General features: G+C 36.5%; 21 protein-coding genes, 4 long non-coding RNA genes and 2 other non-coding genes across 35 annotated transcripts; 12 read left to right on the top strand and 15 right to left on the bottom strand.

The window, feature by feature from the left end:
• Window positions 1-1,928: 1,928 nt before the first annotated feature.
• On the bottom strand, window positions 1,929-3,595 carry LOC125215248 (3-ketoacyl-CoA synthase 6-like). The gene has a single exon (XM_048116610.2). The coding sequence runs from the start codon at window positions 3,496-3,498 to the stop codon at window positions 2,044-2,046; it is 1,455 nt and encodes a 484-aa protein (XP_047972567.1). The 5' UTR covers window positions 3,499-3,595; the 3' UTR covers window positions 1,929-2,043.
• Window positions 3,596-15,657: 12,062 nt separating this feature from the next.
• LOC125208969 (uncharacterized) lies at window positions 15,658-16,941 on the top strand. Of its 2 annotated transcripts, none has more exons than XR_016136396.1 (4): window positions 15,658-15,730; window positions 15,826-15,928; window positions 16,036-16,092; window positions 16,211-16,941. It is a non-coding gene; the product is annotated as an uncharacterized LOC125208969 (long non-coding RNA). The 2 variants fall into 2 exon arrangements; XR_016136395.1 differs by having other exon boundaries at window positions 16,202-16,941.
• A 1,344-nt stretch (window positions 16,942-18,285) lies between these two features.
• LOC125214276 (ubiquitin receptor RAD23d-like) lies at window positions 18,286-22,875 on the bottom strand. The gene is made up of 12 exons (XM_048115219.2): window positions 22,696-22,875; window positions 21,542-21,703; window positions 21,347-21,397; window positions 21,097-21,173; window positions 20,931-20,987; window positions 20,656-20,830; window positions 20,329-20,469; window positions 20,159-20,227; window positions 19,987-20,034; window positions 19,793-19,899; window positions 19,566-19,644; window positions 18,286-18,669 (listed from the first exon to the last, which is right to left on the bottom strand). The coding sequence occupies exons 2-12, from the start codon at window positions 21,635-21,637 to the stop codon at window positions 18,556-18,558; spliced, it is 1,014 nt and encodes a 337-aa protein (XP_047971176.1). The 5' UTR covers window positions 21,638-21,703; window positions 22,696-22,875; the 3' UTR covers window positions 18,286-18,555.
• Window positions 22,876-30,120: 7,245 nt separating this feature from the next.
• On the top strand, window positions 30,121-31,488 carry LOC125211060 (uncharacterized). The gene is made up of 4 exons (XM_048110740.2): window positions 30,121-30,324; window positions 30,397-30,500; window positions 30,581-30,752; window positions 30,837-31,488. The coding sequence occupies exons 1-4, from the start codon at window positions 30,133-30,135 to the stop codon at window positions 31,344-31,346; spliced, it is 978 nt and encodes a 325-aa protein (XP_047966697.2). The 5' UTR covers window positions 30,121-30,132; the 3' UTR covers window positions 31,347-31,488.
• A 1,637-nt stretch (window positions 31,489-33,125) lies between these two features.
• LOC125213369 (uncharacterized) lies at window positions 33,126-34,337 on the top strand. The gene is made up of 4 exons (XM_048113880.2): window positions 33,126-33,385; window positions 33,474-33,577; window positions 33,670-33,841; window positions 33,913-34,337. Exons 1-4 carry the CDS (start codon window positions 33,194-33,196, stop codon window positions 34,303-34,305), a joined length of 861 nt encoding a protein of 286 aa, XP_047969837.1. The 5' UTR covers window positions 33,126-33,193; the 3' UTR covers window positions 34,306-34,337.
• A 146-nt stretch (window positions 34,338-34,483) lies between these two features.
• Window positions 34,484-41,159, bottom strand: LOC125213366 (Flavodoxin family protein). Of its 3 annotated transcripts, XM_048113870.2 has the most exons (14): window positions 41,055-41,159; window positions 40,873-40,950; window positions 40,569-40,756; window positions 40,383-40,460; window positions 40,199-40,303; window positions 39,978-40,069; window positions 38,908-39,083; window positions 38,168-38,262; window positions 37,555-37,629; window positions 37,328-37,438; window positions 36,903-37,025; window positions 35,938-36,057; window positions 35,286-35,502; window positions 34,484-35,205 (listed from the first exon to the last, which is right to left on the bottom strand). In XM_048113870.2, the coding sequence occupies exons 3-14, from the start codon at window positions 40,722-40,724 to the stop codon at window positions 34,676-34,678; spliced, it is 1,878 nt and encodes a 625-aa protein (XP_047969827.1). In that variant the 5' UTR covers window positions 40,725-40,756; window positions 40,873-40,950; window positions 41,055-41,159; the 3' UTR covers window positions 34,484-34,675. The 3 variants fall into 3 exon arrangements, with proteins under 3 accessions (XP_047969827.1, XP_047969833.1, XP_047969834.1); XM_048113876.2 differs by lacking the exons at window positions 37,555-37,629; window positions 38,168-38,262; window positions 38,908-39,083; ... (4 more) ...; window positions 40,873-40,950; window positions 41,055-41,159 and having other exon boundaries at window positions 37,324-37,438; XM_048113877.2 differs by lacking the exons at window positions 36,903-37,025; window positions 37,328-37,438; window positions 37,555-37,629; ... (6 more) ...; window positions 40,873-40,950; window positions 41,055-41,159 and having other exon boundaries at window positions 35,286-35,385; window positions 35,462-35,502; window positions 35,938-36,029.
• A 114-nt stretch (window positions 41,160-41,273) lies between these two features.
• LOC125213368 (T-complex protein 1 subunit zeta 1-like) lies at window positions 41,274-47,409 on the top strand. Its single transcript, XM_048113879.2, has 15 exons — window positions 41,274-41,550; window positions 41,647-41,710; window positions 42,638-42,773; window positions 43,483-43,634; window positions 43,723-43,770; window positions 43,920-44,012; window positions 44,349-44,455; window positions 44,527-44,641; window positions 44,739-44,825; window positions 45,809-46,013; window positions 46,205-46,299; window positions 46,540-46,608; window positions 46,698-46,805; window positions 46,894-47,012; window positions 47,115-47,409. Exons 1-15 carry the CDS (start codon window positions 41,417-41,419, stop codon window positions 47,188-47,190), a joined length of 1,608 nt encoding a protein of 535 aa, XP_047969836.1. The 5' UTR covers window positions 41,274-41,416; the 3' UTR covers window positions 47,191-47,409.
• A 1,753-nt stretch (window positions 47,410-49,162) lies between these two features.
• LOC125213370 (14-3-3-like protein A) lies at window positions 49,163-51,664 on the top strand. Its single transcript, XM_048113882.2, has 5 exons — window positions 49,163-49,318; window positions 50,200-50,711; window positions 50,813-50,935; window positions 51,237-51,353; window positions 51,463-51,664. The coding sequence occupies exons 2-5, from the start codon at window positions 50,226-50,228 to the stop codon at window positions 51,526-51,528; spliced, it is 792 nt and encodes a 263-aa protein (XP_047969839.1). The 5' UTR covers window positions 49,163-49,318; window positions 50,200-50,225; the 3' UTR covers window positions 51,529-51,664.
• A 1,203-nt stretch (window positions 51,665-52,867) lies between these two features.
• LOC125209648 (uncharacterized) lies at window positions 52,868-53,227 on the bottom strand. Its single transcript, XM_048109235.2, has one exon. The coding sequence runs from the start codon at window positions 53,225-53,227 to the stop codon at window positions 52,868-52,870; it is 360 nt and encodes a 119-aa protein (XP_047965192.2).
• Window positions 53,228-54,843: 1,616 nt separating this feature from the next.
• On the top strand, window positions 54,844-57,232 carry LOC125213371 (uncharacterized). Of its 2 annotated transcripts, XR_007174934.2 has the most exons (5): window positions 54,844-54,957; window positions 55,044-55,138; window positions 56,271-56,434; window positions 56,519-56,645; window positions 56,718-57,232. It is a non-coding gene; the product is annotated as an uncharacterized LOC125213371 (long non-coding RNA). The 2 variants fall into 2 exon arrangements; XR_007174933.2 differs by lacking the exon at window positions 54,844-54,957 and having other exon boundaries at window positions 54,974-55,138.
• A 3,744-nt stretch (window positions 57,233-60,976) lies between these two features.
• Window positions 60,977-62,578, bottom strand: LOC148930467 (uncharacterized). The gene is made up of 2 exons (XM_089067861.1): window positions 61,835-62,578; window positions 60,977-61,277 (listed from the first exon to the last, which is right to left on the bottom strand). Exons 1-2 carry the CDS (start codon window positions 62,325-62,327, stop codon window positions 61,240-61,242), a joined length of 531 nt encoding a protein of 176 aa, XP_088923987.1. The 5' UTR covers window positions 62,328-62,578; the 3' UTR covers window positions 60,977-61,239.
• Window positions 62,579-75,350: 12,772 nt separating this feature from the next.
• LOC125215568 (uncharacterized) lies at window positions 75,351-77,161 on the bottom strand. Its single transcript, XR_007175288.2, has 3 exons — window positions 76,760-77,161; window positions 75,731-76,664; window positions 75,351-75,632 (listed from the first exon to the last, which is right to left on the bottom strand). It is a non-coding gene; the product is annotated as an uncharacterized LOC125215568 (long non-coding RNA).
• A 338-nt stretch (window positions 77,162-77,499) lies between these two features.
• Window positions 77,500-78,474, top strand: LOC125211165 (uncharacterized). The gene is made up of 2 exons (XR_007174468.2): window positions 77,500-77,770; window positions 78,236-78,474. It is a non-coding gene; the product is annotated as an uncharacterized LOC125211165 (long non-coding RNA).
• Window positions 78,475-82,864: 4,390 nt separating this feature from the next.
• On the bottom strand, window positions 82,865-87,496 carry LOC125212392 (uncharacterized). Its single transcript, XM_048112551.2, has 12 exons — window positions 87,200-87,496; window positions 86,658-86,755; window positions 86,480-86,566; window positions 86,263-86,413; window positions 85,470-86,150; window positions 84,866-85,008; window positions 84,585-84,779; window positions 84,423-84,513; window positions 84,167-84,335; window positions 83,646-83,747; window positions 83,476-83,572; window positions 82,865-83,224 (listed from the first exon to the last, which is right to left on the bottom strand). Exons 1-12 carry the CDS (start codon window positions 87,371-87,373, stop codon window positions 83,188-83,190), a joined length of 2,025 nt encoding a protein of 674 aa, XP_047968508.1. The 5' UTR covers window positions 87,374-87,496; the 3' UTR covers window positions 82,865-83,187.
• A 15,922-nt stretch (window positions 87,497-103,418) lies between these two features.
• LOC125209649 (putative F-box/LRR-repeat protein 9) lies at window positions 103,419-106,524 on the top strand. Of its 2 annotated transcripts, XM_089069426.1 has the most exons (3): window positions 103,419-104,069; window positions 104,952-105,579; window positions 105,927-106,524. In XM_089069426.1, exons 1-2 carry the CDS (start codon window positions 103,453-103,455, stop codon window positions 105,574-105,576), a joined length of 1,242 nt encoding a protein of 413 aa, XP_088925552.1. In that variant the 5' UTR covers window positions 103,419-103,452; the 3' UTR covers window positions 105,577-105,579; window positions 105,927-106,524. The 2 variants fall into 2 exon arrangements, with proteins under 2 accessions (XP_088925552.1, XP_047965193.1); XM_048109236.2 differs by having other exon boundaries at window positions 104,952-106,524.
• A 7,438-nt stretch (window positions 106,525-113,962) lies between these two features.
• On the bottom strand, window positions 113,963-115,403 carry LOC125209651 (uncharacterized). Its single transcript, XM_048109238.2, has 2 exons — window positions 114,585-115,403; window positions 113,963-114,502 (listed from the first exon to the last, which is right to left on the bottom strand). Exons 1-2 carry the CDS (start codon window positions 115,401-115,403, stop codon window positions 113,963-113,965), a joined length of 1,359 nt encoding a protein of 452 aa, XP_047965195.2.
• Window positions 115,404-121,505: 6,102 nt separating this feature from the next.
• Window positions 121,506-123,982, bottom strand: LOC125210903 (uncharacterized). The gene is made up of 5 exons (XM_048110533.2): window positions 123,754-123,982; window positions 123,625-123,669; window positions 123,304-123,540; window positions 123,033-123,214; window positions 121,506-121,885 (listed from the first exon to the last, which is right to left on the bottom strand). The coding sequence occupies exons 1-5, from the start codon at window positions 123,947-123,949 to the stop codon at window positions 121,706-121,708; spliced, it is 840 nt and encodes a 279-aa protein (XP_047966490.1). The 5' UTR covers window positions 123,950-123,982; the 3' UTR covers window positions 121,506-121,705.
• Window positions 123,983-129,611: 5,629 nt separating this feature from the next.
• On the bottom strand, window positions 129,612-131,300 carry LOC148930466 (uncharacterized). The gene is made up of 3 exons (XM_089066485.1): window positions 131,159-131,300; window positions 130,250-130,845; window positions 129,612-130,172 (listed from the first exon to the last, which is right to left on the bottom strand). The coding sequence occupies exons 1-3, from the start codon at window positions 131,298-131,300 to the stop codon at window positions 129,612-129,614; spliced, it is 1,299 nt and encodes a 432-aa protein (XP_088922611.1).
• Window positions 131,301-134,006: 2,706 nt separating this feature from the next.
• Window positions 134,007-135,281, bottom strand: LOC125216762 (allene oxide cyclase, chloroplastic-like). Its single transcript, XM_048118527.2, has 3 exons — window positions 134,888-135,281; window positions 134,688-134,809; window positions 134,007-134,609 (listed from the first exon to the last, which is right to left on the bottom strand). Exons 1-3 carry the CDS (start codon window positions 135,081-135,083, stop codon window positions 134,208-134,210), a joined length of 720 nt encoding a protein of 239 aa, XP_047974484.1. The 5' UTR covers window positions 135,084-135,281; the 3' UTR covers window positions 134,007-134,207.
• Window positions 135,282-141,354: 6,073 nt separating this feature from the next.
• On the bottom strand, window positions 141,355-142,793 carry LOC125209652 (uncharacterized). Its single transcript, XM_089066484.1, has 7 exons — window positions 142,691-142,793; window positions 142,533-142,581; window positions 142,296-142,420; window positions 142,141-142,205; window positions 141,884-142,090; window positions 141,625-141,785; window positions 141,355-141,537 (listed from the first exon to the last, which is right to left on the bottom strand). The coding sequence occupies exons 1-7, from the start codon at window positions 142,791-142,793 to the stop codon at window positions 141,396-141,398; spliced, it is 852 nt and encodes a 283-aa protein (XP_088922610.1). The 3' UTR covers window positions 141,355-141,395.
• Window positions 142,794-157,721: 14,928 nt separating this feature from the next.
• Window positions 157,722-159,700, top strand: LOC125214999 (protein rough sheath 2-like). 4 transcript variants are annotated; one of them, XM_089066343.1, is made up of 2 exons: window positions 157,722-158,754; window positions 159,528-159,700. In XM_089066343.1, the coding sequence occupies exons 1-2, from the start codon at window positions 157,980-157,982 to the stop codon at window positions 159,572-159,574; spliced, it is 822 nt and encodes a 273-aa protein (XP_088922469.1). In that variant the 5' UTR covers window positions 157,722-157,979; the 3' UTR covers window positions 159,575-159,700. The 4 variants fall into 4 exon arrangements, with proteins under 4 accessions (XP_088922469.1, XP_088922472.1, XP_047972223.1 ...); XM_089066346.1 differs by having other exon boundaries at window positions 157,723-158,754; window positions 159,482-159,700; XM_048116266.2 differs by having other exon boundaries at window positions 157,724-158,778.
• Window positions 159,263-159,334, top strand: TRNAD-GUC (transfer RNA aspartic acid (anticodon GUC)). Its single transcript has one exon. It is a non-coding gene; the product is annotated as a tRNA-Asp (tRNA).
• A 1,567-nt stretch (window positions 159,701-161,267) lies between the features above and the next one.
• On the bottom strand, window positions 161,268-162,525 carry LOC125213124 (geranylgeranyl pyrophosphate synthase, chloroplastic-like). The gene has a single exon (XM_048113491.2). The coding sequence runs from the start codon at window positions 162,418-162,420 to the stop codon at window positions 161,371-161,373; it is 1,050 nt and encodes a 349-aa protein (XP_047969448.1). The 5' UTR covers window positions 162,421-162,525; the 3' UTR covers window positions 161,268-161,370.
• A 2,934-nt stretch (window positions 162,526-165,459) lies between these two features.
• LOC125213123 (dolichyl-diphosphooligosaccharide--protein glycosyltransferase 48 kDa subunit-like) lies at window positions 165,460-171,412 on the bottom strand. Its single transcript, XM_048113490.2, has 13 exons — window positions 171,036-171,412; window positions 170,823-170,959; window positions 169,848-169,973; window positions 169,528-169,581; window positions 169,279-169,395; window positions 168,420-168,475; window positions 168,292-168,333; window positions 167,355-167,430; window positions 167,180-167,251; window positions 166,968-167,093; window positions 166,792-166,896; window positions 165,845-165,928; window positions 165,460-165,735 (listed from the first exon to the last, which is right to left on the bottom strand). The coding sequence occupies exons 1-13, from the start codon at window positions 171,310-171,312 to the stop codon at window positions 165,688-165,690; spliced, it is 1,320 nt and encodes a 439-aa protein (XP_047969447.1). The 5' UTR covers window positions 171,313-171,412; the 3' UTR covers window positions 165,460-165,687.
• Window positions 171,413-176,830: 5,418 nt separating this feature from the next.
• LOC125216817 (protein BZR1 homolog 1-like) lies at window positions 176,831-179,191 on the top strand. The gene is made up of 2 exons (XM_048118590.2): window positions 176,831-177,168; window positions 177,820-179,191. Exons 1-2 carry the CDS (start codon window positions 176,941-176,943, stop codon window positions 178,522-178,524), a joined length of 933 nt encoding a protein of 310 aa, XP_047974547.2. The 5' UTR covers window positions 176,831-176,940; the 3' UTR covers window positions 178,525-179,191.
• A 6,938-nt stretch (window positions 179,192-186,129) lies between these two features.
• UGT72E1 (UDP-glucosyl transferase 72E1) lies at window positions 186,130-187,774 on the top strand. Its single transcript, XM_048111809.2, has one exon. It carries the CDS (start codon window positions 186,184-186,186, stop codon window positions 187,612-187,614), a length of 1,431 nt encoding a protein of 476 aa, XP_047967766.1. The 5' UTR covers window positions 186,130-186,183; the 3' UTR covers window positions 187,615-187,774.
• A 22,542-nt stretch (window positions 187,775-210,316) lies between these two features.
• Window positions 210,317-210,423, bottom strand: LOC148930465 (small nucleolar RNA R71). Its single transcript, XR_016137460.1, has one exon. It is a non-coding gene; the product is annotated as a small nucleolar RNA R71 (small nucleolar RNA).
• Window positions 210,424-230,475: the final 20,052 nt, after the last annotated feature.

The raw sequence follows: 230,475 nt of genomic DNA, 5'->3' as shown, positions 1-230,475 counted from the left end.
GTCATCTTCAGAGCTAGAGGCCAGTTCCTTTTTTTTTTTTTTCAAATATCAAAATCAGTTCTATTAATTTTAGGGCCTTTGTTGCTCTTCCATTTTCAGGTCTCATTATTGATCCTTTAGTAGAATAGCGATAACTAGCATAGTATTTTTTTATGAAGCCATCAGATGCTATTTACATAATTCTTTTCCAGTCTTCAGTTTGGTAGTGTGATTGGAAAGGTGGTAGCATAGTGTCCTATGCTAGTCAAGAATTTACCCAAAAGGATGCAACGTATGCCTTTCAAGGGAGGATATGGACATCTACTCATCTACGTGAAGACCTTGATGGTGTTTCTCCACTTGACCCTGAAGCTCCATGCGAGTTCACTATCAAGAATTCTTTGCTCTCGTCAAAGGATCGGTAGTGTGATTGGCACGAATGTCACTGTTTCCCAAGAGATCTTTATTTGCAGCAACTAGTTTTTTACAAACATGTTAATTTTATATTTGCTACATTTTTATCATGTACTTGTGGACGAAATATTAACTATAGACGGATAAAGAATAAATGTGGATGGAATAACACTCTAAGGTGGTGTTCGGTTCCTAGATAAAATAATACCAAGATACAATCTAGGATTAAGTTGTGAGATTATTTTAGTCATAGAGGGTTAGCTATGGCTAATTATCCTATGATTATCTATCTAGGATTGAATTGTGAAATTGAATCTCATGAACTAAACACACTACAAATTTAATCCGGGATACAATCTTGCAAACCAAACACTCTCTATTGATTTTGACCATAGACTGATAAAATGTTTGTGTTATGTTTTTGAGTTACTTTGATTAGAATGAGGCTATGATTGGTCGAAGATATGGACTACGAAGAGCTCCAGCAGCAGATCCCCCATTTATCTAATGATTTTGACGATTCATCGAAGAATTGGGCCCCAACCCCTCTATCGCAGTCCAAATCAAAGAAGACCAAGAAAAAGAATGGTGTAGCCCAAAATTATCCTAATAGTACTTATCATTTACTGGAAAATGCCCAAACTAAGCTTTCTCTTTCCACGCTTCACATATTTGGCAACAAAAAATTAAATAGCGCGACAAAGTCATTTTACATGATAATAATAATAATAATCCCCCACTTCACATTCTTGAAATTACACATAAGTATGTATCAACAAATGTGCCCTACTAAAATAAAGGATTTCAACTAGTATTCAACACACAAAAATGAACTGAGGGATGCGTTGTTACTAACATCAGCTCCAAATTTCTTCTTCATATCGTGTTCTTCCACAAAAAGAGCAGGTAATATAAAAAAATCCAATAGTGTACCAACTACGTGCAATTGTCTTCTCCTTGAATGCTACACTTATGTAGTTATGTGCATCTTAAAAAATGTGAGGTGGAATTTATTACTACAAGTATTATTTACCAAACAACACAAAACGACACCGTTCAGAGATAATTGCATTTGTGTAGGCACAGCACAGGCACAGCATCCCACATCATAGATCTATGTGAGTAGCCAGAACCAAACATCCGTTATGATTTGCCTCAAAACATTAAATATCCACGATTATTTGAATAATATAGACTATAGTTAGTGTGCCGGCGGCGGTAGCCGCCTTTGTCCTACAGCTACACGGTGGTCCTAGCTTTAAGATCCTCTAACCAATATGGTTTAATTTAGTGGCAACAAAGTAGTTGATAGCATTTACTTCCCCCACTCTTGATTGGTCAATGTGCCTTTCTTCACACCAATTTTACATGTGTGCCTGTTGGAGTTGGTTGCTCCAATAGATTTCACGTGCAGGACAACATATTCATTAAACAACTCAGGAAATGATTTTTATTAGATTCTACAGCTGGGGTGCGACGACAGATTGCAAGAGCCATAAATTGCGCAGCAGTAAAATTTTGAAGAGTTGCCTAAATTGATACAACATGATTAAATTTAATTAACATTAACAATTGATCGACCACGCGTGTTGGATTTATGGATTACAAACATATTTATGTAGTAGTAATTAAATAGTATATGATAATAAATTAAATCTTGACTATTTCCGGGATGTGCACCGGGTACCTATTGATGCAGTCCTGCCACGGCCCATCCGACGTCGTTTTGATCGTCCTGTTGCATTTCCAAACAGCGCTGTTGCACTTGAACCCGCTCCCGAACGCGATCTGCCACACCCTGTCTCCCTTCTTCATCCTCCCTTTCGCTTCAATATACCCCAATTCATACCACAGCGAAGACGACGACGTATTGCCGAAGCGGTGCAGCGTCATCCTCGACGCCTCCACGTGCTCCGCCGACAGCTGCAGATTCTTCTGCAGCTCGTCGATCACGGCGCGCCCGCCCGCGTGGATGCAGAAATGCTCGAACGCCTGCTTGAAATCGGGGATGTAAGGCTTCCACTTCGGATTGAAGATTTTCCGGCCGATCAGCGTGAAGAGGAAGAGGAGCTGCTCGGATGCCGGGAGGACTAACGGCCCGATCGTGGTGATGTTCGATTTAAGTGCTTCACCGGCAATAACCATTAGGTCTTTCGATAGATTTATCCCGACTTTCCCTTGCGGATCCTCCTGCTCGTACACGCACTTGTACGCCTTGTCGTCCGCGCCTTTATGAGTGCGGACGACGTGGACGAGCTTGTACTTGGCGCGGCTGCGGTCGCGCCTCTTGTTGGACAAGAGGATGGCCGCGCCGCCCATTCGGAAGAGGCAGTTGGGGAGGAGCATGGCCCGCTCGGAGCCTTTGTAGTAGTTTGGAGTGATGATTTCCGTGGAGATAACTAGCGCGTTTGAGTTCGGGTGGATTTGGAGGAGGTCGCGGGCGAGGTCGATTGAGATCAAGCCGGCGCTGCAGCCCATGCCGGAGAGGTTGTAGCTCTTGATGTTGCTGCGGAGTTTGTACTTGTTGACGATCATGGCGGAGAGGGAAGGGGTGGGGGAGAAGAGGCTGCAGTTGACGATCAAAATGTCGATTTGTTTGGGTTTGAGGCCGGTGGATTTCATGAGGGAGTCGATGGAGGAGAAGATGACCGTCTCGGCCTCGCCGCGGGCGGCGTCCATGGTCGGGGTGGGGGGGATGTAGTGGATGGCGGGGGGGAGGCAGGTCTCCTCGCCGAGGCCGGACCGCTCGAGGATGCGCATTTGGAAGTCCACGGATTTGGGGTTGTCTTTGAGGATGAGGCGGGAGTGCTCCATGAAGGTGGAGAAGGGCACGCGGCAGGTCACCGGGGGCTTGTAGCACGCGTAGTCAACGAGGTAGATCGAGCGGGGTTTGGACATGAAGTAGACGGTGGCGATGAAGACGGCGAGGAACGAGCAGAAGATGAGGTGGATGGGGTCTATAGCGAAGGAATTCCACCTCGCCGGAGATGAGCGGAGGATCTCTACTGCCACCGCCATGGCGGTAGGGATCAGGAGGAAAGCCAAGACATGGTTGACTAGGTATTGGTACCCTAGCTTCATGTACTTGAGCAATATGTCTGGCATGGTGATTTAATTTGTTGGTATGTTTCAGATAAAAAAAAAGAATAAAGTAAGAGAGAAGAGATCGCGAGAAAAAAGGAGGTGGTGGTGTGAGGGAGGGAGGCGGGGGGATTTAAAAGGTGGAAATATGGAGGGAGTGAGCAATGAATGAAGGCAGGTAGGGGGATTTAATGAAGCACAACGCTCTCTTAGCTGGACTTCTATGTTGCTTTGCTTATACTACTATTTACTTACTCATTTTTCTTATTTAATTTTGGGTTGTTCGACCCTGTTAATATGTAATACCAACCTGTAAACTTAATTTACATTTAAATATATGTATCTAATATTAGAATTTTGATATCATGCTAATCTATGCATGTCAATTAGGTATTCAAATTTTGCTTGCTATCTTTATCAAGGATTGATGAGGTCATTTTCAAACTAACAGATTACTGCTCATGTTTTAGCATTTGGTGATGGATTTGAGGTTAAAAGTTGCAATTACGCAAGACAACTTTTTAGCAGTGATGCTTCCATGATTTCGTTACAAATAGAATGGAATGATAGGGTTTAATGATACAGTATGTAATTGTTTCTTAGAAGATTTAATTTTTGTCCTAAAATTCGGTATCCTTCTTGAATTAGTGAGTTAATGGTTTGATATTCTCACAATTTGATTAACCGATTTGCGTTTAATTTGTTTGTACTTCCGCCCACGTCAGTTTGTGCTATAAGTTACGTTTGTCTGTCGTTTTTCTTTAATTTTTGAATATATTAGGATAACCTAAAAAGTACTTTCTAGGATGTTTATCGTTAATTTATAATTTAACCCATCCCACTAATTCAAATGCGAAAATGTCACAGTTTTGTTTCATTCCATAGTTCTATTTGCACAAGGAATAATGAAATAAATTTGATCCAAAAGCTCAACACAAACACTTGCGTCACCTCGCCTCGGACCCAACCCGAGCCTAGCTTAAAACTCGACTCCGGCATTTATCTGACCTGATCCTGACTTGACTCTAGCACAAGTCTGATCTGAATGCATTCCATGATGTAAACTTATAGCTCATTCGGTAACATTGTTACATATAAATAAATAATCCCTCTGACCATCGACCATAGAAATAAGCTAATTGAGGATTTTAATGAGTAATAGATAAAATAATAGAGTAGAAGAAAAAAATAGTTGAAATAATGTGGTGGAAGATGGGACATATAAATGATAACGTAAAAGAAAATGAGATAGTATTTTTATTTAATAAGAACTATTTCTATAGAATGGATGAAGTAATATTTGTAATGAATAAACTTATTGTTATTTGAATAGATTTGATCATAATAAGTCATAAAAATTTGTTAATAATTTAACATTAATATTTCAGATAAAAATGAGTAAATTCCACTATAACAAACTAAACTTATAAGTACAAACAATTACACTATAACAAAAAATTTAAAGACACAAAAAGAAGATTTAAAAAATATGCCTTAATTTAGGACACAGGAAATTGCTCTTAAATTGAGGACACATTTTTCAATCACGTCTTAATATTTTACTTTGATGGAATATTTTCATTTGCGTCATTATATTTTTTAAGGCGTTAATAATGTTTTTAAAACATAAATTAATACCTTAAATTAAATAAAAAATATCCTTAATCATTATTTTTTGTACCGGAACCAAAAAATCCGGCTCAACAATTAGATATGTGCATTCAGTGATAATTAGTTGAAAACTGTGTTATATTTTAGCCAAATTGAAGAGGGTGTTATTTTGGAACACGTTTTGATTGGTGAAGGAGTTATTTCATATGAATATAATATCGGCGAACACGTTTTGGATTGGTGAAGTAATTATTTCCATAGGAATATAATGTCCGCGTAGTTCTCTTATTTATTATTAAAAGTCATTTTTTAGATAGATACGTGTTTTAATATAAATAATAAAATAAAAAATAAAAAAAGTAATTAAATTATTTTTAAAAATAGAAATATATTTTTTTCTAAATAAATATGGACTAATTTTGATAGTCACTCTGTCCAACTAATATGAAAACGTAATATTATTTTTATATGAAAGGAGTAGGGGTATTATTTTTGCCCTTGGTCTATTTAATTTGAGTCATAGTATTATATTGTAGAGATTCAACTTTTCAGAAATATGAATAACATTCGAATGAAATATCAAGAGGCAATTTAAAAGATGTAATGAAATCACATGAGTTAAATGAAAGATACTGTGACATCACTTGAGTTAATTCTTGACAGATTTAACCGAATTCATGCAACATGCTCGAATGTGGACAGCCGATAACACAGGAATTTTATGCTTGCTATCCTCAAAATTTACACGTTGATAATTATATTAGTAAATTATTACTCTATTTCACTTATATATTAATTCAAAAGTCATTTACTCTATAAAGACACGTGGCAAGTAGGATACAAGACGTATGTCTAAAATACTTATATTGACACTTGGCAAGAAAATAAAATAAAGAGTAGTACTAGCAAATTCTAATCATGATTCATGCTTGTACCATTAAATTCTAATTAAAACTCTAACCCATCCGGCCACCCCAATTAAAGTTCTAATTAGTCCAATTAATTTTCTAATTATTACTCCTAGAAAGGGCAGCAGATCGTTAACACCCAATTTTTGTCTAAAGGAATATATGAGTGCGACCATATACTACTATGGTTTAAAATACTAATAAATAATCAGAACATGGTTATTTAAATGATCTCCATATAGCCTATTTTTTCACCTTTTTAGTGAATAACGATAGTGAAGTTATTTTAGCACATGATATCATTCATATAGTTCATTCCTTATTCTTTGCATGTGATCACACAATCATTACAATAAAAATTTGGACAATCATTATAAAGATTGATATTTGTTGAGAGTGCAATATTATTGTAAATGTGATTATCCCGAATGGCAGAGCTGAGACAGTGTGTTTGGTTGGGGGGGGGGGGGGGGAATACAAACTGTATGTAGTGGCGACTACTGAAGCAATTACCAAAATGGTGTAAATAATTTCTTTTGAAACATACTGAAATAACAAATTGAAAATAAAATGAATACTTTCTTTCGAAACATGCTAAAATAGGCAACCGGAAAAGGGAAAGGACGGATAAAGAAATACTCCGTTCGTATGAATTTTTGAGTAGACGTAAATTTTTAATATATAATTGGTAAAGTAGTAAGATGGAAAGAAAAAAATACTGCAAATACTGTTGGTGGAACCTGTATCATTAGAAAGAAAAAAGTTTCATAAGTTAATGTTTAATACCCCTGTCCTCCAAATTTTGATACAATTTACCATTTCGATCTGTCCTTGAAAATTTGACACACTTCACTTTTACCATTTTTGGTAGTGGACCCTATATTCCACTAACTTATTCTTACTCACATTTTAATAAAACTAATACTCCCTCCGTCCCTGATTAAGAGTTACACTTTTCCATTTCGGTCCATCCTCAATTAAGAGTCACACTTCATTTTTACCATAAATAGTAAGTAGGTCACACATTCCACTAACTCAATTCACTCACATTTTATTATAAAACCAATATAAAAAAATGGGTTTCACATCCCACTAACTTTTTCAACCAACTTTTCTTTACATTTCTTAAAACTCGTGCCCGGTCAAAATGTGACTCTTAATCGGGGACGGAGGTAGTACTTTAAAAGTAGGACTCACATCCACCAATTTATTCAACTCACTTTCTATTACATTTCTTAAAACCCATGACGGGTCAAAGTGTGTCAAAATTTGGGGGATGGAGGTCGTATAATTTTAAGGAACAAAGTAACAAAAAGAAGAAAAGTTCATAATTTTAAAAGATTGGGAAGTAGTATATAAATACCTTATCTACTATAAAAAATTGTCTAATATAAACATAAGAAATGTCTAATATTGTTTATTTTTGTGCTATGCCAAATAGGAATTTGAGTAATATCTAATTGGAGTATTATCTATTTGTGCTGTATCAAATTAAATATGAAGCTGAAGTTAATTTTGAAGTCCAAGATGCATTATGTTAACAAATTTCTTAACATATATGTTACTATGGAGAATATATAAACAACACTTCTGAATGGACAAGTCAATGATATAATTAACTCGAGGATTACCTTTAATTAATTAATCGTGAAATTGCACCGCCACTATACATTTTTAGGATAAGAGACACTATTTTAAAATAGTAAGTACAGAGCCCTCTTGAGTTTCCAATGTACATTTTCTCGAAAGTTCTTAATCAACGATATGACTATAGACACTTTAGCAATGGATATTTTAGCAGCAAAAATTAAATTATTTGGCCGCTCCTAATCCTATATACAAAAAATTAAATGAGGATAAAAGAATTTCGAAGAGTTGCCACAGTTTTCTTCTTGTGAAATTACCATATCAGTAAAATTAAATGCAACCATTGCCATAACTCATAACCACCAATGTTTAAGTTGCATAATAAATTGACAGCGAAAGGCTCATATTACACGTACTCGTTTTTCCGAAACATGATAAATGTTACCTTTATGATTGTGCATTTTTAACAATTTATGTAATATCAATAATTTTCATTTTTAGTCAAATCCATCAACACATGTGAATGCTCATAATTCTTGGAAGGCGAAATTTTGTTAGATGCTACTAGAATTAATTTTTATGTGAATCGATATAGTTTAGAAAATAATATTGATGCTTACAAAATCAACATTGAAGTGATTTAATAATACACACAGCAAGTGTTCTTAGGTCAAGTGGCTGGGAGACCAACATTTATCTCTCTCAACAAGAAACCGTATTTTTGTTTTTTATTATTAATATTCTTTAAATCCACAACCCAATTGCACATTTGTCCATAGTTGGAGCCTGGAGGCTCAAAACTATTTACCCATAAATGAATTAAATTACCAATACCATTTCTGTCCCTTTTTCCTTCGTTTAGTACAATTATTTTTCCATCTTTTTTTCTTTATTGTTCAAATTGATTCTGCTTAATTTCTAGCATATCATTACATATACTTTTGAGTACTTCATATATGTGTGCCAGCATTTATTGGCAACATTTATAGTTTACACATTATAATGTGGAGAGATATATACTAACATGCTAATGTAAATGAATGACATGTAACAACGAGGTTTTTTAGATCTAGTATAATGCAAAATTTAATGTTCGTCGTTCTATCTTTACAACCAATAATAATTGCAAACTTAACTATTAAATTGACATATATCCGTCGGACTAATTAGTTGATGTAAATAGGCTCAAAATCATACTATTTGGATGCCTTAGGTAATTGGCAGTTCAGTTAAGCTGTGGAATCATAGTTCAATTTGTTTTATCATTACCTAATTTCCTTCATAATTTTTGACGTGCAGATAACCAAACCCTGTTAATCATACGCAACATCTATATAAATTGTAAATTTTCATTTATTTCCCAAACATCTCATAATTATCAAAATCGAAACCAATATAACAAAATCAAGTCAGTACTATATGATATTGATAACAAAACGAAATATTGTTATGAATAAAATAATGTTATTGTATTGTAAATATTAATTAAACAACATTTATTTATCCGAAATAATGTGATTTTATTATCACATCATGTATATTTTTATTTTTCATTTTTCACTTTGCACGAAAATTGCAAACTATTTTGATAAAAAAAGGTTTAATTTGTTGTAGTATGAGTTGGCTTAACTGTGCGGTTGCGTAGTTAATGACATGGGCTGTCCATACAATAAGTAATCTCCATGTGTCCGTATAGTGATAATTAATTCCCATTAATACCTTAAATAAACTCATTTGCAATTAATGGTCACATTTTCTAAGTCAAGAATTATTGGTAGAGACTTTCATCACATTTACTTTCCAAGTAAATGGTAATGCCACCCTACGAGTAGCCCTAATTGAGTGAAATTGTTTTTATTTTATAGTAGTAGTAATATTTTTAGGGCAACACATGATTGCATTAATCAAAATTCACAATGTATAGTATTTGTTACATGTAACATAACCCTAATTTAAAATAATGTGTCCCTTTCGGACTCTCGATTTATAAAATCTTTTCATATAGTAGAAAAGAGACGATACTTTATTACTATTACTTTATGAATTGAAGTAAAGGTGTGTAAAGCTTGAAGTAAAGTCAGAGTAGCTTTTTTTATGTACACTGCCGCCTAATTAATTCGGATATCGACATCGTAACACAGCCTCCCTCTAACATATTTTATTCTTCAACTTATTCATGTATAAACACACCAAAGCCTACTTATAGATTAATAGTCTTTTCTATAGGTGAACTACACATATGAAAATGCATGTTTGCAGTCATACAGATTTAAGTAAAAAAATCATGTGAAGCCTTTGGGCTTTGATGTATTTACATTTGAGATAGTTTTGTACACTTATTTGGTTGGACTAATTAAAATGCATCTCAACCTATGATATGAACATTTTCATACATATCCACATTTTAAATTAATCAAATACTATCAAGTATCCAAAGTTATAGTGTACATTTTTTTGTGTATATATGCATGCATTTTTTATTGTTTATATTAGTTTTATGAGTATATATTGCTGTTTAATATTTACTATTTTATCTTATTTCTACTACGCTTCATAATTTTTTAATAATAACAAAAATTATAAATACTTAAATGTTAGATTTGGACATTTGGTAGGGGGTATGTTTTAATTTAACTAATTATGCGTATAGCCCTCTTAAAATTTTGCTTTGCCAACGAACACAATATCCCCTTAGGGTAATTATTCAAATCATTTTAACCATTAATAATTTAATAAAGATTCTAAAGGGTAACAAGTTTAAATTTTACTATTATAGGATAATTGAAAAAAATAAAAAGATGGTTTTATATGTGACTTGAAAAGTTTTGAGATTGACCAAAAGTTAAATAAATTATAATTGTTCCTATTTTTTAATAGATTACAAAACAATTTGGTAATTGAATTTTATAGTGCCCAAATTAATTCTAGCTAGTCCATTAAAATATTATGGAAAATATTGCAATAACGTACATAGAGTTAACAGTTGGAAGTAGTTTTCTTGGGGATTCAAATTGGCTATATGTAGTCTCAATAAATGGTGAATATATTAATTGAATAAGGTTGTGACCACATAAACAGGTGTAGTGTAGAAAGAATGGCAGCCAGTTATTTTGATAAATTGGGTATAGACTTCTGCTTTCTTCACCAATTAATGAAATGTTAAATGCTCTGCTGCTCCTTATCTGGCCTTTTGCTTATCTCTTACCCCAATTATCAAATTCACACTTTGCATCTTTTCATTAATCTTAAATACGAACAACCACTAGTATTTAGTGCAAAGTGAAATGTAGTTTATTACCAAAAATTTATATTCAAATTTTTAATACATTATGAAACTGGTGACAAAATACAGATCATTTTCAAAATTTAATTCAAATTAAGATTCTGTCAAAATCGAAATTGACATGGCAGCGGAACTTGACACTGTATGGTATGAACCTAAAATAATTGGATGCTAATGTGGAATTATATTGCAAGATTGGTGAATTAGAAGACTGGTGATGTTCAAAAGTCATGAAAATACACACTATTCAAATATGAAATGAATCCTCAAAACTGGGGCTTGGGCATAGCTTATAAACCTGAATTTTCATTCACTTTTTAAAGACTTGAATTTAGTAGAAAATGGGCCAACTTCGATTCGTGATTATAAATGTAGTGATGTAAAGCTGAATTAGGTGTGGTACTGGTATGTGTAGGAAATTAATAATTCCACCTTATTTCGGTGTGAGGAGGTAACAAACTGGAAATTATTAATTGTGGGCCAAAATGAAAATTTATTGGATTTTTTTTTCTTATAAATAGGGAAATGACGGGATTTGAACGCTAGCTAGCGCATTCTTAAGCGTGCGTGTGCATTTCCAAAATCGTTGAACACACCGTTGCAAAAGAAGAGCATCGGGTTCTCGCATCCTGCATGAGCATGCAGACACAATCAACAAAAGCACGAGAATAGTGTATTGTTCAAGCAGCTAGTGATCAAGGGTAAAATATACTCCTAGTGTTGAAGCAACTAGTGATTCAAGAGTTATGAATAGCTAATTATTGACAAGATATAATAATTATTTGGTAGTTTATCTTATCTTATTTTTTTGAGTTCAGGAGCACAATTTTGCAAATTGGAAAATATACAAAAATTCATATCTTATCTCTTGAGTTCGCATGCATAATTTTGCAAATGTAAAGTAATATTTCACTCATCCATAAAAAATAGTTTCGTTTTATTAATTTTTGTCCGTCCATCAAAATTAGTCTCATATTACTAAAAATGGAAAGTTACTAGCTCCCAATGTATTACTTGTATTCACTTTTTATCTTCTTCTCTCATAGTTTATCCACATTTTTTTCTCTCTCTCTTACTTATCCACTTTATCTATTTCTCTTTCATATTTTACCAACTTCGCATTAACCTTCGTCCATCAAAAAGACTATTTTTTGTGGACAAAAGGAGTATCTAAAATTGAGTCATAGTATAATTTTACCTATGTATATATATCCTAGAGGTGGCAACAAGGCGAGGGCCTGATTAGGGTTCGGTAAATTCTAATTTTATGTCTAATTTCAATCGGTCTATCTTATTTGGACGTTTCGCTTCATTTCTTCAAACTTAAATAAAAAAATATAAATCAAGTCGTACCCGATAATTTGCTCCCGACCTAGCTAGGGGCGATACCCGCGGGTACCCGACCTGTTGCAGCAATTCTCCACCTATAGTTATGCATTAATATATATGGATGTTGGTTACACCAATGAGATGAGATCATCAGTGTGTTGTTCCATCAAAAAACAGACATAGACATACACATTCACGGTCTCAACTCTCAACTTACTTACCTCAAAGATAACCGTTTCTCACCACATTTATTGCCACCTCATATGTGGATGGCTCACAAATTTATGCAATAAAATAGTAGAAAAATCAATGCACATTACATTATCTTGGTTAAATTAATTGAGTTGTTGCATGCAATGTTTTTTCATCTGCGGGTGCATAACAATCAGAAATTAAAATAATACTTCTAATCATACTCTATGTATTTCATATATATATAAATGAAAAGTCTTTGATTACTTAATTTGATTTCATCCATATCCATGTTAACCTAAAAAACCCATTATTTTTAAAAATAAAATAAAAAGTGAGGGACATTCGAAAAAAAAAAGATTGTGTGCTAAAATAACAAAGTCTAATATTTTGAGCTCACTAAAAATAATGTTGATCATTTAATGAATGCGTCATTTATTGTTGGTGGTAGTACTCTGGTTAGACGATGTAGCGAAAAAAGTTGAGAGTTGAATATATATCGAAATGTGCAATATATCTTTAAGTGTAACCACTTAATTAAGGGTCAAGAATCGAAGAGGTCAAGTGTGGCGATTATATTTATTAATTGATAGGTTTGTCAACTATCAACTTCCAACCACTTATAACGTGATTTAATATAGTGATGATATTATTTGTCCTACATTGACAATTTATATGATGAAGATTAAATTATTTTCCTAAAAAACTTAAGTACTAATTACGTTCCATTAATATAATTATCTATTAAGTACTATTGTTGTAGTCTTGTAGAAGCCTTCATTATAAAATTGTTATTTTAATTACTTTTGTTTGTCAAGGGTTTCAAAAAAAAAAGGTTTTCTTGTGTGGTGTTGATAACTTAATATCATTATTAACATTACACATTAATATATTTTAGATCATCATTCTAAAGAATTATCGGCAGACTTTGTTTTCTTCTTGCTCCTCATCTTTCTTTCCTACTATAGGTATATTAAATTAATAAACTTCGCAACATTTCTTAGATGTTTTCTAGGCTTCAATCTTATTGGTGATACTTATTATTTTTATTTATTTATTTTTATCGTGTCACTTTATTTAATCTTAGCTGCATGCCTATTGAATACATGTACGGTTAATTGATTATACGTACCGCGGTCGTGAATGTCTTATTGTTTTACTTAAATATATTAATTGCATGCGTTAAATAAGTTAAATTGTTTTTGAATTATTAAAATTTTGCACACCTGTTTCCCGGCTTAGGTCCTGTCCTATTCTCATAAAAGTATGTCTTTCTCACGTGTCCCATTTTTCACTGTTTCAAAATTATTTTTTTCTGAATAAAATGTTATCGAGAAGAAAACATAATAATAAAATAATTCTATCCACACCATTAATCATGTATTCAGAGTATTGACTATTATTAGTATATAAAGGTCATAAGGTGGTACTGAGTTCAATAAATCAAATAGTAATAAGTTACTACGATATAGGATCAAGTAAGATGGACATTATCTAGGACTCATTAATACTGGATTATATATTATTGTTTGGTTGACAGGTTTTATCCAAAAGAATTTTAGTAAAATGTTAGGTTGATAAGTTTAATAAAAGATAAACATTAATTTAAGTTTATTTATTATACAAATTATGAAACAAATTAACTCAATTCAGTATCTAATAAATAAATTAAAGTAATTATTGATCTAAACAAATACGCAGTCCGTTCCATATTACATGCATTTCATTTTGTGCACTCATTTTGAAAAAAATAATTATAAATAGTTAAAGTGGAGATAAAGTAAAGTAAGAGAAATGATATTGTAGATAAGACTCTTTTTTACATTATTCTCTCTTACTTTACTCTCACTGCAATAAATTCAATCAATAAGGACGCAGATTTTAGGACGCAATTCCTTGCGTTTTAATTTTTCCAAGAATTGCTAAAATTTGAGACGCAGATAAAAGCGTCCTTAACTCAAGAAAGCATTGAAGACACATTATAGAAGTGTCCTTAATTAGATTGATTAGAGGCACATTAAAGTTCTCCCACTCCCTCTACGATCTAATTAACCCTCTCTAATTAACCATCACTTCTCTCCCTTCCTCCACACAACCTCAATGTCGCAGCCCTAGCTTTGCCGTCGCATTTCAGCCGCATGTCGCCGCCGTTCCGCCGCTGCCGTTAACGATCGCTCAAGCTGAGCGTAAATCTGATGATGATCGCCGGAGAAGCTCTGGAATCAAACATCACGGTGATCGGACCGCTCGTTCTCCAAGCAATTGCTCATTGCACATCCCCTAATCAAATCGAAGACGTACATCCGCGATTTCACATCATCGCTTCACTACGTATGCACTTCCAACTTCTCTATTTCATCCCGTCCATATTCTTCAGGTAAATTTTGATTGCTAAATTGTTGTTGTTGATTGCAATGTTAACACTTTTCATTTTAAAATTGTATATTTTGAATTTATTGCATTCTGCATTTTGAAATTATTCTTTTGTGGAGTAGTTAAATTGATTGCACATCAATTGTTTGTGTAAATGACTGACCTAAAATGCTTATGTTGTATAGTAGATCGTTATGTTCCTTTCATGAAATGCAAAATAAAATTAGCATGTATGTATCAAATCCTCATCTTCCTTTGTCTTTTCTATACTATTCTCTATTGAAATGGTAACAGTTCATGTCATAGTTGATGAAGTTCATACACAGTCTATCCTAGTTAGTTAAATATATTTTGTAATTATTGGCTATCATGGTTAGCTGAATTATAAATAGATGGACTATATTGTTATGGATTAGCATTTACAGATAGTACTTTACATATTTTGATTGATATTCAAATGATGCAGGATCAAAAAGTAAGAATTTTTTATGTGTTGTTGCTATTATTTTGATCATGTGTGAGATTGTACTTTGACTAGGTATCCATCTCATCAAGCGAAGAAAGGTTATCTGATAATGACATACTGGATTCCGGATGGACCTTTCTTGCTTTCTTCTAATGCTAGTCATTATGTTGAAGTTGGCTCCTTTGTAATCAATCATAAAGATGAGGTAAATATATATTTGCTACAATCATCTTATATTTGAACTAAATAGGTCACAATTCTTACATTAGTTCTCTACTATGTGCACATGCCTCAGTTCTGCAAAAAAATATTTCAGTTGCACCATCTTTTTCCCATGGGAAACTTGATCTATTCCTTATCACTTTCATATGCAATTTTTATTTTCCTGTTATGAGTTTCCCCTGCTATTCTCTTGATGCAAAATTTACTGCCTCAGTGGTACAAGAAAAACATACTACTCCAGATCTTCTTCATCTTTGGAAAATACCCACTGGTTTAATTCTTGAGGTACATTTTTAGTGCTCTTGATTATACATGTTTGAATATGTCTACTAGTATCTGTGTGTTAAGTACTTCATACTAATCCTTTGATCAATGTGAAGAAATTTACTGTCTCGTTCCATACAAGTGCTAGTGGTACAAGAAAAACATACTACTTCAGATCTTCTTCATTTCTGGAAAATACCCAATGGTTTCATTCTTGAGGTACATTTTAGATCATGATTATACATGTTTGGATATTTATTTAGGCTAAAACCTGCATTTTATAGGTTGATTATTTAGTAATTGGGATCACATCTTCGCACGTGCAGATGATGTGCTAGCTCACAACACAATATGGCAATGATGGTGATGGAGATCGTTGAGAGGTATGAATTATTTGACATTACATTGATTTTTCATGAACTGTTAATTTTTTTTTTTGCATATATATGAGTAGTTATTATTAAAAATTGAATATGGGAGCTTTGTGGGAAGTGGGAACAGATATATTTTTGTTGAGGAAACTCCATCACAATATGGTGGACTAAGCAAAGGAGACTTTGAAGCAGCTGATAGTGTGAATGAGATTATTGTGAAACCTTCAGCTCAACACATTGTTGAATTTTCTACCAATCAGGTGAGCATTTTTTTTTTCAGTTTAAATAGTTTATTGAAATAAAAGTTCCTGATATAGTACTACTATATGTTTTATCTGAAATTGCCTTGTGATTTGAAAAATTATATGTTGGCTGAGTTTTTGGAAGCACGGAAGAAAAGTCAGTTGTTGGATGGATGCTTTGCATTGGCAAAAGTATTGGAGTGTTGTTTTTTTTTTCAGCTATACTTGGTATGCTTCTATTTGCTGCATGGCGATCTTGTGACCTCTGGATTTCATGTAATTTCCAGTGGCTTCTATTTTTCTTCAAAAACTATAGGATCAATTATAGTCATTCATTTAGCCATGTTAAGGATTTAACATAGATCAGAAGCACCTTTACACTTTAAACCCTTTGCTTTTCTATATTGTGCTAATTGATCATCCTCTGTTTTTGTTTTGCAGTGCAGTTGCTGGTTATATTGAATCAGAAGACAAATAGATTGTTGTAATCTTATTTGAACTGCTACGACTAAGTACATGACATTGATTACATATTTACACGTAAGAAATTGTAATTCATTATTTTAGCTTTCACTACCAACTAGAACAAAAATGTGACTGAGATAATCTGTTCAATATTTTTTCCCAACTGTTTTTCTCCCTCGTGTTAGCAAAAACCTATACATTTGTCGACAACTAGGGTCGCGTTAGGGAGTACTAATTTAGGGATATCACCTTAGATTGGAATATCATCTTAGAGTAGTGTTAAAATTAGAATTTAGGGACGCTTTTCTTAAAAGTTTCTCTAATTTGTATTTAGGGATACTTTTTAATAGTGTCTCTAAGTTGATTTTTTAAGGACGCTTTTTAAAAAGCGTCTCAAAATTATTTCACCGACGCTTACATTTTGCGTCCTTATCTTGTTTTGGCACACCACCACTAAGGACGCTTTTTAAAGCGTCGGTAATATATTTAACAACATAAATTAGCGTCCCTAACTTAATAAAAAACTGTCTTTAGATGTTTTTTTTGTTGTAGTGTCTCTCCATTTTAATTATTTAATATCATTTTTTTTAAAATGAGTGTAGAAAATGAAATGCTTCTATTATTGTGGAACGACGGGAGTAAGTATTAATAAAAACTTACTGAGGTATAATAAAGTAAATAAATAATCGGACAGTATAACCCACTTAGCAAGAAACAATTGTGAAAATAACAAAACAACCCTTTACTTTCATAAAAAACAATTTGCCAAAAAAAGTAAGAACATCATTACATCACACACCATCACTAATAACCCAAAATCAAGAACATCCCAGCAAACTCAGCAATGATGAAGAAAGTGACGCAGCGGTGGGGTGAGGCCAAGGGCAAAGGTGTCCCAGATCTAGGGAGGAAGGGGGACAAGAGGAAGAATCAGTTTCAGAAATGGCAGCGGTGCACGAGGGAGAGAAGAGCAATGGGACAAATTTAATCGCAGGGGTAGAGCCAAGATGAAATGTTGCGAGATTTGGGTGAAAGTAACACTGTCAAGACAGGCCATGACTAATGAGACGCAGGCCTAGCGACAGAACTATCCTACCAACCAAACGTCTGACTATTCGGCACGAGAGATCAAGTTGGGATGTAGAAGGGGCCAGTTGGACTATTCGCCAAGAGAGTTTAAGTTGGGGTGTAGGAAGGGGCATCTGAACACCCCTGAATTATATCTCAAAACAAAGTGGACCTTTTATTACAAGACTCCAAACCTTTGAATTGTCCACAAAACTCTGCTTTTCATCTTATTATACCAAACGTAATGATATATTCATCTAATCAACCAAGAACAGAGACTAATACGATCAAAGACATCTTCAGCTTGAACACAATTGAAATGAAGGAATCACTCAGATTCCTATATAATTCAATGATGGTAATGGTATCAAACTGTATATAAAAACTATTTCAGTCTGACAAAAGCTGGAAAAGATTAAAGAGAATATGAAAAAAATAAATGAAGCATTCATAGAGAGGCACCAATGCCAGAAACGGTGAAAACCAAGTCGAAGCCCAGTACCAAACGCCTAAACAGAAACTAACAGCAGTTCAAGAAAATACCACAACTTTAAGAATGTATCTACCTTGTGTATCCAAAAGTTACTGTCTAGGGTACTAGCCACTTTGATCGATATATAAAAGTTAATCCACGCGGCAATGACAACTTTGTTTAAACAAGGTAAACCCATGAGATCTTCAATTGTAATGGTCTTCATCATTCAAATTCGTGCATATGATCCAGCAGGTAGTTTGCTGCCAGCTCTTCATTCTTGTTGCATGCAAAGAAGACTTCCAGTACCAAAGCTCGATCAAAACCCATTGATTCAAGCTGCACATCAAGACACAGAAACAAAAACTTTAACATCTTATATAAGACCAATAAATGTCCATTACTGAGGAGATAAATCGAGAACCCTTAGGGTACCGAATTTAAAATCTAAAGCAAATGTCGTTCATCATCAAAACTAAGCCCCTTCTTGAAAAGATTAACAGGAGAACATGATACAAACTAAAATTGTTTCAAGACTAAAACACGGAGCAGAAATCCCCAAACAAAAATGGTGCTTGCAAAAACAAGGCATGTTCCAGCATAAAAAGATTCCAATTATATAGGTTCTACAATTCTCGGAGATTAGGAGTACTCTTACATGCATGCCATAGATGTACAATGTCTTTCTTACAACTTGTATGCTGGTTACTTTTGTAGTCTTACAAGTGTACATCTACTTGGACTTTACCCACAGAAAAGTCTGGTATACCCACTATAAACAGAAAAGCAAGAATAGCATATCCAACATTATGATTATTTACCAACAAAATTTCACCAACATTTCTATTCTCATAGCATTCTCTAATCCCAAGTCACAAAATGGGGATTTGCTGCTCCACGTACAAAATCCAGCTCAATAATGTTTCCGTTGCCTCTATCTATATGACCACTCACTCTTTGTCAGATGCCATTACAACTGCATAGATATTCTGCATTTTACTGCTTAAGCTATAAACTAAATGTCAGAGTTCTGGCTTTTCTACTCCTACTAGCAGGAGAAGATTCTAGGTGGTGCATATTTGTCTGATTATTCACAATCTACATGATGGTTTCTCAAGTCTAATTGAATTTATAACATGTAAGTACAGACGAACCAATGGGCAGGATACTCAACAGACTAATGAGGTCCAACAATCATTACGAGATTGATTACACTGGAAAGAAAGAAATCTTACACGTTCAATTGCTTCCCGCTCTTCACGAGTAACAGTCACAGCCTGTGGCGCTGCTTCAGCGAGTTGCCCAAGTATATTTCTGAAAACATGTTGGCAATGCTTGAGAACTAAGGACTTCATACCATAAAATCCATGTTTCAAATGCTTCCGCAAATGCATCCACAAAACTAGATATTACATTCAAAAACAACATTAGACCAATAAAGTAACAAAGAGCAATTTCTTACCCCTCGCCTTCAACAGGTTCATTTATCAGGCGTAGGAAGTCAGCCTGGTGTTCTTGGATCAATCTTACAAGCTGTGGATTCTGCTTTCCAAGTTCTTGGAGCATAGGCTGCAAATAGGAACATGACACTAAATCAGGATATGTAATTAGCAACTAATGCCTACATGAGAAGCCTAAACTGACAACTACAAGTACCTGCAAAATTTGAGGATTTGCTTGCACCATGGCTCGTAGGGCTTGAAACTGAAGAAGTTAATAAAGGAATACTATTAGATAACAAAAAAAAGAAGATACAAGAGGGATGGAACACAAATAAATATCTAAAGATCTGACTTCGAACCAGTAAAAACCATGTTCAGAAATGGACCTGCTGACTATTACGAAGAAAATCTAATGTGCCAGCACCTGCTGCATTAGAACCCATATTTGGAAGACCCTGAATCATGGAAAAACAAACAATCAACATCTTTTTTTGTTTTCTTCCAATTAATACTAATTCTTTTGCAGAATTAGATGGTTTCTCAGAAGAAATCTTACCTGAGGAAAAAGATCCAACGGATTAGCATTGGGGCCACTGGGAGGTACAGCTGGTTGCGTAGCCTGGGATGAAGGGTTTACAGGCTGCACACCTGCAGGAGGTTGAGCCACGGGAGGAATTTCCGCTTGCTCTGGAATACCCTGAGATGAAGTTCTTCTCCAAGGTTATAAGAAGACATAATATAGAGTATAAAAAATCATACAGCAAAATATACTTCCAAGTCTTGCAGACAGGTCATACTGACATAATGACATTAGATGAACTGGAAGCACAAATATGAACGTTTAAATCACTAGCAATACTCATGATTCTCAAAGAAGACTCACAGAATAGAGGTATTCAACAGCTCTTTCAGGATTATTATATGCAGCCCTTAGGGCACGAACAATTGTATCTCTATCCCAGCTTCCTCCACCCATGTCAAAAATTTCTTGAACAGTGGACTCCAGATTAGTTCCAGCAACAAGATTTGATGCTGCTAGACCATACACATCTGTTGAGCTGTTTGAGCGAAACCAAAGATATTGATTAAAAATCATGCTATGAAGAACAGCAGTTGAAAATAATAACTAGATTGATGAAGAGAACGTATAAAACTAACGGAGCAGGGGCAGGAGAAGGAACTGGAACAGGAGAAGATTCAGGAGCTGATTGCACGCTGCAATTTAAAGCAAAAATGAAATAATTTTAAGTCCCGGCATTAAGACAATCAAGGAAGAAGACTTATATCCGAACAGTTTGAAACTAGAGCAGTAAGATGAACTCACGGGGCAACAATTGGTGCAGGAGAAGGAGCTGCTGTTACAGGTAATGTTGGCTGAGATGTATTACTCGCAGGTTGTGGCTAAGAGGCAATCATGTAAACCAGCCAATAATTAGAAATGACATTATAGGTGGTATGAGTTTTTATAAATTTATATATGTATGTATGCATATCCTAGTACAATGATATTGTATCGACACAATAACCACTATATATGCTTTTCGCTAATTGAAAATGTTAGTAAGCTGGATTACATTGTTTGATGGTGGAGCAGATGACGTTCCTCCAGTTGATGAAGCCTTGGTCTACAAAAATGCAAGATACAGATGCAATCAAGTGTCATGCATATAATTGTGTATTTGCATATGAGCCCCCATAGAACATGACAAACCAAAAGTAGTAAAATGGACTGCAGAAGTAGCTAAAACTATACATCAAGCAACAATTACCTTGGACAACATAATCACAACAAAACTATTTTCTGCAACTTTGTTCTCCTCTAGAGTTGTCTCGTCCTTGAGCACTTTCCCTTGATGAATAAGCATCTGTTGGGCAGCAGGATAGACGCCAGACCCCTGGACTTCTTCAATATTCTTTTTCACATCTGCCACCTAATAACCAATTCAAAAGGAGATTAAACAAAACCACTATCAAAAATTAGAAAAGAAACATGGACACTTCCTAATATTAAAGTATAGTAGTTCCTCAGATAACGCATGAAGAAGCAAAAATTATCATGTCCACTGCATGCATGTATACAATGCAGTAAATAACGAGAAACCACAGTCGACTCTAAAGTGAAACAACAATTTTAAAAAAAGGTATTAAGTACAAAAAGACATCTTTACTGGGGTGAAGGAGATGGATTACATGCCAGAATGCTTATTGTATTCACAGCCATTTGTGCTATCAATACCATTACTTAAAGGAAGCATTAATGCCACACACTCATTGAAAGCATATCATCAGAAGCAACACTGTAGCAATCTTTAAAAGTTCCTAAAAAAAGTATCCATTGTTTAGTTGAGCAAAGTGTGAGAACTATTTACAATGATCACAACTGCATGACAATCAGACGCTAGACAACTGAGTTTCTTCCAAAAGGACTAACAGAAAAACATAAGTGCTACAGAGAAAAAAAGCAACAATAGTCGGTTTCCTATGAATCATGACTTCAAGTGTACTAATTAGTTATAAGATACTTACATTCGAAAGGCACAAGAATTGCTTCTCTGGAAATAGCCATAGTTCTACTGACATTACTAATTACTAGTACTAAAAACATGTGTGGATGCTGAAATTCAACATTATTGCTACCAACAACTAAATACTAACCAGGCCAATTCTAGTGAACAGGGACAAGAACTCAATTTTAACTACGCACGGCATCATAACAAATTGAAGCACGTATAAAAATATGAGGAACATATATCCCAAACAAAGGCAAGACCAGCAAACAAGATCTAATAAAATTCGAAAACCCTAATTACAGTCCAATCCACTGCAGCAGAGAGCAATTCACATAATAAACAGGCAAACAAAAACTTATAATCATAAATTCGCGTATATTCATAAGAGAATTTAACGGCGACGGAGCTCATACAGTGTCCTCGGGTTTCACTTCGACGGGGAAGTGCGAGCCTTTGAGAGTCTACACGAAAATCTTCATCTCGGATACTGTTAGTCGTCGGCGTCTCCGATCTCCGGTGGCCCCCGAAGAGGTGCGTGCGGATGATTGCAGAGAGAGAAGAGAGGGGAGACACAAATCGGAGTAGAAACGGCAGCTTTAAAGTCAGTCGAAGTTTTATATAGGTGGTGGGTGGCAATGATTTAGTGACAGCGGGGTCACTGACCATCTGGTGACAGCCAATCAGAGACGAACACGTGTTGATGACGCGGTGCGGTGCTTATGTTGGGATAAAATTAGAAATGGCAAAGTGCATCCGAAGTTTGGAGGGTTCTAGATTTGGGTGATTTTTTAGTGTGGTGCATAAAATATGTTTATTATATTTGTGATTATAAAATAAAATAAAGCATTACTCCTTGTTTATTACGTACCATATGCGTATACAAATAAAAAGTATATCTAAATAAGGGAAATTGGTCTTTAAAACCATGAACTTTGCCCAAAATTTGGTATTTCCCATGAACTTTGAAATTGGTATATAATGTCACGAACTTTGCATTTTGTTTGGTATTTCCCACGGCATGTTTATTACTATATTTGACTAACTTATGAGGCTTTTATCATACTTGACACAATTAAATCAACGTAGTTTTCAACGTGACTTTTTATGCTACATGCTATGAACTTAAAAAGTGGTTTCAAATATTATAAAACATATCACGATAGTCTATGTTAAATAAGATTTTGATAAAAATATCTTATTTGAGTGAGTTTGGGAAATACCAAACAAAATGCAAAGTTCGTGATATTATATACCAATTTCAAAGTTCATGGGAAATACAAAATTTTAGGCAAAGTTCATGGTTTTAGAGACCAATTTCCCTCTAAAGAATTATATGTACAAATAATCTGTGATTATCGAATAAGATATTGTTTGTTACGCATATCATATCTTAATGTAGGAGTACATAAAAGTAAAAAAATATTTAAAGAAATCTATTATATTGAAATCTCTTAGAGCATCTCTGGTAACGCCCTTCCCACTAGGACTTCTACTAAAACTTTCCACAAAAACTTCCTATCACGTCATCACTAGGACTTCCCATCCCACTGCCACATCACTAGGTCTTCTCCTGCACTAGGACTTCCCACTAGGACTTTCCGCAATAAAATTAAATTCACAAATACGAACGGGGAAATGCGAATATTTCATTAAAAAAAACATACATTATTCGAAAAAAGAAAAATTACATAGTAGATAATAAAAAATGAACCATATCAACGTCGATCCCTCCGCGTCCAAACCTCTTCGATAATATCCTCCTGAAGTCGAATATGGGCATCTCTTTGCCGCATGTCGGCAAATGCGCGCAACCGCTCAACCTCTCCATGAGGTACCCCATGTTCACATTCGCGGTGGCCACGCCGTGGCTTGGACCGACACCCGTATCATCTTCGTTGGTTCACTGAGTTAGTTCGCCACCTTCACTTTCGACAATCATGTTGTGCAAAATGATACATGCGTACATGATGTCGCCGATGTTGGGAATATACCACATCCGTGAAGGACCCTTCACCATCGCCCATCGACTCTGGAGCACACCAAATGCCCGCTTAACATCCTTGCGCGCTGCCTCCTGATGGCTAGCAAAGTAGGACTTCTTTGGTCCGATCGCATGCTTGATCGTCTTCACAAAGACGGGCCAGTTTGGGTATATCCCATCCGCCAAATAGTATCCCATATTGTGCTGGTTGCCGTTGGCGATGAAACTGATGGCGGGACCAACGCCATTGCACTGATCGTTGAATAGGGGCGACGACTGGAGGACGTTGAGGTCGTTGTTCGACCCGGCGACTCCAAAATAAGCATGTCATATCCACAGCCGGTAGTCAGCTACAGCTTCAAGGATCATCGTGGGATGCTTGGCTTTGAAGCCGGAAGTGTGTATCCTCTTCCAGGCGGCGGAGCAGTTCTTCCACTCCTAATGCATACAATCTATGCTGCCCAACATCCCAGGGAACCCGTGCACCGACCCGTGCATATTTATCAGCTGCTGGCAGTCTTCGGGGCTCAGACTCTGAAGATAGCGATCCCCGAATATCTCTCTAAAGCCTGCGCAAAAATTCTGCAGACACTCGACGGCTGACGACTCGTCAGTGTGGAGGTACTCGTCGAACATGTCGGCCGGGCCTCCGTACGCCAGTTGCCTGATTGCGGCAGTGCACTTCTGTAAGGGCGTGTGTCCGGGTTTGCCAGCCGCATCCTCCCTGATCCTGAAATACTCGTATCTTCTCTCTAAATCACCCACGATATGCATAAACAGCGGACGATGCATCCTAAAACGTCGCCGGAATAAGGCATCCCCAAAATGCGGCTGCGGAGCGAAGTAGTCCTGATACAACCGAATATGTGCAGCAATGTGGTCCCGGGGTACATGACGTCGCCAATGGATCGGCCGAGGTACCGCCGCCTGCTGCTGCCTCTGCCGTAGCAATCGATCAATCGCCCTTTCCATAGCGACATCCAATTTATTCTCACTATCACTATCACTATCACTATCACTAGCGCCCCCGCCACTCCCACCCGCACGACTACTAGTCATTCTAGATATACTTGAAAATAGAGTTTAGAAAGAGAAACTTGTCAACACAAGTGGTGTGAATGAAATGAAGTTCAACGAGCCATATTTATAGAGTTTTAAAAAAATAATAATAATTTTTAGTCGGACGTCCGACCTCGACGTCCGACCCACGCCACAGTGGCGGACGTCCGCCCGCCCGTCGGTCTGATATCCGAGCCCATCCCACGGGCGCACGGGACGTCCGTGTCCGAGTGTTTGCTTCACTACGGCGGACGTCCAATCGGACTTCCGCGACGTCCACCGTTGGAGATGCTCTTAGTACTTTTTTTTTTCAGGTCCGAAAAATTCTAATTTATGATCAAAGACTTGTGTTAGATAATTATGGTGCTATTAACATTTTCGCGAAATGTGTGTGGCCCGATGAGGCCCAAGGTTCTATTATTGCATGTATATATTATCGACGATATATGGACGACACTTTTCAATTAATATTTGTATAGATTTAATAGCCTTGTTTTTTAATCTTTAATAGTAGTAGTATATAGTTTTGGTAAGAAGATTGTCAATGTGGCTGGTTGTATTATGAATGATTGTGGACAGTGGCGTTGTGTAAAAATAAGTTGACTAGTGCATATTCTTATTTGGTGAGCAATAATTCAATCAATTATCAATAAGATAGTCCTGTCTACATAGATTTTGTTGCAAAATAAGATAGAAATAGGGATAAAATATGATTGAAATATTGTTAATTAAAAATGAAAGTCATCTTATTAGAGATAAAAATTTACCACGAAATCACTATAACTGATTTAGATATACTACAAATTAAATGAAAAAAAACTTTGTTTTTCATAGAAACAATTTTTGCCAAAGTTATTTTTAATAATGATTTTGTTAGACAAATTAAAATGAAAAAAAGCTTGATCTTTTCATAAAAATAAATTTTTGCAAAAGTTATTTTTAATAATGCGAAGTGTCATTTACTAGAGCAAGCGATAACTTTTACTATCTGTAAAAAAGTATAATCACTTTCTCATATGGAACAACTATTTTCATTTATAACAACAATTTATTTTGACTATAAGAGCATTCGCAGCGGCATGTTCGTCCGTCCGTGCCACTGGCAAGGACATCATCGTCCGCCGCTGCAGCTCATCCGATTGTGCCAGCGGCACGGCGCTGCTCTTAAATAAGAGCACGTCCGTGCTGCTGACCAGCCTTACGTGGCTGATAAGGCTAATTTCATGCATCGGTTATAAGGATAAATTCTGTGATTTCCTGGTCTAACAAACTTTTTGAGCCAGGTGTGTAGAGAAAATGCCAGCCCCAGGAAGAAGATAGAGATCACCTGGTGAAGGAAAATGACAAGGAAAATTAAGCAGAAGGATGAAAAGCAACTAGATTGAAGAGCATCGTTTGAAGGGCAAAATAGGAATCACAAAGAACAGTCTAGAAGCTTTATCCACTATAAAAAGGAGCACGCAAACAACATGCGAGAGACGATCGTCACCTTTTCCAGCTCCTAGCTTAGTTTTCTATTTTTTCTACACACTCATTTGGTGAAATTTTCTGGGGGGTTCTCGTTTCGTAGGAAGTGTGGGTGCAACACCGTCTCTACGGAGGCGAAGAAACAATTATCCTTTATTTCTGTCTACTTTGGTACTCGCCGAGTCCTCGCTGTTCGAGGCTCGGCTTTTGTGTTGTTTCTATCGTTGGATATTTCGTATTTTGCAATGGATATTTCTGTTTATGTTTCGTTTATCTTGTTGTGTTGTTTTGGGATCGATTTGCTGATCTTTGTTGGTTGATCTGAGTTTGAAGCTGGTTTGTGAGAAATCTGTTGTTGATCGGAGAAATCTACGTAGATCAATGAGAATCCGAGGTGGAAATGATGTTTGGTGGTTGTGGATGGTTTGGATCCGGAGTGGATTAAGCGTCCCGTGACTGGATCTGTTTGTTTGAAGTTTCATTTAGTTGTTTAAATTCTGCATTCTCGTTTTACCTCATCTAGTAGCCGTAGATCTGCCTTAGTTTTAACTGTTCTTCGTTTTTACTGCTTTTAATTCCGTCTGCTTCGTGTCGATTTATGTTTTTGCTCTGTTTCTTAACTGGTTATTTCCTGGTAAATGTTGAAGAAGATGATGTCGCTGTTAGTTGGTCCTTTAGTTAGTTATTTTGCAGCTTTTCAATCGTACTCTACCTTTTCAGAAAATGGTCCCCACATTCAGTTGTTTTCTTAGGTCTGGGTAATTTAGGGAATAGTTTTCTTAGATCTAGTAATTGTCTCGCTTGTTCAGGTTTATATGCACGTTTTCTGTTTCTGCCTAGATCTAGCTGTTAGGGTAACATATTTCTATTACCAAGTCTAGGAAGTAAAGCTCAACCCTAAAAATGCGTGGCAGCAGCCAACAAAAATAGTTCCCGAGTCTTTGAACATGTTTATTTGCGCATTCATCTCTGTGGGATCGATCCCTACTTCCCTGTGCTAATTTTAGTATACGTGGTTGAGGGTTTTGAAGAGGTGTGTCCGACGACCGAGATCTTCCATCGATCCGTGAGTTCCTAGACCCTGTGATCTAGTGGATTCGCTGGACTCAGGAAGCTTGATATTCCTTACTGTGCACACAGTCTAGCTGCAGCTACTTCAGTGGCGCAATGCGATTGGCCAACTGTATCTCCGTTGGCAAATTTGATTTTTTCTTTTCTTTTTTAAAAAAATTCGAAATTAATATTAAAAACAAAAAAAAATATTTTTGGATTCCAAAAAAAAAAGAGCCGTTTATGGATGTTTTTTTGGAATTTTTTGAATTTTTTTTTAATCCCAAAATCATCTATAAATACACACATTCATCATCCACTTTTCACATCAAATTATCTTTCATTCATATTTTTTCATACTAATCATCTACATCTTCCTATCTCACTCAAACCCTCTCTAAAAATATTTCAAAAATGGATTTCACCGATCTCATTGCGGAAGCAGGGCGCGAAGAACAAGAATACCAGGAACAATATCGTGCCACCTATGAAGCCTATGTCACCGCCAATACCCCCGCCCCTCCTCCTCGACCAACTAGATCAACTCGTCGTCGCTACATCCATCGTGACCGAGAGGGAGCCCACGAAAGGCTCATTGCCGACTATTTTTTCGACTAGCCGCGGTATCCAGGAGATTACTTTCGGCGCCGTTTTTGCATGTCAAAAAGGTTGTTTATGCGTATTGTCAACACATTGTCCGCTCGTGTCGAATACTTTCAACACGGTGTAGACGCAATCGGTCAGCAAAGTCTCTCGGCGTTGCAAAAGTGTACTTGTGTCATCCGACAATTTGCTACCGAGCAAATGGCTGACCTCTTCGACGAGTATTTGCATGTGGGTGAGTCAACTGGAATCCTATGCCTCAAAAAGTTTTGCTACAACGTTCGTTCTGCTTTCGGCGAGGAATTCCTTCGGGCACCCACCATTGAAGATTGTCAACGGTTGCTTCATCTTCACGAAACAGTCCACGGTTTTCCCGGTATGCTAGGCAGCATTGATTTCATGCATTGGAAGTGGAAGAATTGACCGATTGCATGGAGGGGGCAATACTTAAGCGGCCACAGAGGCGGCGGCCCAACGCTTATCCTTGAAGTGGTCGCCGACTACCGCCTATGGATTTGGCATGTATATTTCGGTGTTGCCGGATCCAACAACGACTTGAACGTGCACTATTCTTCACCACTCTCTGATGATGTTTTGAATGGTGTAGCACCGGCGATCGACTTCACCGTCAACGGAAATGCATACCACATGGGTTACTATCTCGCCGATGGTATCTACCCAAGGTGGTCGACTTTCGTGAAGACGTTCAGCAATCCGCAAGAGCCGAGATGGATTCTTCTTGCGCAGTGTCAAGAGTCTGCTCGGAAAGACGTCGAAAGAGATTTTGGGGTCCTTCAAGGCCAATTCAACATTGTGAAGGCCCCGACTCGGCTATGGTACGTTAAGAATATCGCCGACACCATGTACACGTGTATTATCTTGCACAACATGATTATAGCTGACGAAGGACCGATGGCGGCTAACTTTTACGACGAGGATGAAGCCGGAAGCTCAACCGCGAGGTCTCCCCATACGACGGTGAACGAGAGGATCGAAACAAGACACACAATGCGCGATACAAGAGCCCACATTGAGCTACAAAAAGACCTAATCAATCACATTTGAGCGAAATTTGGCAACAAGTAGTGGGTCTTTTTAATTTTATGAATTTAATTATGTATTTTTTAATTTTTAGGATTTTAATTATGTAATTTTTATTTTTTAATGTATTTTTATATTGTAGAAATGTTTTTAGTAATTGAAGTATTTAAATTGAATAATAGAATGATGAAACCCTTGAGCTTGTCCTTGCAGAAGAGCACAGATGTGGGTGTTGTGCTCTAAGCTAAGGACAAAGAGTAAAAGTGGGTTCGGGCCCACCTCTATGCTCTTAAATAAGAGCACGGATGAGGATGCTCTAAAAGCACTCATTCCTAAATAATAATTATTTCATAACTAACTTTTAATTGGAGGTCATGGCTAAAAAAACTTATTAAGTTGCCTTTTTTCTTAGTGTAGGCCCAATAATAAGAATAGTCTCGGAAATCATCTCATGTCACAATTGCCATTAAATTCACAACGTAAACGAAAGAAGTTGAAGATGGACTAATTCATACGAGAATCAATGTTTAGGAAAATCTAAACTTTGAATGTGGACCATTCAAATCCACAACGATTCTACAAACTATATATAACTACTAAACATATTAAATTATTTTAAAGGCTACATCACATCCAGAAATTGAGCAGAATGGGGAAGAGGTTGAATGCTGTGCTGAGAAGAAGCTCCAACGACTCGAAGAAGTTAAGGATGGTGGCGAATCTCGCAGTCTCTAGAATCGCCATTCTCAGAAACCTTCACGGCGTCAGATACAGCCAAGCAAGATCCGATGTGGTTCAGTTGCTGCACCAACAACCTCATCAACGCCACGCTCTTTTTCGAGTAATTTGATCTCACATGCTCAAGATTTTATCGAGTTGAGTATGTGTGAGTTTTTTAAATTTCTATTTATAGGTTGAGCAAGTGATCAAAGGGCAACAGTCATTGGATGCACTGGCAATGATAGAGATGTGCTGCCATATACTACAAGAGAGCACTGAGATCATCACAAACAGCAGGTACAAAAATAGTGTTATCACAGCTTCTTCTTTTTTTAATTTTTCTAAATATTAATAGAAACTATGACTGTGTGATGCAGGGAGTGTCCGGGTGAGGTGAAGGAGGCGGTGTCGAGCTTGATCTTTGCTGCTTCGAGAACTGGAAAGTTCCCAGAGTTGCAAGAGATTCGACGCATCTTCACATCCAAATATGGCAAAGACTTTGCATACAGTGCTGTGGAATTAAGAAATGGCTGCGGAGTTTATCCTAAGGTAAGTTAGTTAGCCTACGAGTTAAGTCCATTTTTTTTCTTGTCATGAAATGTACATGATTTTAAGATGATGGTTTTGTTTCAGTTGGTAGAGGGATTTTCGACAGAGAGAGCGAGCATGGAGACCAGACGAAATCTGCTCAAGCAAATCGCGAAAGATAATGGGATCACTCTAGATAAGGCAGAACTGAGCAGGAACATTGATCTGCAAGAAAAGAATGAAGAATTAAAAGATAGAGATGGCGCGGCTGCAGTTGGAGATGCGTTCGACTCAGACAATGATGGCTCGAGTGCAATGTGCAGATCAGAGGATGAAGAAATAATAGAGAATCCAAGTGAATATACTGAGCAAAAGAAAGGGAGAGAACCTCTGCTGTGGGAGAAATTACGACAACGTTTTGCTAAAATAAAGCAACCATTTTTCGTTCTTTCAGCTTTTGCTTTTATGTTTATCATGATTTCAGTATTTATCTCATGCATAGTGTCTAATTTTTTGTTCATTCAAGTTTCAACAGCTTTTGTTTTTATTTTTCTTTTGCTTAAAATTTTCATTCAAGTGGTAGAGATATTTTGCATACTAGCTAGTTGTAATTGATGAAGGTGATCATGTAAACAAAGAAATGACATATGTAGTTTGCTGGTGGAGCAGATGACATTCCTCCGCTTGATGAAACCTTGGTCTACAAAATGGATACAGATGCAACCAAGTGTCATGCATACCATTTTCTAATATTACATATTTTAGGAAAATCTATATTTGGTTTTTAAAATACTTTGAAATATTATAATTCTTGTAGTAGTAATATTTTAAAATTTCACTTATTTTTCATGGAAAATCTGAATATTTAATTGACAGTATATATTGAATTAATAACTGTTTTATTTGTCAAAGATCAATTGAATAATTAAATTGTACTAACAAAAAAGTAATTTTAAACAAGATTATGTGGGTAAAAAGAGCTATGTAACTTATGTGAAAAAGAATAAATTTGAGATCCATTTACAATATTATAGTGTGGTGACCATTCATGAAAATAACTCCATAAAAATAAGTTGGCTTGTGCATATTATTATTCGGTGAGCTAGAAAATCAATTATCAATAAGATAATCTTGTCAGCGTATGAGTTCTTGCAAAATTATCTAAATAGTAAAAATAGAGAGAAAAGATGGTTGCAATATTGTTAAAGAAAATGAAAGTCGGATGAGGATCTTCTGCTATGCAAGTTTGCACAGCAGCTCCTGCAGTTACACACATCTGAATAAAATACATTAAATATATTAGATAAATATATATTATTATATTGTTATGTGAGCAACAAGGGTTGTTGTGCAAACTTGCACAGCAGAGGATCCCCCTGATGAAAGTCACCTTGATACAGAGAAAGAAACTTGCTCCGTTTGTCTTTAAACGTCACAATTTGACTTGACACATCACACTTATCACCTCAAGCCCATGAAGGGCATTTCAGAGATCTTAGAAGGCCGTTTTACATAAATCACACATCCATTAATTTCTATTTATATCGTTAGTTGTTACTTTAGATGAAGTGAGAAGAAGAGGGAATGAAAATTGGGAAAGAAGAGAGAAAAAAGGAAGAAATGAGAAAAAAGAATTAGAGATATAAATCAAATATTTTAATGAAGAATATAGAATAAATATACAGAAATGCCATTCCATGGGTTTGAGGGTATTTTTGTCCAATTTTTTTTAAAACTGTGAAAAAGTAACTTAAACGATATTACTTCTAAGTTAATGGACATCAGAAGATATTTTCAAATGTTACAGACCAAAGTTTATATCTTGGCGAAGTTTGCGGACAAAAAAATTTCCCTCTATATTTTAATTGGGCAAAAGAAGCCACTCGTAGACGAGGCGAGTGGGCTTCACTGCCCAATAAGAATGCGCCATGTGGGGGAGGCACGTCGCTCGATAACTAAAACACTTCCTCTCCACCAAGTGATGCTCGGCGCAACAAGACTCCTGCAACGATGTCTCACCACCATCTCGTCTCAGCGAGATGGGACCGAGCTGGTGGCAGAGCTGTGGATGCTCTTACAAAACCAACTCGTTGAGGGGCTCAAATGACGTTAATGTTGGCAAAGCTTACTATTGAGAGGCCTTTAAAACTAATTAATTTTTGTGTAGGACCAGTAATAAGACTAGTCAATAAATTTCCAATTCATTGACTGAGCCATAAAAATCACAAATAGTAAAAGGTAGAAGGAAAAGTTACAAGTTGAAAATGGACTCATTCATACCGGAGTCAAAGTTTATGAAAATCTAAAATAAAAGTGGAGAAATCTTCAGCGCACATACGTATTTGCGCACATGCAGTTTGAATCTTTCGTTCAACTCCTCAAACTATATATAACTGCCAAACATATCAAATCAAACCACCAAACTATATTAAAGGTTGTAAGAGATCAACAAGTTGAGCAGAATGGGAAAGCGGTTGAATGCTCTGCTGGGAAGAAGCTCCAGCGCCTCGAAGAAGCTAAGGACAGTGGCAAATCTCGCAGTCTCTAGAATCGCAATTCTCAGAAACCTTCATGGCGTGAGATGCAGCCAAGCAAGATCCGATGTGATTCAGCTGCTGCACCAACAACCTCATCAACACCATGCTCTCGTTCGAGTAAGTTGGTCTCACATGCTGAATATTTTATCATCCCACAATCGAGTTGAGTGTGTGTAGTTGATGTGAGTTTAATTTCTGTTAATAGGTTGAGCAAGTGATCAAGGAGCAAAATTCACTGGATGCACTGGTTATGATAGAGATGTGCTGCCATATATTGAAGGAGAGCACTGAGATTATCACAAACAGCAGGTGTAAAAATAGTGCGATCATAGTTTTTTTTTTTTTTTCTCCTTTGTTAAACCAGAGGAAGTGTTAACAGGAGGTCTGACTGTGTGATGTAGGGAGTGTCCTGATGAGGTGAAGGAGGCGGTATCGAGCTTGATCTTTGCTGCTTCGAGAACTGGAGAGTTCCCAGAGCTGCAAGAGATTCGCCGCATCTTCACTTCCAAATATGGCAAAGACTTTGCATACAGTGCTGTGGAATTAAGAAATGGCTGCAGAGTTTATCCTAAGGTAAGTTAGTCTGAGAGTTTGAGATGATAATTAAGCAAGTGCATGGTTTTAAGAGGATAATTTCATTGCAGTTGGTAGAGGGATTATCGACAGAGAGAGCGAGCATGGAGACCAGACAAAATCTGCTTAAGCAAATTGCGAAAGAAAATGGGATCACTCTAGAATTGAGCAGAAACATTGATCTGCAAGAAGAGAGTGAAGATTTAAAAGATATTCCCATGAAAGATGATTACCATGAGGTAGCACCAGCAGCTGGAGATGCAATCGACTCAGATGGCGCTGTTGCAGCTGGAGATGCATTCGACTCAGATGATGATGGCTTCAATGCAATGTGCGGATCAGATGATGAAGAAATAATAGAAAATCTAAATGTATATAATGTGCAAACCAATGCCGAAATGTCAGAGGACAAAGTTTTTGATGCACAAGTGAATGGAAAAACAATACATGATGATACACCTTAATTATGTCAGAAAATTTTAGTTTGCTAGTTCAAGGCAACACTTGCAGATTGCTATGAGTAAATAGAGCATTAACACAATTTCATCTCCTATTAGCCTATCAGGTGAATTAGTCTTTTACACCCTTCATAATCCAAAAGAACAACGTATATATCTACGAAGATTAATAACATCAACAATATCGAACAAAAACACAGATTATAATAAATTAATAAAAAACAAGGAAATTCTAGCAGTTCAGAAAAATGTATTCTTCTTTCAGTAGATGCATTTAACAAAGTATGTTGAACAACAAATTTTTACCCATAAATATTGCGAAAAGGCGTGCACCTTCATGCTTGTAAACATTGCAATGGAAGTTTTAATAAGAAGGTCAAGACCAAGCCTCGACGTGATACTTGCCAGCCCTTTCCAGTGTCCTAATCCATGTCGATGCAGCTTCTCTTGGAACCCCGGTTTCATTCGAAACAATTTCCTCCAATGCTGACATTACATCAGCAGGCATTTTATTTGCAGATCCAGCAACATAAACAGCAGCGCCCTGACTTAGCAAACTCCATATTTTACTCCTTTGCTCCCTCATTTTGTGTTGTACATACACTTTATGCGGCTGTTCCCTCGAAAAGGCAACATAGAATCCTCCACCTTTCTCTTCAGAAAGCACTCCATTCTTCTGCAAATGTGACAGCCAAAAATCCCTGTACAGGAAATCATCCTTCTCGTTTCTACACCCAAAGAAGAAGACAACAGGAGCAGTTGTAACAGTTTTACTCTGAATTGCACGTTCCTCCACAAACCCATGGAAAGGTGCGCATCCAGTTCCAGGTCCAACAAGAATCAGAGGAAGTGATGGTGGTGGCGGAGGAAGACAGCCTTTGCTAATCCATGCTGGTATAAGGACTCCTGTTAACAGGAAACTGTAAATACATTTTGCTGGACAAGAGGTCCTGGGAGGGGAGGGGTTGCCGTAAAACTAATCTTACTCTGATTGGGATCAAGACCCGCAAGCCATGATGAGCAAAGACCCGTGCGTTTCCTCTTGTAAGGTGTTGTCCATGACACTACGCTTATAGTTAAATGGACCTGATTTGGATGGGCTGAATTAGATGAAGAGATGGAAAAGGCCCTTGTTTTTAGTGGAGGAACCAGCTGTACCAACCATTCAAAGGGCATCTGCACAGAAGGAAAATCCTCCAGCACCTACATCACGGAAACAAAAATTAAATTTCATTTATGATTGCACAATCAGAGACAGTAAGAGAATTTAATTCCTATACTAGGTGCAGCGAATCAACAGCAACTGAGGTATCTAGTAGTACGATAAATCTATAGTCCATACAGAGCAGGACCCTAAAGAAAATGAAGTGTCTATTACACAGATCTCGTGGTATTTTTACATGGAGCATCCTACACCAAAGCAAACTGTTTGCTATAAGATTATGAAAAATCACACACTTTACTTGAAGATCAAACTGTATAGGCCCACATCATTACCAACTTCAATTGATGAGAAGGCCTTTCCCAGTTATATTGCAGTACTCTTGTAAATTTTTTATAATAAGAAAAATGTGAAGTAAATATTAATGTCCTGTTTGTGAAATACTAAGTAATCAAAGCAAAAAACCATATCATCACCTCAAGGACAGTTCTCCGTTCCTTCTGATTGTACTGGTATAAATCATCTCTTCCTTCAGGTGAGGCGAAATATTGAAGCCTTTCCTTTTCATGCTCAGCAGTGGCAAAGAAACTCATGACCTGGAGTAGCTCGCGATTTAGAAGTGCTAAGCTAAATTAGACATATAATGCTTCAATCTCAATGTAGTAATTTTAATTGGACCCTTCAAAAATTCTCAAATAGTTAGCTGAGACATCTTCCGAGTAGATGTCCTTATTGACAATGGATGTTTATCGTTATTACATATATTGTTACAATACCTAGTAGAATAGGGTAAACCATGAGTTCACAGCATCTAGGATTGTAAGGTCTTGTTTGGTATGCAGCATGGCATAATATGTGATATACTGATATGTTTGACTGGGATGTCTAGTATCATGTAATGTATCAATATTATGTTTGGTTACATAAACTATAGTATCTACTACAAAAGTAAATTATGGTAGGAAAATAAAATTCTAATAATTTCATCAACTAATTTATGATGGTCGAGTGAAAGTATTGTAGTTTAATCAATTAATAATTGATAAATTAATGATTTGTAAAATAAAGATTTGTATTACTTATCCTACCTGGGAGGTGTTTTACAATATCCGAAAGATCTGCATAATATATCACGAGCAATTGGTTTACAAAGGGTCTTCGTTTTTACGCAAACAAGATATATGCATGTGATGGGTATCTATGAAACCCATGTCATGAGTAGCAAAGGAAACTTTAAGTGCACTATTATTGAGCTACTAGTATGCCTGTGAGCTAGCTAAAAAATGTGTTAACTATATATGCTAGTAACTTCTGTTTTTAACTTTAAAAGTGATAAGTAGTTAACCAAATTTATTTTAAGAAAATAACAAACTTTAGATATAAATTATATTCTTAGAATGAAAGACAATAAACAAGGAACTAAACCAGGCCCCGATAGTACCTCAAAAAAATATCGCCTAGGGGAAGCTGATGCAACATCCATTGCCAACTCAATGAAGGATTTCACCTTCACAGGGGTAGAAGGTTTCTGAAAACCACGGTTCTCATTATCTCTAGCTTGAACCTGAAAGCAAGCAATGAAACAGTTGGGGGATAAATATGTAGGCAAAACAGAAGCATAAGCTGTTTGAATCATATGGGGAAAACTGGGATTAGATATCAAGCAAAACCATAATTCTCACTATCTCTAACCTGAACCTGAAAGCAAGTAAGCACTGAAACAGTTGGGAGGACAAAATAACTAAGCAAAACAGAAACAAAAGCTGTTACAGGATTATATGGAGAGTTGGAGACAAATTGGGGATTTGATATTGAGCAGAAGAACTGGAATGCTAAAAATAAAAAGTGAAGTAGAGAACTACCTACAGTTATGTATGATTCAGGGTTCAAATTACACCGTTGCATAAAGGCATCGAGTGCTTCAGGACTTTGACCTGGAAGAACCTCAAGAATGTCGCCTACATCGTAATTGATAGGCTGCAAAGGAATAAACTATCAGTTAAGTGTTTAGACAGCTAAATAAAGAGGTTCACATCAATTGAGAGCCACTTGATGTATATTAATTTAATCTTAAAAATATATGCCTCACTTACACATGAAACAGCTTCAAACTCAAAGTGACGTACATCCTTCCCGCTTTCCACCCGACTTAATTGATAATTCTTGGTCTACATTAACAAAAATAATTGTTATTGTTATGAAATATTTGCAAGCAATAAGCACTTCATACACAGTCAAGTATGATCGAATTGATGTATGGCTGTGAAAACTTTAGGCACTCTATTAAATAATTCATTCTTTCAACTTGGTTATGACTATTATTTGGAGCATATTATGAGTATAAGGAAGACAACATTTAAATCTACTAAATATTTTTTTTTCCATTTTGTTTCCTCACAGGACACTCTGTGCAATTTAAAGACTAAAGAGACAGCCCTCATCACTAGGGTGGAGATATAGGGTCAAGAAGACAAAAAGGTAAAGATCAACACTAAATATGAAATAAAAATGCGCAATGAAGTGGTTCTGTCTGTCGCTTTCTCCATGCTGCTTGGTGAGGCAAAAAAACATAGGTAACTTTTTCTTTTTTAGGGTCAACATGTGATTCACCAATACCCATATTCATAGCCTAGCACCAACCAAAGAAGCTCCAACTATTGGACACCTCATTAAATCAATATTAGAGATGCATAAAACACTGCCTACCAGTTTGAGGAAGCAATCAGGCCTGCTTTTTCCAGAATATTTCGCAGGATTCATTGAGTGGGCTTTCTCAAGTTGCATCTCCAGATAGTTAAAATCTGTAACATAAATTCTTTTATGTTAAAAAGCATCTGAATCCAATGGTTAAAGCTGAAACGCAAATATCCAAGGATATAGAGAAAGCTACATCCAAAAATTTCGGTCAGTCGAGTCTATCTGCTGCATCTTTTAGATACTATAAATACTGTCGAGCTATAGAGAACGAATCGATGTAAATAGCAGTAGATAAGCATATAAGAATTAATGATTGTGTTTAATCAGAAGAGGTCTGAATTCAAGCCAATAGAAGAAACAAATAGTACACTCTGACTCTCCTAGACAACACAAACAACCAATCTGGGGGTGCTTATGCTAGTTGGAGCAGAGTAATATGTATTTTCTGTAATAAATATCATCTCGAAGCATATGGCAAGGCAACAATGTCAGAGAACAACAAACAGAATTGCTTGTCATACAAGGATTACTGCAATCAAAAGTTTAATAAAGTTATTACTAACCATAAATTACAAACAATTTTTTTCAATCTTACAGTTTACATTACCTCACATAAATCAAGTGCATGTTTTTATCAACGTATTTTAACAGTTTAACAGTAATATCATAAGCAAACGCCATAACATTAAATAATAAAAAAATGTCCAACACTAAAACATTATTTTCAAAATAGCAAAAGGTTTAACAACCTGCATTGGTTGTCATAGGTGATAGCCCTTCTTCAGTGTCATGATATATAACTTGCACTTTAGGTTGATCCATCAAAGTATCGTCAGGATTTATAGCATTTGGAAGCAACCTAGGATTTCTTTGATACAATATACTCCACAAGGAGGACATCCATGGATCTAGAGCCCCTTCATACCTAACAATGATTTTATAAATTCCCAATTAGCCTTCCTTGTGGTAATTCATTCTATAGATACGGCAAAATATTGAGAAGGTGAAAACAATCAAACATATAATCTTCAAAAAGGTACACATCAAAAGGACGGGATGAAGAGTATAAGAATCTATGGTACTTGAGCATGTAAGCGTTATGCTCTCTATTTCTAAAACAACTTCCCAATTTTTCACCATATTCACATCATATATGGTTGACCATTCCACATACTATTCCTGACCATCCACCATCCATCTCATTGTAACCAGCTAAGACTGATATCAAGTGCTTGTTAGTTACACCATTGCACAGATGAATCTCTATCTCTTCTCATGGTAAGTTTTTACCTTCTAGCTTTCAGATTAGAGAAAAAAAATCAAACATCACTCTTTTAAAATAGTGCAACTGACATGCAGACTGATAGGCAATTAGGCATACTTAATATGGGTACAAATATTGGTGGTCGACTTCATTGAAGAACTAATTTATCACATTTCCCTCGCCCCGTTTTCAAGGCCAATCACACGGGTGACGGGGCTATGAACTTGTAAAATTTAGGAAATCAAGTGCAAACTGATCTGGAGCCCCCAAAAGAGGAGATATAGACAAACTTCCATGCTAAAGCTCTAGATTTTCTGCCATAGAATAATTTGCCCCACGGCCATTTTCTGATTTCCACATTTCCTTTTAGTATTACTCCTAATATATTTGGCAGCACATATAACAAACTATATCATGATACATAACTCCTCACTTTAGATGATATGCACAATGGTGATAAAGAATAACCATGACCCTATGTCAACCGACCTATGTCTACCAATTAGTACTCTAAAGTGAGAAATGTGCATAGAGGACCAGAAGTGAAGATGGTACCCTGAAGGATGCTGATCATCTCCCAGGCCTCTTTCAATAATCGGTGATGCACCAAGACTTGAAAGCCGTTTGTCCAGTTTCTTTGCTACAAACTGTAACCAGAAGAGTCATGTTGTTAGATGATTTAATATTATTTAGCATGTGATATATGCTTAATGAGATTTTAATCAACCAAAACTTGATTAGTAAGATAAATTATCAATCAATCTTATAATAATTACATTATACTTTTGGTAGCTTGAATCGCCCAGTCCAAACACAGCATAATTAACCCCTTTAAGCCAATCTTCTGTCAAATTCTTTTGCAATAAGAATCTCCAAAACCCCTGCAGTTCAGCCAATATATTAGTGTACAATTCGATTGACACCAGAAACATTAGATAACAATGCTTCAATTTAAGCAACCTTCATCGAATCTGGATTTTCCCCCTGACCTGCGGTCGACACCACCAAAATGACGGCTTCCTTGTTCGGCAATTCGCTCTGAATCAAGCAAAAACAACTATCATTATCATACTCAAGTGCATGAGAAAATAAGTCTGCAAATCGTATCAAACTTAATTTCTTTTTCATTTGAAATTTCTAAGTTACGGGATGAAACTCGTCCATGGAGAGGACAGAGATGGAAGGGCAACCACGACGCTCAGCTTCGCGGCCAAACCGCTCAGCAGCATCCATTGCATTTCCTGTCTGTGAAGCATACAATATCAGCAGCTGATTTTCACGCTTCATCTCCGTCAAGCACATCGAGTTTTGGCTGTAATTTCTACCGATAGTCGCTGATCAAAAGGAAAATACATTTTAGTCTAAGAGTTCAGTCTGATACTTCTGTTTCAAATTATCGGGATTGAAATCAGGAAATTATTAAAAACTCAAAAGCAAAACTAGTTCATACCTAAAATATGATCTTGCTGCCTTAGTGAATCACACAACCGATTATGAATGTGCTTTTCTAATTTCACTTGGATTTTAACTGTCAAGTATATCAAATAGGGCCAGAACAGACATTAAATCATTTATCCCGCCCCCTCCAATCTTGTAGAAGGAAAATAAGATAAATTGATGAGAGAAAACTACCGTGTTCGGTGTAAACGACGGCGATGGGCTGGTGGTGGCAGTCGAGGGAGATAGGTGAGGGGGGGAGTAGTTTGAGGAGTAAGGACAATGAATTGGGAGAGTGAAGGAAAAGCGGAAAATATTAAAGAACAAATTTATACTATGCGAATATACTAAAGCGACGTCGTATCAAGAGCCCCGCCACAGTGCTCTGCTTCTCTTTTTCCATAAAGCCCTAGAGAAAAACCCTCTTCCCCACTCCACTCTCTCTCTACGTGCTATTTTGAAACTTGGATCTAACTTCCATTACAATTGTTCATTCGGCTAGTCTCTAGCTTCCATTAGTGTTATCGGTTTTACATTCGAGGAGTAGAGTGTTAACCATGTCGCTGAAGGTGCTGAATCCTAACGCTGAGGTGCTGAACAAGTCTCATGCGCTGCATATGAACATCAATGCCGCAAAGGGCCTCCAGGATGTGCTCAAATCTAACCTCGGCCCAAAGGGAACTATTAAAATGTAATTAAATGTTTTGTTTTGCGCGCTTGTTTGAGTGTTTTATAGTACTTCCCTTGTGGGAGTTTGCTGTTGGTAACTAGCGTTTGATATTTGCAGGCTTGTTGGTGGCGCTGGCGATATCAAGCTCACTAAGGATGGAAACACTCTGTTGAAGGAAATGGTCAGCTTTGTACCCCTGTTTTTGTGTTTGTTTTTATAGTATTCACTTTTTTCACTTAACTAGCTAACATACGAGAATGCACATTTCTAGTATTTGTTCTGGCTGGTTATTGATATTCTGTGCGAATCTGCCTTTCTGTGTCATGAATTCGGTGTTGGAAGTGTAGACAATCTGTCTCCCTGGATATTTCTTGGTAGGAAAAATAAAATCTTGTTGAGATTCTAAGGTATCTAACGTTTGCAGTGGTGTGTAATCTGTATTTTACGGACATCGTGTTTAAGAGCACGTTTTCTCAGCATTGTTGTGTTTTATTCACTCCGTCAACCAGTTTAAATTTGTCTTCAGCTGGAAGTTTTCCGCGCATTAGAAATAGGAGAGAACCTGATGTTATCTATTTATTGGGCAGAGTTTGCAGAATAGACTAGGGTTGCTCCAACAGTCACACAAAAATGATACGAAGTTAAAGAAAAGATCATTATCGCTCATTTTATTGAATTTCAAATAGAAAAAATGGCCCGGCTAGGAAACACGTAGGGACCAGATCAAATGCTAGCTGTTTAATTTTTTGCATTAGGTCTACTTGATTTATTTGCATCTTGTGTTTATATTATTTAGATAGGTTCTGAGATTTACTACATGTTCTCGAGCTGGAATTTTTAGCTGCGAGCAGGACTAAAATATATTCCCTCCGTCCATAAAAAATAGTCCCATTTGTGGACGGCACGGGTTTTCATAAGAAATGGTAAAGTAAGAAAGGAAAGGAGAAAAAGTAGGTAAAGTATGAGACAGAAACTTCCCATTTTCAGAAATGGGACTATTTTTTGTGGACATCCCAAAATGGCAAAATGAGACTATTTTTCGCGGACGGGGGGAGGAGTATATATATAGCTTTATTCGTAAGATTACATAATTTTATTTTTATGACAGCAAATACAAAGCCCTACAGCCATTATGATTGCTCGGACTGCTGTTGCTCAAGATGAAACCAGTGGAGATGGTACCACTTCTACTGTCATCTTTATTGGTGAGCTCATGAAGCAATCAGAGCGGTACATAGACGAAGGTTAGTCAGAATTACATTTTTTAAAATTATCACTGGTAAGGTATCAAAAGTGTATTATCACTGTCACGGTGGTTTATATATAAGTATATTAAGTACCTCTTTTTAAATTACTCAAGCATGGATTTCAGGCAAATTTCTGTGTGTGTTTACAAGTAGTTTTTATTTAAGATAATATTGGGTGTCACACACTTACACTTATATAGCCGTAAGAAAAAATTGCCTTCTTATGGAAAATGAATTTAATAGTACTCCCTCCATCCCCAAAAAATAGCCCCTTGGTCCCTTTTCACTGCAATTATACTACAATGATGCCCCACTCCCATTATCCACTAACACTACTTCGACTAACTTTTCTTTTTCTCTCTCATACTTTACCAATTTTGCATTGAAACATGTGTTGTCCCCCTAAGTATATATTTTTAGGGGACGGACGGAGTATTGAAAAAGAGTAATAGCGAATAGGAAGCCTTTGATGGTGGCCGTGGATGCCTTCTGTGACCTGTGCAGTAGATGAAAATATTAATACTTTTAGTGGTGAAGTTTTTAATATAGGAATATTCTGGCTCTCAGTATATTCCAGGATCTTTTTTGATCATCTGATTCTGATTTGGCTGGTAGAAAAAATTCCGCAAATCGTATATGTAAAAACTAGTTACAATTTTCATGTTGTGATAATGGCTGCAAATGCTGTAACTTAATATTATTTCAGGAATGCATCCACGTGTTCTGGTTGATGGATTTGAAATAGCTAAAAGAGCAACACTCCAGTTTCTCGAAAAGTTTAAGACTCCTGTAGTGATGGGTGCTGAACCTGATAAAGAGATACTGAAGATGGTGGCAAGAACAACACTAAGGACTAAGGTTTTTTCTCAGCCACTCTATTTGTGTGTTATGTACATAACTCGTAAATATTGCACTTAATGTTGCATACACATCTGTTCCTACGCAGTTGTACGAGGCATTGGCAGACCAACTAACTGATATTGTCGTAAATGCTGTAAGTGCTTGAGCTCAGTGTTAATTTATTTCACGTCCTGGTATCAGAGAAAGATGGATGAATAATATTAGCTAAGTTGCAATTAATATTATATATCTAAAGCAAATTGCCACATCCAATTATTTCAAGATGTTCTTTTAATGATGCAGGTCCTCTGCATCCGCAAGCCTGAAGAGCATATTGATCTTTTTATGGTTGAGATAATGCACATGCGCCACAAGTTTGATGTTGACACTCGTTTGGTATGTCATCTTGATGATTTATTATTCTTCGGAAGGTGTCAATTAAATGTTTAATTTGGTTCGTTTTAGCTATTTTTTTAAAACAATGCCATGCAAAAAGCTACATCTGTCCTACGCTTAAAGGGAATTCCTGATTCTTTTCCTGTTGTAGCTTTAGCAATTTAGGATTTAATGACTGTATAGCGAAGCTAACTTACTTTGGCAGTTGCCTTTGGTATTATGCTATTAAATTTGCCTGCTTGATGCTGTGCTTGTTGATATGTTGTGTTGCATAATGATGTATAATTTGTTTTGCCTAATACTGATCTGTACATATTCATTGCCTTACTGCTCTAGGTTGAGGGTCTAGTTCTTGACCATGGTTCAAGGCATCCAGATATGAAACGCCGAGCAGAGAATTGTTATATCTTGACTTGCAATGTGTCACTAGAGTATGAGAAGAGGTAATGATCTGTGGATTTTTGTGCTAGCCATATGATATTCAGAGCTGTGAGATTGACTTTATTTTATTCAGTGAAGTAAATGCAGGATTCTTTTACTCGAGTGCTGAACAAAGAGAGGCAATGGTTGCTGCAGAAAGACGATCTGTTGATGAGAGGGTCCAGAAAATAATTGACTTAAAAAATAAGGTTTGTGTGTCCGCCTATGTCATTGTGGTCTTAATGGGGGCGGTTAACTGTTTAAATGTTTTATTATCACAGAAGCTAATATCTAGTGTTTTCTCAGGTGTGTCCTGATGATAACAGCAATTTTGTTGTCATTAATCAGAAAGGAATTGATCCTCCATCATTAGATATTCTTGCGCGAGCTGGAGTAAGTTGCCCTTGCCATTCTAGAAGTGTGACTGAAATAGTAATAGATATGCTATACTTGATATAAGTTCTTCACGCTTCATCCAATTCTGTAAGCTTACTTCAAGTTAGTGTGTTTCATGTTTGTCTAATAACCGTAGGAAATTAATTTATACTCCCTCCGTTTTGCGGTAGTTGAGTCATTTCATTTTCTGCACTCGTTTTAGAAAAATGATAATAAATAGTTAGAATGGAGAAAAAGTTAAGTGAGAGAATAATGTAGATAAGACTCTTATCTACCTTATGATGTCACTTACTTTACTCTCTCTCCATTTTAACTATTTATTACTCCCTCCGTCCCACAAAAGATGTCACACTTTCCTTTTTAGTTTGTCCCACAAAAGATGTCACATTTCCATTTTTGGAAAAAGTTATCTCTCACATGAATATAAAAATTATATTTTCTTTCTCCATTTAACACACAAAACAAAACCTACTAAAATCCCGTGCCGTCCCACAAGTGTGACATCTTTTGTGGGACGGAGGGAGTATCATTTTTTCAAAAACGAGTGCAGAAAATGAAATGACTCAACTACCCGCGAAACGTAGGGAGTACTAAATTTGAAGGAAAACTGATGACTTACATTCTTGCTCTTTCTTTCTTTCTTCCAATATTTTGTTGTTCTTGACTTCTTTCGAGTAGTTCGCTAAATATATTTGTCATTTGATGTGGTTTGCTCTTGGCATCAACACACTATTAGGTGTCTTTAGTTAGAAAGATCTTTCAGTTTCTTGCTAAATTACAAATTATTTCTCAACCATTACTGTTTAGAAGCTGTTTTATACAAGTATTTTCTGTCCAAAAGTTTGGTTTCCTTCACGTTTGAAAATCTATGTTTTCTTTATCTACTCCTAGAATCTTGTTGTTGATGGTTTTAAATAAAAACCGTGTTGTAAAATTTGTATCCTAATTCTGTTCATTCTGGTTTTTGGTATAATTTGTAGATAATTGCCCTGCGAAGGGCAAAAAGGAGAAACATGGAGAGATTGGTTTTGGCTTGTGGAGGAGAGGCTGTCAACTCAGTTGATGATTTAACCCCTGAGTGCCTTGGTTGGGCTGGCGTGGTATATGAACATGTACTTGGAGAAGAAAAGTATACGTTTGTGGAAAATGTCAAAAATCCTAACTCTTGTACAATTCTCATTAAAGGTAATTTTAGTTTCTGATCTTACTGCTTAGTTCTGTGTCTCCACACCTGTTGGCTTTGGCTACAATATATTTTATTCCGTTCATTGTTTCTTTCTTTTTATTGTGTGGTCCTACCTGTGTATCATCTGTTTCAATACAAATGGTTATGTTCATTGCGTATATGCTAATGCACCCTGCAAACAACCATGCAGGGCCAAATGATCACACGATTGCTCAAATTAAGGATGCTGTTCGTGATGGTCTGAGGGCAGTGAAAAACACCATTGAAGATGAAGCTGTTGTACTGGTGAGCTAATATATTTATTAAATGTGTGATATTAAATTGAACTTTACTCTTTGATTAGTAATGTCTACTTGATCCATGGTGAAGTTTCACAGTGATCACATATCACCATTTCTTTGGCCTCCGATTCACTTATTTATTAGTGATTTTTTAATTTGTATTAAAAATGCTACATTTTCTCTTTTATTTGAATAATAAATAAATGTCTTTTTATAAAGTTTGTTGTTTTTCTGCATATCTCAGGGTGCAGGGGCTTTCGAGGTGGCAGCCAGACAATACCTGGTTAATGAAGTCAAGAAAACTGTTAAAGGAGTACGTTATATTCATTTCATTTTATCTTTCAGTAATATCTATACACATGTTTTTGGGATTTGCTCTGATGTTGTTGCAACTTTGAATAGCGTGCCCAACTTGGCGTGGAAGCCTTTGCTGATGCGCTTCTTGTGGTTCCAAAGACGCTTGCTGAAAACTCTGGCCTTGACACCCAGGATGTGATAATTGACCTTACGGTAATTTTTGTATTTATCGAGTACTGATTGAACTTCCTATTGTAATTTATGGCTAAGACGTCCCTAAACATTGATTCTTCTTTCTCAGGGAGAACACGACAAGGGTAATGTGGTCGGACTAAATCTTCAAACTGGAGAACCTATTGACCCTCAAATGGAGGGTATCTTTGACAATTACATTGTAAAGCGTCAGCTTATAAACTCTGGGTATGTCTGAGAAAACTGTGTCTAGATGTGCCGACACCTTCATATCTTCTTCCCATTAATTCATAATCCCCTTGTCTGAATTTGGTTTTTTGTGTGTTGCAGCCCCGTGATTGCATCCCAGCTGCTACTCGTAGATGAGGTTATTCGTGCTGGCCGTAACATGCGGAAACCAACCTAATTTGTGGTGAACTTGTTTCCTAGAAGATTGTAATCGTGGTGAGGGTCGTGATTGATACTGATTTACCTAAACTCTATATAGTCACTGTGCCTAGAAAATTTTGATTGGTTATTTTGTGGACCCTGGCTTTTTTGCTTGTTATGTGTTGTGTTTAAAATCATGTGATTGTCGGATGCTAGTTTCATTGAGTCATAATCAGATAGTTTGCTCATTTTTTAATTTTGTTCCCTTCTCTAAGTCTTGTTTTACTTTTTTTTCCGAATTTATGAAGAGTGAAATTTGTAGTTGCATCTGACTTTAAAATTGCGAATTGATTTTTCCATTGGTAAGAAAAATATATACTAGTGCTAAATTTTGAAACACATTTATTTTTCTCACCTAAGGTTTTACAAATATATAATTGATATAACTAATTATATAAGAAAATTATTTTAGAAAACATAATTATGTAATAAAATACTACTACTATAATTTATTTTTTAAAAGAAAAATATACTAGAAAGTACTAATTCGTATAATTAATTATGAAGTGTGTTTTAAGAATTATTTATATTTTTCGTAAAATTAATAAGAAATGTGTATACTCCGTATAATTTAGTTGTGATTTTTATTTAATAATTACTTATATACATGTTGTCCATCGTAAGTGGTTGATATCCTTTTTCTCAGTCCTAATATAGGTAATCAATTTTCATTTTTAGCACAAAAAAACACAATTCACTTCTTTTTTTCTATTTTATTCGCTATTTCTTTTCTACTTTATATTTCTCATATTTTATTCTCTCTCCCGTTAACATAACAGTAAGATACTAGCATTTTCTTAAATTATGTACGCATAAGAAATCTATCACTCAAGTGATTAATATTCTTTTTTTTTTGCCCCACTATAAGTGATCAATGTTCATTCTTAGCAAAAAAGCAAACTCATTTATTCTTTTCATTTTCTCTTTCATTCTCCATTTTATTTTTTCTCCACTTAACACAATAAATATCATTTTCTTAAATCTTATTGTCCAAAATAATTCATTACTACAAGGAGGGAGTAATATATGGTACATCTTTACTTAGTAGGGGTTAATATTGTGACTGAGGCCACAAGTATTTTGACCAATTCAAATTGTTTTGGACCAAAGATATACTACTATGAGAATAAAAAATTCTTTTGGCAAATGCTCCACCAAGATTTGTGAATTGTGACAAAAAGCAAGAATCACCTCCAGCTCCATGTGATATCAGCCAAACTGTGGGTGTGCGTATTATGTCTCTTGTGGTATGAATGATTGTAGAAGGGAGATAACATGCATTGTCAGCATGTGGATAAGAGTAGATGAAAGTAAAAGTTCTGATGTTGATACTGCTGAAGTTTTCTTGTATCTTTTGGTTTCTTATGTGAAATTTTGGCATAATGCTTAATGCATGTTAGTTGTAAATAAATGAGGATCATCATACAATTGAATGACTTGGGATAGTAAATCAAGATTGGATATTGGAGTCAAGTATGTAATCATTTCCGGTAACTAGTTATTGTGAGATTATCAATAACATTATTTTATGGAAGACACCCTAATTCTTACAAATTAACTGTATATGACTATTTGAGGTCCTTTTAGAAAATGTATGTTGAGACCACATAAACTTGTTTGAATAATTTTCCATGCATACAAACTTACTTTCTTCATGAAGTATATTATGCATCAACTAATTCCAAATTTCTTCGTTACAAAGATACAAATTCTCGTTTAGCTCGACTATTATTTCCCTAGAAAAAAAAAGTGGAAGTATAATAGTAGTATATGTTAGTTGTGCAAGTCGGTGAAGACTGAAGACCTTCATTGATGAATAAACGGGCCCTACGGCCCATTATGTTGCCCGTGAAGCCGGAGGGCCTACCTAAGTGAAATGACGATAGAGGGCTTTGACGAGTCAATACCAGCTTGTCGCATACCACGTCCTCATAATAGCAAACTCCGCCGTTCTCCGCCAGGTGTCGCTTTATCATTGGCTGGCCGCCTCCTTCCCCCTAAATTTTCACTATTTAAACCTCCCCCTTCACTGCGCCTTCACACTATCGAATCGGTTCGTCAAAGGCTGGCATTTCTCGAATCAAACTCCAGATCTATTTCTACAGGTCCACTCTTCTTCTTCGTTTTTTTTTCGGTTTTTTTGGTTTTATTATTTATTCATTGCTATTTTTAGATTGATTCTACCTATTCTGTTGTTAGATCTTATGTGCTTGGGTTTAAGGTCCAGTTTTGGGTTTAGGGTTGGATCTTTCGAATTTGGGGGTTTGTGGATTTTTATATTTTAATGGGATTTGACTTGTTACTGGTTGAAATTGAATCATAGATCTGGTGATTTGTAGTTGTATTGATTGCTGAAATGGGGTCTGATTTCCGATTATTGGTTTGTGTGCTTGTTTTACTTAATCCGGTAGGACTTGAAGGAGGATATGGTCAGTTGATTTTGTAAACGATGTATTGTATTACTGTTATGAAGTGTTGTTAACTTTGTTTAACTTGATTTAGTTGCCTTGATAAAGTGGAGATATGTAAATTGGATCCGGGCATAATAATGAATTCAATGATTGGTTTTGTTTTTGTTTTTAATTATTATTTGAGTTGGAGTTAATGTCTTTCCTCATACCAAGTTCTGGATCTGATTACTGTTATTTTCTCTCATGTCTGTTGTTTTAATGTATTAGTGATAATGCATTACTTTACCAAAAGAACACTTTTTATAAACAACTTTCACTGAATGTAATGCTTATTCGTGAAACCTAACCTAAAGAACTTTGCTGCATACTTTAGCAATTGATTTGGAATCTGTATTGTTGGCGTGTGTGATTTGATGAATTACTTTGAATGTTGAGTTTTTAATTGGATTGTAAATAGTAGTTCTTTGATGGAGGTTCTTCTTTGCTTAACTTAAGACTTTAGTATTTTTAATGAAAGCATGTTAAATGTCAGGATATAGTAAGTGGCCTAAATAAGTGTTTTGAATTTTCTGCAGGTTTTGTACTATTTTAGTTCATTAAAATGTCACCAGTTGAGTCATCCCGCGAGGAAAATGTTTACATGGCCAAGTTGGCTGAACAGGCTGAACGTTATGAGGAAATGGTTGAGTTTATGGAAAAGGTGGCAAAGGCTGTTGATAGTGATGAGCTGACTGTGGAGGAAAGGAATCTCCTCTCAGTGGCATACAAGAATGTGATTGGTGCTCGTAGGGCTTCATGGAGGATCATATCTTCCATTGAGCAGAAGGAAGAGAGTCGTGGTAATGAGGATCATGTTAACATTATTAAAGAATACCGTGGTAAGATTGAGGCAGAACTAAGTAAGATATGTGATGGGATTTTGGGGCTCCTTGAGACCCATCTCATTCCGTCTGCCTCTTCTGCGGAATCAAAGGTATTTTACTTGAAGATGAAGGGTGATTATCATCGGTACTTGGCTGAATTTAAGACTGGGGCTGAAAGGAAAGAAGCAGCTGAGAACACTCTGCTTGCTTACAAGTCAGCGCAGGTAAAATACCATAGATTTGCATATGCTTTTTTTTAGATTTGTTCAACGATGTTTCTTTTTTTCCTTTTATTAACCTGTTTGTGTTAATTTTTACCATGTAGGATATTGCACTTGCAGAGTTGGCTCCTACTCACCCTATAAGACTGGGACTTGCTCTGAATTTCTCTGTTTTCTATTATGAAATCCTCAACTCTCCTGATCGTGCTTGCAACCTTGCAAAGCAGGTATTTGATTGTTCTGGGTATATGATTCCATTTTCTAGCAGTAGCTTGCTAGAACTCGTAAAAGTTCGACATTAGAATTGAAGAAAATGATATTCAGAAACTGAAATCGCAATGTTTTCAGTAATGTAATTAGCTCCATCACATCATTAGCTACCACATCCAAACATTATTGCTTCCAACTGATTCTCCCCCAATCTAGATGTTATATGATTAATTTTCTTTCATTCAACCATTTATCACTTTCAACATTATTTATTTTTGTATAGTTGCTCACACATTGTACATTGTTTCTTGTATACAGGCTTTCGATGAAGCTATTTCTGAGCTAGATACTCTGGGTGAGGAATCATACAAGGACAGCACATTGATCATGCAACTTCTTCGAGACAATTTGACACTTTGGACATCTGATGTAGCGGTACTTCCACATTCATGAAAACAGAATCATGCCACTCTTACTATTTCTGTACAAAATGGTCTTTTGATGAATGTTTTGACAAGGTGTTATTGTTTTGTTTTGGTTTTAGGACGAAGCTGGGGATGAGATTAAGGAAACTATGAAAGGTGAATCTGGCGAGGGAGGACAACAGTGACGGCATTGATTGTGTTGGATGTATTCTGAAATATGTTTTAGTATAGAAATCCTTGTGCCGTAGTAAGACTTGAATGGTTATCTTATGTGTGTGGTACTTGAGGTTTCTACATATTGAAATGTTCTTCATATTTTTATCATGGCCTCATTTTTTAAGATCTCAATTCATTTCATTGCTTCTATTGAAGTCAAGTTGCAATTGCAATTGCAATGAAAAATATTTGATTAACTCATCCATGTTTGCGTTTGCCCTTACCAATAATTATTGTTACTAAATAATTTAAGCGTTTGCACCATTCTTCAGTTCAAGTTTTTGGTTCTTTTATTACATCACTTCCTCTGTTTCTGTTCAAATTTTTATGTTTCTTGTGGTTGGTCATGCACGAATGTTAGTAATTCAACTCACCAACACAGCAACACTTATAGCAACAACAAGGAACATGCTACCGGATCATGTGCGCTTAATTCTGAAAGTTAGTATAATAAAAAATTACTTAAAATAAAAATAAAATATCAGAAATAAAATGTTAATATAATAAAAAAATCTAAAAAGTAAAAATGCGAAGATAATCAATAAAAATATAAAAAAATCTAAGAAAATTGAAAATCACAAAAATAGAAATGGCACGAGTTTTAATGCACAATTAATAAAATAAGATAGATGAATTGGTAAATTAAGAGAAACGAAGAGAAAAATGAGTTAAGTAAGAGAGAAAAAGAGAAGTAATAGAGAAAGTATTATTAGTGAATTACATAGTTCAGAAGTAATAGAGAAAGTAATAACTGAAGTGAGGCAGTGGTTGTTGGAGTGTGTAATAATTGAAGTGGGGTAGTGGTTGTTGGAATGTGTAAGAGCATCCACAATGGGGCGCCCTAAGGTCCGCCCTATAGGGCGCCCTAGTTTCCGCCACATCAGCATTTTATCCTCCAACCCATTCATCTACAGGGGTACGCCCTATAGTCCGCCCTAAGCATTTTATTTATTTGAATATTTAAAACGCTACAAACATTGATTTTTTTTTAATTTTTTTGAAAGTGAGAACATTACTGTACGAAATAAAAAAAAACTACGAATTCTCAATGGCCGTTACGGTTCCAAACTTCTTCAATCATGTCGTTCGTGAGCTGAGTATGGGCTTGTTGGTTGCGCATTGAGGCCCGCCTAGATAGAACCTCATTGAAGCCCATCGGTAATCCTCGAACGTGGGGCGGGGTCGCCGTGCTGGAGCTAGATCCAGCTTCATCATCGCCCCGCACAGTGACTCTTCCACCTTAGTGTTCGACTATCATGTTATGCAAGTGATGCATGCATACATGACATCGGCGATGACGTCCTTGTACTAGAACCGCGCCGGACCCTTCACAATTACCCACCGTGATTGGAGCACCCCAAATGTCCGCTCCACATCCTTCCGTGCAACCTCCTGCTTTTGCGCGAATAAAACTCTCCTATCACCCATTGGGCAACTGACTGTCTTCACAAAAACAGGCCACCTTGGGTATATAGCATCGACTAAGTAGTACCCCATGTGATATTGGCGTCCGGTAACAATGAACTCGATGGCCAGGCCGTTGCCATTCCATTGCTCGATGAAGAGGTTGGAGGAGTTGAGGATGTTGATGTCGTTGTTCGACGCCGCTACACCGATGTAAGCATGCCAGATCCAGAGCTGATGGTCAGTGACGACTTCGAGGATCATCGTCGGGTGGCTGCCTTTGTATCCACTAGTAAATTGGCCTCTCCATGCCGTCGGACAATTCTTCTACTCCTAGTGCATACAATCGATGCTCCCTAGCATTCCAGGAAAGCCGTGCGCTGTCTCGTGCATCTTCGTCAGGGCCTGGCAATCCACAACAGTCGGCTTCCGCAAATATGTGTTGCTAAAAGCCTCCACAACTCCCCTACAAAAATTCTTCAAGCAATCACGGCTAGTTGTCTCCCCGACGTGAAGGTACTTGTCGAACATATCCGCCGTGGTGCCGTAGGCCAACTGCCAGAGCACAACCGTACACCTCTGCAATGGCGTAAGTCTGGGTCTACCGATGCCATCTTCCCGATACAAGAAGTATTCATCACGAGCCTCCAACGTTAGGACAATGCTAAGAAATAGTTTTCGCCGCATTCTGAAACGGCGGTGAAAAATGATCGGGCCCCACCGTGGTTGCTTGGCAAAATAGTCTGCGAACAGACGTTGGTGAGCTACGTCGTCCGACGTCGAATCGGCCTCGGGATCTGCTCCGCCGCCCCACGCTTGCGCTCCATTTCGGCCAAGCATTCCGCGCAGCCTCGTGAACGTAATTGAATAAGGCCCGAATCTAGGTCCGAGTAATGCCCTCCGATGTACTCCAGTCGTCACCGGGATTCATTTTTTTAGTGAGAAAGTTTAGGGAGAGAAATATTGGAAAGTGAGAGATGGGAGAGAATAAAATGGGGGTTTAAATAGATAAAAAAAACAAAAAAAAAATGCATTGCACCGTCCGCGGTATCGTCCGCGGACGATGGATTAGCCATCGTCCGCATCGCTACAGTGGTGGACTATCGTCCGCCTCCGCCCCATTGTGGATGCTCTAATAATTGAAGTGGGGTAGTTGAATGTGGAACCCTTTGACTTTCTGTATGTTTAAGATTTTGTTTTGTTTTATTTTTTTATGAAAGTAAAGATATTTGAGTGTAAATTTCATCCACAATGAGGTTACATTTTATGTCGAAATATGATAAATTTTAAATGAAACTCTTAAATTGGGACAAACAAAAATAACAAAACATGACTTTTAAACTGGGATGAAAGGAATAGTTTCTATATTTAAAGCTCTAAGGAGACATTAATAAAATGAGTGAAAAATGTTTTAAATATTTTTATTTTTAAGGGATAAGCTCAAATGTAGTAGTTTCTATATTTAAATGTTGAAGGAGGTAGTCATAAAATGTGAAAAATAAAATATACTTTAATGAGATTAAAATAAGGAAAACAAACAATAAGTTAAAAATCACTTTATATGTTCCATAGTAGTGGAGGTGTTTCTTTTCGGCACGAAGATTAAAAATATTGTGTCAGGTGAGTTAAGTAAAGGGAGAATAAAGTGGAAAATGAAAAAGGAAGAAAGATGAAAAGAGAAAAAAAGTAAGAGAGAGTAAAATAGGTGTGAAAAAATGTGTTGACTTTTATTAAAAAAGAAAATGACCCTATTACTATCAACCAATGGAAGGGAGGTAGTAAGTACCAATGAGAGTAAAATAAGGAAAACTAACTATATAAAAATGAAAAAAACACGGAATAGGGAATCGAACATTGACGGTTATTTTTCTCCCTGCATGGTTCCTTACTCAGTCACATCAAACTAAACCCTTCAATCTCAGTCACATCAAACTAAACCCTTCAATCGCTCAATCAATTTCTTGATAATTTCTTGATCTCGTCCTATCTTTTACGTAATGGCAAAAAAGACGTAAATGTTAGGTTTTGTTTCTTAGTTTGTGTTGTTGATATCATTAATTGGGCATTTTTCTTGGTTTAGGTTGGAACTTCTAGTGTATGATTACTTGGTTAAGAGAAAATTGACTGATACTGCTAGCAGCTTCGTGAGGGAAGCTAATTTTCAGCCTACTAATTGTAAGTGTCGTGCCTCTCATCTATGTTTAGCCAATGAAATTGATTTTTTACTGGGTGGTTTCTTGGTTGATACTACCACATTTTTGTGACATGCCAATTTTCAACACTCCATGAATGTTAGGTTGTTTATTGAAAGAATTGGTACTTTATAGGAGTTGTTGGAGTATGTTGATTCTCTATCACAGCAATTTTGTTGTCATTAATCAGATAGGAATTGATCCTCCATCATTAGATATTTCTTGATATAATTTCTTCGTGCTTCACCCAATTCTGTAAGCTTATTGTTGGAACTTCAAGTTAGTGTGTTTCATGTTTGTCTAATAACCGTTGGAAATTAATTTCTACTAAATTTGAAGGAAAACTGATGACTTACATTCTTACTATTTCTTTCTTTTTCCAATATTTTGTTGTTCTTGACTTCTTTCGAGTAGTTTGTTAATTATATTTGCATTTGATGTGGTTTGTTCTTGGCATCAACACACTATTGGGTGTCTTTAGTTAAAAAGATCTTTCAGTTCCTAGCTAAATTACAAATTATTTCTCGACCATTACTGGTTAGAAGCTGGTTTATAAGAGTATTTTCTATCCAAAAGTTTGGTTTCCTTCACGTTTGAAAATCTATGTTTTCTTTATCATCTACTCCTAGAATCTTGTTGAAAATTGAGAACCAAATAAAATTGCATAGGATTTCAATTTTCACCGCTGATTGCTTGGCTTTGTTAGATCACTTTCTTGGGAGGGGTGGTTTTTAGCCAATAAAATTGATTTTTTACTGGGTGGTTTCTTGGTTGATACTGCCACATTTTTGTGACAGAAGCCAATTTTCAACCCTCCATGAATATTAGCTGTTTATTGAAAGAATTGGTACTTTATATGGGAGTTGTTTCACCCACTTCTTTACATTTCAGGGCTGTCTTTGGATTCTCTTGGGTAGTGATTTTTTTTGAGATGCCCTATTATGTGTATACCAAATGGATCTGAGATATCACTATAGGATTGAATATATCTCTGCACTTTTGTTGTCTTTTGCCTTGAAGGGAAGATGGATCAGTATATGGTTCTTTATCTTTGGATTTGTTTGCAATGAAAGTCTCTGTTTGGGATCAGATATGTACTGTTCTTTTTTCGGCAGTTGACGACGGTCCTCCAGAAGGTCGTCTGGCACAGATATGGAACGTTATGCATGATACGGTCACTAGCATTGGAGAGCCTAGGGAACAAGGTACTGCAAACTATTCATTGCCAAATGCTGGGGCTTCAGTAGCACAACAGGAGGGGGGTCAACCTACATTGGAGGTTCTGTGATATATTCTCCCAGTGTTTTCTACTAACTTTTCCTTCTAAACGATTTATCATACTAGTTTTTTGTTTCCATTACAGCCTCAACTTGGCACTTGAGAACTACAATTTTCTTGACGATTTTCCCATTACAGCAATAGACACAAGCTTGAACTTGGATGACATTCATGAAGAATTTCCTGAAGTAGACTCAGCCTTTTTGGATGAGGTATTCTACTACTTTTTTATTGTTTCATGAAATACATGTTCACTACTCTCATTATCCAATTTTCAAAAACAGGGTGATATTCCTGACATTGCCGCCACAGCTGAGCAAGAGGAGTCTCCAGAGTCTGCTGAGCAAGAAGAGTCTGCAGAGTCGGCTGAGCAAGAAGAGTCTTCAGAGTCTGCTGAGCAAGAAGAGTCTTCAGAGTCTGCTGAGCAAGAAGAGTCTTCAGAGTCTGCTGAGCAAGAAGAGTCTCCAGAGCCTCCTTCACGACCTAAGCGGGCTATAGTGAGGCCGGCCCGATACAGGGGCTATGTTTGTTGAATTTTTGTATTCTGACAAGAAGCATTTGTGAATGATGTTTGTTGTTTAGGAAAATATTGTTTGTTGTATATTTGTAGAAGATATTCTGACTAGAAGCATTTGTGATGGATTGTTGTTTAGGAAAATAATGTTTGTTGAATTTTTGTAGAAGATATTATGACTAGAAGCATTTGTGATGGATTGTTGTTTAGGAAAATAATGTTTGTTGAATTTTTGTAGAGGATATTCTGACTAGAAGCATTTGTGAATGTAGTTGAATTTTAATATTCTCTAACACCTCCTTTTAAACAGCTTTCACTATATATATACCTCCATATGTGAACTCTTTATGTGAGCATTATAATCGTTCAAAGCATGTTTAACATTGTCCTATTGATTTTATATATTTAGTTTGATTCTTTTAAAGTAAAAATGTTATTGAGATTTTTAATTTCACAAAGTCTCCAAAGCTTCAGTGCTAGCCATAGCATGGTGTATTGGTGTGCCGTGTGCATCACTTTCTACTTTCTCATCACTGGTTGAGTGATGTAGAGGAGGCTGGTTGCAGGAGGAGGTTGAAATGGGAGATATATTTGATGACGCAAAGAATCCACTTGGTGTTTTGGACTACAAGAAAATGGAGGTAAGATTGAGATGAATGATGCTCTAAGTTGGCTCGTTTTTACAAGTATGAACTTCCTCATTTGATTAAGCAACGATTTATATAGTTAATCTAGAGCTCAGCTTATATTTGGAGAAAATATTATATGGCACAACAACTCGACGTAAATGAACGAATGAGACCATCATAGAGGTGGGGGCGACAGTTTGTTAAAAGGCTATCAATCGACAATTAGCATAAGCTTTGCTAGTTCAGTGGAACTCATCATCATCGTATTTTGTTTACCAAACCTGCAGATTTTCTTCTACGGTCCTTGCAACACAGAATAATGAGATAGTCCTTGCAACACAACGCGTTGCGTGGCTATTAAATTTGTTCATTAATCATTCAAATGTAACTTTCGGATTTTGTACTACTATTTTTTATTATTAATAAGTATCTATGCTTTCAGATCTCTCTCTCAGATCCACATCCTCTTTCTGCAGCACTTGTCCTATTTATTTGCATGGGATAATGTTAAAAGACTATTTGGTTTCTGGAATGATATTCATCATATTAGGTTAATCTTTGGAGAAGAATTACACGCCTCTATATAGGCTAGGAGACCATGCGACATATATGGTAAGCTCTAATCATGCTAACCTAATATTCTATACAAGGTATTAAAATAAAATACTAATTACAATATCAATCCTTGATTGCAGGAGATCAATTCTTGATTTGTGGGAATCTTCCTTCCAACACTCCCCCTCAAGTTAAGTAACGGGGTTGCCGATGCTTAACTTGTCCAATACTTGTCGAAAAGATTGAGAATTCACGGCCTTTGTCAAGATGTCTGCCAATTGATCTTCTGACTTGACATAGGGTAACTCCACGATTTTTGCCTCAAGTGTATCCTTTATGAAATGTCGATCGACCTCCACATGCTTGGTTCGATCATGTTGCACTGGGTTCTCCGAGATGCTGATAGCTGCTTTATTATCACACAAAAGTCGACACGGCTGAGGTGATTTGAGATCCAGCTCTGTCATGAGTCTCTTAAGCCACAATATTTCTGTCAGTCCACTCTTTATCCCTCAAAATTCTGCTTCAGCACTTGAAAGTGCTACCACTTTCTGCTTCTTACTTCTCCACGTTACTAGATTGCCTCCTACAAAGGTAAAGTATCCTGCTGTGGACTTTCTGTCATTCGGGTTTCCTGCCCAATCTGCATCAGTGTACCCATGTATCTCCAAATGCCCATGTTTCTTGAATAAGACTCCATGTCCTACTGTTCCCTTCAAGTATCTCACTATTCTCAAGACTGCCTCCCAATGATCTTCTTGAGGTGCATGCATGAACTGACTTACTACTCCCACGGCATAGGCAAGGTCTGGCCTAGTATGAGATAGATAAATCAGTTTTCCCACTAATCGTTGGTATCTTCCTCGATCGGCACGTTTAGCTCCTTCACGGATCTGCAATCCGTGATTTTGAACCATCGGAGTGTCTGCTGGTTTGCAATCTATCATCCCAATTTCTGCAAGTATGTCAAGTACGTACTTCCTTTGGTTAATAAAAATCCCCTGCTTTGATCTCAGTACCTCTATCCCCAAGAAGTACTTTAGTGACCCCAGATCTTTCATTTCAAATTCCTTGAACAGATTCTGTCTCAAACGGCTGATCTCCTCCTCGTCATCCCCAGTAATGATCATATCATCTACATAAATAATAAGACATGTTATCTTACCATTCCTTTTCTTGAGAAAGAGAGTGTGATCTGAATTGCTCTGACGATACTCATATTTCTTCATCACTTCAGTGAACCTCCCAAACCAAGCTCTGGGAGATTGTTTCAGACCATATAATGTCTTCTTCAGTTTACATACATCTCCATTCTGAAAGTCTCCAGTAAATCCCGGTGGAGGCTCCATATAAACGGGCTTAGTCAATTCTCCATGTAAGAAGGCATTGGTTACATCAAACTGATGTAATGGCCAGTCCCTATTAGCTGCTATTGAGAATAGTACCCTTACTGTATTGATCTTGGCGACAGGTGAAAAAGTTTCAGCATAGTCGACACCATAAGTTTGGGTATACCCTTTTGCTACCAATCTGGCCTTGTAACGATCAATCGATCCATCGGGTCTCCTTTTGATGGTGAACACCCATCTACATCCCACTGTTGTAGCTCCTTTGGGTAGTTTGCTGACTTCCCAAGTTTTATTCTTCAAGAGGGCATCCATCTCGACTAACATTGCATCTCTCCAGTGTTTGACTTTCCAAGCTTCCTCAGCAGTGTAAGGAATTTCCTCTTCCTCATAGAGGGCAGCCTCAAAAGCTTTTGCCATCTTGGTCAAGTTCCCCTTTACGAAATTGGCTACTCCATATTGACTTTTCTTTTCGATCTTCTCCGGGGAGTATCGTTTCGGTGGAACTCCTCGAGTGCTCCTAAAAGGAAGGAGATACCGACCCGTACTTTCATCTATTGCAGTAGTCTCATTGACAACAGGATCAGTAAGAATAATAACTTCTGCAGGGTCATTAGGAATTACCTCGGATACCGGTTGAGGAGGGATACTTAGGGGCGGTTGAGGCGACTCTGCTGTGGAAGTGACATGCTCGGCGGTAGTGCTAATTGGTTCTGTTGAGTCCTCATTGGGGAAAGTTGGCCGAGACACAAACCAACTTAGATAGTCCTCAGTTTGGCCTGATTCACTCTCCCCCTGACTACTAAGGTGGGTGTGGTAGTAGAATTCAGTTTCCAAAAAATTGCAGTTCATTGTGGTTGTTATTTTTCTGGTTATCGGGTCATAGCATCTATATCCCTTTTGGTTTAGCCCATACCCCACAAAGACACATTTGGTAGCACAAGGTGAAAACTTAGATCGTTCGTGTTTCGGGATATGGACATACACAGTACATCCAAAGACCTTGGGTTGAAGGTTGAGATGGTTAGGGATTTTGGTGAATTTGGATAAGGTATCGAGAGGGGTTTTTTTGTTTAGGATTTTTGTAGGTAGTCTGTTTATAAGATAGATGGAGGTGGCAATAGCTTCTGGCCAGAATGAGCTTGGAACTTTGGATTCAATTATCAATGCTCGGGTCATTTCAAGGATGGTCCTATTTTTTCTTTCGGCCACCCCGTTTTGTTCAGGTGTATATGGGCAAGTGGTCTGATGAAGAAGGCCTTTTTCTGTAAAAAAGTCTATCATTTTTTGGTTCACAAATTCTCTTCCATTATCAGATCGTAAGGTTTTTATAGTGGTTTGGTATTGGGTTTGGACTAGAGTGAAGAAAAGGATAAACTTATCAAATACCTCTGATTTATGTTTCAAAAAATATACCCATGTCATTCGAGAGCAATCATCTACAAATATCACAAAATATCTAAAGCCGTTCCCACCCACAACAGGTGCAGGACCCCACACATCAGCATGAACAAGGGAAAAAATAGAATCCATACGAGTATTTGTAGATTTAAACGATTGTCTGTGGCTCTTGGCCAAAACACAAGTCTCACAAGAAAAATCATTCGGGATAGAAAGTTTAGGAAACAATAAATTGAAATAACCAGGGGAAGGGTGTCCTAGTCGTTGGTGCCAGAGCCAAATTTCCCGTTTTGTGGATCCGTGAGCCAACATCGCACTGCCTTGTTGAGCTATCTCATCCACGTAGTAGAGTTCTTGGTTCTCAGTGCCACGCCCAAGTATCCTCCTCGTCCGAATATCCTGCAGAATACAAAAGTCGGGATGCATCAGCAGAGTACAATTCAATTCTTTCGTCACATGACTTATAGACATCAATCTCTGAGATAACGTTGGAACATAAAGACAATTAGACAATCTCAATGTTGGGGATATTTCAATAGTTCCAGCCCCGGCCACAGTAATAAGTTCCCCACTTGCAGTCTGAATATAGGTCTTAGTAATATCACTAAAACTAACAAAATCATCTTTATTGGGTGTCATGGTATCTGTAGCTCCACAGTCAAAAATCCATCCTTTCTTGTCATTTTCATAACCCTTTACAGTATATGCAGCGGAAATATTTAAAGGCTCGAAACGATTTTTAAGGATCAGAGGACTATTCTGCTCAATTTTGGAAGTATCAGGGGGGTTTTCACAATAATCAACAAAATGGGATATATCATTTGAATTATGTGAAATTAAAGGGCTCATATGCAAGAGGTGGGGTTTCTGGCGTAATAAAAGGTTTCTTGGGGGGTCAGATTGCAAATAATCCAAAGTAAATTTAGGATTAGGAACGTGAGTTCCCAACCCTTTACCTCCACTCATTTGAGCGCCGCCCCCCCTCAGATATGTCCTCTCCGTGAAGTGTCCCGCTCCGACGACTCCGCCGCCGCTCCCGCCTCCGCCGGAAACTTCCGGCGCTGCACTCCCCTGCCTTCCCCGTCCATTCGCCATCTCCCGATTTCCCCCTCCAGTGGGCGGTTGTCGGGAATTTGCAGCCTCATTTCTGGTGGGGATTCCGACCACCATCTTGGCTTTGGCTGTTTGTCGTTCCTCCCACCACTCCGGATATCCAAGAAGCTGAAAACACGTCTCTTGTGTGTGCTTTTGCATCCCACAGTGGGAACACCACAATTTTGACTTGTCCGCCGGCTTGTTTCCCGGGCGGTGAGTGGCTGTTGATCGTGGGGTTCCGCTTCGCTGAGGTTGCCGCTGCCCTTGCACTGCGAAACCATGCCCAATTCCTCCCGATGAAGAGTCGGCACTGCCGTGACCGTCGACGGCTGGGCTCGAGGGTGTTGGTGGCATGATCTTCCTCCTTGCCGCCTCCTTCTTGACCAAGCTGTAAGCGGTCTCCACTGAGGGAATTGGAACCTCCTTGAGGATGTCCCGTTTGATGCTCTCGTATTCTCCATTAAGTCCCGACAGGAACTTGAGCAGCCTTTTGGTATTGGAATGGGTCCGATATTGGCTGACCCCTTTATCACAGCAGTCAATTGGCTGTTTTTGGCACCGATCGACATTAATCCATAGTCCATGAATTTGCCGATAGTAAGTCTCCAGATATTGTAATTAGTATTTTATTTTAATACCTTGTATAGAATATTAGGTTAGCATGATTAGAGCTTACCATATATGTCGCATGGTCTCCTAGCCTATATAGAGGCGTGTAATTCTTCTCCAAAGATTAACCTAATATGATGAATATCATTCCAGAAACCAAATAGTCTTTTAACATGGCTTCAGAGCAGGCAAAAAATTAGGCTCAGAAACATCATCATCGCCCTACCAATCTCAACCAAAAGAACCAAAATCAAGTGAGAAAACCGACCCAAAATGGATGACGAAAAACCAAGCACAGAATCATCATATAGCAAGATAAGATCGAGTAAGAATGTAACAGTTGCATTCAAACTCAACGGAAGGAATTACCCGCTGTGGTCACGACTGATGAAGGTCGCAATCGGGAGTAGGGGAGGCTACTCCCACATCACCGGGAAACCAGAACCACCACTGCCGGGGAGCGAGAAGTACGAAGAATGGGAGGAGACAGATCTGATTGTCTTCTCCTGGATCGTGGACAACATCGAAACGGACATTATCGCCGACTTTGCCCACCATCAATCATCGAAAGCCATATGGGACAGCCTTGCCATCACGTACGAAAGCGAGGCAGATCTCTACCTCTTGTATGAACTGGAGGAAAAAGCAGGGGCGATTAAACTAGGAGACCATGCGACATATATGGTAAGCTCTAATCATGCTAACCTAATATTCTATACAAGGTATTAAAATAAAATACTAATTACAATATCAATCCTTGATTGCAGGAGATCAATTCTTGATTTGTGGGAATCTTCCTTCCAACAGATAAGAATAATAGCCTGTTAGGTAAGTTCATTTTGAGAAAAGATATCAGCAATGTAACACCTGTGCATTGCATGCACCATTAATTTTTTATTAGTACAGATTTTAAAATTAAGCAATATCTACATAGTATAAAAACAATATAAATAAATATGTACATACAACCACAATTTAGTCTTGTACAAAATAAAACTAACAAATTTAGTACACAAATGATATAACATATTAACATGGTTTGTGATAGTAATAAATTAACCTATATAGTGGAGGTGGTGCGTTATATTGCTAACTACTATTTAACTCTGCTAACTCATTAATGCAGTGTATTAAAGTGTCAACACGGTGACATTAAAATGTCAACACATAATATCAACATATTATATTGAAGTTCAACAAAATCATATGTTGACATTTTTATGTCATTGTATTGACATTTTTAATATATTATGTTGATGAGTTAGCAAGTTCGCAATTTAAGAAAATTAGCAATTGATCACTCCGCTATAGTTGGAGAGAGAGTTTAATAAAATATACAGTAACTTATTACTAGCGCGCCGACAATGATGCTATATCGTTTCCAAATAAAATGACTCCCACTGGTTTTATTCTTTTAACAAATAGTAACACTTCCTCCGTCCCATAATAGATGATATACTTTTTGTAATGTCACGAGATTTTAGGAGATGTTTTGTGTGTTAAGTTGAGAAAAAAAATATTACTACCTCCGTTTTTTAAAAATAGGGAGGTTTCAAAACGACACGAATTTTAATGCACAATTTGGTAAAGTAAGAGAGAGAGGGAAAAAAATTGGTAAAGTAAAAAAGAAAAAGAAGTAAAGTAAGAGAGAGAGAGAAAAATTGGTAAAGTAAGAGAGAGTGTGACATCCCGACCCTGAAACATGCATAATATTTTTATTTGCTTTGTAAAATTGTCACATGACAACTTATTATTCGTCCACATGTACAGATGATTGACTTAGAATAGTGGTATGACGTTACTTTAAGATGTGTTGTCATTTTAACATAAACCTATACATAGAATCATGGAGTATTATTTATATTATATAAATGAAATATGTACGTACAAGCTTAGAAATTGATAGAACTAAATATTTTAAACATAATATACATATATTTAAATATAACGCATTTTTGGGTTTATTATAAGTTGTCAATATTTATCTTGCATGATTCTTTTATAACGTGGTAAAGAAATGAAAAACCATTAATAAACCAAAAGGAAATGAAAAACCAAAAATTCAAACGATCTCAATTTTCACCAACTCACTTCATTTATTACACACTCTACCATCTCACTTTATTTATTACACACTCCATCAATTTCTTAAAACTCGTGTCATAACTAATTCTAACTCCTAAACTGAGACGGATGGAGTAATATACACTACACACTATATACACACTGAGTAATGCCTCAAAAACAGGCTTAGACAAAATTACTAGTATTTCAATATGAAAATAAATGAATTATACTACCTCCGTCCCCCAAAATTTGCTACACTTTGACCCGACACGGGTTTTAAGAAATGTAATGGAAAGTGAGTCGAAAAAGTTGGTGGGATGTGGGTCCTACTTTTAAAGTATTAGTTTTATAATAAAATGTGAGTAGGAATGAGTTAGTGGAACATGGGGTCCACTACAAAAAATGGTAAAAGTGAAGTGTATCAAATTTTCAGGGACAGACCGAAATAGTAAACTGTATCAAATTTTCAGGGACATAGGTCGTAATTTTTATTATACGAATAATTGGAGGAATCTTGTGATAAATTCATATGAATTTAATAGTACTTCCATTCCATTAAAGATTACACACTTTTCTTTTTGATTTGTCTCAATCAAGATAATCCATTACTTAAAACGGAAATATGTTTATTTTTATTTTATTCTCTCTCTTACTTAGTCTCTTCAGTTAACATAAAAATTAAAATTATATAAAATCTCGTGCCATTTAAGGAACCTTGAGATGGATGGAGTACATCGGTTGCTTAGGTGTCAAAACTTTTGATAGAATCCTAATGATATTTAGTCTCCAGCTTAGTCAAAATATATAGAAAGAATAGTTAAAAACAAATACTCCCTCCGTCCCAAGGAAGATGACCCCTTTCTTGGGTGGCATGGGATTTTATGCAATTTTATTTTGTGTGTTGAGAGGAGAGAGTAAAGTAAGAGAGAGAGAATAAAGTAGAGATAAAAGTGTTTCCATTTTAAGTAATGGGTCATCTTGGTTGGGACAAACTAAAAAGAAAAGTGGGTCATCTTCAAGGGAACGGAGGGCGTATAACTCATGTATTCTTAATACTACATGACATTATAAAAATTGAACTTATCTCACTTATATGAAGATGCCGATTTTGGGGTAAATAATAAAAGTAGAAGAGTTATTATTATAATCCCAGACCACTTCTGAGTAATCTAGAAAAATAGAGAAGCATGTGAATTAATTTGTCATTTTGTTTAACCATACATTTAAATGAAATCATGACATACACATGTACGTAGGAATGATATGCTACATACCTTACGTGAGCACCCTCTTATTTAACAAAATCATCATAACTATAATCTTCATATTTAGCTCCATTTTCCGTCAAATTGAATACCCATTCGCAAAATATGAGACTATATTAAGATATGTAACGGAGAGGAGGAGAGGGGGAGGAAGAAAGAGTCGGCCTCACACGAAATAAATAGTTTCTCGAGCATCACCCAGGGGCTTGGGATAATTTTTGCGACAGTTTTGTCGGAGACATCCACTCACCGGGCCATCTTCGACTATGTCTGCTTGTCTCCTACACCAAGCTCGGAGAAGTAAGTACTCGAAGTTGATCGTCATGAAATTTTGTAAGATATCTAGTATCTCTTTATGGTTATGTCACTTAGCTTGGGATTTATACAGTGGCGTATGCAGGGGGGTGATTTGTACCCCCAAAACTTTGTACTTAAAGATAGTATTGAGGTATAATTAACTAAAATTGGAAGAGACCAGGTGGTAGAGTAACAACATTTGTAGACCCTGTGATCGAGTCCTATCATTCTCAAGTTTTGGTTCATCTACTTTTTTATGTTCCATTTCTCTTTCTTTATCTTAATTTTAATTTTTTTTTTCTCAATTTGAGACATGAGATCGAGTTGTTTTACTCTATTTGTGGTTTATGCCTATTTTTCTTTCTTTTATCTCAATTTATATACTTATTTCTGTATCACAGTTTTAATTTATATTAATGAATAGCTTGTATTTTTTTTTAATCTAAATTTGTACTCTTAATGTTTTGGCTAAATAAATAATTTGTGAATTCTTTCTTCTTTCTATCCTATTATCTTTTGATATAAATATATTATTCTTTTGATAATTTAATTTTTATTTAGATAAACAATATAGGATTATATCACATCAAACGATTATTGTAACATAAATTGCTAAATAAATTGGGTTACATGTGTTATTTATCATAGAGTTTTATTTTAAAGATTATTTAAGGAGTACTTTGTTTAGATAAACAACATATAATTATCTCAATTTATATTTTCACATCAAATGAATTTGTGGTAAAATTGTTAGTTTAATTCTATTACTATTATTTATATATTTTTATATAATTGCCGAGCACGTTCAAGGTACTCGGCAATTGCCAAGCACATGGAAGGTGCTCGGCTTGTGACATCCCTAATCTAAAACATGCATTTTTTTTAGAAGCATTCGATATTATATTGTCGTTTTTACTAAATATATTAAATGTGTACTAAAGATTTTTTTTCAAATAAATAAATAAATATATATATATATAGTAACGAAAAGTTTTATGTATACGAAATATTAATATAAATGTATACAAATATGTACGCATGTATAGTAACGTGTGTATATGTGCATGTTAGTATATTTTACTATTAATGTACATTAGAAAACAAATTAAAATATGTAGTACTTAAATGTGTGTGAAACGGGTAATGCATATATATTATAAGAGTTATGCCTTTTCATTGTAAATCCTTTAAGGATGGAGTGGCTTATAGTTTTGCTACGTGTAATAATGTGAAATTTTGTGCTATTGCAATTTGGACCCGTAAGGCAATATAGATTATTAAATAATATGAAAATTATGAAGTCGGTCGCCTAATCGGCACTAAATCATTTATATAGCTTTTGTATTTTAAACTAACCGGGGGGGGGGGGGGGGGGGAGGAAGAGAAAGGAGAGGAACTACTGTCCGATTTAGTTTGGAAAAGAAAATAGCTTATAGTGTCAGGTGAAATCGAAAGTTCAATTAGAATAATTCTATTATTAAGTGTGTATAAATTACATGTAATTTTATATGTGCTGCGTGGTTGATTGCTTATGTGTAAATGGGAGTGAATAATTGAATTATAAGATAGAATATGATATGAATTTATGATTGTTGTAAGTAATATATTTATATATTGCATTGGGATTATATAATAGGATGAGATATATGGATATGTGTTTGGTGCAATAGATATATTTTGTATATGACATTGAAAGCATATGATCATATGATTAAAGAGAATCTGTGACAGTCTTGCCCTGGATCTAAAAATACAGAGGGACCTACGAGTCAAATTACAGAGGAATTATATCAAGATTGTACTCTCCAGTAGCAAATTTTCTCTTATACATCCACTCTCTTCCTGGAATTATATCCATTTCACTACCCTAACACACCAAGTAATATAAATTAAAAAGAATACAATCATCACATTTTCAATTAATAATTTAGAAAAAAATAACTAACAATTACAATTATACCTTTAGATAATTTAGAAGATGGCGAAATATGGCAACCACGAGCAAAATGAACACTTCTAACACAAAAAGATAATATAAATTAAAATGAGCACAAGCATAACATTTCTTTTAATATATCTAACTAATTAAGAGAGAATAACTAATAATTATAATGATACCTTTTTATAATTTAGAAGATGGGGTGACCACAAGTCATGGGAACACTCCGATTTAAAGAAATTGTTGAAAAAATTAATGAAATGTGAGTGAAGAAGAGGAAAAATTCGAAGAAGATGAAAAATTCGTAGGTGGATAGAATGAGAAGAATAAAGGATGTAAAGATCTGAATAATTCCAAGCACTTGTACGATGTGCTCGTAATTTTCCGAGCACCATACAAAGGTGCTCGCTAAAAACCGTTCAGAATAGTACGACATTATTATTGCTGAGTAAAAATTTATTTTTGGGGAATTCCCGAGCACAGACGTGGTGCTCGGAATATGCCAAGCACATAAATAGTGCTCGCCTGTATCAGTAAAAATAAAATGAAATATATTGATGTAATAGATTTAAGAATATCTGAAAATTGTTGGAATGTTTCATGAATATATATATTTTTTTGGGAATTCGAAAATAAATCGAAAAACACTGCATATATATTTTAGGGTATATTTTATGCTACAAAATTGTTGAAGTATTTATGAAAATATTTTTTTAGGAATGCCGAGCATAGGTCTCATGCTCGGAATATTCCGACCACGAACATAGTGCTCGCTACATCTATATAAATTACACATTCACGCTGCATATATAATTACTGGAATGTTTTAAACAAGCCGAGCACCATTCAAGTGCTTGGCAATTGCCGAGTACCTTAAAAGTGCTCGGCATTTATATAAAATATAGTATAAATAACAATTATTTAACAATAATAATAATTTTAAACATGCCAATATTTTTTATTAGTACACAAAAATATCACGAAAATTTTTCATGTATAAAAATTAGTGGATCATTCACCATAAATATTAAAATCTATTTTGAACATAAAATATCAATTTTTTTAACAATTGTCGAGTACCATAAATGTCCTCGGAATTATATAAAAGTATTATAAATACTCTTTATACAATGCCGAGCAACTTCGGAGTGCTTGGAAATTGCCGAGTACCTTAAAAGTGCTCGGCAATTATATAAAGTATAGTATAATTAATAATTATTTAACAATAATAAAATTTTCAAACATGCCAATATTTTTACATGTATACAGAAATATCTCGAAAATTTTGCATGTGTGAAAATTTGTGGATCATTCACCATATATATTAAAATCTATTTTGAACATAAAATATCAAATATTTTAAACAAGCCGAGCACCATTGAAGTGCTTGGCAAGTGCCGAGTACCTTAAAAGTGCTCGGAATTATATAAAAGTAATATATAAATATTCTTTATACAATGCCGAGCAACTTCGGAGTGCTTGGCAATTGCCGAGTACCTTAAAAGTGCTCGGCAATTATATAAAATATAGTATAATTAATAATTATTTAACAATGATAAAATTTTCAAACATGCCAATATTTTTTACATGTATACAGAAATATCTCAAAAATTTTGCATGTGTGAAAATTTGTGGATCATTCACCATATATATTAAAATCTATTTTGAACATAAAATATCAATTATTTTAACCAAGCCGAGCACCATTGAAGTGCTTGGCAAGTGCCGAGTACCTTAAAAGTGCTCGGAATTATATAAAAGTAATATATAAATATTCTTTATACAATGCCGAGCAACTTCGGAGTGCTTGGATGAATATATATATTTTCAAATGCTTACCCAAATATTGTGGGATGAATATAATTTTTTAATAATCCATACAAAATAAAACAAATACACTGCATATATATTTTATGAGATAGTATAATTGTTGGAATATTGCAAATATATATATTTTTTTTTGGAACGGCGAGTACTGGTACGGTGGTCGGCTTATTCCTAGCACGAGTAAAGTGCTCGGCTCATTCCTAGCACATATAAAGTGCTCGGCAACCTATAAAAGTAAAACAAACACGTCGGCATACTATATTGCATATGAATTTTATGATAGATAATTGATGGATTTTTTTTAGAATGCCGAGCACAGGTCGGGTGGTCGGGATAATACAAGCACATATAAAGTGCTCGTTACAATCAATAAAAATAAATTGATTATCTTACGATAGATTTATGAATATCCGAAAATTGTTGGTTTTTTCTATTGCCGAGCACATATTTGGTGGTCGGGATTGTCCAAGCACTTTATATGTGCTCACTATGTTTGAAAAATATATATCTACACACCGCAATATTCTGAACATAAGTGTTGTGTATTTGTTTTTTAAAACAATATGCATTAACATTGAATATTTTTGGAATGGCGAGCACATGTCGGGTGGTCGGAATATTCCAAGCATAAGTTTGGTGCTCGCTATATTTATAAATTAAAGCCCCGTTTATTATTGCTGGAATGTTGCATTAAAATATTTTATTTTTGAATGCCGAGCACATTAAACGTGGTCGGAATTACCGAGCACGTATCATGTACTCGCTAATACATTTATTATGCGAGCATATTTCGGGTGGTCGGCAATATTCGAGCACAACGCTTCCCTGACTCAAATTGCTAAACCGAGCACGTTGACCACGCTCGGTATTGCTCGCAAGTTAACTTCCCCATTCATGATATTGCCGAGCACCTCCAATTATGCTTGGAATGTTGCTGAGCACCGTTTAAAGTGCTCGCGATATTCCGAGCACAATTAAAGGTGCTCGCTAGTGGTGCTTGGTAAACAGTCTTTTTTTTGTAGTGTCTGTGCAACAATGAGAGTGCATATTACTAATAAAAGGTGAAGCACATAGGAAAATAGAAACTCACTTTCAGCAATGCATCACTGTCAGTCATAGAAACTATGAGATTGGATTGGTGTTGAATCATGGTCTTTATTCATTCTGAGTTTTGAGTTTAATCACAGATTTGATTTCTGATCTGATAAATCATATTCATTCTGAATTTGTAGCTTTATAATGTTGTACAAAATTGTCTGATATGATGAGTTTGTTGCTTGTGAGGTTCTCCCTTTGTTGTTACACATTTTGAATGTTTCTCATGTTTGTTTAATGGAAGGATGACGTTATGGCACGGGTTGAAGAACTACGGGCTGAAGGAATAGAGAACCCGGATCATGAAGACATCTTCTTGGAGCTTTTTGGGAAGGTGAAGAAAAGAAAACAAATTTCTGGCGCGGGGCAAGCAGCAAGCATATTCTTCCCATTGGCTACTTACTCATCTGTGGGTTCTAACCGCGTCAATGCTAGCCAGATCGATGAAATGGTCGAGCAACGCGTTAAAGAACATCGTGAGTAACGCAGCTACAAATTGAAAAGGTGCAAGCCGATTCAGATCGGAAAATTGCACTAGTGCGTGAGGAAGCGGCTAGGAGGGAGCAACAAATGCGAGAGGAAGCGGCTAAAATGTGAGAGGAAGCGGCTACGAGGGAGCAACAAATGGAAGAACGAATGATGCGCCTTTTAAATGAAAAATTGGGACAGTTGAAAAATGTGTAGTTTAGTGGTATTTTGTAAGACAATCTTTATCTTTATATATTTTTGTTAAATAATCTTATCTTTTTAATGTTATTTAAGCTTTCTTTATTATTTTATTATTCATAATTTTTTAAATAATTAAATTTGTATAATATATATATATATATTTAAAAAAAATCAAAATAATCAATTTCCTGAGCACATGGCCGTACTCGCTAACATGCTCGAAGTGGTCGGTACAACTAGTTTCGTGTATGTGCTCGCACACCTGCATTACGAGCACATGTATGTGCTTGCCACCTGCTCGAAGTAGGCTGTGCTCGCTGGTTTCGTGTGTAACCTCTCGAAAGTACCGAGCACCACTAGGTGCTTGCTGCATTACGAGCACTCATAGGTGCTCGCCAATGCTTTAGTTGACCAGTTAGCCGAGCACCAAGAAGCGCTCGGATAAAAATGCCGACGAAGAGAAAGCCGAGCACGATTTTTTTTTTAAATAAAATTAACTCATATATGAAGGAGGATATTATTATATATAAACTTCTAAGAAAGGAGGAAATTAAAATTGAGGTCAAGAGGGCTCGAACTCGGAACCTCATACATTGATGTCTAAGCACCTTGCCGCTAGGACAAAGGCTCTGGACGGAAAGCCGAGCACGTTAAGTACTCGCGAAGTGCTCGGTAAAGTTGGATATGCCGAGCAAATTTCCCTCTTTGCCGACCACTTTGGTGCTCGGGAAACACCTCTTTTTTTTAGTGTTGTTCACCATCCACCAGTCTCAAGTCCATCATCAAATGCTCTAAAAACTATATTAGCTCTGTCCATCATCACCAATCTCAAGCCAACCACCTTTATTAGCTTGTCCACCATCGCCATCTCAAGTCCATCACCTTTACAAGCTTGTCCACCATCACCATCTCAAGCCCATCACCTTTATTAGCTTGTCCAACATCTCCAGTCTCAAATATATAGTGTAATTACCCTCAAATATGTGGAGAAAGATAAAACACTATGGCATCATTATCTAATTTGCAGTTCGTGTATTTAATGCAAGAACAATCAGGTAAAAATATCTAGATGTTGTTTATTAGTAAATATTTAGATAATTTTAGTAGAATTATTTAGATATAGAATTTTTTAGAGTAAGATATTATATTTAGTACTTCTTGTAAAATATTTAGAGTGAAAAAAATAGATATAAAGAATATTAAATAGTATATTACATAATAGAGTAGAGAATTCTAGAATAAGTAAGGAATGCATATAAATACGAGACAAGTTGCAGTATCATTTTGAACAAGTTGAGAAGCTTGAAAATAATGTGTTTCAGCCCATACCACCAGTATCTCAGATTGTAAGAAAAAATCACAAAACCCTCTTCTTCCAATGTGGCTTGACCTCCATTAGCTTGTCCACTAGATTGTCATCCATTGAATTGTTTCATGCATAAGACACACAGGTGTGTGAGACGTCCTTCGGTAGGATAGTACACTACCAAAAAACATTCAAAAGTATATTAGTGTATAGATACTAAGGATGGGACGTCCTTCGATAGGATAGTACACTACCAAAAAACATTCAAAAGTATATTAGTGTATAGATACTAAGGATGGACTGAAAATCTGGAAAAGCTATTGACAATATCAATCAATTTTCTTTTTACCAAATAATTATAAACCAAAATTTCCAACGGAGTTCAACATGATAAATAAAGTAGCATAATTCACAATTCACAACTAGATCAAGAAAATTGTTTGATGGTAGAGATTGAGTTGTTTAGGTGCAGGGTAAGAGAGTAAAGTAAGTCATGCAAGAATTAAAAAGAAACAAAATATTAGAGAGAAGTAATAGACTGCACTAGATGAGTCTTTTTTAATTAATGCAAATCATTCATTAATGGATCGAATACTATATTTTAATAGCAAAAAAAGCTAGTAATATTTGACTATTCAAATTTTAGTTATTGTTCAATTTTATATATGGTTAATTAAAATTTATGGTGAATTAGTAGTACTGTTCAATTTTATGGTAAATTATGGTTAATTCAAAAGGGTAGTTTACAGGGACCTAGAGTTTTACTTTACCCCCGGAAGAAAGTTGATATTCTCACCATATATTTATTTAGCTTATTTTATATTTTATTAGTAATATTTAGTTATGATTTTATTTACTTTCCCTAGTTGTTAGAATTTGATTTGCTTTTCTAGTTTATAGGAGATCTTAATGTACCACACATATTATAAATATTATAAATATGGAGTCTTTTTTTATTATTATTAAGAAAAATTAAGAATTAAATTATTAATCTCATTCTCTGTTCTGGCATGAAACGCCCCTAGAACTTCAACTAGGGTTGTTCTCTTTTTCTCTCTACAAATTCACTCAAATAATTCCTCTGATAGGTAAAACCTTATTAAATTGGTGCTTTCACTAGGTTTTCATCCTCCAATTGATTTACTTTCTATCACCATGTCCGTCTTGCTGTCAAATTCTCCAACTCCCGCTGCTCGGTTTTCTGGGGTTAACCCTGTAAGATGGATTTTAGATATTCAAGCATATTTTGACTATCACTTGTTCTCTAATACCGATCGACTGTTCATTGTGAGGTTGTTTTTTGACCATCCAACATCCGTATGGCTCCACAAGTATCGACGCTCGAATCCTGATTGCTCATGGCAAGAATTTCTGGATGTTGTTTATCATAACTTTGATGAGGATGTCATTTACTTCGCCGAGACGAAAAAACTTCTCGACAAAATAATGGAGGCAGTTGCATATTTAGCAAAAAAAAAAAAAAAAAAGAGGTCATGGCTAAGGAGGCCATATCTAATTCTGTCATTGAAACTGTTGTAAAAAACGAAGATAAGTAAAAAAAATGTCAAAAATTGATGACAAATTGCCTCAAAAGCTAGATGAGTCAATGGCTTTGATGGAAACCAAATTTCCTCCAAAATCCCATAGTTCAAAAATCACTGTTGTCATCATTGGTTATGTCACTGATGTCGTGGAAGATCATTTCCAAAGACGGTTTCTCCATCACTCGTTCTGATCTCAAGCGATACAACTTTGTTTGGAAACGAAGATCTAAACCAATGATAGTGAAATGGAAGATTATTTTTCTTACTTCCACCTTGAGGGTAAGGTAGTTTTCAACGGTGGATGATAGTGAAATGGAAGAATATTTTTCTTACTTCCACCTTGAGGGCAAGGTAGTTTTCAACGTGGGAGAATTGATAGGGACTTAGAGCATCCTTAACGCATAGGGGCCGGGCCGCAACTCGCGAGTCCCGACCCGAGATTAGCGTTGGAGCAACGAGCGTCACGGCTCGGGATGGTCCCGAGGAGTTGCGTCCCTGGGCCGCTCCCGGGGTCCGTCCCGACCCGGCGTTACCGGTGCCCGCGCCGCAACTCTTGTGTCCTGTCCCGGCGTTAATTGTGTTCGGGCCGGGCTGTAATACCCGCTCGTTTTCTTTTGAGTTAAGTTGTAAAGGTTCACCAACTTGGAAATTTTTTTTTTTTCGTCACTCTCTTCTTATGATGAAATAAATTAGAACTCGTTAATTTGTGTTACTTAAGTGCCGATTAGATGCAAAATAGAAATATGTTCGATACACATCTAACGAAGAAGAATGAGAATAATTTACTTTCTAGCTAAGAAAGTGCAACTACTTTCCAAATTACACTTTAGCTTACTTAATTAAATACATGTGGGTTTAAGAAAAAGGAAATTTGAATGCTAAGTACAAATTATACAAGTATGGGCCTAGAGCTTGGAAGAGGGACTTTTTTTTAGTGCAGCTTCCACCCTTGGACTTCGACTTCCTCCTCAGACCCAAACCCTTTCTCGGCCCTTCTGATTTTAACACGAGCCATGTTCGAGCCATCACCTCTGTGAACACCTGTAACATGAAGACCAAGAGCAATCAAAGAAAAAAATTAATAACCCTGCAAGTATGGAGACTAACTATCTCCTAAGTAGAGAAAAGTGAGCAACAACCTTTCAAATATAGACCAAACACTTGCCAAAAGAGGCAAGAACAGCTGCAACTTTTGACCCCTCAACAAGCCCCTGCAAAAAGGAGAAGAAAGACAACAAATGGCATGAATGCATAGTCCTTATGTCCTTGGAATACCACCAATTCTCAGTTAAAGAATGCTGCATAAGGATCACTAAAGGTGAGATTTTCTGCCACATAGCAACAAATGGTACAGCAGCCTCATTTAAGGCTCACAAGTACACCAATCAGCCTATAAAAAGCCCCTCCACCACACTTATGAACTCCCTTCCACATACTTCAAACTTCCAGCAACATAATAAGACTTAGAGTAGGAGAGCTTGAGCTCTAAGAGCTGAAAATTCAAGCAGCTGCGGTTTCAAGAGGTAAATCACCCCCATCCCTTTTGCTTAATCAATCTTTCATGTCACCATGTAGAAACACTAGAACTAGAAGCAATAGACTACTGCCTTTACCTCAAAATCGACAGCCTAAGTAGTTTTCGCAGCATAGGAACTCACATGTTTTTTTTTTACAACTGCCTTCAAATGATAAAAACCCCACCACAGTGGCACATTATAACCATTTCCAGATCAATACTCTAGTCTAAAGATCAAGCTCATCTCATTGAGCTAAACATTAGCCAAAACGCACAAACTCAAGTCACAATAATCAAAAGAGGCCACCAACATAACTACTGCCTAACTCTCAACAAAATACATAGAAATGAAAGGGAGTTGAGAACGTAGCTTAAAGACCGAGGGGGATCCCTCGGAGACCACCGTAGACGGCAAGGCCAGGAGGGCAGCCGCGGGGATCCCACGGGCGGCAGGTTACCCGGCTGGGCAGCTCCGGCGACGGCTCTAAGATACCCTGGAGACAGCTTTGACCACCCCACACCTCTAATCCATCACTAAAGCCACAACCTTTACAAACCTACATAATAGTTTTCGCAAGACTTATAAACCTGGACTAAAAATTTTAGGAAAAATAAAACAAAAGAGAAGGAGAGTCAAAATTCATCTTCCCACCTGTCGATAGCCGGCGGAGCGAGGTAGGATAGGAGGCCGGAGCTGCCGCCGGTACATGCACGCTAGCGGCGGCAGCTCTGTACAGAGAAGAGGCGGCGACCGATGGCGGCGTTGGTTCCAAACTCTCCAGCGACGACGGCGGCACGAGATCGTCGCCAATTGACGCCGAGCTGACGGCGAGCGGGTGAGGCGGCGGCACCGCCGAGAGAGAAGAGAAAATTTGAAATAGGGTTTGAGTTGGGTTGCGAAGATGAGGTAGAGAGAGAGAAGAGGGGAAAGTGACGGAGTCTCCGGCGACGCACGGGAGGGACGCTGATCGGAGCAGCCGGCGGAGGTAGACGAGGAGGCGCCGCCGAGCTCTCTCTCGATTTAGGGCTTGAATGTGGAATTTGAGAATGGGGAGGTGAGGGAGGGAGGGCCGATGGATGTAGGAGGGTTTTGGGCCTTCCCTCATCTTTTTTTTTCCTTAGTTGATTGGGCCTCCCTTAGTTTTTTTTGGTTGGGCCTCTTTAGTAATAGTTTGGGCCACCAATTAATTAAAGTATGGACTAAGAATTTATTTAAATCATGGGCTTTCATATGTTATGGATTAATTAATAGTCCGCAAATTAATTCCACGAAGATAAGTCTAATTTTTCCGGAAATTAGCAAGAGTGCTCAAATGATTAATTTTAAGAAATTACGATGCGCTAACGAGTATTTAGACCTCGAGCCAAAATTTTAGTATGTTTAAATAAATGGCATGGGAGGTAGCACCCTCTAGTTAAGTGAATAATTTTACTAATTTAAATTAAATCTACCGATTTAATTAATATTCAAAAAATTCTAGGACTCTTCTAGAAAATTTAAAGGGAGAATAAAATGATCATTGCACTTAGGATGCATTCATGTCTAAGCTTAATGGATATCTCAAAAATATAATTAAGTATCTTTTATTTCCTAAAGGGACGTCTTCGAACGTCATCTAAGACCAAGTTAAGGAAATTTCCGGAAGGAGCTTTAGCTTTTGAGGTGGGCATTCTTTTAAAATGTGTTTTTAGTATGAAAATGTGATTTCCTTGCTCAAGTATGTTGTCAAGCCATGTTTTGTTTTATGATTACCTATCTGCTTGGCTATGCCAATTTAAGTTAAATCGAATTCGGGTCCCAGTAGGGCCGCAAACCCTACTCGGACTAGTGTACACATAAGGGGACCGTGAGCTAACAAAAGGGGTTGGCCGGTCCAGTGACCGTCGTGGAATGTGGCCACATTCCCGGTTCACACAAGGTTCAGATATGGTATATCTATGTTACGTGATTGCGCAATCAAAATCTTTATGAAAGGAAAAGTATTTAGAGACTCGGCCCCTTTTAAATAAAAACCCCGTGATCTCTCAACTGTGGCTTGACAATTAATATCAAAACTGTTTTTGGCAATGTGCTCACTGAGTATATCAAATACTCAGCCCTGCATGTTTTTTTTTTTTAAATGTGCAGGTTGAACGTGGACGGGCAGGCGATGGTGTTGGGTATGAATCCTCGAATTAGACAATAGGTAGCCCAGGGTAGTATGTCTCCATACATACTGCTTTGTCTTGGACGTTTCCGCTGTAATAGGATTTTATGTTAGAAGGATTGTGAACCTAGACCGCACTCTGACTTTATGTTGTCCCATTTCACTTTCACCTGCGAGACTTTTGTCCTAGGTTTCATCTTATAAATCATGTTTATTTTCATCCCTTGATTCTAAGATGCTTTTGAATCACGTTTAGATGCAGTCACTATCATTAGGAAGTTTGTGGTCGTGACACGGGCCGCAAGTCCCCACGAATTTTTTTAAATTTTGTTTGCAGATGGGCCAGCTGACGGAGTTGACATTGAGGGATACCTCAACAATGTCGGAGTTCGAGCTCGAATTGCACCGTAAGATGATCGAATACCTTCGCGCATCAAATGAAGAAAAAGTAGTTCTTTTTTCTAGGATTTGTAATTTTCTTTTTTTCTGGGATTTGTAATTTTCTTTTTCTAGGATTTGTAATTTCCTATTTTCTAACTGAACAATAAATTTTCTCGGTTTTAATTGTTCAATATATTCTATTTTACAAGTAAAATAGGTTGTAGTTGTGAATTGTGCAAAATAATAGTTGTGGCCTGAGTTGTGGCCTGCGGGGTTAATGGAGTTGTGGCCTGGGACCCCAAATTTAGGAGAATGATGACGTGGAGGGGACTTGCGGTCCAAATCCGGGATGGGGTTAAGGATGCTCTTAGGGGCTTCTTGGTATGATGGAATGGAATAGTGGAATGGAATGTGATTCCTACTCCCATTCTATTCATTTGCTTGGTGTGATGGAATGAATGAGTGAATGGATGAAAATACAAAGGAAATCCAAGGAAATTGACATTTCATTCTTATCTTCATTCCATTCCACCTTCATTCCATTCCATCATACCAAGCATGCCCTTAGACTTTTACTTTATTCCGGAAGAGAGCTGATACTCTCACCATATATTTATTTAGCTTATTTTATATTTACTAGTATTATTTAGTTGTTATGATTTTATTTACTTTCCTTATTTGTTAGGATTTGATTTACTTTCCTAGTTTATAGAAGATCTTTTTTACCACACGTATTATAAATATGGAGTCATTTATTATTATTAGCAGAATGAAAAATTAAATTATTAATCTCATTCTCTCTTTTTAGCATGAAACACCCCTAGAACTTCAACTAAGATGTTCTCTTTTTTCTCTCTACAAATTCACTCAAATAATTCCTGATATATATAGGTAAAACCCTATCAGTAGTGATATTTGATAATTCAAATACCACGTGAATTAGGATAGTTGCAATAGTCGGATGCGTTATGAAAACTGCTTCTATCGCTTCTCCTGAAAATAAGTTCAATTTTCAATTCTTCTCAAATAAATAAGACGTGCTAATAGATTAATAGCTAACATTTTGAAAATAAAATAAATATAGATTGTAGAAAGTAATTATCCAAAGCTCGTTACCAAGCTTATTTGCAAATGAAACAAAGATGATGAATTTAATAAAAAATGAAAGAAAAACATTGTACTATAACTCACAGTATTTTATAATATGGTTTTATAGGTTGAATTTAGCACTGTTACTTGCTTAAAGACTGAGTTTTCTAACTTTATTGAATCTTCTATCAATTGATTGTGTTGACGTGTTCAATGAGTTTTGCAACTAAAATAGCTAAAATTAGCTTAAAATGAGACACATAACAAATTAGATAAAAATATGAAGTCATAACATCTCATTTGAGGTAAGATGTCACCAAGATTACTCCAAAACATCCCACTCAACCAAGTGTGATGTCATTTGGTCGAGTGCGAAGAGAAGTTTGGTCCACGGTAGGGTTGGCAGGGTACGGTGTACCGTACCAAAATGGATATACCGCATACTGAAAGAGCAGGTTTTAGGTTTTGTGTTAATTTAAGGGTGTATCCAACTGATCAGGATGAAAATCTCAATCTAGCTGAGTCGTTGGCACGATGACTGGAACTTGGTATCAATAAAATTCCTCAACCCACTTCTTCTGGCTAGTATAGTGGAGGTAAGGGTCGAATCCCACAGAGATGGACACGTTTAGGATAATCGTGGTGATAGTTTGGAAGGTTTTGGTTAGCTACCACGCCTTTGGGTTGAGACTCCACCTAGACAGGAATTAAAAGTGGTACTCTACTAATTGGGTGGCGTGAAAGTGATCGACATGTGGTTGTGTACGTGAGAATAGGGGCCAAGGTGTCTAAGAGACATGTGAAATGTAAAACAGTTACTAAATAAGGTAATATGGAATAACAGAGGATATGTGGTGGTTGGGTGGCTATTCTGACAGATCTGTAGGGTACCAACTTAAAAACCAAGGACAAAAGCAAAAAATAACTAAAAAGTAAAAGTGATCCTAGAAAAAGTGGATTGTGATGTTTTCTTCTTCAACAAGTATGCACAGAAATTATATGAACACAAACTTCATGGATGAACTCAGATTCACAACTTCAAACATAAGATTCATAAATTAAAAAGCTTAAACTCGAAGACTAACGACTAATAATTCCAGGTTACTCCTACTGATTAACGGCTTAAACTCGAAGATTAACGAAAAACTCATGCACGAAACCTTAAACCGAAACGACAAACTTGAAATTCCAGTTAACAAACCCAGATCTAGCCTACTCAAACGAAAGCATGCGTAAACACTTAGAAAATAAACGCGATAACTAGATCTAAGCTACCTAGGCAGAATGAAACAGATTCGAACCAAAAAGAGATGCGCAAAACAAACTCCATAACTAAAACGTTTGGATCTCAACGAAATACTTCAAAAGATAACAAAAGTTAAGTTGTGCAACAGATCCAACGAAAGAAAACAAGTAAAGATTAAACTAAGAAAGCAATTAAAGATTGTTTTTGCCACTCCGGCAATCAAACTGCTACTACTACGAAATCAACTGGCTGGAACGGTGGATGATGATTCTCCAGTGGACGTTTGGAACTTCCGGTGACCATGACTGTGGTGAGGAACGAAAAGATGTGGACAATGCTGAAGGAACTGATCTTCCGAGAGAGAATTTTAACTAAGTGTAGTGGCCGAACTCTCCAAAACTCCTCTCTCTCTCTCTCCAAGTGGCTTCTTTTATAGGGAGGCTTGCCCTTACTTTTAGGGTAGACTTCCTTCGCGAAATGACTCTTTTGCCCTTATTTATGGTTGATCATCCCAGCAATCCTTCTTCTTCATCTCGAGCCTTCTCTCTGGCATGCATCCTGGTCAGTATTGCACCCTTCTAGCGCTCTTTTCACCTGAGTTGTCCACTGACTTAGACCCTTTTACCTGCACACTTAAGCAACTTCTTTGCGGCTAATGCATATAAATCACGACATACTGATCAGTAACCAAGGCTTAGAATACGACTTATCACATACCATACTAAAAAGTACGGTATGAGAAAACACGATACCGTATCGTACCGATTTTTTGAAGTATAAAAACCTTTATCTTACCGACATTTCGGTATACCGTACCGTGATGCGGTATACCGCAATTATACCTATTTGATATAAAAAATATTACAAAAATATTTTATCTATCTAGAAAATGTCCAAAATGATAAAATTCCATCACAATCAAACATAGTTCATGACAGTCAAAATTCAATAACGGCTTATTTTTCCTTCTCGAAAAGAAAAATAAGTCGTTATTCATTTTGGAGTATTTATTTAACAAAAACACAACGTCATTTATCAATGATTTATGAATTTGAAAATATAAAATATTATAATTATTATAAATAATAAATATGTTAAATATATATAATTATGAACTGTATATACCCCAAAATTACGGTATATACCGTAATTTTGCGGTATGATGCGGTATACCGCGGTATATACAAAATTCATACCTTTGTCTTACCTAAATCTGTCGGTAAGGTATCATACCGTATCGAAAAGTGCGGTATACCAAAAATTTGATATTTTTTATATTTTTTCAGTACGATAAGTGCGGTATTTCGGTATATTTTGTCAGCCCTAGGCCAGAGAGTTCAACTTGACAAAGTGGCTCTCGAAAAATGGACCACTCGACCAAATCTTTGAATTTGGATTATTTGGGTTCAATGTAGTGGTTTCTGAATTTTGAGAACCTTTATCATAATATCACCCCAAAGTAGAAAAAAACCCTACGAACGTCATGGTTAGCTTATAAAGTTTTGCAAAAAAGTTAGAATTTGGGGTGACAAATTAGAAATAAATATAAAAATTAATTAAAAAAAAATCAATGAAGAATAGTTAGACATGTATGGTGGATTGAGGATGGCATGCATATGTCTCCAATCCGTTCATATTCCCTTCCGTCCCATAAAAATAATTTCTTTTCACTTTGATCCATTCTACAAAAATAGCCCATTTTTATTTTAGGTAAGTTTTTTCTCTCTATTAAAGTGGATTTCATTCTCCACTAACAATACTTCAATAACTTTTTCTTTTTACATTTCTCTTACTTTACCAATTTTTTATTAAAACTCATGCAGTTCCCAAAGTCCCTTTTTTATGGGATGTATACATACTGTGGTCTCTATGATATATGATAATGCAACAACAATGATACAACATCCATACGATTGAAATTAAACTTTTAAGTTTTACAGCTTCAGAAAAAACATACGTTGACAATTACAATCAGTTAAGCATTATCTCTAATGATTTCTGCTCTCTACGACTCTTTTCCAAACCAAAAAAAGAGTGATCACCCAAAACTACACATGATTCATATTTTCCTTAACCACAAACATATTTCATTTCCAAATGCTTCCAAGTCCTGCTTGTCAGAATATCTTCTACAAAATTCAACAAACAAAATAGGGAGAACACATTTCACCCATATTTTGCAGAAGCAGCACACATTTTCCCATCAGCCATGTGCCTTCAGTTTTGTCTACATCGGAAGCTCTGCCTTTTTACGCTGCAAGAAAAAGCTTATTAGTACATTTCTTGAAAAAGAACCAAAACGGATTGAAGAACACCATTCACCATTCAGACTACTCAAATAAGTTTTTTCACTTTGATTAGTTCATCACAGTAACTAGCAAGATTCATACTTAAAATGAATGATCGTACGCAAAGATATCATAATGATCATACTCAAATATGCATATACCACATTAATGAAACAAATTTCAATAGTAAGTCGACTTGCCATAGAAGACAACTTACCTCAAAGAGTCAATGTGCTTCTGAACTGCTTCTTTTCCTTCATCGTCAATAGAGAACCAGTTCTCATTTAATGTAAGAGTGTCTCCCTTTCCAACATCTTCACATAAGACATAAGGTTAGCTAAATCAAATAGCTACTGAAGGAACACAAAACATGTAATGCTAACTTACGCTGGCGCAGTACATTGCCAAAACAATTCAGTTTCCAGTATGCATTACCACCATGTTCCACAAGCAAAGGCTCTATTCGTATAGCTTTGCAAGTCCGACTTTCTACAGATTCAGTAGTAGCAGTACCGACATTTAAAGAACATAGATGTTAGAAATGAGTTCACGGATTTCTAACAAATTGAGCAATGTAAGAAAAAATATAAATATAATTCCATCATAAAGAGTTAGTGAATGCAAGCCTGTGTTCATTGCAACTTGGTCATGCGTATGAACTAATCTTCTATAGCCCTAAGGATTTACCAACTCAATCATGGTTGAACAAATGTGAATGCACAGCCAAAATTGAACAGAACAGAGTTTTAGTTCTGAATTCCAATTTAGATAAAAGAAGGTTTTGTCAATCTTCTAAAACACAAGAAAATATATCAGTGTACGATCGTTCAGATAAAGACAATGTATGATCATTCAAGAAAAAAAAAAAAAAAAAAGTGATGTTGCCCAAAGAAACACGGAATACTTACTTTCAAGAAGTATGCCCTTTGACTCAAGCACCTTGGCATGAGCTTCTTCTGCTTCCCGTTTAATATTGGAGACAATGGTTTCATGCTCTAAAATCGAAAGAGGAGCTCCATGCTTGGCAATAATGGCTTCAGCAATATCATCTTTCATTTTCTGCTTCAAAGTTTTCTCCTGCATTGACAGTTGAAGTTTAAGAAAATAGGGATGGAAAACTCTGATTCCATAAATTTTCTTTACGAATGATATTTCATTTATAACCTTCTGCGTTGCAGCAAAAACTTCTTGTCTAGCTTCCTTGGCTTTTTCAGCAAATTCTGTGTTCTGCTCATCGATCCAACTCCTCACCTTTCTGTGAATTGAAAAACATAGTAAATACCCATGAACCTTTAGTAATACAAGTGAAACTAAAAGTGAACTTACTCAGTTTCAAGAATTTCATCACAGAGGAAATTTAAAAGCCTGAGCTTTTCAGAAGGTTCTAGAGATTCGTAATCAGATGCCCTCTCTAAACAATCCAGTCCCTGAGCTTTAACAAAGCTTTGAGACTCAGAGAAGCAGTTCTTAAGTGCACTGAACCATGAGTTTTTTTCAACTGATGGACTTAGTTCTCCACATCTACATAGAAAATGGAAAAGGATTAACAACCTATTATGGTGAAATAAATAATTGCTTGCCAATTTACAACAACAGAGTGGCCATACTCTTCCCCTTGCTCTGTCTGTAAAATGGATAGTAGGAGGATATGAAATTGAACTGTCACAGAAAATTTTCCTCGGCGTCCAGCTCTCCCCTGGAACATGTCTTGAAGAACATGCTCTGGTTGTCCCTTTTTCACCTCTAGTATCTGTTCATGAGAACCAAATATATACACAAGGAAAATTAAGGAAAACCCAATTGGCCAAGGTATTGATGGGGGTCAGATCAAGTATGCTACTTATGATATACAGAGTAATAGAACTGTTGAAACTATAATTATAATAGTGTAGATTATCAGAATTAACTATTCTTAAATATAAATAGCATTAAAATATCAAGGAATCAAAATATGATAACATAAAAGTGTAGAATAGTGATTGAGTTAAATTGCTTAGAGCTTTCATGGAAGTACCTAAACATAAAGGATAAACTAATCAATACTTAATTGTTAGACCATAGGAAATAAGCATGCATGTTCATTACAGTAGACACCATAATTGTAATTGGCATGCCGTTAAGTTTAGAACATCATAAATAAGCAATATATACAAGTGTAGAGTTACAATAATGAGTACTACAAGTAGAGGTTGCAGGTTATAAATTACTTGCCTTTCCAAAAGCAGCACAAAATTCTAAAAACTGCAATGCATTTCCAACATCTTCTGTCGATACAGCAAACCCAGCCACATTGTTTAATTCTGTCCCCAGAGGCATAGGTATGTCTGGGAATATATTAGCATTATGCTGCTTTAAAACAACCAGTGTATTTGCAGACTCAATTTCATCTCCCGTTGTGTTATCCTTTCCTAAGGGCTTTGTAACATCTTTCCCGGTCATTGTGATTCCACAATTCACATTGGCATCTGGAATGACATCCCTCTGCTTACTATCGTCTTTCTCCAACTCCTTCCTTGACCTTTTTGGTTGTTTCTCTACTTCATTTACACTCTGCTTACTATCATCTTTCTCCAACTCCTTCCTTGACTTTTTTGGTTTTTTCTCTACTTCATTTACACTCTTATCCTTCAATATTTCATCATTATCTTTAGTATTTTCCATCTCAGAAGATCTATCCCTCTTCATTTTTTTCTTATTGCCACATGAACCAGTACCTTCAGTTCCAATATTCTTATTGGAGTCGTGCATTTCTGACATAAGATCATCCTTATTGCCTTTGTGGCCCTTCTTAACTTTCTTGGACTTCTTGTCAGTGTCATTTGGCATATTTGCATCAACTTTTCCATCAAAAGAATTTTCTTTCCCCCGCTTTCTGGGTGAAGGGACAACTTCCTGTTGAGTTCAGAGCCATAACAAAAGACAAACCAACTTATAAGAAATGCCAATTATTGTTAATGCATCTGCAAGTAAAACATATGCTTGAAAAGTTTTTAAAGATGGCAACCTTCTTTGGCAAAGCAGCAATCACTGCAACATCTTTTTCACGACTCAAATGTTGAGCTCCTCCTTTAAGCAACATCTCAGAAACAGATGAAAAGCCAGTTTTCTTCGCCGTATTAATAAGTATACCAGTAGGTTGTTGACCTTTCTTCTTCCTAGACAAGATCCAATTCTATCAGAACACACTGAACAAGCATTGAGAAACAATTCAAAAGACTCACATGCACACACTGCAGTTGCAAATGTCTCTACACTTCGGACAGCTCCACTCTCCCAAAGCATCTACTTCTTCTGCCTTCTCACCATACCTAACTCGCAAAAGATGGTGCATTACAAGTGTTATTATTTGCATGACTGATTGCTTTTAAAAACACATGACAACTCAAAAAGAGCAATTACCTGTTCAAAAGGCATTTATGACAATACATAATCGTACAGGGCTTGTTATTGTTCTGGTTCTTGCATGCTGCAGTAAAATCCCTGGTCTTTTGGCGACACTTCACAACCCAACATAAAATGTGAGAAACAGATCAAATCAGTAAATTGGACTTGCAACCATAAACAATGAAAAAACATTCGCATATGGCTTAAGAAGAAGCCTATTGGGAGTATTCAATCACGTCACAATCAATTTATCAGTTCCATAAAGATTGCACACAACAATCTCATGGATAAAACGATGACTTTGATACTTAAAGGATGAATGGTACATGGTTTTAGCTTGATTTTCAAATAACCAAAATCTACACCGAGCAAACTCTTCGCAATAACCCTAACATGACTCAGCAACACGATTGGGTTACAAACTTACAATCAATTCCCAAAAACTAGAATTATAAATTTAAAAACCATTTTAAGGCTTTGATGCCTCGACATAATAAACACAGCGGAATTTAAATAACCAAACAAAATGGGGTTTTTTCTTGGATCCGAAATCAAACCTGATGGCAAGTTTTACCGTTGACGGAATCATAAATCCGACCACCGACAAGGCGGATTCCTGGTGAGCTTTTCCGCTTCGCCTTGGGAGAAAGCGGAGCGCCTTGTTGGGATTTGATGTTCTTCTTAGGGCTCTTGAGCATCTGACTGGAAGCGGCGCCTGAATCAACCGCCATTGTCGCCGGAAAGCTTCGAACCAATAATTTTTTCTCTTAAAGTGGAGAGAGTGTTTGAGTTGGTTAGAACATGGGAGCACTTCTCCTCTTGATTTGTCTTTGTAGATGCGGGGAGAGGGAATGGAGGGAGTTTGAATTTTGCAGTGAAACGAAAGAGCCAACTAATTTTTTTGCATTTCCCGCCGCTGTCAAAATTGATATTTCTAATTGCCGCTGTTTTTCCAATTGGACGAAGACCTCCGAATCAAGATTAAATTCAGAATCGTAGTACTAGTAATTAATAATGACTCTATTATATACAATTAAGGGATGTCAATCATGCTAATAAGTAAGGGTTTGGGTCAACCCACTCGGGTTGTGGGATTATTTGGATGCGAACTATTCGGATTATGAATTTTTAGGGTCATAAATTTTCTACCCTAACCCGCGGATTTTGGGCTAACTCATCGAGCTATTCAGAATAAAATAACTTTTGAAAATAATCTCTTGTAATCGAAATTTTCCTTTATAAAATGATTTTAAATTTTAAATATTTTTTTCTTCTTAGTTTTAGAATCATTTAAATTATTCAAATTTTCATAGTTTTCCTCAATAATAGTTGGAGAGAAGTCTTTCATCTCGATCAACTACAACATAAACAAAGATAAATCTATCAGTTTGATATAAAGCTTATGTTCGTGTCATTATTTTGTCATTGTTCATACTGAATTCTTTATGAAAAACAAATATTATAGTATCTTACATGAATAATATTAAAATGATAAATATATTGAGATTTTGATAAGTTAATTCTTAATTTATCTTAATTGACTTTGGTGGTGGTAAGACAATAGTAGCAGATGATGTGATAGTGGAATAAATAATAATGAGTCGAGGTGAAATTTAAAAGTTGATAGTGTGGAATCGAGTGAAAAAGTGTAGAATGAAGATTGAAGAAAACTAATAATTGGATTTGTGCCACATGAAATTCAAAAATACAAAAAACCATAAACCTTAATATTTAATTAAAAGTTGCAACCCTTCGGGCTAACCCACAACCTATTCGAGCCAACCCGTTTAACCTGCCAACCCTAACGGGCTAACCCGTTTAGCCCATTTTGTATTCGGGTTAAAAAATTACGTCCTATATACACGAGTAGGGGCAGTGACAGAACTAGAAACTAAAAGAAACTAATGTTGAAATTTAACTATAAATATGTCATCGTTGCACCAATATCCTAATTATCACCGAGAGTGGATAGCCTTTTTTTACTAGTGCCACAGTATCAGAGTTGTCAATTAATAAATTCGAAATACCCTTTGTTAGCCAAAACCTGAAATGTTTTGTCATTTTGGATTGTCTGCCATTTTAAGACACATTTACATTTTTTCCATTTTTCAGTAAATGAGCTTCATACTTAACTAATTCATCACGTTCACATTCTACTATTCCATAAAATTAATAACTAAAAACGAAACTGACAGTTTACTAATTTTTTAATTCATTTTCTTTATAAAGTAAAATACTTCCTTCGTTCATCAAATGTTGTCCAGTTTTGTTATTTTCTTTATAAAGTAAAATTAATTTTCCTATCTGTTGTGAGATGAGATTACTCCAAAACTACCAAAAAAACTAATCCCTCCACCATTAATCGTTCACTTTAGTTTCGACACGTATTTTAAGAAATGTAAAGAAAAGTGAATTGAAAAAGTTAGTGGAAATAGATCTTACTTTTGTATATTACTCCCTTCGTCCCGCTTAAGATGACACGTTTTCCTTTTTAGTTTGTCCCAACTAAGATGACATATTTCCTTTTTTTGGTAACTTTCTCTCTTCAATTAATCACTCAACCATTTTTTCTCACTCCTATTAAAATATCCATCTTTCTTTATCTCTCTACTTTAATACTTACACCCACTTTTTCTCTCTCCAATTAAATACTTTAACCAATAACTCCTAAAATCTTGTGCCGGCTAAGCAATGTGTCATCTTAGCCGGGACGGAGGGAGTAGTTTTATACTCCCTCCGTCCCACTTTAGGAGTCCCGGTTGAGTTCGGCACGAGTTTTAAGAAATACAAAGGAAAGTTGATGAAAAAAGATAGTGGAATGTGGGTCCTACTTTTATATATTAGTTTTATAATAAAAGGTGAGTGGAATGTGGGGCCTATTACCAATTATGGAATATTCCAACCGGGACTCCTAAAGTGGGACGGAGGGAGTAATTGATAGTATGCCTTGAATTTGTATAGGATTAGGTTTCCTAATTGGGATAGGATTATGTTTCCTAGGCCCAGTCTGTCTAATGTGTGCCTATATATATGGGAGTAGAGCACATAATTCTGTGATCTGAAAAATCCAATCTGTATCTGAAAACCGCAGTCATAATACAATTTGTTCTCCGTTTTTGCTCGTGGACGTAGCCAACACAACGTTGGTGAACCACGTAAATTCTGTGTCTATTTACGTTCTTTTGTTCTCGATTCACAATTGTCCTATTTGTCATAACAAACTGGTATCAGAGCATACTAACAAATCTCCACCTTGACTTGAATTTTCCTTTGCAAACGCATCATCATAACACCAGACGAACAAACTTCTCCATTCTTGCCTCAGATTTGCCCTCCACGGGCAACTAACAGCTCATGACATTAAGCAAGTCCAAACAATGTTGGAACTTGCTCTGCGGGACTGACTTGGTGAACATATCAGCAAGATTATCAGTAGTACCTACTTTCTTCACCTCAATTCTCTTCTCATCTCTTAGAAAATGATACCTCACATCAATATGCTTAGTCCTTTCATGATGGACTTGATCCTTGGCTAAACAAATAGCGCTCTGACTGTCACAGAACACAACAGCTTGCTTGTAGGTAGGTGGTTCATCTGCCGAAGGCTCATCTTCGACCTCATTGGCAATCTGCAATGCATATGCCATCATATCCTCAAAACCATACCTCAACGGAGGCTTCACATTTGTCCTCCTAGCTCTGTCAATAGCAATGCTTCTCTGACGAGCTTGTGGATGAACATCCGAAGTATCGGCGGCTTCAGCAGTAGTGTGTTGATATTCTCCACCTTGGAGTTGTGATTCACTCACTTCGTGAGTGACTTGCAGCTCCACCTGTTCATCAACACCATCCAAATCCTCTGTAGCAATAGACTTCACGGTAGAGTTAAGCATAGAATTTTCATCAAATACCACATTCCGACTGAGAATAATTCTACCCTCTGAAGATGACCAAATTCTGTACCCCTTAACTCCATCTCCATAACCAACAAATACTCCCTTCTTAGCTCTTGGCTCCAACTTACCTTCACTCACATGATAGTAAACAGTAATCCTGCAGGTGAATCAGACCATACCTCGTACGGTGTCTTGCAGTCAATGCCAGTGTGAGGTCCACGGTTGATCAAATAACAAGCTGTGTTTACTGCTTCTGCCCAAAACTTCCTAGTCAAACCGGCTTGGAAGAGCATGCATCTTGCTCTCTCCAACAACGTCTGATTCATGCGTTCTGCCACACCATTCTGCTGTGGTGTATGTCTAACGTTGTGATGGCGAACGATCCCTTCACTCCTACAGAACTCATCGAACTCAGACGAACAAAATTCCAGACCGTTATCTGTTCTCAATCGCTTGATCTTCTTCCCAGTCTGGTTTTCAATTAGAGTCTTCCACTCTTTGAACTTCTTGAATGCCTCACCTTTATGTTTCATCATAAACACCCAAATTATTCTCGAGTAGTCATCAATCATCGACACAAAATACTTGTGTCCTCCAATAGACTCAACACGTGAGGGACCCCAACAATCCATATGAATATAGTCAAGTGTCCCCTTCGTTCGATGAACACCCTTCTTTGGAAACTTGCTGCTATGAAGCTTCCCCAACACACAGTGTTGGCAGAAATCAAGTCTCTGCACCTTATGGCCCGAAAGAAAATCACGATTCGACATGATTCTCATGCCACGTTCTCCCATATGACCGAGCCTCATATGCCACAGCTTGGTCATATCCTTGGTTGCAACCTCAGATGATGCAATATCAACAGAATTTGCCACGATGGAACCTCTCAGAACATACAAGGTACCCTGTTTCAAAGCTGTCAGAACCACCTTCGTGCTGGGGTTTGGTGCCCCTTGCACAGCGGAAGACTTGTACAAAACAAATAAATCAGATACGGATCTATTTGACCGATTATGCGACGTTAAACAGATAATTGCATGCTAGAACGCAAATAATTCATGCTTATAGAAAGTAAATCCTAAAACATTAATTCTACGGTTTAGAGTTACCGATTTGATTCTCCAAAGAATCGTCGATTGCTCGCGCCTTCTCCACGTGATGATCTTCAATACTAGACCACGGATCTTCTGACAGGTTCCCGAACTGTATCTCGATATCAGGGTGGGCTGATCTTATCAAAATACTAGGACTCGAATAAAGAAGACAGAAAATTCCTCACGGAGAAGAGCTGAAGAATTTTCGAACTCCTCTACTAATTAGAGAGGGGGGCGAAAATTTCCTCTACTAATAATTGTGTTTTTGTCTTTCCTTTATTCTCCTATTTATATTAAGTTCATATTGGGCCCAGTCAGGGATCTATGGAAGGTTTTGGATATGGGCTCCTCCAATTAGCTTTTTACTAATTAAATTGAACCCCAATTTAATATAAGCTTTTAATTGGAATATTACGAGCAGCCACTACAGAAGTAATATTGCACTCCCCATCCAAATCTGAAATTACAAGTACTTCGGGTTTCCATTACTTTATACTCCCTCCGTCCCAAGATAAGTGACCTACTTCTTTTGGGCACGGGATTTAAGGAATGGTATTTAAATAAGTTAAAGTGGAGAGAGTAAAGTATGAGAGAAGGAAAAGTAGAAGAGAGAAGAGAGAATAAAGTAGGTGGAAAATAAAGTAAGAGATGACTTTTTGCTAAAAATGGAAATAGGTCACTTATAGTGGGACACTCCAAAAAGGAATACAAGTCACTTATCTTGGGACGGAGGGAGTATTATTTATTTCCCGCGCTTAAGATATAAATGTCCATTAATTAATTAATGTCTGCTATGGACTTAATTAATTAACATCTTATTAATTCCAAGAGTGGACTTAGCAAGAAACACTTATTTATTATTCATAGAGTAATAAAACTCCAACTGGTCAGTTTCCGAATAATAAAACCTTGTTCAAGCTCCTCTTGAGGACATTATCAAACGAGACTCACATCGCGCACGATTCAACATAATAGCAATCCTAGCACCGCTAGATATTAATCACCACTACCCAATATATCAGGATTATTGGGTTGCGAAAAACCCGCAGCATTTGATAAGTCAAAGTAGTGCATAATCAATACCGTATGCTCAATGCTAACGTATGTAGATTAAGAAATAGTTATTTATCAAGACCTAGTCTTTCAGTAGATAGCATAAAACACGTCTTGCTTTTAGATCCATTCAGTGCTATACCACACCAACGTCATCTTATTTCAGTAAAACTTAGAAATAATCGGACTGACATTGCAACCTTTCACGATAGGTAGTCTAAGCCTATCTGGGTTGTGAAATTCTTCTTTTTTTCTTTTGCAAAGCATTGCATAGAACCCATTGTGTTACCTTAAAGTGGACGACGCCCACAACCAGTCTACTAAGCAAAAGACTTAGACTTTGTTTGCTTCTTATACATTTAAATGTTTATAAAACATCTTATAAATGCACAAGCAAACACAATGTAATAATATACTCGATTCTATTCGTGCGAAAATGCTCGAATAATACCGAATCGGGTTAAAAGTGGATTATAGAGTTTTACGTATACAAGCAAGATTCTATTCGAGCGAAACTTGCTCGAAACATGCTTTTCAGTAAACCAAACCTAACACTTCGAACCTTTCAAAATACGCATTACTCTACCTTCACCTTTGAAACTGAACCCCTTACTATCAAATGTACTCAGGGATATCAGATTCTTCGTCATCTGTGGAACATGCCTAATAATAAGGCTAATTTCATGCATCGGTTATATGGTGAAAAACACTTTATTTTACCGGGTCTAATGCAGTTTTAAGCCAGGTGTGTGAAGGAATCGCTAGATCCAGGGAAAGCTGAAGGCGATGGACTAGCAAAGGAAAGCAAAGGAAAGTGAGCGTTTTGAAGAGAAAAATGGCTGGACGAAGGAGTCAATAGCTGAGGGCAACAAAGACTATTCATACCTCGCTGGACCCACTTCTACGCCTATATATAGAGGAGCATGCAGCACACACGATAGACATGATTTTGCTCTCAGCTCACACGCACTTACACACACTTGGGAAGAATGGGAATTTCTAGGGTAGTTAAGGGTTTTTAGGGGTTCATCTCCGGTGAAAATCAGTGGTAACACCGTCCTCACGGAGGGCGAAGATACAATTTGTTTACATTCAGTTTCTGCTCTTTTATTCCGTCGAACTACATCGTTTTTGGAAGTCGATTTGGGTGTTTGCTACTTACCGATTATTTATGCATTTAGTTTCTGTCGTGATGGTGTTTATCTTGTGTTGATTTACGTTGATTCTGTATTTTTGCGGTTTGATTCCAGAAGCTGAATGCTATTCTCTGTTTTGGATGTTTCTGTGCTTGATCTGGGAAGTAGGTTGTGGATCTGTGTTGTTGTTGTTGATCTGTAGTGAATCGACGAATTTGTAGTCATGGACATGATTTTGGACGGAGTTGGGTTCGGATGCTTGGATCCGGAGTGGATTTAGCATCCGAAGTGTGGACCTGAACAGGGGAAATCGAGTTGTGCATGGATCTGTGAATTTTCTGCTCTCTTTCTAATTGCTTCGCCTAGTAGCCGTAGATCTGCCTTAGTTTAAATTGTTCTTCGATTTTATTGCTTTAAATTCAGTCTGTTTCGTTCCGATCTGCGTTCTATCTCTGTTTAACTGGGTAATTTACGTCAATTGTTGGAGAAGATGATGTCGCTGTTAGTTAGTACTTTAGTTAGTTGTTTTCCAGCTTTTCGTCCGTATTTCACCTTTTCAGCAAATGGTCCACACCGTCAGTTTATTTCCCAGGTCTAGGTAATTTAGGGCACAGTTTCTTAGATCTAGTGATTGTTCCGTTTGTTCCAATTATATGCATGATTTCTGTTTCTGCTTAGATCTAGTTGTCAGCGTAGCAAAGTTCAACACCAAGTTTAGTTTAATTTCCTCAACCCAAAATTGCGTGGCGGCAGCCAACCCAAAAATAGTCCCGAATCCTTGAGCATGATTTATTACGCATTCATCTCTGTGGGATCGATCCCTACTTCCCTGTGCTAATTTTAGTATACGTGGTTGAGGGTTTTGAAGAGGTATTCTGTGTGTCCGATGACCGAGATCTTCCAAAATCCGTGAGTTCCTAGACCTTGTGATCTAGTGGATTCACTGGACCTAGGAAGCTTGTTATTCCTTACTGTGTACACAGTCCAAACAAAGAGTGAGCTTCACCTAACATCGTTCAAGGTGCAGAAGACCCCATGATGAGTCCTAATCCTGATTGAGTCGATGCCAACCACCTTGCAGACAGCACTGTTGGCCATGGTAATATTGCCTCCATCTATCTGCTCATAAGTGTTGATATGGCGCTCCAGAATCCAAAATCCACACATCATTACAGTGTGGTTGTTCATCCGCAACCAAGGCCAATTCTTCTTCCGAATTTGTGTCATCGGCTTCTGCCACAGTCGCAGAACCGTTAGCATCTTCCTTCTTGCCCAATTTCTTCCTTATCCTTGGACAATCAGCCTTCTAATGCCCTGGTTCTTTACAATATCTGCAGATGTCATCTGGCTTAGGGCCTTTAGGACCTTTTGAACCTTTTGAGTTCTGCTTCTTCTATCCGAATTTCTTCTGTCCTTTACCCGTAACAGATAATCCCGATGGAAGATCTTCTGTGGCTGAACTCATTGCGAGCAGATCGAACATCCTCCAACAATAGAGTTTCCTTTCCAGTCATAAAAGACTCAACAAAATTTTCGTAAGATTCAGGAAGAGACACAAGCAAAATTAAAGCAACATCCTCGTCTTCTACTTTAACTTCAACATTACGCAAATCTAGCAAAATTTTATTCAAATTTTCAAGATGATCCCGAAGGGGCGTACCTTCCTGCATGCGTAACCGAAACAAACGTTGCTTCAAGAGCAACTTGTTGGTTAGAGACTTCGTCATGTATAGACTCTCCAACTTCGCCCAAAGAGCAGCAGCCGTCTCCTGATCCGCAACTTCGATGATAACATCGTCAGACAGGCTCAATATGATGGTCGAGTGGGCCTTTTCGTCTAGGGTTGTCTACTCCTTATCATCCTCCGTAGCCTTCTTTGTTTTGAGCGGCTCCCACAAACCCTGCTGCTTCAGCAGAGATCGCATCTTGATCTGCCATAAACCAAAACTATTTCTCCCGGTGAATTTGTCAACCTTCACGTTCAGAGCAGACATCTCGATTCACCAGAAAAAACCCTCACAGCGGAATTCAAAACCCTAGTTCGAAAACCAAGGCTCTAGATACCAGTTTGTTAGATCTCATTCCAAATGGTAACAGGATCCACCTTCCACTAACTCATTCCACTAACATTCCAAATGGTAATAGAATCCCTATTCCACTAACTTTTTTCCACCCACTAATCTTAATATTTCTTAAAACTCGTGCAACCCATAAATGAGACTCTTAATATTGGACGGAGGGAGTACTATTTATGGTAAAAAGTGAAAGTATACAATTAATAGGGGACGGACGAAAATGACAAAAGTAGACAATTAATAGCGGAAGGATGTAACAAATAGTACTCCATGTGTCCAGAGTTAGTTGGGTATTTTTTTTGGATACGAGATTTAAAAATTTGATTTGTTAAAGGTTAAAAGTGGAGAGTATAAAGTAAGAGAATAAATAAAGTAAGAGAGATGAAGAGAGAGTAAAAGGGCGGCCAGTAGCAGCTAAGCCTTTGCTGAAGCAGGGGTTTGGCCCTATGTTGGTTCCGTTGTTGGTACTAGGGGGATATTTGGTATGTTGGAATGGAATGGGGAATGAAATGGTATTCCTACCTTCATTCCACTCACTTACTTGATATTTTACTTAGGAAATCTGGAGTATTAGAGCCGTCCAACGGTCCGCTGAGCACAACCAGCAACCGTTGGCCGCCAACAACCGCTGAACAGATATAGCGGTCCGCTTCGGAAAAGTTGCGCTGAAAGAAGAACACGCCGAGCGACCACTGGGTTGTGCGCAGCGACTGCTCCGAGAGATCCAGTGGCTATGGGATGATTGCCAGTGACCGCTGAAACAAGTGCAACGACCACTAATCGAGAGACAGAAGCTACGGAATAATTTGCAGCAGCCCGCTGGGAAAATACGGCGCAAAGAATTGACTTACTTTCTCTCCAAGATTTACCATACTGTGTTGAATATTTGCCATAATATGGAGCACGAAAATAAAGGCTATAAATACCCCCTCAAGCTTCATCAATAGAATATTTTTGCTGAATATTTTCTAGAGTTAATATTTGAGAGTTCTTCCATTGTTCATCAAGATCAAAGACATTTGAAGAAGAATTCAAGAGAAGATTAAGGCTACAAGATTCAACATTTAGGTTCAATTATTATAGTTCTTATGTTTTCTTTGTATTCCCTACAAGCTATGTTTTTAGTTTATTCAATCATGTGTAACTAAACTCGTAAAATTCTAGGGATGTGTTAGTAACGACTTTGGTTATACGATTCATATTTTATTTAATATCTGTTTTGTTCATTACTTCGCTTTTATTCTAAGTGTTGGATAATTGCTTCATGTTTGAGTGACACATTCGGTGATGATCTACTGGCGTGCAACACAATCGTTAGAGGAGGTTTGCGAGTTAGAAGAGCTTGTTGACGTTACAATTAGCTTCCCTTAAAACGAAACTGTTAATTGAGAGTGAGAACATAGTGAGTCTTATGAGCTTTTAGGAGTTATTATTCCACTTTGTGCTGCATGGACAATATATTTGTGACTCATTCTAGTGAAGTGTGAATTGTGCCAGGGTGTTGTAGTTGGAATTTATATAACCATAATTGTGAAATTACATCCCTAGAATTCTCTTATCTCATTAATCTTTGTGTTTTATCTGCAATTGTTATTTGCTTTAGTTTTATAACTTTTAGTTTCAAAAATCCAAAATCTTTTGTTTTTCCAAATAGAAGAAGAATCTTAATAGAAGGTGGACAGTCTGTGATCGTTTTCCCTATGTCCGATATCCGGTAGCTATACTATATATACTATGTATACTTGCAGGTTTATTTAGTGCTAGTAAAAAGTGCATCAATGTCCCAACTAAGTTGAGTCATTTTTTTTATATAAAAAAACATCAAATTACTCTTATTCCAACACATATTTTACTTTATTCATATTTCCTACTTTTCAACACAATTTCTTAATCTCCGTACCCAAAAGTTTTGACTCAATTTAGTTGGAGCGAAGGGAGTACAACATATTATATTATTATACTCCCTCCGTCCGTGATTAAATGTCCAATATTTGACAGGCACAGATTTTAAGAAATTTTTTGACTTTATATAGGAAAGTGGGTAGGAAAGTTAGTAAATGTGAGTCATACTTTATATATATAGGTTTTAGAATAAAATGTGAGTGGAATGAGATAGTGGAATGTATGGTCCACTTACCAAATAGAGTAAAAGTGAAATGAGATATTTAATGGCGGATGGATGAAAAAAGAAAAATGGGACATTTAATGGCGGACAGAGGGAGTATTATATTTAAGGGGTAACTGCTTTTAAAATCATCAACTTTCCAAGGATTCCGGTTTTTCCCACGAACTTTAAAAAGTTCGTGTAATATCACAAACTTTGTAGTTGGTTGCCGATTTCCCATATCGGGTTTTCCGGCAGAATATGTCGCCACGTGGATTATTTTTCTACATGGCAATGACATGTTAAATTTTTATTTTTTTACAGCAAAATTAACTTAACCTAAATTATAATTTTACCTCTTCAATCCCCAATCTAACTTCCACGCCGCCGCCTAACTCTGAGATAGAGAGAGCCGCCTAACTTCACGTTGCCGCCTAACCGACGACTCTTCGCCGCCGTCGAGCCGCACGAGCAGCAGCAGCACTGGAGACGCCGCACAGGAGACAACAGCAGCAACGATTCTCCTTCCATGGTAGTGCAGATTCAACAAATGCCATATGTACAAATATTCAACTAACAACAAATTCAACATTAACTAATGACAGATTCAAAAATCACGTGTTGCATTCAAATGATGACAGATTTAACTAATGACATATTCAATTAATGGCAGATTAAACAAGTTGCATTCAACTACAAATTCAACTAATAGCATATTCAACAAGTTCAACAAAACTACATCACAAATTCGCAAATTCAACAAATTCAACAGATATACATCACAAATCGCAGTTGAATGCCATTTGCCGAATGAAATTGATGCCATAGACGAATGAAATCGACAGCTACACACGATTCAAAATCAGATATACACAAATTCAACAAATTCAAAATCGGATATACACAAATTCAACAAATTCAAAATCCTAAATTGATGCCATAGACGAATGAAAAGAATGAAATCGACAGATATACACATTCGAAATCGCAAACCCGTCGCTGTTGCTGAATTTGCAAACCCTAGGTTGCTGAAAACGCCAAGAGATGACGGATATAAACTACAAATCGGAACGTTGTTCCGGCGATTCTGAAATCTCTGAAGTGAAAGCGGGATTGAATCTCTGATTCTGAATATCGCGATTGATTCTGAAGAAATTAGGTTGAAATCTCTTAATTATAAAACTTATGAAATTTTAAAGGTTGAATCTCTGAAACGACGTCGTTTTAAAGGTTGAAATCTTTGAAATTTTACATATTTTAGACGGTTGCCACATCAGATTTCAGGCATGCCCCGTCAGCACTATTTCTGCCGGAAAAACCCCGGGTCGGGTCGAATGGGAAAATCGCAACGCCCGACAAAGTTCGTGATATTACACGAACTTTTTAAAGTTCGTGGGAAAAACCGAAATTCTTGGAAAGTTAATGATTTTAAAAGCAGTTACCCCTATATTTAAATTCAATACCATCTCAATTTTATAATAAAAACTAAATTTTATTAGAGTTTGAATAATTGAAAAAATTCATGCTACACACTCTATATTTATACTGCACACACGCAATACACACATTGCACACACCACACACACTACGCATACATTGGCAGGGACGGATCTAGTATAAAATGAGAAGGGGCAAATGCCCCACCACAATTTTTTATAACTATGTAGGCATTTATATTATATTTCCTTAATATATGTAAATTCACACTAATTGCCCCCTTACATTTAAGAAAATAATACTTCAAATTATTTTCCCCTCCCCTAATAAACACACCACCTTATACCTTTACATTTAATAATATAATACTCCCTCTGTCCCATTATAAATGCAACGTTTTCCTTTTTGGGTTGTCCCACTAAAAATGAAACGTTTCCTAAAATGGAAACATCACTCTCTCTACTTTTCCCTCTCTCTTACTTTACTCTCTCTTAATTAACTCACAAAACAACACTGCATAAAATCCCATGCCGGAAACCAAATGTTTCATATTTATTGGGACGGAGGGAGTATATTTTATTTTATTTTAATATTTATTGATTTTCATATTAATATTTTTGCCCCTTCTGTTATAATTTCCTGGTTCTGTCACTGTACATTGGTCACTATACATTGGTCACTATACACACACAACACACACTACACACTATACTTACATTGCACACACGCTATACACACATTGCATACACCACACCGCTACATATACACTAGACACACTAAACACACTATACATACACCACACATACTATATACACACTACACACACTGCACACTTTACGCATACTACACGCATGGCGGATCCAGGATACGAAATGGGGAGGGGCAAAATAAAATACTCCATCATTCACGAAAAATAGTCTAATTTTTCTATTTTAACAGCACATAGCAACCTATAGCATCACCCCCATCTGAAACGGGTGGTTCCATAATTAACTTAGCCAGAAAAGCAATCAAATCATCCTTTGGGATGAAACCGTTCATTGTCAACCATGACTGTTGGGAATATGACCTTGAAAGGAATTGAACCCACGTAACTTGGGGAGAAATTTGAATGGACTGAAGCCAACGACTAGTTGGTGTTAGTTACAACAGATCATCTATCAAACAGCTGTGATAATAGGGGGTTTCGAATTTTGATCAAGACGATTGATTACGAGCTGATATCTACAGCTCATTGAGCTCACACTTAGCTCAGTTTTCTCATTTGTGTAACCGAAATTTAAAAAAGTGAGAAAGGAGATCAACTAGAGAAGAAGAAGAGAGTTCGTTCTAGTTGTTAAGATTAGTTCGCGATTGTTGTTTCTTGTTCTGTATTTCTTGCTAGGGATCTTTTGTTTTGCAGTTCTATATTGTTCCCGTTTGTTCCTTCATCGATTGAATAAAAGATTGTGTGTGTATTTCCCGTGGATGTAGACTTTTACGTCGAACCACGCAACTCTCGTGTTGATCTTGCATTTATTGTTTCATTGTTAATCATCTTTGTTGTTTGTATTGCCCGATTGAATCAATAATTGACGCAGTCGATGGGAAGGAGGATTGAAGATAGCAACAATACGGTATGAAACAGAGAAGTTCAATAGGAAGAATGACTTCAGTTTGTGGAGGATCAAAATAAAAGTTCTGCTGACTCACCAAGGCCTTGAAGAAGCTCTTGAGCCAACTATACCTGATGAGAAGCTGACTGAAAAGCAGTTCCAAATATCCAAGAAGGCACATAGCGCAATCATCCTCAACTTGGATGACAAAGTTCTGAGCAAGGTCGCGAGGAGGATTCAGCCGCCTCTATGTGGAAGAAGTTGGAAGAGTTGTATATGATAAAGTCCTTGGCAAACAGATTATATCTAAAGCAGAGGTTGTATTCTTTTAGATTTTTTGATGATCGACCAATTGCTGAGCAGCTCAATCAGTTTAACAAAATGATTGATGATCTTGAGAATGTTGATGCCAAGATAGAGGAAGAAGCTAAGGCCATTGCATTATTGAATGCATTGCCGAAATCTTTTGAGCAGTTGAAAGATGCTATGTTATTTGGCAGGGAAAAGACCATCAGTTGAGGTTCAATCTGCATTGAAGACTAAAGATCTTTTAAAATCATCAGGCACTCAAGGAAGTTTGGGTGCTTGAGAAATCTTGAATGTCAAGAACTTCAAGGGAAACTCAAATCAGGGAAGGGGAAGGGTAATAAGCCCCAATTCCAGAAGTCTAAAGAAAATGATGAAAAAAGGGAAAACAGGTTCTGCCGTTATTGCAAGAAACCTGGCCATCTGACGAAAAATTGTTTCAAATGGAAAAGGAAGCAGAACGAAGAAGCACAAGCTCAAGGCGCGTCAGATATGGCTCAAGAACCAGATGTGGAGCATGTCTTGAATGTGGTTAGCAATTGTGCCACTGGCAAGTGGATAATAGATTCTGATTGTAAGTTCCATATTTGTTCACATAGGGAATGGTTCCATGAGATTGAGTCATCTCAAGGATCTATATTGTTAGGGAATAATCAAATATGTGTTGTTCAAGGAATTGGAAAGATTTGGATTAGATTGAGTAATTGATCAGTGGTGGTTCTTTCTTGTCAGACCCATCCCTAAGATCAAAAGCAATCTGATATCATTAGGAGTATTGCCATCAAAAGGGTGTGCTTTCAGATCTATCTAGAGATTTTAAAGGAATCTCAAACTCTGATGGTAGCAGTTAGAGGAAATAGCTTGTATTATCTTAATGCAACTTTTGTATTAGGAGAGACTTGTGTAGTTCAAACTGAGGATGTAGTGGTTTGACATAAAAGATTGGGGGCATGTGAGAGTGAAGGGAATGAAGCAACTTCAGAAGGATGGTTTGATTCACTGCTCTAATATTGATGACTTCTAGAAATGTGAAATTGCATTATGGGAAAGGGCAAGAAACTGCCATACTCCAAACGAATCCAACCAAGGCTCCAGTGGATTATGCAAATTGCGGGATATCAAGATGGAGTTAAGGGATTCAAATTGCGGGATCAAGAATCAAAGAAGAGATCAGATCATCCTTTAGGATGAAAACCGCTTGTTGTCAACCATGACTGTTGGCAATATGGTCTTAAAAAGGAATAGAACCCGCTCAGCTGGGCGAGAAATTTGAATGGACTGAAGCCAACGGCTAGTTGGTGTTAATTACAACAAATCATCCATCCAACGGCTGTGATAAAAGGGGGTTTCGACTTTTGATCTGGGTCATTGAAACTAGATTCACAGCTGATTTTACAATAAATAATGTATAATGGTAAAAAATGGATTAAAACGACCATAATCATTCGCATTCAACAATGTTATTACATAATTCTAATAATTGATAATTATAAAATCGATTAAATGTATACTATGTAATTTGTTTTAGTACTTTCATCCAACTAATTGACTATCACTACGTCAATTATAAAAATAATTTGCTATTTTAATTTATCTTTTTCTTATATTAAATTATTTCATTGTAACGAGTAATGAAAAAATAATACAAATGACAAAAAAAAACCTAGAAAATAAACTATAAAATAATCAAATATAAAATTCTTTAAAAAAATATATAGTACTTTAAATAAAGTAATTTAATTAGTTAGTGAGTTAATTAATATTACCATTAATAATTCATAATCTAAACCAATGACATTTTCCTAAAACAATAGAATTAAATATATCCAACATTAAATATTATGCATAGATTAATCATAAAATTATATCCTAAAAATAGAGATAAATTTAAGCGTATTTTATATATATAGTACAATTTTTGTTAATTTATATTTTCTCATATGAAAATATATAGAAAATTCAGAAATATGGAAAATATGAAATTTTCTCATTAATCAATTTATATTTGGAAAATCGCATTAAAGAATTCTGATGGATTTGTTATTAGCTTTTGAAACTAGTGGGTTAAATATCAGAAAAATACTCCGTATTTCGGTTCAATACATTGAGCCATGGAACGATTTGATGAGTTATTCTCTCTCTATCACTCGTTCCCTCTGCAGAATAACCCACATCTCCTTGGGAAACGCAATCGCGATTCACCTCCTCCCTTTTCTTCCCAAATCCGCCTTCATAATCGTAAATTCGATGGCAACGATCCCCCTGGCCTCTACAACATCGACGAATACTTCGAATTCTATGCCACTCCTCTGGACAAGCGAATGCGATTAATGGGTCTACTCATGGAAGGCGAAGCTTCAAAGTGGTTCCGGTGGATGCGGAACACCGTCCTTCTTCGACCCAACAAAATTCCGCCATTCTCTGCCTCAGTCTCTTCGCCGGCGCCATGGATCGAACTGCCTAGCGATGTAACATCCAATATACTGCACAGGCTGGGGGCAGAGGGGATTCTCACAAGTGCGCAGCAAGTATGTACGGCATGGTGGAAGGTTTCAAAAGATCCCTCTTTGTGGCGAATAATCGATTTCTCCAACCCTAGGCAGGGGGTTTTCAACGACCGCTATGATGCTATGTGCCGCCGCGCAGTGGATCGTAGTCAAGGACAATTGGTCGACCTCACCATCCAGTACTTCGGCGGCGATGCACTCATGGACTATATCGCCGATCGGTAAAATTCTTACTCTAGTTATTTTTAATTGGAGATTTGCTTTGGTTTAAATCTAAAATTGTTCAAACGAGTTGTCATTGTTTGATCAAATCTGAAATTTGACAGTGCAATAAGCCTTGGAAATTGTCGATGCATCATACATTTTGCTTCTGTTTCCTTCCTCTTGTTTATAGTTTTTTTCTTTTTTTTTTGAATTAATAAATTTTATAGTAACTAAAAGAAACTTACAACCAATACAGCCAACTAGCCGAGGCTAGCAGGGAGGGGGAAGTAACACAATACAAGTGAACTTGGGCATACCCAAGGGCTTGTACTAAGCCAGATTACAATAGCAAACCCGAAAAACTATAGTTAAAGTAGTGAATCCTAGCTAGCCTGATGGCTTAGACAAACGTCCTTGCCATGTATTTTACACAGAAACATAGGCATACCCAAGTCCTGGTCTATCTGAAACCACAAACAAAGACCCTCCAGCGGTGGAGGGCGGGCCTCATTAAAACCTCTTGGGGCAAAACCCAAATGGGAAAAATCCCCAAGAGGAAAAAGAGTACCCTGAATGGGGAAAAAGGGGGAGGTGATCGTTTGAAGAGACACTGAGGTTCTCGAGCCAAATATGTCTTAGGGTGGCACACAACACTAGCCATTCCCGGAGACGTGATTGGCGTGTGCGTGGTAAGAAGCATAGTTTATCATTATTATTAATCGTTATACCGACCGGCTTGGAAAACTAGGGATCCAAATGCATCCTCTTGTTTATAGTATTACTATGTTTGGTTGCTCATATAATTAATGCATTAGGCGTAAGAAGTTGAACTGTTTTAACCTTTTCTCTCGATTTTATTATTATCTCAAAAAATTCTCTAATCATTTCACGTTTAACAGATCACCAAACCTCAAACGCCTTAAACTTGGAACTTGCTTTTTCATATCAGGAGATTGTGCAGTTAGAATAGTTGCAAAACTTGGTCAACTGGAAGAATTGCACTTTACTATTAGACCTGGGATTGGTGCTGGACACATTGAACGTATTGGCAATTCTTGTCCAACGTTGAAATCATTCTCATTCAATGGATTTAAGTGCAAGCTGCAGAGATGTGAACATAATAGTATAAATGATAGACTCTTTCGGAATTTGCATGCTGGTGCAATCAGCAGAAGCATGCCTAATCTGCAACATCTTCAAGTTTTTGCACATTGGATGGGAAATAAAGGACTTGAACTCATTCTTAATGGTTGTCCGCGTCTTGAATCACTTGACATCAGGCGATGTTTTGATCTGGATCTTCATGGGGATTTGGGAAAAAGATGCCGTCAACAAATAAAATATCTTAAACTCCCTACTGACTCTGTCAGTGACGTACCGTGGCCTAATTGCGACAGTGGCGATCCGTTTAGTACTTCTGCCTTCTGCTTTGAACATTACGAGTTCGACTTTTATAAAGAGTGTATGCTCTACTCTTATAAACATCATATTGATCCAATGAGTCTTTTACAGCGACTTCATTAGACGGTAAAGCTATCTTTCTTCAATAGAATTTTAGCTTATATATATGGACAATTAACACTCACCATTTTTCTCCCTTTATTTAGATTTGTTGCTTTACTCTACTCTTTTTCTATTTTCTATTTTCAGTTTATCAATTGGCTTTGTCTTTTACAACTCTTTATTATCAATCAATCTTTATATATTTATTTTGTAGCTACCTAACTTCATGCATAATAATATGTATCTATATGATCGTTGATTGATATGTGTCATTCTACTATGTATTAACTGTTGGGATTACCTCCTATAAGGAGGATGAATATGGTTGGTCCACATTTCATATTAATGAAGAAAGAGTTCCCATAATGAAGGGTGGAGTTCCCATGAGAAGGAGTTCCAAGTCTCTTGAGATGGATGAAATGCAATTTTGTATGAATCCCCAACTCACCTATAAATATGTGGGTGTTTGGATGCAAAGCAGACACAACAAGAGAAAAGAGAGATAGGCCATAGAGAGTGCAAAATTCGTACAAGAGAGAGGAGAGGAAGAAAAGACATTTTGAGAGATAAGCACAAATCTGCCACAAAGTTTTTCACTCTGCGCAGTCCTCTATCACTGATCGCATGGTCAAACCTTCTCCAACCGGGCAGAAATTTTGCGCAGAGTTTCCAGACACGTTAAACTTCGTTCAGGACGGTTGGATTAAGTATTGGAGGGTCCAATTATTGTATACGTATTTTTCAGTTTCGGCCACTGTTTGGTTGAGGTTTGCCCAATTCTATGTTTCTCTTTAATATACCAAGAACATTCCGTTCTTGAGATCTTGTTGATGCTTGTAGTATCCCCTTAGCATTGGTCGATAGGGAAGAGGTTGTACCCCCCTAGCTAGCGTTGGTCGATAGGCAAAAGTTGTATCCCCATTATCATTGTTATAGTGGAAGTTGTTTGGAGGTTGGTCCCGTGGTTAATCTTGGTGTCATTTTTGTCTATTGTTTTTGGGTATTCTCTGCTTGACTGCACTAGGGGAGACGTGAATATCTTGGGTTATTGTTTCATTATTTTTTATTTCGCTGCTGGTACTAAACTATTGATACGGCTTTAATCGATTGGCGTTAAATTTGGAGGCATTAGCCATTTAAACATATCCGTCACTCGCCCGCGTTAAATTTGGAGGCTTTAGTCCGTTTATATTCTTTCCATCCTAACTTTCATATGCAAATACTATATAGTTCTAATTCTTTAAAGAGGAATGATTTAGGTTAAAATAGTAATTATAGATTGTTTTTATTTTCACTTAAATATATATTTCACACATATATCATACTACCTTTTTACATATAAAAACCACTACAAGAAAAATAACACCCAAGGACACTTTTTCATTCCACTAGGAACGCTAATATGCGTAGCTAAATACATTACAAATGCTTTAAAAAACAGCCTTATTGGTGATGTGCCAAAAAACAATTTAGGACTATGATTGGTATTACTATGAAATTGGAGGTGTGAAATTGGTATTGAAGCTTTTAATTCCAAATCTAATGTTTGGTACCATAAAATTATTTGGATTTGGAATTAAAAATCTTTCAATTCCACAATTTAAATTACATATCAAAAGTAAAAAATTGTTATTCTAAAATAGTCATAAAATTATATAACTTCACTACATACTCACTACACATACTACACACATTTCACACTCTACACACATTTCACATGCTACATATATTTCACACACTACACTCACCATATGGACTTCACACACTACACACACTATACACGTTCATACACTATACATACTATACACATTTCACACACTACACATATTTCACTCTTCACACGCTACAAGCATTTCACAAACTATACACACTTCACAGACTACACACATTTCGCACACTACACACACTTCACACACTACAAGCATTTCACAAACTATACGCACTTCACAGACTACACACATTTCGCACACTACACACACTTCACACTTCACACACTTCACACATTACACACATTTCAAGCATCCGATTTTTGAATTTTTTTTAGTATTTAGATTTTTTTTTCGATCCAAACCTTACCGAATCGAAAAATTGAAATTTGTCAAAAGTTTAAACTAAACCAAATATGAAATTCTAGTGTGTGAATAATAGTGTGTGTATTTTTTGTATAATTTACCTAGTGTGTGTATTTTATGTCAAATTTATGTAGTGTGTGTATTTTGTGTGTAATGTGTGTGTCATATGTGTAGTATGTGTATTTTGTATATTGTGTATATAGTGTGTTTATTTTGTGCATAGCATGTGTGTAGAGTGTGCAATCTTTGGAGTGTGTATTTTGTGTATAGTGTGTGCAGTGTGCGTATTTTATGTATAGTGTGTGCAGTGTGTATTTTGTGTGTAATGTGTGTGTATTGTGTGCAGTATGTAACACCCCAAACTCGATCAATATCTGATAAGTAAGAGATGCCACAATTTTGATACCAAAAATTATGGTGGATTAAATCCACTTCTTACATATTTTAAAACCATTAAAGTATCTTCCACCGTATAATATTTCCATATCTAATCAAAATAAGTTTGTATATTTTTCAGATTCTAAGAACACAACTTTAACTAATTATTTCTAATCCTGATGAAAGCTATAGTGATCCGGCGGGATGCAGCCGCTCATATCAGAAGTCGAAGAATTATATTTACAAAAATTCTATGAAATGATCTATACAAACCATTAATTGTTCAATCAATACTATTATTTCTCGTTGTAATAACATAATTTGGGTTAGGATTTTAAGATTTGAGTGATTTTTTTCACCTGTGATTACTTTAAGATATCGTTATGCCACCAATCAACTCTAACCACCTCATATAATATTGATAACTCATATCCATTGACAAAAGCTAATGTCAGACAAAACATACAACATCAAATCATACACCCTTTTTGCATCAAAGGATAATTTAGTATCAATGGAGTAAACACTTAACGTAATAGGTATCATATAAATTTGACATAAGTATATAAGTTTCACATATCATTATGTTATTCATGTAATGTTATATCCTTACATTCACTATCTTGTCTAGCACTTTATATCATATAATCACATCGTATATAATTAAATAATATCATATACATATAGTAGGAGTATAACTTATACTCCCTCCATTCCATAAAAATAAACCCACTTTCTTTTTTTATTTGTTATGGATAGTTCTCTCAAACTAAATACCTATATACATCAATTTATTTATAACTTATGGCTCACCATTAAACACTTATAATAATGTAGGTCTCACTATCTACTAACACTATTTTAACTACCATTATTTTCGTCTTTCTTATTTTATCAATTATGCATTAATTCTCGTGTTGTCCCAAATATCCTTATTTTTTGGAACGAAGAGAGTATAACTTTAAATAACGTCACTTACCATCAATGGACATTATTAAGCATTCGCTACACCACTAATGAGCTTGGTTTCAAAAACAGGAACACATACGGTAATCAGAGGTCCAATACGAATAATACAGAGGCTCCAAACGCAAATCATATCAGAGGCTCCGTAGAGCAAATCAGAGGCCCCAAAGGGCAATTATCAAATTGTTTCCACAGCGCGTACATGGACCGATCGTACTCGAGTATAATGTTCAAGCCTACATCATGATGCACTATGTAACTCTCCCGCGTGGAGACCGATCGAACACAAGTTGTAAACTCGTGCCTACACCATGGTGTACAATTATCGTTTGAGTAAGAGTCAAATTTGATCCTAAACATATGACGTTTTTACGATTTTGGTCTTAAACATTACGTTTTGAATTATTGCATCCGGCATATTTGAAAACGAGGCGAAATCAATCCAATTTGGACGGTGCCGTCTAAACTTAACGGTCAGCACTGTTTAATTAGAATTTGACCAAAGTAAGCATTTTAATTAGAATTTTTAATTATTTTGAAAATAATTAAAAACTCTGCTCTCCAGCCGCAGATTCATCCCATTGAAGAGGAATCAACATTTTCAACATTAATCCGACAATCAGCACTACCTCAGTATGCCAGATGTATTGTTAAATTCATTTCCGCGTCGAGTGAAATCAACGGGAGTGGAGGATATGAAAGATTTCTCTCCAATCACACTGGTTCGTTCTCTCTCCAATCACAATTATTCTAGATCGTTCTTTTATCAACGATCCGAACAAAGTTGATGCCATTTTCTGCAAAGTAATGTGAAACATGCCTCTGAAAACGGCGTCGTTCTTGGCTACCTACGAACAAAGTCAGATCCACACTCCTTCGCAAATCTGACATCAAGAAGCTGAAATCCGCCACCGCAGGGCCGGTGTCGTCGTTGGTCGCCGGAGCTTTTCGTTGGACGCAATTCTGGCTGCCGCCGACGACTTAGGCTATGCCTCGCCGGAGCGAAACTTGTACGACAGCCCGAAGCAATGCTCCAAATAATTTTAAATTATTTTTGAAATAACTAATCAAAGGCTCCATCCATTTTGGACTGGGTCCAACCTGAGTTTAAATATTTAAGATACAATAATTCAAAACGTAATGTTCATGAGCAAAATTGAAAAAACGCCAAATATTTAGGACCATCTGTAGCCCTTAGAGCATCCGCAGCGGTTGCATTTTGCCGTCCGTCCGTCCGTGCCGCTGAGCACGAGCTCGTGTCCGCCGATGGAGCTCGTTCGTCCGTGCCAGCGGCACGGCGCTGCTCTTAGCTAAGAGCACGTCCGTGCCGCTGAGCAGCCATACGTGGCACGCTCTGATCGGCCAACGGCATTAACGTTGGCAAATTCGAATTTTATTTTATTTTTTTAAAATGTATAAATAATTCAAAATAATACCAAAAAATAAAATAAAAATTGGATTCCCCAAAAAATAGAGCCGTTTATAGACGTTTTTTTTGGATTTTTGTGATTTTTTTTTAATCCCAAAATCATCTATAAATACACACATTCATCATCCACTTTTCACATCAAATTATCTCTCATTCATACTTTTTCATACTAATCATCTACATCTTCCTCTCTCACCCAAACTCTCTCTCAAAAATTCAAAAATGGATTTCACCAATCTCATTGCGGAAGCGGAGCGCGAAGAACAAGAATATTATGAACAATATCGTGTCGCCTATGAAGCCTATGTCGCCGCCAATACCCCCGCCCCTCCTCCTCAACCAACTAGAGCAAAACGTCGCTACATCCCTCGTGATCGAGAGGGAGCCCATGAAAGGCTCGTTGCCGACTATTTTTCCGACCAGCCGCGGTATCCAGAAGATTACTTTCGGCGCCGTTTTCGCATGTCAAAACGGTTGTTTATGCGTATTTCAACACATTGTCCACTCGCGTTGAATATTTTCAAGAAGGTGCAGACGCAACCGGTCGGCAAAGTCTCACGGCGTTGCAAAAGTGTACTTGTGCCATCCGACAACTTGCTACTGGGCAAACGGCTGACCTCTTCGACGAATATTTGCATGTCGGTGAGTCAACTGGAATCCTATGCCTCAAGAATTTTTGCGATGGCGTCCGTTCTGCTTTCGGCGAGGAATTCCTTCGGGCACCCACCACCGACGATTGTCAACGGTTGCTTCGTCTTCACGAAACAGTCCACGGTTTTCCCAGTATGCTAGGCAGCATTGACTGCATGCATTGGAAGTGGAAGAATTGCCCGACTGCTTGGAGGGGGCAACACTTAAGCGGCCACAAAGGTGGCGGCCCAACGCTTATCCTTGAAGCGGTCGCCGACTACCGCCTATGGATTTGGCATGCATATTTCGGTGTTGCCGGATCCAACAACGACTTGAACGTGTTATATTCTTCACCACTCTTCGATGATGTTTTGAATGGTGTAGCACCGGCGATCGACTTCACCGTCAACGGAAATGCATATCACATGGGTTACTATCTCACCGATGGTATCTACCCAAGGTGGTCGACTTTCGTGAAGTCGTTCAGCAATCCACAGGAACAAAGACGGATTCTTTTTGCGCAGCGTCAAGAGTCTGCTCGGAAAGACGTCGAAAGAGCTTTTGGTGTCCTTCAAGGCCGATTCAACATTGTGAAGTCCCCTTCTCGGCTTTGGTACGTTAAGAATATCGCCGACATCATGTACACGTGTATTATCTTGCACAACATGATTATAGCTGACGAAGGACCGATGGCGGCTAACTTTTACGACGAGGATGAAGCCGGAAGCTCAACCGCGAGGTCTCCCCCACGCCGAGGTGTGCATACGACGGTGAACGAGAGGATGGAAAGAAGACACACAATGCGCGATACAAGAGCCCACACTAAGCTACAAAAAGATCTAATCAATCACATTTGGGCGAAATTCGGCAACGAGTAGTGTAATTTTTAATTTTTAGGATTTTAATTGTGTAATTTTTAATTTTTAAGATTTTAATTATGTAATTTTTAATTTTTAGGATTTTAATTATGTAATTTTTAATTATTTTGTACTCCCTCCGTCCAACAATAGGAGGCCCGTTTTTCCGTTTTGGTACGTCCGGGAATAGGAGTCCCGGTTCTACTTACCATATTTGGAAAATATAATTAGCCTCCCTCTTTTCACTTTTTAAAACCAAAACCATTAAAATTATACACTCACTCACTCCATTTACTCTCTCACTTCTCTCACTCTCTCAATTACTCCATCTCTCTCTCTCGTTCACTCTCTCAAACCCTAATCTACCGCCGCCGCCTCCTCCGACAAAATCCCTCCTAACCACCGCCTCCTCCGACGAAATCCCTCCTATCTCACATGGATCTCAGCCCATCCGAAACCCTAAGCCCCATCTATGAGATAAAATCCTTGGGAGAGCATATTCAACTCCCACGGTTTCGTCGTCCGTCTCCGACGCCGGAGGCGTGTGATACGATGTCCACCGTGGTTCCTGAAACTCCGATGGTCGAAGACTCTTCGTGGACTGAATCCCAGCCGTCTATGCTCCTTGAAACCACAGATCTGGAAGATCCATTGTCGATGGTGACTGATTCTGAGCTGCTCATCGTTCCTGTTTTGCCGGATTTGGAGCTTGATTTTGAGCTCATTGTTCCTGTTTTGCCGGATTCCCAGCTTGATTCTGAGCTCAGTTTCCCCGACACGTCGGATTCCCAGATTGATCCCGATCTCTATGTCCCTGATACGCCGGGTTATGAAAGCCCTCCGGCTACTGTTGTCCCTGAAACTCCGAGGGTCAAACGTCGGAGGTGTCCGGTCGAGGAGATGGAGTGGTTCAAGGAGTTCCTCATTATCCTCTTGCCCGGCATGGCAGATCTGATCTGAGAACCACCCTCTATCTAGGGTTCGGAGGTTCTTGGTTTTTGGGTATTTAGGGTTTGAAATTTAATGTGATTAAGCCACCCCCAATTTGGGTTAGGAGGTTTAAGGGTTTGAAATTGGTGTTCTTGATCAGATTTTATTTATGGAATGTTTTGCTGGTTGGCTTATTTGTGTTGTTGGCTGCCTAAATTTGTGTAATTGGCTGCCTGAATTTGTCCCTGATGTGGTAGTCCTATGTGATTAAGCCACCCCTACTATGGTTTGGAGGCTTATGCTGCTGCACTATGATGAAATTGTTTGCTCTTTGTCATGTCTTATGCTGATATTATAATCTGAGGTCCTTCAAGCTCTTGTATTGTTGACATTGATGCTGGTTTGTGTTGTTGGCTGCCTGATTTTGTCCCTGATGTGTTTGCCCTATGTCATTAAGCCACCCCTAATATGGTTTGGAGGCTTATGCTTCTGCCCTATGATGAAATTGTTTGAATTTGTCATGTGTTATGCTGTTATTATTATCTGATGGCCTTAAAGATGTTGAATTGTTGCATAAGATGTTGGTTTGTGTTCTTGGCTAGATGATGTGTCCCTGAAATTGGCTGAGGTGTTTGTCTTATGTGTATAAGCCACCCCTACTATGGTTTGGAGGCTTATGTTGCTGCCCTATGATGAAATTGTTTGCTCTTTGTCATGTCTTATGTTGTTATAATTATCTGAGGGCCTTGAAGATGAACTATTGTTGCATATGTTGTTGGTTTGTGTTCCTGGCAGGCTGATATGTCCCTGAAATTTGCTGTCTTGGTTGTCCTATGTTTATAAGCCACCCCTAATCAGGTTTGGAGGCTTATGCTGCTGCCCCATGATGAAATTTTTGAGGGCCTGATATCATTAGATAAGTTTGTGCATTTACATCATCTTTGCACTATTCTATACACCAAAAAACAAAAACACTAGACACCCCTTAGCCTAAATATTCTAGGGCCTGACCAACACACCAAAAAGATCAGGCCACCCTATTCCATACACAGTAGGGACTGACCAACACACCAAAAAGATCAGTGCCCCCCTACTCCATATACAATAGGGACTGACCAAATTGCCCAAAAAGCTCAGTGCCAAACCTATAAGCCAAATGCATTTGATAGAGGACCAATGTCATACATTGATCCATCATTGTTCTCTGGCATTTGCAAGTATTCCAGCACTTCTCTCACCACATTCTCCTTCACTTCCAGCACATTAGGGAGTCCCACAGTTCTTTCCAGTCTATCTTTGTTGATGTGTGGAACTTTGTAACCATTTCCACCTCTGCATTGTAGGATTTCTCTGAGGCAGGCTTGCAAACTGAGGAATACTCTATTAAGGGTTTGTGGTGACAGCTCTGCAAAAGAGCTACACACATTTCCCACCAGTTCATCAACAGTTTTGCATGGTTTCTCATGCTGCAATGACTGAATTGCTCTAAAAAAACCCAGGTCTAATATGTTAGTATCAGGGGAATTAGCTGGTTGACAAATCAGATGGATTTTAAATCCATCTGTATTGGCAATAGCCTGAAACTCTGGATCCAAGGCAGTTATGTGTGGTGTGGCATTGTCTTGCTGAATGTAAATCTCTTTATTTGCCCAAACAGGCCACTTGGCCTTAATTGCAGGTATAATCTGGCATCAATCAAAAACACATAGCTAAATGATGATCTAGATTAAGTTTTTAAGATCTGATAGCATGGAAAAAGTTGCATACCTTGTGGAGAAGGCAGTCCCTCATAACTGGCTTTGTGACTGAATGGATTGCCTTGGTTTCCATGGTTCCTCTTGGCCTGTTCTTTGACTTTCTTTGTGCTGGCACAAGTTCAGTGAAGGGAAATATTCCCACCTTACCATCATAAAGGGCCTGCCCCTCACTTCCAAAAAGTGGCCTACTGACAGCACACATAAACATCACTTTGGTGATGAATCTTTTGGATTTGCATGACCTATATGGCTCCTCCTCACCTGGCAAGAGGTAGTATCTGTCTGATGACTTGGTCATATAGAACCACTTCTCATCTATGTGCACTATATTCTGCATGCTTTGATATGGAACTTTACCATCAGCTATTCGTGGCTGGAGTTGACTAAGACTCCATCTCACTCTTGCTAGCTTATTCATATCAGTGAGGGGAGGTTTAATTGCATTTGTATGTGGCCTTAGTTTACCTTGCTTCACCCATGAACCTACTGTGCTCTTGCTAACATTCAACTTGACAGCCATTTTTCTAAGGGAAGATCTTTCAAGAATGGATAAGTATCTAACCTTTTCTTCATCAAGGTCTAATCTATCAACATGTTGGTATCCTCTAATCTTTCCTTCCATGATTGCAGGTTCTCCCCTTTGCATATGCTCCTTGGCTGACTTCCAGAGTCTGTACACAGTCTTCCTACTGATGCTAAAAGTCTCTGCTGCCTCCATTACAGCCCCTCTTGCAAGCACTCCATCCTGGCTGTGCTTGAGTAGAAACTGCACCACATTGTTCTTGATGTTGCTGTTGATGTGTAGGGTATGCCTTTGCCCATTTTCCATCCCTGTGATGAATTTTTTCTGAGGGATTTAAATTTACATAAGTGTTCTTGAGTTTTTTTTGGAAGATTTTCAGATTTGGAGTTGGTAGGAGGTGTATTAAATGAAAGTTGGTGGTGTATTTATAGCAGCTTAGTAGTTGTACTTTTTTGAGTTCAAATTTCCCTCAAATTCTTTGTAGAGGGAAATTTGAAAATTTCAATTCCCCCTTTGTATTTTGAGCTAATTCAAACTCATTTCCATCATGATGAAATTGAATGCAGTTGGCTTGTGTTGAATTTTCATTTTTTATTCAGTTTATATTTTAAATCCATGAATATTGAAAACAGGAAATGAAAAGAGTCATTGTATTTTTGGTTGTTGATACGATATGAGCTGACAATATTCTGGAAAAAATAAGTTATGGAAACAACTTCTATTCCATGCTAAGATGAAAAGGAAAAATTTTACACAATTAAGGTGGGTCCCAAATTCCACTATCACACACCATTTATTACACACTCCAAAAGTTTCTTAAAACCCGTGCCCTTTAGAAATGAGACTGCTATTGTTGGACGGAGGGAGTAATTATTTAACCATAATAAAATTTTCAAATATTCCTAGCACAAGTAAAGTGCCCGGCTTATTCCTAGCACAAGTGATGTACTCGGGATATTGCAAGCACATATAACGTGCTCGGTAATCTATAAAAATAAAACAAACACGTCCGCACACTATATTGCATATGAATTTTATGGTGGACACTTTTTAGAATGCCTAGCACAGGTCGGGTGGTCGGGATAATCCAAGCACATATAAAGTGCTCGTTACAATCAATAAAAATAAAATGAATATCTTGCCGAGCACATATTTGGTGGTCGGGATTTCCAAGAACTTTATATGTGCTCGCTATGTTTGAAAAATATATATCAAACCGCAATATTCTGAACATAAGTGTTGTGTATTTGTTTTTTAAAACTATACGCATTATAACATTTAATATTTTTTGGAATGGCGAGCGTCAAGTGGTCGGAATATTCCAAGCATAAGTTTGGTGCTCGCTATATTTATAAAAATACACCTACGTATATTATTGCTGGAATGTTGCATGAATGTATTTTATTTATGGAATGTTGCATGAATGTATTTTATTTTAGAATGCCGAGCACATTAAGCGTGGTCGGAATTACCGAGCACGTATTAAGCACTCGCTAATACATTTATTATGCGAGCATATTTCGGGTGGTCGGCAATATTCGAGCACAACGCTTCCTTGACTTAAATTGCTAAACCGAGCACGTTGACCGCGCTCGGTATTGCTCGCAAGTTAACTCCCCCGTTCATGATATTGCCAAGCACCTTCAATTGTGCTTGGAATGTTGCCGAGCACAGTTTAATGTGCTCGCCATTTTCCGAGCACAGTTTGAAGTGCTCGCTAGTGGTGCTCGGTAAACAGTCTTTTTTTTTTTGTGGTGCAAGATCCTGCATTCTAAGTAGTATCTTTATGTAACATTAACTAATGTATCTTTATGCAATGATCAAATTTAGCCAAGATTAAAAACTCTTTTTTCTTTGATATCTTTGAAGAGACGCACGAGTCTAAACATTATAATGTTTTAAATCACATGAAAGCTAAAATACAAGCATAAGTCCCACCTTCTAGGCTTAGGCGAATGCCAATACCAAATTAAACCTCTTTCCAATTGTTTCCAAGCTTTATCATAGTTCTTTTCCCTGCCAAATATATGTGTACACAGTAATTCAAAAAGTAAAGATATAACTAGATTTTCAGTATGCACATAATGACATAAAACACTCTTGGCTGTAAAACTGCACAAAAAACCTATAGATGAGAATGTGTCTAGCCAATGCAATCACAAGTGACATAATTTTATGTTTTTTATTTGAAATAGAGAGGTAAAGATACAGTTAATTTCAGACCAAATATAATAGTAGGGGCTTTAAGAAGTAAGAAGTAATATAATTCCTAACTTCAACATTTATATATGCAACAATACGTATTAGTATCATCTATAATTATGATATTTGGCGGGCTAATAGACCCGTGTCCAGTGAATACTTGGGTTAATAGACCCATTAACAAGGAGTAACAAGCAAACTAACCAGTAACAAATCTATGAAACAAATTTAGTGGAGTTGGATACAATGAAAAAATAACAGCAAATATAATATTTTAATATTAAAAAGTACATTATAATTTTTAAAATGTTAAAAAAAATCAGAAATTATGTTTGGGATCGATAACATTTTGGGAATAGTCTTAGAATTTTTTTAAAAAAATGGTTCAACCAGCCGGTGGTTTCCGGTCTGACTGGCCAATTTCTCCCGCCTAAAACGGTTCAACTGGGTAATGGTTAAAGATGGATAATCTACTAGCTAGTTTATTTGCGGCCAAACTTATCGAACCGGTCTAGTTTTTATAACATTGATATCAATCATACTTACATTTCAAATCTTATTTATATATGTAAAAGTATTATTTGATGATGTAATTTTTTAATGTTATATAAAGGGGTGCGTTAAAATGCTAGTACTAATTTTTCTTAAATTGTTAACTCATCAACATAGTGTATTAAAAATGTCCACACGATCACATTAAAATGTCAACACAAATATGTGTTGACATTTAAATATCAATGTCAATATAATGTATTAAAATATCAACTTAAGTTTATGTTGACATTTCAGTATCATCATGTTGACATTTTTAATACATTGCATTGATGAGTTAGCAAGTTAGCAACTTAAGAAAAGTTAGCAACGGATCACACCCCGTCAGATATAAAAACCACGAAAGAGTGCAAGTCACTAGTAAGTTATCAATTTCTTTACAAAAAAAAATAAATAAATTACATAATTTCAAGATAAAAAGATGATTACTTATGCGGGTGAAAATATAAATTATGGAGTAATGCTATATGTTAAAATATCAAATTCGTTATAAAATAAAAATACAATCAAAATTATACTCTTATAAATTAAAGATAATGAGATAATTACTGATACGGATAAAAATGTGGAGTCCTATAATATACGTTCCCAACTCCCAAGCGTCTTCTAATAAAGAAAAAAGACCCGACAGGTATGAACTTTCTAATTTTGAAAATTCTTTTATTTGTAATGAGGTGTGATCTATTATTCGCTAATAATATTTTCATTACTATTTATTTCTATCCCTATCTTACTTTACTAACTATACATTAAAACCTATGTCGAACCAAATGTTCATATTTTTTAGGGATGGAGGGAATATAAAAATGAGTCTTACATTTCACTATCTTTTTTCCATCCACTTAATTTTATATTTCTTAAAATTCTTACCAAACTAAAAAATGAGACTCCTAATGACGGATGAAAGGAGTACCATTTAGTGACGGGGAGAGTAATATTTAAAAGAGTGAACTACATACCGATCTTTCACTTTCGCTCATAAATGGTACCTGATCTTTATTTTATATCATTTTTGGTACCCCATGACAAAAATAACTCTAGGTCCCAAATATGTGATTTTTTTGTTACGAAGGATATTTTTGGAAATTTCAATTAAATAGAACTAAATACTATGTGATTTTTTTCTTTCTTATTTCTTTTTTTCTTCTTTAGTTTATTCTTCTTTTTTTTTTTTTAATTTTCTTCTTTCTTTTTTAGAATTTTATCTTCCTTTCTTCTTTCGTTTTTCTCCTTAGTTTATGTTTCCTCTTTTTTCTTTTCTCGTCTTTTTCTTCTTTCTTTTTAGTGTTTTATTCATACATCTAGTTGCATTCATAATATAAATTAATAACAAAACATCTAATTAAATTAATTATTTAAACTAATTAAATCAATTTAATATTTTTAATTAAATTATTAATACTTATTTTAGGGTTGAACACCTGACTAAAAATATTCAACTCTTTATCATTATGAAATACAATTCACAATTTTAAATTTTGATTAAGACTATATTGATTAGTAGTTATTAATTTAATATAAAATAATTATTACTATTATTTATTAATTACTACTAGTTTTTACTATTATAACAATAATATTATAATAATAATTAACTATAATTATAACTATAATTATGATTAAATATATTTAAATGATATTAAAAAATAAATCAATTATTAATTTATAATAACAAAATAATATTAATATTGATTAATAATAATAGTATAAAGAGTGAGGAGAATGAGAGAAGGTATTATAATATCACTTTTGATACTAGTTTTGTCAATGCCCAAAATACCCTTTGTGACACAAATGGAAAAATAAATTTGTTTAGAGGGTATTTTAGGATGAAAATTGCACCAGTTACCAAAAATATAATTTATAATTACCAAAAACGACATAAAATAAATATCAGATAACATTTATGTGCGAAAGTAAAAGATCAGGTACCATTCATGTTTAAAAAATATACCCGCTTTAACTTTTCAGTTTACACTTTAGCGATAGTAGTGCACTAGACTAATTTTGGGGATTAATTAGACTTTTAAACCCATTAATTTGAAATGTTGGGAATTGTTCGAATAACTTCGGTAGGGCTCTCACGTGAGCATCAAACTTAAGTCTTTAAAATAAACAAATGTTGGAACCGGTTTAATTGATTTCCGATTTTACCAGTCCAAGATGGTTTAATGCACGAGCGATTCGATTCGGTCCGATTTTAAAACATTGCTTCCTATCTTAATATTTCAAACCCCCTTCAATAAAATTATGGCATACATATATTGAAAGAACTTCAAAAATCCATTAACCGTTTTCTCTACAAAAAAGTCATTGATGAAATAGGTTTAATTCAGCAGTATAGAGCGAACAGATTCTCGGATTGCTTCACTTCCAACAGCAAAAATTTGGTTTAGGCTGTCAATAAAGATCCATGCACCATGACAAGACATGACCTAGTCAGATTGGACCCTCTTTCACTAATCTTACAGACATTACATTTTTTCCCCAAAATTAAATAAATGCATGTTTATAATTTCGAATTTGAATGTGTTTGTGTATGAAAGAGACTTGGGAGAAAAGATATTAGAATAATTGCCATATCAGAAAGATAAGGAAAACCAGTAAGCTTTTGTCAGATTTTTCACTAAATGAGAACAAAAAACATAACATCAAAGACACAGTACAATAATTCAGGGGAACACTCATATAAACAACCACATATTTGCCCACTACAAAACTTTTTTGGCTCTTTCTCCATTTTATCATTCTTCACTTTTTTCCTTTTTCTTCACCACGTTCTGAGCTCCAGAATGCATACGAGGTGACATCCATCTCTAACTTATGTCACATATAGAATATACTTGTATATTTTATACGAGGTGAAAATTGCTAAAAATTAGGGTTACAAATCATCAATATGCACAACAACATTTTTATATATGATATTACTATAATTTTCTTTATGACAACAGTATATCTCATTTGTCAATATTCCAAATTAATTTGTAGGAGCAGTAAATTTTAAATATGTGTATGTCCCAATTCTTCTCTATGGAGCTGTGTACGGCATGTAATCAATCATATGAATGTACGTAATTTTGAATAAGGGGACTTGTTTCTCGAAGGAAAAAAATAACACTAAATTTGCAATATTTTCTGCACAAGGACATCGTACTTGACATAATAAATTGTTCACAGGATTTTGCAATAATATTGTATGATCATATAAATAACTTAATGAGAAAATTAGGAAAATGACAAAGCTGGCCCCATTACTTTGAGGCGTATTGGAATTTGCGTTCATAACTCACAAAATCGCTTGATTTAGGGATCATGTCACGTTGCTCTCAAATATCAATATTGGCTTCTGCTATACAATTAATAATTTAGTTTTTCACCGCAAAAAGTAATTTGGGATTGATTTTCATACACCAGCAAGTTCCATGCACAACTCAACTATATATATATAAACTCTTTATACTGAAAAACCCAACTATATATATGCAATGATGTGTGTATGGAATGATATGTACGCTACATATTTTATGTGAATGTTATCGGTAAGCACCATTCTCGTTTAATGCACATTCAACATTATTTGTTAAATACTCCTATTATACTTTTAGTTTGATTCTAACAGACTAAATTATTGTCATTTTAATTTTTACTATCTTCATAAAAATTAAAGCTTGATATACAATTTAAAGAATATATTTTACATCATTGGAGATAATACTAGATGGTAAAAAAATATAACCATAACTAACATGCATGCATATTATGAATGGTTTTGATGTGCAATATGAGCATAGGTAAGTGGAAGAGGGGAATGGAGAATCTTTCTATTTTGTGACAAAGTTGTAGCAGTGAAGCTAGGCATTGAGATGATCAAGAAAGGTAGGATTGTTTGTTCCCCTTTTGTGTTTTTCTTTGTGCCTTTGTGCTCTCATGATATACAGACCCCTCAAGGATAAGCAGTAGCATCCCATCCCCCACTGCTTTTTTCTCTCTCCTCCATTTCTTTCTTCCTCTATTGTTTCCTTCTCTTCTACCTGTATGCACTAGTTAATTAATAGGAATTTCTGCAAGCCAAATTTTACTTCAAAATTAAATACTTATAATAAGAATCTTCAACTAAATAGTTCTCTTAACAAGTTGACAAATTTCTCTTCTCGTTTCTAAATTTAACAAGGGTGAACTATTTTTTTTTTATTTTTGGTTAGAGTTTATTTTTGTCATGAGACATTTATATTTGTTCATGATTAGTTGAATATATCAACTAGTTGGTGCTGAACTTGGGTGAAGTGGAATACATCAGTGAGCTATTATTATCATCTACTACCATTTCTCACACAAAACACACACACTGGCTATATATATGTGACATGGAGTGAGAAAGCAAATAAAAAAGATTCTAAATTATTGTGGCAAATCAATAAACTTTGAGAGTGGAATAATCTTAAGTAAGATATCTACTAAGAGCAATGGAAAATAAAGAAGAGGATTGTGTGGTGAAAGGATGGTTTTAAATTGGCAATATATATGTGGAAGACAACACAAAGAGTTGTTTGGCTAAACTTATTTTACGACGGATAAAATCAATCCCATGTCCCACAATCTTTCGCGTGATATATGACTAATAACTTTAACATTTTATGAAACCCTTAGGAGTGTTTAAAGGTGCATCAAGCATATTTCAAATTCAACCAAGGTTCTTATTGAATTTGAATCAGAAATAAATAAAGAATGGTTGATGATTGCTAGAAGTGAAAAGGGTGCATCAGTGATTCACAAAAGAAAACAAGATGAAGAATGTGACCTTAGCACATGCTAAGGGACCGAATCTCTACCAGTCCCCCACACTTACTACCCCTGTCTGTCCAAAATCTAGCTGCCTTTGTAGTACCACACACTCATATATACATGTATATGTAAATATATAGGTAGATAGAAGGGGAGATGAGAGTGAGTGAGGGGAAAACAAGGAAGAATGAAGGTGATTGAGTCCACATTTTCCTGTGATGGACATGGAACTCATTGCCTAACTTGCAAGTGTTCTTGTGTGGTCTATTTCATTCATGGACCACTTATCTTATTGCCTCTGTTATGGGACCAATGAAAGCGACGGACTCTAAATCATTTTATATTAACTCTTAATTTAGGGAAAACAACAAGTCCGTTAGTTACTTAATTACTCACCTCTGTTGGCGTTGCGGTTTCCGATTTGAACGAAACAGATGAATCTCCCCCTTCCGCCTCACTCGTCAATATCTTCATCGGTCGATCTTCAATCGAAGGCGTCGCCGCCGGCGTCGGGCTGCTCGAGCTCAGATCTATCGGCGTGCTTTGCGTCCCCACGTCTCTCGTCTTCTTCTCCGCCTCTGCTCTCCAAAATTCAAAATATTCAACAACATTATGTATACTCCATTTTTTGATTCTGTATCTATAGATGAAGCAGAAGAAAAGGTACGTGGTTTTTCGAGGTGGATTTGGGAAGGGTAGATGAGCGGCGCGGACATGCTGATTCTGGTGGCGAGGCCGCGGAAGGATCTGCCGCTTAGGGTTTTGGCCGATAAGCACTCCAGGGGAACTTCTCCTGATAACGGATTGCTTATGTATTTTTCCGCTTCGTTCCATTTCGAATTCAGAATCAATCCATCTCGAGGCTGCGGCGCCTCCCACGCGTACGCTGTTTTCGCTTGCAACGCTGCAATGATTAATTCAATTTTCAAATTGAAATGTGTTTTTTCATTGATTGATCGATTGATTGATCAATTAGTCTTCGCTTTACCTCTGAGAGCGGTTGAGAAGGAATATGTGGAAGGATCGATTTCCTCTGCGTGATCAATGGAGCTTGTGTCAAAATTGAAGAAAGGTAGAGGTGAGGAGGAATGTGTTGGTTGGGAGTTCAATTGATTACCTCTGATGGTGTAGCCTGGCGAGGAAGCAGTGCTGGAAACGGTGACGTTTGATCTGAAGGAGGCGGCTTCTTCTCTCAAGCTCTTCAAATTTGAAGCTGAGAATCTTCTGGATTTGGTGTTTTCGCGGCTGATCCTTCGAGCTCTAACGCCCCATTCATTGAGGTTAAAATCACTCTCATCTACTGATCGCTCCATACTCTGTTTTCTTTCTAATACTACTTCTAATATCTGAATTATTATATTTATAGTGCCAATAAATAAATGATTCCAAATAAATAAATAAAGAGTCCAATCAGCAAAGAAATTCCAACTTGTAAATATTTTGTAATCGATCGACTATGGGCCACTCTCTCCATTTGTCATATACTTAGTGGTGGGGAGTGGAAACAAAATCTTACATATATTTTGTGATTTCATTCATGTAATATAGTATGGTGCAGTCATTTATTCAAATAGTTTTAATTATTTTAATTTAATTGGTGTCTTATCATAAATAATTCACACATAAGATGGAATGGCACTATTCTAGTTCCTAGATGAAATTGTTATTCGACGAAATAAGTATAAGCCTCATTTAAGCGAAAATTCAAACGGTGCAGATTTTAACATGTAACTAAGCAACTTGGTAAACTACACTTCCAAGTAAAGAAAAAAAGGAAATAAGTATGCGCACTATTATGTTCAATTATTGTCCAATTTGGTAATGACATTTCAATATCTTAGTTCGGTAGGTATATTGACTTTAAGAAGTTTCGGTTAAAAGTTATACCAGTAGTTCGAAAAAATTCCATAAATTGCCGGAAAAATAGTGAAGTATAGTTAAATTTTGATATGCCCACAACTTTATAATAAGCTGGAAAATTCACTAATTTCTTCTCAATATAAATCACATAACTAAAAGTTTAAGTAAAATTGTACTCCTTTTCCATCCTGCCATAAGTGAGCCATTTTTTTTGGCACAAGATTTCAGGAATTGTTAGTTAAAGAGTTAAATTAGAAGGAGTAAAATATGACAACGAGATAATTGAGACTAAATTCAAATTTTATAATTTTTTACTGATTTTTAAAAGGGAATATTGGGACCTAATATCACGAAACTTTTTAAAAAATTTATTTTTTCCACTAACTCTTGAACTTGACATAATATCACAAATTTAAATAGTTGTTGAATTTTTTCCACCGGCGACAAATTCGAACTACATTAAAATGAGATAGAAAATCATATCTAGCTTTTAGGAATTTTGTAATCACATCACTATCATTTTTTAGTGGTAACTATATCTTATGTGATGTAATAACAAATGAATTGTAACTAGATTTTATCGCTTGTGAGAAAAATTCAATAACTATTTAAATTTGTGATATTATATGTCAAGTTTAAAATTCTTGAGAATTTTTAAAACTTTTTACTAACAATTAGGCACCTACATCCGCCTTTTACAAAAAAAAAATGTAAAGTCGGAAAAACAGCAAAAGACTATTTCGTCCTTTAAAATATGTTAGACTCAGTTAACAATTCAGCTTGGTCTACTAAAATGAAATTGCCCCAATTACTACTTTATTTAAAAGGAAATACTAGTAAAATGATACTCCTAGTAATTAGTTTGTCGTTTTATAGGTTCATACTATATTATAGGAGAAGAAACCTACCGATAATTCCGGCTCAAGGAATTACGAGATTTATGGGATTGACATCAAGGAAGACATCTCTCAATCATGGAAGCTGCTATATTTGTGGATATCTATGTCACACTTCATTTCACATTTGTTCTTTTATATGCATTTGAATGCATACTGAAATGTACTACTCCCATACAATCAAAATATCAAATAAACATAACTTCTTTTCTTCTCGAACATATGTTTATTTCTTTTGTAACTGTAAAATTGCGACTATATATGATTATCACTATTGACATTGGTTTAGAAATATTTTAATAAAATGGAAAAAATAATAATAAAACGTTTTGAATTATTAATCCTCCGATCCCTTGTTTCTTTCGTAATAAATTAAGTTGATATGTTTACTCAAATTTCAGATTTTTTTAATTAGTGTACAAAAGATTCTCAATCTCAATTTAGTTCATTTATAACTTGGTCATGTGGAGTCTTTGGATTGAAAAAAAATAGAAGAAACGTTGAAATATTACTGCAACATACTACGTAGGAGCATGTGTTCATTGAAATAATTAAAGACTATTTCACTATTTGAAAGGGTTTGATTATTATATGGTGAAAGAGACGAAGCGGAAATGGAAGGCTATCGCTGCGGCTTATTATCCTGAGCTTTATATGGTACAATGGTCCCTCTCCATTATTATTAAGATTTTTTTAAAAGCTTTTGATTGGTGCAGACTAGCTAGCTTCATTTTCTTAATAGTTTATAGATTTTTCTTTGGAATTAACCAACATTAATAGTATTCTCTACACTATAGGATAATCTGATGACATGCTAAATATATATATGGCGCAAGCTAGCATCATAGGATGGGGAATGGGATGGAAACAAGACATAGAGGAGCTTGAGTACATATTATCTTGTAAGAGAATGATAGTAATTAATATGGCTAAAGAAATTATATGAAAAGAGATTAGAGAGGGTGGAAACTAGCGTGACTTTGAGAGATTTGAGAGAACTGACGGTTTCTCCAAGAGGGAGAACCGGAGGAGAGAACAAGATTAATAATTTAATTCTTCATTCTGCTTGATAATAATAAAAGACTCCACACATATTTATAATATGAGTGGTACAAAAAAGATCTCCTAAACTAGGGAAGTAAATCAAAAGCAAATCAAATCCTAACCACTAGGGAAAGTAAATAAAATCTTATCAACTAAATAATACTAAAACATAAATAAACTAAATAAATATATGGAGACAATATCAGCTCCCTTCCGGAATAAAATAGAATATCAGGTCCCTATCAACTCTCCCACCGTTGAAAATCACCTTGCCCTCAAGGTGGAAGTCAGAAAAATAATCTTCCATCTCGTTGTCTTTGTTTGGATCTTCGTCTGCAAACAAAATTATATCGTTAGGACAGCAACGAGTGATGGAGAATCCGTCTTTGGACATGAGATCTCTTCCGGGACTTCAGTGACATAACCAATGATGACAACATTGATTTTTGGGTTACGGGATTTTGGAGGAAATTTGGTTTCCACCAAAACCATTGGCACATCCAGCTTTTGAGGCGATTCGTCATCAATTTTTACCATCTCTTCGATGATGGGATCAAACTTGACATTTGTTGTTGGCTCATCATCCTTTTTTTGCAACAGGCTTAATGACAGAATCAGATGTGGCCTCCTTTTGAGCCATAGCCTCCTTTTTAGCTAAATATGCCACTCCCTCTATAATTTTGTTGAGAAGTTTATTCGTCTCAGTGAAATAAATGGCATCCTCATTAAAATTATGATAAACAGCATCTAGAAATTCTTGCCATGAGCAATCAGGATTCGAGCGTCAATACTTGTGGAGCCATACGGATGCTGGATGGTCAAAAAATAACCTCACAAAAAACAAACGATCAGTATCAGAAAACAAATGATAGTCAAAATACTCCTGAACATCCAAAATCCATCTCACAGGGTTAACACCAGAAAACCGAGGAGGAGAGTTTGATAGCAAGACGGACATGGTGGTAGAAATCAATAGGAGGATGAGAACCTAATGAAAGCACCAATTTGATAGGAATTAACGTGAGGTTAATTCCTATGGAAGAGAAAATACTGAAGAGAGGAAAACAACGTGACTTTGTAGAGATTTGGAGAGATTGGCGGTTTCTCCAAGAGGGAGAACCGATGGAGAGAACGAGATTAATAATTTAATTCTTCATTCTGCTTTTTAATAATAAAAGACTCCACACATATTTATAATATGTGTGGTACAAAAAGATCTCTATAAACTAGGAAAACAAATCAAAAGCAAATCAAATCCTAACCACTATGGAAAGTAAATAAAATCATAATAACTAAATAATACTAAAATATAAATAAACTAAATACATATACGGAGAGAATATCAGCTCCCTTCCGGAATAAAATAGAATATTAGGTCCCTATCAACTCTCCCACTGTTGAAAATCACCTTGCCCTTAAGGTGGAAGTTAGAAAAATAATCTTCCATCTCGTTGTCTTTGTTTGGATCTTCGTCTGCAAAAATAATAATATCGTTTAGGACCGCAACGAGTGATGGAGAATTCGTCTCTGGACATGAGATCTCTTCCGCGACTTCAGTGACATAACCAATGATGACAACATTGATTTTTGGGCTACGGGATTTTGGAGGAAATTTGGTTTCCACCAAAACAATTGGCGCATCCAGCTTTTGAGGCGATTCGTCATCAATTTTTACCATCTCTTTGATGATGGGATCAAACTTGACATTCGTTGTTGGCTCATCATCCTTTTTTGCAACAGGCTTGATGACAGAATCAGATGTGGCCTCCTTTTTAGCCATAGCCTCCTTTTTAGCTAAATATGCCACTCCCTCTATAATTTTGTTGAGAAGTTTATTCGTCTCGGCGAAATAAATGGCATCCTCATCAAAATTATGATAAACAGCAACTAGAAATTCTTGCCATGAGCAATCAGGATTCGAGCGTCGATACTCGTGGAGCCATACAGATGCTGGATGGTCAAAAAACAACCTCACAAAAAATAGACGGTCAGCATCAGAAAACAAGTGATAATCAAAATATTCTTGAATATCCAAAATCCATCTCACGGGGTTAACGCCAGAAAACCGAGGAGGAGAGTATGACAGCAAGACGGACATGGTGGTAGAAATCAATAGGAGGAAGAGAACCTAATGAAAGCACCAATTTGATAGGAATTAATATGGGATTAATTCCTATCTAAAGAAATTATATGAAAAGAGATTAGAGAGGGTGGAAACTAGCGTGACTTTGAGAGATTTGAGAGAACTGACGGTTTCTCCAAGAGGGAGAACCGGAGGAGAGAACGAGATTAATAATTTAATTCTTCATTCTGCTTGATAATAATAAAAGACTCCACACATATTTATAATATGAGTGGTACAAAAAAGATCTCCTAAACTAGGGAAGTAAATCAAAAGCAAATCAAATCCTAATCACTAGGGAAAGTAAATAAAATCTTATCAACTAAATAATACTAAAACATAAATAAACTAAATAAATATATGGAAACAATATCAACTCCCTTCCGAAATAAAATAGAATATCAGGTCCCTATCAGAGAATCAAATCATGACATATATATCATATGTGCAGTTTTGCAAGTGATGCATAATTTAAATTATAACATAGCCCGCAGTGATGGGTAATTTTCAGTGGGGGGGTTTGATAATGAAATATCGTACGTATATGAGCACAGAATTTGTGGACGTTACAGACTCTTAAACTGCCTCTGCATGTGCATGGAATCCGTAACCTACCTCTAACATCAATCCCAAATATTCACTCATAAACATTGCTCTTTATCATCAACCCAATTTACAATTGACAACAGTAAACGGCTACCCCCTTAGCTTGTGTCTAGTGAAGTATAGGGCAAATTTGATGGAAAAATCATAAATTTTGGTTTTATTTCGGGCTCGTCCCGCAACTTTAAGTATCAATTATAATAATCAGCAATAAAAATCAAGAATTTTAACATTTTCACGAACCAGAGTTCATGGGTTTTACGATCGATATTTTAAGTTGCGTGACAAACAAGAATTTCATAATTCATATTTTTCTGCTAATTTGCTTTAGATTATGTACATGCATATGATCAATGACGGACGCAGAAAATGTTCAACGTGGGGTCGGAAAATAAAAAATAAAAAATAATATAGTATTTAAATAACCGTCTAAAAAAATAATACTACAATTTAAGTAACACTATCTTTTGTGAGGCGCGATAGTTGATTCCTACGAGTATCCATATTTTGAAAACGAATCAAAATTCGTTCATTAGAAATAGTAGTGAACATTTTTCTCTCGTTGTATACCACCATGATATCATTTAACCAATCATCTCTCATCCTATTTCGCAACTCTGACTTCACAAACTTCATTGCAGAAAACACTCGTTCAATAGATGCAGTTGCTACAGGCAAAAGTAAGACCAATTTAATCAACCGATAAACCAGTAGAAAGAATCCATCTTTCACCATTTCAACCATTTTCTTTGGAAGAGTCCATAAATCTTCAACATCAGAGAAACGCGTATCTCTTTTTGCATCAATCAAAAAGGATTTAAGTTGGTGAGGTAAAATCGTCATCTCTGTGGACGAAAAGTCCTTTGGACAAAGGGTGGCAAGATGAACAAGTTTATCGACATTGAAATTTGAGAATTGATTTCTTGGATCAAGACATGCCATACAATTCAACAAGTCTGTACTAGACTCGGAAAAACGATTCCTTATTTCTTGAATAATGGAGTCAACAACCTAATTATAAACAAAAAATGATTGAGTTACTAGTCAATTCAAGTGTCAGTAAATAAGAAAATGAAATTTTAAATTACCTGACAAAAAATCTCAACACGATAATAATGGTAGTTTGTGACAACTGTGCCATCTCTCTTCATGCGTATTCGTTTGGGGACAATGTCATCCATATTAGTAACATCAATCTCATTTACTCGACAAAAATCTTCCACTTCTTGCAAAAGATCATCCCATCCAGATTCTCGAAAAGTTTGCAGTTCTTCTTTCAAACCCGCTATCACATTGATGGCATTCAAAATATTTTGCTCTCTATCTTGCAATGCACAAGATAATGGTTCAACCATACACAGCAAATGTTTCATCAAAATCATGATAAACACAAAATCATAACTTTCCATCTTTTGAAGCAAACCTTTACACTTTCCACTTTGCTCTACATCATCTCCATCACTAAATATGCTTTCAAGAACTTTGACTACTGAGGGCCACATAGATACAAGACGAATCACAGTTGTATAATGAGATTCCCATCGAGTATCACCAGGTCTATGCAAAGAAGTTTCTTGGTTTAGACCTTTACCTGAATTGATTTCCCCCTTTTCAATCATTTCAACTATTCTATCATGTTTGTTTTGTCGAAGTTTATCTGCTCTTTTACAAGAAAATTCACATGCTGTAACAATCGGGGTAAGATAGCCAAAAAAATCAAAAACATGTCGATTTGCTTTGCATACTGCCACACATACCAACTGAAGTTGGTGGGCAAAACAATGGGCATGCCGATGGATTTTCTTTTAAAATAAGAACCTTAATTCAATCCATTAAATTCACCCCTCATATTTGAAGCTCCATCATAGCCCTGACCTTTCAATCTTGATAAAGATAATCCCAACTTAGAAAATACAAAATCAATTGCTTCTTTCAAACACCTTGATGTAGTCTCCTTAACATGAATCAAAGATAAAATCTTTCTATAATCTCCTCACTCTTGTTCACATATCTTATAACAATAGCCATTTGCTCCTTGACTGAGCAATCTCGAAACTCATCAACCATTATGGAAAATAATCCTTCACCAAGTTCACCCAATATTTCAAGTATGGTTTCAACGGCACAAGCATTAACCATTTCTTTTTGAATTTTTGAAGAAATCATTTGATTATTACCCGGAGCATTTTTTAATACAACTTGACCAACCTCATCATTTCTTAAACTATACCAATGTAACATCTCTAGAAAATTACCCCTATTTATGGAGGTTGAGGACTCATCATCTCCTCTAAAAGCCAAACCTTGATTCAAAAGAAAACAAATAACATCAAGAGTTGCAGTCAAACGAATTTGATATTCCTTCTCTTGTCTTGTACTAGCTTTACGAACAACATAAGATACACTTTGTCTTTGATTCACAAAGTTTTCATATTCAATTCTAGATTTGTTGTGTGAACCAGTAGTTGACCCAATATGAGCTCTATATCTTTTGTTGGCTTTTTTCCAATTAGAGAAACCACTACTAATTGGCGGAGGGAGAATAGAACAACCGGGTATAATTGTACCCCCAAAACATGTACTCCCTTCGTCGCACTTTGAGAGTCCCAGTTTACCATTTTGGGTATTCCACTTTAGGAATACCATTGAAATATTTCATAAATTGTAATAGGTCTCACATTCCACCAATCTCTTTTCACTCACATTTTATTATAAAACTATATAAAAGTAGGACTCATATTCCACTATCTTTTTTCCACAAACTTTCCTTTATATTTCTTAAAACTCGTACCGAACTCAAATGAGACTCCTAAAGTGGAATAGAGTGAGTAATAATTTTATAGATAATCCAAGTTATGAAATTGGCCGGGTGAGATGGAAGTTTTGTATATCTTCCAAGACCCGAGTTAGGTCATGTTTTTTTTTAATTGGTTGTGTTTAGTTGAAACTTCTTTGTTTAGTAATGCATTTAAATATGTAATATCTTTAATTTTTTTCATGTAAAATATTTTTTATTTTCAACTAGTAGTATATCTTTACACTATTCTTTTAAAATATTTTACTTTTCATACTAGTAGTATTTTTTATGTCGATGGATTTTTTTAGATCTCTTAATTACTTCATAAAGTAATTTCATTCTTTTCTATTATTTAAAAATAATTTAAACTTTTCTTCAATAAACCAAAAATATGATTTGCCATTAAAATTAGCATACTATGCAAAACTTTAAATAAATTACTAGAAAGAGATTTAGAAATTTCATTTTTTTAATAATTAAAGTCTTAAGTAGTAGTAACACTAAAGTAAAAAGTAATCTGTTTTTATTAATACTGAATCTTCTTATCAGAAAAATAAAGACAGAGAAAATAAAGAATTGATTCTGAACTTCCAAGTCAATATTATATTTTACCGTATCTCCGTACTGAAAATTCTAGATCCACCACTGTAGCTCGATCGTATAGGGTTAAATATCCTTCACAAATACAACTATTAATTTCATATTTGCCCACTTTAATTAGTTAGTCATCTCTAATATTTCTCTATTTAAAAATAATGGTTTTAGGTTTTAGTAATTGATTTCGAGATCTATCTGTCTCTCCACATATACAAATTCGACTTCGTTCAACTCAATTATGATATGTGTACGACTATATCATAGTCACTTTTTATCTTTTCATTATATTTGATGCAATTAGATTGGGAAAAAAAAAGTATTTTCACATGCGGCGAATAATAACCAATCAGCTGAATCTTTTGTTTCGTAAAAAATAGTCTGTTGGCTAAAAATGAATTTTGATACTTAAAGATTTTTGTCGTCCACTCATATATACACTGTCCTTGTAATAAATAAATCTTGAATAATATGACTCGGTAGGTCACCTAACCATTTTATAATTTACTATTTACCATTGTATTGGCATGTTCAATCAAATTCGAAAAAGCAGCCCATATGTGGCGTGGTGGGACTCATAAAGCTACCGATATAAAATACTCCACATTAGTCCTCCATTTAAATCATGTGCTCAATTTTTATATTTTTTACTCTTGGTGCACACGTGATCAACTTGCATTTAGTTCCAAGAGCATAATCACGTAAGAGCATAGTAAAATAAAGTGTATGGAAACAAAACATTTAAATGATACTAGTAGTATCTTATTAACATGAAAAGACTAAATTTTACCAAGCACTCGCCACTCGTGTAAAGCATAATAGTACTTATTTAATCCAAGTGTATTTGAATTAGGGGATACGACCTTCGTTTACTGTATTTACTTATCTAATTATCAATTAATAAATACAAATTATATGTATAATAATATAGAAAGATGTCAGTAATTTATCTGCTATAAGTTTATTGATTATTTACAGTATTACTCCATATCACTTCACTTGCTTTTCATGTCAATAATGTGGGCTTAGATTAGCTTCCGATCTGCTTACTTTTTTACAAATAGTAGTAGTATATTAGAATAAAGGTTTCTTTATTCGCAAGTTGAATAAAATGAGTCTGTGTTAATAGGCGCATCGAATATTTAGGCCCAACCCATATATGTTTCAAACCCAAAAACTCAAATATAATGTTTTTTAGTCCGTTATAAATGTCAAACACAAAATTATAAATCTTTTTAACAAAAATATCAAAATGTATAAAATTACAGGTTGATTTATTATCTTCCAATGTCTCTCGATATAGTATCTAAAAATAGCGGTATTGATGACACTTTCATAAGAAGATAACTTGCCTTTCACATACCACCTCTTTGATTAATGACACTTTCATTCTTTTAAATGTCACCTTATTCAGTTTTTATATAACAAAACTCTTAATTAAACTAGGCAAAAAGTAACCAAAAAGGTATAATTAAACTAGACCATGACTTCAATTGAATGGAGACAGTGATGAGTGGGTGTCACTCTCAAAACAGAAAATGCATTGGCCACTAAAAGTTGCATAATGATGATTGAAAATATAAAAAAGAAGCAACTAATTTAATCTTAAAAAATTTATTAGAAACAACCGGTCGCCGGCGACGAAGAAGAGGCGGCTAATTGGTGAAGTTAGGGAGCGTGGCTCCGGCTTCGCAACTCTTCGCGGCGGGGGTGGGCTCAACCTCGATCGCCGGCGGCACAGGCTGGCCGAGCAGCTCCGCCGGCAGATCAGGGATGCCCTTGAGGTGGAAGGTGTAGTAGAGCTTGAAGGGGAAGATGATCTGGTGGAGCTTGACGTGGCCGTAGACGCCCTGGAAGATGCCGGAGCCGCCGGTGACGGCGAGCTCGGTGTCCTCGTAGGTGAGGTAGGGCCCCTGCACCGCGATGTGGCCGTAGTCTCCTAAATAGAAGCTGTAGATCGCCTCGTAGCGGTCGCCCTTCTTCTCCTCCTCGTGCTTGATCAGGATGCATAACCCCGCCGTTATCCCCGCCCGTTTCTTCAAATCGCCGGTGTAAACCTGCGAATCCGATCCGTAATCGTGTCAATTTTGTGAAATTGGAGTTTAATTAGGCTAATTTTGGGGATTCTGTAGTACCTTGTTGCTGAAAGGCACGAGATCGCCGAGGGAATTGACGGTTTTCTGGCTCAATCGGAGGTAGGCAGGGCTGCCGCGATCGCGCTCGTTGATCTCGTAGACGTGCAGTTGTTGGACTTTGGCTGAATTAGAGCAAAATTAATTGTGATTAATGAAGAAATTAGTAACAAATTGAGGAATTGGAGATGAATCGATCTTACTTGGTGTGGTGGAAGCTGGATCAGCGGCCTGGGCTTTGCATGAGAAGGATTTGGTGAGGGGTTTGGGGAGGAATTGTTTCTTCTTGGATGGGGCAAAGGAGGAGAGTTTCTGGGCGGCGGCGGCGGGCGGCGGAAGCCTGGCGGGGGAAGGGGAGGAGACGGCGGCTTTGAGAATGGTGGAGGAGGCGGCGGCCATGGCAAAATTGTTTGTTGAAATGAATGATTGATGTATGTATCTCTGTGATTGGATTGAATTGAGTTGATGTGTTGTTGATTGAATGTCGAGTGTGTTATTATTTATAGAGATGATGGAAATATATGAGCATGGAAAACGAGTAACGGTGGGCTGTGCCTCAATGTGTGTAATGTGTGTTTTGTTGGACGGTGGTCACCGCTCACAACCTAGTTCCACACTTCCATAATTTAAAATGTTTACAGAGTTTACTTTTATTTTGACGTTTTTCGTTAGTTAGAAAGGCCTCCTCCATCCCATAATTGATGTCACACTTTTTTTTTTAATTTGTGGAAAAAACTTCTTCTTATATTAATATAAATATACTATTTTCCCTCTTCATCTAACATTCTACCTCCGTCCCCAAAATTTTTCCTACTTTGACCCGGCACGCATTTTTTAGAAATGTAATAGAAAGTGAGTTGAAAAAGTTAGTGGACTGTGGGTCCTACTTTTATATATTAGTTTTATACTCCTTCCGTCCCTGATTAGAAGTCACAGTTTGATCGGGCACGAATTTTAAAGAAGTGTTTGAATATGTAATAAATAGAGGTAGGTAGTGAGTGAAATGTGAGACCTCTTTGACTTTTGTATGTAATAAATTTGTTACAATTATTTAATGTGCAAATAAATTTGAGTGATGCTAAATGGCTGGCCATAATTGGATTTTTCACTTGAAAACTGAGTCATTTAATGCACTTAGAAAATATCAAAATTTTTAAGACTACGCTACCCCTTGTCTTAATTCATTCAACAATATTTTCTTTAGCCTTCTATACGCTTTATACGTATGGAGACTGGAGTATTTTTTTTTTGATTTTTCAGATTTTCAATTTTAAAAAGAATTAACAATATAAAGTAAATGTAGTATAACATAATATAATAGTTAAATATTTAAATTCCTTTTAATGTACAGGTCTAAAGTGTAATGACACGTTTTCCACTAATAATTAAATAATAGCAATACTAATAGTATATGATAAATTACTATTTTTAGTTTGTGGAAAAAATTCTCTCTCACATTAAAATAAATATATTACTATTTTCTCTCTTCACGTAAGATGCAAAATAATATCTCCTAAAATCACTAATAATTAAATAATAGCAATACTAATAGTATATGATAAGTTACTATTTTTAATTTGTGGAAAAAATTCTCTCTCACATTAAAATAAATATATTACTATTTTCTCTCTTCACGTAAGATGCAAAATAATATCTCCTAAAATTTTGTATCATTCCTCAGGTATGTCATCTATTATTGGACGGAGAAAATATTTAATTTTTTTTGTTGGACGAAGAAAATAGTTAATTTTTTTTGGGTAGCTAGAAAGTACTCCGTATCAATTTGTTATTTTTTTGGGGACGGTGGGCAACGTTTTTCTCAACCGTGGCAATTTTTAAGAAAAACATGTATTGGTCGGTGTCGTCACTCCCATAAAATTATTGCGTCATGTAAAAATGTCTATTTCTTCCACTTCTTTAGAATCCATGTTTATTTTTGCTAATCAATAGAAGTGAATTTGTTTACAAGTTAAATTTCAGTAATTGTTGGATTTGTGATGACGTGGAAATTTGGTGTGATCCTAATTAAGTACAATGGAATATGGTAATTTTGATTTTTGATTAGCCCAATATTAAGATTTCATAGCAAATGGTTTCTCAAGTAAAAGATTTATAGCAAATGTGGATACTGAAACTAAATGGAAAAACAAATTACATTAGATAAGTTTTTTAACTATTATAAATGTTCATAGTGTAATATTTATTATGAATCCAGATTTATTTCATGTTCATAAATTCGGTTGCGTTTTACACTAGACGAGGGCATAGATTCTTAACAAATTCGTAGGAATAATTTTATCATATTTCCACTACCACGTCTTTTTCCATGGATTTAGTAATAAAAGCTTAGAATAAAAAACATAATACACAAAACAATTTAAGAGGGTAAAAATATAGTCTATCGTTAATTTTCTTTAACGTTGAAAATAAGGGTATAAAGACCAACACAATTTAGTCATACAACTATCGATTATTTTTGTCGAAGTTCATGGGAAATACCAAATTTTGGGCAAAGTTCATGGTTTTAGAGACCAATTTCCCTATCATTTTCACATCTCCTGCTACAAAATTTATCTCAATTGAAATCTTTTCAAAAATAGACATTAATTACACCTCTCAATCTCCTCAATGTGGGACCATTATTCCACTACACATCTTTATTTAATACAAAGTCAAATACTCCCTCTGCCCCACATTAGAAGTGTCATTTAATTATGGCACGGGTTTTAAGAATTAGGTGGAGTGTGTAATTAATGACGTGAGATAGTGGAGTGTGTATTAAATGAAGTGAGTTGGTGGAAAGTGAGATGGTTTGACTTTTTGGTTTATTATTATTTTTATTTATTTTTATGTAGATAATGGCATTTGGGTGTAATTTTGATGAATAATGGGATAAAATTTTATGTCTAAATATGAAAGCTTCTTAATGTGACTCTTAAACTGAGACGTACTTTTATGGCAAAATGTGACTCTTAAACTGGAACGGGGGGAGTAATTTCTTAAATTTCGTGCTGAGACAAACTGGAACAAACTTTGTAGAACGGAGGGAGTAATACGGAGTAGATGAAAATGTTAACCGAGGAGTAATATGTAGTCCCTATAATTACCTCCTTTGCCATTGATTTCAAATCTCGTATCATATCAATATCCATTTTCTTTGCTATCACATTTATATTTCAATCAAAGTTTGAACATTTGAATTACAATTGTACTCCTTGTTCTATGTTCTATGGTAGATTCACCACTGGCTATTAATATATAAAATGCACAAAGTATGATGGACAAGAAATAATCAACCAAATAATCACTATATATCAAAAGCAAACCACATGATCACCACAGATCAAAAGAAAACACAACACCACCCCTTAATTGTTAACTAGTTTTACCACCCGTGCTATGCACGGGCCATAAAACTTGTAAAAACTTCTAAGATAAATGAACTAAAAGATGTAGATGATAAATATTGTATACTTGTGCTTGCAGGCAGAGAATAAATGTCTAATTAAAAAGCACATTGTAAATATCAAGACAAATTTTACTATATCTATTTCCAATGAACAAATAATTTTTTTGAATTTTAAACGCAAATATGAGTGGAAAAAATAAAATATATTACAAAACAAAGATGAGATAATGATGCTTATATACATACATTTTTTTTATGAATAATAAAATAAGTTCATTAAAAAAAACACAAATATTCATAAATAGGAACTTACACAAAATCGACAATTCAATAGTTCATAAGTTTTGAAAAACTTCTTTATAAACAATGTTAATAGTAGAATCACCATTACTTTCATCTTCTTCATCTTTACACACTAAAATCTTCAAACCTTCACGACTTGTGACTCTTGATATAGCAACATACAGTTGTCCATCAAGAACATCATCACTTATAACAATAGGTCTTTCAAAGGATCCACACACATCAACTACAAAATATAGAGCAAAATTAGTAGAAAAAAGACACAATATATAATTAGAGTATTACTTTCCAAATTAAAAGAATACAGATAATTTAATAAAATTTAAAAATATTACCAAAAATTTACTATAATAATTTAAACAATATTACAAATTAGAACCTAAAGGACCTCCGAATAAATGAGTCCAAAAAAGATTAGCATCTTTGCCCCAACAAATAAATAAGAGCCCAAATAAATTACATGCCCAATCTAATAGCCCAACATTTTAAGTAGCACATTGAAACGTTTCCTTCGTAAAAGTTGTACATAACAATGAAGATTTTAAATAAAATATGAAATAAGTAATTAATAGTACTAATTTGAATTAGCTTCAATCTCTCAATTATTTATTGATAAGATAAAACAATAATAATGCCTTAGACTCTAGGGTTTGAGATTCAAGAGCCTCCCTATTTCCCGATGAAACTGACGGACCAATCCTTCCTCCTCTTACCCCACCTTCATCGCTGCCTCCGTTACTCGTCGGCCATGGTGTCGCCGACAAGCGATCCCAGCCGACCATAGCTCCACCATTTGGTGAACACAATTTTATCTCCCACAAAAGCATACGGCGAATCGACGCCATCTCCGGCTAAATTGAATGGTCTATACTCTGCCTACCGTCCAATCTTAGTCTATTTCTCACTCACCGTCCAATCTTAGTCTATTTCTCACTCGACCTCACCTTGCTAAGCATCTCTCCCTCAATCGATGTCCAGAATCAAATACCTCAAAACCCTAACCCCTAAAGCGCAAAAAAGGGAAGAACTCAAAGTCCTAACTTAATTATGTTCGAGAGTGTCTACCAAATCGAAGATAGCATCATTTCAAAGGTGGATTTGAAGAGAATCACAGTTTCTTTACCAAAACCGAGCAATCAAATTCTCAAAGGTAACACAAATTTCACAACCTATGTATTTTTACTACTCAATCAATGTATGTTGCTTCAATAAGTTATCACTTATTACAAAGAATACAACATTGAATGGAAATGCATGTTTAGAAGCTGTCACTAGTCGTTTCAAACAATGGGCAAATCACATTAATGTTTGTCGAATTCAAGTAAATTTAAAAAAATTTACACTGATAGGAATGAAATCACTTAATTAGGATTCATAATGAATCATAATATATTGATATCCTTACTAATCATAATAAAGATCTTATTTGGTGTAAAACAGTTTATTTGCAATATTCAAGCCTTGAATATTGCAAGGATATAGTGATTCATAACAATGGAAAGTACAGGTTAGATTCTGAATGAATTATATAGGATTTGTGGTCATGATTTGATCTCATAACTCATTGTGTATGATTTGGACTATTTGACTATTCGACTCCTTCAGGTTAAATATTTATTCATTAGAATACATCAGGATTCCTTGCATATTTGTTCAAGCCTTGCATATGCTCTAATAACTTGTAAACAATTTGACTCCACCTATGTCATGTTCAATCCCTCAAACCTATGCTAGGGACATTGAAATACTATAGTTAAGATTCTGAATCATTTTGGACAATATTGTATGACTTATCAGCATACATCAGGATTTATAGATACTAATGAATCAATATGCATATAAACTATTTTACTCATCCAGTTCTAGAATTGCTTTTATGTTTAGTCTTCAATTATTAATACTCCTCTACTGACCTTCATGATATATTTCAATTTTAAACATTGTCAAACATTAAAATACATAATAAGGGGAAAAAAAGAACAATAACTTAAAAACTTCATTATAAAATGAAGGGATAGCTCAACATTAAAAATTCTTCAGGAAGTTCTCACCTTACTAACTTGACTACATGGAAAACATGTACAGCCCTAAAAGCATCAAAAAATTTTCAAGTTCGGTGACAATCCAAAAACAGCACAAAAAAACATAGGATTAATATTCTTTTAAGATGCAAAAAAGATAAAAGACTGCACGACATAACCACCAACTATGATTGTCCATCTAATTAGAACCAGCAATTTTCTCTTTCTTCTTCATCTGAACTTCATCAACATCATCACATCCGTCAAATTCTAAATCCAAGCATCGCTTAACAGAGCATTCAACACCCCATTCATAATTTTTCGCATTAGAAACAGTGGACAGATCAGGTGTAACAAACACTTTCTGAGAACCCTATATTAATAATGAAAGTTAATAATAAAACAGGAAAAATAATTACAAAATAATCAAAATAGCTAAAATATAAACAGATATACCTCAGCAACATCAACTCCAAAATTTAATTCAGATCCTTCAACGCAGCATTCACTGATATTCTCATTAGCAAGAGTGGACAGATCAGTTGTAACATAGGCCTTCTGAGAAACCTATAAGTAAAATGAAATCAGATAAACAACAATAAGAACTTTTTCAAAATAAAAAAAATATTGCTAATGAATAATAAGAAAATATAAATACCTCAGCAAGATCAGCTCCAAAAAGTAGATCAGATAACCTCGTATCAAATTTAAAGATCTGTTCACCCAAGTCTTTAGGAGTATACTTGTCAACTACTTCTGGGAGATTACAAACTTTGTTGACAGTAAAAGGGTAACTTCTGTAATACTCAATATGATTTTTCAGCTAAAGTTTAAACAATACATTCTGACCCACAAGACTCTCTTCAATAAGTGCAGGGATGGAATTCTTAGGAGCAACCAGCTGAAATAGAAATGAAATTAGAACTCACCATAATAGAAAAAAAAAAAAAAAAAAAAAAAAAAAAAAAAGACTAAATTTCATTGATTACAAATACAAACCTGACCACCAGTTCCTAAAAAATCAGTCACATTTCTCCCTAACAATTGGCTGCCTTCCCTATCCCACAATAACAATGATGCATTGCTGGTATGATCAACAACATTCACCACAAACTTGAACCTGAATAAGACAAATTTATTGATATAAACTACTTAAGTATATTTGAGTTGGATTTATATAAATAAATTCAGAGACAAAGTATCAAACCTTTTAACGGCATAAGAATGAGTTTTTGTACATCCAGAACAGTTAAACTTATTATCCACTTCTCTGACCTTCTTAACACAAGCCTTACACGCCAAAAAATACCATTCACCGTAATGGCACTCAACTGACTCAATTTTACCAAATACCCAACATGAACCTTCCTGTGAATCACAAAAAGAAATAAACTATTGAAATATTACACATAAAATTCAAGAAAAATAAGAACATAAAAGAGATAGATATGATACTTATTCAATACCTCTAGGCAAGACAAATCCTCAAGGGACTTCACTTGCAGATCATCATATTCACCACCAAGCCTTTGTCCTCCTTGAATGACGGAAGCTTGCTGAACAAAGCTGCCATCATCTTTTATTTTAAACAAAACAAAATAAAATTTTGATAAATTGAGTAATAAGTAAACAGAAATGAGTAATAAGTAATAAATAATATAACAAACAGTAGACTTGAAAATCCAGTAAATAAAAATGACTACCTCATCCTAAAATCTTTAACTTCTTTAACATCAGCATTGATCACAACCTTAGAAGCTTGAAAATGTGTAGAAATGCGAATTTCTCCTAAAAAATATAAACACTGAAAGATTAACACAGATAATGACAAATAAAAGTAAAAATTTATACAGTAACAAACCATCAAAGAATGTTAACCTCTAAACAGATTGCGCTTGCAAAACTGAATAATCACAATTGGAATTGTTCCTTCACTCTTTTTCAGCTGATCCAAGTATAAGTCAACATTTGAATCCCATATTGTACAGAATAGTTTGTTGTGGCTGTTAACAAAGATACACAATTAGTTTAAGAAAAGTAGATTATAAGATGTGATTGCCAAAATAGTTATGAACTTATTTCTCATAAGATATTTCAATCTCAGTCAATCTATACTTAGATTGAGAGATAACTCTACCAGGTCCGGTTATCACACCAATGACATCTAAAAAGAATACATTAAGATTGACAGAAAATAGCTTCAATACGTACAGTACAATATGTAGTAGATTGAATAAGTACACTAAAGTAAATGTCAATAACAAATATCATACCAAAGAATGATGAATCATCAACATTTTCATATTGTGATATTTCAGGAAAGGGCTTGAAGTCAAACATTACTCTCAGAAACCTAAGATCATTAACCTCAATCATCTCTGTCTTGACATTCATGAGCAATCTAAACTGGTGATTTGATGCTTTGTTTCTGAGAGTATTAGGTCTGACAAAGAAACTTTTAATACAAAATATCCCTCCTTCCCTGAGTTGATTTCCAAAGTTCTGGACTAAATTGTTTGGAAATGTAGCTTGAATTCTGGTACCCAGAAAATCAATACAAAAACATATTTTATAAAGAATAACATTGGTTGTTAATTGTAGTTCAAATAATAGATAGTGTTAGTTTGCATAATCTCCTGAGATTATATACCTTGGAGTCATGAAACATACATTCTAAGCTTTTGTCATTCTTATCTTCAGGTAGACCTTGATAAACCCGAACACACCTCACTTTGATTGTGGAGTTGGTAATTGCCTTGCTGAGATTGTTAACACTGGTAATGAATGGAGCCATTATTTTAGAAGTACTCCTGTAAAAAAGCTAAAAAGTTAGTTCAATAACAGAGATATACTCATACAAACTCTATTATTTAAATCTCTTAACTCACTGATCTGCAGGTATCTATCAATAATACAGCAGTGAAGTCCTAAACTTAAAGTTACAAAGAAAGGTAATGAGACCCTCTATTCATTATGTAAACCATTTAGTAATATTTCCTGCCAAAAGACATTTATGTCCTTTTATGTCCAGAAACATTTTCAATTTGAGACTGATTTCACCTTTTTTTTAAAGCTAATAAGGTGTGAAAGAAGGCCAATTGAAGTGACAAAAGGATGGTAAATCACAATTCACAAAAGACAGATGGTCAAACAAATGTTCAACAATAGGGAAAAGCAATAAAATGAGGTTAGAACTCTTTCAGTAGATATAATACAACATATGACCACAGAATGATAGAGATTATAACATTTGAATGAATTGAATGAATTAACAGTTAAAAGATTATAAAAATGAATGTCCATTTAAAACCAGAAACAATGAATGTATAAAAAGAGTTTATGTAAAAAGATTAAACTATGAATGGACAGAACTTGAGATTTGCAGTGCTTGAAATCTTTGAGAGCTACCTAAAGAGAGCTCAGGAAGTGAATGGAATGGCTTGATTCAGGAAATTCAGGAAATGATAGAAAATGTGTAATTGAAGAATGAACAGGAAATGGTATTTATAGAGATATATTAGGCAGCACTGCAGTGTAAAAAAGAACACTATTTCCAAAGAAGACATAATGATGAGAAAAACCCTTCACATGAAAAAATAAAAAAAATACTCCCTCCGTCCCAATTTTATAGTCACATTTTGCCATAAAAGTCTGTCCCACATTTATAGTCACATTTAAAATTTTTCATATTTAGACATAAAATTTTACTCCATTATTCACTAAAATTACACCCAAATACCATTATTAACCAAAAAATAAACCAAAACAAAAATTAAAAACCCAAAAGTCAATAAGGGACCCACCTTCAACCAACTCACTTCATTTATTATACACTCCATCATCTCACTTCATTTATTACACATTCCACCATTTCACTCATCTATCTCACTTTATTTATTACACACTCCACCATCTCATTCATCTATCGCACTTCATTTATTACACACTCCACCATCTCACTTCATTAATTACACACTCCACCAATTCCTTAAAACCCGTGCCATAACTAAATGTGACTATAAATCTTTGACGGAGGGAGTAACAAATATCCATTTCATATTGTGTCAGAAACTATTTAGATATTACCTATCAACCGTTTGAACAATAATGTGGTTTGGATTTTAATCTTCAGAGAAGGAAATATTTATAGAGAGAACAAATCGAGGCATGGACTACCTAGAAATATCTGCCACTTCCCAAGAAAATAGAATGATGAGAATGACCTCTACTCAACTAAATTTTGTAATTTATATGATAATAAAAATAATTCAGGAATATCAAATATGTAATACTAATCTATTTTCTTATATGGTATGTTTAATCTACTCTTGAACTCAGGAATATCAGATAGTAAATACTATCTGTTTTCTTTTTAATCAAATTTTCATCTACTTGAACTCAAGAATATCAGATATGTAATACTATCTATTCTCTTTTGAATCAAATTTTCATCTAATCACTTATTAAATTCAAATAATCACTGCAAAACGTTTTTGAACAATTCAGGAAACAGCTGCTCTTAAATGAATAATAAGGAAACATTAAAACCTAATTGCATTTGAATGTTCAATAAATGGGCCCAATCAGCACCAAATTAAATAGCTTATTTTGGGATTTTTTACTATTTAACAATAGCATTTATCGCAGGAATACAAATAGGGTTATATAAAACCCTAATAAACAGGAGCCGCCTCTACTATAGCAGAAAAAGGAGAGAGAGAAACCTTACTGTATAAAGGTGATTACAACATAATCATTTTATAGACCTGCAGAGGACTGATTCAAGCATGAGAGCTATTAGAGTCTACAACAGAATCTGCCATCATGGGAAGTAAAGAGATAAAAGACAGACAAAAGGTATGTCATATATTCAATTTATTATGTCTACAAAATACGGAGGAGGAGGAGGAGGAGTGATTAGATGAAAATTTGATTAAAAAGAAAATAGATTAGTATTACATATGTATTACATATTTGATATTCCTGAATTTAAGAGTGATTAAACAGATCATATAAATATAACTTTATGGGGTTTTAATGCAGATCTAATGACTTCAGATATCTCTTACTTAATAATTCAATTATAGATACATAGAGCATAAATGGTCTGAAATTCCTTTTTTTTTTTTTGTCAAATTTCATCATATAATTTAGTTATTATGAAAATTTCATAAATGTTGTTATATTTTGATTAATATTTTTCCAGTTGATTTTAGAACTTATCATAAATCATTTTTGAATGAATTAGATAGATACAGATAGCCAACCTATATAGAATAAATAGAAAATAATGGCACATTGAATGGCCTCTCTGACTGACAAATTTAATGACACATGGTCCAGCCGCCTTCTCCTAGGATAAAGAGAGTGTTTCTGTAGAATGATTATAGAAGGGCACACATTGATGATGATGCACATTAGTAATATAATATTTTGTGTACCTTATAGGAACCAAGGACTAAAGCAGAATCAAAATAGCTGAAAAGGTAAGAAACTTTCAAACTATATGATTTCAATTGAATTTCTATTTGGTTTAAGACATGATAAGTAGAGAACTAACATATACACATTGAATTCCATCAAAGTCAACTTCTTTTATTATGTTTTCTCAATACAGTCTTACTTTATTTGAAGTAAAGCTCTACTTGGTTTAAAATCAGGTTAGTATAGAACTACCAAATACACATTAATTCCATCAAATTATACCTGAATTGTACTGTTTTCTCAATACAGTCTAATTTGAGTTATATTCATTTATGAATTTAATAATAGTTAGGGAAGTGAATACTAATTATATTATTAAGCAAATGATATATATTTTATTTTAAATGTTAGCATTAGTAACATCATTCCATAACTCCTGAATGTTTGCTTATATTTTAACTAATGATGTATTTAATTTTTTAAGTATGGATTGCAAAGATGTCTAAAGGAGCATGGAATGGCTTGAAAGAATGAAATAAATACATAATGTAATAGTAGTAAATGGAGTAGTAAATATTGTAATAGAATAGTATATAGAAAGTAGGCCTTCATGATGGCAGATATAGGCCTGCCTCTACACAACTTTCCACAAAATGGCCGAAAATACTACAATCAAGCTACATTTAACAGGATTTATGATATTAACACAAAATTGATTAAAAATACATAAAAATACAGTTGTTATAATGCCCAGTTTCCCGCCAAGAAGGGCAAAACTGGCATTTAAAAAAGTTACCCAAAAACTCTCACTTTATATATTGATAGATTCTATGGGACAATAGAAGCAAGGTGAAAGTCGCATTTGTATGTTTCGATAGTGAAGTATTGGTTCTTTAGTTACATCCTCGCCACCTTCTAACTTTGAGGAATTTTTTTACGTATCTATCCCAATAGAAAAAGAAAAAGTAGCACCACTCCTTAATCTATGAACCGAGTCTCCAAATAAAGTAGTACTATTTCTCAACCTCCAAATTTGGTTCAAAATTTTGAAAGATTACTTTGTTTTTAAGCCAATATATGACCCATGAAATCACATAGAACAGGCATGTTCACATCTTCTTATCAAATTTGTGTAAATGCGTGTTCATTCAGGTGAGAAAGCATGCGATCGATGTTTAAGAAAGCTAAATGCAAGATTCTATCAATTACAATAAAAATACCACAAACTTCGGAAGAACTTACAGCCGAAAATAATATAATTGACTGTTCCTAGCTTCTTTTTACAAAAGACGTAAAAATCATATGCAATTATGAGTAATCTTAATCTAAAGTATCTAATTAAACCAATATCTTTAAAGTATCTGTGAATCTTAAATTGCAATCACCAAGTTTGAGCGGGAGGTGTAATAGTTTCCTCTAGCTCTCGATGTTATGCATTTCCTTTAACTTTGACTACATAAGCTTAAATTTAGCCCATTTAATATATTTGGGCCCAGTGTCAAGTTGAATAAATTAAAAAATCTGATATGGGCTTAGAGTAAATTATCTGAATTTGCAACACTTATTTTAAGCTACTAATTATGAGTCAAATTTTAGAGTACCTATTTTTATAAGTTAGAGTAGAGTAGGACTGTAAATGAATCAACAAATTTTAATTTTATGTATATTTTTAATATGTAATATGCTTTGCACAAGTAATGTTTTGTATCTAAATTATTATGACATTATATAATTAATTAATTTGACCGGTTTTTTAAAAATAAAAATACCAAAAGAACATAATAATAATGCATAATATGAAATTCTCAGTGTTTAAACGTAAGAATTCACAAGGACAGTAGTTTAATTAAAATTTACTATTGCCAATTAATTCCATCTTCCACCACAAGTGACACTGGCACTTTGTCACTGGATATCCGAATTGGAATTAATGTTCGATTTGATTCAGTTAGTATTAATTAAGTACAAATTCACAATCATAACTTTTCGACGTGATTCAATTCGGTTACTAGTTAGTGAAAAGAGACTAACATATATCCTTAAATAATGCTTCTCTCATACCAATGTTTTTTGTTTAATTCTCTCACAAATGTGTCTGGTAATTTTTGTTTCTTCAGTCCAAATTGAGTGCTAATTTTCAACTTCTCAATACTTTTAAATTTAGAAACTTTGCGCAGCAATTAATGCAGTTATGGGCAAGGCGAGTGATGGTTCAATCTTCAACGATCCAGTTTCCTTAGCTGCCTTTGAAAGAATTTAATGCCATCTTGTTTAGTTTCGTTTTTATTTAAACGCATTTGTTGCTTATGTTCTCTTTTTGGATGAAACAGTAAAATTTGTCTAGTTTTCATTCTCTGTTTGTTCATAACTTCCACCTTTTTCCTCACCAAATCTCGTGACAGCGCTCTTACAAATATGCATCTATATAAATTCAGCCAATTTTATATATAGACTATTTTACCCTCAATGAAATTGTTTAAAAAAATCATTACTCCTGAATAGGAAAGTTAGTAACTATAACAAGAAAAATAGATAAATATTTATTAAATTCAAATTAGTAGCAAATGACACTGTTCAATGCTGAAAAGAGGATATGATATTATTGTGTATATGTATTATAAGGAGGTCCCAAAATTCTGGGAAAAGTGAGGATATAGATTTACGTACTACATTCCTTGTTACTAGTTCAGTTGGACGTGGTCATTATATAATTCTACTTATCAGAGAATTATTGATTGAAAACATCAACTAATATGGCCACTTTAGTATGTCTACCAAGGGATACTAATGAGCCATTGTTAGTCAAAATCTTGCAATGAAAAAAAACCCAATACCATGAAGAAAGCTGAATTTACCTCACGCCAAGGAAGAAAAAAAAACTGAATTTACCTCATACTCCTAAGCAAACTGACTTGATACAAAACCTCAATTTACCTCATGAATATATCACTGCATGCTTGTATTTAATTATACACTTGTCCATCGAAAAAATAAATTAAATTTTCACAATGTAGTGCCATTTTATCGGTCACACATAGATTATTAAAGATGGTCTTCGAATGTATGTACAAGATTAGTGTTAAGTAAAAGTTATTTTAATTCGCACTCTTCATTTATAGAAAGCTGAATGTGTCTTAGACTAGTCCAATCACATCTCTATGGTATAAAAAAGGTCACTATATATATGGACCATATGTCATAAAAAATCCTGGGCCACAATCACTAGTTTAAGAATGGAGTAAATAAATGAACTACGTAAGTTTTTATTGAATCAATGATTTCATATCTTGTAAGAGCACCATTGCGGATGTTCCGTCTTAGAGGGCCTCCCGCGTTAGGGGGCTGAACCTTTATTTGCGGGATACGCGCCAAGGCCACTTGACGCTCCCTGGTCGAGTGGTGACGCCCCACTCACCCTCTATGAGCGAGCGTCGTTTTGACAGTATAGAATTTTGATTTTTTATTTACTCTACTTGTCCAATAAAATTAAGGAGACTTTCATTTTTTGTCCGTCCCATAAAATATCACATTTTCATTTATTGAAATTTTTCTCAAACCCATTACCCATATATACATTAATTTATTTAGAACTTATGCCACTAGGGCGTACCATTAAACACTAATAATAATGTGGGTTTTACTATCCACTAACACTATTTTAATTACCATTTTGCTCATCTCACTTACTTTACCAAATATGTAATTCTCGTGCCGTAAAAATGTTATTATTTTTTTTGCACGGAGTGAGTTTATTTTTGAATTTGGAATAAAAAATAAAGTTTTGGATTTGTAATGTAACTTTTAGGATTTTTAATAAATTTTTATTAATTGCATTTTTAAATTATAGAAATGAAATAGTAAGATATATTAATAGTGAAAGGAATGGATAGTAAGGATGAATGGTCATGGTTGCATGTTACATGATTTATCTCTAATTATAGTGTGTGGATTATAGTCATGTTACATGATTTATCTCTAATTATAGTGTGTGGATTATACATTCTTTGTCTTAGAATAGGAGTCTTATTACACCAGTTTTAAGAAATACTCCTTCCATCCAATAATAGCAGTCTCATTTCTAAAGGGCGCGGATTTTAAGAAAGTGTTGGAGTGTATAATAAATGGTGTGTGATAGTGGAATTTGGGGCTCACAAAATGTATATTTAGATTTTATTTCTGCTTTTAAATCCAAATTTTGAGAATTAAATGAAACAACTCAAGCTAAATTTGCTCACATATCTAGAGAATTAAATGAAACAATTCAAGGTAATTGCTCAAATACAAATTAATCTGGATGATTAAACGCAAACACACAGCGAAATCCAGACTCCAAATCTGTTGTGAATCGAAATCAAAAGAAATCAACACACACGGTGAAATTCACACTCCAATTCAAAATCTGCTGTGAATCAAAATCAAAAGAAAAAACGGATGAATCGAAACAACAATGTACTAAAATCGGAGAACAAAAAGAGCTGAGAGACCATAAGAACAAAAATTCAAGAACAAACTTTGCAAAATTAAAAGCAAGCAGCGCCCTATTCGTGATTTTCACTACCCTCATTCTAGAAACACAATTAGTCTGCAAAAAGAACTCCACATTAAACCACCACCGCACATCCTACTTGCAGTCAAACTCCAACCTTCACACTGCCGCGGTCAGAACCGTTGGGATCGACCCCTGCACAGCGGAGGTGGCCGGCGATTAGGGGCTATGGTTCCCGAGAGTGGAAGGAGGTGGAGCGGCGGTTTGGAGGCCTTTTGTCAGATATGGCGGCGGCGGTGAATTAGGGTTTCGAACGGGTCGAGTGCGAGAGAGAGAGTGATAGAGTGAGAGTTTAAGTTAGATGGGTGGGGTGGGGGTGATTTTTTTATGGCACATATGTAAATAAGTGAGAACGGGGAGGATAATTAGACTACCCAAATAAAGTAATTACACATCATCATGTTGTTCTATTGTTTCTTTTTATTGTGATGCAATAGGAACAACAGCCTTAGGTGCAACAACATGTGGAAGAACTTTATCGTGGACTTCATGAACATCCACCTTTCACCACTCCCACTAGTTTTCACCATTTTCAATGAACCTCACATTTCCCGTTTAAAATATTATCGTACTATGGTTAGAACAATAAAGTGTATACCTCTTTGATTTTTCCGAATAGCCAATAAAAAATTCAATGACAATTCTTAAATCAAAATCTTTTCATGTGGACTATATATAATATTACTTATGCTCGACAACACCAAATACGAATATGCCTCAAGCTAGGTTTCCTTACCGTCCACGGTTCTAAAGGAGGTTTAGGAACTGTCATACTAGGAACCTAATTAAGCATATACATCGTAGTCTTTAAAGCATAAATCCACAATGAAAAGGGTAAAGTACAACAACTTAACATACTTCTAACCATTTTCATTAATATATGATTCCACATTTCTATTACACCATCCTGTAGTGGAGTATTAAGCATTGCATACCGTGCACAAATGTCTCTACTTCGAGAAACTTTACAAATGGACATGGATATTATCTATAAAATTTCCATAAAAACTCAACATCTTTATTCAACCTCACAATTTTAATTTTTTCTATCTAACTGTCATTCCACCATGTCAATGAATACCTTTAGGACATTCAATGACTTGGATCTTTCATACAGTAGACATTTATTCCATAAAGTGAGTAACCGTCGATAAAGATGATAAAGTATTTCTCACTAACCCAAGAAGGAGTATCAAAAGGACCGAGTATATCAGTATGTATTAACTTAATAAGCTGAGTGCTTCTCGTGGCTGATTTCTTTATAATGCGTTTAGTTTGCTTCTCTTTAATGCAATCTATACACATATTTAGGACAATAAATTCCAATTTTGAGGAATACTTTCATACTTTACCAACCTCATAATACTTTCTTTGGAAATAGGACCTTATCTTTAATGCCATAAGAACACCAAACTTTTACTTGACGAACAACGCTTAACGCCTCGACTTTAAATATTAATTAAGGATTCAGAAAACTTTGCATCAAGATTTTATCTATTAAGTGAATCAAATATTGTACCATTACCATAATAGTAATCATTTCGGTACGATGCGGATATACCATATCCAATCTTTATATTTAAAACTTAAGTTATTCAATCCACTTACAGAAACAATATTTATAGCACACTCAGGCACATAGAGATAACCGTTAAGATCTATATGACATTCGATGTCTAAGATCAATCTGTAAGTCCTAATGCCTTCGTTCCATGCATTTATCATGTTTCTTATGAACAATTATTGTTCAAATACTTTTGTAGATTGAATCGAACTGAATCCATGTTTAACATGAGACATATGAATTATAGCACCAAAACTGACCACTAAGTATTATTAGGTTCTTCGATAAGATTTAATTTAAAGTAAACAAAACCGGTATGTTCAACTTTCTTATCGAATCAAGCCTTCCTTTTAGGACAATCTTTTCTAAAGTGTTATATTTGCTTGCAAATGAAACACTTATTTTCCTTATGGATAAGCTTTTCCAGACCTTTCAGAAAATATTTATCCTTCCTTTTGTCCTACCTACTTAGTATTCCTTTACTGATGCCAACACCTCCGGGACCTATGAGATTCACAACTTGATAATTTATCATCTTTAATCTCTCTTCCTTTTAAACCAATATAGCCTTTAATTCTTTAAATGTCCCATTTATCTTTAGTGTTGTTATAATTCACCTGGAACTGGATAAATTCAACATGTAGGGAGTTTATGATAAATTTTGGCCGACAATTGCTCATGAATTTCCATTCTCAAGGTCGTTAACTTTACTGTCTGTCAAGTTAGACATGTTTGTCACATGATAGTGAATCGGTTGAGACCAGTCAAACTTCTTTGTAGTAACCCCATTCATTATGCTTCTACATTTGACTTATCAGACATACCCGATCGTGAACGCTCTTTAATTTTCTTAATGAATTCCCTTACTTTTTATGTCATGGGCAAAGATGACCTCAAATTTTCTGCCATCGTCATTTTCATAAGGCTCAACCTATTTGATCACTCCCGAATCTCAAAAATCTCACATCGAGATTTTCAGTTACAGAGTGACATCTATAATGGTTGAGGACTCCTCTTCCGTTAGTATGACTTGGTTCAATATCTTTACACCCAGCGTGAGCCGGATCTATTCGAACCATTATCCATAATTTTGCCCATTAATTTAATGACATAGTCAGTATATGCATACAAATTTTATAAAGCTGCAACATTTATACATGCTTAACTATACGTGCTTGAGTTCTTTAATATAGATTCATAAACAGTAATAAAACTTTAAATAACATGCATTCAAGTAACCTTTGGGTAATACTTAAGCACATGTACTTTCAGCGATGCTAAATATATACTTTAACAATTAATCAAACTAAACATAGTATCAAATAAGCATGTTGCCTTTGGGTGTACATACTAAATGACACATGAATAAATGATTAATCCACTTCGTATTTATTATCTATATACAATGATCCACCTTTGGGTGATCTCCCAGTATATAGATAATAAAATAATTGATCAATCAAACTCTTATGTCATTTATAGCATCTCTATAATCATGATCAATTAATTAACATTCATTATTTTCAATAAATAAATGCAATATAACAAGACCACTTTGGTGATAAACATGTTATATATTATTTAAATATTGAAATCTTTAATAGTTACAATATCCTTATATTGTTTTAACATTTCATAAAACAATTACCCGACACACAAGCGGAAGCATATTAACCAAAATCGAAAAATCCAAGACCATTCAAATTTCGATTTTGAAACCACATAAATGGTGAATTAACCAAATCTAGATTGGCTCTGATACCAATTGTAAGCCATATCTCAACTTTAATGATTTCGATAATGAAATCTAATTCTAGATTTTAATTAATTCAACCATAACATTTATACTATAAGTGGAGATAAAATCACCAACCTCCATCCATGCTTTCTTCATTTGATGTAGAGGTTGAAATACATCAATTGATGTTCGTCCTATCTTTGACTGGATCCTCCATAATTGATGTTATCCCCTCTTTGACCTCAAGCCTTTACTGATTCTTTTGATGGATAAAGAATCGAGAACTTTAATGTATTATAAAATATGTGTATATGTACATCTGCCGAGAGCATGAAGAATATGCTTATCTATACATTTGCATGCATACTTCCTTTTATAGACTCAACCGTCTATTCACGAAATAAGGTGACGATCCATTTATAACTACATAATTAACCGACTTCTTAATCAAAAGTCATATTGATTAGTAATTTGCTGCATTTATTTTTTAATGGAAGTTAAGTTATAACTTCCTATCAAATGCAACTGCCACCTTTTCTTTAGTACACCTCGATAACTTGCATGCATAAATATATACACATAAATCCTTTATAATTTAATATACACATACATTACTTATGCCATAATGCATATTATTACGTATGCGCACACACACATATGTATATATAAATATAATCACATAATAATTAGGGATAAGAGAGGAGGGTTATCAATACACCCGATTCTAATTCTTTAATCGAAACCGATCCATCACGGTATCGTCTTTAATATTAGAATCATTTAATATTTTAAATGAACTTAATCCTTAATATTAAACCAATAGATACATAGATCACGTAAGAATATAAATATTTTTCCACGAAAAAGTGAACGGGACTCTTGTTCGTGAATGGAGGGAGTATCATTTTAGCATAGGCGGAGGGAGTAATTCTTACGGTGGAAGGGAGAGCGTGCTACAATAAGAGCACTAAAATTTTCACCGTTACACGGGATGGGGAAAAGAGGAGTAAGAAAAAGTAAAGTGAGTTGAGGTGTGGTGTGGAAAAGGGATGTTGACATTCCGATGCTATGATTTGTGAAAAGGGGAAAGGGGATGGTAGTGGTAGGGCACTGATTACTACAAAATGTAGTAGTCGTGTTTTCATTAAAGAAAGATTGAGAAGCGCGCATGAGATTCCAAGTGAGATGGGCACGCATCACAAAGAGAGGCACTGTAGAGGGAGAGAGGTCCCCGCCCCGGCCCCACCAACGGACCAGACACTGAGTGTTGGTGGAGCAGCCACAACAGATCCGAGAAATGCGGTGCTCCAGGCGCCACTCCTCCCCCTTTCCCACGCGCTTCCCTAAACAATAGGGCAGGTGGTTCGGTCATCGGTTAGTCGGTTAACCGATGACCGAACCGTTTATCACATTTCTCGGTTAACCGATAACCGAAAAATTCGGTTATCGGTTCGGTTCGGTTCGGTTCCAATCGGTTAGAACCGATTGGAACCGATTAGAACCGAATTACATATTTAATATTTATTTTTATTAAGTATATTCTAAATAGGTTTTTTTTATTTTTTAAATTTCTAATACAAAGCACCTACATAATTTTTTCTACAAATTTAAATACCAAAAACTCAATGCAGCGAAAATGGTGGTGGCTAGGATGGGAATTTTTCGTATGCAGATTGATACCTATGAACTGCATATATATATTTTTTTAATAATTCGATTCCGGTTCGGTTAACCGGAACCGAACCGACCCTATTCGGTTAGGAACCGAACCGAACCGAGGCCAATTCGGTTTCGGTTTCGGTGCTTCAATCTCAGTTACTTTTGTGCTCGGTTAACCGGGTTGTCGGTTCGGTTCTAACCGAACCGACCGAATTACCTGCCCTACTAAACAACGTCACTCTCGATCTCACCCTTTCTTTTCTTTATTTTCAAATTGAGTTTCACAAATTTTTTATTAATATACTATTCCCTATTCCCTCCGTTCCCCATCAATTCTCCATTTAGTTCGGACGTAAATTTAAAAAAATGTAATGGAAAGTGAGTTAAAAAAGTTAGTGAAATATGTGTCCTATTTTTCTTTATTGATTTTAAAATAAAATGTGAGTAAAATAAGCTAGTGAGATGTGAGACCTACTTACCGATTATGGTAAAAGTGAAAGTGAACAATTAATAAAGGACGAATAAAATGTCAAAAGTGGACAATTAATGGGGAAGTGAGGGAGTACTGGTATATGAAATTAATACTCCCTCCAACAAGATAAACAGATAAACAGGTCACATTTCTTTTCGACACGTCAAACTATTAGTCGGCCATTTTCCTTTTTAACAATAAAATCTTTCTCTTAATTTATTATACACATATTTTATTTTTTTTAATTCTATCTCTCATATTTTATTCTTACTATTTTAACTTTTTTATATTAATTCCTTAAATTCCGTGTTGCGCGGATGGAGTATAAATCACAACCTTATCATATGAGTCTTCTTATCATCTCGATAGGGGAGACAATAATTTTGTATTGTGTTCGTTATAGATTTATGTCGTATTCGTCTAATATGATATGCTACGTGCCGCAATTATATTTGTACATATTTAATAGTACTACTATTTTCGTCTTAAATAAATCATTTAAATTTGGTATTTTAATCTCTATTTTATCCTCTTTTCTTTTTTCTATTTAGATTACCTTTTTCTGTTTAGTCACTTGGATTTGAAACAATGCTTATTGAGTTCGGCTTTTTATTAAAGAGATCCGTTAAATTCAATAATTTCAAATTTAGTCGAGTTGGATTCAAATAATCCACTAATAAATACACTCTTGGTTTCGCGTTGGTAGGATCGTTTATTTTTGGTACGCGATTTAAGAAAAAATGTGTTAAGTGCGTTATATAAAGAAAAAATAAAGAAAAAATGTGTTAAGTGAGTTATATAAAGGAAAAATAAAGTACGTAGCAAATGAAAAAAGTTGAGAGATGAAGAGATAGTAAAATAAGTGATAATAAATGTGTTGACTTTTACTAAAAAGATAAATGACTTCATTACTAGAGAACGTACTAAAATGACAAAATGACTCTACTAATATGAAATAAAGTGTAATTTTATTTCTATATCTTAAAATTTTGAGTAAAGGCCAAATGTGGTCCCTAACATATGACCATTTTATCAATTTGGTCCTTAACATTATCATTTTGATTATTTGATCCCTCACATATAAACTCGGACCCGAATCAATCCTCACTTAACAGAACCGTCAAAAAATAGACGGTGATTGCAATTTGACTATATTAAATTACTAATGGTAATTAATTATACCTAATTATAATTCTTAATTCCTATTAAATTACAAATTATTAATTTCATTTTGCAACTGATACTATCTTTTTTCCAATTTTGCTAATAGAAAAAGAATTATAATTAGGTATAACTAATTACCATTAGTAATTTAATATAGTCAAATTGCGGTCATCGTCTATTTTTTGACGATTCTGTTAAGTGAGGATCGATTCGGGTCCGAGTTTATTTGTGAAGGACCAAATAATCAAAAAGATAATGTTAAGGACCAAATTGATAAAACGGTCATATGTTAGGAACCAGATTTGATCGTTACTCTAAAATTTTTTAAGGAGAGTTACAAGGCTAGTGTGAATAATTTGGCTAGCTGGATCTAATAGTAATATCTAAGTGATTGTGTTGGATTTTATTATTATGTATCAAATTCTAAATTTTTAATCTTAAGTAATTTTTAAATCAAGTTTTAATAGTGTTAGCATATTCTAATCGTTTTATAAGTTTCATTGCATTTAATCAGGTCATCTTATTATAGCTATGCCAGGTTTGTTCTTATCGTATCCTACCGTGTGAAGACGAAAATTATTGGTATAGCTAACAGATGATATCATGCTTGGGCTATTTTCGAGTTTGAAAAAAGCATGCCGGTATTGAGTTAGAATGGCAATTTGTTAATAGACTGAATTGGAAGTTGTCCTTATTGAGTTAGTCGAAAATAGGTTGAAACTCACATAATTAGTGATCCCATATTAAACACAAATTAAAGTGGAAAAGGGGACAAGAACAATAATGAATGGATTTGGGCAGGGAGAAAAAAGGAGAGGAAATCGCAAAAGATGTATAGTGAGTTGAGTAGTAGAGTAGACAGCTAATGGTGGACAGTATGGTGTGGTGTCATTTCCAGCATCAGTCCAAAGAAGCACCTACTCCTATACCCCCTATATGTATATAACCCATTTTTGTTAGACTTGGACCCAAACCCACCAAACAGTAAAAATGCGATGAAGGAGCGTCAGCGGTGGCAGCCGGAAGAAGACGCCCTCCTCCGCGCCTACGTGAAGCAGTACGGCCCCCGCGAATGGAACCTGATCAACCAGCGCCTCCCCTCCGCCCTCCACCGCGACCCTAAGTCCTGCCTGGAGCGCTGGAAGAATTACCTCAAGCCGGGCATCAAGAAGGGCTCCCTCACCCCCGACGAGCAGTCCCTCCTCATCTCCCTCCAGGCCAAATACGGCAACAAGTGGAAGAAGATCGCCGCCGAGCTCCCCGGCCGCACCGCCAAGCGCCTCGGCAAGTGGTGGGAGGTCTTCAAAGAGAAGCAGCTCAAGCACCACTCCTCCTCATCCCCTTCCCACGGCGGTAATTACGACCACATTTTAGACACATTCGCCGAGAAATACGTCCAGCCCAAACCCGCCGCCGTGATTCCGCCGTCGCCGCCGACATCGGAGATGGGGGTGCTGATCCGGGAGCTGGAGGAGGGGAGGGAGGTGTGGGCGAGGCAGAGGAAGGAGGCGGCGTGGAGGCTTAGGCGGCTGGAGCAGCAGCTGGAGGCGGAGAAGGAGCGGAGGGGGAGGGAGAAGGCGGAGGAGGTGGAGGCGAAGATAAGGAGGCTGAGGGAGGAAGAGGCGGCGTATGTTAGCAGGATGGAAGGGGAGTACAGGGAGCGGTTGGGGGCGGTGCAGAGGGAGGAAGACGCCAAAGAGGCTAAGTTAATGGAGGCTTGGTGCAGCGTTCACGTGCGGCTGTTGGCTCAGATTGGGTCCCACCGTGGCGGTGCTTTCCTTTCCCAATAATGGAGTTAAACCTTTTTACCCATATATATATATAGCTTCTTATTTTCTCTCTCTCTCTCTCTACAAACTTTGTCATCCAATATGCTCAGATTAATGATCTGAATCCTCATACATGGAGTATATATCGTCTCTCTCTTACTAACAATAATGAAGATGCATTTGTTATGATCAGCACTTTGTATTTTTTACACTCTTGCATAAGGAGTAGATCATACCATAATCAAAGCACTACCAAAATACTCCGTATAAATTTATCTTCGTCTTTGGAAACACACACACGGTTTGGTTTGTGATGAATGATTTTTGTATTTATGAAATGCTACTAATGAATTCACAATTGATACTTACTGTAACGTTGTACACCGTATTTAATCTGTGTTGATTTCAAATTAAATTTAATCCAGTAGTAGACTGTATCGATGTCGAAGAGTGGGTCTGTATATGTAGTGCTATAATAATAATTAATCGTATCCAAAAACTAACACGAAGTCGTTGTAGTATAGTGGTAAGTATTCCCGCCTGTCACGCGGGTGACCCCGGTTCGATCCCCGGCAACGGCGTTCAGTTTTTTTTTTTAAATTTTATTTAATTGAGAATGAAGCATTGGACTTGGGCCTATGTTTTGCTATTTAATTTCTGGCGGCTGCTATTTTATTTTTAGTATATTTTCTCAAGGAAAGATAAAGTAAGTAGTGGGTTTGTCACAGGACTGAAAGCGAGACGATGAATATAACAGAACTATTTATGGTATAGGGCCCATATTCTTAACCAGCATACCATGGGCGTGTCATGAAGATTGAATCCATCCGCCGTCTACCCATTCAGACAGAAACTCGGCTACTTTCAATGTTTTTTTCTTTAATTTCGATTACTCCACATTGTAGTATTGCAATTATAAATGTATATTGCAGTTTTCGTGGGGATATTTTGCCGAGGGTCACGTGTTCATTTTAATATTGACAAGCCTCTGCCTCTGTAAGTTTGGTAAGATATATTCAACTTCTAATCATTGAGAAAGTGACACGTATATATATAACGGTCCATATTAAAATTTTGAGTTTTAGGGCATGCGTATACTTGAATGTCCATCCCATTAAAGATGATTCACTTTTGTTTTTAGTTTGTCTCAACAAAGATGTCTTATTGCCAAAAATAGAATCTCTATTTTATTCTCTCTTTTACTTGACTCTTTTTACTTAATACATAAAATAAAACAGTATAAAATCTCGTATAGCACAAAGAAAGAGTCATCTTCCTTAAGAAAGAGGGAATATGTTACAAGGAGCACCACAATTCATATAAACAAAATTTTCTAGGAATCTAGTCTCATCCCTTAATATATGGCTTCCAAGTTTCACATGGAGTATCTTATTATTGGGCTTTATTAATGAAAAAAACTGTATATATTGATTGGTAAGATAATTTGAGACTCAAACCTCATTGTTAAATTCAAGACTAAAGGTCATTTGAGGTCCTAAACATGTGCTGATGTTATGATTTTGGTACAGAACATTATCTTTAGAATTATTGTATCCTGAACAAATGAAAACGGTCCGAATTTAGTCCATTTTGGACGAAACCTTTAAAAATTAACTGTCAGCGCCAATTAAATCATAAAATCGTCATATGTTTAGGACTAGAAATGACCTATAGTCCAAATTCAAATATACTTCTTCCATTCCTTAATAACTGAAACACTTCTTTTTGGCACAGAGTATTACTAATTTATATTTTTAGAGTGAACTATCCTAATAGTCTTTGATCTTGTCCAAAAATACTGTATAGTTTAGCCACGGAAGAAGCCACCATTGTGCCAATAGGATTTAACATCACTTTGGTGGATGTCTTCATCATACTTTCTTTACAAGTCCTCTCCTATTATTGTTCATGAATGCCCCTAGATACCCTATTTGTAAGATTATAAGATATGTTTAGTTGGGACGGTGCAAGACTCTTTTAAATTGTTCGATTTTTACAAGATGGTCACACTACGATATTGAGTCCTTCCTAAGTGTTCTTTGATCATTCACCAGTTATTCACCAGTTGTTTGTGAAATACTAACTCATTATAAACATGACTTTGATCAAATGCAAGTATTTTGAGATTAAAAGTACAATTTGTTTGAAATTTATAATAAGAGGTGTAGGTTCATAGATGAGCGAAAGTGACATGATGAGCTAAGAAGTAGTGAGACGGCTTACAGCCAACCTAAAAAAACATTAGGTTCTGCTTACCTAATATTGCATCGGAAAACAGTCCCAAAACGTTTCTCCTAGATAACACTACTACTTTCCTTATCTAGGTTACATTTGAAATTGAAGGTTTAATTCCAATTCCGCGTGTCCAATTCCGTAAAATCGAACAAAATCTAAAAATTTCACGATTTTAGAAGAGTTATTTGTCCCAATTGGTTCAATAGCAATACGCAAGCAAGTCTTACCATGCCACTGTTGGCCCGAACACAACATAATCAATTTGAAACAAAACACGTGTGCGCGCCAAAGTATGCCTGATTTTCAATTACTTTTGAAAAACTGATAGATATAACAAGAGAAATAATTAAATGATTATGGATTGTTGATGAAATGTAGAGGATCAATTATCCCTATAAGCAATATAATTGGCAAGAGCAATCAATGGAGCCGCCTTGTGTGGATGAAAGTGAGACAGCTGCTCCTGCGCCTCCCGATTCAATTCCTCCGCCAATTCCCTTGATTTGTCGATACCCAGCAGCTTCGGGTACGTCGTCTTATCCGCCACCAAATCCTTCCCCGCCGTCTTCCCCAACTCCGCCGACGATTTCGTCACATCCAAGATGTCATCCACCACCTGAAACAGCAGCCCAATACACTTGGCAAACTTCCTCAGCTTCCCAACCTCCTCCTCATCCCCTCCCCCCAAAATCGCCCCCAAAACCACCGACCCCTCCAGCAGCGCCGCCGTCTTGTGGTGGTGGATGAACTCCAGATGCTCCAGCCCCACCTCCGCCATCCCCTCCGAGCAGATGTCCACCACCTGCCCCGCCACGAGCCCCTCCGCCCCGATCGCCCTCGCCAGCTCCCCCAACACCCTCACCACCTTCTCTGGCGACGCCCCGCGCGTCGCCAGAGCCACGTGCTCGAAGGCGAAGGAGAGGAGCGCGTCGCCGGCGAGGACGGCGGTCTCCTCGCCGAAGACGCGGTGGTTGGTGGGCTTGCCGCGGCGGAGGGCGTCGTTGTCCATGCAGGGGAGGTCGTCGTGCATCAGGGACATGGTGTGGATCATCTCCACCGCGCAGGCCGCCGGGAGGGCCGTGGGCTCGTCGCCGCCGAAGAGCTCGCAGGCGGCGATGCAGAGCATGGGGCGCACGCGCTTCCCGCCGGCGAGGAGGGAGTAGCGCATGGACTCGTGGATCTTTAAAGGCTCCTTCATCTCCACCGCCGCGGCCAGAGCTCGGTTCACGGAGTCGGCCTTCTCGAGCGTGTATCGATTGAAATCGAACGGCGGAGAGATCGGATTCTGGTCTTGTTTGGCCAAAATTGATGAAATCGGATGACCGGATCTTGATTGCCGTTGCCGGCCGGCGCCAAGAGAGATTAATGTTGTGAGAGAATTACTAATAAGAAGGCTCATTTTATTGTAATTAACACAAATATACACAAACATGCGATTATATATATACACTATAGTAGAGAGACTTCTATACTATAATAATGCATTTGTTTGGGTATTAATTAAAGTGACGGTAGGCCAAATGTTTGGACCAACGACAGCTTCTTCCATTTTCATTTTGATTGGGTTTATTATTAAAGTGGCGACAGATCTGAAGTGTATAACATGTGGTGTATAGTTTGATTGATGAAAAGTTTATTAATTATGATGTTTCAATTTTGTACAAGAGAATTTTTAAGTGTGTAACACGTGGTTTATTCATAAGATAATTCAGTTTTGTATAAGAGACTGTTCAGGTGCATAACGCGTGGTCATTATTATTATTATTATTATTATTATTATTATTATTCTTATTATTATTATTATTATTATTATTATTATTTTGTTGTTGTTTCTGACTTTCTGCTCTTGGAAATAATTTTTAATATTTGATTAGCTTAGATTTAGGAAATTGTTGACTGTAAATATGAGTGATAAAAAATTAGTGAAATGTCAAATTTTATTTATAAAAAATAGTAATAAAACTGAAATAAAACATTTAATGATAGTCGTGTAAAAAATAGAAATATGGGACATATATTTAAATCCAAGCAATTTTATTTTACTAAAGAGTCTGTTTAACGCTAGATGTAAATATATAGTAAGATATATAGATACTTAATTTCCTCTTAAACGTCAAAGTTTTTTTTTATAAAAACCTATACGTCAAGTTTTCGTGTAGCTATATTGTTTTATAAAATAATTCCGTAGTATATTTTGATCAATTATTGGTTTTATTTTGGATCTTAGACCATCTCTTACACTAAAACCTACAATGAGATAAGTAATTAACTCTAATAGTACTCTAAAATCCATCTCATTTTTAGTTTTTGAGTGAAAAATACCTATTTTCAGGTTTATACTAAACCAAAATCAAAAACTTTTTTCAAATTTTATGAGTAATAAAAAAATATAATATAGAGAATATTCTTTTAAGTTTGAGTTTAGCGTAAATAATTGAAGTAAAATCATATTTGATGTGACATTTACACTAAAATGGTTTGAGCTTAATGTAAATGGTTGGAGATGTTCTTATATGCTGGAGCATTGACTTTCATAATAATGATTCGAACGTTTGGGTTTTTGTCATATTGGAACTTATCAACAACTAATTACAATTACAGAATTACATTATCGCTATTTAAAAATAAAAAAAATTGTTCAACATCATAATTGTATTGCCAAAAAATAGGGAATATCTTAATTGCAAAAAATGAAAGATAAGGTTTTTACTAGTAGTAATGTTTTAAAATCATATGAAAATTATAAATTTGAATAAACAAATATGTCCAATCTAAATCCAAGAAATCTGAATCTAATTTATAAATTATCAGAGTTTGAAACATGGGGACAAATCGAATTTTGGTTTGTGATTTAATAGTCAATTAGTACTCCGTAACTTTAAAAAATTACGATACTTCTATGTTTAAGGGTATTAGTTGAATCAACCAACATGAAGTATAATTTATTAGCCCACTTCACAGAATTTTAATTAATGGCTAATGTGTACAATCCATATAATCCATAGCATCTTATTAATCAACGAAATATTTATATCTTAGTTTAAACAGATACTACAGTATAAACTTCAATAGATATGCAGGTTCAATAAATCTTAGAGGGAACATCTTTTTTTCCACGAACTTTGCCAAAGTGTCATTTTAGGTCCGTGAACTTTGAAAATATCATTTGAGGTCCATCAATTATGGATTAATATTATTTGAAGTACTTTTTTACTATTTCCAAGTTTTTCTGAACGAAAATACCCTCAATACCTAAAGAGTATATTTTTTTAATAAACTTATCATGTACTCATTATTTTTATAAATATTTTTACAATATATTTTTGACGAATTTTCTAAATATAATTAGACCTTTAATATTTTCACTTAATTTTGTGACATGCAAGTGAAAATTGCTTCTTCAATTTTTTATTATTAAAGAAAATTCTTTAATAATAAAAAATTGAATAAGGATCTTTTCTTGCATGTCACAAAATTAAGTGATAATATTGAAGGTCAAATTATATTTAGAAAATTCATCAAAAATATATAGTAAAGATATTTATAAAAAAAGTATGAGTATATGATAAGTTTATTAAAAATATATACCCTTAAAGATATTAAGGGTATTTTCATCTAGAAATACTTGGAAATAGTAAAAAAGTACTTCAATTGATATTAACATATAGTTGGCAGACCTCAAATGATATTTTCAAAGTTCACGGACCTAAAATGATACTTTTGCAAAATTCGTAGACTAAAAAAGATGTTCCTTCTAAATCTTAAATAACACGGTCTGGTTGAAAATCACCGAAAATTGAATAGATTTGAGTACTTAATTGAATTTATAACTCAATTATGAGTATTCCATTGACATAAATGCCACATGTTCAATTACGTGACATAATTAAAGGACAATTATTAACTCTATAACATTAAGGAGCCAAATTTGACTAAATGAAAATGGTAGGGCTGCGATTGAGGCATTGAGCAATACAATACCCACCCCTGTTCCAAAAATGTGTGTTAAATTTACCATTTTTATTCGTTCCATAGAATAAGAATGTGTCTACTTGTCTCTCTTTTATATTTTTACTTTATTTTTTCAACTTATTTAAAACAATATTGGTACTCCCTCCGTTTCTTCATAGTTGAGCCATTTTATCATTTCGAAAAATTTCTTCATAGTTGAGTCATTTCCTTGTATGGTAACTTTTTCCTCTTTTCTTACTTTATTCTCTCTTACTTTATTCTCTCTACTTTATTCATTTTATACTTTATTCTCTCTACCTTTTCCTCCCTCTTACTTTTTTATCTATTTATTTAACACACCCAACATTCATTTCTAAAACACCGTGCCGAAAAGTTTCGCCTCAACTATGAAGAAACGGACGGAGTATAAAATACTCCATTGAAGCAGCCTGAGAACACGCAAACTGAATAAACTAATAAACCTGTGACTCACACAACTTAATCAATAGGTAACACATAATTTGAAGTCGCAAAGAAACTTAGTCTAATATAATAATGTGATGCTACAACAATAATCCATCATAGAGACCCGGCTAAATCAGTGTGAATCACATGTTTCTAGTAGCGAATAGCGATATAATTAGAGTACTGTGTGATTTTTACCATCTCTTTCCAGAATAGAAGAAAGCGAAAAAGATGTGTTTCCTAGCACCATTTCGAAGGTGGAGCTAAATCCATCACAACAGCTCTACTTGTTGTAGAGGTAAACGCCACTGAAGATGAAGAATCCAGCCATCTGCAGTTCAATATGGTAGTTAGTACAAACATAGGGATAATTTCCCGCGCTTGTTTAAGTACGTATATAGTACCAGAAACATGATACAGAGAGAGAGAGAGGTGTTTACCATGGAAAATGAAGCTCCATAATATGGAAAAGCTGTTGTGATGAATCTTTCATATTCATTATGTTTGAATGGCCGTACAGGAATCTGCAAAATGTTAAATTCTCATCCATGACTGTTATTCCTTATTGGCAAGTTAAAGTTAAGACAGGTAACATATGCATATTCCATTATTGCTTAACGATTAAGAGCAGCTTCGTTAATTAGACAAGCTAAGACCCTTTCCTGCTATCCAATAGATTGAGGTTTGAGTCAACAAGGCCACGAGAAAATGGGGAATCATTATAGATCCTTTTTTATTAAAAAAAATAAACATATGCATATTCCTTGTACTCTAACATGTGTGCATTCTTCTCTTATGTCAATGGCAGATGATTGTAGAATAGAGTGACCCAAATATAAGTTAGATGTGTGTGAATCATCATCTCCAAGCTTGGCATAACAGAACATGTTAGCCTACTAAGTTTAATCTAATACACAAAGGCAATCACGCCATTCGAGCAGGTTAAGCAAATCACTTTTTGCTCTCAGATAGGTAAGATTTCTACTTTCGATGAGTTTCTGTATACATCTTTCAAATTAGAAATCCAGGCTATTCTGTTTCTCCAATCAAACTACTAATTCTTATCATGTACTCCCTCCGTTCCACAAAGATTGTCACATTTTTCCATTTTGGTCTGTCCCATAAAGTTTGTCCCATTTCACTTTTTACCATTTTTGGTAGTGGACCCCATATTCCACTAACACATTCCTACTCACATTTTATTATAAAACTAATATATAAAAGTAGGACCCACATTCCACTAACTTTTTCAACTCATTTTTCATTACATTTCTTAAAACCCGTGCCCGGTCAAAGTGGGACAATCTTTGTGGGACGGAGGGAGTACTAATCAATTATTAAGGGCAACTGAAAGCAGATAATAACATCAGAAATGAATATGACTCACCTGCTTTGAAAGCGATAAACTAGTGTATCCCAGCTTCTGATACTCAACCTTAAACTGGAAAACTCCATAAACATCTGGTACCTTGAATGAAGTGTGATAGAGCCCCTACAACAAAAGTACAATCATGTGAGAATCCTGGTGTTTTACAAAAAAATTATGATTTTAAGAAAAATTACCTTCGCATTTGTTGACAAAGTCTTCAAGACATAGGGGCTCATCATGTAGAACTGCACCTGAACGTCCTTTGAAACATGTGGTACCCAACTACTTCCAGACCATTCAAAAATTTCAACAGAAAATTCCTGCAGGTATATTAATTTAATCAACCAAGGAGTGCTCTTGCATATAAGCGTGCAGAAAGCATGTTAAAGAAGAATTGCAGGCTAACCAGGTCATCATTGATCCTATACATCGAAGGCTCTTCACTTTCACCAACTTTGTTGTGTCTAAGATTCACAGCCTAGAATTCGAGAACAATCAATTAACTCAAGTTGCCAAAATAGGTATGCCATTCGGTCCTGAATCCTGATAATAAGTTACATTGCCAAAAAAAATAAGATCACCTTCAGATGACCCCTTTCATGGAAAATCCATTTGCTAAGTTCAGTTATGAACTGTTCATTTCCAGATTTCTCATACCTGCCCACACATAACATATCTGTAAGATCCAGAAATAGACTAGCCAATGACAGCATAAAATTCTTGGCTTTCACCAAGTATATCACATACTATAATTTTAAAGCATTAGATGAAATATGATTTTTTTTTCTTTCACAATTTAGTGAACAAAAACTACAGCCTATAAAACACATCTGTATGCTCGATTTAATTAACCGAGAGTTGATTTTCGATCAGGGGGGTCATTTATACTTTGAACACTGCCAAAGATTAATATGCGCTATGAACAGAGACCTCAAGAGGCTATGACATTGTTTTCACATTCTAAACATGGAACTATTTTAGCTTAAAATTTTAAGAGAACTAAAAATGTTCAATCATACTCCCTCCGTCCCCTAAAAATAGGAACTTTTAAAACGGCACGGATTTAATGCAAAATTGGTAAAGAGAGAGTGATAAGTGTGTTAGTGGAAAATGGGTCCCCACCATATTAGAGAGAAAGAAATTTCCTAAAAAGCGAAGTTTCAATTTTTAGGAGATAGACAAAAAGGAAAGAATCTCCGTCCCATTAAATATGAAACATTTGGGAATCGGCACGAGATTTTATGTTGTGTTGTTTTGTGAGTTAATGAAGAGAGAGTAAAGTAAGAGAGATGAAAAAGTAGAGATAGAGTTGTTTCCATTGTAGGAAACGTTTCATTTTTAATGGGACAACCTGAAAAGGAAAACGTTTCATTTTTAATGGGACTGGGGGATATATTTTTAGGAGACGGAGGGAGTATGAGATTACATTACAGATGCAAAATTCAGAAGAAACTAAACAAAGAATATGAGCTTTTGCTAGCCACTTAGAGTACAGATATAGCAGAGAGCTTCACTCACTTATTCAAACTCCCACTTTTTTGCACTCCTGCTCTGAACAACCTGGTCAGAGATGCAAACCAGCATTAAAAACTCTGGCAAGCTATATCATTAAAAGAACCGATAAGGTGAGATGAATATCAACACACCTGTTACTGAACATGTCCAATGAACCAGATATCATGATTCGTGCAGCATTCCTAGCCTGCATCAATTCATGTTATTATATAGGGAGAAACTGAATGTCTTTGGCGTCACTTCTACATGTCTATTGTTAGTCAAACTAGAGAAATGCATCATAAAAGAAAACATAATAAAATAAGTTGCAAGGAAGGAATAATAAAAACATAATCGTGTAAGGAAGATCAAAGAACCAAAGATCAATGCAAGATTAAGAAGACCACCTTTACAGCTACACTAGTGAACCAATTGATCTTACACTGTAACATGTCCATAGTTTCAAAACAGACAATGCCGAAAATTTGAGGATACGGAAAAAAAATATTGTACTAAAGATTTGAAGTAAGGGCTTAGTTGTTTGTTGTTGTTGTAGCTTATCAAGAAATATTTTTTGTTCTAGTGAGTCAGAGCTTTGTTGTTTGTTGTTGTAGTAGCTTATAGAGGAAGAAATATAATTTGCTTTCTCATCAATTTTCCAGCAATCAAAATGTTGGTAGTCATTATTAAAAGGTAAATGGGGAGAAGCAATACAAAACTGCAGGTGGAGTTGGACCACAAAATGATAATCTTACATGAACTGCAAGTCAATTTAATAAGTGATCATGGCCTCAATAAACACCCAATGTTTCTATTTAAGAGCCAAAAGAACATGGTTTGTACTGCAGGGTGCAATTACATTGAAGTATAAAGATAGATAAATATGTCCAACCGATAACTCAAGCAGGTTCACTGATGAAAAAAAATAAAAAAAAAATAAAAAAACAGATTTTCAGAGTAAGGCAAAGATTTCAACAAGTTATGCATAGAGGGGACTAAAGAACAAGGAACCTGCACAACTGAGACTAGTGAGATGGCTGTTCCATAGAGCGATGGTGGCTGGCTAGACAGCTTTGAGCTTGGATTAGTGGAATATGAGGAAGGTGATGCAGAAAGAGCTTTTAAAACCTGAAAATTGGATAGAGAACACAGAAAATGGTTATTTTTGGTAACCTGTCATGGGTAGAAATTAGTATTCAAAAAGTAAGATTACATAACTTTACAGTGAAGAACAGACTGAAGTAATAGGCTTCAACATACCATGCTATTGGCAGGATTAAGTGAGTGTCCAATCCCTTTGAAAAGCACAGGAGCCTGTCAAAATACAACAAGTTTACAGATAAAAAAATTCAAGAAAAGTATGATGCTTGCATTCTCAGGCTGATAGCATGTATTTTTGAAAGACAAAAAAGTGAAGAAACAAGTTCAACAAACACGAGGCCTAAGAAATAGAATTTAATTTATTGATGGAACACGTGCACACAAGCACTCATGGCATTTACATGGTCAAGTCACTCATTTGTGTAACGACCTATGCATGATGATACCAGATAGGTTGATGTACACCTCGGAAAACTGACCTCAATTTTCTTGCTTCCAAGAATAACATCAGACTGAATAAAATCATCAGCAGCAATTAAGGTATGATCTCCCTCAGTTTCTGACACAGCATAACTACTGTGATCAACAACAACAGCAGAGGGATCCTGCGCAGCATAAGAATATCACTATCATCACATATAGAAAGATCATCTTTATAAATTCATAAACAAGATTTAGTAAACGTATCTAGAAGGATATATTCAGCAGCAAAGCAAATAATTTGGTATAAGTCAGTGATGATATGCAGTACACTTACATTCAGTAATTTCACCAATGAATTCATATGAGTATTAGGTCTATCCACATAAATGCAGTTAAAACTGCCCAAACTATAACAAAAAACATTGCGCCAACTGACTCGCGGATCAAAAAATAGGCATGTTTTAGTAAATACCTTGTGGATCAAAAAATAGCAAAGATTTTGGTGGATTATTTGGTCCTAGGACAAAACAATTTGGAGAGTGGAGACAATGCATGCAATAAAAATTGGGCAAAAATCTGCACGTATCAAATTTCTCGCTTGACAAAGGGCTTTGTTACTCATACCTAAAGGTTATTATGTTAAACACCTGAACACTGAACACAAACGGCGGTTGAAGTTTTAAAGCTGAACGAAACACAAAACCCCATTTCATTTCCCATATAACCAACAAAAAGAGGTAGCCTTCGCACCAAGATTAATTACTTATGCTAGCAACGTTTTCTTTTCTGTAACTTCGTTTTGAGCTCTCGACCGATGGAAAGTGCAACACGAATCATAGTTCAGAACCTATAGATACCGGGGCAGCTATGTATCTTATTTCTATAAGACTGGACATCTTTCAGTTGTTATACAACTGTATGAGGATTGGACCGTGAGATATGCTTGAACAATTTAACATCCCTCGACTCAAATTCCAGGATCACGTAGTATCAGAATTCAGTGACAAATCTAACAATAATAAATCACCAACCTCATCAAAATCAACCCCGCATTCAGCAGCAATGTTCCGAATCAAATCCGATGCATTCGCATCCGCCGCCACAATCAAGTCATGACCGGAATCAACGAAATCCAAAACCCCCTCCACATCCAATGACCCTCCAAAACCTACATAAATCTACATCCATCAGAGGGAGAAGAAAGCGGATTTCTTCATAAAAAAAAACAAATGCAATTAGCTTACGCTCGGTGGAAGGAGACAACAGAATGAGCCCATCGTACATATACTGGCCATATCGCTTGACCGCTATGGCGGGATCGTCTGCGAGCTTGAAATCGAGATCGAAACCTCGGGATTTTAGGGATGAGAAGAACAGGGAATGTGAGGATTTGAGGGAGAGATCGTCGAGCAAAACAAGAATCCGGCGATCCGTGGGGCGATCGGGGGAGAATGAGGAGACGAGGAGCGGCAGGACTGAAATTAGGGTGAGTAGGAGGAAGGCGAATTTGGGCGCTGCCATTTTTGAGCTTTGAGCGAAGTAAGGGTTTAGCAGCAGTGACAGACTTTGCGAGTGTAGAATGCGCAAATATGGCCGGCTGTGATAAAACAGTTGACTTGATTTACAAATCCCTAATTTTCCACTTCACATTTTTTAATGACCAAGCAAAATTAATGTTCCAAGTTCTTTTTAATTGAGATTTCGACGAGCTTTTCGTAATTCAATCAAATTAGGAACTCGACATTGTAATTTATAAACCATCCAAAAACAAATAATTGGCTAAAATTGGAAGGAAATCATTACAAACTGTATTGAATCGTGAATAGCTCGTATACGAACAACATCACAAGAAGATAAGACTCCTAGTACTAGGGAAGTGTTATATTACTAACTCAATACCTAATTGCTAACTACAACTAAATAGTAACTATTAGATATTCAAATTAAGGGCCTAGATCATCAACCAAGAAATATCTATACGATCAACAAAAAAACGTCAATAAAGCCTTACGATTAATTCCATAAAATATCAATAGGGGTATTAATGTCAATTAACTACATGTTTAGTTATAACTAACTTTTAAAAGAAATCCCAAAACGTTAAATTCATATAACATATATCAAATTAAAGATAATTTTATAAGGATTCCAACGATATCATACATGCATATATTCCGACGTCAAAATTTGAAAAAAAATTCGAAAATTTTTCAATTTTTTCGTAAAGCAGAAATGTCAACATACTATATAAAATATGTCAATATAATACATGTAGAATGTCAATATAAGCAATGGGTTAACATTCTCAAAGCATTGTGTTGATATTCTCAAAGCATTGTGTTGATATTTCCGAAACACTATATTGACATTTTCATTTAAAACCCTAATTTAACGTTTTTTTTAATCTTTTTTTTTATTTTATTAATAAAAACGAAAATTACACGTGGCAAATTGTAGACCACACGTTTTCTAAAATTCTATGGCCTTAAATTAGTTGTAGTTAGCAATTAAATTGATGAGTTAGCAATTGATCTTCCCCAGTACTATATCTATACCAGTTAAAACTTTATATTGAACCATGCTTATAACTTAATAGGATGATTCATATAAATCGACTAAAACAACTAGCGTATACTCATTTAAACAAAAGAAAACTTATTATTTGTGATAGTAGCGTAGTACTCCCTCCGTCCCGGCTAAGATGACACATTGCTTAGTCGGCACGAGGTTTTAGGAGTTATTGGTTAAAGTGTTTAATTGGAGAGAGAAGGTGGATGTAAGTATTAAAGTAGAGAGATAAAGAAAGATGAATATTTTAATAGGAGTGAGAAAAAGTGGTTGAGTGTATTAATTGGAGAGAGAAAATGTGTCATCTTAGTTGGGACAAACTAAAAAGGAAAACGTGTCATCTTAAGCGGGACGGAAGGAGTAACACTATGTTTCGACTTGTGAACAAAAGGTCATAATAAGAATGATATAGAACTGAGTTGTTCAATCTAAGTAAAGATGTTTGCAACTTTGGATTTAGATTTAATGGAACATGTGTTTGATCTCAAGTAAGAGCTTGATAAGTAAGTTGATGCTTATTCCATTCGATCGCATGCTGTTATATTACCTAAGATTCCTAGTTTAAATGCACAACACTTTGATATTGATGATTTGTGAATATTTATTGGCTTTGGCTGGGGCGGATGCAGAAAAAAGTTGATAGTAAGAGCTGCAAATAAAAATTTATTTTGCAGTAGTAATGGCTTGATAAGACTTAACTTAACATGATTTTTCAAAACTTTTAAAATTTAAGAAGTAGAAAATATAAAAAGAATTTGGGTAAGGGCTTAAGCCCTACCCTATTGTGAATATTTATTGGCTTTGGCAGGTGCGAATGCAGAAAAAAGTTGATAGTAAGAGCTGCAAATAAAAATTTATTCTGCAGTAGTAATGGCTTGATAAGACTTAACTTAACATGATTTTTCAAAACTTTTAAAATTTAAGAAGTAGAAAATATAAAAAGAATTTGGATAAGGGCTTAAGCCCTACCCTATTACAAGGTGTGTCCGCTCCTGGGCTTCGGCCTATGGCAGTGATATCATTCCTGTTTGAATTCGTAGGTAGTTGTTGAGCTGTCAATTTTGAGTCTACAACCTCTTACAAAAATCTCATTAATGTTATATACTCCCATTACTCTCTCCGTCCTATTATATGTGACACAATTATTTTTTGCACAGTCTTTTTGATAGTAGTGTTTAGTGGTTAAATGAAGAGAGAATAAAATATGAGTAAGAAAAAAGTCGAGAGAAAAAAGCAGGAGAGAGAGGACAAAGTAATAGAGATGGAATGTTGTTTTTTTTATCTTAAAAAAAATGTTTCATTTATAATGGGACGACCTAAAAATGAATGCGTCTCGCTTATAATGAGACGTATAGAGGTGCTAGAGTATGCAAATCCTCTTTTGTAGTCAAACAAGGCTACCCAGATTGTTGCTAGTCATTGTGTTGAACCATAATAGTATATCAGTATAGCTGACTAATTATTTCACATGGTATCTCACCTATTATTTTCTCATATATTGTAGTATTTCCTGTCCTATAAAAATATGTGCACTTTCTTCACTTCACTACTTAAATTGTTGGCTTATCTTCATGACCTCGGTCTTAGATGAAGCATTCTAGCCATTTTCTTCGAGGCTATATATCCAAACCTAATCATTATATAATTATTTTATCATCACAATATTTTGAGTTGATTTTTAAGAAAAATACTATAATTGGTTTTGTTTGTCCCCGTTTCACATTTTCCCAATACTTACGAAATAAAACCTAATTTTATATTTAAGTTAGTATCCTTTAATTTATCCTTAATCACAGTTAATCAATTCAAACACAAAACTGAAAATTTACCTACCTGGCTACCTAACCCCATCACAAAATATTTAAGGTGGGCTGAGACTAGCCGGACTTGCTCGTGAGGAACGATTGGGCCATCGAGCCCGAAAGGTTGGCTTAGCCCAAAACTTCTGGGCCACTGTTTAAATATAAATACACTGATTTTCGGGCATCTCTTTTTGGGCCAGTCCAGCCAGCCCAGTGTTATAACCGATTCAAGATCTACTCAGTTTGAGATAAAGTATCTAGAATATGAATTGAACTAAAATGATATAAAATTTAATGGAAATTATAGTCTAATCAGTGATCAATGTTAACCTTGTTTGATTGATAAAACACGCATACATAATTTATGTATAAGTTGATAAAGTCAAAAGAGACGCATAAAACGATAAGAGAAACGAGTGGAAAATATTTATTGCTATTTTTTATAATAGAAGGTAGTATGAATAATGAATGCATTAAATCGAAGAAAGATAAAGGCATTGAACGTGGAATCATGCACGTGCGGCAGCCCGTGCGGTGGGGTGGTTGGGTGGTCACCCATTTTCTTATTCAAGCTTTGTTGTAAAGGATAAGTTCAATGAATTGGACCATGCCTACATGTGACAGCTCGATTTTATTTTTTGTTTTCATTTTTGAGATTGTACAACTAGCAAAATTTATTTCATATTAGTAGGTTAGTTTGAAGTTTGAACTGTTTTTGGATAATTGGATTGAAGCCATTCTGTCAATGGACATATAGTATAAATTAAAAACAAGTAGTCAAGTTAAAATTTGATCACCCTTTTTGGAGTACTTATGTAAGAATCTTGGATTTAAATCCATCTAAAAGAAAGAAAAAAAATGTGCATGTATCAGTAGAAATTATATACACCGTTCGCATTTAATCGTTAGGTGAGAGCGGCGATTTATTAAAAGGCAACACACGTTTGATGAACTACAATTAAATGCATTTAGACTAATATTGTGCAATACTGTATAAAAAATTGTCACATCAATTACCCTTCGCCAGCTTGCTTCATCCCGCACGTGCCTTTGGCTATTCTGCTGCCCTTTTTTGGATAAATAATGAGTTTCTATTGCATTTATATACTCATAATCTTATTAATTAGTTAGGTTCATAAATTTGTTAATTAACTAATAACGTAAAGAAGCGTGGCATTTCGGCCATTACCGAAGCAGGCAAACGCGTTTATTTCCAAAAGTGGGGCCCAATCCCTCTATTATTTACTTCATCCCCGTATAAATGCGTGTGGCCCACAAACTCCAGCTTATGGAGTACTATTATAAATGATTAATGTCCCCATTATTATATTTTGATATTATTCCCTCTATCCTAGATAATTCGTCTCATTTCGACGAAATTTAAGAAATATAATAAAAAATGAGTTAAAAAAGTTAGTGAAATGTGGATTCTATTTTTATATACTCTATTAGTTTTATAATAAAATGTGAATAAGAATGAGTTAGTGGAAAATGGGATCCTAGGGATGTCAATCGGGTCGGCCCATCGGGTTTCGGGCCAACCCTACTCAGGTTGCGGGTCAATCGGGTGCGGGCTTCCCGGGTTGTGATTTCTTTCGGATTGTAAAAGTTTGGCCCTAATCCTAAAAGCTCGGGTTTCGGGCTAGACCGACAGGTTAATCGGGTTGCTACCGATAAGGTTAAGGCTCGAACAATCCAATAAATCATGATGAAAATTAGTTATATTTATAAAATATAAAATATTTAATTATGATAAATTTGACATATATGCTTGAACTCAATAACAAAATACTAATATTTGTAATATTTCGTGAAATTTTAATGCATGTTAAAAATTTAAATATTCTTTTAGTGAGATTAATTTATTTAATAATTATTATATTAATAAAAATTTAATATATAATTTATATATTTACCATAAAATTGAAAGTTATCTTTTCTTAGTTATCTATGTTATAAAATTAGTCAACGAAGTGTCGAATTAGGAGTAAAAAGTTGAAAAATATAAATTTTATCGGGTTATCGGGCCAGCCCATCGGATTTTCGGGTCTGACCCTAACAAGTTGCGGGTTAATCGGGTGCGTGCTTATTGGGTTTTATTTTTATTGGGCTAGAAATTTCCGACCCTAACCCTATAAATTTAGCGGGCTATTCGGGCCAGTCCACGGGTTGCGGGCTACATTGACATCCCTATGAGATCCACTACTAAAAATGTTAAAAAGTGAAATGAGACAAATTATATGGGACGGACCGAAATGGAAAAAGGGAGTATATGTTTTTAAACGGAGTCGTATTATTGTAATTTTGCCACCAATGTGCAGGAGTTATATTTATTAGTTTCATTTGAGCCAAAAATGTCTAAATATGTAGTAATACAATAATTTATTTAATACTAGTTAATATACATAAATCAATTTAAACATAAAATATTGAAAAGTCCAATAATTATATCGTAATGCGATTTATACATTATATTTAGAGTAATTGTACTGAAGCGAGGATTTACGGCAAATTTTCCGAGTCATTAATTTATTCAGTATTCCGAGTAGCATAGTTCGACTTTGTCATCCAATTATTCCGCTAAATAAAAAAATAGAAATAAAAATAAAGTTTATAGGTGAAGGGACACGGGCGGAAATAAATTAAAATTAAATTAAAAAAGAGAAATTAGCAATAAAGCGTGGAGTGGAGCGTGACCACCGTGTCCCAATTGCGTCCCCTACAACGACTGCTCCTCCCTCAATAATTCACACGCGGTGGAGGCGTTTTCCGGCTACCAATGACTGCTTGTGGTTCATCGACCGGGCGCCAGCCCACCTGGAAGGAGAGGGAGAACAACAAGCGAAGAGAGCGCCGGAGGAGAGCCGTCGCCGCCAAGATCTACACCGGTCTCCGAGCTCAGGGCAATTACCGCCTCCCCAAGCACTGCGACAACAATGAAGTGCTCAAGGCTCTCTGCCGTGAAGCTGGTTGGGTTGTCGAGGAGGATGGAACCACTTATCGTAAGGTCGGTCAATCATCGATCGCTCTTCAATTTCTACTTTTTTTTTTTTTTTTCCTTTTTGGGGATCAGTTTTCCCTACCTCGGTTTATTAATTGTCGATTACTCTTGGTTCAGATGATTTAGCAAAATTGGTGGTTTTTGCTCTGTGTATGTTAATTTCTGCTTTTAGATCTGATGTTGGAAGTATGCCTTAGTGATTTAGTAAGAATTAATTCTCATTTACTTTTGTGCTCGAGTTCGGTTTTGATGTTCTGCCGTTTCTAGAATTGTCGAAAAGAGGAGTACAATTTTTTGGGGCCATATTTTAATTTTTACCATGGGGAATTTTGTTTACTATTTAACTTGTATTTTTGTGTGCTTATTGTTGAAGGCAGATTAGGATAATACTTGAATTTCTCAATCTCATGTTTTGATCTGAAATTAGAGGATCCTCTAAATGTTGGAGCTGAAGTGATTATGCTTCTTGCTCGATTTGCAAATAAGCGGTTTTCTGAATTTCCTAACACACTCAGCATGTGTTAATTTGACTTCAAAATCTTTTTTTGTGAATAAGTATTGAATTTGTGGATTTTCTTGATTATCAATATCTTGTCCATATAGTGATATTGAGTCGTAAATGGTGATGCTAACCGTGACTTGTATTCTATTGTTCAGGGATGTAAGCCACCACAAGGTGATACTATGATGATTTCTGCGAATAACAGTGTATGCTCATCAATGCAACCAAGCCCGAATTCTTCAGCATTCCCCAGTCCTATACCTTCTTATCAAGCTAGCCCGACATCTTCATCCTTTCCAAGTCCCTCACGTGATGGAAACCCGACCTCCTACATTTTACCTTTCCTTCACAATTTATCAATCCCCTCCGCCCTTCCTCCTCTACGTATATCCAATAGTGCTCCTGTTACGCCGCCTCTCTCATCTCCTACTAGAAACTCAAAGCCTAAGCTTAATTGGGAATCTATACCCAAAGGTCCACTCAATTCTTTTGCCCCCTCTATTTTTGCTGCCTCCGCCCCCTCCAGTCCTACTCGTCGTAGGCGTTTTGCACCTGCCCCAATTCCAGAATGCGATGAGTCTGATATCTCTGTAGCTGATTCTGCACGCTGGGTAAGCTTCCAGACGGGTTCATCCGCAGTTACTCCCGCTTCACCAACTTATAATCTTGTGAAACCTGTGGCTCAGCAAACTTACCACCATGAGGGTCAAATTGGGTGGGGAGCAGTGGCAAAGAGGGCACGAGGCTCTGATTTTGAGTTTGCAAATGGCGCAGTGAAGGCGTGGGAAGGTGAAATGATTCATGAAGTAGGAATGGATGATTTGGAGCTAACACTTGGGAGCGGAAAAGCGCAGGCTTAATCTCCCACTGCTCCTAAACAGATAAGCTACATGAAAGAAACAATGTGTCTTCTTGCTTAACTATCATAGCCAGAGATATGACATGGTTCTTGGCCCCCCACCGCGCTTACGGCTCTCTACCCCAACCCAACTTGCTCTGGCCCCGGGTCCTTCCTTTCTATTCCTCGGTAAGCGGACCGTGGGAGCATGGGGGGGGCGGTATCTGCTTTTGACTGATACTGGGGCAAGAGGAAATTTGTTTTAGATGTCCACAGCACACACTAAGAAAACGGAAGATTGGTATTACTCATCAATCAGGTAGAGGGCCTCTGTACAAAGAAACATGTGTTTGAAAAAGTTATTTATTTTGATTGCTCAATGATTGATGGGCTTTCTGCTAATCATGAGCATCTACATCACGGGCACGAGTTGAAGGCAGAAGACACATTCGAAAGATTTTAATAGTTCTACATTCTTGAATTTGTGCAGCTCATTGCATTTCTTCTACATTCACATATGTAATATTTCTAGTGTAGTTTTGCAGACAACCAGTAGATGCTAGGTGGTGTGTTATCTACCATCTCTGTGTTTGGTTCTAATGTCACACACTCACTGCTTTAAAACCTCTGTAATTGTTGTCTTTATTTAATTCAGGTATAAAAGGTAGTACTAGTAATATTTCACTAAATATAGCATTTCTAGTTTCATTTTTATGCATGCTAGCTGTTTTCCATGGATTCTGCATATATAACTCATTTTTCATATTACTGTTCATCTGCTACATTCTTCCTTTTTATATTTTTTAAGAATGATTATTACTTCCTCAGTTTCTGTTTAGAATTCTCATTTTGGAATGTTTCCCAATACAAACAAGTCTCATTTTATTTTTGGTACATGAAGTTTATATTCAACCAACTTATTTACTCATATTTTGTTACTACTAAAACTTGCATGAAAGTGAGATTTTGCACTCAGATTTCATAACAAGAGTTGTCAAAACTCAAGACCCAGGGCTTGTGGAACTTAGTAAACTGATACCTGACCCAGCCCAGGCCCATCATTGAAGTGGACTGAGCTGAGTTGAATTTTTTTAATAAATCTGTATTCTGTCCAGTCCGGATCCATTTGACAAGTGAGTTGGGTTGTACTATTGCATAATTTTTTCATTCGTATATTTCTTTTTATTAAATAGGAGTATTACTCTACACGGGATGTGATCAATTGCAAACTTTCTTAAGTTGCTAAATTGGTAACTCATCAATGCAGTGTATTAAAAATGTCAACACGATGACATTAAAATGTTAACACATAATTTTGTTGAATTTCAATATAATGTGTTGATATTATTTGTTGACATTTTGATGTCATGTGTTGACATTTTTAATATACTGTATTGATGAGTTAGCAGAGTTAGCAATTTAAATAGTTAGCAATATAACGCACCCCTACTCTACACATTATAAATAGGGCCAACTAGAAGATTAAGTTATTTATAAATCTTCTATTTCTAATTGCAGTTCAAATATATAACTGCTGGATATTACATGAATATTTATCAAATAAAATATGCATGTTTAAATTATTTTATTAATTGAATTAGTAGGAATTTGTAACAATATAAATTGAGAAAAATAATCCAAGTAGATATAGATGGATAGTGAGTGACAAATAATAATAGAAAAAAAGTGGTGACAAAAACTAAATATATACAATGATTGTCGTTAAAAATAGCATTGACATTGAAAGTTCGATATAGTTAAGAATACTTAAATGATCAATTATTTACATATTTGTTGTTCAAAATAATAAAAAATTTCAAAATGATTTATCAATATGACTAATGATTGATGCCGAAAACAAGTTAATATGTGGTTTGTGACTTGTGTAAAATACAAGAAATGATAATTATAAGGAGAGTTTTTTTAATTGGAAAGTGTGAACAATAGAAATAAAGTGGATAACTAAAAATTAAAGCGTGCAAGTGTGAATGAGAAACATAAAAATGTCATTCGATCAAGTTATTTCATTAGAAAGTGCGTGTGAAACAAAAAAATTAACGAGTAAAAGTTATAATCAAAGTGTTTGTATTTGAAAAATGGGAAGTGTTAAACAAAAATAAAATTGACAAAATAAAGAGTCGTGTACAAGTGTAAATGAGAAACAGAAATTGTCATTCTAGCACACTCATCTTTCTTTCTGGAGGAAGGCTAAAGCGTCAGCTGCCTGCACTAACATATTAGTAATATATTTTGTGTTTGAAACTATGGTATATAGATATAATACTCAATCTATCCCGCGTTAATTTAAGAAAGGAGTAAAAGCCAAAATTGGTTCTGAACATATGATCATTTTACCTTTTTGGTCATAAATATTATCTTTTGGATTTTTTGGTCCTGCACATATAGAAATTTGATCATTTTGGTCATCCGTCAACATTTCTATTAAAAACTAACGATCAACAGGTTTAATCCCGATTTTGACCAAATTAAACTTTTAATTCTGATTTTTTATTCCTTAACTAATTTCCTAATTATTTTTATAAATATTCTAAACCCATCATCACCAGCCCCAATTATCGGCCCGATTTTTCGCAATTTAGCCGCCGCCGACCTCTTGACTGCAATTGAAGAAGACTACAATCCGTCGACACAGAGCTTGACATTTGGTTGGAGGTCTTCCGGCGAGATGCTCTCGATTATCTCCGTAGAAAACATTTCTCTCTGTAGGAAACCAGAACAAGGGTCCTAGTTGTGGTCAGAGGCCGTGGCTTGACTGAGAGTGGGATCCGAGAGAGTTGCGAGGCGCTGAAGCTCGCCGGAGATGTCGCTGGAGCAGGTGGAGAAATCAGTGAAGGCGCGTGAGATGTCCAGCATATCGTCGGAGTGGGTCTTAGAATCGGTAGACGATTTAGTGGCGAGCTCGCCAAGGCGATTTCCCGATCTGCCCGAGGTTGTCCACGGCGGTTAAGCTTGTCCTAAACCGCAGAAGGTTGCAACAAACAGGACAATCATGTCGGTGCTCAAGAGGGCTTGGAGTATTGTGTAGTCTTCCCCTCTCTCGGGCTTATTCAAGAATGTGCGAGTAAAAAAAGATGCTTTGGCTGTTGATTTCTCTTCCTCTTTAACCGGATTTTGTATGGTTATTTGGGGAGGAGTGATGGGCTCTTTCTTCTGAATCTGAATCTGATCTCTCCAAGTTTTGGATTCTTCTTTGATGGTGATGAGCAGGGGACGAATTTATGGAGGATAGTCATGGCCATAAAAATAATTAGGGAGTAAAAAATCAGAATTAAAAGTTTAATTTGGTCAAAATCGGGATTAAACCAGTTGATCGTTAGTTTTCAATGGAAATGATGACGGAGGACCAAAATGATCAAATTTCCATATGTTCAGGATAAAAAATCCAAAAGATAATGTTTAGGATCAAAAAGGTAAAATGACCATATGTTCAGGACCAATTTTGGTCTTTACTCTTAAGAAAATTATGTTTAGTAAGTTAAATAAAATAGATCAGACAATAAAGTAAGAAATAAGAGAGAGTAGAAATGAAGTGATAAAGTAGGTAAGATAAGATGTTTTATTTTTAGCCAAAAGAAAATGACTCAAGTAATTTGAAATAATACAGAATGAAATACGACTCAAGTAACTTGGGAGGATTATTAAAGCAAGTTATGATTTTTCGGAACCATGGCCCCCTCAAACTTCAGTGTAAGTCTACATCTGAATGATGGTGTTGTGGCCCTTGAAGGGGCAATCATAAGCTATGTTGTATCAAATCACATTTTTATTGCGACGGTCAAAAAAAATTTAGTCACCTTCAATGACACGGAAGAATTTATTTTTAATAATTTAATGTGGATTTTTAAAAGTTACATTAATTAATGTGAGGTAAGATTTTCTCTCCTCTCATTAATCAATGTATTAATAACCGTACGAAGAAATGCAAAAGGAAATAGTATAATTAATTAATGTGATAGTTTTAAACTAAATATAGGAGACCATACTATTCTCCGTTTATACATTCATTAATGTGAGTATTACTTATTGTATAAAGAAATGTGATAGTTTTAAACTAAATATAGGAGACCATACTACTCTCCGTTTATACATTCATTAACGTGAGTATTACTTATTGTATAAAGAAATGCAAGAAGAAAGCTACTACTTCCTAACAAAAAATAGTCTTATTTTGTCATTTTGAGATATCCAAAAAAAATAGTTCATTTCTTAAAATAGAAAGTTTCTCTCTCATATTTTTCCCACTTTTTCCTTCTCTCATATTTTACCTAATTTTTTTTCTATCTCTCTTACTTGATCAATTTTGTCTGTGTCCTTTCTTTACCTTTACCAATTTCTCATTAAAATTCATATCATCTACAAATGAAATTATTTTTATGACGGAGGGAGTATTAATCTATCTTCTAGTTTAAAGTGACTATTGCAAATCGAATTGTAGAAGTGACTGATTGAATATTTCTGAGTCCGTCATTGACCACCACTCCCCATTTGAGTAGAAGAGGAAGGTGAGTGGTGCGCTAGCTTGCCCTCTTTCACTTCATTGTCATGTGACGTCAACCTCTTGCAATGCAACCCTTGCACATTTAATGAGCCACAAAATTTGTGTTGTTGATTTCATTGATGACACCACATAAATACAAAATGGTTGCCCTAGTTTTGAAGTTTCGACCCAACTGATGTCCGGGTTGTTAAGAGCATCCACAATATCGGCTAGCCGATTCGCGTCGCTAGCCGATCGGCTAGCCGAACCATTGCAGTCGGCCAGCGACAAATCGGCGTGAGCTAGCCGATTCAGAGGCGCTGGCCGCCATTGTAGTGTGCCGATCGGCCAGCGCCTATTTTCGATTTTTAAATTTTTTTTTTTTGAAAACCTATATATACGCGATTTTAGTTTCATTTTCATTTGCACCACTTGTTTTAACGAGTTTTCTCTCTCTCTAACTTTCTGTACAAGAGCATCATCGAGCGATGGACAACAACAACGAGTCCAGTCCGGCGACGAGCGACTCTCATATGCCCACGGTACCCGTGGGATCTGGATGGGGCCAGATGGGCGGGCAGATGGGCCCAGGGTTTAACGTCCCTCGGGGGCAGTTGATGGGGATGATGGCTGGAGCGCCGGTGGGGATGCAGGGGGGAATGCAGGGGGGGGGGGGGACCAGGGGGGTATGCCGTGGGGGATGCCGGGCGGCGGGCAGGGGAGCGGCGGGCAGTCAGCACCAGGGTGGGGAGGTATGTCCCAGATGCAGCAGCAGATGATGGGGATGATGTGGCAGGGAGGTATGCATCATGGTATGCATCCCGGGATGCAGGGGCCACGGGGGGGAGGGGGGACACGGTGTATCGTCCCTCTCTTGATTTTTTGACGGCTTCGTCTCACACGTCGACCCCAGTGGAGACGCAGTTCACTGGCGATGACCTTTTGTCATTGCATGATATGGGGATCGATCTCGGGGATCCGGACACTCCCGTTCCAGCGGGTTGGGCCGCGCCGAAGAAGAAGAAGGGCAAGGGGAAGGGCAAGGCGGTCGGCGAGTCCTCGCAGCCTGGTGTTGACGACACTCCCACGCGGAGGAAGTGGACGGAGGATGAGTACGCCGGCGTGGCCAAGGCGTGGTTGACGATCTGCGACGATCCGCTGGTTGCGAACAACCAGCGGGTCGTCAACATGTGGGCGAAGATTAGAGCAGCCTATAGGAGGAACTGCTCGCATGGGAAGGACTACAGCGGGGAGGAGTGCTGGAAGGGGTGGGAACGGATCAGGGCCGCGGTCGGCCGATTTTCGGGGTTGTACGCCAACGCCCTCCGCCAGCTGACTAGTGGGCAGAATGAGGAGGACGCCGGGAGGATAGCGGAGAGTCAGTTCCCCTTGTCGGGGAAGAATAAGGAATTCCTCTTCTGGGAATGCTATGTGTTGCTGAAGGACTCCGAGAAGTTCCGGGCGGGGTGCGACGCTGGGTGGCCGAAGAAGCAGAGGCTGAACTATTCCGGCGACTACAGCGGCAGCAGCGGCGGATCCCACGACCTCCCCCCGGATGCCGAGGAGTTTCCGTCCCCTCCATCCGCTCCTCGTCGCCCTCGCCCGGTTGGCCAAAAGCGGGCGCAACGGGCAGCGAGGGGAGGATCCCCCCTATCGCCCCATGAGGTCATCTCGCCCCCCCACCCCCACGCGCGTACACGTTATTCTCGCGTGCGAAGACGGAGGAACGTATGTTCGAGGTCTTCCAAGAGTGGAAGGCCGCAACCAACCCCACAAAGAAGATGTTCCTCTACTCGATGCTCGAGAACATGCGGGTGGATTTGGATGCCTCGAGGGCACTGGTGGGGGGTTCAGACGCGGGCTCAGATACCCCGGGTGGCGGCGGCGAGGATGGCGGCGACGACGACGAGGAGTAGAGAGTGGCGGGGCTCGTGTGTGGAAGCCCTTTTTTTTAAAAAAAAAATCATGTATTTTTTTTAATCTATGTACCTTTTTTTTAATGAAAATGAATGAATTTTCCCGTATATGTCTCGTAAATTTAATTCTGTAATTTAATCGTAAATTTTATTCCGTAAAATGTAGTTGTTTTTGAATTATTTTTATTGCGGTTGGCCTATGCTGATATGGCAGGTGGATTTTTAGTGCTGCTGACATGGCAGAGAGAGAGAATGGCTGGTTATGGCTGGCCTATTACCATCGTGAATGCTCTAATTAGATCATAGCTTGCATATGTAAAACGAATAGCTAGGACGGCTCGCTTTAAATCTTTTAAAACATATAGATGGTTGCTTGTTGTTAAACATCATCATTTAAAATCCGATCAATAAGAGTAATTTCTTGCGTGAGATTATTAGATTCGGACAAATAATTGTGTTTTGCGTTTAACAAACCCTCGGTCCCAGTTCCGTTATCTTTCAAAGTTCAGGGTACAAAAGGTGGATATGGTTTAATATCACTTGATAAAATATTCGTATATACTAGTATAGTATAGTAGTACTATTAGAATAGTACTCTATTTCATTCTAAATGAAGTATTATTAATTCGACAAATGATTTTTATGAAGTGTTATTTTGTGAGTAAAATTGAGAAAATAAATAGAGAGAATGATGCTTATTATGTTTAAAAATATGTCAATTAGAGTGAAACATTCTAAAGCAGAAAATGTGTCACTCAAAGTAGTACTATCTACGTCCCTGAAAGTTTGACACAATTTACCATTTCGGTCTGTCCCTAAAAGTTTGACACGCTTCACTTTATATCATTTTTGGTAGTGGACCTCATTCTAGGATGGAAATCCTCTGCTGTGCAATTTAGCACAACAGCCCTGCTGTTACATACAAAACAATAAAATAATCAAATAAATAATATAAAAAAATTAAATATTTATATACTCTTATTATTTTAATATATATTGTGTTAGAAACAACAGCTCTATGCTAAATAGCACAACGGAGGATCCCAATCACATATTCTACTAACACATTCCTATTCACATTTTGTTTTAAAAGTAGGACCCACATCCCACTAACTTTTTTAACTCACTTTCCCTTACATTTCTTAAAATCCGTGCCGAATCAAAGTATGTCGATATTTGGAGGACGGAGGTAGTATAAAATATGACCATTCCATTCTGTTTCTGCACAAAAACAAACACACAACAAGAAGAACAAAAAAAACACTGGATGGATGGCTCCAACTCCACCTCTGCCAATCTTCATGTTGCAATACTATCAAGTCCCGGGATGGGCCACCTCATCCCGGTCGTCCTTCTCAGCAACCGCCTCGCCACCCACCACGGCGCCACTGTCACCGTCCTCCTAGTGACCACCACCGTCTCCCCGCCTGAGTCAAACCTCCTGAAAATCCCCCTCCACCCACTAGTCAACATTCTAGAGCTCCCTCCCGCAGACATCTCTCACCTCGTCAATTCCTCCGCCAAAATCGTCACCCAGCTCTGCCTCATGGTCCGCGTGTCCCTCCCCTCCATCCGCTCCGCCATGATGAGCCGCCGTCCCCACGCTCTCTTCGCCGACCTCTTCTGCACAGAAGCGCTTCCCATCGCCGCCGAGTTCAACATCCCCAACTACGTCTATATCCCTTCCAACGCCTGGTTCACTGCTCTGCTCGCATACAGCCCCATTCTCCACCAACAATATTCGGAAGAGTATGTTAACCAAACAGACCCTATCCCTATCCCGGGCTGCAAACCGGTCCGACCGGAGGACTTAAATGACCCAATGTTGGACCAGAAAGACCAGCAGTACGACGAGTATCTCAAGATAGGCGAAAACATCCCTTCAGCCGATGGGATTTTAATCAATTCTTGGGCTGATTTGGAGCCCGAAACGCTCCGAGCTTTTGCGGAGAACCGGTCCGTAATAAAAATCCCGGTTCACCCGGTCGGACCGCTTGTGAGAGAGTCTGAACCGGACCACCGGTCTTCCGAGCTGGTCCAGTGGCTGGACCGGCAACCGGATGAATCGGTAGTCTTGGCGTCGTTCGGAAGCGGCGGAGTGCTGTCGCAGCAGCAGATGACGGAGCTGGCTTGGGGGCTGGAGAATAGCCGGCAGAGATTCGTTTGGGTGGTCCGCCGCCCCACGGGAGGCCCCGTGGACAACGCGTTTCTCAGGGTGACCAACGGTGAGGATTCGACGCCGGATTACTTGCCGGAGGGCTTTCTCACCCGGACCAAAGAGCAAGGGTTTCTGGTATCCAACTGGGCCCCGCAGGCGGAGATACTGGGCCATCCTGCGGTGGGAGGGTTTGTGACGCACTGTGGATGGAACTCGACTCTCGAGAGCATTGCCAGTGGGGCACCGTTGATTGCCTGGCCGCTTTACGCGGAGCAGAAGATGAACGCGGCCCTGCTGGCGGAGGAGGTGGGCGTGGCGCTGAGGCCGCGGGCGCTGCCGACGTCGGAGGTGGTGGGGAGGGAGGAGATAGAGGCGATGGTGAGGGAGTTGATGGAGGGAGAGGAAGGTGGGCGTCTGAGGGAGAAGGCTAAGCAGCTGAAGAAGAGTGGGGCTGAGGCTCTCAAGCGTGGTGGCCCATCTTACACATCCATCTGTGATTTGCTTGCCAAGATAGCTTCTAGAAACACTGTAATTTCATAATTTTGATGCATACTTATTTAAGATAGGACGAAGTGTCTGCAATTATGCATGTGTGTTTTCGTGACTTAAAATGATAATTATATGTCACTCTATCATATTACTTGTTTGACATATATTACTACTAAAGTTTCTACCTTATATTCCATTAGTTTGCCTTCGAGATTGGCTTTGCAAATTCCCTGCCATAATTAGTAGTGGAGAAAAGTTTCAAGATGTCAAAAAATAAGAAAAAGTATTTGGAAGTTTAATGTTCTATACTTTTTAATTTATTATTCACTACTTATCTAACTGATATTGCTAGGGAGTGATCAATTGCTAACTTATACTTAATTGCTAACTACAACTAATTTAAGGCCATATGATTTTAGAAAACGTGTGGTCTATAATTTGCCGCGTGTAATTTTCGTTTTTATTAATAAAATCAAAAAAGATAAAAAAAAACGCCAAATTAGGGTTTTAGATGAAAATGTCAATATAGTGTTTCAGAAATATCAACACAATGCTTTGAGAATGTCAACACAATACTTTAAGAATGTTAACCCATTGCTTATATTGACATTCTACATGTATTATATTGACATATTTTATATAGTATGTTGACATTTCTGCTTTACGAAAAAATTGGAAAAATTTCGAATTTTTTTTCAAATTTTGACGTCGGAACTTATGCATGTATGATATCGTTGGAATCCTTATAAAATTATCTTTAATTTGATATATGTTATATGAATTTAATATTTTGGGATTTCTTTTAAAAGTTAGTTATAATTAAACATGTAGTTAATTGACATTAATACCCCTATTGATATTTTATGGAATTAATCCTATGGCTTTATTGACGTTTTTTGTTGATCGTATTGACATTTCGTGGTTGATGATCTAGGCCCTTAATTTGAATATCTAATGGCTATTATTTAGTTGTAGTTAGCAATTAGGTATTGAGTTAGCAATATAACACTTCCCGATATTACTTATATAACTTTTTTATTGATATAGCAACCCCTTCTTTTTTTTATTTTTTATATTTTATTTTTATCTCAAGCTTCCACAAATTATTCAATATTCATTATTTATTAACACTTGAATGACGTTGAAGACTCAGATTTCAAGTATTTTGTATTTTGAAACCATTTTTATTCATGAGTTTATTTTGTTATAATTTGGTAAGGACTTAGTGTTATGAAATTCTATTCTTGTTATCATTGAATGAGATATTTGTATTGGCTGATAAAAATTCTCATATAATGCTTATAGGATCATAATCTTATACTAAGACTAAATCTACATCCTTAGATTTTGAAATGAATGAAAAATTTCAATAAATTGTGGACAAAATATCAACAAAAGGGTAATACCGTCATTATGTTATCATATGGTAATTTTCGTGGGGTTTTTTTTATATCAACATATGTATTACAAATATCAACACAATGACATGTGTATTTCTACATAGTATACTAAAATATCAACACATTTTTATTGATATTTTACATACACTATATTGAGATATTTTTGCATTTGTTAAAAAGATCTGCTTATCAACATGTACGAAAACCGAAATAAAAATTACTATCAAATTTCATCATCCGAACGTCATCTAAATATATGCAATTGAGATCTTGTTAGAATCTTAATAAAATTACCTTTAATTGGATATACTTTTTGCAAAAAAATAATTTAAATCGAAAGAGTTACATAAATTTAAAGTTTTGAAATAATTTTAATGAGAGAAAATTGACATTAATACCCATTAAATTTATTTACTAATTATTTAAATTTAAAATATAATCCAGACATTATTTTAAGTTTTTAACCATTAGATTTCTTAATTTAGTGACTAAAAATTGATCGAAATTGCTAATTACTAAGAACTGATGAATACTAAGTACAATAATAAAGTAGTAATATTAGAATTTTTTTAAATTTTGGTTTTTTGTTTTTTCTACGATTTTAGGGATTTCAAGTTTTATTTTTTGATTAAATCGATTCATTTTTTTATTTTTATTTTGAATATTCTAGTTTATCGATTCAAAATCAAATGCATAGTCTGTTGAACTAAGTAGTACTACTATATAATTTTTTTATAATTTTAAATTGCGAAATGCAATATGTACATCATTCAAACAGATCATAGTTTTTTCCTGAGCCATACCATAATAATAAACTTTTATGATACAAATAATATTTGTAACTAATTATAAATTAATCTGAAATAAATCAAAATGTGAACTTATCATGTAAAATATCTCATATGTAGTACTCCATTAAAGGATATCTCCATTATAAAACCTATAATTATAATTATTGACCCTATAATATGTTTATACAACTGGGTAGATGTGTACTGATGACCCCCTTACAAAAATATCTCGTGTGAGCTTAATTTTCGCACATAGAAATCAACCTTCACTACATTACAAGTAATACCTCAAACTATTAGGTTAGTGTAAAAATATCTCATACTACTACTATTGAAAGTAGGGTATGTTCCCTAATAAATCACGATAATCGTCAAATTATAGTAGTTATTTTAAAATGAAATGATAAAATGCTCAATTATGTTTTAAATTTTGTAATTATTCCTTATGCTGTTTTATAACTCACTATGATGTGGCGACCAAATTTATTTATGTGGTAAATTATGTGATACATAACGACATCACGTGGTTTACCTATAAACGATGTCTTTTTGGTTCGTTAATCCATTTAGAAGAATAAATTAGGGCAAAAAATGTGTATTTTATTTCCTTCATCTAAGCATCTCTCCTTCCTCCATTGAAGTTTTGCAATTTTATCACTTACAATACATATTTTAGAATTATTGCTCATCATTTATTCCTTCTTCTCAATTTTTGTCATTGGGTAATGTTGACCTCCTCGTCTTCATAGGTTGGCCCACAAAGTATTACCTATGAACACGACAATTCCCAAGCTCGCATGCTCGTAAACCCATAAATTTGATGATGAATAAAATCACACTCTAAAATGTGGACTATTAATTTCACAGTTTTCTTGGATGGAATTACGGTTAGCTTCCCGTAATTGGGTAAATGATTCACTAAGTAATATATAAACAACGTTGATTGACACGTTTGTGCCATCTCACTAAGTCAATACACGTTTGACCTCATGTCATTAATCCATGTAATTGTAGGCTACCAAAACGAAATATATGATAATTGCGAAATTAGGAAACTTAATATTTTTTTATCATTTCATTTTTAAAAAGTGTGAAACAAACCAGAATTTAATTATATTCATGATTTATTTGGCAAATTGCCCTTTGTTCACTTCGTTGTTTGATTATTCTGCTATATCACCTTTATTATTCACTTCGTTGTTTGATTATTCTGCTATATCACCTTTATCCTATTGGCCCCGTTTCTCTGCCATTTTATCTTTTCTCTTCCGCATTCTGCATTGACAGAGACCAATCGACGTAACAGGAAAGGGAAGGTAACCAACTTAGTCTACTTATTGATGGTTATTGCTCTTTTTGCGTCTTATCTCGTCTTGTATTATTATGGCCAATTCTTTCTTGACTAACTCATGTGGCGGTTGTCTACGTCGATAATGTCTAATTCTTTTTTGACTAAATGTGGCTGTTTAGAGGAAACTAGTGCCTCCAGTATTATTGATAGCTGTGGTTATGTCTCAACTCTCAATATTAGATGCGTGTCTTTCGTGCATTCTTATCTCCTCCCTCCGTTCCGCGGCAATTGAGGCGTTTGTTTTTGGTACGTAATTTTAAAAAAATTGTGGTAAGCGGGTTAAGTAAAGAAAATGAAACGAGAATAAAATAAGAAAGAGTAATTAAGTGAGAAAATGTGTTGACTTTTACCAAAAAGAGAATTACTTCACTACTATGAAATGTACCAACATATCAAGTGACTCTACTACTATGGATAGGGGTGTCGAAACGGGTAGCGGGTATCGGGAAACCCTCAACCCGACCCGCTACCCGACAACAATGAGAAACGGGGTGGGATCGGGTAGTTTGTTTTCAATTTTTGCGGGTATGGGTATACCCGCTATCCGCGCGGGTATACTCGTTAAACCCGATAATGCCCGTTATTTTTAGGGTAAGGGTTTTCAAATATTTTATTTTAGTTAATTAATTTTAAATCTGTATATACTCCCCGTCAAACGAAGGATTGCAAGATTTGTGAAAGTGAAACTTTTATTAGTTTAGTGTCTTTAATCTTTATATTAAAGATTTAAAATATTTAGACTTTTAGTTGAAGTTATTTATATTTAGACTTTTGATGAAAGTGAATTATTTTTGGTTTTATATTAAACTTTTGAATGGTGATTTAAATTTAGACATGCTTGATGTTTCTATCATATTTGTTTATTTGAAATTTGGATTTGCATTATATTTCATACATAGTCATATTATATTCAAGAGATGAGAAATCACCATATTTGTGCATAATTAATAGTTGGAAATTATGCAAATACAACAAAGTAAAAAAAAAATACAAATCTAAAATCATCGTGTAGCAACTAGCAACAATCCCTAAATTCATTCTAGAATTTCAAACATGTATATAAAATTATTGAATTAGATGACTAGTATTGATGATAAGCGAAAACTAAAAGCATGATGTCATTGAATAATATAATACACAATTCAAGTTATGTATGCGGGTTTGGGTACCCGCAATTGCGGGTTTGGGATACCTGATGCGGGTATGGGGTTACCCGTTTAACTATACGGGTCGGGATTGGGTAGTATAATATTGACGTTTTCGGGTACAGGTACTCGCAAAATCGGGTTTGGGTATCCGCGGGTACCCGTTTCGACACCCCTAACTATGGAATCCTACAAAGATTCCATTTCAGTGATGGGGGGTCCGGAGAGGATCACCTACGGCAAACCCTAATCCATCTCCTAATACATACACACATACATAATAAATGATGGTGGGGTCCATCACTCATGTATGTGTGCATGTATTAGGAGATGAATTAAGATTTGCCGTAGGTGATCCTTACCGGAGTCCCGGGAGTAGTAAATATAATTTTTTTTTTGAATCAACATGAGTTTTAATATATGCTCTCTCTGTCTCACAATAAGGGTCCTATTTTATCATTTTTGCCAGTCACACAATAAGATTCATATTTCACTTTTACCATAAATGATAAGTAGCCACAATCCACTAACTTATTTCACTCATATTTTATTATAAACTTAGTAGGAGTATATGAATGAGACTCATAATCTACTAACTTATTCAATTATCTTTTCTTTATATTTCTTAAAATTCGTGTCCAAACCAAGTAGGACTCATGTTGTGGATGAAGTAATTGTTAAAGTAAAAAAGATAAAAAGAAAAAGTGATTAAAATGTTGTTAGTTGAGAGTAAGGGACATCTTATCAGATACAAAAAAATTTCTAAAAGTAAGAGTTTATAATTTTAAAAGATGAACTAAAATAGAATTAGTTTTGATTTTTATGGCAGGAGGCAGTTTGTCTTAATGAATTAGAGCATCCATAATGGGGTGGACTATAGTCCGCTCCATAGCCCGCCTTATACTAGTTTATAGTCTTCCATGTTAGCATTTTATAGTCCTACCTATTCATCTGCAGTGGGCAAACTATGCCCGTCCTATAACCTACCCTATTTTTTATATTTAATTTTAATTTATTTTTAATTTTTGAATATATAATAAATAACGAAATACATAAATTTACAACCACAATATGAAAATCTTCGTTTATTAAAAAGTCAAAAAAGTACAATGCGAAATACTTAAAAAACCTACAATTTCAACGATTACATGACCAAATTTCTTCGATGAGAAGTGAACTAGAAAAAGAGAGTGGAAGGTGTGAGAAATGACGATAAAATGTGGTGTATTTATAGAGTGAAAAATAGAATATAAAAAAAATAAAAAAATAGAAAACCATAGCCGGGTGCCTACAGTGGGCGGACTATAGCATAGACTATAGTCCTGATTATACATCGTCTGCGCCCTATACATAGAGCGTGACTGTAGAGTGAGGCTTAGGGTGGCCATCCACAGTGGCAGACTATAGCTCGAACGATGCTATAGTCCGCCCATTGTGGATGCTGTGATTTCATTCAAATATAAGGAGCCCTGTATAGGGCACGACTTTAGGCGAGGCTTAGGGCAGCCATTCACAGTGGCAGACTATAGCTCGGACGATGCTATAGTCCGAGTTATAGTCTGCCCATTGTGGATGCTATAATTTCATTCATATATATTGTGTGTCCAAATAAGGAGCCTGTGGCATAAATTTGTTGATGCTCGTTGGTTTTTTTTTTTTCTAAAATATTTCCATAGAGTTATAATCAATTGCTAACTAATTAGCAAACATAAATTAAGACTAAATCTAAGTTATTAGATTAGGAAATCTAATAGTTGATATAATGCTACATGGATTATATTATAAACTAAAAAGAATTATTAAATAATTTAAAGCTATTTAAAACTAACCACTATCCCTCTCCTCAAAATCATCTCAAAATTTTAAATTTATGTATCTCTCTCGATTTAAATTATTTTTTCACAAAAAATATATCAAATTAAACGTAATTTTATAAGGATTCTAACGAGATTTCAATTACATATGTTCCGACGACGTTCAAATGATGAAATTTTATACTCACTCCGTCCATAAAAAATAGATCACACTTACCATATTTGGCCATCCACAAAAAATAGATAACAATCATTTATGGAAAGATTCCCTCTTACTTTGTCTCCTTCTCTCTTACTCTTACTTTTTTCTCCTTCTCTCTTACCCCACATTCCACTAACACTACTTCTCTCTGACTTTTGCTCCTTCTCTCTTACTTTTTTTCGATTCTCTCTTACTTTACCAATTCTACATTAAAAACCGTGTCGTACACAAAGTGATCTATTGTTTGTGGATGGAGGGAGTTATTTTTATTTTAAGAGCATCCCCATTCGTGCTCTTAGCTAAGAGCACGGAGGTGGGCCCGGATCCACTTTTACTCCTTGTCCTTAGCTAAGAGCACAACACCTACATCCGTGCTCTTAGCTAATGATAAGCTCAAGGGTCCCACTATTCTATTATTCAATTTAAATATTTCAATTACTAAAAACATTTTTACATAATTAAAATCCTAAAAAATAAAAATTACATAATTAAAATCCTAAAAAATAAAAATACATAATTAAAATTCTAGAAAATAAAAAAATACATAATTAAAATCCTACAAATTAAAAATTCCTATAATTAAAGTGTTATGGGAATTTGTTGTGTTGAAGTGTGGGTATTTATAGATGAAAATGTGAATTTTGGGGGAAAAAAATTGAAAAATAAATTAAAAATGGGTAGAAAACGGATATAATTTTTTGGGAAGTGGGAAAATATTTATTTTATTTAAAAATATTTTTTTAAATAAATTTCGAATTTAAAAAAAAAATCGAATTTAGCCGTTGGCCAATAAGAATACGCCACGTAGGGCTGCTCAGCGGCACAGACGGACGGACGGACGGACGCCACCGCTCCGGATGCTCTAAGTTTCGTATATGTTAAAAAACAGATTTTATATCAACAAATGCATCAAACAATCTCAATATAATGCATGTACAATATCAATAAAACTGTGTTGATATTTTTGTGTACATATGTTAGGATTCTCATGTCACTGTGTTGATATTTGTAATACACTATGTTGATATAAAAAACCCCGAAAATTATGATACGATAACAGAATGACGATCTTACCCATTTGTTGATATTTTGTCTATATTTATTGAAATTTGTGAGATTTAATCTCATCCATTCATTTTAAAATTTTAGAGTGTAGATTCGGTCTTAGTTTGAAATTATGATGTTATAAGCAATATAAGAGGACCCATTTCTATATAGTTGTAATAATTTGTCCTATTCTGTTAGGTTTCGTACCTACCGAGTATATACCACCTTGATATACAAATATTAACTGTTACACAAAAATCAAACGTCCTTCTCTTAGAAGTAAGAAGACAATTTATTAATTTAGGTTCAGTCATTTTTCAATTTTGGGAAGTTTCCTCATAATTGAGTCATTTTCATATATAGTAATTTTTTCTCTTTCTTATTTTACTCTCTCTTACTTTATTCTTTCTACTTTTTTCACTTTCTACTTTTTTTCCCCCTACTCTTTTATCTATTTATTTAATACATTCAATATCTTTTTCTTAAATTCTATGCCAAAATTTTTTGCCTCAACTATAACGAAACAGGGGAACAGTACTTATAAATTATACTAATATCTCTAAATATATCTGTAATTAAATATTTGTACCAATCGAGTAGATAGGTATTGATGACTTTCCCTACAAAAATATCTTGTGTGAGCTTTCTCTCACCATAAAATATAAAACAAATATCTTGGTTTTTTTGTAAAAAACCAAACGTCACTCTATTACAAGTGATTATTTTTATGATTAAAAATGACAGTTTAATTAAAGGTGTGCACAATGTTGTTTAAATAGTAAATTAAATCGAAATATATTATGTGCTTTGATTTGGTTTATTATTTGAAAACTATGGTTTAGTTTAAATTTTAAGATCCACTACGAATCTACGATTTACTACTAGATTTATTTTTTTCAAAATAGAAAGCAAAACATAACAATAACATTTCTTATCGTTATTTCTTACTACTTTCTATTAATTTGGGTAGTTCAAACACTATTAAATATTTTTATCATTGCATGCTATTAATTACTTCCTTCATTCCTCATTCTGATTTTTCATTTTGGCATGTCCCTTATTAATTGTCTCACTTTATACTCCCATTTACTATTTTTGTGAACGAACTATGTATTTCACTAATTCATTTTACTCACATTTTATTGCTATAATACTACTACTCCCTTTGTCCCGGCTAAGATTACACATTGCTTAGCCGGCACATGATTTTAGGAGTTATTGGTTAAGTGTTTAATTGAAGAGAGAGAAGGTGGGTGTAAGTATTAAAGTAGAGATATAAAGAATGATGGATATTTTAATAGGAGTGAGAAAAAGTGGTTGAGTGTATTAATTGGAGAGGGAAAGTTACTAAAAAAGGAAATGTGTCATCTTAGTTGGGACAAACAAAAAAGGAAAACGTGTAATCTTAAGCGAGACGGAGGGAGTACTATAAAAAAGTGGACTCACAAGCAACTCATTTTGCTTACATTTTCTAAAAACATGCCGAGACAAAGTAAGACACACGTGCTAAAAGTAAAAGATGTGAAGTTGTTTTATTAGAGCATCCGCAGCGGTGTTCACTGGCACGGACGACGTCCGTGCCGCTGCACTCTCGCTGTAGGCAAGGCGCTGCTCGATGCATCGAGCACGACCGTGCCAGTGAGCACACTGACGTGGTGCGCTGAGAGCCTGAGACTGGCCAACAGCATAGCCGTTGGCATTTTTAGTTTATTTTTTTTAAAAAAATCATTTTTAATTTAAAAAATTGAAAAAAAATATATTTTCCCTCTTCCCAAAAAATTATAACCATTTTCTTTCCACTTTTAATTTTTTTTATCAATTTTTTTCCCCAAAAATCACATTTTTCATCTATAAATACCCCCACTTTCACACCAAAAATTTCACACCACACTACACAATTCTCACATCTAAATTCTCTCATCAATTCTCAATCTTTCACTCTATAAAATAAATATCCGGCTCCGACGATCACCCCTCCGGCTCCCGCGGTTGGAACCACGATTGGTTCGGCTCCGAGCCATTCCCTAGTCCAGAAACGCAATTTTCGGCTCCTCCTCAAACCCATGGTTCTCAAGTTACGGGTGGCTACCGGCCTTACCCGGTGGACGACCAAGAATCTACCGATGGGCGATACGGGTGGACACCCGAACCTGGATCGGGCGGCTTTGAAACTACTCCTCCTCCTCCTCCTCCTCTTCCTCCTACTCGTGACACCCGAACCCCGTACACGCCAGGGGAGATGGATGTGTTATTCAAAGTCTATTTGATCATCTCCGAAGATCCCGAGGTTGACACGAACCAAACCCGGGATAGGTTTTGGTGGCGCGTCTCTCGCCGATACAATGAAAACTGGCCGGCTGGAACCATCATGCGCAATGAGAGCATGGTGTGTAATGCCATATTTAGAGCCAACGACGAAATCCAAAAGTTCCATGGGTATTACCTCCAAGAAGAGCGGTCGACGGGGAGCAGCAGGAGCGAGCTCGACATCATCACCGCCTTGGCGACCTACCAATCCTTGAACTTGAAACCGTTCAAGTACCTCAGTTGTTGGCGGGAGTCGCGCCATCATCCGAAGTATAAAGGAGGCGTAGTATCCTCCAACTCCTCCAACAAACGGTCGAGGCCGGTAGCCTTATCGGGTGGCGCCTCCGATGAGGTGGCTATCCAGCTTGCCGGAACTAACTTGGGTAGCCCCGACGCTGGCCCGAGCAGTTCCCGCCGGCCGCAAGGAAGGAATAAGGCGACAGCCAACCGCCGTCGCGCCCCGACTCCATCCGCCCTCGAGCCCGCTCCCTTTGTGCCACCTCAACCCCCGACCAACTCGTTGTGGACCCTCTTGGGTCAACTCAATGCGGCCGATAGGTCTAACATGACTCCCGACCAACTTGCAACACATGTGGCAATGATACGGGGTCTTCGGAGAACATTGGGGATAGAGGACTAGTCTTCCATGGGGGTATTTTTTTAGTCTTTAATTATGTAATTTTTAATTTGTAGGATTTTAATTATGTATTTTTTTATTTTCTAGGATTTTAATTATGTGTTTTTTTTATTTTCTAGGATTTTAATTATGTATTTTTATTTTTTAGGATTTTAATTATGTAATTTTTATATTTTAATGTATTTTTATATTGTAGAAATATTTTTAGTAATTGAAGTATTTAAATTGAATAATAGAATGGTGGGACACTTGAGCTTGTCCTTGCGGAAGAGCATGGATGTGGGTGTTGTGCTCTTGCCCAAGAACAGGGAGTAAAAGTGGGTCCGGGTCCACCTCCGTGCTCTTGCCAAAGAGCACGGATGTGAATACTCTTAAATTTTTATTTGAGAATACTTCTATAATTGTAATAGTGATGTTTTCCTAGTGTTTTGTTTGAGATACTAGCTTAATATGAATGTAATAATGATATTTTCCTAGTGTTTTGTTAGAAAATACTAGTAGTACATTAATATGAATGTAATAGTGATGTTTTTCTAGTGTTATTAGAAAATAATACACCTTAGTCTGAATATAATTTTGATGTTTTCTTAGTGTTTCGTAGGAATATACTAGTACATTAATATGAATGTAATAGTGATGTTTTCATAGTGTTGTTAGAAAATTACTACCTTAATATGAATATAATAGTGATGTTTTTCTAGTCTTTTATTAGAAAATACTACTTCCTCCATTTCATTATAACTGAGACGCTTCATTTTTTAATTGGTTTTGGAAAAATCATACTACCTCCGTCCCATATTAACTATCATATTTACTTTTCTCCACTCGTTTTGTAAAAATCATAATAAATAGTTAAAGTAAGGAAATAATAAAATAAAAGAGAGAATAAGGTAGAGAAGAGTCTTATTTACATTATTCTCTTTCTTACTTTACTATTTATCCACTTTAACGAAAAGAATTATAATTAGGTATAATTAATTACTATTAGTAATTTAATATAGTTAAATTGCGGTCATCGTCTATTTTTTGACGGTTCTGTTAAGTGAGAACCGATTCGGGTCCGAGTTTATTTGTGAGGGACCAAATAATCAAAAAGATAATGTTAAGGACCAAATTGATAAACCGGCCATATGTTAGGGACCACATTTGGCCTTTGCTCTATTTTTTATTCACATAATTTTTGTACCTTTTCAGTTATACCTATATATATTTTTTAAAAATTATAACCCTACAACATTTTATTATTATTTATATAAAATTAAATAATGTAATTTGATGTTTTTCTTTTTCATAGTAGATACATTATACTCCCTCCATCCCACAATAATTGTCACTCTTACGGTGGACCCGAGTTTTAAGAATTGTAAAGAATAGTTAGTTGGAAATGTTAGTGGAATGTGCGACCCAATTTTTTATATTGATTTTATAATAAAATGTGAGTGAAGCGAGTTAGTGAAACGTGTAACCTACGTACTTACCATTTATGCTAGAATTGAAGAAAGACAGTTATTGTGCGGATTGAAATGGAAAAGAGTGACAAATGTTGTGGGATGGAGGAGTAAAGAATTTGAAGGCCCAAATACATGCAATATCAATATCTAGCCTCATTTTCATATTTTAAATATAAAACTACACTACAATTTTAATTTTTCAGACATTTTTTATATGTATAGTGGGCTCCAAATTAGACTTGTCGATTTGGTTGGGTCGGCCCAGCCTAGTCCCAGCCCGTTGGTGTAGTGAATCGGACATGTGAGCACAATAGTGTTCGAACAAAGGAGATATTAGGGTCCATCTCTGCACAAATTCTTATGTTCAGTTTCTATAGTTTGTTTCTGTCAAGCCCAAGATATGGGATCTCAGCCAACACTGTTCATGCAACATGCTCCAGAATTAAAACAACACAAATGCGTGGTTACATATATGAGAACTCAAGTTATTGATGATTTGTAAATGAAATGACTTCTTTACCCCTTAGCACTTGGAATGAGGAAAATTATTTTGGGGTGTTTTTCGTCAGTTAGCTTATCAGAGGAGCCCCAAATCTGACGCCAAACGGGCTTACTGAACACCTTATTCAATTCCATGTTGGCGGGTCATACTCCCCACAAAATCTAAATATCTCAAATAAGTGTCATCCAAGACTTGTTGAGATCACACATTTTATGAAAGTATAGTAAAAAAATTAGATCAAAGAATGATAGAAAAGATTTTTTTTTCTTAAAAAAATGCAAAGCTGTAATATCTTGCATCTACTTTTTATGTGTTACTTTTCATAAAGAGTTTGGATCGCAAATATTTTGCATACTCTCTGTATTTATGGTCTTGAAAACAAGACTTGGATTTATATACTAAAACATAACCCTATGCGTTTGAACCCTTTCGATATCATCCACGAAAGATCCAATACAATAGAGAAAATCAGAGAAGAAATTTTAAATCACTCTGATTGTATTATATTACTCCATATGTGATGCAATTTCATAACTCATTCTATTGTTCAATAATAGTAGAGTCATTTGTCATTTTGGTACGTTTCATAATAATTAATTCATTTTTAATTAGTAAAAGTCAACACATTTCTTCTCATTTAATTTAACCTCTCTTACTTTATTCTCTCTTTATCTTTCTACCTTTTTTATTTCCTACTTTATTCTTAATCTCCGTGCCGGAAAGAAATGCATCCACTGCTATGGAATGGAGGGAGTACGTGACGCAGCTTTATCAGTCGATGATGTTGATGACGTGGTAAATATCAACTTTATTACAATGATTTGAAATTCAAACCGGGTTTGCGACAAGCTAACGTACAATGCGTTTAGTTCATATCTGACATCGTTTATCGGACAAAATGGAAGAAAAATTATGAGTAAAGTGTGAGATAAAAAATATATGGAAAAAAATTCATAAATAAAAATGAGACTAATTTTTATGAAAAAATAAAATATAAACCGTACAAATAGGCCATGGTACATGTAATTGTGTAGTGACTAGTATGATACACCCTCCGTCCCGCTTAAGATGACACATTTTCCTTTTTTGTTTGTCCTAACTATGATGACACATTTCCTTTTTTAGTAACTTTCTCTCTCCAATTAATACACTAAACCACTTTTTCTCACCCCTATTAAAATATCCATCTTTCTTTATCTCTCTACTTTAATACTTACACCCACCTTCTCTCTCTTCAATTAAACACTTTAACCAATAACTCCTAAAATCCCGTGGCGGCTAAACAATATGTCATCTTAGCCAGGACGGAGGGAGTTAATATTTCCAAAGGGCAACCATTTGTGAAGATGTATCCGAAGTTAATGATAACAACGTTATACTGAACCTACTACATTACCATAATAATTTCTCTCATTACACACTATCATAATTTTAAAACTACCTTATTTTCCTTTTTATTCGAAAAAGAAAAGAATCACGATTAAAATGTGAACCATTAATAATTATCTAATAACATTGATCAATGCATAAATTACACAAATTTAAGAATCAATCATAAATAAAAATCTCGATTGCAACACAATGTTTTATTACAAGATAATGACTTTATTAAGGTAATGACTAATTAATGATAAGTACGTTAACATGATTTTTTTTTTGAATGTATATACACCTCTCAAATCAAGCAAAGAAAAATATCATCAAATCAAGTTATTCCAATGTCTCCCTTCAATAAAGACACTGGTGATTTTTTCGTGCATTCTTGTACAAGAATGCAAGGATCATAAAACAAAAGGATATGGAGGAGATGGTCCTCCGGTGTAGTGTAAAAAAATTGAATGTCCGACATTTACAGTTCTTCACAGTGAAAAAGAATTTGAAATAAGAAATTACAATCAATCTTTATGGGTGACAGCTCCAAGCGTTGTACAATATTCAATCATGGGTGGTATTGGAATAGGTGAACAAATGTAAGTTTTTTTTATGTTAATTATATTTATTTTTTGTTTTTAGAAGCAATAATTCAATATTATACAAAAAATTCATGATAATGAATTAATGATCACTTTATATAAATATTTAATTAGAAAATTATGATAATTTCTTAGATTTTTTAAACTTCCACATTTTTCTGTTCCATTTTCTAATAATTTGTTGTTTTATATTCAGTTTGTTCGATTACATCTATCGCAAGAATGATCGAAAAGAGATTATTATCAATACAGGCCCACTACTGATGATGGATGTAGTGAATTTTACTTACAAAATTTATTTTTACGTACCTCACAAGTATCAGAATGGTGGCCTTCCTAAACCTCTAACACAATATGTGAAACAAATAAAACTGCCTAAATATAAATATGCCGCGGTTAGGAGGATCAATGATAATATTATAGAAGAAATCATATTAGCTGAAGTTGATATACTGAAAAAGCACTTGAAAGATACTATTTATAATCGGGCAACAGAGAATGACCAATTTACATATATTATGTATGATCGATCAAGTTGGGTACACGGATATGAAGTTCTTATTTGGTTTAACTAGCTATACTGGAAATGAGATATACTGGAAATGAGATGTAACGCCCCACTTTTTCAAACCCTAAATTTTGGGTTATAAAATTTTTGCATTAAATGCCTTAAATGCTATCATATGTGGATTATTTGATGAGTAATTAATTGCATAGTGTCTTTGTGACCTAATTGCGTATGAGATTTGAGATTGAGTTGAATAGTCAACTTGTTGAAATGTTGACGTGGCTATTGAATAGTCAAAGATGGGAAAAATATGACGTGGCCGTTGAAAGGTCAATGCGTTGAGAAAAAGAAGAGAAAGTGAAGAAATGATTGATTGGGTGTGAATTTTTGATGCGGAGAAATATAATGGTGGGTGAATTATTTTCTTAAGGGATGAGTGAGAATTTAATAGGAGCATTATTGAAATATGTGGAATTTTCGGCCATCATGATTAGTGGAGGAGAAATAATATTATTCTTGGATTTAATTATTTGTTTGGGATAATTATCCAAATTAAATCCAAAGTCCAAATACCCTATAAATCCTACATGGAATTTTCGAATTTTCCATCTTTGATATTCATGAGATTTTTGAAAATCTCATCTAGAAGGGAGAGAGAAATTATTTGTCATTTTATTGATTCCTTATTTATTCTATTCCATGAATAAATATAAATATGCTAAAATATCCTAGCATATCTTGCCATATCTAAGAAAATCTTACCATATCCTAATTAAATTAGGATTTGAATTTAATTCTTTGTGGAGAGAAGTAAATTAACGCCACTTCTCCTTTTAAATTGGGAAGTATTTTATTTTATTCTTACTCCGTGATATATTATTCTACTCCGTGAAATATTTGAATTTAAATCATAGGCTAAATTAATAGCCTAGATTTCGAAAATTCTCTCCTAACCACCTCCAAATTTTCGGCCCCTATAACCAACAAATCTTCCCAAATCTCTAATTATTTAATTATTGGATATTATTTTTGGCACTCTATAAATACATGAGAGATCCTAAACCCTAGAGATCACAAAACCGGCGCCCCACTCTCTCATCAATTTCGAAAATCTCTCTCCCACTTTCTCCATATTTTCTTCAAGTTTTCTTCAAGATTTCTTCATCAATTGAGAAGAATTCAAGTGAAATTCAAGAGATTATTGAAGAATCAAGACTAATTCCTTGTTTCTACCGTTCGTTCTTTTGGAAAAGGTACTTTAAATATTGATCTTCTCTTCTTCTACCGATCAATCGGTATTCTTGAATCCGCATGCATCTAGAACGAGTGAAAGGGGTTTTAATTGGTGAATTTTGCGATGCATGGATGTGTGTGTGTGTGTGGCCGAGAGTGTGTGTGTGTGCACGCCTCGATCGGCGTGCACAATTGTTGTGTTCGTGTGCGTGTGTTATGTGTGTGGAACACTCTTGCGTGACACGATTTAATGGTGAATTTGGAGTTGTTCTTTGAATAAAAATGGTATGTTAATCATACTTTGATTTTGAAAGTAATCGATGGGAAAAAAGGGAAATATGGAAAAATCATGCATATTTTGAAATCAATGATTGAAACTGATTTGTGATACGCCTAATTGAAAGGTGATACTTCGCGCTCTCAGCGTGATAAACGAGGAGAAGAGAATACTTGCGAGATAAACCGACGAGGTGGGCTTTCTTTTAAAATAAGGACATTGTCCTAAACTGATATTGATGAGAATGAAATTATGTGTTATCATGCCTTGATTTGTTTTGTCGTGCCTATCCCTCGTGGCTATGCCACTATTGTTATAATCGAATTCGGATCCTTGTAGAGCCGCAAACTCTACTTGGGTTAGTGTACACCAATGTTAGACCGAGTGCTGGCGTACGGGTCGGCCGGTCTAGTGACCTGGATTGCGGCCGCATTCCTTGTCATGTAGAATGAGGATATGGTAAACGTCTATGAGAAAAATGGTTGCGCGACCGTGATATTTGAGAAAGAAGATATTTTGGTGCCTCGGGTCTTTCTAAAGTTAAAACCCCGACGGACACTTGAAAATGGCATGATAATAACTATAATTGTGATAAAACTGTTTTCGGCAATGAGCCCATTGAGTATGTTTATCGTACTCAGCCCTGCATGTGTTTTCCTTATGTGCAGGTTGAGTGGTGACGAGCGGGCGGCGGTGTTGAGTAGAGAATTATAAGATGATCTGTTAGTATTTAAGGTGTCGTTGTGTCCTCATACATAGCCTCACTTCTTTCTTGGTCGCTTCCGCTATTGAGTATGAAAACTGTGATCTTTTGTTGGGATAAATACTTCTATTTTCGTGGGTATATTTTGGGATATGAACAGTTAGAAACATTTTGAAAACGTTGTTAAGCTTTTATTTCAATATATCTTTTGTTGGATTCCTTTGCAAAGGCATGATTCTTACTCTACTTAATTGTTCATTTAATGCTTTGGTCAAATCCCTTTCTAATGAAACCCTAGTCTATGATCTTTGATGCTTTTAAGTCTACCTAGTTAGCGAACGCCGCATTTATTATAGCCTAAATGGGCAGGTCGTTACAGTTGGTATCAGAGCCTCAGTTCTTTCCGCTCTGGACCCAAGAGTCTTGTTGAATTAGAAATCTGAAATTTGTGTAAATTGATTAATTGATAATCGTCGAAGGCTCAACACCGCAACTCGTCTCCGCTCAACCACGATGAATGAGGTAACAAGTATCTCTTGAATATTGATTTGAATATATGAAATATGGGAAGTTGAAGCGAATGGGAGATTTGTTGATATATATTTGGAAATTGTGATGATTATGCTTGCATGTGAAATTTGCGAAATGTGAATATGCAAAATAAATGTTGTTATGCAAGTGATTATATGTTGAGACTGTTATGAGTTGAACAATAAAACTCTATGAAATTCTATGTGATTGTGATTTGCGTGAAATGTGATGAACGACCTTTATGAGAAGGAACTTGAGCACGCTGCTATACCTAGTTGTAAGTCGTGTCTTGAATGAAAATTTTTGTGATAATATCGAACTTGGAGGCACCAAACGCCGAATACGAGGCGAGTGACTTATGAGAACGAATTACAAAGCGTTGAAACGCAAATATATACATATATACACACCTTTTGGCACGGAAAAGAAATCCCGTTATTTCTTGATATGATATTACCTTCACACCTCCGTCATTCGACGCATACACACACATATATATATATATATCCATCGTACTCTCAGCATCAGTTGAAATCTTATACACTGTTGATATTTTCTTCGATCCTTGTTCTGATGCTGAGATTTCTTTTGTAGATGCCTAATCATTATTATGCACCGATGCGCGATCGTTACGCGAAGAACAAGGTTTTCCCTGTCGAAACCTACCAAGAGTTTGAGTGGGATGGAAAGTCCTTTCTCCTAACCTACGTCACTGAATTCTACGATCGTTGGATGGATGCATACGCGTATGGAGGAGTTACCCATCACGCGGGGATCTCGAGATTGATCCACACTCTGCCGAGTCCTTGGAGCGAATGGACTGCCCAAGCTGCATTGCCATATACGTGGTTCAGTCCGCCGGAGTACAAGCCTCGAGGCGATATAATCGGATTGATTGGAGTGCTACTCCCAGCCATGGCAGCTGCGAGGGATGGACCGCCGCTTAGTCCCCCAGCGCACAAGTATCCGCCAGGCCAAGCTCGCCGATGGAGGTATCGTCGCGATAAGGAGCCGCATGTTGATCGTGTCCCTAATAGGCCAAGGCTTAAGGCTAATGTGGCTCACCCTTTGGTTATCCATGGAAACGTGGAGGATATGCGTGCGATAACACCGCCGCCCCCGGATGTTGGTGAATATGGCGAGAATGAGGGACCGGACGAGGAAGGACCTGCTTTGGAGATGGATGAGGACGATGACCCCGAGGAGGATATGAACGACATCGACTAGGAGTGATAGTCGTGGAATATTTGTTTTGGCTTCCCCCATGTTTTTGGATTGATTTGCTACCTTATGTTTTTGCTACTCTTTTATTCTGCTGCTTTTGATACTAAGACCTCTTTGAGGCGACGTTTTTTTTTATTAATATGCCATGGGGAGATATTTATTTTGATTCAATGGATTGCCTTTCGTACATGGTACAATTTATCTATCACTATGTCATCACATCATGCCTCTTACCGTAACACCATATTTTTTTGAATACCTTATGACGCCCTGTACCCGCCACTTGAAATTGTACAACTGCTTCTTAAGTGCAATTACCTTGATAATATGAGACATTGATCTTTTTAGTGACCTTGATGCAACCAAATTTTATAATCATAATTGACACTACTCTTTGCAATCCGTCTATGTGACGAACTTTTGATATCTTGCGCTTGGCCATATACTCTAAAACAATTGAACCATGAACCTTGTTATTCAACTATACCACGTGACTATTGTGAGAATCATGGGAGTAATTCATGTGATGATAAATCAGAATGCCGCCAAGACGCCATAACCGTCAGCCGACACCTCCACCTTCAAGTGAGGAGAGTGTGACGCAGTCAATTCCGACACCGCCGCCTCCCCCACCCCCGGTTGATAGGGAAGTAGTGAAGCTGTTCTTGGAGCAGAAACCACCTGTGTTCGATGGACTTGGAGAACCAGCCAAGGCCGAATCTTGGATTCGCGCGATAGAGCGTATCTTCGCAATCTTGGGATGCAATGATAGAGAACGGATGAGTTGCGTTACTCATCAGCTAACCGAAGTAGCCGACTTTTGGTGGGATACTAGAACGAAGACCTTGACGCGAGATCAAGTGGAAGCAATGACGTGGGGAGATTTCAAGACTGAATTGTACAACAAGTATGTGCCTAAGAGCTACCGGAAAGCGAAGGCATCCGAGTTCCATAATCTGACTCAAGGACGTATGACCGTAACGGAGTATGATCGAGCACTCAACAACATGACCCGATACGCCCCTGATCAAGTCGACACAGACGAGAAGCTGTCGGACAAGTTCCGCGAGGAACTAAGGTCCGAGATAAAGACGTCGTTGGCCAGTCGAGGGAGACTCACATACGCTAAAGCTTTGGCACTCGCGTTGGATATTGAGGCAGCAATGTCTAAGGAGAAAGCTAAGGAGATTGCAACTTCGTCGTTACCCCCACCGCACTACTCCAGAGGGAAACGGAAGTGGGATGAGCAGAGAAATTCGCACGATGGAAAGCGACACCAGTCGAGTCAGCATCAATCCCAGCACGGAGGAGGGCAGCATACGTCTAGCCAGAGAGGAGACTACCGACCTAGGGCACCACAATGCAATGTGTGCTCTAAGTACCATTTCGGAGAATGCCGATATCAAAATGTGATCAAGTGTTACACTTGTGGAGGAAACGGTCACCTCTCTAGGGAGTGTCCAAATAACAAAAGAGGATCGGGATCAAGGCAGAACGATCAGGGATTCCGTCAGCCAGCTAGGTGATACGCCCGGATTTTGCACTGTTTTAAGGCCATTATTTGGTCCGTTTTTGTTATCAAAATCACTCTACATGTCCATTATTTGCATATTCTATACATTTTGGTATTTTGACGTGTTTTGTGAGAAATGTGCATATTTGAGCCGAAAAGGGGAGTAAAAACGCATAGTCTGGAAATCTGGAGTCAGACGGCGACCAGCGACCGCCGCGAAGTTGTACGGCGACCGTCGGCGCCCGGCGGTCAGAGCTATGTGGCGGCCCGCCTCGGAAATTTACGCTAGGAGAAGAGTCTCGCCCGGCGACCGCCGGAGGACATGTGGCGGTCCGCCACCGAAGGGTCAGAGTCTCTGGACTCCAACGCGGCGACCGCCGGCCAAGGTGCGGCGGCCCGCCGGAGAAAGGCGGCGAATCTGACCAGCCCTAGATTTGCTCCAAGATTTACCAAATTTTGAAGATCTTTTCCTTCTATGATGAGGAATAATCTTCCCCTATAAATAGGACCTCAAGCTTCATCAAAAAGAGAGTTTCACACAACAAGAACACATTCATAGAGAAAGAGAGTGACTACTTGCAACATTCATAGAGATCAAAAGCTAGAGTACTTCAATTGTGCAAGGAGTTGGAGAAGGATTTCAAGAACATCAAGAACGACAAGGATTCAACCTACGGGTTTTATTTGCTTTAGTTTTATGTTCAAATTGTTTTCCCTTCAATCTATGTTTTTAGTTTATTCAGTCATGTGTAACTAAACTCATAGGATTCTAGGGATGTGTTAGTAGCAACTTTGGTTATACAATTCCGTTTTCTATTTAATATCCGTTTTGTTTTTACTTTGTTTCTTCCCTAAGTTAATCATGATGCTTCATAATTAAGTGACACAATTATGTATGATTCAATACAACCTGCTTCATAACTGTGACAGAGTTCTAGCGAGTTAGATCCACTTAGTAGACACTACAGTTAGCTTCCTTTAAAACGGCACTGTTAATTGAGAGTGAGGACTTTTCAAGGGTCTTAGGAGCTTTTTGGAGTTACGTGTTAGGATTGACAACCCTAATGTTAGTAATCAACGTTTGTATCGCATGAGCATAAGCTAGGTGACTCGTCCTTTCAAAGTATTAACTGTGCTAGGGTATTGTAGTTTGGAATTTGTATAACCATAAAGGCGAAAACACATCCCTGGAATTCTCCTTATCTCTATACTTTTCTCTCCGTGATTTGCTTGCATTTAGTTGTTTACTGTTTTTAATATTTACTGTTTTCAAAAAGTTACAAAAAATTCTTGTTTCTCCAGATAGTAATTGAGTTCTAGTAGAAGATAGACACTTTGTGTACATCTTCCCCGTGTTCGATACCCGGTACTAACCTTTTGCTATACTATACCTACTCTGTATACTTGCAGGTATTTATAGTGCAAATAAATAGTGCATCAAGTTTTTGGCGCCGTTGCCGGGGAAGACAATTCACTTTGGAGTGATATCTTCAAACGATAATTTTACTACTTTGGATTTTTATTGCTTTTTGTTTTAATTAGTTTTTTTTTTTTGTTTTCGAGTCTTGCAGGTTTTGTATGCGAACGCGTTCTGGAAGTACATCTTAGAGCCGCTTGATTTAGAACTTGAAAGAACTCGTAGAATAATAAGAAGTGAAAAAGGATCAGGAACAATGGGTGACCGAACAGATATTGAGAAGCTGCAGGAGATGGTGAAGTTGCTGATGGATGAGAGAGATGCGGAGAGAGCAGCCCGAGAAGCCATGGAAAAGAAGAACAGAGAAACATTACCTGTGATGAACATGTTCAATCATGGGAATATGATCACTTTTCCTAACGGCCCTCGTATTGATGCTAACAATTTTGAGTTACGCATGCCCCTTATCCAAAGGGTCGAGCAAACTCCTTTTGCAGGTAGGGCGACTGAAGATGCTAACCGCCATCTCTCCAAATTCGTGGAAATCGCAAACACTCTGAAATTAAATGGTGTCGACGACGATGCCATACGGGTAAGACTTTTTCCATTCTCATTGATTGATTCTGCTAAGGAGTGGTTTGAGTGTATGCCACCAGAAAAGGTCTCCACATGGAAGGACATCGTAGCTACCTTCCTCGACAAATACTACCCGCCAGGCACTATTTTGAAGCTCAAAAGTGAGATCTTTCAGTTCACACAAGGCCATGACGAGCCCCTCTATGAGGCATTTGATCGTTTCAAAGCTCTTCTTCGAAAGTGCCCAAACCATGGTTTTTCCATAGACCATCAGGTAGGAATCCTCTATAATGGATTTAATGAAAAAATATGTGCTATGCTTGATTCAGGGGCAAATGGAGGATTTCTAAGAAAGACAGGAGAGGATGCCATGGCGGTGATCGAGGAGTTCGCCACCAACAGTCGGGGGTGGTCGAAGGAAAGGCATGCCACGAGAAGAGTAGCAGCCATAGAAGAGGCCGAAGAAAGTTCTTTTGCTAAGGAGTTAGCAGAACTTAGAGTCAGGATTGATCAAATGGACATCTTGAGGAAGGAAGATCCAATTCCGGCAACTTCCATAGTGGCGGTCAAGGCACCCGAAACTGCCATATCAACTGTGGAAGAAATCAACTACGTGCAAGGAGGCGGTCCCAGAAACTACAATAACAATTATCGCCCTAATAAGGGGGGCGGTAATTTCAATAATTATAATGGGAACCGTCCGCACCCAAATCTTTCTTATTCTAACAATAATTACTTGCAACCCCCTGCAGGATTTAATGTTAGCAAAGGAGGAGTGGTTGAGCCGATGAAGAAGGAAGACAAGTATGAACAAGGAATCACGAAGATTTTGGAGGTAATTACGCAAGATAGGAAAATTAATGACACCAAGATCGGAGTGGTCGAAGCAAGGATAAACAACCTCGAGCAAGGAATGAACACAATCTCGGCAGCTGTAACCAATATTACCACTCAAATGGAGCAAATTCAGAAGAAGTTAGATGAGGATAGAGCAAAGGCAGCAGCAAGAGTGGATGATATTAACAAGAAGTGGGTGGCAAAGCAGAAATCTGGGGACTGCCCAGTCGCCGGCGGACCGCCGAACACCCCGCAGCGGCCCGCCACTGAGACGGCAGAGTCAACCACGCAGGACTGCCCAGTCGCCGGCGGACCGCCGCACACCCCGCAGCGGCCCGCCACTGAGAAGGCAGAATCGTCCACTAAGCAGGAGCTTGTGCGGCACAACGGGATTGTACTCCCTTTTCAGCCAAAGAGGAAGTTCAAGCTTGAAGAGCAGTTCAAGCAATTCCTTAACATGTTTTGCAAAGTCCATACTAACATTCCACTTGTTGAATCGTTGCAGGAGATACCAAAGTATGCGAAGCTACTAAGGGAGGCGGTAATGAGGAAAAAAAAGCCGACCAAAGCCGACCTTAAGCTACCGCATCATTGCAGCGAGATCATCCAAAAGGAAAGGGCAGTGAAGCAAAGAGATCCGGGCCAGTTCATCATTAGGTGCCGAATTGGAGAAGGGAAGGTTGACAAAGCACTGTGCGACTTAGGATCGTCCATCAATCTCATGCCACTGAAGTACTACGAAAAGCTCAACATCGGGCCACTCAAATCTTCAGATGTAACACTCAGGTTGGCCGATAACTCGTCCATCAAGACTGTAGGTATGATTGAGGATGTCTTAGTTAAAGTTGATGATTTTATTTTTCCTGCCGACTTTATTGTGCTTGACATGAAAGTAGACAAGAACGTCCCTCTAATCTTAGGGAGAGATTTTCTTGCCACTTGCAAATCTTTGATTGATGTAGGTCGTGGCGAGATCACAATCAGTGATAATCATGGTCAATCCACCTATAAGATCGAGAGCGAGATGCTAAAGTTTGAGGAGGCAAAGCGGGCAAAAATGGAACAACAGTGCAGAACAGTCATGGCTACCGACTTGACCAAGTCCAAAGATCCCTTTGAAGCGGAGGATCCTTCTACCTCCACTATCTACATTGTCAAAGAGGTAAGACACTCTTCTAAAAAGGGTGATGCTAATTCTTCTACATCTGCTCCACAGAAGAAGAAACAGAAGAGAAAGAAAACACCCAAAGAGGACCCCGAGATATACGTCATCAAAACGAAAGAGGGGAAGTACAAGTGGTGGAAGAAGCTAGGGACCAAATTGCTCCCTATGCCAATTTTCAACACTCGAGTTATTGATCCGCCCAACTAGTGGGCCACTTCAAGTCGAGCTAACGACTTTAACAAAAGCGCTTATTGGGAGGCAACCCAATTTTCTTTTACTTTTTTTTATTTTCTCGTTTTTTTTTATGTTCTGTTAAAAAAAAAAAAAAAAAAAAAAAATGGTGGCGGTCGCCGCACTTAAAGCACGGCGGTCGCCACACGTGTGTTAACATGTGCAGGAAGGATCGGGCCTAGGGCAGGCTAAGGGCGGGCTAGAGTAACCGCTGCACGGGCCGCGGCGGCCCGCCAGGATTGTTGTTTACGAAGGCCCGTGTGGCGGCCCGCCACGAGAGACGCGGCGGTCGCCACACGCAGTCCAGAGACGGGATTTCCACCATAAAAGGTATGTTTTCCATTCCTTTTCACATTCCTTCTCAAATTCCTTCCTTGCACACAACCCCCACCTATATAAATCACCAAATTCACACACCCACACTATCATTCTCTCAATTCTCTCAAAGTCTAGAGCTCTTCTTCTACAAATTCTCTCCACAAAAAGGTATGAATCCTAACTCAATTTCTGGGTTTTTCTTTACTTCTTCCATGGATTGTGCTTTATTTTGGGTGAATTGTTCGGTAGAATCTCTTAATTCATGATGGGGGATGATTATGTGTATGAATTTTTGAATCTATGGTTTAAAATTTGCTTGGTTGGTGATTATTAAGTTGTGAATGATGATTCTCTCTTGGTTTTTAGAGTTTAAAAGTAGCAATCATGTTCATAGCATTGTGAGGCTATTATTACTTCCATGAATTGCAATATTTGTGATTTTGTAGAGATTGTTGGTTTTTATGGATATTTGGTTGATACGTCTCTGCATGGGGGATGAATTCACGTTGGGGGATGATTTTTTGTGTCCTAATATGGTTGTTTTTGCTTAAACAGTTATTATGCTAAAAATTAGGATGCTATTTTACCCAAGCTTGCATATAAGTTCTTATCTCTTGATTTTTACTTGGTTGAATGCAAGTTTGGGGGACCTTTTGATCTCCTACTTGTTGATGCTCTTTTAAAAGTGTAATTTCTTTTGTAGGATAATGGGATCAAAAGGGAAACCTGAGAATGCCTACAACCTCCAAGGGTGGACGGCTCAAGGCGATTGGCGCACGGCGGAGCAAGAATTTTGGGAGCAACAACGTTTGGAAGACGTTCATCGGCGTCAACAATATGAAGAGCTCCGAAGGATGGCCGCCGAAGCTAGAGAGGAACGAGAGACAATGAGGAGTGATATCACGTACCTCGTTGGAGCTTTCGAGGATCTTAGCGCCCGTTTCCCTCCACCTCCTCAAGATTGAAGAAGTCAAGCTCGATGACTTTAAATGAGCATTTGTACCATGTTTTTGGATATTTTTGAGACGATTTATTTCCTTGTTTTAACAATTTTTGCTTTAATTTTAAGTATTTTTTGTTTTGGTTTAATTTTGTGCTTTGCAAAAATTTTCGCAGGTTCTGACCTCTCCGTGGCGACCGCCGCAAGCTCTGCGGCGGTCCGCCACCTGAACGCTGGAAAACATCTTTGACGTGCGGCGACCGCCGAACAGCTGCGGCGGACCGCCACCTAGGCACATTTTTCCAGCGCGATTTTTCGAAATTCTTCGAATTTTTGCCCCGCTCAACCTCTACGCGAAATTTTTCAGGGTACGTTTTTTTTCAGTAGTATACTCACGTCCCTACCGACTCTACAAACTTATTTTACACTTTGTTGTAAATAAGTTTGGGGGGATGAAGTGGTGGACCGTGAGTTTAGGGTTTTCTTTTTGTTGTTAGTTTGTTTTTGCTTTAATTTTCCAAAAACCCGTAGGAGATTTTTGTGTTCTAAAAATGTTTTCTTGAATCCATGTCATGAACATAACATGAAGAACTTAGAAACACGCATGCTTAGGGACACATTAGACCGAGTTGCCAATGATATTATATTCCATCTATGTTTAAGTGTGGCTTAACGTTTTGATATGATGGTTGGGTGAAAAGGTGCATAATTAGTGAATTGCTTGTTCGCCTTGAATCGTGCTTTTACCTTGTGAGATTTGAGCCTTAAATTCTTTCTTGTGTGATTTATCTATATGCATGTATATGTTTCTAGAACTTGCTCCTAGTCTGCCTAAGTTTACATAGTGTTTAAGTTGATTTAGGAGGATGTTAGGCCGTCTTTTCTTAGCTACTTTTATATCCAAAATTTTCGACCCTCTTAAATCTTTCCTTTGGAGCCAATTTTGAGCCTTTAAGCCTTTTCTTTGGAAGCCAAAATAAATGGGGGGACAATTCCTTGGGTTAGTATAGTTTTTGTTATCTTCTTTTGTAAAGGAATTGGAGAGATAAGGAGGAAAGTATAAAAGTAGTGTGCTTAATATTAAGAAAGTACAAGTTGTGAAATTGAGAAAAATTCCAAATATGTGCTTGATCTTAGAAAAAAAAAAGAGAAAGGATGTGTAAGAAAGAAAAAAAAGAAAGAGAAAGACGAAGAAAAAAAAAAAAAAAAAAAAATATATATGTGAAAGGTTGTGAAAAAAAAAACCGAAGGATTGAAAGTAAGTTGAAGGAGAAAAATAAAGTGTTAGAAGTGCCTTAAGTTTTAGAAAAGTGGAGTCATCTTAATTCTACTTGGGATATTTTTATATTTGAGTCACTTTTTAGCCAAATATTCCTCACCTACCAAAGAGCCTACGTTACAACCGAAAAGAAAGACCTTTCGGACTTCTGATGCTTAATCACATTGAGTAGAGGAGGGATTAGACTTTGAGCAAGCCTATGGTAAACTTTGCATGATGCATGATTTGAGTGATTTACACTTTACCTTTATACACTTTGAGAGTGAGAGAAAGAACACTTCCCATCTTTGGAAGTTTGCCACATGTGAGTGCTTGAATTCAAGGTGTTCCACGAGTTTGTAATGAAAGTGCACTATTAAGCCTTGCTTGATTTGATTGTGTTAATCCATGCTTAATCTATTCTTTCATCTTTTGAGGCAATTATGACGTCTAGTCCTTGTGCATTCCGTGCGTCTATTCTTGTGTCTTTAGTGTTTTGTTCGAGGACAAACAAAAATGTAAGTTTGGGGGAGTTGATACGCCCGGATTTTGCACTGTTTTAAGGCCATTATTTGGTCCGTTTTTGTTATCAAAATCACACTACATGTCCATTATTTGCATATTCTATACATTTTGGTATTTTGACGTGTTTTGTGAGAAATGTGCATATTTGAGCCGAAAAGGGGAGTAAAAACGCATAGTTTGGAAATCTGGAGTCAGACGGCGACCAGCGACCGCCGCGAAGTTGTACGGCGACCGCCGGCGCCCGGCGGGCAGAGCTATGTGGCGGCCCGCCTCGGAAATTTACGCTAGGAGAAGAGTCTCGCCCGGCGACCGCCGGAGGACATGTGGCGGTCCGCCACCGAAGGGTCAGAGTCTCTGGACTCCAACGCGGCGACCGCCGGCCAAGGTGCGGCGGCCCGCCGGAGAAAGGCGGTGAATCTGACCAACCCTAGATTTGCTCCAAGATTTACCAAATTTTGAAGATCTTTTCCTTCTATGATGAGGAATAATCTTCCCCTATAAATAGGACCTCAAGCTTCATCAAAAGAGAGTTTTTTTTTTTCACACAACAAGAACACATTCATAGAGATCAAAAGCTAGAGTACTTCAATTGTGCAAGGAGTTGAAGAAGGATTTCAAGAACATCAAGAACGACAAGGATTCAACCTACGGGTTTTATTTGCTTTAGTTTTATGTTCAGATTGCTTTCCCTTCAATCTATGTTTTTAGTTTATTCAGTCATGTGTAACTAAACTCATAGGATTCTAGGGATGTGTTAGTAGCAACTTTGGTTATACAATTCCGTTTTCTATTTAATATCCGTTTTGTTTTTACTTTGTTTCTTCCCTAAGTTAATCATGATGCTTCATAATTGAGTGACACAATTATGTATGATTCAATACAACTTGCTTCATAACTGTGACAGAGTTCTAGCGAGTTAGATCCACTTAGTAGACACTACAGTTAGCTTCCTTTAAAACGGCACTGTTAATTGAGAGTGAGGACTTTTCAAGGGTCTTAGGAGCTTTTTGGAGTTACGTGTTAGGATTGACAACCCTAATGTTAGTAATCAACGTTTGTATCGCATGAGCATAAGCTAGGTGACTCGTCCTTTCAAAGTATTAACTATGCTAGGGTATTGTAGTTTGGAATTTGTATAACCATAAAGCGAAAGCACATCTCTGGAATTCCCCTTATCTCTATACTTTTCTCTCCGTGATTTGCTTGTTTTTAGTTGTTTACTGTTTTTAATATTTACTATTTTCAAAAAGTTACAAAAAATTCTTGTTTCTCCAGATAGTAATTGAGTTCTAGTAGAAGATAGACACTTTGTGTACATCTTCCCCGTGTTCGATACCCGGTACTAACCTTTTGCTATACTATACCTACTCTGTATACTTGCAGGTATTTATAGTGCAAATAAATAGTGCATCACTAGGGCACCGCAGAATGAATCTGGAGGGAATCGCGACAACCACAATCTCAACGCCCCAGACTTCCTCCCCAAGCTAGAGCGTTCGCGTTGGAGCAGAAGAAGCCGAAGAAAGAGCAAGATGAACGCGGGAAAGGGAATTTGACAGGTATGGGCGAAATTCTCAACACCCCTGTTGTTGTGTTGTTTGATACGGGCGCGTCGCACTCTTTTATATCTGAACTATGTGTGCATACTTTGAGCTTGCCTACTAGCGAATCTGAACGTAGAATGATGGTGTCCTCACCAGTAGGAGGAATGATAGAAATATCTAGAACGTGCTCTAATGTAGAAATTGTTATGGGAGAACTTAAGATAGTTGCTCACGACTTGCGAGTCATAAAAATGGAGGATATCGATATAATCTTGGGAATGGACTGGTTGGCAACGAACTTTGTGACGATTCGTTGTAAGAAGAGGCAGGTATCTCTACAAACTCCGGGAAGCGAACCCATCATATACCATGGAATCTCGATGAACCGGCGAACCGCCATCATATCCGCGCTTCAGGCGACTGCAATGATGAAAAAGGGGCGAACTGCCTATCTTGTCTACCTCCATGGAGAGGAGAAGAACGAGGAGAGGATGGAAGATGTTGCTGTTGTGAAAGAATTTCCAGACGTTTTTCCAGAAGTGCTACCTGGACCACCGCTAGATAGACAATTGGAGTTCACGATTGACCTCGAACCGGGAGCACCCGTATCCAAGGCACCATATAGAATGGCGCCAAAAGAGTTGGAGGAACTAAAGATACAACTCCAAGAACTCATGGACTTAGGTTTCATTAGACCTAGTGTCTCGCCATGGGGCGCACCAGTACTATTCGTGAAGAAGAAGGACGGATCGATGAGAATGTGCATTGACTATAGGGAGTTAAACAAGTTGACTCTAAAGAACAAGTATCCACTGCCAAGGATAGATGACTTGTTTGATCAACTGCGAGGAGCAGGAGTCTTTTCAAAGATGGACTTGAGGTCCGGATATCACCAATTACAAGTTCGAAGGGAGTATATACCCAAGACTGCGTTTCGCACAAGATATGGCCACTACGAGTTTGTGGTGATGCCGTTTGGACTAACGAATGCCCCAGCAGTATTCATGGACTTGATGAATCGAGTGTTCCATCCGTATTTGGATAACTTCGTGTTAGTCTTCATCGATGACGTTCTAGTCTACTCAAAGAACGAGAAGGAGCATGAAGAGCACCTACGAATTGTTAGGTTTGGTATACTGAAAAGCATGTTTCGAGCAATTTCGCTCGAATAGAATCTTGCTTGTATACGTAAAACTCTATAATCCACTTTTAACCCGATTCAGTATTATTCGAGCAGTTTCGCACGAATAGAATCAATATATTATTACATTGTGTTTGCTTGTGCATTTAGAAGATGTTTTATAAACATTTGAATGTATAAGAAGCAAACAAAGTCTAAGTCTTTTGCTTAGTAGACTGGTTGTGGGCGTCGTCCACTTTAAGGTAACACAGTCGGTTCTATGCAATGCTTTGCAAAAGAAAAAGAAGAATTTCACAACCCAGATAGGCTTAGACTACCTATCGTGAAAGGTTGCAATGTCAGTCCGATTATTTCTAAGCCTTACTGAAATAAGATGACGTTGGTGTGGTATAGCACTGAATGGATCTAACAGCAAGACGTGTCTTTATGCTATCTACTGAAAGACTAGGTCTTGATAAAATACTATTTCCTAATCTACATACGTTAGCATTGAGCATACGGTATTGATTATGCACTACTTTGACTTATCAAATGGTGCGGGTTTTTCGCAACCCAATGATGCACTTTTTATTTGCACTATAAATACCTGCAAGTATACAGAGTAGGTATAGTATAGCAAAAGGTTAGTACCGGGTATCGAACACGGGGAAGATGTACACAAAGTGTCTATCTTCTACTAGAACTCAATTACTATCTGGAGAAACAAGAATTTTTTGTAACTTTTTGAAAATAGTAAATATTAAAAACAGTAAACAACTAAAAACAAGCAAATCACGGAGAGAAAAGTATAGAGATAAGGGGAATTCCATGGATGTGCTTTCGCTTTATGGTTATACAAATTCCAAACTACAATACCCTAGCACAGTTAATACTTTGAAAGGACGAGTCACCTAGCTTATGCTCATGCGATACAAACGTTGATTACTAACATTAGGGTTGTCAATCCTAACACGTAACTCCAAAAAGCTCCTAAGACCCTTGAAAAGTCCTCACTCTCAATTAACAGTGCCGTATTAAAGGAAGCTAACTGTAGTGTCTACTAAGTGGATCTAACTCGCTAGAACTCTGTCACAGTTATGAAGCAAGTTGTATTGAATCATACATAATTGTGTCACTCAATTATGAAGCATCATGATTAACTTAGGGAAGAAACAAAGTAAAAACAAAACGGATATTAAATAGAAAACGGAATTGTATAACCAAAGTTGCTACTAACACATCCCTAGAATCCTATGAGTTTAGTTACACATGACTGAATAAACTAAAAACATAGATTGAAGGGAAAGCAATCTGAACATAAAACTAAAGCAAATAAAACCCGTAGGTTGAATCCTTGTCGTTCTTGATGTTCTTGAAATCCTTCTTCAACTCCTTGCACAATTGAAGTACTCTAGCTTTTGATCTCTATGAATGTGTTCTCGTTGTGTGTCGGGAAAAAAACTCTTTTTGATGAAGCTTGAGATCCTATTTATAGGGGAAGATTATTCCTCATCATAGAAGGAAAAGATCTTTAAAATTTGGTAAATCTTGGATCAAATCTAGGGCTGGTCGGATTCGCCGCCTTTCTCCGGCGGGCCGCCGCACCTTGGCCGGCGGTCGCCGCGTTGGAGTCCAGAGACTCTGACCCTTCGGTGGCGGACCGCCACATGTCCTCCGGCGGTCGCCGGGCGAGACTCTTCTCCTAGCGTAAATTTCCGAGGCGGGCCGCCACATAGCTCTGCCCGTTCGCGGCGGTCGCTAGTCGCCGTCTGACTCCAGATTTCCAAACTATGCGTTTTTACTCCCCTTTTCGGCTCAAATATGCACATTTCTCACAAAACACGTCAAAATACCAAAATGTATAGAATATGCAAATAATGGACATGTAGAGTGATTTTGATAACAAAAACGGACCAAATAATGGCCTTAAAACAGTGCAAAATCCGGGCGTATCAACTCCCCCAAACTTACATTTTTGTTTGTCCTCGAACAAAACACTAAAGACACAAGAATAGACGCACGGAATGCACAAGGACTAGACGTCATAATTGCCTCAAAAGATGAAAGAATAGATTAAGCATGGATTAACACAATCAAATCAAGCAAGGCTTAATAGTGCACTTTCATTACAAACTCGTGGAACACCTTGAATTCAAGCACTCACATGTGGCAAACTTCCAAAGATGGGAAGTGTTCTTTCTCTCACTCTCAAAGTGTATAAAGGTAAAGTGTAAATCACTCAAATCATGCATCATGCAAAGTTTACCATAGGCTTGCTCAAAGTCTAATCCCTCCTCTACTCAATGTGATTAAGCATCAAAAGTCCGAAAGGTCTTTCTTTTCGGTTGTAACGTAGGCTCTTTGGTAGGTGAGGAATATTTGGCTAAAAAGTGACTCAAATATAAAAATATCCCAAGTAGAATTAAGATGACTCCACTTTTCTAAAACTTAAGGCACTTCTAACACTTTATTTTTCTCCTTCAACTTACTTTCAATCCTTCGGTTTTTTTTTTTCACAACCTTTCACACATATTTTTCTTTTTTTTTTTTTTTTCTTTGTCTTTCTCTTTCTTTTTTTTCTTTCTTACACATCCTTTCTCTTTTTTTTTCTAAGATCAAGCACATATTTGGAATTTTTCTCAATTTCGCAACTTGTACTTTCTTAAAATTAAGCACACTACTTTTTATACTTTCCTCCTTATCTCTCCAATTCCTTTACAAAAGAAGATAACAAAAACTATACTAACCCAAGGAATTGTCCCCCCATTTATTTTGGCTTCCAAAGAAAAGGCTTAAAGGCTCAAAATTGGCTCCAAAGGAAAAAATTGAGAGGGTCGAAAATTTTGGATATAAAAGTAGCTAAGAAAAGACGGCCTAACATCCTCCTAAATCAGCTTAAGCACTATGTAAACTTAGGCAGACTAAGAGCAAGTTCTAGAAACATATACATGCATACAGATAAATCACACAAGAAAGAATTTAAGGCTCAAATCTCACAAGGTAGAAGCACGATTCAAGGCGAACAAGCAATTCACTAATTATGCACCTTTTCACCCAACCATCATATCAAAACGTTAAGCCACACTTAAACATAGATGGAATATAATATCATTGGCAACTCGGTCTAATGTGTCCCTAAGCATGCGTGTTTCTAAGTTCTTCATGTTATGTTCATGACATGGATTCAAGAAAACATTTTTAGAACACAAAAATCTCCTACGGGTTTTTGGAAAATTAAAGCAAAAACAAACTAACAACAAAAAGAAAACCCTAAACTCACGGTCCACCACTTCATCCCCCCAAACTTATTTACAACAAAGTGTAAAATAAGTTTGTAGAGTCGGTAGGGACGTGAGTATACTACTGAAAAAAAACGTACCCTGAAAAATTTCGCGTAGAGGTTGAGCGGGGCAAAAATTCGAAGAATTTCGAAAAATCGCGCTGGAAAAATGTGCCCAGGTGGCGGTCCGCCGCAGCTGTTCGGCGGTCGCCGCACGTCAAAGATGATTTCCAGCGTTCAGGTGGCGGACCGCCGCAGAGCTTGCGGCGGTCGCCACGGAGAGGTCAGAACCTGCGAAAATTTTTGCAAAGCACAAAATTAAACCAAAACCAAAAATACTTAAAAATTTAAACAAAAAATTTCAAAAATGGTTGGGTTGCCTCCCAACAAGCGCTTACTTTTCGTCTTTAGCTTGACGTTCTTTGAAGCTCATGAGTTATCCCCCATTGTGAGGATTCCTTTGGGATGCCTTTGTACCAACAATCTTAGTCTCTGCCACCGCGAATGGAACCAACTTGTTGAGAACTTTCTTCCACCATTTGAAGTTTCCATTCGCGGTTTTGATCACGTAGATTTCAGGGTCATTTCGAGGTGGAGTCTTCTTCCTCTTCTTTTTCTTGGGCTTTTCCTGCAAGATAGGCTTAGTAGGATTAGACTCGCCCTTTTTAGGAGCTTGAGGTAAAGTGTTAACAATGAAAATAGTAGGGTTAGAAGGATCTTCCCCTCCAAATGGATCATAAGGCTTCGACAAATCGGTCACCATGACCTCCCTGCAATCATGCTCCATCTTAGCTTGTTTCGCCTCTTCATACTTAAGCATCGCGCTTTCGATGTTGTAGGTCGACTTTCCTCCATGGTCACTTATTGTGATTTCTCCTCTACCTACATCAATAAGAGCTTTGCATGTGGCTAGAAAATCTCTGCCTAAGATTAGAGGTACATTCTTGTCTACTTTCATATCAAGAATAATGAAGTCGGCAGGAAAGATGAAATCGTCTACCTTCACCAAGACATCCTCAATCATACCCACCGTTTTGATGGCCGTGTTATCGGCCAACCTTATGGTCACATCCGAGGTCTTGAGTGGCCCGATGTTGAGCTTTTCATAGTACTTCAGCGGCATGATGTTGATGCTTGCTCCCAAATCACAGAGGGCCTTATCAACTTTTCCTTCTCCAATTCGGCACCTAATGATGAACTGGCCCGGATCTCTTTGCTTCACTGCCCTTTCCTTTTGGATGATCTCGCTGCAATGATGCGGTAGCTTAAGGTCGGCTTTAGTCGGCTTTTTCTTCCTCATTACCGCCTCCCTTAGTAGTTTTGCATACTTTGGTATCTCCTGCAACGATTCAACAAGTGGAATGTTAGTATGGACCTTGCAAAACATGTTAAGGAATTGCTTGAACTGCTCTTCAAGCTTGAACTTCCTCTTTGGCTGAAAAGGGAGTACAATCCCGTTGTGCCGCACAAGCTCCTGCTTAGTGGACGACTCTGCTGGCTCAGTGGCGGCCCGCCGCGGGGTGTGCGGCGGTCCGCTGGGTGTCGGGCAGTCCTCAAATTTCGTTCCGGAGGTGCTGCCTTCGTCCTTCTTCTGCTTTGCGACCCACTTCTTGTTTATGTCCGCCACTCGTGCTGCTGCCTTTCCCTTGTCTTCTTCAAGTTTCTTGTGGACTTGGTCCATTAGAGTTTGAATGTTCATGACGGCAGTGGTAATTGTACTTATTCCTTGCTCGAGGTTGTTCACTCTCTCCTCTATAAATCCAATCCTGGCCTCATTGTTTCTTCTATCCTCAAGCATCACCTCCAAGATCTTTTGGATGCCCATCTCATATTTTTCTCCATTGGTAGGTGGCTCCACTCCTTTTTCTTTGCTCACATTGAACCCCCCATTTTGGACATATTTAACATCTTTGATGACATTCCCCACTTTGCCTGTAGCTTCTAATTTTTCAAGTCTTGCTCTGATGGATGCCAATTCTTGAGATGTCTCATTCCCACATGGTCTCTTTACTGCATCTAGCCTTTCAGCTTTGTGCTTCTCTTTGGACCAACCCCGACTGTTGGTAGCTAATTCCTCTATCACCTCCACAGCAGCAACTCCTCCTTTCCTCAAGAATCCCCCATTCGCCTCTGAATCCAATAAACTAGAGATTTTTTCGTTAAACCCATTATAAAGGATTCCTACCTGATGGTCTATTCCAAAACCATGGTTCGGGCATTTGCTGAGGAGAGTTTTGAAACGTGCGAGAGCTTCATATAGAGGCTCATCGGATCCTTGCATGAATTGAAAAATCTCACACTTAAGCTTAAGGATGGTGCCAGGCGGGTAGTACTTGTCGAGAAAGAGTACCACTAGATCCTTCCAATTGGTGGTTTTATCTGTAGACAGACAATCATACCATTCTTTAGCAGCATCAGTTAAGGAAAAGGGGAAAAGTCTTATCTTCACAATATCATCATCAACACCATTGATCTTGATTGTATTAGCTATTTCCACAAACTTGGTGAGATGTCGATTCGCGTCCTCATTATCTCTTCCTGCGAAGGCATTTTGTTCAACCCTATTGATTAAGGGTATCCCCAACTTGAAGTTATTGGCCTCTATCCGCGGACCTACAGGAATGTCCACAATGTTACCATGACTAAACATATTCAAGACTGGAACTACCTCCCTTGCTCGTTTTTCTTTTTCAGCTTTTGCCCGAGCTCTCTCTGCTCGCATCTCTTCCACCTCCTTTCGGAGGGCGATGATAAGATCGTGGTTGGTAGGCTCCGCCATCTTATTTTCTCCACAAGATACGTAAATCTGCACAACCTGCAGAAACTAAAAGAAAAATAAATAAAAAAAATAAAAATAAATAAAAACGAAAATAAAAATAAAATAAAATAAAAATTGAAAGCAGTAAAATCCAAAGTAGTAAAATTGTTCGTTTGAAGATATCACTCCAAAGTGAATTGTCTTCCCCGGCAACGGCGCCAAAAACTTGATGCACTTTTTATTTGCACTATAAATACCTGCAAGTATACAGAGTAGGTATAGTATAGCAAAAGGTTAGTACCGGGTATCGAACACGGGGAAGATGTACACAAAGTGTCTATCTTCTACTAGAACTCAATTACTATCTGGAGAAACAAGAATTTTTTGTAACTTTTTGAAAATAGTAAATATTAAAAACAGTAAACAACTAAAAACAAGCAAATCACGGAGAGAAAAGTATAGAGATAAGGGGAATTCCAGGGATGTGCTTTCGCTTTATGGTTATACAAATTCCAAACTACAATACCCTAGCACAGTTAATACTTTGAAAGGACGAGTCACCTAGCTTATGCTCATGCGATACAAACGTTGATTACTAACATTAGGGTTGTCAATCCTAACACGTAACTCCAAAAAGCTCCTAAGACCCTTGAAAAGTCCTCACTCTCAATTAACAGTGCCGTATTAAAGGAAGCTAACTGTAGTGTCTACTAAGTGGATCTAACTCGCTAGAACTCTGTCACAGTTATGAAGCAAGTTGTATTGAATCATACATAATTGTGTCACTCAATTATGAAGCATCATGATTAACTTAGGGAAGAAACAAAGTAAAAACAAAACGGATATTAAATAGAAAACGGAATTGTATAACCAAAGTTGCTACTAACACATCCCTAGAATCCTATGAGTTTAGTTACACATGACTGAATAAACTAAAAACATAGATTGAAGGGAAAGCAATCTGAACATAAAACTAAAGCAAATAAAACCCGTAGGTTGAATCCTTGTCGTTCTTGATGTTCTTGAAATCCTTCTTCAACTCCTTGCACAATTGAAGTACTCTAGCTTTTGATCTCTATGAATGTGTTCTCGTTGTGTGTCGGGAAAAAAACTCTTTTTGATGAAGCTTGAGGTCCTATTTATTGGGGAAGATTATTCCTCATCATAGAAGGAAAAGATCTTTAAAATTTGGTAAATCTTGGATCAAATCTAGGGCTGGTCGGATTCGCCGCCTTTCTCCGGCGGGCCGCCGCACCTTGGCCGGCGGTCGCCGCGTTGGAGTCCAGAGACTCTGACCCTTCGGTGGCGGACCGCCACATGTCCTCCGGCGGTCGCCGGGCGAGACTCTTCTCCTAGCGTAAATTTCCGAGGCGGGCCGCCACATAGCTCTGCCCGCCGGGCGCCGGCGGTCGCCGTACAACTTCGCGGCGGTCGCTGGTCGCCGTCTGACTCCAGATTTCCAAACTATGCGTTTTTACTCCCCTTTTCGGCTCAAATATGCACATTTCTCACAAAACACGTCAAAATATCAAAATGTATAGAATATGCAAATAATGGACATGTAGAGTGATTTTGATAACAAAAACGGACCAAATAATGGCCTTAAAACAGTGCAAAATCCGGGCGTATCAACTCCCCCAAACTTACATTTTTGTTTGTCCTCGAACAAAACACTAAAGACACAAGAATAGACGCACGGAATGCACAAGGACTAGACGTCATAATTGCCTCAAAAGATGAAAGAATAGATTAAGCATGGATTAACACAATCAAATCAAGCAAGGCTTAATAGTGCACTTTCATTACAAACTCGTGGAACACCTTGAATTCAAGCACTCACATGTGGCAAACTTCCAAAGATGGGAAGTGTTCTTTCTCTCACTCTCAAAGTGTATAAAGGTAAAGTGTAAATCACTCAAATCATGCATCATGCAAAGTTTACCATAGGCTTGCTCAAAGTCTAATCCCTCCTCTACTCAATGTGATTAAGCATCAAAAGTCCGAAAGGTCTTTCTTTTCGGTTGTAACGTAGGCTCTTTGGTAGGTGAGGAATATTTGGCTAAAAAGTGACTCAAATATAAAAATATCCCAAGTAGAATTAAGATGACTCCACTTTTCTAAAACTTAAGGCACTTCTAACACTTTATTTTTCTCCTTCAACTTACTTTCAATCCTTCGGTTTTTTTTTTCACAACCTTTCACACATATTTTTCTTTTTTTTTTTTTTTCTTTGTCTTTCTCTTTCTTTTTTTTTCTTTCTTACACATCCTTTCTCTTTTTTTTTCTAAGATCAAGCACATATTTGGAATTTTTCTCAATTTCGCAACTTGTACTTTCTTAAAATTAAGCACACTACTTTTTATACTTTCCTCCTTATCTCTCCAATTCCTTTACAAAAGAAGATAACAAAAACTATACTAACCCAAGGAATTGTCCCCCCATTTATTTTGGCTTCCAAAGAAAAGGCTTAAAGGCTCAAAATTGGCTCCAAAGGAAAAAATTGAGAGGGTCGAAAATTTTGGATATAAAAGTAGCTAAGAAAAGACGGCCTAACATCCTCCTAAATCAGCTTAAGCACTATGTAAACTTAGGCAGACTAAGAGCAAGTTCTAGAAACATATACATGCATACAGATAAATCACACAAGAAAGAATTTAAGGCTCAAATCTCACAAGGTAGAAGCACGATTCAAGGCGAACAAGCAATTCACTAATTATGCACCTTTTCACCCAACCATCATATCAAAACGTTAAGCCACACTTAAACATAGATGGAATATAATATCATTGGCAACTCGGTCTAATGTGTCCCTAAGCATGCGTGTTTCTAAGTTCTTCATGTTATGTTCATGACATGGATTCAAGAAAACATTTTTAGAACACAAAAATCTCCTACGGGTTTTTGGAAAATTAAAGCAAAAACAAACTAACAACAAAAAGAAAACCCTAAACTCACGGTCCACCACTTCATCCCCCCAAACTTATTTACAACAAAGTGTAAAATAAGTTTGTAGAGTCGGTAGGGACGTGAGTATACTACTGAAAAAAAACGTACCCTGAAAAATTTCGCGTAGAGGTTGAGCGGGGCAAAAATTCGAAGAATTTCGAAAAATCGCGCTGGAAAAATGTGCCCAGGTGGCGGTCCGCCGCAGCTGTTCGGCGGTCGCCGCACGTCAAAGATGATTTCCAGCGTTCAGGTGGCGGACCGCCGCAGAGCTTGCGGCGGTCGCCACGGAGAGGTCAGAACCTGCGAAAATTTTTGCAAAGCACAAAATTAAACCAAAACCAAAAATACTTAAAAATTTAAACAAAAAATTTCAAAAATGGTTGGGTTGCCTCCCAACAAGCGCTTACTTTTCGTCTTTAGCTTGACGTTCTTTGAAGCTCATGAGTTATCCCCCATTGTGAGGATTCCTTTGGGATGCCTTTGTACCAACAATCTTAGTCTCTGCCACCGCGAATGGAACCAACTTGTTGAGAACTTTCTTCCACCATTTGAAGTTTCCATTCGCGGTTTTGATCACGTAGATTTCAGGGTCATTTCGAGGTGGAGTCTTCTTCCTCTTCTTTTTCTTGGGCTTTTCCTGCAAGATAGGCTTAGTAGGATTAGACTCGCCCTTTTTAGGAGCTTGAGGTAAAGTGTTAACAATGAAAATAGTAGGGTTAGAAGGATCTTCCCCTCCAAATGGATCATAAGGCTTCGACAAATCGGTCACCATGACCTCCCTGCAATCATGCTCCATCTTAGCTTGTTTCGCCTCTTCATACTTAAGCATCGCGCTTTCGATGTTGTAGGTCGACTTTCCTCCATGGTCACTTATTGTGATTTCTCCTCTACCTACATCAATAAGAGCTTTGCATGTGGCTAGAAAATCTCTGCCTAAGATTAGAGGTACATTCTTGTCTACTTTCATATCAAGAATAATGAAGTCGGCAGGAAAGATGAAATCGTCTACCTTCACCAAGACATCCTCAATCATACCCACCGTTTTGATGGCCGTGTTATCGGCCAACCTTATGGTCACATCCGAGGTCTTGAGTGGCCCGATGTTGAGCTTTTCATAGTACTTCAGCGGCATGATGTTGATGCTTGCTCCCAAATCACAGAGGGCCTTATCAACTTTTCCTTCTCCAATTCGGCACCTAATGATGAACTGGCCCGGATCTCTTTGCTTCACTGCCCTTTCCTTTTGGATGATCTCGCTGCAATGATGCGGTAGCTTAAGGTCGGCTTTAGTCGGCTTTTTCTTCCTCATTACCGCCTCCCTTAGTAGTTTTGCATACTTTGGTATCTCCTGCAACGATTCAACAAGTGGAATGTTAGTATGGACCTTGCAAAACATGTTAAGGAATTGCTTGAACTGCTCTTCAAGCTTGAACTTCCTCTTTGGCTGAAAAGGGAGTACAATCCCGTTGTGCCGCACAAGCTCCTGCTTAGTGGACGACTCTGCTGGCTCAGTGGCGGCCCGCCGCGGGGTGTGCGGCGGTCCGCTGGGTGTCGGGCAGTCCTCAAATTTCGTTCCGGAGGTGCTGCCTTCGTCCTTCTTCTGCTTTGCGACCCACTTCTTGTTTATGTCCGCCACTCGTGCTGCTGCCTTTCCCTTGTCTTCTTCAAGTTTCTTGTGGACTTGGTCCATTAGAGTTTGAATGTTCATGACGGCAGTGGTAATTGTACTTATTCCTTGCTCGAGGTTGTTCACTCTCTCCTCTATAAATCCAATCCTGGCCTCATTGTTTCTTCTATCCTCAAGCATCACCTCCAAGATCTTTTGGATGCCCATCTCATATTTTTCTCCATTGGTAGGTGGCTCCACTCCTTTTTCTTTGCTCACATTGAACCCCCCATTTTGGACATATTTAACATCTTTGATGACATTCCCCACTTTGCCTGTAGCTTCTAATTTTTCAAGTCTTGCTCTGATGGATGCCAATTCTTGAGATGTCTCATTCCCACATGGTCTCTTTACTGCATCTAGCCTTTCAGCTTTGTGCTTCTCTTTGGACCAACCCCGACTGTTGGTAGCTAATTCCTCTATCACCTCCACAGCAGCAACTCCTCCTTTCCTCAAGAATCCCCCATTCGCCCCTGAATCCAATAAACTAGAGATTTTTTCGTTAAACCCATTATAAAGGATTCCTACCTGATGGTCTATTCCAAAACCATGGTTCGGGCATTTGCTGAGGAGAGTTTTGAAACGTGCGCTCATCGGATCCTTGCATGAATTGAAAAATCTCACACTTAAGCTTAAGGATGGTGCCAGGTGGGTAGTACTTGTCGAGAAAGAGTACCACTAGATCCTTCCAATTGGTGGTTTTATCTGTAGACAGACAATCATACCATTCTTTAGCAGCATCAGTTAAGGAAAAGGGGAAAAGTCTTATCTTCACAATGTCATCATCAACACCATTGATCTTGATTGTATTAGCTATTTCCACAAACTTGGTGAGATGTCGATTCGCGTCCTCATTATCTCTTCCTGCGAAGGCATTTTGTTCAACCCTATTGATTAAGGGTATCCCCAACTTGAAGTTATTGGCCTCTATCCGCGGACCTGCAGGAATGTCCACAATGTTACCATGACTAAACATATTCAAGACTGGAACTACCTCCCTTGCTCGTTTTTCTTTTTCAGCTTTTGCCCGAGCTCTCTCTGCTCGCATCTCTTCCACCTCCTTTCGGAGGGCGATGATAAGATCGTGGTTGGTAGGCTCCGCCATCTTATTTTCTCCACAAGATACGTAAATCTGCACAACCTGCAGAAACTAAAAGAAAAATAAATAAAAAAAATAAAAATAAATAAAAACGAAAATAAAAATAAAATAAAATAAAAATTGAAAGCAGTAAAATCCAAAGTAGTAAAATTGTTCGTTTGAAGATATCACTCCAAAGTGAATTGTCTTCCCCGGCAACGGCGCCAAAAACTTGATGCACTTTTTATTTGCACTATAAATACCTGCAAGTATACAGAGTAGGTATAGTATAGCAAAAGGTTAGTACCGGGTATCGAACACGGGGAAGAGGTACACAAAGTGTCTATCTTCTACTAGAACTCAATTACTATCTGGAGAAACAAGAATTTTTTGTAACTTTTTGAAAATAGTAAATATTAAAAACAGTAAACAACTAAATTTCCGAGGCGGGCCTCCACATAGCTCTGACCGCCAGGCGCCGGCGGTCGCCGTACAACTTCGCGGCGGTCGCCGGTCGCCGTCTGACTCCAGACTATGCGTTTTTGCTCCCCTTTCCGGCTCAAATATGCACATTTCTCACAAAACACGTCAAAATACCAAAATGTATAGAATATGCAAATAATGGACATGTAGAGTGATTTTGA

Source organism: Salvia hispanica, chromosome 3 (assembly GCF_029641045.1).
Source record: "Salvia hispanica isolate PSC_SH4W2 chromosome 3, Shi_PSC_v1, whole genome shotgun sequence".
NCBI classification, from domain to species: Eukaryota; Viridiplantae; Streptophyta; class Magnoliopsida; order Lamiales; family Lamiaceae; genus Salvia; species Salvia hispanica.
The sequence above is the reverse complement of the archived record's forward strand: the minus strand, read 5'-3'. Positions and strand labels throughout refer to the sequence as shown.

Excerpts from the sequence above, each read along its gene's own strand:
- LOC125215248 (XM_048116610.2), bottom strand. The coding sequence starts at position 3,498 with ATGCCAGACATATTGCTCAAGTACATGAAGCTAGGGTACCAATACCTA.
- LOC125214276 (XM_048115219.2), bottom strand. The coding sequence starts at position 21,637 with ATGCTTATTCATCAAGGGAAAGTGCTCAAGGACGAGACAACTCTAGAG. Across the intron at positions 21,398-21,541 it reads TTGTGATTATGTTGTCCAAG|ACCAAGGCTTCATCAACTGG; the intron begins GTAATTGTTGCT and ends GCATTTTTGTAG. Across the intron at positions 20,988-21,096 it reads CCTGCACCAATTGTTGCCCC|CGTGCAATCAGCTCCTGAAT; the intron begins GTGAGTTCATCT and ends TTTAAATTGCAG.
- LOC125211060 (XM_048110740.2), top strand. The coding sequence starts at position 30,133 with ATGGGGAAGAGGTTGAATGCTGTGCTGAGAAGAAGCTCCAACGACTCG. Across the intron at positions 30,325-30,396 it reads AACGCCACGCTCTTTTTCGA|GTTGAGCAAGTGATCAAAGG; the intron begins GTAATTTGATCT and ends TTCTATTTATAG. Across the intron at positions 30,753-30,836 it reads GCTGCGGAGTTTATCCTAAG|TTGGTAGAGGGATTTTCGAC; the intron begins GTAAGTTAGTTA and ends GTTTTGTTTCAG.
- LOC125213369 (XM_048113880.2), top strand. The coding sequence starts at position 33,194 with ATGGGAAAGCGGTTGAATGCTCTGCTGGGAAGAAGCTCCAGCGCCTCG. Across the intron at positions 33,578-33,669 it reads GAGATTATCACAAACAGCAG|GGAGTGTCCTGATGAGGTGA; the intron begins GTGTAAAAATAG and ends TGTGTGATGTAG. Across the intron at positions 33,842-33,912 it reads GCTGCAGAGTTTATCCTAAG|TTGGTAGAGGGATTATCGAC; the intron begins GTAAGTTAGTCT and ends ATTTCATTGCAG.
- LOC125213366 (XM_048113870.2), bottom strand. The coding sequence starts at position 40,724 with ATGTGCTTGACGGAGATGAAGCGTGAAAATCAGCTGCTGATATTGTAT. Across the intron at positions 37,630-38,167 it reads CTGATTGCTTCCTCAAACTG|ACCAAGAATTATCAATTAAG; the intron begins GTAGGCAGTGTT and ends TTGTTAATGTAG. Across the intron at positions 37,026-37,327 it reads ACCCTGAATCATACATAACT|GTTCAAGCTAGAGATAATGA; the intron begins GTAGGTAGTTCT and ends GCTTGCTTTCAG.
- LOC125213368 (XM_048113879.2), top strand. The coding sequence starts at position 41,417 with ATGTCGCTGAAGGTGCTGAATCCTAACGCTGAGGTGCTGAACAAGTCT. Across the intron at positions 41,551-41,646 it reads CCAAAGGGAACTATTAAAAT|GCTTGTTGGTGGCGCTGGCG; the intron begins GTAATTAAATGT and ends TGATATTTGCAG. Across the intron at positions 44,826-45,808 it reads ATATTCTTGCGCGAGCTGGA|ATAATTGCCCTGCGAAGGGC; the intron begins GTAAGTTGCCCT and ends TATAATTTGTAG.
- LOC125213370 (XM_048113882.2), top strand. The coding sequence starts at position 50,226 with ATGTCACCAGTTGAGTCATCCCGCGAGGAAAATGTTTACATGGCCAAG. Across the intron at positions 50,712-50,812 it reads TTGCTTACAAGTCAGCGCAG|GATATTGCACTTGCAGAGTT; the intron begins GTAAAATACCAT and ends TTTACCATGTAG. Across the intron at positions 51,354-51,462 it reads TTTGGACATCTGATGTAGCG|GACGAAGCTGGGGATGAGAT; the intron begins GTACTTCCACAT and ends TTTTGGTTTTAG.
- LOC125209648 (XM_048109235.2), bottom strand. The coding sequence starts at position 53,227 with ATGATCCTCGAAGTCGTCACTGACCATCAGCTCTGGATCTGGCATGCT.
- LOC148930467 (XM_089067861.1), bottom strand. The coding sequence starts at position 62,327 with ATGCCACCAACACCCTCGAGCCCAGCCGTCGACGGTCACGGCAGTGCC. Across the intron at positions 61,278-61,834 it reads CGGCGCTCAAATGAGTGGAG|GATATTCGGACGAGGAGGAT; the intron begins GTAAAGGGTTGG and ends TGTATTCTGCAG.
- LOC125212392 (XM_048112551.2), bottom strand. The coding sequence starts at position 87,373 with ATGGCGGTTGATTCAGGCGCCGCTTCCAGTCAGATGCTCAAGAGCCCT. Across the intron at positions 86,567-86,657 it reads CATAAATGCCTTTTGAACAG|GTATGGTGAGAAGGCAGAAG; the intron begins GTAATTGCTCTT and ends TTTGCGAGTTAG. Across the intron at positions 84,514-84,584 it reads GATGAAATTCTTGAAACTGA|AAAGGTGAGGAGTTGGATCG; the intron begins GTAAGTTCACTT and ends TTCAATTCACAG.
- LOC125209649 (XM_089069426.1), top strand. The coding sequence starts at position 103,453 with ATGGAACGATTTGATGAGTTATTCTCTCTCTATCACTCGTTCCCTCTG. Across the intron at positions 104,070-104,951 it reads ATGGACTATATCGCCGATCG|ATCACCAAACCTCAAACGCC; the intron begins GTAAAATTCTTA and ends CACGTTTAACAG.
- LOC125209651 (XM_048109238.2), bottom strand. The coding sequence starts at position 115,403 with ATGGAAAATGGGCAAAGGCATACCCTACACATCAACAGCAACATCAAG. Across the intron at positions 114,503-114,584 it reads GGGACTGCCTTCTCCACAAG|ATTATACCTGCAATTAAGGC; the intron begins GTATGCAACTTT and ends GATTGATGCCAG.
- LOC125210903 (XM_048110533.2), bottom strand. The coding sequence starts at position 123,949 with ATGGAGCGATCAGTAGATGAGAGTGATTTTAACCTCAATGAATGGGGC. Across the intron at positions 123,670-123,753 it reads GCCAGGCTACACCATCAGAG|AGGAAATCGATCCTTCCACA; the intron begins GTAATCAATTGA and ends TTGATCACGCAG. Across the intron at positions 123,541-123,624 it reads CTTCTCAACCGCTCTCAGAG|CGTTGCAAGCGAAAACAGCG; the intron begins GTAAAGCGAAGA and ends TAATCATTGCAG.
- LOC148930466 (XM_089066485.1), bottom strand. The coding sequence starts at position 131,300 with ATGGTTAATGCTTGTGCCGTTGAAACCATACTTGAAATATTGGGTGAA. Across the intron at positions 130,846-131,158 it reads TATAAGATATGTGAACAAGA|CATGTGAATTTTCTTGTAAA; the intron begins GTGAGGAGATTA and ends CGATTGTTACAG. Across the intron at positions 130,173-130,249 it reads GTGTTGAGATTTTTTGTCAG|GTTGTTGACTCCATTATTCA; the intron begins GTAATTTAAAAT and ends GTTTATAATTAG.
- LOC125216762 (XM_048118527.2), bottom strand. The coding sequence starts at position 135,083 with ATGGCCGCCGCCTCCTCCACCATTCTCAAAGCCGCCGTCTCCTCCCCT. Across the intron at positions 134,810-134,887 it reads TCCAGCTTCCACCACACCAA|CCAAAGTCCAACAACTGCAC; the intron begins GTAAGATCGATT and ends GCTCTAATTCAG. Across the intron at positions 134,610-134,687 it reads TCGTGCCTTTCAGCAACAAG|GTTTACACCGGCGATTTGAA; the intron begins GTACTACAGAAT and ends TCGGATTCGCAG.
- LOC125209652 (XM_089066484.1), bottom strand. The coding sequence starts at position 142,793 with ATGATTGAGGTTAATGATCTTAGGTTTCTGAGAGTAATGTTTGACTTC. Across the intron at positions 142,206-142,295 it reads CAAGCGCAATCTGTTTAGAG|GAGAAATTCGCATTTCTACA; the intron begins GTTAACATTCTT and ends TATATTTTTTAG. Across the intron at positions 141,538-141,624 it reads CATTCTTATGCCGTTAAAAG|GTTCAAGTTTGTGGTGAATG; the intron begins GTTTGATACTTT and ends TGTCTTATTCAG.
- LOC125214999 (XM_089066343.1), top strand. The coding sequence starts at position 157,980 with ATGAAGGAGCGTCAGCGGTGGCAGCCGGAAGAAGACGCCCTCCTCCGC. Across the intron at positions 158,755-159,527 it reads GATTGGGTCCCACCGTGGCG|GGCCCATATTCTTAACCAGC; the intron begins GTGCTTTCCTTT and ends TTTATGGTATAG.
- LOC125213124 (XM_048113491.2), bottom strand. The coding sequence starts at position 162,420 with ATGTTTGTGTATATTTGTGTTAATTACAATAAAATGAGCCTTCTTATT.
- LOC125213123 (XM_048113490.2), bottom strand. The coding sequence starts at position 171,312 with ATGGCAGCGCCCAAATTCGCCTTCCTCCTACTCACCCTAATTTCAGTC. Across the intron at positions 169,582-169,847 it reads TTGGAAGCAAGAAAATTGAG|GCTCCTGTGCTTTTCAAAGG; the intron begins GTCAGTTTTCCG and ends GTATTTTGACAG. Across the intron at positions 167,094-167,179 it reads ATAGGATCAATGATGACCTG|GAATTTTCTGTTGAAATTTT; the intron begins GTTAGCCTGCAA and ends ATATACCTGCAG.
- LOC125216817 (XM_048118590.2), top strand. The coding sequence starts at position 176,941 with ATGACTGCTTGTGGTTCATCGACCGGGCGCCAGCCCACCTGGAAGGAG. Across the intron at positions 177,169-177,819 it reads ATGGAACCACTTATCGTAAG|GGATGTAAGCCACCACAAGG; the intron begins GTCGGTCAATCA and ends TCTATTGTTCAG.
- UGT72E1 (XM_048111809.2), top strand. The coding sequence starts at position 186,184 with ATGGATGGCTCCAACTCCACCTCTGCCAATCTTCATGTTGCAATACTA.